Genomic DNA, 288,358 nt, shown 5'->3' on the forward strand with positions numbered 1-288,358 from the left:
GGCAAGCAGCCCATGGCTGTTTACAGCGTGTAGCCTCGTCAGCGGCTGCAGCCGACAACGGTGAGTTATTTTAAGCCACGAGAGGGGGGCTGTAAATCGGAAAGAGAGGACTGTGAGTTTGCAGTGTGTTTAGCGATTGTTGCCGTAATTCTAAGCCAATGAAGTGTGTTCCGTCGGCAAGGTAATGGTATTTTTAGCGTTTCGTATTGTAATTCTAAGCCGAGGAAGTGTGCCTGACTGGCGTGTGGAGAGGACAGTGAGGTTGTTGTGTTTTTAGCGGTTCATACTGTCATTTTAAGCCGAAAAAGTGTGTCTGTCAGTTGGTTACAGAGCTCCGCGTGAGCACGGGCTTTTATGACTGTCAATATAGCCAGCATCTAACGTTAGCTACTCCGCTGTGCTGTGGAGTAATGTCTGGCTATGTGAGACTAGCATCTAACGTTAGCTACTCGGCTGTGCTGTGGAGTAATGTCTGGCTATGTGAGACTAGCATCTAACGTTAGCTACTCGGCTGTGCTGTGGAGTAATGTCTGGCTATGTGAGACTAGCATCTAACGTTAGCTACTCCGCTGTGCTGTGGAGTAATGTATGGCTATGTGAGACTAGCATCTAACGTTAGCTACTCCGCTGTGCTGTGGAGTAACGTCTGGCTATGTGAGACTAGCATCTAACGTTAGCTACTCCGCTGTGCTGTGGAGTAACGTCTGGCTATGTGAGACTAGCATCTACCGTTAGCTACTCCGCTGTGCTGTGGAGTAATGTCTGGCTATGTGAGACTAGCATCTAACGTTAGCTACTCCGCTGTGCTGTGGAGTAATGTCTGGCTATGTGAGAAAAGCGTCTAGCAACATTGTTGTGAATGCTGCGGTCTCAGCCTGGCAACCTCCGTGAACTTTGAGTCTGGGCAGGAGGGGGCGGGGGAGACGACTCTCCAGTATTTTGAATTGGTAGTGCAGTAACTATTTTAACCGCTAGCTGCCAGTATTACATACAATATTACATATTGCGCCTTTAAATTTGTAATGCGATCAAAACTCTCTACAATAATGCAAATTGCTCCCTTAAATTTAAAATTAAAAATGGGTCCTCGCCCAGATTTGAAATCAAACGTGAAATTCGGCACACTATATCTCCCTATCTTTTTTTGCTTGCAGCCCAACTTTTATGTGAACACATTAAATGTAGTCATTTAAAGGGTATTTCCATCGCTGATAAAACGATTATTTGAAGTCAACTGGCAGATGACACAACACTGTTTTTAAAAGACAGCTCCCAGGTTCCTCTAGCAATTTCTATAATAGAAGTGTTTAGTAAAGCTTCTGGTCTCCATTTAAATCTTAAAAAAATGTGAATTACTAGCACTTAAGGATTGTGATGTTGATGTGATCTCTAATATTCCTGTGAAAAATATTATTAATTATTTAGGGCTTGTTATTGATAAAAATGAACTCCAAAGATGCAAGAATAATTTCACTCCCATTGTTGAAAAAACAAGAAAGAAATTTAACCTTTGGCTTTTACGTGACTTATTAAAAGGCAGGATTCTACTCTCGAAGGCTGAAGGAATATCAAGATTAACATATGCTGCACTATCTTTATATGTAGATCAACAAATGTGTAAAACTATAGACAAAGTTCTATATGATTTTGTGTGGAAAAACCGCACTCACTATCTGAGAAAGTCTGTTTTAATGAATGAATACAGTAAAGGTGGTCTCAGTTTCCTGGACTTTAATACTTTAAATAACACCTTCAAAATTAATTGGATTAAACGTTACTTAAAGTGTCCAACTTCCTTGTGGAATTTTATTCCCCATTATCTCTTTTCCTCAGTTGGTGGACTCCAGTTTTTATTGGTATGTACCTATAATATTGACAAAATTCCTCTTAAACTTTCTTCATTTCATAAACAAATGCTGCTGGCTTGGTCTTTGATTTACAAGCATAATTTCTCTCCTCATAGGTTTTGTATTTGGAAAAACAGATATATTTTGTATAAAAATAAATCCATTTTCTTTCAGCAGTGGGTTGACAACAACATATTGCTTCTAAGCCAATTACTCAACCAGCGTGGTCAGCTCTATAACTATGTTGAGTTTATTCATCACTACGCCATCCCTGTCTCTCCAAAAGAGTTCTCTATTGTTTTTGATGCAATACCTTCAGCTGTTGTTGCACTCTTTAAAGATTTTAATAGAGTTGGTGATCATCCTATACTGTTAAATGTGAAAGAAACAACTCTTGGAAATATCTGTTTTTCACTACAAGCTAAAAGTAAGAATAAGGCGATTCGTCAACTCTTTCAACAAGACGTTAAGAGTACTCCTGCTGCTTTATCGTACTGGTCTTCATATGTTGAGAATATTTGTTGGGAAAAGGTTTGGCTATTGCCACACAAGTTCTTCTTAACCAACAAAATTAAAGAGATCTCTTTCAAAATGCTCCACAGATTTTACCCAACTAACCATTATCTGCAGAAAATTAAAAAGGACATTGATATTGGTACATTTATTTTGGAGAGACTTTGGAGCAGATTATCACATTTCATTGCGGTTCACATTTACCCTCAATTCATATTACTTTGGGAAAATGTATTGTTTGGATTCATTCAGTATGATAGAAAGCTTCATTCCGAGTATTATGTGATAAATTTGATAATTATTTTAACCAAATTTTATTTACATAAGTCAAAGTTTTTGAAAAAGAAGCCATGCTTTTTGGAGCTGGCTGCCAATATTAAACAATACATTTTTTCCATTTCTACCTGTACAAACAAAAAAGCTGTTCGATCATATGACCTTTGTAAGCTTTACAAAATATTTGCATGAATTTTTCTTGCTTTGTTTTGGTTTTGTTTTCCTTAGTAACCCCCTGGCTCGTTTAGAACATAGACTGTTAAGATGTACAGAAGACGTTCCTTCCTAATGTATGTCTACTTTCTTCAATAAAGTAAAAAAAAAATATTTTTTATATTACATTGTAGATATCAACAACGTCTTTCTGACTATTCGTAATTACATTTTGGATAGTTGGAATTGTCATTCAAGATATCTGTAACGTAATTGTGACTAGTCGAAAGGACAGTGAGAGATATCTGTAATTCAGTTTTGACTAGACAGAATGAAAGTTAAAAATATCTCAAACGTCATTATGACTAGTGCAAATTATTGTGCATGACGTTGCTCTATTTTAGATATCAATCAGTGCTAATTACAAGTTAACAGTTAACAGGTGCTCCGCCTAAAGTGGGAGGGCCTAATTTGCATACAGATATCTGCAGCGTCATTTCACCTAGTCAAAACTCAAATTCAAGATATCTGTAATCAAAATTAATTTCAAGATATCTATAACTTGATAATAGATATTTACAATTAAATTATGACTATCCCTAACTGCAGTTTGAGATATCTACAACTCCATTTTGACTAGTCATAATTCCAGTTATAGATATCTACAACATCATTTCGCCAAGTCAAAACTTAATTTAAGATATCTCAAAATGAACATGTAGATATCTTGAATTGAGGTGAATTAAAGATATCTTGAACTGGAGTTATGACTAGTCAGAATCAAATTGTAGATATCTCAAACTGGAATTACAGATATCTACAATTCAGTTGCAGATATCTGTAATTCATATAATGGATATCCGCTATTTGATGCTTCAATTCTAAATCATGCCAAGAAAATTGTGAGAGACGATACACATATCTTGAATGACAATTTTAAATTATTACCTTCGGGAAGGAGGTACAGGGTCTTGATGTGCAGGTCTAATCGACTAAAAAACTCCTTTGTTCCTACTGCAATCAAGGCGCTAAATAGAAATGAAATACTGTGAACTGCCTTCTTGTGCTTTTTTTTTTTTTTATCTTATTTGTTTTAATGGATGCTGTATTGTGTGAATGATCTATTATTGTGTTTTTATGTATTTGATCATGTGTTTTATGTACTTTGATCATGTTGCTTTGCATGACTAGACTATGCACGGTGTCCAAGACAAATTTCCCAGTGATGGGACTAATAAAGTATAAAGTAAAGTAAAAAAAAAAACTGAATTGTAGATATCTGTAATGATAAACTCCATACAAATGAATGTCAAAAGTGACGTCATTTGTACTAGGAAGAATGTCTTTGAGGATATCTGAAATGACAATTATGGATAGGAAGAATGTAGTTGCGGATATCTGAAATGTTCTTTTTAACTAGGCAAAACTGAATTACAGATATCTGCAACATATATCCAGTCTAGTTGTTAAATGTTAAAAAGGCTTGCCATACTGTGTGGTTATTATATTATATATATATTATATTATATTATAGGCTCAGAGCTGAGGTTGAATAGCTTTGGTTAAACGTAGGTCGATATGATTATAAAAATAAGGAAAGATTCATAATATATAATCACTTAGTATTTAATTCAGTGCCTGAATTGGACTGCAAAAGTTGACAGTGCCCTGCAGTTGCGTGACATGACATGATCATTGCATGTCTGATACATTTATACTTATGGTGTAGACACATATAGCTGATGGCCGACCGTTGACAGAAAACCCCATCTAGGCCTATATCTTGTAGAGGTGACCCGTGAAGTTGCCTATGGGATGATTCATCTTTAGCAGCGCTGTCAAACTCACCATTCTCTAAGGGCCACACTGGACAATGGGAATCACATCAAGGGCCAGACATTTCTAGGAGTTTATTCATATGCTTTTATTTCATCGAAAAAGTCAAGCATCTTTGACTGTATTATTGCATGTCTCATATATTCTTTCTCACTTACAGTTTGGTCGACATAAAGCCCCTGTTGCTGCTGGGGGGACAAAAACACCGCGGTCCTGCACCGACTCAACTTTTGGACAAACGCAACCCCGCGTCACGCTGCGGTGGCCAATCATGTAAATGGAGATCAGACTTTTCAGTGTTTGGAGGCGGACTGAGAGTCCTCTAAAGGACACAGGAGACATCACTGCCTCGATCGCTGCCACAAGGAAGTTTTTTGTTTTTTTTTCCCCAACTATTTTTATTTAACTTTCAGAACAAATGACATATATCATACAGGCAGTGGTGAATGAAGAATAGGAAAAACCGCATGTCAATTCCCCCCAAATCCTCAACCCAGATCAGGTCCGAACCAGACGGGGACAGACAACACAGACCCATACACACAGACAGACACACACCAGCAAGGGCGCACAACATCCCAAAGACACAAACAAATTAAGAGAAATGAGAAAAAAAAAAAAAGACAAAGGGGAGGGGGGGGCAGCTGATGTTGAGTGGAGCAGTCTAGAAGGAACTCAGTCCTCCAAGTCAGGAAATAAGCTGAGGGAGTCAACGAGTTCTAGGAAAGGGTTCCACGTGTCTAGGAATGTCGAGGTAGAGCCAGGGCTGGACTGGGACAAAAAATCGGCCCTGGCATTTTTGGCCCAGGCGGCCCACACCCACCGTGATTGGTCAGACACATTCCCTGCAGACAGTCCTCTTAAAATACGCGTGCATTCTATGATATGAGTTGCCTAGTGTTCAGCGTTCATGTGATGGTTTTGAATCCTTCAAGAGGGGTCTCAAGACTTATCTGTTGATCTTACACTTAAATAATTAATTCATTCTTAGAGTTATGATTTGTATATTTATGGTATTTTTATAATTTTTTTATTATTGATATTTGATATTGTATTGTCATTATTTTTATTATTACTATTTTGCTTAATATTGGCTTAGCAACTTTAAAAACAGTTTACTGTTAATTTCAACTATTGTAAGATTCATATTTTGTCGCTTTGGACACAAGTGTCTGCTAAATACTATAAATACTATAAAGCTGTAGTATATGCCCTGGAAAAGAGCACCAATACAAGAGAAGCTAATTAAGACATTCAAGAACACTGATACTTGTATCAATCTGTCAGACTCTACAACACCTGCACCACCCGATAATGTTTCGGGTCCTGTCTCAATCACCCACCACTCAGCATGGCTCTATGTATATATTTGTTATTATCTGTATTTATATTTTTCCATCTGTATTTATATTTTTTCCATTCCAAGTACTTACTTTTTCAATATTATTTATATTATGGTCACACTTAAATATCATTTATATTATGGTTAATTACTTTTGCTGTTATGTAATTACATATTTTTCAATCTAATTTCACGTCAATTACATTACAGTATTTTTTTTGCACTGCCCACCTCACTTTACTTAAATACTTTTTATATAATGCCACTTTACATTCATTCAGTGTTTTTTGCACATTGTCTGTTGTTTGCCTGTTGTTTGTTTGTTTGGTTGTTTGTTGGTTTGTTTTTATTGTGGAAACACTGCTGCTGTAATAAGTGAATTTCCCCATTGTGGGATGAATAAAGTATTAATAAAAGTATTATCTAATAAACACTGATGTTATAGATCACACAGACTTTTCAGCTACCCAACAGGCTAACCGCTAGCATTTTCAATGTAAGCTTAAGCAGTTAGGTTACCTGACAGCCACTAACTTTAATGTTATCGTTAGAACGTGACACGCGCGCGCACACACACCCTCCCTTCCTGAAAGTCCCTGTTTATTTGTCTAGTCCTTACCACATCGTCATCTACTCTCTCTTCCATCTTTTCCTCACTCGCCTCCTCCTCGCCTTCTTCCCTGACATCGTTGTTTCTGCTTCTATAGCCAGCCACCTCTCCTCCTCCTCGGCTTCAGGTAGCTTAATGCTGATGTTGAAGCAGCTATACAGCCCCAAACATGTCCGAAATTTTTGAGGACTCAGCCTGTAGATTCTTAATCTTTTTCTCCTCTAATTTCTCTGCACCTCCCTTGCACTTGGTGCTCGTTTGTCCATTATAACGTGGATGCTAAACTTCCAGCATAACTATTACAGCTCGTGTCTCAGGGCCGGGAGGCGTGGCCATAGTGGGATTAGTAAATTTGCGGCCCGGAGTGGGGAAGGGGGTTCCTGGATTTGATTGGGTCAGTAACTAGTAACTAAAGCTGTAACAGATGAATGTAGAGGAGTAACTAAAGTAACTAGTAACTAAAGCTGTAACAGATGAATGTAGCGGAGTAACTAAAGTAACTAGTAACTAAAGCTGTAACAGATGAATGTAGAGGAGTAACTAAAGTAACTAGTAACTAAAGCTGGAACAGATGAATGTAGTGGAGTAACTAAAGTAACTAGTAACTAAAGCTGTAACAGATGAATGTAGCGGAGTAACTAAAGTAACTAGTAACTAAAGCTGTAACAGATGAATGTAGCGGAGTAACTAAAGTAACTAGTAACTAAAGCTGTAACATATGAATGTAGCGGAGTAACTAGTAACTAAAGCTGTAACAGATTGATGCACGGAGTAACTAAAGTAACTAGTAACTAAAGCTGTAACAGATGAATGTAGTGGAATAACTAAAGTAACTAGTAACTAAAGCTATACCAGATGAATGTAGTGGAGTAAAAAGTCCAATATTTCTCTTTGAAATGTAGTGTAGTAGAAGTAGAAAGTGGCATGAAAAGAAAAGACTCAAGTAAAGTACAAGTACCTCAACATTTGGACTGAAGTACAGTACTGGAGTAAATGTGCTTTCCACTAGGGCTGCTCAATTATGGGAAAAAATATAATCACGATTATTTTGGGCAATATTGAAACCATGATAATTTAACATGATTAGTTGACTTCTGGAAAGATGTTGCAATTATTGAACTTAAAAAACAGTGGAAAAAGTTACATAAATCAACATAAAAAACAACAACATACAACTGTGACATTTGCCTTAATACTTTTCCTATTTAAACTTTATTTTTTTATTCAGAACACGAGAGAAAATAAGAGTTTACTTGCAAAACGTAATGAGCTAAATAATTGTTTTTCTCGATTATTATGTTTTTGTGATCATTGGGAGCCGAAATCATAATCACGATTACATTTCGATTAATTGCACAGCCCTACTTTCCACCGCTGTATTACTGCACGCATGAATCAGTCAGGTGTGCTGTGTGTGTTTGATGTGACGTAGTCATTGCTGCAGCCGCTCCATCTCCCCTGCCTCCATGTTCTGTCCTGTATGTGCTTTCTATGTGTCCTCTAGGACTATTCTCCTTTCCCTCGTCTCCTTTGTATTGTCTTCATTGCATGAACTGCTTTGATGCCTTTGCCATCAACTGTGCTTGCTTGTTTGTGCTTGCTACAACTGTGTGCCATATATTTTCTATGTCTTACTCCCTGTTGCTTAGGCCTGCTGTTAATAGAAATGTAATCTAATTTATATTATATAAACAGGATGCCTATTGACAACTGGCGGGGCCTACAGCTAGAAATTAGCTGTAGAGGCTAAAGCTGCTACTGTTACTGTGCAGTTAATAAAAGGGGACTGTCCACCCCATTACGACAGGGTTTCTGCAGGTTTCACCAGGTCAAATTTAAGACTTTTTAAGACCTTTTTAAGTCCATTATGAATGAAATTTAAGACCCTCACGACATTAAAAAAAATAAGAAATCAAAAAAATAAGTCACATGTCAGAGTCCAGAAACAATGGGCCTCATTCACCAATATCTAAGAAAAGTCTACGTCTGATTCATGACGTGTTCTTAAACAGCACAGTTGTTCGCAGGTGTGTTCTTAGAATGATGAATCCCAATGTCTTCGTAATTTGAAAGCTTGTGCCCGTGGCTCCTATTAAAGGTCCCATGGCATGAAAATTTCACTTTATGAGGTTTTTTAACATTAATTTGAGTTCCCCCAGCCTGCCTATGGTCCCCAATTGGCTTGAAATGGTGATAGGTGTAAACCGAGCCCTGGGTATCCTGCTCTGCCTTTGACAAAATGAAAGCGCAGATGAGCCGTTCTGGAATCTGCTTGTTATGAGGTCATAACAAGCAAGGTTACCTCCCCTTTCTCTGCTTTGACTGCCCAGAGAATTTGGCCAACCCATGAGAGAGAGACATCATGGCTTTCAAATGAGCAAAGTGGCAGTTGGTCAAGGCCACACCCCCACCCACCACCTTGCCCCCCCCCTCTCTCCTCCTCAATAGCTACAGACACAGAAATGGCACATCCTAAGGAAAGCTCATTGTGGGACTGGCTCTAGTGGCTGTAATTCTGCACCAAGGCTGAATTTTGGGAAAGAGACTTCAGATACAGTATTAGGGGACCACTAAGGTCTATATAAAAGAGACTTCAGATACAGTATTAGGGGACCACTAAGGTCTATATAAAAGAGACTTCAGATACAGTATTAGGGGACCACTAAGGTCTATATAAAAGAGACTCAGATACAGTATTAGGGGACCACTAAGGTCTATATAAAAGAGACTTCAGATACAGTATTAGGGGACCACTAAGGTCTATATAAAAGAGACTTCAGATACAGTATTAGGGGACCACTAAGGTCTATATAAAAGAGACTTCAGATACAGTATTAGGGGACCACTAAGGTCTATATAAAAGAGACCTATATAAAAGAGACTTCAGATACAGTATTAGGGGACCACTAAGGTCTATATAAAAGAGACCTATATAAAAGAGACTTCAGATACAGTATTAGGGGACCACTAAGGTCTATATAAAAGAGACTTCAGATACAGTATTAGGGGACCACTAAGGTCTATATAACAGAGACTTCAGATACAGTATTAGGGGACCACTAAGGTCTATATAAAAGAGACTTCAGATACAGTATTAGGGGACCACTAAGGTCTATATAAAAGAGACCTATATAAAAGAGACTTGCAGTATGTTGGCTCATTTGTAGTTGTAATACAGCGAGTTATATTTGGACTAGCGACAGAAAGAACTACAACACCACAGAATTAAAAAGAAATATTGTAAAGCGCTGCGGAAGCATTAGAGGTAGCGTTGCATTGACGTAGGAAAATTAAGATCTGTTAAAAATGATTTAGGACCTAGAACACAATACTTCAAGACTTCTTAGGGCCTACCATTTTGATTTGGAAATTTTAGACTTTTTTAGACTATATAAAAGACCCTGCGGAAACCCTGGTATAAAGTTTTACACTAAACTAAACTATAGCACATTGCTCTTAAATGTGAAATATGTGCTGGTAGTGCTAAGTCCAATAATAAATAAAAACAGTTAAGCAGTCACTTGTCTTCACCATTTCTGAAGAGCGGATGCTTAAAGCCCGTTCAGCATATTCAAACCAGGTTCCCAGGAAGGGAACTCAGCCTTGCAGCCAAATTCTTTCCAGTGGCCACTCGCTGTATTGCATGGAAAAATCCCGCTGCGGCCAGAAAAGATTTCCCCCTATACTGTAGCTCACCATTGTAAAAGAGTGTCTGTAGAACTACTGCCAGGACATCTCAAACAGTAAACAGGCGGCAATGACTCGTTCTATGCTATGAAGTTCTTTAATCCATAGACTTTTTATATTTGATAACCTTCAAATATAAAAAGTGATTTAAATTAAAAACATGTGACATCAGCACAATGTAAAGTCTGTGGGTCAGCAGGAGAAATACTACTGCGCAGATTCAGTGGGTCGCATGTCACAAAAGTAAACCGGGACGCTTATAAACTTTTGGGGAGTTTGCGCCAAGAGAGCAACTCCATTGAACTCAACAGGCTCAATTTCAGTTAATATTATACATCCATGATGCAAACTGTGAAAATGGTTGATAGAGCTTTGTTTAAAGGGGTTAGGAGGCAGGGTTTTAAGTACAGTCAAATGGAAATGTGGCTTATCTTTCGCTGTACTCCTGCATCAATGAGTCCCAACATGTTTATAATTTGATCTTTCCAGACACAATGTCATGATACAGACGTACAGTCAGGAGAACATAGTCCTTCTGAGAGACATCTAAGAAATACAGAGGATCCTGGGTGACATCTGGGTTAAAACCCTCCTGGACCAGCTTCCCCTTCTGCTGCTTGAAGGTCTCAGTCACATCCAGAGAGGTCTGGAAACACAAGCAGGGATCCGAATGAACAGTAGAACTTTACACTTAGAAATACACACGGCAGGTAATGAACACCTGCATGGATTACCTGTATTCTGAGAAACCACGGCCAAGCGTATGCAGGAAGGGTTTCTACTAAATGGTTGTAGAGTTTTTTTCCATTTAATTTGTGATCCTGTTTCAAGACAACAGCAGCCATGCCTGCGCGACCTTCATATCCTGCATACACACATTGAAAAAAGTCACAGACCGAATGTCACAAAGAAGAAGTCATACTGCATAAACAAGAGCAAACTCCGACATGCATAGCAGGGCACTGCTGGCTCCGGAAGTATTTCCCCCCCAAAGTGGGGGACGCTTGGTCTCAAGCTAAATTAGTTGTAACTTGGCAAACTAACGCCAGGAACACAGAGCCCACGAAGTGCTGCGAAGCGCCGCAAAGTGCTAGGAAGTGTAGATTCGTGCACACACACACACACACACACACACACACACACACACACACACACACACACACACACACACACACACACACACACACACACACACACACACACACACACACAGAGACCAGAGAGACAGATACGTTCTCTAGAGAGGGAGGAGAAGGATCACTTTGTGACCAGCGCGGAAAAATGCATGTCTGGTATAAACAGCCAGGTGCGTGATCAGGCATGAATGTACATTCACAGCTATTCACGTGCAGTGTGTTCCTGGCGTCAGGTTGTCAAATTTGCTCGCGAAACAAATAGAGGAGATGGCGAAACGATGGCTGCAGCACGAGCGCGAGCGTGGCCCAGCACGGCCGCTCCTGATTGCAGCCGGTGTGAACGGACAGATTGGATGACATGGTTTAACATGATTTGACACCTTGAATAAAATTGAAGTGATTACATACTTGGCCATTAAAGCCAATTCTGATTCTGTCGATTCTGCAGTATTGGAAATCACCGTGTAACACGTAGATTTCACAGACCTGGTATGGTGACTCCGTAGATGTTGGCCTCCTGGATAAAATCAAGAAGACCGAAAACCTCCAACACCTCTGTGGTGGACACATTCTCTCCTTTCCACCTGTAGGACACGGGCTTAGATAGAACTGATTCTTGTGACCACTTGGGGACAGAAGAACTAAGTCGTGAACCCAGCACTGACATATTATTACTAGGGCTGGGCACTCAATTCAATACTTGTTAGGCACCGACCAAATTGCCACTAAAGTATCGAGTACCAAAAAATTTACCGTCATTCAATACCCAATTTAAATACCTAAGGAGTAAATCTCATCAGAGACAGTGAGCCAATCAACATGTTCTGTAGTCCTGTACCATGTGGACGCGCCAACAGTGTTGTTGTCATTACAGAAACTACACACTATAGCTTTGAGGAAAAACTCAGGAACAGCACAACTCATTTCACATTACACAGTAAGTACAGAGTGTGGGTGCCATCCTAGGTCTCTGAAGTTCCTGTCCTCCTGAAGGTGTATTTAAACTCATGCTGGAGGCGTGACGTTTAGCTGAACCTTCGATGGAAACAGTGATACTGCATAAGCCTAGTTCAGCCTCCCTCTCTCTCTCTTTATATCTCTCTCTCTCTCTCTCTCTGGGAAGTATGCTGAAGTGTTGCAGGCCCACTGACCTCCATAAGGAGACAGTCCTGAGATAAAACTGTCCCTTATCATGCAGCTGCTACGTCTCCCATCTTCCATGGATACACCGAGTTGAAGTACTCCTCTGCCTGGAAATGTTATGAGGTCCTGGACACTGAGTTCATAAGATGGAAATTCCACCACAACCATGTAGGCAGAAACTACGGACTGAATCTACAGAAGTAAACTATTAAATTTCCCTGTTCCCTAGGCTACTGTTCTACAAATTGCCAAATATTCTATATGTATGCCAAATCAGGGTTTCTATACAATATGACACCTACAAAACATTTGAAATGTGTATCTTCATTAATTCAAGGTTGCATTAGCACAGTTTTAATGACACAGGCAGTAACGGTACCTGAAGGTGTCTCCGATGCGGTCACGGAAGTGAAGGAAGTCCCTGTGATCGTGCAGCAGGAGGTCTCCAGTGTTGAAGTAGACATCCCCAGCTTTAAAGACGTCCCGGAGCAGCTTCTTCTCAGACTGGACCTGGTTCCCAGCGTAGCCCAGGAACTGGTTCATAGCTGTCAGAGGAGCGACCAGGATCCCTGCCTCTCCTGTGCATGCAAACAGGAAGTACATTAAGTGGATGCATGAGCTCTTCCTCTGTACATACAGCAATGCACTACAGCACGGGCCTTCCATGTTTTTTAAGCCAAGGACCCCTTAGCTGAAAGAGAGACAGAGCAGGAACCACCTACTACATATCGTATAAAATTAAGTTGCATAATAAACTGGGCCTACAATAACATGTGGGCCCCTGAAGCCTTTATACATACCTTTTTAGTGCATATTAAATACTAAGCTAAAATAATTGTTAGTATGATTTTATAAATTAAATGTTAAACATACATGTGACACAGTGAATCTGTATCTGTGGATGACTACCTTACCTATAGGCCAGTAAGTCTATCATTATTGTGTTTTTTTCACAAATAGGCAGATTCATATTTGCTAATAATTTGTTGGATTCATGTAAAGACATTTTCATTTTTGAAAAAACTTTCAAAAGTTGCAAAGAAAGTCCCTTCATTCATTTTGCCTGATGATGGGCTAGTACCCAAACGTTGCCTACTGTTAAATGTATTTTTTGCAAGTTAGACAGTGTGGGGGAGTTTCTTTGTAACTTTTGACTTACTTATCCCCCTCCGATGCACCTGTTTCACGTTATAGATGTGCAAAGAATTTTTCTGTACTGAAAAATCTTTACAAAAATTAACAATAATTTGGTGGCCCCCCTGCAGTAACTCCGAGGACCCCCTAGGGGCCCCCGGACCCCCTGTTGAAGATCTCTGCACTAAAGACTTTCATGTTACCGATTTGTGCTCGTATGCATCTTCCAGAGTCTGTTCGGACTGGCTCGAATGTTTGTGGCTCATATCTCAGGAGCTCAAAGGGCATAGAAAGCTGAAAAAGAAGAAAAGACAAGAGTTAGCAGAACTGAGCCAATCACACCCTCTGTTATCAATAACCTGCGGGTGGAAACCTCCTACGTCTAGTACATACTGGGGGCAATACTGTATGGATCTTTTATTATATATGTGTTGGTCAGTTTGTCTACTTGATAATCCCATTTTGCAGCAATAAAATTGAAGTGAGATGAACAAACAGAGAAATGTATCTTTTTAGATAAAACAGATGTTGACAATGTTTCCTTTTGGGGACATCATTTGAAATTGGGAAACATTTGTTAGAAAAAAAGGTAATAAATTGCAATATATCGCAGAATATTTTGGAACACGTTGCAGGCATCACATTCAAAATGAGTGAATAAAAAAAAAAGAAAAAAGTTTATCAGTTTGAACATTAAATATCTTGTCTTTGTAGTGTATTCATTCGAATTTAGGTTGAAAGGGATTTGCAAATCATTGTATTCTGCGTTTATTTACGTTTCACACAATGCCCCAACTTCATTGGAATTGGGGTTTGTATTTCTGTGTCATGCTAAACGTTTGGCCCCTCCCATATGGGATTACAAGACACCACTAGCCTATTTAACAGACATCTTCCGGTCTCGCATATACAGTACAAATCATGTGGAGAAATACATGAATAACAGAAAACAAAACCAAATAATCCATACATTATCCACAAAACAAGCAATCCTCCCTGCCTGGTGAATGCTCACTTCTTTCAAACTCAGATAACCAACTAATCCAGAGATCTTCAACAGGGGGTCTGGGACCCCTAGGGGGTTCTCAAAGTTGCTGCAGGCGGGCCTCCAAATAATTTTTTGATAGTTCAAAAATAAAAATAAAAATATTACCATGAATTCAACATTATTTTTAAAGATAAATCTTTTTTTTAATTTTTCAAAAAGATGATAGGCTTACTGGCCATAGGAAAGGAAGACATCCACAGATACAGGTCAATTTAAGGATTAACTGTTCCACATTTTAACAAAACATTATGTATAAATATATGCATACGTCAACAATTATTATTTCATTATCTTAGTATTGGATGCACCATAAAAAGGTATGTCTAAAGTCTCTAGGCCACCCTACATGTTATAGTAGGTCCAGTTTAAAATGCAACTCAATTTTATATAATACATGTATTAGGGGGTCCCTGCTCCGTCTCTTTTTCATAAGAGGGGTCCTTGTCTTAAAAAACATTGAAGACCCCTGACCTAATCTAATCTAATCTAATTTCTGCCAGGTGGGGAATATGACTTGGCCATAACTTTACAGTAGATCTTCTCAGGAAAAAAAATTAAAAATGTGGAACAGATGTTGCCAATATGACAAAGCAGTAATCTAAATGGTGTTGTATCTACCAAAAACACAGGCTATAATGGAATCCAGTGTGGCAGGGTCCAGGTCCAGAGGAACCATTTCTAACCCTTTAATTCCTGACCTTGTTGAAATAGCTGGCCCTCCCGATTGGTCCGACCTCATCGGTGTAGTTGAGGAAGCCGACGCTGGCCTCGGTCAAGCCGTAACCCTCTCTGATCTGGATCTTCCCAAAGCGTTTGGCAAACTCCTTCCAAACATCTGACCTGAGCCCGCTTCCTGCTGCCAGCCGGACACGGTGAGCTCTCTCCTCTGGAACCTGGAGGCAGCACAAGACTTGGATTAAGAAAATACTAGTCTCGCATTGCCAGACCTTCCTCCACAGTGCTGCGGAGGAGGGTCTGGCTAGTCCACACAGCATTCCTGGATGGGAGAAAAACATGCTCTGGTTTATTGGCATTTCTTTAAACCAATCACAATCATCTTGGGTGGCTCTAAGCGGGAAGGAACTTGTTTTGGTGGAACATGTGTACGTTCAAAAGTAGTTTAGGTCGTGCAACAGAAAACTCTGATTGGACAGATATTCTAGCTAGCTGTCTGGATTTACCCTGCAGAGATCTGAGGAGCAGTTAAACACAGTCCTCACAAATCCACCAGAGGTTAGAACACCAACACAGAGACAGAGGAAGGGGACGAAAAGAGTGAAATCCGACAGCAACGGAGCAATTCCGGACGTGGAACGTCGTGGATGTAGACTAAGAAAACACCTTTGTTTCTGTGTTTCACCTTTGAAGTAACAGTCCTAGCCTTTTTGGAACTATGCTTATTTACAGGCTTGACCAGAGTCCGATGGGAATCTCTGGGTGTCCGGGAGCCCTAGGGGTTCCTCAGAGTCAATGGGGGCCTCCAAAATATTGTTAATTAAAAAAATATGTATATTCTAAAATCAAAAAGTCTTAACATGAATCCAACATATTATCAGCAAATATAAATCCCCACTGATGATAGGCCTACTGGCATATTGTTAAGGTAGTCACTAAGGTAGCCATCCACAGATATAGTTCATCCTAACATTAAAATATGATATATAAAATCATACTACATAATAGGCTTTTTCAATAGCTGAGTATTATATGCACTAAAAAGGTATGTGTAAAGGATTTAGGACACCCACACGTTATTGTAGGCCCAGTTTAATATGCAACTTTTTAACACAATTTCTACAGTATATGTGGTAGAGTTTTTTCTGAAGCACTGAACATGTTTTTTTGGCAAAAAAGGAAGGCAGCCTCAAAGCTTTGTTAGGCTACATCCAGCCATCACTAATATTCGCATCACTACAGCCTCTAGGGCAGGAGAGTCAAACTCACCTTCACTAAGGGCCACACTGGAAATGTAGAGTTGATAGACATGCTGTTATTTCATTGGAAAAGTAAAGTATCTTTGGCTGTATTATTGCATGTCTCATATAGCCTTCTCACTTACAGTTTGGTCGACATAAAGCCCCCAAAAAAGTAACTTAGCCATCATAGAATTTAGCAAATCATGAAAAACAATGATTTCATTTTTAAAAGCAGGCTGAATATGAAAGAACTCTGCTTCTGGCAGAATTTCTGAGTATCAAAGTCGCCAAATCTGCCATATTCTTCTTTGAGTGTCGCATAATTGCAGATTGAAAAACAGTTTTTCAGTTTTTGGTTTGGTACACAACTAGGTGGGCCAAAATCTATGGTGAGCTGAAATTGATATGCAGGCCGGATCAAAATTTGCAAGGGGCCGGATTTGGCCTGTGCGCCATGAGTTTGACACATGCTCTAGGGGCAGCTACTGTCTTACCGTGGGATGGTTGCACAGGTATCGGCAGAGCTCTCCTATGTACTGCACCACCGTCACATTGTGTTTCACACAGTCCGTCCAAAACTGACTGGCAGAAAACTTCTTTTTTAACACACACGTTGCGCCTGTGATCCAAAGGAGAAGAAGGCCAACAGTGTAAGAGAATATAGTGCTAAAAACTCTGAGTTTCGATGCATTCTACATGTCTAAAAATACAAACTATTTATGAGCGGTAGTGAGACATTTCCTCTGCTTTGTTTCAGCTTTTCCCCCTGGCATGTGAGGAAGTGAGAATTCGATATAGGCCAATAAAAAGCATATCCGCCGTCATGTTTGTGTCCTCCAGCGTTTGCCCTGGACCTCTTTACGTACTGAATATAAAGGGCAAGTCTTCCAGGAACATGAAGAACAGCTGTTCTTACCAAGGTGTATGCATCCCCCGATCCCTAACAGGGAAGCAGACATGTGGTAGAGAGGAAGAGTGATGTAGATGATGTCATCAGATGTGGCTCCACACATTTGAAAGAAGGTCATACTCATGATGGCTTTTAGATGACCCACCCGAGCTGCTTTGGAGAGACCTGGAAGAGAGCGGCACCACTTACTGAAGAAACGCTCCACATGCAGTGTAATACATTCAAGATGTCTGTTTGTTCATGTATGCTGCAACCACTAGGATTGGGCATCGAGAACCGGTTCCAACTCGGGGTTGTTTCAAAAATGACCATTCCAATGGAATCACTTTTTTATTGGAGCCGTTTGGAATCCTTTGGAAAAGTTTGGTTTCTAATCCGATCAGGGGTTCCAAATTTCAAGTTTGGTAAGGATTGAAATTTCTGGGGATTAATAAAAAGTATAAATTAAATGAAATAAAAATGTTGGTTTCCGTAGCGACCATTGTACTTCCAGGAGCTTGTTGTGTTGCCATGGAGCTTAGTAAGAAGCGCTCTAAAGTCTGGCTTTATTTTACGTTGTAAAAACCCGGTAAAACTGTTAATCACCATTGAATCAAAATCAAACATTCATCTTATCTGTGAAATAAACATGTGACCTGTTTAAAAAAAAAAACATTTCTGATTCTGACTTAAGCATAGTTAACGTTTTGTCTGTGACATTTTAACGTCTGAAATGGTTTTGTGATTCCATTGTTGCTTCATCACTTGGTGGAGTCGAGCACAATTTGATTTAGAACAGTCTAACTGCATTTCATTCCAGCTTTCAATCAGGTATTTGGTCACAAAATTCGTGATGTTTGATATTTTCCATAATGCGCAGTTCTAAATATGATAAAACAATCTCACCTCAAGGTCCATTTAGTGGCTTCTCTGGAGCTTTCAATCCTATCACATGATCTTTGTTCATCTGCTGATACAGTGCTCATAACTAGGCCTGAAACAATTCCAGAATTTGCTGTACAATTCATGTCTCAGAAATAATTGCAATTAGCAATATAATTGTCTCTTTCAGTCAAATTTTAAAACTATTTATGTATTACTTTTTTAAACAAATTAAAGTTGTGAGTGAATCCCAGGATACATCTTTTAGTTATATATCACGGTCATGTGACCCAGATAATATAATACCACAAATACACAGCGTATGAAGTAAACCACGCCTCTTTATTATCATAAAACATTTATTCTAACTGTACCCCCCCCCTGTAATTTTTGTTTCTATGAACGTCTACAGGGTCAAGTGTCAAAAACTAACAATTGAAATAATAAAAATATATAGTCCAACCAATAATCACTTATATAATTACAATTTGTCATATCTAAACAAAATCGACATGACCAGTCATACTCCTTAAGACCTTAGCTCATGTTAGCAGTTTATTGCTGTTAAACAAAGAAACTGTGATTATTTTAAAAAATGGACAATTAGACAGTTATGTAATAATTGTTACAGGCCTACTCTCAACAAGTCTTATCTGAACATTTAGAACTCCACGACAACTGAGCAAACTCCAACTACTGAGAAAGATAAGGTGATGCCATCGCCAGATACTGAATGGGCCGTGTGTGAGATTGTTCTGTCGACTTCTTCTTCCTATAACGACAATAATATCTCTAGAGGAGCCCTTTACATGGGGCTTCTGGCTGTGTTAGAACCATAGACTGTATATTAGTCTATGGTTAGAACTAAGGGAGTCGATGCTCATGCAGTACCTGTGGTGCCTGAAGTAAAAATGAAGAGAAAGTTGGACATGATGTCAACTTTAGGAAGATCCCTTAAGGTTTCTCCGGACATGTGTTCCACCTTATCCAGCAGAGTGGTGAAATGCTCTGACGGTGCTGTGTGATCCACCAGCCACAGCGCCATGTTGTCCTGCTTCAGATCAGGCAGCACGTCCTGCACCAAACGCACCAAATCTGGACAAACACACACAAAGATATGTCTCTTCATAGTATAATAAACATGCATACGCTCCCTGCTCATGTTAGAGTAGGGCTGCTTGATTATGGACAAAACCAAAATCCTGATAATTTAGGTCAATATTAAAATCACGATTAATTAACACAACTACTCATTGACTTTTAAAAATATGTTGCAATTATTGAAGTTAAAAAAATAGTGAAACAGTAAAACAAATCAACAGTGAAACAACCTTGAACGAGAGCGTAGTGATATGAAAAAATCAAAAATCACAATATTTTTGACCAAATACATTGATGTTGATATGGCGGCGATATTGTTGGGTTTCACAAAATACAAAAGACAACACTTGTGTCATATCACGATATAACGATATCCAAAATTGAAGACGATATCTAGCCTCAGATATCGATGTCGATATAATATCCATATCTTGCCCAGCCCTATCTTGAATTGTCAAACTTCCCTTCATACTTTTCTCGTTTGAACTTTTTTCTTCATTCAGAACACAAGACAAAATAAGACTTTACAGTACTTGCAAAACTTCTCAGGGCCATCCAATCTCTGTACAACCAAAGCGAGAGCTGTGTCCGGGTTCTCGGTAGTAAGTCGGACTCTTTTCAGGTGAGGGTTGGCCTCCGCCAGGGCTGCGCTTTGTCACCAATCCTGTTTGTAGTATTTATGGACAGGATATCGAGGCGTAGTCGGGGTGGGGAGGGGTTGCAGTTTGGTGGGCTGGGGATCTCATCGCTGCTCTTTGCAGATGATGTGGTCCTGATGGCATCATCGGCCTGCGACCTTCAGCACTCACTGGATCGGTTCGCAACCGAGTGTGAAGCGGTTGGGATGAGGATCAGCACCTCTAAATCTGAGGCCATGGTTCTCAGCAGGAAACCGATGGAATGCCTTCTCCAGGTAGGGAATGAGTCCTTACCCCAAGTGAAGGAGTTCAAGTATCTTGGGGTTGTGTTCGCGAGTGAGGGACAATGGAGCGGGAGATTGGTCGGAGAATCGGGCGCAGCGGGTGCGGTATTGCATTCAATCTATCGCACCGCCAGGACGAAAAGAGAGCTGAGCCAGAAGGCAAAGCTCTCGATCTACCGGTCAGTTTTCGTTCCTACCCTCACCTATGGTCATGAAGGCTGGGTCATGACCGAAAGAACGAGATCCAGGGTACAAGCGGCTGAAATGGGTTTCCTCAGGAGGGTGGCTGGCGTCTCCCTTAGAGATAGGGTGAGAAGCTCACTCATCCGTGAGGAGCTCGGAGTAGAGCCGCTGCTCCTTTGCGCCGAAAAGGAGCCAGTTGAGGTGGTTCGGGCATCTGGTAAGGATGCCCCTGGGCGCCTCCCTAGGGAGGTGTTCCAGGCACGCCCAGCTGGGAGGAGGCCTCGGGGAAGACCCAGGACTAGGTGGAGGGATTATATCTCCAACCTGGCCTGGGAACGCCTCGGGATCCCCCAGTCGGAGCTGGTTAATGTTGCTCGGGAAAGGGAAGTTTGGGGTCCCCTGCTGGAGCTGCTCCCCCCGCGACCCGACACCGGATAAGCGGACGAAGATGGATGGATGGATGGATAGTACTTGCAAAACGTAATGTCCTAAATAATCAGTTTTCTCAGTTATTTGCCTTGTGTGATCGTTACGAGCCGAAATCATAATCACGATTAAAAATGTCATTAATTGCACAGTATCTGTTTTTTGTCCACCCCTACACACACCTGATTGTGTGTGTGAGGTTGTGGTCAACATAACATCTTCCATGATCATAAAGTCAATATCATTTGGCCATTTCTTGAGATGAGGCGACATGCTCATGTTTGTGTTCATCAGTAAAGCATTCTTGGTAAATTACCCCATTACATTTCCTTCTTCTTAACTCCATATGTAAATCCATTTTCCACTCTTTCCAATGAATGGCTTTTACTTGAGGTCCCGGACTGAGCTTGGCAAGACTGCTTTTTCGTTTGCTGCTCCACATTCCTGGAATGCGGCACAAAGCAACTTCTGTTTCTTTCAACTTGGACTCTATTTCCCTATGTTTTTATGTCTAAGTGAGTGATGGGAACAACAATCTCTGACATTGGTCCAGTATTAAGAGAGATCTCTGCAGTCGGAAGCAGAGAAACAAGCTACAATGTAAGTTAATATGACAATTGTGCAGCTTGGATGTACGTTCACAAAAGTGCTGGTTTTGCCACTGACAGACTCAGATTGATATTCTAAGTGTCTGACAACATTATGGAAAGGATTTGGAGGTCGACCTTTCTGGTAAAGAGTAAGATTATTTATTTAAACATAAAAACATTGCAAAATTGGGTTCGCTAAACCCACCAGACTCCATGTAAATAAACATTTACATCGTTAAATACACTTCATTCAAAGTCGACAGAAACTAAATAAATCTATGAAAAGCCGTTTTGGGTCATCTTTCCACTGTTCCAACCATCACAACTCTAGTTTTGGTTGAAATAAACACATAGTTTACCGATTTACATGTGAAAATATGTTGGCTCTATACACGTTAAAAGTATTGTCTATTGACACAATCTGAGTCTGTCAGCGGCAAAAACAGAACTTTTAGTGGACGCTGACTGATGCTGAACATCTGTCCTGTAGGGTTACATTACAGCCCGGTTCATGGCTGCTTGTTACAGCGTTCACACTTAATACTGGACTGTTTTCAGAGATTGTTGTTCCCATCAGTCACTTACACACAAAAACACAAGAAAATATGGTCCAGGTTGAAAAAAACGGTAGTTACCCTTTAAAATGGGTCTCTCCCCCATCTGTCAGCCATACTTAGTGACTTCTGTGTATCTTCTTGTGTCTGTTTTATTTGATTGTTTAAACTTTGTATCTGCTGTAGTTTGAATGGTATTGCCCATTTGCTGAAATGCATGCTGTGCACTTGGCCCCATTAAGAAATGAGGGTCTCATTCAATGGGCCCAGTGTTTTAAATAAAGGTTTGAAATTAAATTAAATGAATACAATCCTTCTAATTAGGGCTCCAGACTATTCAAATATATGGCTGGCTTATTGTTAGGGGAAGTCATGGCACAGTACTTTGCTCTCTCCCTGTCAGCTATCTGAATCAGTGGCACTGATAGCATTTCTCACGTTAGGAAACTTCCATGGGAGGGCGTGATTTGAAAAATGTTAACATTTTACTGTACGCTGAAGGACATATAGCAATGTTACGACAGCTGCATTCTCCAGATAACCCATCGATCTGGCTGGAATTAAAGAATTACATTCAGTGTGATTGGGAATATACTGGTGCAGTGAACGTCTCTGTTACATTGGAGAATTTGGGAGTTATAAGCTCATGTAGCATTATTTTAAGCAGGTAATTGTAGTATTAACAACTTTAGTCCAATTACTCACACAAGTTCTCAACCCGAGGGTTAAACTCTAATATAATGCTGGATAGTTTCATGAGTAATAATAATAATATATATTAATTGTTGTATTTTGAGAATAAAATCTACAACTCTGCAACGAAACCAGTAACATTTCTCTGCCAGGTCAATTTAATAGCACAATGTTTTCCTCTGAAGTAGGCTACAGTAGAAGTACACACACCACAAACCAAGCAATCCGTAGCAAACGGCCACTGCCCTGGTAGAATCAATGGGAAATTGCCTGCCACAGTGGATCTCAAATTTATGTCAATGACCCCCTAAACTGACACAAATTAGACCAGGAAACATCCCATCAACATAATAATCCATTCTGGGCTTTTTCCAAAGTTTTTGTTGCTTGGCACAGCAATCAGTTGTCTTTAGAGGTTTGTCGCTTTTTGACATAGTTTTTTGTAGACGTATTTTTCGAGATAATTGATACAATGTTTAAGGAGTTTTTTTCTGAAATCAAGTTGTTTTTCCTACAATATTTATGATGTTTTTGTCCCTTTTCTCAATCCATGCATACATGTCCCGGGACCTCCCTAGATAGTTGGAGATCTCACCCCCCCCCCCCAATGTTGAACCCAAAGTTACGCCCTTGCTTTGACTACATTTCATTATCATTCCTAATGATAGCCGATACTTACAGACTACAGAAGTAACATTTTCAATGCAGGGCTTTTACTTGTAACAGAGTATTTCCACAGTGTGCCATTAGGCCTTGTAGGCTACCTACTTTTACTGAAGTAAAGGATCGGAATAGGCTACTTGTTAGTTAAAGGAACCGCCCTGACTGCGGGAAAAGGAACGTGCGGTAACGTTACCTGCGCCGACGACCAGCGCCGCGGCCCCGCAGCTGTGGACGGAGTGCAGCAGGGACCTGGCTTTAATGTTCCCGTTGAGAAAGGCCACTTCACAGCCCAGTTTACACAGTCCCAACCACACGCAGATGAAGTCCGGCTCGTTGGACATCAACAGGGCAACAATGTCTCCCTGTTTCACAGAGCCCACCGTCCTGAACGCGCTCGCGAACTGACTACTTCTCCGGTCCACATCCCGGTACGTCAGGGTCTGCTCTCCGAAGATGATGAAGGCTTTGTTCGGCTTCTTTCTCGCCTGATAGAGAAAACAGTCGAGATATGTGATTATTCCTCGCTGCATACGAGCCGCCAACTTCTTCCCGTACCTCCGAAGTTTCCAGTAATACATGAGATCCAGCCAGAAGAAGGGATGAGCCACCCTCTGGTAGACAACAAGAGCCAGCAGTCCCGCCAAAACGCTGCTTAACGCCACAGTTAACATGGTAACGTTTAAAAACACCACACCTCACTTTCAACAGCCCAGCAGTCTGCAGTAAGCGGATGGGCCGCTCATTATGCAATCTCTCAGCAGCACAGAGACTACCAGCCAGCCTTTCACTGCCAAAAGACGCTCCAACCCAGGGGCGGGGCTAGAACGGTGGGGGCTAGAAGGGTGGCACCAGCCCCCCCGCCCCAACACATTTTAGTTTATGGGCCACATCTCCCATCTCCAGTGGGCCAGACCAGTAGACATCTCCAGACAGATCAGAAACTTGATCTGCCACAGAGTTTCTTGTCAGCTTGATGTTGGCAAACGCTAGTTGCTTCTGCTCCGACAGCGTTCTGAGAACGTTGTAGGAAAAAAATTATGTTACGGACCAAAAAAATTAAAATGCTAAAATTCTGAGAAAAACTACTTTTGAATGTACACGTGTTCCACCAAAACAAGTTCCTTCCTGAGACTATTTAGCAAAGGCACTATGGCTCCGTCTTAGCACTTAGCACCACCCAAGACCATTGTGATTGGTTTGAAGAAATGTCAATAAACCAGAGCACGTTTTTCTCCCATCCCGAAATGCTGTGTGGACTAGTCGGACCGAGACCAGAGAAAGGGTGAAAGGTAAAATGAGATGCTGTTCGGACGGGGCCAAATTGGGGCCAATTGTGTATAAGTTTCATAAACTTCAACAATTGAGTTGCAACAGCCAAGTGATGACACAGCTAATGCTCGTTAAAGGAAGTGAAGTAGAGTTGATTAAAGTTTGGTCCTGCATTACCAGACGTTCCTTCACAGCGCTCCTCGTCTTGGGCAGACGAAGCAACAATGCCTCTGCAGGAAGGACCTTAGGTGAATTACACCTAAGGTATTGGGGGTATCAGGGTAATAATCACTGGTAGCCCGCTGCGGAGAACATGCTGACTAAGAGCCATGAAGCTCCACGGCCCTAACTGCAGAGCGGTTTCTTTCTGGTGAAGCTGTGTATTTATGTTGAAAGTGTGTGTGAACAGACGTTAGAATAAAAAAGTGCCTTTGTCTGTGAGCAACTGCCTTGTCTGTGTTTGTACAGAGAGAACTCATAGTGGCAGCGAGTCTTACTACAGTATTATTTTCAAAAAGCCCTTACAGGTTTCTACCACACCCTCACATGTATTTTGTATTTCTTCAGTGTAATTTGTTTTTTTATGTTCTGTGAAACAAATAAACTAAACTAAACTAAAACCTGTGTATTAGTTGCTTGCTTTGACCACCACTGTTATAGTTATTTTAAGGTATAAAAAGTTACATAATGTTTCTTAAAGATGAACATAATAGTGCCAAGTATAGTGCTGAACAGAATCAAAAATGCATATCTGCTGTGAAAAGAGTCTCTTGCAAACTTGCATGAAGTACTCATAAATATCACAAGACGCCATACTATTTCATCATATTATGTCATTTTATTCCAAAGCATTTGCACAAACAGCACTATAATAAAAAACAAAAAAAGCACAATAGAATCCCATTGTGGTGGTGGCTAAATCATTGTCACCTTGGGGGGACAGGTGTGCAGTGGCAGCTTGAGTGTAAATGATTTCTCTTCTGGAACTGGAGGATTAAAGAAACAATTAAGAGTCAAGAATTTGAATGTATTTGTTAATCTCGGGGAAATCCCAAACATTCGACAGAGCAAACATCTTTAGTGGTCATATAAATACACAGTACTCTGGCAGACTAGAAAGAGAAAAGATTACAAAAGAAATGCAGTATATGTAGGATAAGTTTCCCAGTTTTCATAATCATTGTATCAGTGCTAAACCAAATGCCACGTTTGTTCCAGTTTTTTAATTTCGGACATAAGACGCTGGGTGATGTAAATATTTTTTACAGAACTGACTTAACTATATACATTATTTTACAAACATTTGAAATGTGCTCAGAATAGATTAAGACTGTTTGCTATTTTATGCAATTCTGAATACAGAAGAGACAAAAAAGAAAACATAGAATAATTCCCTCCTAGACTCGCCACCTAACATGGTGGAGGGGTTTGCATGTCCCTGTGTCCCCGGGCGCAAGGACATGCAAACATGCATGTAGGACTAACCCTACATGAATCAGACATTTAGGAGTTGTAGCCCCTTGCCAGGGCCTCCTCTGGGAGGGAGATGTGGGAGGGGAGCGAGACGCGAGAAGGGAGCAAGATGTGGGAGGGGATCAAGACATGGCAAGGGGAGCGAGACGTGGGAAGGGGAGTGAGACGTGGGTGGGGAGCGAGACATGGCAAGGGGAGTGAGACGTGGGAAGGGGAGTGAGACGTGGGTGGGGAGCGAGACATGGGTGGGGAGCGAGACGTGGGAAGGGGAGCAAAACGTGGGTGGGGAGCGAGACGTGGGAAGGGGAGCGAGATGCAGGAAAGGGAGCGAGACGTGGGAAGGGGAGCGAGACGTGGGTGGGGAGTGAGACGTGGGAAGGGGAGTGAGACATGGGTGGGGAGCGAGACGTGGGAAGGGGAGTGAGACATGGGTGGGGAGCGAGACGTGGGAAGGGGAGCAAAACGTGGGAAGGGGAGCGAGATGCAGGAAAGGGAGCGAGACGTGGGAAGGGGAGCGAGACGTGGGAAGGGGAGCGAGACGTGGGAGGGGAGTGAGACGTGGGAAGGGGAGTGAGACGTGGGAAGGGGAGTGAGACATGGGTGGGGAGCGAGACGTGGGAAGGGGAGCAAAACGTGGGAAGGGGAGCGAGATGCAGGAAAGGGAGCGAGACGTGGGAAGGGGAGCGAGACGTGGGAAGGGGAGCGAGACGTGGGAGGGGAGCGAGACGCGGGTGGGGAGACGTGGGAAAGGGAGCTCGCCGGCGAGCGTCTGGTGGCCAGGCCTCGACCCACGGGGCTCAGCCGGGCACAGCCCGAAAAAACAAGTATGTATTGTTGTATTTTGTTGTATGAGATGCATTTTTGGATTCAGCATATACATAAGTATTTGTTTCTTCTGTAATAACATGAAAAGAAAGAGGTGGACCAGGGCACGGTTCAGTTGGACTCGGCCATGGTACGCATCAGTGTGATCGCGTCTGGTTGCAGTGTGAGTGCAGGCCAGCGGGGGAGTTTGGAGGCGGGGACAATTGGGCTCTGGCACGGTTCAAGGTAACTGGGCCAAGTGTGAGTACGTCCTAAGAAGGCCTGAGAGACCAACTGGACTCTAGTTCTACTATGGAGAAACCTAGAGGGGGGTGATTGCTCTGATCCAGTGGTGCTTTGGTATGGACTTCTGTGGGAGTCATGGATCAGGTAAAACAAACACCATGTTCGAGCAAAGGGTGGTTCATAAGTGTACTTGGTACCAGAACACCCAATGCCAACATGTACAGAACCTCATCAGTATATGAGGAAAGGGGAAGGGAGCAAGGGGTGCAGAGAAACTTTATATTAACCCTTTTCCACTGCAGAATCTAAACATAATTTTAAGAGTGTTGCTTAGGGAATGCAATTTGGATATTATTCAGGAAGTGACACTCATTGCAAGGTTCAGGAACTTTCAGGGGTTATCAGCAGCGCTGTTAAGGTCAAGAACATGTGTCGTAACCACCTAAAAGAGTAATAACAAACCAACATGCCCAGGCCCTCAATAATATGTAGTGAAATGATGCGTTTTAGAAGGAGCTAGAGTTATCAGTTAGAAACCAAAATCTGGAGCAGACTCACATAGCTAAACAGTGCAGGGCAACATTTAAATAATAAAACTAAGATAACATGAGGACAGAGGAGCACAAACAAACAAACAAACAAACTATAAAGTACTTCAATGCGCTATCTGGGCTCTACTTTCCTAGCACTGCCATGGAATCCTTATCAGAGTAAACATCTTTACACAAATAAGAGAGAAAGTCAATTACAATATCAGTTGTCCATTGTTGTATGTCCCAAATTCGCTTACTTCTGTGCTTTCAAGTGTACATAAGAAATGTCCCAACAGCGGATATACAGGAAGTGCCTAGTACTTATGCCTCACATGGTTCTTAGAAGTTTAGAATAGAAGAAGCTTATGGTCAAGAAGGTTATGGGTCAAGTTCTTGCAGTAGAAGATGGCCTCTTGTTGCCTGTCTCACATTATTAATGAAGCAGGCCTCGCTTTTGCATTTTTCATGCTACATATCTAAAACATCTTGTTTAATAAATGCAGTGGAAACAAAATATATAACGTGAACCAAAGACTTGAAAGGTTCTTAAAAGTTCAATTTAAAGCATTGGTTCCCAAAGGGGGGTCCTTCAGAGTGTACCACTGGGCCCCCAGCAAAAAGGGAAATCCTTTTTTCACTAAAGTTTTGACTATAATAATAAATAATACGTACCACAATGATAGAATGTCTATTATGAATTACTATTTTGGTCTTTATGAGTTTCATACACTTTCTGTAATCAAGCAAATAAAACATCCTACCAGATGGGGGACCAAGGGACGAAATCTTATCAAAAAGGGCTCTGTGGTCTAATTTGTGTCTGTTTAGGGGTCCTTCACGTGATAAAGGTTGGGAACTACTGGTGTAGAGCCCAAAGTTATGGGTGCCTGCAATAGAAAAGGGTTTTAAGTGCCTCCTCAACAGTACTGGGCTCATCCACTCATTGGTTGAATTGCTACGTTTGCGAGATGTTCACCATGCTGCATGCTCCGTCTCATTTTACATAGAACTTTAAATAATGTTTTCAATAACACTCCATTCATGCATAAAACAAAGTTATTCAGTACAGAAACACAATGAGCAAAACAATGCATTCAACTTATTTTCAGTATGATGTCATTAGAAAAAAAATCTGGATAAAGGGAAACTGTGATAAGCATTTTAAACATTGTAAATCATTCAGTGTCAGGGCCTTAATTCTGTCATTGACACATTTTACCAATACCAATTTGAAGCTTTAAAATAAAGCGTGTTCAGTACTGAGTAACATCCCAGTGCTTCTTGAGTTATCTTGATTTGATTTGGATTCTGCCCACATTGTGACTGGATGTTGATATGCAAATCCAACGCGGTGCAGCCCCGACCAAGTGAAGCGATGAGGAATACCCTACGCAGGACCGCTATGTACAAGGCAAGAGTCACATGACAGAGGGAGACAGATGAAAGCGTCTGCAGACTTCCTAACTAGGCTAACGTTAGGCTACTGTAGAAAGCTTGTTGGGAGACTTTCTTTAAGTGGGGGTCACACAGATGACATTACACCTGGCTGAGATCTGATCACAGTGCAATTAAACAACTTGCAGATCTTTGAACTATGCTGATAAAAAATAGTATTTAAATGGAACTTTTACGTTTAGTTAACTTAAATACCGACCCAACAATGACTATCCCAACATAAAAAAGACAGTTAGCCACTTGCCTCTACTACTCTACCTAATCAAACTTTAACAAACATCTAATCTTTGATACAATTGCTAATATTCAATCCAATTAGCCATTTTTCAAATACTGTTGTTACAAAAATAGAAATTTGATGGTATTTCATGTTTTACACAAACATCATAAAGGCTTCAGTATGCTTGAAACAAAGTACTCAGATCATTTATCAGCATCTGAAACCAAGACATTGATTGCGTCCGAAATTCCATACTAACATGCTATTTAGTGCCCTAGGCTAAAACAGTATGTGAGATTTAAGTACGTCCGAAATCTTAGTATGAAACCACTAGTATGTGAATTGCATACTATTTCCAGTGGAACATTACAGTATGCAAACACTGGACACCACGCCGGCATCAGTATCCCACAATGCAATGCGGTAGTAACGACAAAGTTTATAACAGACAAAAGGACAGCAGCCATGGAGCTTAATTTACATTTTTACATAGAAAAATCTGTGATTTTAGTATGCGATTTTGGACGCAACCAGTAACTTTCCGAAAAATCCAACAATCACGTCCACTTTTGCGGTGGGAGGTGTGGAAAGGTCACTTTTCATTCATACATCCAACCAAGTGCAACGCCACAAACGCTTCGCCACCATCTGTGTGTCATCATCACTAGTAGGATCTGTCATGTCGAGGCTGCGAAAAGAGTTGTTGGAGAGAGATCAGAGAGGCAGTCGGACAGAGACTGTGACAGCAGGCTTTTTTTAACCCACCGTTGAGTGTGGCCATTTGGAAGAGTTGCTGCTAGCAGTGGTCAGACAACACATCATACGATCTGCTTTGTTCAAAGCATACTCAGGCCGTAGCTCCCGGACATGTGGAATGACCTACGAAGATTTAATCGCAGTTTACAAATTGCTGTAAAAAAATAACAGCTATACCTCCAAATTAACCTTCAAACTCTTGTATACCCACTTTGTTGAGAAAGAAGTCATGGTACATAATTACGGTCGTATAACAGCGAGAAAACAAGTGAAAGCATGTTGTGGGTATATAGTGTGCCTGGAACAGCCAGTGCCGGAGCTGCAGACTGGAGGTGAGAGCTGGTCTCTGTGCTGAGTCTCTGTGCCATCATTCACTGTCCAGCCCCTTGTCCTGTGGGGAGGGACTCTCTCTGGCTGGCAGGAGGTCGTAGTGACAGGGGATGTGGCTGTTCTTCGGCAGATCGTACGGATCTTGACCAAACTGGCCGTTGCTGTCTCCAGTCAGCTGGATGGCATTCACAGTCGGCTCTGAAATCAAAGACAGGCGTCGTTGGCAGTTGCAGGAGGGATACAAGTGCAAAGCTGTAAACTTAAAGTAAACGGTCCAACATTTTGAAAATTTGAGTAGCACTAGTATAGCCTCATCGGCAGATGCTGTGGATTTTGTTACTGTTCGGTGGCGTGGGAAGGTTGTAAAAGCAACGAGCGGTTGTGTGTACCAGCAATCCGTTCTCACTCCCAACTTCTTAAATACTGAAGCTTGGTCAGTGTCTCTCAGCGTCAGATACCGACACAAAAATCCCCCTTTAGCATTTGTATGGAACGCACCAAGCAGAGCAGCAGCTATGTGAAGCTTGAAGATGACATAGTATTAAGAGAGACAACGGTAGTTAGTATGAAAGACCAAAAATCCTTGTAAGTAGGTTGGTTGGGGGAGTGGATGGGTCAAACAACACAGGACTTTCACCCAGGAGACCCGGGTTCATGTCCTGTTCTTGTCCGCGTGTCACTGAAACATACATTTTGTAACCCTACCCACCATCTTTTCCTGAACCTAACTATACCATTCTTGTGCTGCATGTCGGTTAAACGTACCTCCCAATCCAGAGTGCCAAAAAGTGACGCCAAGAGTCCCGACCACGCACATCTAAATATGACACTAACAGAGACTTTTTGCGTCAATAACAAAGCCAAGCGTCGCTTTTTGACGCGATGGGAGTGAGAATGTGTTTGTCCCGGTCTGCAATCACTCTCCCTACTGCAAACCGGTTTTTGACCCTCGCTAGCCACATTGTTGGTACTGTTAGCCGCAACAATTAGCATCGCCGACGTCAAATCACTTTCTAATTCTATTCGTCATTTATGTTTACAATCTATTTTGAATTTTGTGACTCTTGGTTGGTCTATCCTGTACATGCGACATCTGTTGCATGTCTGTCTGGTTTGGGAGACAGATCGCTCCTCTGTTGCTATTCCTGAGGTTTCTTTCATTCTTTCCCTTCAAAAGTGTTTTGGGGACTTTTTCCTTACTGATTTTAGGGTCTTATGTTGAGATTGTAAAACCCCTTGAGGGTTAGGGTTAAGGGGAGCCAGAGTTTTAGTCTTACAGTCTTACCTACTGCACCTTTAATGCAATTGAAGCATACCCTTCTCCACAGCGCTGCAGAGGAAGGTCTGGCTAGTCCATTGTTGGGGACCAAGAGTCTGGTTAAACCTGATTTTAACCAAAAGGCCTCAGATTAAACTGACCTCTGGATACAGGACACACATGTGCTCAGAGACAAAGGAATCTTGGCCTGCATGTAAACCCCAAAGCCGGGATAATTCACACCTCTATGCGAAAGTGCCAGCCAGAAGGGAAACGCCTCACAACTGGCAGGAAGTCAAAGAACTACAAGATTGTAGTCTTCACCCTTTCAAGAGTTTCGAGTCTTCCTATTGGTTCAGCTGGACCATAAACACAGCAGGGGGTCTTAACCTATAAAAAGCCTGATCCTAGGAAAATCCTTGTCTTCCATTGCAACTCCGTTACTGAGGGGAGCGCGCAAGCGCTTGTGCTGAAATTCCATTTTCTGGAGAAAGTGGATTTTATTTCGGTGGATCCTTGAAAACGCACCAGTGTTTTCATATCTGCAGGAGAAGGAAACGACGTTTTCTTCTCAAAGTCGACTAAACTTCCCCCTTGCTGCCCTTTTGGAGGAAGTTTCTCCGTGGCTACTGACGAGCGCCAGGGACCCGTTCTGTTTCATTTCTGTGGAAATCTCTGGACAGAAACAAACGGACTGAACACACCGTAAGAAGGCTTACGTCTGGGCAGAGATAAGTAGTGTGTTTATTAATGAGCAAAGGGTTCGCTACCACTTGTTGCCATTAAGGTGATCTGATTTAATCACGTACTGGTCCATATGTGATTATTAATCTGTTCTGTGAATGTATCAATAGATCATGGTACTGTTGATGTTGTGTTAAGTAGCTGGTTAAAACCATAAGCGCTACCTGCTTAATCACTCCTTTGATGGAGTTTTAATTACTGTCTGCGATAGAATCGCGAAATCAGCTGTTAGCCACTGGAGTGGTTATAATGACCAAAGTTTTCCTCAGTAAGTCAAAAGTCTCAGTCTGTCCTAACTACACGTGTGGTCCAGACCTGAGTAGCTGAGGGGGGCGGGTCATTATCGATAACTAAGATCAGAGTGCCTCTTTTCTTTACTCTTCTTCTCTTTCTTCTTTTACTAACACACACACGACACAGGCTAGCCGCGTAGCTCCCGAGCTAACGCTGTAGTTTAGCCACGTGGAATCGGCTTACGTTCGTACAGAGCTAACACAGGAACTAGCTACCATACCGGCTAAGCGTACGCGTTGCCTAGCAACCCCCCGGCTTCTTCGGCCCATCTCCGTGCACCCCGCACCACTACCGCCCTCTTGAGGCTAAATAGTTTTGTGCAGCTCACAGGAGTAGCCATTTTTGGAGTTGTTTTTGTGTTAGAACTACATTTCGACACCGCCCCTCCTTTTTCACTCACTCTCTCTCACACACACACACACACACACAGACACAGACGTGTCCATGCTGTTTTGTTTTTGCTTTGTTTTGGTTGTGATATTGTAAAAGATATATAAGTTTATTATTGAAGGATTATTGATTAGCTACTGATAATTTTGACGTTAATAAATCTTATTATACTTAATTAGTAGTTGCTTGTGATTATTTGTGTACTTGTTGTAATAATTGCTGGTCGATCAGGTCCGTGCTTGGATTCACCCCTTCCTTTATTTCCTTTTTAAAGGATTACCACAGAAATGAGACTGTCCCACAGTTTGATTATTGGTCCCTGACTTGCAGGGTGGTGCCCCGTTTTGATTGTTTGCCGATTTGATAAAGTTATTAATAACCATATTCATAACTTTATTAATATTGATAAAACATCTTTGATAATTTGCCAATGATCAAATCTGTACCCTACAAGAATCCTACACCATACAGCATTCCAGGATGGGAGAAAAATGTGCTCTGGTTTATTGGCATTTCTTTAAACCAATCATAATTGTCTTGGTGCCGGACGGAGCCACGGTGCCTCTGCTAAATAGTCTCAGGAAGGAACTTGTTTTGGTGGAACATGTGTACGTTCAAAAGTAGTTTTAGTCGTGCAACAGAAAACTCCGATTGGACAGATAGTCTAGCTAGCTGTCTGGATTTACCCTGCAGAGATCTGAGGAGCAGTTAACCATAGTCCTCACAAATCCACCGGAGGTTAGAACCCCAACACAGAGACAGAGGAAGGGGACGGCTATGCAGCTGAAAATGAGGGACTTCCGGTTGAATTTCCGGCAGCACCTGAACAATCCCGAAAATGAAAAGTTGTTGATATAGACTAGCTCCTTACCAACTTCGTACACATTCCGGTTATTGGTCGGGCTGCTGTTGCTGATCTCGGCGTAAGGTGAATCCCGTCTGGCCGGTGACTTCATTTCCACGTAGCCACACTCTGTGTTTTTGGCTGTCAGCAGGGGAGGGTCCTTTATCGTGGCGTATGGGTTTTCAGAGCTTTCGAGGGAACAGGAGCTGGCGTGATAGAGCGTGCCCTTCAGATCTGGATAGCACGGGCAGAGGAGACAGTCAGAGGGCAATTCAGCAATCAAATCAGCAGTTCAAGATGTATTTGTATATGATAAGATATTTTTTTATTTACGTGTCATGCCACTAAGTGGCCCATCCCATACGGAATTACATGACACCACTACAAAAATCATTTCACCAACAGCTTCCGCTCCAATGTCCACACACAACATACTCTACTTTGCGAAAAATAAATAATAAATAATATAGAAATCATATTACCGCAGGCGCAGCCACAACACAATAGTGTAACCCATACATTGTCCAACTAGAACTAAACATTTCATACATCGATACAAAGCTGTCTTTCTTTTAACACATGCTTGTTCTAAAAAAGTCTGCAAATAAAAACGTTTTACCAAAGTAACTATATCCTGCCTCATCTCTTTTACTTCAACTTTGGTAAATAATTGCAATCTTAAATCTTGATAATATGGACAATATAAAGCAAATAAACTTCCTTTTCAATTTGATTGAGATCACATAAATAACCGAGTCTGTCTGTCTGCCTCACTTCCTCAGTGCAGGACCAGTGAGGATGCTGCTTGAATCTTTTGAGGCCCTGGGGGTCTTTGGGCTTGTATAATAGTGTGGAGTCATAAAGTAATATAAATGATGTTGACATTTTCTATTTTCTTACACATTTTAGTGTTATAAAACAAACAGTAATGTAAAGTATGAAATTGTTGCTCTTTGATTTTTTTGTGAGGACTCTTGTTGTGTTTATTGTAATATTTTTTCCTGTATCATTTTGTGTGCATTCATTATACAGAGATTAACATCCATCTACTATGGAGTGCTCTGGTATAAGATATATATGTATATAGTTTATATTGAAGTTTAAGCTCTATCTATCAAGGTTGTAACTTTGGGTTCAACATTGGTGGGGGGGGGGGTTGAGATCTCCAACTATCTAGGGAGGTCCCGGGATCTGCATGGATTGAGAAAAGGGACAAAAACAATTTATAAGTGCAGGACCTACCTCGTAGCGATCTCCCCATGTATCTCCTGTCAACTCCATAGGCTCCTGATATGAAAACAAAATGGAAAATTAGGAAGGTCAGAGAACAGTTGAAGCGCAGGCTAGGATTTTCTAAAGAAAGTGTTCTTCATATCAGCATAAATTAAGAACTGTGGTTATAATAGAGCAAAAGTCTCCCATCCACGCCAATTTAAATGCAAATACAACAGATTTGCCAGAAAGGTGTTGTCAGATAACTACACATCTCCATCCACAGCAGTGGTATTGTGGAGTATTGTCTATCTATCTATTGTCATTATTGATTTTTTTAAGGAGCGAAAATAAAAATATTCTACAGTAAGGGACATGTGATAAAGGCATGTATCAGGATTTCAGTCATATCATGTCATTCTGATTTATAAATGCTCTAACTTTGATAATGTTCCTTGGAATAAAAAATATGCTAAAATGCGTGTCTGAATCAGTTTGGGCAAACATTGAGTGCAGCTCCTCTCTTACAGTATGTCCAATCATACAATGAATGAATGGATCTTTGGGCCCTATTTTAACGATCGCGTGAAGCGCCTGTACGAATCCACTGCTGCTAGTTTGATGGCAGAAAAAAGGCTCCGTGTGCATGGTTCTAAAGGGTTGTACTTAGTGTCTTCATTAACCAGAGGTGTGTTTTGGGGCGTAACGTGCAATAAACCAATCAGAGCTCATCTCCCATTCCCTTTAAAATCCAGGCGCGTTTGGACCTTGGAGCATTGCTGTTATGATGGAGGATTTGCTGAGCAGGAAGGAGAGATGTTCAGGAGAAGAAATGGATCTGCTTGTGCGTGAAGTGATCATATCATAATACTATTTCACATTGTAATATTTTTTATTTGTAATCTTCTGCATGTGTGTGTGCTGCTGTGCGTCCCTGTGTGTGTAACAAGCATAGTGTGCACGCGCTGTGCACGAGCCTAGGAGCATTTTACTAATGCTCTGTTAAAATAACAATGAAATGCTCCGTTATTGACTTCAGACCAGGTTTTTGTTGGTCAATGGCGCGATCACTTTCCACTGCCTCAAGATAGCAATACTCCCAGAATGCACCTGAACACACCTCCTGTAAGACCAGCACGCCCAGAATGCACCTCAACACACCTCCCTGTAAGACCAGCACGCCCAGAATGCACCTCAATACACCTCCCTGTAAGACCAGCACACCCATGGGCCACAGATGGGTGCAGGTGCATTTGCTAATTAAACGACGTGGGCACTGGACGGGAAACTGACAACTGGGTCGGTCTTAAACTGGCAAAGACTCTTGGGTCGGGCTTTGCGCCGGGTGCAAGATAGGGCCCATTGTTTCTTTGTCATTTAATTTGAAAATAATTGTTGTACTCATACAACAGTGATGTCAATGAGACAGGAAATAAGAGCAGTCAACAAAGTGGATCATCAGGTGAAAGATAAATGAGGAACACCCTATTGAACATCAAGTGATACAAAATCACATAAACTAACAAAAACCTTTCTGACAAGTATGATCCAAACCAGCCCATCACTACACCAGAGAGATATAGATTAAAACTGACCAATGTAGCACTCTGATCTAAGAGAATGACTTCTCACTTTATTGGCATCAACATCATTTGCATTTCCAGCTTTAAATACTTACGTCACATGTGTCAAACTCAAGGCCCACGGGCCGAACCCAGCCCCTCGCAGATTTTGATCCGGCCCGCATATTAATTTAGTTTCAGAATACATTTTGGACTGCCTTAATGTTTGCCAAACCAAAAAGACAGGAAACTGTTTTTTCAGAATGCAATTACTCGACACAGAAATCCCCCCAGAAGCAGATAGTTTTCATATTCAGGCTGTTAAACAGGTTGCTGGGAGTCAGCTGTCTGGTTGCTGCTTTTAAAAATGTAATCATTGTTTTGCTGAGTTGCTTAATTCTATGATGGCTATGGAACTTTTTTGCTGACTTTTTTAGAGCATTGTTGACCAAACTGAATGTGAAGACTATATGAGATATGCAATAATACAGGCAAAGATATTTGACTTTTTTGGAATAAAAGCATGTCAATAAACTCATTGAAGTCAACCCAACATGTCCGGCCCTGGATGTGATTCTCATTTTCCATTGTGGCCTTTAGAGAAGTTGAGTTTGACACTCGTGCTGTTGGGCCTTTTCTGTGCTATGGTTGGCCAACTAATGCATTCAGGCATGTTCGGCAGTTATTAGTGTCCCCTGGAAACTTATTTTGTATCATAACTCAGTTCTGTTTGTTCTTTACAATTTGTTTTCTGTATTTGCAGCATGTTTTGTTATGCCTCATATGTGTATATGCCTAATTATTCTGACCCTGAAGAAAAAGAATGGATGGATTTTTTCCTAAATGTATGAATGCATTGTCAAAGTGGTGAGATCCTCTCTCCCAGCCAGCACACAGCCAATCATATTGAGTTTTCAATCCAGTGTGTCATTCTTTCTTTAGCAGATTTCAACAGAACAGTATTGATGTCCCGCCGCAAAGATCCAGTTCGGCCTCTACTACCCAGCCACTCTACAGTTCACACACAACGGGAAACGTATGAAGTTCACCGACCCTGCGGGGGCGCTGGCCTACATCAATAACAATGTAATCGATGATAACGGACGCCCCGCCTCACACGCTGCGGAGAATGGTGATTGAGGTAATGTTGATGATCGGGCCAATGACTTCAGTAATCATTTAAAAGAGACGGTGGCTTCATTTGATATGGCTATTCTGTCATGTTTTCTGACAGTATTTTCTATGTTTATAGTATTATTTTGTTAGCATTGTTCATAGTGGCAGTTTTTTGGGGTTTTCTCTATGATCACCACCGGTCTCCCTACAGTGACCTTCTGCGATCTATGGATATCTTATGGATGTCACAGGTCACTTAATATACTGTTGGAGAGGTTCATCAATGGTTAAAAAAGTATCCATTGTTGCGGGTAGCATGCAAATGCAGGTTTGCAGTAGTTTGAAGTTTTCTGGGGGGGATAGCCTTCTTAAGGTTTGTTTATGTGTTATATGTAGTAGTTTTGATGTGGCATTTGTTCTATATACAGTTTGTGTACCTATCCAGCTTTTTTATTGTCTAAATGGGGTCGACGCAGATATTTTTGAATTGAGTGGTTCTAATGACAGAGTAATTCACATCTTGTCCCAGGTAAAGATGACATGAAAATTATAAGCTGGAATGTGAAGGGTCTGAATCAGGCAATCAAGAGAAAAAGGGTTCTCTCTCACTTACGATATCTTGGGGTTGGTATTGCTTTCCTACAGGAAACCCACCTTCAAAATTGAGACCAGCTTAAAATTCACAAAGAATGGGTGGGGCAAATGTTTCATTCACAATTTAACCGTAAAGGTAGAGGAGTAGCTATACTTATTAATAAAAAGATTCCTTTCATTGTATCAGACACTATACTGGATCCAAATGGCAAATATGTGATGGTTGTGGGAGAGCTGTTTCAACTTCGCTTAGTATTGGTCAATATTTATGGACCAAACTTTGATGATGATAGTTTTTTTAAAAAGATGCTAAACTCCATCCCTAATCTGGATAGTTATCATTTGATTATGGTTGGGGATTACAACCTGGTGATGGACTCTGTCTGGGATCGCTCTTCTCAGTCTGTACCAAGACTGTCTAAATCTGTGCAAACAATCCAGTCGTTTATAGATATACTCAACAAACTTATAGACCCATGGAGATTTAAACATCCCACTAAGAGGGAGTATTCGTATTACTCTAATGTACACAAGTCATTTTCCAGGATAGATTTTTTCTTGGTTGACCCCTATTTGCTTAATGCTATTACAGATTGCAAATATGATCCAATCATTATTTGTGATCACGCCCCAGTTAGTATTAAGGTAACTCTTCCGACTCAGAGGACAAAACGGACATGGCAGCTTGACACACTCCTACTGGCTGATTCAGACTTTGTGAAGTTCATTACAGAACAAATAGATTGCTTTCTGCAGGTAAATAGGACTGATGGCGTCTCAGCCTCAACCCTCTGGGAGACACTTAAAGCGTATCTCAGGGGACAGATTATTTCTCGCTCTGCTTATATTAGGAAGATGAAGTATAAGAATATTGAGGAGCTATCTTCAGAAATCAAGGCTCTGGACGGGCTCATATCTGGTTCTCCGACCCCTGATTTGATTAGGAAGAGAGTAGGCTTACAAACTGAAATTGATCTCTTAACTACCTCCCAAGCAGAGAGGCTCATCTTTAAGTCCCGTAGTAGATTCTATGAAGAGGGGGATAAACCTTCCAAACTATTAGCTAGTCTACTCCGCCAAAAGGCGGCGTCCCGTATTATTTCGCAAATTGTGCTACCTGACAGCTCCTCAACGGAGGACCATCAGGCTATTAACAACTGCTTTAAAGAGTTCTATTCTAAATTATATTCTTCAGATTCAACTCCTGATCACAACCAATTTGACGCTTTTTTTTCTAATCTGAACATTCCTACTATTGACCCTGACTCTAAAGAACGATTGGAACAAAATTTGACACTGGAAGAAATCAGCAACGCAATAATGTCCCTTCAGAGTGGAAAAGCCCCTGGCCCGGACGGGTTTCCAACTGATTTTTATAAAAAATGTAAAGATAAACTTGCCCCTCTTCTTCTCTCAGTCTATACAGAAGCACTGTAGAATAACATCCTTCCGCCTACGCTTCGCCAGGCGTCTATTACACTGTTATTAAAGAAGAATAAGGACCCTCGTGATTGCTCATCTTATAGACCAATCAGCTTGACAAACTGTGACGGCAAAATGTTCTCAAAAGCCATTGCACTCCGGCTTGAGACAATTCTTCCTCATGTCATTTCGGAGGATCAGACTGGGTTTGTCCAGGGGAGACAATCTTATTTTAATCTGAGACGATTGTTTAATATCATCTATACTGAATCTAGCACTCCATCCCCAGAAGCAGTAATATCGCTTGATGCCGAAAAGGCGTTTGATCGGGTTGAGTGGGGTTGTCTTTTTTATACACTTGGCAGGTTTGGTTTTGGCCCTAACTTCACTCACCTTATCAAGCTCATTTACACTGATCCAACTGCCTCAGTTTATACCAACGGTATCTCGTCTGAGTATTTTCCTCTTCACAGAGGGACAAAACAAGGGGATCCAGTGAGTCCGTTACTTTTCGTTTTAGCTATAGAGCCACTTGCCATAGCTCTTAGATGCAATAATAGTATACAAGGTATCTCACGTGGTGGCCTAACTCACACTGTCTCGCTTTATGCAGACAACTTGTTATTATATGTCACCAACCCCATCACAACTACCCCTGAAATCCTTAAAATCTTACAGGAATTTGGTAGCATATCTGGGTATAAACTAAATTTTAATAAGAGCGAATACTTCCCCATTTGTAGTAATGCCAGTGAATATCCCAATCTGCCGTTTAAATTGTCCGCCGAGTCCTTTACATATCTGGGTATAAAAGTCACCAAATCCTATAACAGTCTATTTAAAAGTAACATAATTTCTCTGCTGGAACAGTGCAAACAAGATATTAAAAGGTGGTCTATTTTACCACTATCTATTATCGGGAGAACAAACTCTGTAAAGATGAATATTGTACCCAAGTTTCTATATTTGTTTCAGGCACTGCCTGTTTATATACCACAGTCTTTTTTCAAGGCATTTAATCAAATGATTTCCTCCTATATATGGAACAATAAATCAGCTCGCATAAGAAAAGAATTCATGGAAAGACCAAAAGATGTAGGTGGGCTTTCACTTCCAAATTTGCGCACGTATTATTGGGCTGCGAATTTTAATGCCATCTCTCTGTGGTTAAAAGATTGGAATGATATGATCCCTGCGTGGCTCCAGATTGAAAGGGTTACAAGCAGCCCACATTCCCTCCCTGCTTTACTTTGCGCATCTCTACCATCACTAGTTAATAATATTAAGGATAATATAATTGTAACTCAATCACTACGCATCGTAAATCAGTTCAAAAGGTGTCTGGGTATTCCAAGTATTTCTATTCACTCACCAATAATACACAATCACCTTTTCCAACCATCCCTAATGGACAATGGCTTCAAAATTTGGTATGACAAGGGCATTCATAGTATTGAGGACCTGTATGTTAATGATACTTTTGCTAGCTTTGAACAACTATCCAGAAAATTCGGTCTGACAAATAATCATTTTTTCCGATACTTGCAAATTAGGGATTTTACTCATAAAAAGTTTGCTAACTTCCCTACACTACCCTCTCCTTCTTGTTTGGATTCCCTATTGCGGGTCAATATGCTGACTAAGAGAAGAATATCATTTATTTATTCCCATATCATGGATAGCTGCCACCTCTCTATTTCACATATTCGAGAACAGTGGGAAAATGACTTGGGGGCGCAACTGTCTGATGGGGAATGGGACATGGCTCTTACTAGAGTCCATTCTTCTTCCATATGCTCCAGACATTCTTTAATACAGTTCAAAGTGTTACACAGCTTGCACTTCTCAAAAGCCAAATTAGCAAGAATATTTCCGAACGTAGACCCATTATGCGATAGATGTAAACATACGCCAGCTACTTCCTATCATATGTTCTGGAATGTCCGAAACTTGTTTCTTTCTGGTCATCCTTTTTTGAAGTAATCTCTAATGCTTATGCTTATAACATCTCACCCTCTCCCTTGGTTGCTATTTTCGGTTGGTTTTCTGATTCAACGGGATCTGCACCCCTTGGTCATTTACAGAGGGTCATTGCCTTTTCTTCCTTATTAGCTAGACGCTTGATTTTATTTAAATGGAAGGCTGCTATTCCTCCATCACACCACCACTGGATCAGGGACATTATGCAGAATGTTAAGCTGGAAAAAATCAGATGTACCCTCAACGGTTCCATCAACAGATTCCACAAAACCTGGGACCCTCTGATGACTTATGTGAACAATTTACCTGGTCTGGAACTGGAACTCTGAATGTTTAAACCTGCCCTTGGTCGATCCTGTCATAACGAATGTTAGGTGCACTTGTTGTTATTTTTATTTTTTTTGTTTTGTTTTGTTTTGTTTTTCTCAATTTTTCTCAATTTTTGTTTTGTTTTTTTCATCTCCTGTCGGTCTGTTGTCTGTGACAAGTCTGTCAGGTTGATTTTAGGTTTGGTCTGTCTTTGTCTTCTTGGGATTGTTTTTCTATGATTATTTGTAAGATAGAGAATATGATTGTTTAATGTAATAACTGGAAATGTACAAATAAAGTGTTTAAAAAAAAAAAAGAACAGTATTGATGTCCTTATTGGAATTCCATGAGCTATTTCTTTGGAATCCACTGAACATGAAAGAGTGATGATCTATAGTGGGACAGCGGCAGTAATGTTGCTATCTATGAGTGCACTATAATGTATTCCATGTCTCACCCAGTTCATTGAAGCAGTCTTCATGTTTCCAGTCTGCCGGCAGTGTGCCAGTGTGCTCAGCTAATGTCGCCCTCTTTCTCTGATCTACATTCTTCAAGTTCACAAACAGCTGGCTGCTCTTGGCCTGCAACATTAAAGGGACAAACATCACATGGAATATGAATCAATAGACACATTCTGTCGTGAATATGTTACATTCCATTATGTGAAAACTCTGGACACAGCCTCTCTCATCTGTTTTAATTGGTATCATACATTTGTTTGATAAATTCTTGTACTTTTTTCAAACCAATCCAACCAATGCTCCTTTACTCTGGAGCTTCTTTCTTATTCTACTCTCATGTCCTCTAAGTGAATGGAGCGATGGTTAGACAATGTATATATTTCTGTGAGTCTCATTAAACTTTTAAAACACTGTAAAATTGAACCCTGCTGCGTGTCACTTTGTTCTCCGAGCACTCGTCACTGCTTTCAGAATCCACTCTGATCTAGGAAACGAACCGCAAACAATCGTGATCAGATTGTTTCATAACACATTATTTATGGAATTCTTACTTTTTCTATCTCTTTGCCTCTCTACAGACCCAATCACAACGTTTGTTATCAATAAGTTGCGGGTAGAATCCTCCTGCGTACTGTACAGACGTCTCTGAGCAAACGGAGACGAAGAACAGCTGGATCTACTCTCATCTCCTTCATCTAAAATGCATATTTGAGGCTTTCATATGACGAACAGTAGCAAACATGATACCAACAAAGATGATAGAACCATGACTAGAAAGTCACGGTGATCCGGTCCATACAGTCTCAAAGTCCACCTCCCTACCTTTCCATATGGGCCATTGTTAACGTGCGGGGGCCTGATGCACTGGGTCAGAGTATGGTAGCTTGGGTTGGAGAAGTAGTTGCTGGGGTGGGCCTCGCATGCCGGAGCGTGAGCATCTGAAAAATGACAAGGCGACCAGAACTCTTACCAAGAAGTTCATCAGGTTTTAATACTCCCCTTGTGTGTCTTTAATTTACTGAATATGGGACCATCATGTGTGGTCGCCATATTTACATTGTTTCATTCACTGTGTATGACCCTCATATTGTATGTTGTTTATGGTCTCAATTATGTTGTTTGTTGATTATTGTGTTGTGCACGTATATTGTAGGTGGTGGGCGTTTTCACCCCGCACTAAAGCACTTATTTCGACTAACAAAGTAACTTTGGATTTGGTAACTGCAGTGCTAGTTTTATTTTAAGTGTGGAGTAATAAATCATTGTACTATAATCTGGAGCAGTGATCAGGGGCTCTGCAGGGGAGATGTCTTTGTTCACTGTGGGTTACTGAAAAGGAGAAGATAACCAAGCCGTTTTGGCAACTTGCTTCATGCTGTCTTCACTGTCAATGATCTCTATCGATATCAGAATATTGTAGGGAAACACACAACAGACCACATGTTTCCCATACGGTATCTCTGGCACTGTAGTACAGACATGCAGTTAAACACACATATATATATATATATTTTACCTGTCTGTTTATAATAACGGTGTTTATAGTGTACATATTATTACTATTATTATTATTATTATTATTATTATTATAACTCTTATTCTATTTCTCGTAATACTTTTTGAATATTTTTCATCTAATGTGTTTAATGTGTATTTGTCTTAATCTGATGTGTGCGATTTTTTTGGAGCTGCTGTAATAAGGGACTTTCCTCAGTGTGGGATTAATAATCTTTTTCTTTTCTTATTTTAGATCATTTTCAAAATAGTGTTTCACTGTTTAAAAGCCATACGACAATCAAGGAGAAAGGACTGATGGTCCAACCTGAGGACAGAGCTGCCTAACATGCCTGGAACGTGGGCCTGGAACAATTATTACATAATTGTCAATTCTTTTTTTTTTTTTTTTTATAATCACGGTTTCTTTGTTTAACTGCAAAGAATTGCTAACATGAGCTAAGGTCTTAAAGTAACACTAAAGTACTTTTCCCGCTTCAGTCCCCTACAGGTTGGAAGAATTGTCCATTACCGCTGGCGTAATGTGTCACGATGTCTTATTCAAACTACAGATCTGCTACCCAATCTGGCAAACTTGTATAATGTAATGTAATGGACAATTCTACTTCCAACCTGTAGGGGGACCGACGTGGGAAAAGTTCTTTAGTGTTGCTTTAAGGCGTATGACTGATAATTGTTGATTTTATTTAGATATGCCAAATTGTAATTATATAAGTGATTATCTGCCGATCTGCGCATCACCTTATCTTTCTCAGTAGTTGGAGTTTGCTCAGTTGTCGTGGAGTTCTAAATGTTCAGATAAGACTTGTTAAAAGTAGGCCTGTAACAATTATTACATAACTGTCTAATTGTCAATTTTTTTTAAATAATAACAGTTTGTTTAACAGCAATAAACTGCTAACATGAGCTAAGGTCTTAAGGAGTATGACTGGTAATTGTTGATTTTATTTAGATATGCCAAATTGTAATTATAAAAGTGATTATTGATCGGACTATATATTTTTATTATTATTTTGATTGTTAGTTTTTGGCACTTGATCCTATACATGTTCATAGCAACAAAAATGACGGGGGGGGCCACATGTTTTCATAGGCTGTGTATTTGTGTTATTATATTATCTGGATCACATGACAGATACATAATGGCTGTTTCTTAGGTGGTAACAGCAATCGCCTATCAATCGGAAGCTTGGTGGTTTGATCCCTGGCCCTGCAGTTTCATGTCAAAGTCTCCTTGGGCAAGACACTGAACCCTGAATTGCTCCTAATGCTGCGCCATCGGTGTGTGAATGTTTATCTGATGAGCAGGTGGTACCTTGTACGGCAGCCTCGGCCACAGTGTATGAATGTGTGTGAATGGTGAATGGTTCCTGTACTCTGTAAAAGCACTTTGAGTAGTCGTTAAGACTAGAAAAGCGCTATATAAATACAGTCCATTTAAAATACAGTCCATTATAACCAAAAGATGTATCCTGGGATTCACTCAAAACTTCAATTTGTTTAAAAAAGTAATAAATAAATAATTGTTAATTTGACTGAGAGAATTATATTGTTAATCGCAATTCTTTCTGAGACAATGAATTGTACAGCAACATCTGGAATTGTTCCAGCTGTAGTGGGACGGTACACGTGACTGATCTGAGTGCAGTTTGAGCCGGTGGTGTACCTGCGATGCTGTAATCAGCCGGGACCCTCAGAGCCGGAGTGTAGCTCACAGCGGGCATGCTTGGCTCCTTGCCCTTCTGTTTCTTCCTGTAGATGATGAAGAGGAGCAGGAGGAAGAGCACCAGTAGCACCAGGACGATGATCCCCGCGATGGCTCCGATCTGGTATGTGTCCACGTGCATGGCTGCGCTGGTCAAACTGTTGAGGCTGCCCACCACCACACCAGCTGCACACATCAGGATGTTAGAGGCCTTAGACTTAAATCAGGGGTGTCAAACATACGGCCCAAGGGCCAGAACCGGCCTTCCAAAGGGTCCAATCAGGCCCACTGGATGACTATGCAAATTGTGAAAATTGCAGAGAAGTAATTCATTCCAATTCCAAATGTATCACTTTAATCCCCGAGAATATCCAAGTTCTTTTCCTGTAAATTTACAACTTCAATCTTAGAAATTCTGAGTTTTTTTCTCAGAATATTACCCCTCTCTCCCAGATCCGATTTCCTACAACGTTCTCAGAACGCTGTCGGAGCAGAAGCAAGCTGACAAGAAACTATGTGGCAGATCAAGTTTCTGATCCGTCTGGAGATGTCTACTGGTCTGGCCCACTGGAGATGGGAGATGTGGCCCATTATCTAAAATGAATTTTAGTCTATTTTTAAAAAGAAAACTTGAAAAAGTAGTTGTTCTATCAAAGGAGGAGATGACTGTCAATAGCCTCGTTCACACTGAGATTGTGCAGTGCTGCCGTAAAGGAGGTCTGCCACTAAACTAGGTAACGCAGCATGATGCTGCTCCAGAGTTTGAGTTTTGATCACATGCTGGCATTGCGAAAGCAAAAGAGGCACGACGCATGACATAGGCTGCATCCCATGTCTCTTATTTGATAGCTCCTCGACTCCTCGGTTGACCCGGAAGTTGTTCTGTCCCTCCTCGGGGAAGGCCGTCTCAAAGCTCTTATTTGTGCCCCGAGGCCCGAGGAGGGATCATCGAGGAGCTAGCAGAGGAAAGGACGTCTTATCCCTCTAGAACACATTTCCTCGGTTCCACCTCCTCCCATGATTTCCTCGCGTCTCTACCGTGCCTCCTCGGTGGGAGGGACTAAGACGCAAGGAAGGGAGGCAAGTGGAGGACTCAAGGAGGCAATTTAAGGGACATGAGGTGCAGCTATAGTCTCGATGTGGAGTAAAGCTACACCACAGATGCATTCTGGGATAGGAGAAAAAAACACTCTGGGTTGTTTGCATTTCTTTAAACCAATCACAATCGTCTTGGCCGGCGCTAAACTCCTGACTCAGCGATGGTAGCTCTGCTAAATAGTCTCAGGAAGGAACTTGTTCTGGTGGAACATTTGCACCCCACCAAAGTAAAGCTGGATACATGGTTAAACCTCATTTAACCAATCAGTCCCAAAACGCCCAGTTAGAGAGGAAATGCACTAAACATATTCTTTGTAAATCTTTACAATCATTCCCTGAAAGAACCAAGCAGGTCTGCCTTGTTGCATCATCCAAATTTTCTTCTAAACTTGACATTTCCAGCGTGTAGCTTGCTAGCTCGGAGGTTCAGGTTGGTGTTTCCCGGAGAGAACAGAAACAAACAGAGAGAGGAGGGTGAGGGGCAGAGGCCGCGGGATGTCAGGCTTTATCCCAGAAATGTACACCACTTCCACCGATCCAAACTATGTGGAACACAACACCATCAGCATCTTGTGTGTTTGTTCCAGTAGTCCTGCTGTGCCGGATGTCCCTTTCACAAAGTTGTGGATTTGTTATTCCCTCTAACAGCAGAACAACTCTGCTCAGACTTTTATACAGAGCGCTGAGGCGGAATAACGACGGAATAAAGGCGCAACATTCCCGCCTTGAACAGGCTGTGTGAAACAGGCTAATGATTAGACAACCAAGGTAATCTGATTACTGCCACTATTATCAAAAACCAGATCTGAGGATGCATTTTGAATTTCATTCTTTATTAACTTGATGCAACATGGATTGATTCCATTTTTTATTGCAGTCACACTCACCTTGGTCACAGCGAGCTCCCTTCCAGCCCGGGCTGCAGTAACATGTACCAGTCATGTGATCACACGTGGAGTTATTTAGACAGTCACAGACCTGGCGGCAGCCATAACCATAGGAACCAGGTGGACACTCTGGAAATAAGAAAAGATACATTATTTATTCAACTTCAGTAGGATGTCCCCAACAGAAATTAAGTTTAAGTGCTGAAAGGAGTTGAAGTGTTTGTTACAGTCATAATAGTCCCGCATAGCTAGATATAGTAGTACACAGCTGTTAGACATCATATCATATCATACAGAGATAGTAGTACACAGCTGTTAGACATCATATCATATCATACAGAGATAGTAGTACACAGCTGTTAGACATCATATCATATCATACAGAGATAGTAGTATACAACTGTTAGACATCATATCATCATACAGAGATAGTAGTACACAGCTGTTAGACATCATATCATATCATACAGAGATAGTAGTATACAGCTGTTAGATATCATAATATTTCATACAGAGATAGTAGTACACAGCTGTTAGACATCATATCATCATACAGGAATAGTAGTATACAGCTGTTAGACATAATAAAATATATGACACAGTGTCTCAGATCAGAACTGATTCTGATACCTGAACTTGTGTATCGGCCGATACACAAGTTCAGGTATCAGAATCAGTAGCAGAAATGGTATCATCTCTAGTTAAAGTCAGTTGAGCTGTAGGCACGTAACGTGTATGCACTAAGAGGAGTTAGAATAAAAGAAGTAAATAAAGTTGAAGAAAGAAAGAAAGAAAGAAAGAAAGAAAGAAAGAAAGAAAGAAAGAAAGAAAAAAAGAACAAACGGTGGAACATACTTTGTTCACAGTGGCGTCCCATGAAGCCGGTGCGGCAGGTGCACTGTCCAGAGATGTGATCACAGTCGGCTCCATTCCTACACTGGCAGGTCTGAGAACAGTCCTTCCCATAGAAACCTAACGGACAGCCTATAAGGGAGGAGTCATCCATCACATGATATACTTTCAAAATGCTCTACTTCTGAAATAAACAGTGAAGGCTGTGTGATTTATATATGGGTCAAAAGGATGAGTTTGATCATATAGAGCTGATCTACTACAGTATTTGTCATATATGTGCATGTGTGCATGTGTGTGTTTGTGTGTGTGTTTATGTGTGTGCGTGTGTGTTTGTGTGAGTGTGTGTGTGCGTGCATGTGTGTGTGTGTGTGTTACTGACGCTGTGTGCAGTAGAGGCCGGTCCATCCGGGGGTGCACTTGCATTCTCCATCATAAGCGCTGCAGTAGGCTCCGTTGTGACAGTTACATGTGTGGATGCAGTTGGGTCCCCACTGACCCGGCGGACATGCTGCAACACAGCCACAACCAAATCATATTATAATCCATAGTCATAGCAGGTCACAGCTCAGAGCTCCAAAGGTCAAAGTTAAGTGGCTTTTCTTTTTACCTCAGAATATACGATTTCACGATGAAACAGTAGAGCTGTAACAATTCCAATGTTTTCCAAACAATTAGTTGTCTCAGAAATAATCGCGATTAACAATATAATTGTCTCTTTCAGTCAAATTTATTTCAAACAAAGTAATGTTTTGATTGAATTCCAGGATACATCTTTTAGTTACTGTATATATCACTGTCATGTGAACCAGATAATATAATAACACAAATACACAGCCTATGAAGTAAACCACACCTCTTTATTATTATAAAACAATGTATTTCTTTCTTAAATGAACATAGTATTGACAATAACCATCCATACATAGCCATACACCTTGGGACCTTAGCTAATGTTAGCAATTAATTGCGGTTAAACAAGAAACTGCGATTACTTAAACATTATTGCAATTAGACAGTTATGTAATAATTGTTACAGGCCTAGAAACAAGTCCTTTACAGGATAGTAACATTCTAAAACCCATCATAGCCATCATATTTGTTATTTTATTGAGTGAACTCACGCTGGGAGCAGTCACTTCCGATCCATCCAGGATAACACTGGCAGGAGCCGTCGATGGGGTGACAGGTGCCGTTGTTGGTGCAGCTGCAGCTCCACGCACAGTTCTTCCCAAAGTGACCGCTGGGACACACTGCAACCCAAGACACACGAGGGAGAGGTCATCTCTCACCTTCCTCAACCACATTAATCTCACGTCTTTTTGCCATCTCAGACATCGTCTATGGAGTTTACTTTGGGATCTTGCTGATGAGGTTCTTAATACACACAAATGTTTAAAATTGGTCTCATGTGTGAATTTTGTGGAGTAGCGTGTAACATCAAATGTTGGGACACGACAGCGGGATGGAAGGATTGTGGCCAATCCCTCCTGCCCCCTACCAAGGCAAATTCCTTATAAGTGGTACTTACTTGCCAATAAATCCTTTTCTGATTCTGATTCTGACTGGTTCAAACATTTATGGTATATAATATATAAATAGTGGAATCTAATGTGTGTATGGGTCATGATGTCCCATCAAAGATTGGTGCTTTCACAATTATTTTCACAATTAGATTTTAAATACAAAATCATTAATTATGGAGATAGAATGAATTTGGGTCCTATTTTAATGATCTAAGCTCACGGCGTGAAGCGCCTGGTGCGGGTGCGTTTAGGGCGTTTATGAATCCACTGTTGCTAGTTTGATGGCAGAAAAAAGGGTCCGTGCGCCGGGTGCATGGTTCTAAAGGGTTGTTACTTAGTGTCTTCATTAATCAGAGGTGTGTTTTGGGTGTAACATGCAATCAACCAATCAGAGATCATCTCCCATTCCCTTTAAAAGCCAGGAGAGATGTTCAGGAGAAGAAACTGATCAGCTCGTGCATGAAGTGATCGTGCATGAAGTGATCATATCATATTACTATTTCACATTGTAATATTTTTATTTGTAATCTTCTGCATGTGTGTGTGCTGCTGTGCATCCCTGTGTGTGTAACAAGCATAGTGTGCGCGCAGTGTGCACGAGCCTAGGAGCATTTTACTAATGCACTGTTAAAATAACAATGATATGCTGCTTTCCTCTGCCTCACGATAGCAATACGCCCAGAATGCACCTGAACACACCTCTCTGTAAGACCAGCGTGGGGGGTAGATGGAAACCTGACTACTGGGTCGGTCTTAAACTAGTAAAGACACTTGCGTTGGACTTTGCGCTGCGCCAGGTGCAGGATAGGGCCCATTGTAAGTAAAGGCAAATAATAGAACAGCTAGTAAGTCTGGTAAGTTCAGAAAGTTACATCACTTTACTGTAATGCAGCCTTTAAAACCAGAAAAAGACGACACATTTAACGATATTAAGATATCCAAAATCTAAGACGATATCTTGCCTCATATGTCATCAATGTCAATATAATATCCATATATTTCCCAGCCCTAGTGACCACTATCAGCATTTAAAAAGCCAACGTACACACTTTGTAAGCCAGCAGAAAGAACTCACCCTCGTTGCACAGAGCCCCCTTGAAGCCCGGCAGACAGTCACACTGTCCCGTGACGTGGTGACACGGCCCGTTTCTGTGGACGCACTGGGGACAGGTCTGACTGCAGCGGTGACCAAAGTAACCTGGAGAGCAGACTGCACGCAGAGATAAGGAATTTACTGTAAAACCTAATATCTAAATATTCTGAATGTAAACTTAATATTCTTAGGAATGTGGTGGGGTTGGTACAGATGGACGTGCCTTGTATGTTAATGAGCGTTCCACTGGAACACGGGGACATCACTACAATGAAATCTAATGGATCAGAACCATAAGCAGTCAGGCAACCAGACACTTTATCCAGATGATCTAAACCACTTTTTGGAGATCAAACTGAAAGTCAAATGTCTCATTAATCCCATTTCCAAATAACGTTTGACCAACCTGTCTGATCGTCTGACTGCTCATGTTTTCGGACTTATTTTTAGTGATGTCACCATGTTCCCAAAACTCAGCTATTAACCTGCAGAGTAGCGTTGGCTGTGTGCTCAGACTTACTCCTCTGACAGGTGGGGCCTCGGTATCCCGGAGCACACTCGCAGGTCCCCTCATCCGGAGAGCACGATGCTCCGTTCTTACAGTTACAGGGGAGGGAGCAGTTTGGGCCCCAGCGGCCCTCGGCACACACACTGTCACAGTGGATACCTGCACAGAATTATGATAATTTATACTTTTATTGATCCCCAGGGGGGAAATTATAATTGTTTCACTCTGTTGTTAGAACACATTAAACACAGGCCAGAAATACACACGCTCAGGTCCTATACATGCACACATGGAGCCAGGTCAGAGTGAGGCGCCCTGGGGAGTAGGGGGTTCGGTGCCTTGCTCAAGAGCATCTTGGCAGGGCCCAGGAGGTGAACTGGCATCTCTCCAGCTACCAGTCCACACTCCATACTCTGGTTCCCAACCCAACTCCCTACGGACAGAGCTACTGCCACACACACACACACACACACACACACACACACACACACACACACACACACACACACACACACACACACACACACACACACACACACACACACACACACACACACACACACACACAATATCAACTGGTGCAATATACACATTTCGAAAGTGCAAGATTGTTTGTGTTAGTTGAAAGGAAATATTTTTTTAATAGTGCATTTTATATTCAATTAAATGTTCATTAAAAGAAAGTTGGAAATTATTTCCTTCCATTTCTTTTAAATTCAACAACAGTTTGTTGTATTTTAGCAGAATACTGAAAGCACCAGAACTGAGTACACTTCAATATCTGTTTATTTATTGTATAAGTAATATTGTTATGGCGAAAACGTTATCGCATATCGCCTATTTTCCTCCTATTGTGCAGCTCTAGTTCAGACTGGGGATAGGTGGGCCATGAGAACATTGTTGTTAGGTGTTACCCGTCCATCCAGCCAGACAGCGGCAGTGCCCCGTGGAATGGTGACATCCATCAGCGTGGCTGCAGTCGCAGCGCTCTCTACAGTCCAGCCCGTAGGAGCCGTCCTGGGGGGTACAACATGACATCACACAGATCAGCCTCATTAACATGCAGCAGTCAGGTGGTCTCCAGAGAGAAACCAGCCATGCTTTTAACCCTCCTGTTGTTCTCGGGTCAAATTTAACCCATTTTCACACAAAAAAATCAATGTCATAAATTTGGGTTTCTTTCAACCAAAATTGTCCAAAAGTAATAACATGGATGGTTCCATACAATGCTTTACACAAGTTAAATAAATGATGAGTTCACTACTTTCATTGAATTTGGGTGTTTTATTTGATTTTATAGCATTTGAAGAAAATAATTGATAAGCAAGCGCTGAAAAAGGTGACACAAAACATTGGGAAAAGCTTCAAAAACATTGGGGAACGCAACAAAAGTGTCAAAAAAGACGACGAAAAGTTGAAAAAAAAGTTTAAATTTTGTTGTAGTTGGATGGTTGACGGGAAGACAACATCCTATTTGACTTCCACTGCTTCATATGTTCCAACAGTGTAGTGTGTATGATGATATGAGATCAAGCCTCTCATCCTAACAGAGTGTGATGCACAAACATTTTGAATGCTTTTACAGGACTGCAGTTAGGATGTGGAACTGAATTCAGTACTTTTTAGGCACCGACTGAAGTGCCTCTAAGGTGTCCAGCATCAAGAAATGCCTCATCATTCAATACCTAATTTCAATACCTAAAGGGACCTAAATATCGTCAGTGTCAGTGAGCCAATCAGCATGCAGTATGCTTCTACCAAGATCTAATAATGTCTGTGATTGGCTGTCTAACGTTACACGTCGTAGAGACACGCAAGAAAAACTCTGTTACACAGAGACTCCTCACGTAGTAGGAGCTGAAACATAAATGAAAAGATTTGTGCCGTAATGTGTAATGTTGTCATTTATTTTTGTTTTATAAAATTGGTATCGAAAAAAAAGCATTGTTCATGAACCGTTATCAAAGTCAGGTACAGGTAAGTACAGGGTGCAGTAATTGATGTAGAAAGTAATATAACGTGAATTGTTTTCATTTTTATGTAATTGTATTAGTTTGACATTTACGAGACGTTTTGTCATTTATAATTGCAAATAAAAAATCAAATCTATAACACGCTGCCTAATCTGGAAAACATCAAGATGTGATTTGTAGTGTCAAAACATACAAAGCACCACTTGGGCCTTTTAAAGAAGATCATTACATTTAATGATGAATTGGAGGTGAAGTAGAGCTGTCGTTTCCCAGCACAAATCATCTTCAACAAAAAGAATGTGTACTTTGTAAAACATTACAAAAAACATTATTTGTGCTTTTTTTTCTCCATGTCCTCTCACCTGGCAGTGGAGTTCACAGCGCTCTCCCCTCCAGCCCGGAGCACAGGTGCAGAGACCGTCCAGGGCGTTGCACGCCCCCCCGTTCCCACACAGACAGGTGAGGTTGCAGCCCAGACCCCAGGTCCCGCTGGGGCAGTTGATGGAGCAGTCCACTCCGTGCCACCCTGGTCACACAAGGCCAGAACCATTTAAAGAGCTCATGTTATGCTCATTTTCAGGTTCATGATTGTATTTATAGGTTGTACCAGAATAGGTTTATGTGGGTTAATTTTCAGAAAACACATATTTGTTGTACTGCACATTCCTGCAGCTCTCTCTCTCTCTCTCTCTCTCTCTCTCTCTCCCTCCCTTTATCTCTCTCTCTCCACCCTCTCCTCCTCTCCTCCCTCCCTCTCACCTGGTTTACAGGAGCAGGATCCGTCCACAGGTGAGCACTGTGCTCTGTTCTTGCAAGTGCAGCTAGAGGAGCAGTGTGCTCCGTGTGTCCCAGCTGGGCAGGGGACTGAACAGTTTGGACCCTGGGCGGGTCAACATAGACAGATAGTTAGAACTGGCAGTGAATGTACTGTAAACATCATGGGAAAAATCTAAATCAAGGCTGAGAACAGACAGGTTTGCTAAAAGATGGGAACCAGTGATACAGGCAATGCCAGAATTGTAGAAATTTCCTTTTTTCTTCTTTTTATTTCTGGATGTTTTCATTTCATGGATTCTACTTTCAGGCTGGAATAAGTGTGTTTGTTAATACAGCACACCTTGTTGTTTGTTGTATGTGTTGATGTTTTAATGTAGCCTGACAAGCCAGACCCACATCCAGATGTTGGGTCTGGGAACTCACCATTGACGGAGCTCGACCCGAGGGGCGGGATAAACAGTTGTCTTTCAACCAATCAGAGCAACGAAGAAGGTAGCGAAGCTAGTTGATAGATTAATCTTTTGCCGTATCCGGTCGGCAAAACTCAGAACACATCTTCATTTTTAAAGAATGACTTCAGTGCTCTATACACAATGTGATTGGCCCACCAAAATTTGACTTTGCATACACAATGTGATTGGCCCCCCTGACCAAAATTTGGTTTTTCTAGCAGTTTTAATGAAAAATAAAAAGTGAGTTAAAAAAGAAGAGCTGGCAGAAGATATCCCAGCCTCAAAATGGACACCGCCAAACTAAATTTGCATGCCATATATCATATATATATATATATATTATATATATATATATATATATATATATATATATATATATATATATATATATATATATATATATATATATATGATGTTTTATTCTAAAGTAAACTAGCCAACAATATAACGGCCTACAAGTCCAGCTGAGATGATTAGACCATTAAACACACAACTGTTACTGTAACTAGTAACTAAAGCTGTAACAGATGAATGTAGTGGAGTAAAAAGTCCAATATTTCTCTCTGAAATGTAGCAGAGTAGAAGTATTAAGTGGCATGAAAAGAAAAGACTCAAGTAAAGTAAAAGTACTTCAACATTTGGACTGAAGTACAGTACTGGAGTAAATGTTCTTTAAGGATTACTTTACATTCCACCACTAAAAGCTACTATCAGCATATGAAATGTATGTTTGATTTGTTAAGCTTTCCTGCTTTTTTGTGTGTAATGTTAGTAGTGTCCCATCTGGATTGGACACACATTGGTGTATGACATGTAGTTCTACCAGCTGACACTAGGTGTTAGCAAAGGGCCATATTCTGAGAAGTGATACTGAGGGAGCACATGGAGCCATGCACTGCAGGACTGTCTCAGTAGTTTCATTGTGAATATTCTCAGTTCCAAAAGTAGTACTGTCTGGTCTGGGTCCGCTGGATGGGATTCAGGCAGTTGAGTCAAGTTAATTTTATTTCTATAATCACAATTATAAATTTGCCTCGAGGGCTTTAGATTGTTTTTTCAATACCAATTTTATGAAATCCAATTTTAACAAAATGAAATGACAACATTACACATTAAGGCAGAAATCTTTGTATTTATTTCTCAGCTCCCACTACGTGAGCCCCATCTCTGTGTAACGTTAGACAGCCAATCACAGACATGATTAAATCTTGGTAGAAGCATGCTGCATGCTGATTGGCTCTCTGACACTGATAAGATTTACTCCTTTTTTGAAATTAGGTTTTGAATGACGAGGCATTTTTCCATACTCGATACTTTCGAGGCAATTCGGTTGCTGCCTAAAAAGTATTGAATTGGGCCCTAATCCAGAACAGCCCTAATCCACACACTGTATTAGCCTCATGGATTGACACCATATGTGACCTAAAGCATTCGTTGACATCGGGACATGATAGAAAAGGGTTTACCGTGAACCCTGGGGCGCAGATACACTCTCCGCTCACACTGTGGCAGTCAGCACCGTTCTGGCACTGGCACACCTGCTGGCAGGACTCGCCATAAAATCCTGGGGTGCACGTCTCGTTGCAGTAGAGGCCGGACCAACCCGGCTGACACGTGCACTCCCCTGACATTGGGTGGCAGCTGGTGACAAAAGAGGTATAAACTGTAGTTACATAATGTACTTCATTCTTAGTTCATTAGTTTTTGATCATACTGTAGGTCATTTATTAGTGGGAATGCTGTTCAACAGCAGTCCCACAATACACCTATTGTTATTCTGTTCTTTTATTGTTATTCTATTGTTATTCTGTTCTTTATCATTAGTTAATGATGGGACTTCTTCAACTTTTTTTCTACTATTTATACTTTTTAAAATGTTAAGCTTTTTAACACTTTTTTTTACCATTGAAGTGAATGAGAGCAGCCTTCAACTCCTTAAAATCTTATTCCGCTCCCAAAAGTTTCAGCTCCTTTATACTTTCACCTACAGACGCCAAACAAACTTTAAAATGTTCTATCTATCAAGCTTTGGCTTTTCAGTTTGATATATTTTACAGTTTTTGTGAAAAAGCTGTTTAAGTTTAGTGATCATTTCAGGAAATTTTATCGATTAAACAGAGTGTGTATTGCGCTTGCTAGAGTGGATGATGTCACAGCTAGAGGGTGAAGCTTCGAAAAAATTATCTTAGTTCCTTGTCTAAAAACTGCTCTCACGCCCACAATGTCTACTTGTCATACGCAATTTATACATCAAAACGTAGGTATTTTTGTCTAGTTTCGGAAAATCTTCAGCTTTGTGAAACGCCTTTTACTGTTGGCTGGTTGAGCTTCCAAATGACAAGAGGTCCAAATCTTTCTCCATTGGCTGCAATGTTAGAACTCCTGGATATTTCCCAGCGAAACACTGAACGAACCACTTTTTTAAATCGCTGATATACCCACATTTTTATGTTTAGCCATATAAATTTTATACCGATACGTTCACAAAGTCAAGTCGCTGTTTCGATAGCATGTACTGTTGTGGAATTATTAAGGCTTGTTTGAAGGGTTCTCTCACACTGTCTCTGACTCATTAGGTGTGGAGATTAATGATCAAAGGGAGGCTTTATAAGTACTCAAGGAACATTGTTTACCTGCCTGACTATAGCTCAGTGGTTATGGTGCATGGCTGTGGTGTGGACAGATGGGGTTCAAATCCCACTGTGGTACATTAACCCATGTGTACTTGGCTAGGATGGCAATTGACTTCTTCAACTGCTTTCACTTATTCTTATGGATTTAAGCTATTCATCCAGTTCAGCTTTAGCTATTCATGTTTTATTTTGCAAACACACTCACACACACGCAAACACACCCACACACACACACATATACACACACACATAGAGACACACTCGCACACACACACACACACACACACACACACACACGCACACACACACACAGACAGACAGACACACAGACCCACACTCAAAGACAGACAAAGTCACACACACATACACACAGACACACACACACACACACACACACACACACACACACACACACACACACACACACACACACAGACACAGACACACATACACACACAAACACACACACACACATACACACAGACACACACACACACACACACACAGACACACAGACACACACATAGTCACACACACACATACACACACAAAGACACACACACAAACACACACAGACTCACACTCAAACACAGACACACACACAGACACAGACACACACACACACACGCACACACACACACACACATAGCCACACACAAACACACACACAGGCACACACAGACACACTGATGACACTTCAAAGAGATCTCATCACAGACATCAAAGCATGTTTATAAACACGGACACAGGTACTTAGAAGCCATGACAACCCTTTCACGGTCAACTTGAATGGACCTTTATCACAGCAGACATGTTGACTTGTCATAGTAGGAAAAGCACAGCTGACAATGATAACCTTAACGATAGCTCAGTTCCATCAAGTGTTCCAGTAAGATATTTCAGTGAGTCAGCATGCACAATACCAGGACCTCTCCTAAGTGGAATGCAGCCATCAGTAATGGTTTAATACCAGGGTCTCTCCTAAGTGGAATGCAGCCATCAGTAATGGTTTAATACCAGGGTCTCTCCTAAGTGGAATGCAGCCATCATTATTGGTTTAATACCAGGGTCTCTCCTAAGTGGAATGCATCCATCAGTAATGGTTTTGAATACATGTGCTTTTCCTGCTATGACATGTTAACATCTCTGCCGTGAAAAAGGTCTATACAGCGTTCTGCATTTTTATCTGTTTCTCACAGTATTTGTCATCTTCTCTCCTCTTCTGTCCTTTTATCCTCTCTTCTCCCTTCTCTCCTTCTCTCTTTCCTCTATTTCCACTTATTTGGCCCCATTCTTTTCACGCAATATATTTCACATCTCATCTCAGCTAGATTGATGCTTTTTTGTTCTATGCAGTGTATATATCTGATAATAATGAAAATATTTCTTCTTTCAGCCTTTTCAACTTTCATCTTTAACAGTATTACAGTATTAATTTGTTTCATATTTCTGCATATGTGAGTCATTGTCAGTTAGAAAATCTACTCAGACCTCAAAATGTTCTACATATTTTGTCATTATTCAACCTTTAAAGCAAACAGTTCAGTTTAGCATAAACTTTTAACTTTTTAATGAAATTCATACTTATTAAAACAATTTCTGCTTTTTCAACTATTTTCACTACTTCAACTTCTTCTTACGGATTTAAGCTATTCAACCAGTTTAGCTTTAGCAATTCAGCTATTCAGCATTCCCACGCATTTTCTGCAGGAAATGCATTTTCTAGTTGGTCTAGTATTGCTTCTCAAGCCACATCTACACTGCTACATTTTCATTTATAAGCAGCATTTTGAGACAAAAACTTCTCCATATACAGAAGAGTTTTAGCTCCAGTAGCACAAATAATCTGCCTCCATAATAACACGTCTGACATCACATATCACATGACCTTTCACACACACTGGGCATGCGTGTGCCGGTGTAAACAGGCAGCAGACGTCTGACATTACTCTGCGGTTGGAAATCATGGATGTAGAATAGAAAAAACTGAAAATACTTTGGAGAAAGAACAACAACAGGGAAAAGTAAGAGCAGGGATTTATTAGCTTGTCGTCGTTTCCAAATGTCTTGTTTGTGTCCGTAGGGACCACAAAGCAACCCCGCAGTTTTCAAACCAAAACGGGGGCAGCAGTGCTTCCAAATGTCTCCGTTTTAGGGGCTTGGAAACACAAAAGTACTGTGGATGCCGGGCACAAACGTTTGTACGTTTTTAAACTAAAACATAGTAGTGTAAATATAGCCTCAGATTTCCGTTACCTGAACTTTCAGCAACTGAATCTTTATGGGCCTGCCAGGGCCAAAAGCAGGGCTTCTCAAAGTCCGGACCAAGGTCCGCATCTGGACCAAACGGCAAGTCAATCCGGACCCGGCCCATACCTTGTCTTATGAATACAATACCTTATGAAGTGCAGCAGTTTCCATGTTGAAATACATTTCCGATTGATCAATACAGTGCCTTGCGAAAGTATTCGGCCCCCTTGAACTTTTCGACCTTTTGCCACATTTCAGGCTTCAAACATAAAGATATAAAACTGTAATTTTGTGTGAAGAATCAACAACAAGTGGGACACAATCATGAAGTGGAACGACATTTATTGGATATTTCAAACTTTTTTAACAAATAAAAAACTGAAAAATTGGGCGTGCAAAATTATTCAGCCCCTTTACTTTCAGTGCAGCAAACTCTCTCCAGAAGTTCAGTGAGGATCTCTGAATGATGCAATGTTGACCTAAATGACTAATGATGATAAACAGAATCCACCTGTGTGTAATCAAGTCTCCTGCTCTGTGATAGTCTCAGAGGTCCGTTTACAGCGCAGAGAGCATCATGAAGAACAAGGAACACACCAGGCAGGTCCGAGATACTGTTGGGGACAAGTTTAAAGCTGGATTTGGATACAAAAAAATTTCCCAAGCTTTAAACATCCCAAGGAGCACTGTGCAAGCGATAATATTGAAATGGAAGGAGTATCAGACCACTGCAAATCTACGAAGACCCGGCCGTCCCTCTAAACTTTCAGCTCATACAAGGAGAAGACTGATCAGAGATGCAGCCAAGAGGCCCATGATCACTCTGGATGAACTGCAGAGATCTACAGCTGAGGTGGGAGACTCTGTCCATAGGACAACAATCAGTCGTATACTGGACAAATCTGGCCTTCACGGAAGAGTGGCAAGAAGAAAGCCATTTCTTAAAGATATCCATAAAAAGTGTCGTTTAAAGTTTGCCACAAGCCACCTGGGAGACACACCAAACATGTAGAAGAAGGTGCTCTGGTCAGATGAAACCAAAATCAAACTTTTTGGCAACAATGCAAAACGTTATGTTTGGCGTAAAAGCAACACAGCTCATTACCCTGAACACACCATCCCCACTGTCAAACATGGTGGAGGCAGCATCATGGTTTGGGCCTGCTTTTCTTCAGCAGAGACAGGGAAGATGGTTAAAATTGATGGGAAGATGGATGGAGCCAAATACAGGACCATTCTGGAAGAAAACCTGATGGAGTCTGCAAAAGACCTGAGACTGGGATGGAGATTTGTCTTCCAACAAGACAATGATCCAAAACATAAAGCAAAATCTCCAATGGAATGGTTCACAAATAAACATATCCAGGTGTTAGAATGGCCAAGTCAAAGTCCAGACCTGAATCCAATCGAGAATCTGTGGAAAGAACTGAAAACTGCTGTTCACAAACTCTCCATCCAACCTCACTGAGCTCCAGCTGTTTTGCGAGGAGGAATGGGCAAACATTTCAGTCTCTCGATGTGCAAAACTGATAGAGACATACCCCGAGCGACTTACAGCTGTAATCGCAGCAAAAGGTGGCGCTACAAAGTATTTACTTAAGGGGGCTGAATAATTTTGCACGCCCAATTTTTCATTTTTTTTATTTGTTAAAAAGGTTTGAAATATCCAATAAATTTCGTTCCACTTCATGATTGTGTCCCACTTGTTGTTGATTCTTCACATAAAATGACAGTTTTATATCTTTCTGTTTGAAGCCTGAAATGTGGCAAAAGGTCAAAAAGTTCAAGGGGGCCGAATACTTTCGCGAGGCACTGTATGTTGTCAAATTATGTTGACTAATAAATCGACCAAAACGTCGGAAAAGGCGACAAAAACATTGAAAAATGGGACAAAAACGTCCTTTTACTACATGAAGCTAAGAATACTACTATGTACTTTTACTTCATGAAGCTAAGCTATGTAGCTTTTGTTTTTCCCAATTGTTCCGGACCGTTGACCTGGAATAAAAATCAGATGCGGACCTTTGAGGGATATGTTTAAGAACCCCTGGCCTGAAGGGTTTATTATGCTTGAATATGTTTGGACTTTGTGCGACATGATGTCAGTTCAAATAGTTTCTCCCTGTTCTGAGTGATGCTTGGGTTTCCACTCACAGAAAACAACACATGCTCCTTATGCAAACCTGAATCAACTCCATCTTTGCGGTAAGTAAATAAAATATCACATATTCCAAGAGCACTGGGAACAATACAGTCTAATAGAAACATATGTTGCCGGCTTGTACTGACTCCATTTCAATAGGAAAGGTACTGTAGCATCTTTGCAACCACTTTAAATGTTTGAAAAGGAAATTCAATTTAAAATCACTAATCATTAAATTTGATTTCAGATATCATCCTCTCTGGGCCTTTTTTATTTAATTGAATGGCATATTATGGGGGACCCACAAGCTGAACTTCATTACCATGGATTCATTAGTGAAGCAGCCCACCAGACCAAGCACCAGGGGGCCAAGGTTGTGAGGGGAGCCCCAAAGACAGACTTGGCTGTGTGTAATGATTATTATTACTTTGACACATTTCCTGGTAACCCTGGTTCTCTGAGACATCATGTTTACAAAAACAGCTTCTCATTTAAAATGGTTTGGGTAGGGTGAGGACCTTTTAAAGCATCTGTGCTAAGGGACTAGAGTTCTGCAAGGGCCTAAAATTGAGACCAGAAGCTGGCCGTACCGACACCTCTTAGGCTGTGGTCACATCAGCAAAAGGGGGATCTGGCAATTTTCTGCAGGGTGATGCGGTGGAGGGAGTGTCAATTCATTTATTTTTAAGATTATTCTTGGGCATTTTTAGGCCTTTATTGACAGGTCAGCTGAAGACATGAAAGGAGAGAGAGGGGGAACGACATGCGGCAAAGGGCCGCAGGTTGGAATCAAACCCGGGCCCACTGCGTTGAGGAGTAAACCTCTATATATGTGCACCCCCTCTACTAACTGAGCTATCCGGGTGCCTGGGAGTGTCACTTAAATGGCTCATTTGTGTGACATCCTGTTGTGTTCTTTAACCCCCCAAATGTTGCACAAGTAGACTTCATGTTTCACAGTTACTGTTTTCCGTCAGATTTATAGATCTCCTAGACCTTTCTGAGCGTACTTAAAGGCAGCTTTTTGTCCCGGAGAAAGATAGAAAGGAGGGAACAGGTCAGAGCTTGTGTTTGGTCTTTTAAAATGTTATTGTGGCAGAGATAGAGGCAGTCATGTTTCTTGTTTCACGTACGGGACTCTCACACCGCCTCAAAACACAACGACAAGTCTGGCCTCCGCAGCGTGAAGTGGTTGTGTTTCTCCAAAAGTTGAGATGGCCCCCGCTGCAGTCTAAACACACCACCCCCATTAAAAATGAATGGAAAGACCTGCGTTTTCACCGCGTCATGACTAAACCCGGCTGCTACTACCAAATTTGAGACCAGAAGAGAGCCAAAGCTGTAGGTTTACTTTTTTTCATTCGTTACTGACGTTATCGGTATCTTATCAGGCTAATGAAATCATTTTGCTACACTCTCTTTTGCTCTTCCCACTTCACATTTTGTGATATTGCCACACATGACATAAGCATGAAAGACGATATCTGGCACAGTCAGAGAGAAAAAAAAAACATGAGCTCAAAGCTGAATGCAACAAAATGGATCTAAATTCAACCCAACCCCCAATGTTTTATAATAAGTTTGTTCTGAGAGGCTCTCTCTATTAATCCTTAAAGTTCCCATATTGTAGAAAGTGAGATATCCAGGTCTGGTTTGATTATAAAGCAGGTGGAGGTGCTATATAAATAATGTGAGTATAACTAACAAACTATAGACCTATATCTAACCTTCCCTTTCTCTCCAAGATCCTTGAGAAGGTGGTTGCTAATCAGTTATGTGATTTTCTACATAGCAATAGTTTATTTGAAGACTTTCAATCAGGATTTAGAAAGAATCATAGCACAGAGACGGCACTGGTGAAAATTACTAACGACCTTTTAACTGCTGCAGACAAAGGACTTGTCTCCATTCTTGTTTTACTAGATCTTAGTGCTGCATTTGACACTATTGACCATTCAATCCTGTTACAGAGATTGGAACACTTAATTGGCATTAAAGGAATTGCTCTAAGCTGGTTTAAGTCCTATTTCTCTGATCGATCTCAATTTGTTAATGTTAATGATAAATCCTCCAAGTACGCTAAAGTTAGCCATGGGGTTCCTCAAGGCTCAGTGCTTGGACCAATTCTATTCTCCTTATTTATGCTTCCTCTAGGCAATATTATTAGGAAACACTCAATTAACTTTCACTGTTATGCGGATGACACCCAATTATACTTGTCAATCAAACCGGACGAAACCAGTCAGCTAGCTAAATTTCAAACGTGCATTAAAGATATAAAATCCTGGATGACCTATAATTTTCTGATGTTAAACCCTAACAAAACTGAAGTTATTGTACTGGGACCTAAACACCTCAGAACCTCATTATCTAAAGATATAGCTACTCTGGATGGTATTGCCCTGGCCTCCAGCACTACTGTCAGAAATTTAGGAGTTATTTTTGATCAGGATATATCCTTTAATGCCAATCTACAACAAACCTCAAGAACAGCCTTTTTTCATCTTCGTAACATTGCCAAAATTAGGAATATCCTGTCTCAAAACGACGCTGAAAAACTAGTCCATGCATTTGTTACGTCCAGGCTGGACTATTGTAACTCCCTACTGTCAGGTTGCTCAAATAAGTCCCTTAAGACTCTCCAGCAGATCCAGAATGCTGCAGCGCGTGTTCTCACAAGAACTAAGAGAAGAGATCATATTTCTCCTGTATTAGCTTCTCTGCACTGGCTTCCTGTTGAATCCAGGATTAAGTTTAAAATCCTTCTATTGACCTACAAAGCTCTAAATGGTCTAGCACCATCATATCTAGAAGAGCTCCTAATACCTTATTGTCCCACTAGAGCACTGCGCTCCCAGAATGCAGAGTTACTGGTGGTACCTAGAGTCTCTAAAAGTAGAATGGGAGCAAGAGCCTTCAGTTATCAGGCTCCTCTCCTATGGAACCAGCTCCCGATCTGGGTTCGGGGGGCAGAAACTGTAATCGCTTTCAAGAATGAACTTAAAACTCTTCTATTTGATAAAGCTTATAGTTAGGGAGTGAGGAGTTGCAGTGTTCACCTAACTGGCCCACCTGCTTCTCTTCATAATTGTTAGACTAATAATACATAACAAAGTAGAGGGAGGCAGGCCAGCCAAGCCCGATCCGGCAGGGGAGAGTTCTAAGCCCGAAAAAGCTACCTCTCCTTATGACCTGTCTCTCTTAGTTACGCTGTTATAGTTACGCTGTTATAGTTCTAGACTGCCGGGGGACTTCCTTCCTTCCTTTGACACACTGAGCTGCTCTCTCCTCTCCCTTTCTATTACTTTTACTATTACTATTTGTGTGTATCCAGTCCCAGAAATGCTTGTTACTAATCCTAGCTTCTGGGAGTTTACTCCCCGAGTCCTTATGTTTTTTCCCCAGCGTATTTCCTTGGAGAACGTTGGCACCAAGATCCTGGTTCCAGCTGTCGCCGTGGTCCTGCTGCACTCCCTGCCGAGCTCAGCGGTGCCCTGCAATGTCATGCTTCTTCCGGCTGAACCCTGCAGCTTCCCGCTACATCCAGTCACTGTTCCATTATTAATGTGACTATTATTGCCACTGTTCATCACACCCCCAACCGGCCCGTCAGACACCGCCTACCAAGAGCCTGGGTCTGTCCGAGGTTTCTTCCCAAGAGGGAGTTTTTCCTCGCCACTGTCGCACTGCTTGCTCTTGAGGGAATTACTGTAATTGTTGGAATTGTTGGGGCTTTGTAAATTATAGAGTGTGGTCTAGACCTACTCTATCTGTAAAGTGTCTCGAGATAACTCTTGTTATGATTTGATACTATAAATAAAATTGAATTGAATTGAATTGAATTGAGTATGAAAATGCCCAATCCACAGAGAAACAGGCACACAGCCTGTATTCAGAAACTGTGCCTTTAAACGAGGCGTCAAGACTTCCTATACGGTTGTGATGTCACACCTGTACTATACATAGGTAGAAAGTGCTGCTACAGTGCTGTTACAGTCATTCCCCGACTGCAATGATGGTGCAGAGACTCTGAAAGTGCAGATGCTGAAGGCCCGGAAACGCTGACCAATCAGAGCAGACTGGGCTTTTTCAGGAGAGGGACTTAAAGAGACAGGCGTTAAAACAGAGCGTTTTAGACAGAGGGGAAACAGAATACAAGGAATACAAGTATATTCAGACAGATTCAGACAGTATGACATAAATGAAGTGGTTTTTAACATTAAAGCATGTAAACATGTTCTAGTAGAAACCCAAAATACAAGTATCAATCTGAAAATGAACATAATAAGTGACTTTATTATATGGTTAGAATCTGCCTGATACTGAAGGAACAGAAAGTCTCTATGAACAGGGTGGAGATGATCTGCAGTATCACAGGTGGGAGCTGCCTGTATTTGTTAATGATTGTGTTGGATTGACAGCTGGCCCACCTGACACAGCGCTCCCATAGAGGAGCAGCAGAACAGCTGTTCTCTGCAGACACATGCCCCCACCAGCTGTGCCAGCCTAACTGATCACTGCCTACTGGCCCACAGCAGTCAGCTGTCTGCAGGGTCAACAATCACTTTCACAAACTTCCTACTGACACCTTTTAACGCTTGGATTTAAAAGATACAGATTTGAACACTAAGAGCAATATTGGAACATTTTACATTACATGTCATTTAGCAGACGCTTTTATCCAAAACAAAGCTCCAAAACAGGAGCAAAACATGCAAACTCCACACAGAAAGGCCCAGGATGACCAGGGTTCAAACCCGGGACCTTCTTGTTGTGAGGCCACAGTGCTAACCAGTGGGCCACCATGCTGCCAATTTAAGCAACTGACTGACAAAACTTGAATCTGTTTATCAAGATGTTGAAATCAGGACCATTAAATTGACCCCAGCCAGGGGCGTAGCTGTAATTTCCAAAGTGAGGGGGACTGATTGTTCAGCAGGATGATTTTTATTGAAAAGATCCCCTACCATTTGTCTCAGCAAATCGCAGATTCCAAGTAGCCTAAATTTCATATATGATTGATGCAAACGCTGACATTTGGGGGTAGGCATGGCAATTTTTTTGGCCGTAATAGCCCAAATTTGGTGGCCTCTGGCACATTCTAATGCCACTATTCCATTATATACACTGATCATAATTATTGCATTTAATGAGTTTCCTTCCTACATGTTTTTATATTTTTATTATAATGTATATTATTTTATTATTGCCTATATCTACGGTATATGAGTTTATCAATCAACTGATGCAACCTGAGTAACATGCACCTACTTATGGTGCATTCAAATAAGTGTGGGGGACAGAGGGAATCAAAGTTTGAAGAGTATTTACTGCGTACCTGCGTGTGTTCTGGGCGGAGCACGGACACATCCTGTCACAGCGGAGGCCGTAGTGTCCTTCAGGACACAGTCGGACGTCACATATCTCCCCCGTGTACCCCGGCTCACACACACACAGCCCGTTGGTGTGGTAGCACTTGCCCTTGTTCTTACAGCGACACGTCTTTGCACAGCCAGCACCGTAAGTTCCAACTGGACACTCGTCCTGGCACCTGTTCACAGCAACAGACACATTTCAAAAGGTGGATGTGATCAATAACAGTTGTCTATGTTGTACATAAATATGTTATGGAACATACAGTCTGAGGTTGAGTTAGGCTTCTTTTATTTGTGATTGACAATTATTTATTTTTTTAACATACAAACATACAAACCCCCCCCCCCCCCCCGTGACATCACCACTCACCCAGACAAAAATCGAGATCCTGTCCTATGTAAATGTAAATTTTGTAGCCTAAAATACATCATGATTCAACGTCCACCGGTGAGTGTAGTGTCATGGAGTTTGCACACTAGCTGGATCCACCACACACTGCTGCCGGCAGTAAAATAGCTCTGCGGTGGTTCCGTGGCTTACTGAATCACAGAGCTTCAGCTATCGGGGCTGCAGCTAAGCTAAACAAACCATCTGCAAACAAACCGTTTGAAAATGAATGCAGTGGGTCCTCATTACCTCTTCCATAGTTACAGTACAAACATATAGCAGTCCAACTACCAAATCAAGCTGAAAAATAAATGCTCTCCTCCAGTCCCATCATTTAGAGCAGGCAAGGAGAAGAAAAAGGACCAATAGGATCTTGTGTGTGTTTAAAAGACTTTACAGAAGCTTCACTTAACAGCTAATATTGTTGTTGTCTCTGATACTTTGACACCATATTTTATCATCTACATTCTTGGAAACCACTGCCAAACAGCCAGCGTTGGAAGAAGTATTCAAATCCTTTACTTAAGTAAAAGTACTAATAGCACACTGCAAAATTACTCTGTTACAGTAAAAGTCCTGGGTTGAAAATGTTTGGTTGAAAAGGCTTATTTCTATCTTTGAAAATGCTACTTAGGTAAAAGTCTGTACGTATCATCAGGAAAATGTAGTTAAAGTATTACAAGTAAAGAACTCTCCTCCCATTTTAGAAAGTGGAAGGGATCCAAACAGTTGTGTGTTTAATGGTCTAAAAGTAACTAGTAACTAAAGCTGTAACAGATGAATGTAGTGGAGTAAAAAGTACAATATTTCTCTCTGAAATGTAGCGGAGTAGAAGTAGAAAGTGGCATGAAAAGAAAAGACTCAATTAGAGTACAAGTACCTCAACATTTGGGCTTAAGTACAGTACTGGAGTAAATGTACTTAGTTACATTCCACCGCTGCCAAACAGCAGTGGTGTTCCTTCCTCTGAGAGACAGATATTGGGTTTGGGCGTGGCAGGGCCAGCCCAGTTTTAAGCAGTGCTATATTGTGACGTTTGGCTACCCTTAAACATTCATGAAAGGCCACTTAGAAGGGCTATTCCTGTCTCGTCATTGGTCTGCTAAAGTATATAGTGTGTACTCTTTGATATTGCTAATTATACGGGCGAAAGCCCTGCATGGCGCTAGGATTTGTCTGTGAAAACCCTGACTGGGCTTCCTGGTTTTGGTTTTGCTCTTCTCTCTGGAGGATGTGGAAGATTTAAGCAGACACAGATGATTTGGTTTGTGGTCAGTTTGTTTTACTCCTCAGAATGTCATGATCGGGTCCAGGGGAGACAACAAGGTCGTGGGGTCGAGGGGCTCGCGCCATAAAATGACGTCACCACGGCTGTTGTTTCCAGCGCAAAGGCCCCGCAAGCTGTCGTGGCGCGTGGTCGTGCATCTCTGAATTTTTGTAACTACGCGCCCCACTGCGCTTTCAGTTCAACACGGTCAGCTGGGAAGAAGTGGTTGGTGTGTACAGACCACAGAGAGTCAAACAGCCTTAAACATTTTGTCAGAGAGAGAGACACCACATTGGGAGAAGAAGGAACATTTTGCTGGGTAGTGTGGAAAAACACGAGAGATCGTTTTATCAAAGCTAATAAACGATTTGGAGCTAAACAACAGTCACGTTAATGATTAGAGGAGATACATATCATGTTGAACATGGATGTGTTTACTACTCTTCTTCTCTACTACTTCTTGCTCATTCACAGATTATTTTGTCCGTACGCCCTCTGGTGTTTCGGAGAGTACTGCAACAAACAACGCGTTGAGCGTAAACGACTCCGTGCGTGCTCGTAGGGCGCGCGCCAACTACGGAGGCCCGTGCACGATGTCGAGCACGAGTATACCCGCACCTTTAGGGCTTCAATCTCCCGGGGTTACAGATACAGTCAAATAGATACAGCTTCCAATTCAGGTGGAAATTAAATGTCATATGTCATATTGACTCATAAATATGCCGCAATGGCATAATTATGAGTCAATATGTTAAAGCACCTTTAAAGAATAAGACTGGCATTTTTCATTCCATCATGCATTTTTTTCAACCCCTTTTTCTCACCCTATGTGTAAGGGAGACACCATATGTCCCATATGAGCTGGGACACATCGTGAGAGACCCTCAGAGATTCCTTGTGTTAGCTGAAAGAAAATATCCGGAAACTGCACTTTATAACGTATGTTAACTGTAACTGTCATTCTTTTTTTAGTGGTGCCAAGTATTCAACTTGTTCAATACAAACATGGAAATGGAAATTTCTTTCATTTGTTTTAAACTCAACAAGCACTTTGATGTATTTTAGCATAATACTGAAAGCAGCAGAACTGAGTACACTTCAATATCTGTTTATTTATGGCAAGTAATAGCGCTATTGCGATATTCAACGACAATATTATTCTATTATTGTCCTCGTATGGTGCAGCCCTAGCCCACACACAACCCAGTGCAGCCAGCCTTCTCTTCACTAGACACACGTTATCTCAGAGAATGTCAGTCTGTGTCATTCTCATGACTCATGAAAGATGATTTGGGATTATTTGTGAAATTATTGTTACCTTAAACATGTATATTTGTTTTGTTGTGTGGATTGTTTGTTTGTTGTAGTTGGATAGACTTATATCCTATAGCAGAACATTTTCCTTAAATTTCATTGAAATGGTGATATGCTATTCTATCTTTTGGGGAAAATGCCTCTGCAACTTTGAAATTTCACATGAATGTGCTGAAAGGCTGAAGTTTTCCACCAACAGCTATATGCGACACGCATTCGTGACTCAGAACTGTGAAAAGAGTCTCAAAACTCCACACAAACACACACACACACACACACACACACACACACACACACACACACACACACACACACACACACACACACGTAACTTAATCCTCATCTGCATGTGAACTGTGCACACACATTTAACAATCTGTAAATGATGCCAAACTACAAGCGAGGTTGCTCTTACCGTTCTCCCGTGTATCCAGGGCTGCAGAGACACTGTCCAGTGGACAACACACAGAAGCCGTTGTTGTGACACTGACATTCCTGGGAACAGTTTTGTCCAAATCTCCCCTCTGGACATGGCTGTCCACACACCGTACCCTGCACACAGTAGCGACAACTTATATACAGTATCTATGCTGTTCATCATGTGACACTTTGAATAGATGCTTTAATGGTTTCTACGAACTGATCCTGTTCCTCCTGCTCCTGGATACAGCTCCCTGTTCTGTAGTGTAGTCTAGAACTTCAAAGACAAACTCTTCCTGACAAGAATTCAGAGCTCCTTCCACATTATGACCTCAAGGTACTGATTGTAGGAGACTTTGATATGCATGGCGCCTTTCTTGAACCTCTGGGACTCTTTTAACTTTATCACATGTGTGAAAGGAGCTGCTCGTCCCCCAACTCGTATCACCACTCTCCTCTCCTCTGGTTCAGCTCATACTGACATGTTAGCAGAGGATTTCCCAGGTCTTGTACACCACTTTATTCTGCTCGTGTCATGCCCAGTCTGCTGCTACATTCTGTTGGGCCCTTAGTGTGATTTCACTGTCACTGTGTATTAATTAAAAAACTGCCTTTTATATGATTAATTGTCAGTCAGTTTATTTTTATACAATTATACTGTCTTGTTTTATGCTGCTTTTAATCTTGTTTTGAATTAGTTTATTTTTCAGGAGATTTATTGTGGAAGTAAAAGCTATGGGGACCTGGTATCGGGGGTGGCCTCTGCTGCGCCCCTGCAGACTTGAGTGGTGCACCGCGAAATTTATTTACAGTCTGCATGTGGCGTCTCCATGCATTCCTTGAGAGACTGGCTATAACGAACTGCAGAGACCTACTGTCACTGTTATCCTGTGTTACCCAGGTAATAAACGGCTGGTTGAAGCCAAAGAGAAAAAGTGTACATGTTTCATCGATATACACAACGCACAAGAGTACACAACCGCTACATTAGCACCTCTGACTTCACATAACAAGATTGGGAACAGTGTTTGATTCACAGCTGAAATTCAGTGAGAACAGACTGTAGAGGGGACAGCAGAGAATCTGCTAGGGAAGCTAAACTCTTTCGGTGTCTGCAAGGACATATTATGTATCTTTTATCAAACTTTTTTTTATCAAGAGTCTTTTAACTTTCTCATTTGTGTGCTGGTTTAATGGGGTGTCTGTGAAGGACAAAAATGGTCTGTTTAACATTGTTACGGTCTGCTCCAAGACCACTGGAGTCCAGCGGAAAGACCTCAGCTCTCTGTGGAGGAAATGAGTAGGGCGGCGCTATTAAGTTCCTGCACGGAAAACTAATCAGTATGCAAATTCTTTCATTCCTTCAGCCATCAGGCTACTGAACACAAAGCATTGATCTATGCTCTTGTTGCCACTGGCATGTTGATGTGGATGCTGATTGTTGGCGTTACTCTTGTACTTATTTATCACATGGATGGGATAGAGTGTAAAAATGAATCGGGGATTAACAAAGTGTTCTGAATCTGAATATTGTTTATTCATTTCAGGTGCTTTTGCTCATGTAATGTCCCAATGGTCCTTGGGGAGTGTGACTGATGCGTACCATCCATCCTGCAGGACAGGAGCACTCTCCAGTCACATGGTGACACACTCCTCCGTTCTGACACGGACATCTCTCCTCACACTGCTGTCCATGTTTACCGGGAGGACACAGGGCTTCACAGCTAGCAAGGAAAAAAAACAGCATCCCATTAATATTTTTTTTACTTTTAACCCACAGTCCAAAACCTAATAGAGCCAGGGTGCAAATAGGGCCATAGATAACATTTCTTACAGTGAATTGGACTAGCAAAGGACCGGTTGAAGAGGAAGGGTTACTGAATGAGAGTGCCTTACATAAAAATGGCCAGAAAAAAATAAAGACACCAGATATCTATTAGGGTCTATGGAACACAACCTGATCACATGAGTCACTGGGTACGTTTACATGCACACTAATATTCCACTATTATTCTGAACACGACAATATCCTGAATTCTGAAGTCATGTTAACAGCATATTCTGTTCTGAATAAGGATTTTCTGATTAAGACACAAAGTCCTATTTTGCATGGCTGCATGTAAACGGGAATATTAGTGGAATATTCATTTTCATTATCCATGTCAACAGTTTGGATGGAATATTGTCTTTTTCAGAATAAAGGGGAAAACTGGAATACTATGTGCATGTAAACATAGTCATTGAGCCTCCCTTTAGCAGTCTGACTTGGTTTCTTTAGAAACTTGGTTCTGAGTTGAGCCATAGAAAAAAGATGAACACATACTGTACTCTGGCACCAAACAAAGGCACTAGAGCCGGGATCTTCAACAGAGGGTCCGGGACCCCTAGGGAATCCTCAGGGTCAATGCAGGGGTGCGTCCAAATTAGTGTTAAGTCTTAACATGAATCCAACATATTATTATCCCCACTGCTTACTGGCCTGTAGGTAAGGTATTCACTAAGGTAGCCATCCACAGAGACAGTTCATCCTAAAGATTCAGGGCCCTATCTTGCACTTCCAATTGCCTTTGTACACCGACGCATGTATCATTCCTATTTTGCACCCGACGCACAGCGGACTTTTCCCTCCACAGACGCACGTCGGTAAATTAGGGAATGAATTTGCGCTCCAGGGGGCGGTTCAGCGAAAAGAGGAGGCGTGTTCAGGCGCAAATGTTCCCTGGTGCTATTTTGCAGTTTCAGAAAACAATTCCACCACAGACCAGGAAAATCCTGGTCTAAAGTCAGTGGTACTAGTCCAAAGTCAGTGGTGCTAGTCTAAAGTCAGTGGTGCTAGTCTAAAGTCAGTGGTACTAGTCTAAAGTCAGTGGTGCTAGTCTAAAGTCAGTGGTGCTAGTCTAAAGTCAGTGATACTAGTCCAAAGTCAGTGGTACTAGTCTAAAGTCAGTGGTGCTAGTCTAAAGTCAGTGGTGCTAGTCTAAAGTCAGTGGTACTAGTCCAAAGTCAGTGGTACTAGTCTAAAGTCAGTGGTGCTAGTCTAAAGTCAGTGGTACTAGTCCAAAGTCAGTGGTACTAGTCTAAAGTCAGTGGTACTAGTCCAAAGTCAGTGGTACTAGTCTAAAGTCAGTGGTGCTAGTCCAAAGTCAGTGGTGCTAGTCTAAAGTCAATGGTGCTAGTCTAAAGTCAGTGGTGCTAGTCTAAAGTCAGTGGTACTAGTCTAAAGTCAGTGGTGCTAGTCTAAAGTCAGTGGTGCTAGTCCAAAGTCAGTGGTGCTAGTCTAAAGTCAATGGTACTAGTCTAAAGTCAGTAGTGCTAGTCTAAAGTCAGTGGTACTAGTCTAAAGTCAGTGGTGCTAGTCTAAAGTCAGTGGTACTAGTCTAAAGTCAGTGGTGCTAGTCTAAAGTCAGTGGTGCTAGTCTAAAGTCAGTGGTACTAGTCCAAAGTCAGTGGTACTAGTCTAAAGTCAGTGGTACTAGTCCAAAGTCAGTGGTACTAGTCCAAAGTCAGTGGTACTAGTCTAAAGTCAGTGGTACTAGTCCAAAGTCAGTGGTACTAGTCTAAAGTCAGTGGTGCTAGTCCAAAGTCAGTGGTGCTAGTCTAAAGTCAATGGTACTAGTCTAAAGTCAGTGGTGCTAGTCTAAAGTCAGTGGTACTAAAAGTCAGTGGTGCAAGTCTAAAGTCTAGTCTAAAGTCAGTGGTGCTAGTCCAAAGTCAGTGGTGCTAGTCTAAAGTCAATGGTACTAGTCTAAAGTCAGTGGTGCTAGTCTAAAGTCAGTGGTACTAGTCTAAAGTCAGTGGTGCTAGTCTAAAGTCAGTGGTACTAGTCTAAAGTCAGTGGTGCTAGTCTAAAGTCAGTGGTGCTAGTCTAAAGTCAGTGGTACTAGTCCAAAGTCAGTGGTACTAGTCTAAAGTCAGTGGTACTAGTCCAAAGTCAGTGGTACTAGTCCAAAGTCAGTGGTACTAGTCTAAAGTCAGTGGTGCTAGTCTAAAGTCAGTGGTGCTAGTCTAAAGGGTACTAGTCTAAAGTCAGTGGTGCTAGTCTAAAGTCAGTGGTGCTAGTCTAAAGTCAGTGGTGCTAAAGTCAGTGGTGCTAGTCTAAAGTCAGTGGTGCTAGTCCAAAGTCAGTGGTGCTAGTCTAAAGTCAATGGTGGTCAGTAGTAGTCTAAAGTCAGTGGTACTAGTCTAAAGTCAGTGGTGCTAGTCTAAAGTCAGTGGTGCTAGTCTAAAGTCAGTGGTACTAAAAGTCAGTGGTGCTAGTCTAAAGTCAGTGGTGCTAGTCTAAAGTCAGTGGTACTAGTCTAAAGTCAGTGGTGCTAGTCTAAAGTCAGTGGTGCTAGTCTAAAGTCAGTGGTACTAGTCCAAAGTCAGTGGTACTAGTCTAAAGTCAGTGGTACTAGTCCAAAGTCAGTGGTACTAGTCCAAAGTCAGTGGTACTAGTCTAAAGTCAGTGGTGCTAGTCCAAAGTCAGTGGTGCTAGTCTAAAGTCAATGGTACTAGTCTAAAGTCAGTGGTGCTAGTCTAAAGTCAGTGGTACTAGTCTAAAGTCAGTGGTGCAAGTCTAAAGTCAGTGGTGCTAGTCTAAAGTCAGTGGTGCTAGTCCAAAGTCAGTGGTGCTAGTCTAAAGTCAATGGTACTAGTCTAAAGTCAGTAGTGCTAGTCTAAAGTCAGTGGTACTAGTCTAAAGTCAGTGGTGCTAGTCTAAAGTCAGTGGTGCTAGTCTAAAGTCAGTGGTACTAGTCTAAAGTCAGTGGTACTAGTCTAAAGTCAGTGGTACTAGTCTAAAGTCAGTGGTGCTAGTCTAAAGTCAGTGGTACTAGTCTAAAGTCAGTGGTACTAGTCTAAAGTCAGTGGTGCTAGTCTACAGTCAGTGGTGCTAGTCTAAAGTCAGTGGTGCTAGTCTAAAGTCAGTGGTGCTAGTCTAAAGTCAGTGGTGCTAGTCTAAAGTCAGTGGTGCTAGTCTAAAGTCAGTAGCGCGTTATTCAGATGCTATTTTAGGGGCGCATGCTTGGCCATAATGTAGCGTGTGTACAACGTGCATACACTTTGCTTCTCTCATCTACACGGATGTAGCAGTTCCCATTTTTGCAAACCATACATAATAACAAAGAAAAATATTACTGAAAATGGCTTCAGGTGTTTGGATAGATCAGGAGGAACTTTACAGTACAGTCCTCAAAAAGTCCCAGCATTCTTTGTGGCTTGTTGTGTTTTACACAACATTTCCATAAATCATGGATGTGTTGATGACAATGAGGAAATATTAGAGGAATTAAGGAGACGTGATGTTGAACTACGGCGGGATTGGACACTCTGGCGGGATCTGGTCCGGCGATGTGCTCCTGGAGCGGGTGGACGGAGATGGAGTGGGGGGGAGGAGGAAGGGGCACAACAGGAGCAGGTGGTGCGTTTGGAGGTCCACGCTCCATGGCTGCAGCAATCCTCTCCAGACTTGAGGAGATACACCCGAGAGGAGCAGCAACATCGCCACCCGGTCAAGACGGGCATTTATTACTTTGCCGCATCCCGGACAGCTCCCGCTGGCGTGCGGCAGGCAAATATATATAATATATTTTTATAATAGCAATCCGCCATGGAACAAGCGCACCTGCTCTTAAAGGGAATGTGAGATGACGCTCTGATTGGTTATTTTCACGTTACGCCCAAACCACACCTAGCTACTTCAGACCAACCCATTTTAGATTTCTGAGTTGAGATCTGCCCACAAAGCTACTTGCGTTTCACGTTTGATACTTGCGTTTCAGATCGTTAAAATAGGGCCCTGACTGTGTTACACGTATGTTTAACATTAAAACATGATTTATAAAATCATACCAACAATTATTTGGCTATTTTAATAGCTTAATATTCTATGCAAAAAAGGTATGCATAAAGGCTTTAGGCTGCCATACACATTATTGTAGGCCCAGTTTATTATGCAACTTAATTTTATACAATATATATAGTATGGCGTCCCTCCTCCATCTCTCTTTCAGTTAAGGGGTCCTTGGCTTAAAAAACGTTGAAGACCCCTGCACTAGAGAATCATGTCTTTGAAAAGACATGTTATGCATGTTAACATATCCAGCAACACAGAATACAAAACTGACTGCTACCTAAGCATAAAACGTGCTTCTCAGTAGGCACGGAGCTTTTACTTTAATGTCAACATTGGGATTAGAAACAGGAAACAGATTCTCACACATTCTGTCCTCTGACTTACAAAGCTCCAGTGTATCCTGGTGAGCACTTGCATTCTCCGGTCACATGGTGACAGGCGGCTCCATTCTGGCATTGGCATTTCTGCTGGCATCCGTTTCCATAGGTGCCCACTTCACACTGGGCCTCGCAGCGCCATCCTCCGTACCCAGGGGTGCAGATGCAGGCTCCGGTGATGGGGTTACACAGAGCGCCGTTCTGGCACTGACATCGGTTACTGCAGTGGGGACCCCAGTGGCTACTGTCACAAGCTGACGGAAGGAAGGAAAACAATCAAGATTTAGTGTATGTTGTTCCACACGCCACATGTCACAGGCTGCCATTCCCATCTTTCACTGTGTCAATCTACCAGCAGACCAAGAAGACCACATTAAACATTAAAGGGTAAGTTGTTTTTTTTAACCTGGACCCTATTTTCCTATGTTTTTGTGTCTAAGTAGTCCATAACGATGACAATTCATTTACGGGATTTTTCCGGTGCAGCCGGAGGTTCACTGGATGTCCGTCCCCTTCCTCTGTCTCTGTGTTGGGGTTCTAACCTCTGGTAGATTTGTGAGGACTATGGTTAACTGCTCCTCAGATCTCTGCAGGGTGAATCCAGACAGCTAGCTAGACTATCTGTCCAATCAGAGTTTTCTGTTGCACGACTAAAACTACTTTTGAACGTCCACATGTTTCACCAAAACAGGTTCCTTCCTGAGACAATTTTGCAGAGGCACCGTGGCTCCGTCTGGAGCTTAGCACCGCCCAAGACAATTGTGATTGGTTTAAAGAAATGCCAATAAACCAGAGCACGTTTTCCTCCCATCCCAGTATGCAGTGTGGACTAGCCAGACCCTCCGCAGCACTGTGGAGGAAGGTCTGGCAATGCAAGACTACTGGTGGTGAGCCATGCTGGAAGTGAAACCCTGATCTCAAAGTGGGTCCAGGATAAAGGACAACCTTTTGTTGGATCTGCTTCCAAAGTAATCCAACTGTGAACACTGATGGAAGGATGAGGCTGGTGTTATACATGCTATATTTTACATGAGTGATAGGTGCTTTTCTAGGTTTTAGGGGCTATTTTTGTATCGATAACCAAGCCATGAAAAGGTTAAAACCTTTCCTGTCTGTCTATTAAAAAGATACACAACTGTATGTTTCCCTCGGCCTTTTAGCTTATGTTCAATATCTCCAGATCAATACAGTGCAGAGACATACTTTTTTTTGATAAGAAGCAGAGAAATGTTTCAACAAGGTCTTACAAGCAATTGTAGGCCATCCAGAAGCTGTTTGATTGTTAATGGAGCATGGAATTATTGTGTCTTTGTACAATAAATCGATAATTATGAATCCATAAATCAAGTTACGTGATGTTCAATGTCTCCGCATTGCTTCAAGCTAGCATCGTTCTGATTGTTTAGCATGGCAGCTAAAATCCGGACCTTTCCAAAGAAGATCTGGCAATGTGAGACTGTTAGTCATCAAACTCTTGAGGCTGAAAGCGAAGCTGGCTCCTCATGACTGACATGAAAACCAGCTGACTGTACAAGCAGCCAGAGACTCGATTACTCCCACTCAGTGTGTGGCCAGGCGGGCTGCGACCTGAACCCACCTCATTAACCTCTGGCTGTTGAAGTTCAGCCTTAATCAGACCACACCTTATATCCATGTGTCTGGCCTTCCCATCACCACTCGCAATGGAAGCTTCACCGTGTAGCCACAGAAACTGGTTAACCTGAGAATGGGTTGTTTAGTTATACATGTCTTTCATCTTGTCACGTCACATATTGCCTCTGTCAATGACTGGGGGCAGAACAGGAGGGAGTCACAAAGGTTTACAGCGGCGGCCAGGCCTTTCATTATGGGACTCTGCGTCATGGAAGTCTATATTAAGTTCAGGGGAAAGTGAGTTTTCACTGGAAAAAAAACAAAAATTGAAGGTTTAGATAAGGACTTTATAACTTACACTGTGTATTTTACTGTAGCGCTGTCGTCAGCCAACTGTTAAGCAGCTCATTAGCCAGATAAAAAAAAAAAAAGTGAGTCTTTTTTCATAGTTTTGGCCAACGTGTATGGGTTATGATAACATTAGCTGTATTGGGAACTGTTCGCTATTCCCTTTATAGTGTTGATTAAATAGGGAACTATATAGGGAACGACCAAATGAGATTTTGGACACTCACTGAAAGTATCGTTGCAGTAGATGCGCTGGTTAATTTTTGACAGAGGCGTGCGCGCCCAGTATCATGTAAACAACCCCCCAAAAAATACTCCTAATACATCCCTGAAACCAAGCGAGCACTCAGGAGACAGGAGAGTAAAAGGTTGAATATTATATATGTTGCATGTTACATTTCCACTGTTTAGAAACCAAAGCCCGCTATATTTTTTCTTTTCAGTTTCCGCTAGTGCTTCTGCTTTGCCTCCAGGAAAACACAACCGCATTGCATTGTGGGATACGGGAGTAAAATGTAGGGTACATCATATGTACACTCAAACTATCTGTGCATTGTGGGTATTTTATAGTGGACTATATAGTGAATGAAATTAATCACAGAGAATTGGAACACCACTACAAAATGACGAACACACTATACAGGGAACTATTTCTGTGATAGGGAACGGTTTCTAACACAGCTAATGTGTTTAGCAAAGTAACTGATTAATTTCTTTGAAGGCACCAATCATAGCACAAGCTCAAAAAACTCAGACAACCTTTCATATCTCTGCTCTAATGCTAGATTTACACCAGACTGCACATTACAAAGACATTTTAAAAATGGTCACGAGATGTACATGAAGGATATGAAACAAAGGAGACCCTTCTGTCAGGGTCTGTGAACTGGGATGGGTGTTTATAACAGACAGGATGGGTCACAATTTTACCTTTCCCCTTTGTTTTCTCTTCCACATAACTAATCAGGGGGTTTGTTAATACAACCCTGTCTGACTGCTCATGTTTCGGAGCCATCAGACTTCTTTTAGTGATGTCCCAAAAATCTCAGTACCGATCTTGGGCAGGCGGACCTCATGGTAGACGAGAAAACTCCATTCAAAGGATCATTTTTAAATTCTGTGGACCAACAAACTTCTGAGGAAACGTCACCCACTGATGAAGACAGTGAGAGGATTGAAAGCATCAGGAAAAGCTAGTAAGTGGAGCTTGAGTTAAGACTCCTGTTTCCCATGTCAAGAATACATTTCACTCACTCACTCACACAACAAACTTCTCGTGTTTGCTGTGGTATCTTTGTTCATTTTGGTGTTGCACAACAGATAATGTGAGAAATATCATTTTCATTTGTCTCTAAGATGGGAACCAGATGCCAAGTATTTTCGCTCACCTGTCAATCCTAGGTCCAAAATCTATAACTTCATCTCAATCAACAGCTGGCTTTAGATTTCCAGAGCTAATAGCACAGTGTGCCTGCTCAGTAATAAAAAAGGCTTTCCCATGTGTTGTGTGGGATCCTGCCTGCTGTGACGGACCTCTGCAGCTGATTGTGGTTTCACTGCTTCAACTAGAATATACACAAGGCAGCTGCAGTAAAACTAAGTGATTGCAGTGATGTGTCCTCGCGGTTTATGGACAGATGTGACTTTCTTTCTGGATTTGTGTTCGAGGTGCAGAGGCCAGATGCTTTAGGAGCAACAGCAGCAGAGAGGGACTCAAGGGACTCATTCAAGTCCTTTTCAACCTACCCTCAGTGAAATAATAAATCATGTCTTTGAACTACATTTTTAGACAAATACTAAAATGAAGGACATCCAAAAGAGCATAAGTACATTTAAAAGAAATTCCATCTTAAAGGGGTGATTTTCTAATCGTTACAATAAACATTCAGTAAATAATCATTTTAATTTCTGTTCTGCTGTACATGCAGATGAATTTAGCTTTTTTCTTTAGCATTTAGCCAAAGATCCTCTATTACTAAAGAGAGCGCATTTCAAGCAGCGCCAGTGGTACGAAAAGGTTCCTGTCTCCTAAAGGGGCGTGGCCTAGTTTGAACGTGTAGTGAACGTCGTGTGGATGAATGAAAAGTTATATTTGAATAATTTATTAATATGTTCTTTTGTTAACGTTAGATATTTCCACAGCTAAAAGACATATTTAACATCACAGAGATTAATTTTGTTAGGGCGTTCACCAACGTTAGCTGACGTTAGCTTCTCTGTGGTGCCAGATCTCGCGAGAGTTCGGTCCTGATACAGAAACAGGTCTCAAACTCACTTCATTTTCTCCTGATGTCTCCGTCTGGAATTTGTTGAAAGTTATTGTCAGAATGTTCTGGAGATATGTGGCTTGTGAGAAATGGGTCCAATATATACTTTGATGACTATTGGGCGAAATAATCGCTCATAATCTGTGTTCACGTTCACTTCTCCCGTTGGAATCAACACACTCGGACCTGCCGCTAGTCTCCTAAAGAGGCGTGGCCATGGAGGAGCCAACGTGACACTGATACAGGAAACTACTCCGAGTTGGGGTGTCTCGCTTCTAAACCGTCTCTGGTTTAGTATAGCGCGGCCATGGCAACCATAAACACCACTGGCTCTAGCCGTTTGCTGCTTCCTGTTTGGTGCTGGAGGGAGAGCACCCATTGGTTGTTGACAATGTTCACCTGATCTAACTTCACTACCAAGACTTCAAACTTATGATAATATCAATCACGTTTGATTTTGTCTGAACGTCCAGACGGGAGAAAGACTGACTAGGACTGAGTTTTAGGACCTTACACCAAACGATGGAGATGACGGGAGACCCCCCCCGACTCTAGCAAGACTCTCAGGGTTTCATTCTCATAGTGGAAATTAGTCTGCGACAGTGGAGTCACTTGAAAAGTCGTTTGGTGTAAGGTCGGCATAAGACGAAATTATAACGTTATAACAAACATAATGACCGCCTGTTATAAATGAGTAGTTGTTAATTAATCATCATTAATCATCTGGATCTCAATGCCTACTTACTGGCTGTTTCTGGTATTCCAGTCTATGAGTGATACCTGAGGTCCAGGAGATTAGGTTGTAAACTCCAAAAAAGCTAGAAAGTAGATTTAAAAAAAAATAATTGTCAAACCTAATTTTTCCTATTAATGTAGAGTTCGCTCACATAATTATTCGTTCAAAACAGTGTCATAAAGAAGATATTTTTGTTTAAATAACAATGCATTTCCTTTGAGCTTAGAGCCCTCTCCTCCACTGCATAAATACAACCTGGTGTTTATGTGCTCAGCATGCAGAGTAACACAACCATCTCCAACCATTCCACTACTCTGAAGTTGTTCAAGTGATTAACAGGCTCCTTTTATTCCTCCTGCATTAGCCTGCTTCACTCTGACCTGATAACAAGTGCATTTGGTACTTCCTTTTCCTCAGGCAGTCTGGCCCTGTGTGACAAACATTGGCGAGGATGGCGGGGGGAGGGTTGGGGGACAAAGAGGAGGAGGAGATTAGAGAAAATAAGATGCACATGTAAAACCCTCCTGCATTCAAAACTGCCATCCTGGTACCTTTGTGAAACCTGACCTAGATTGAAGAAAGGCCAAACTCCAGGAGCTTGGGGGCTCCTCATCTGCTTGCTGAAGAACAGACTGTTCTCTTTCATTGGCCTATTCAAGATGGCAGGGAACAAAAAAAAGACTGCACCATGCCAGGGTTTGGTCACAAGGCTCGCTGTAAGACCTCATAATGTTTTCCAGAGTTTTCCATTTGTCCTTATCTACTGCAGGGAACAAAACTAGATAGACAGCGAAACGTCTGCATACATGTATCTTCTTTTGTATCCAGGCAGACACAACAAGTCATAAAAATAAATAAAAATAAAAAACACCTCACATCAAGGGAGATTTCAGGGGAAAGAGTCCGTCTAGTAGAGAAAAAGTCTTGCGCCAGTAACTTGAGCTGCCAGTTGTTGAGAGTTGGCTCAGCTCTGACTGTGCACACTGGGGAGGGATCGGGACCGGGGTGTTTTTCCATCTATTTAGTCATTACCCAGTCTACCAGGCATGGTGCACTCATGGGAACAGAAATCGCCTTTCACACTGATACGGAGGATTCCCAGTGAGAAAAAACATCTGTAGCATTCCCCCACGTTTTCCATGCTGAGTTAGAATGTGTGTCCTTCTCCACAGTTTTATTGTCATTATACAATAAAACTCATCTCCCCATTAGGCAGTGTCTTTACACGAGGAAACCATGCATTTCCACGTGTAAAAGACCACAACTTATCTCTTTGCTTCTTTAAGCTATCCTGATTTAGTTTTTAGTTCCCAATAGCACTCATAAACTGCAAAATGTCCTTGTCGGTGTCCCTAGCAAAATGACCAAGTGTATTTTTAAAGCTCCCATATCATGCTCATTTTCAGGTTCATACTTGTATTTTTGGTTTCTACTGTAACATACATGCTAAAAACATAATTCTCATACTTTCTGTCAGATTTACAGTGTGTGTGTGTGTGTGTGTGTGTGTGTGTGTGTGTGTGTGTGTAATGATTGGGTCATGTGGAAATGTGTGGATGTTATGGGAGAGAGAAAAGCATCTGTATACAGGGTGACGTATAACTGCTGCAGTACTTATTTATTTGTCTTTTTTATTTTTTTTATTATTTTTAACATATATAAATTGTATGCTAATACACTTTTTAACTTTAACTCTTAATGGCTGGGTTGGCTGTAAAACTGAATTGCCCTTTGGGGACTAATAAAGTTAGGGTGAGGCTATTTGCACCCCTGGTACAATTAGCAGTGTATGCTATTCGTACCCTGGTGCAATTAGAAATGAATGCTATTCGTACCACGCCGGTGCACAGAGCAATGTGTTCTATTAATACCCCGTCTGGTACAAATATCAATGTATGCTATTTGCACCCCTGTGCATTTACAGTACCTTGGCATATATTTACACAGTTATCCATACTACTCACGTATTACACCTTTTTGGAATATTATCGCCCTGACATTTTTACCCTAACCATAACCAATCCCACTCCTCTTGCCTAAACCTAACCAACCCAACCAGAGAAGGCATATTCATGAGTCTTCATGCGCTACACTGTACCTTTAGCTGATCTATGTCATTCAAGCAATTCTGAGTTGAAGTTTAAAACTTTTACAGACATTTTAATAAAATGAAGGGTTTTGTTCGGGCTCGAGTCCATACATGCAGTTAATGGATACAGGCACGCAGAACTGAAGGCTCGGTTGGCAACGAGCTAGCTCTGATTAGCGGTTAGCTCCGGTTAGCGGTTAGCTCCGTTATAAAGATATGGGTGGAGGAGCTGCCACTGAGAGGGGTAACAACCAGACTGATAAATGACGGTTCGGGGAGCTTTCACAGCAGCGTGGCCGCGGTGTTTCAACGGTTTTATTAGTACAGTTAATCTTACGGCAAGACCACCAGCGGCTAACGTAACGATAGCCTCTCTGAGCTAGCGCAGTGTTGACGGTGTCGGCACACAACTTCACGAGGGGGAGGGGCTGGAGGCAGCTCCTCTCTGTGCACTGTAAAAAAAAAAAAAAAAATATATATATATATATGTGTGTGTGTGTATGTATAAGTGTGTGTGTATGTATGTATGTATATGTGTGTAATGTGTGTATATATATATATATATATATATATATGTGTGTGTGTGTGTATGTATATATATGTATATGTATGTATGTGTGTATGTATATATATGTATATGTATGTATGTGTTTTTACTTATTTAACTGTCTAGTGTGTAATTGTGTGTTGTTCATACTATACAATGATTTATTGTTTGTCTTTGTTGAATAATACAGAAGACAAAGAGCTTAAAAAAATAATCGAATATCGAATCGCAATTGCAATATTTGGGGAAAAAAATCGCAATTAGATTATTTTCAAAAATCATTCAGCCCTAGTACACGCAAATGATCCAATCCAAAATAAAAAAAATAAGATCACATCACCAGGAAATCAAACTCCAAACTCCCAGACCAAAGCTCAGTGCTCTAACCACTCACCTAACAGTTTTTACAGATTGAGATACAACTGGTGCTAGGTAACCATACTGTATACAAAAAATAGGTACTAACTAACAAACTAACGGTTGTATGCTTTCACTGAAGACAGAAAGCGCAACTGTAGTATCCATTTTCCGCTAGAAATTCAATTGTTATAAACTTTAGAGACTAAACTTTCCTAATATGCCAGTTTCTGGTTTCTGCGGTCATGGAAGATGATTTCGGTGCACGCGAGCAACGTGTTTTTGTTGTTACGTCACAGGGTGTGAATAGCTCAGCTGTGTGGCTGAGGCTATTTGTACCGGGGGTGCAAATGCACCAGAAAATTGCTCAGAAAACTCAGAACTTTATTTTTCAGATCAGCAAGGACGTGTTAACTTTGGTTTACCGCTCCCTCACTGAATCAGTTCTCACTTTCAATATCTCTTCCTGGTACAACCAACTCACCATCAAACACAAAACAACTCTCACGCATAGTGAATCACGCTGCCAAAATAACTGGCTCCCCCCCATTCCCCCCTATCTGAGCTGTACAGCTGCTCAGTGATCAGGAAAGCCAACCTGATCACAGGGGACCCCTCTCACCCCCTCCATCACTCCTTCAAGCTACTACCATCAGGCAGGAGTTTTAAGGTAAGCATCTACAAGAAATCCTTCATCCCCTCAGCAATAGCCATACTGAACAGCACAAACTGAACACCGCAGTCAGCTGATACCTTAACACGTCTCTTTGTGACTGGAACCTTGTCAAAGAAAATTAAATAAAGTATTATCTTATCTTATCTCCTGCTTTATAATCAAACAAGACCTGGAAAAAAAAGCGGTGGACGGTTGGATTCTGCACAGGTGGCCAACTGGTCCAATGCTCCCTCTCTCCATTTAGCCAGAGAACTCAGCTTCTAAACTCGATGTGGCAAGCCGGTTTACAATCAACAACCATGTGTAACGTCAGCTTGTGACCAAACTACGCTTTGTCTCGTCTAGTTTATTCGATCTAATCCAGTTGATGGAAACGCTTCTAATTCGCTTTTTCTTTTTTTGCGACATTTGAAAAGTTCCCATAAAATTCACTTGACAATTAGATTTAAAAACATGGCTACTGTCAAGTTGGATCAAAGTTCACATGATCCACACGGGAACCATGAGAAAGTGCTCAGGATGCAAATCTCCTGTAAAGTTAAATTAAATCACAGGTAAAGGAAGGAGAAAATGGACTGAATACATGAATGCATGGATAAAAATGTCTAATTCTAACATGCACACAGCAAGGTGCAGATCAGTGTGAGCTTCAGTCCAACTCAATTAAATCAATTATAACATGTATAAATACATGACATCACCCCATGACATCATGTAAAGCACGTTGAATATGAGCTATACAAATAAAGCTGCCTTGGCTTGCCTTTTAGAATAATCTTTACAAAATGAAATATTTGTTTGGAGATAAAATTAAAACACTTCTTGGGAAAAATGTTAGGCCATTTTACACACTACACATTACACATTACCAAAAGTTAACAGATATTCTACCTGTAATTTTCAGACATTTTACAGTGTATTGTACTGTGAGTACAGTATTCTTCACCATCAAAAGGCACTCAGAAACTGGGGGAAACTCTGACAGGAAGAGGTCTGGCAGACCCAAAGCCACAACAGAATCAGAAGACAAGTTTCTGAGAGTCAACAGCTTGCGTGATAGGCGGCTAACAGGACAACAGCTTCAAGCACAGCTTAATAGTGGTCGTAATAAGCAAGTCTCAGTTTCAACTGGAAAGAGAAGACTTGGAGCTGCAGGTTTGATAGGTCCAGTTGCAGCAAGAAAGCCATTGCTAAGACGTCAGAATAAGAAAAAGAGGCTTGCCTGGGCCAAGAAACATCGTCAATGGACTACTGAAGACTGGAAGAAGGTGTTATGGACTGATGAATCCAAATTTGAAATCTTCGGTTCATCACGCAGGATTTTTGTACGCCGTCGAGTAGGCGAAAGGATGGTTCCTCAGTGTGTGACATCAACTGTCAAACATGGAGGAGGAAGCGTGATGGTCTGGGGCTGTTTTGCTGGATCCAGGGTCGGTGATTTGTACAGAGTGAAAGGCACCCTGAACCAAAACGGCTACCACAGCATTTTGCAGCGCCATGCAGTACCCTCTGGTATGAGCCTAGTTGGTCAGGGGTTCATCCTACAGCAAGATAATGACCCAAAACATAAGTCCAAGCTATGCTAGAACTACCTTAGGAAAAAAGAACAAGATGGTAAGCTTAAAAACATGGAGTGGCCAGCACAGTCACCAGACTTAAACCCCATTGAGCTGGTTTGGGATGAACTGGACAGAAAAGTGAAAGCAAAGCAACCTACAAGGGCCACACATTGGGAAGAACTTTCTGAAGAATATTTGATTTCCATTGTAGAAAGAATGCCACGAGTGTGTTCAGCTGTTATATCTGCCAAAGGGGGCTACTTTGATGAGTCAAAAATGTTGAATACATTTTGGTTTATAAATTGATTCCATGATTTCTTTTTTAACTTAAATTGTTCATTTGTTCTATTCTTTCATTTCAGAGTACAATAAGACATTGAACTGCATGAATTTCAATAAAAACCTGGAAAAATTGGGGTGTTCTAAATCTTTTGACCGGTAGTGTACAGTACTTCGAAAAGATTTTCAGACATTTAAAAAGCTGTAATTGAGTAAAATGATTTGATTGAAATTTGATTTATTTGATCAAATCATTGGATATAAAGGAAAATAATACTGTTCCAACTAAATTGGGTAAAGTGAAATGTATGAAAGCTTTCCTTTTCCAATTTATACTCTTTAAAAAACAGTATCATTTATGTGTTATCAGTTATATTTTTGACACATATGATAACCTTTTACTGCTTTTAATGTCCATTTCTGGGGATCTATATAAGACCAGCTAGATGAAGACCAGAAAGCTGAAAACTGTCTAGGAATTAATTGTGTTATATTGGAGAAGATGTGTGCCAATGTTGAACAAAATCACAAAAAAACTGTGATGTGTGGATTGAAATCAGGTCACAATGCATGACAAAGCATGCCAGCGTAAAGAACTGTCTATTGGTTAAGACACACACACACAGAAAAGAGGATCTTAGACAGAGACACTGTGATATATACAGTATATGTACATGGTGTTTGTGCTATATTCTCACAGCTGTACTCAAGTCCTCCGGAGCATCTTGTGTTATTATCATGTGTACTAAATCACAAGCTCCAGCGCCTCAGGTCATTTCCTACCACACAGTGTTCTCCTGCTATTATTCCTGCTCCCCCCTGAACACACGCCTTCCCCCATTTCCTGTTCATGTCCCCCAAATTGGTCCTCAGACATATTGTTGAGGCCCGCTGACCTGTAAAACACAGTCAATGCATCCAAGTCTTTGCTGGCTCTTGAGGAAATTAAAGACGTGTTACTGAAGGGACGGAGATAGAACAGAGCGGCCAACCCAATAACTACATTTGCTGCTTTTTCAAAGAAACACATATACATATACACACAGAAATGATTGTCCCTCTAATCCAACAAGTCAAGTAAAACCATATGGATTAGAGCATTGCCAATGTAATGTACTGTATTGGTATATATATATATTTTCAAAATATGCAATATTTACAAGTTCAGTGCCATTGAGCCTGTTCTCTCACGACCGACTGAGAAATCCCCACAGGTCTCTCCCACCGACACATTCTCGTGAACACGTTTGTACGAAAAGGTATGCACAATTAGTGTGATTTCCTACGAAATCACGTGGCGACCATTCACGTGACAGTTGAGTTTAGCCGACAAAAGGTGAGCGTCATGCGACGACAACAGTTATATGCAGCAGAACGACTAGTTAAGATTAAAAGAAAGATTGTGGTTTGAATTAAGTAGTACTCCTGGGACACAAACACCTGTTTCCTGGGTGAAAGTCTTGTGTTTTCTCCTTAACTTCTTCAGGACATGAACACCTGTTTCCTGGGTGAAAGTCTTGTGTTTTCTCCTTAACTTCTTCAGGACATGAACACCTGTTTCCTGGGTGAAAGTCTTGTGTTTTCTCCTTAACTTCTTTAGGACATGAACACCTGTTTCCTGGGTGAAAGTCTTGTGTTTTCTCCTTAACTTCTTCAGGACATGAACACCTGTTTCCTGGGTGAAAGTCTTGTATTTTCTCCTTAACTTCTTCCAGGACATGAACACCTGTTTCCTGGGTGAAAGTCTTGTTTTCTCCTTAACTTCTTCAGGACATGAACACCTGTTTCCTGGGTGAAAGTCTTGTGTTTTCTCCTTAACTTCTTCAGGACATGAACACCTGTTTCCTGGGTGAAAGTCTTGTGTTTTCTCCTTAACTTCTTCAGGACATGAACACCTGTTTCCTGGGTGAAAGTCTTGTGTTTTCCTTAACTTCTTCAGGACATGAACACCTGTTTCCTGGGTGAAAGTCTTGTTTTCTCCTTAACTTCTTCAGGACATGAACACCTGTTTCCTGGGTGAAAGTCTTGTGTTTTCTCCTTAACGTCTTCAGGACATGAACACCTGTTTCCTGGGTGAAAGTCTTGTTTTCTCCTTAACTTCTTCAGGACATGAACACCTGTTTCCTGGGTGAAAGTCTTGTGTTTTCTCCTTAACTTCTTCAGGACATGAACACCTGTTTCCTGGGTGAAAGTCTTGTTTTTTCCTTAACTTCTTCAGGACATGAACACCTGTTTCCTGGGTGAAAGTCTTGTATTTTCTCCTTAACTTCTTCCAGGACATGAACACCTGTTTCCTGGGTGAAAGTCTTGTTTTCTCCTTAACTTCTTCAGGACATGAACACCTGTTTCCTGGGTGAAAGTCTTGTGTTTTCTCCTTAACTTCTTCAGGACATGAACACCTGTTTCCTGGGTGAAAGTCTTGTGTTTTCTCCTTAACTTCTTCAGGACATGAACACCTGTTTCCTGGGTGAAAGTCTTGTTTTCCCCTTAACTTCTTCAGGACATTAACACCTGTTTCCTGGGTGAAAGTCTTGTGTTTTCTCCTTAACTTCTTCAGGACATGAACACCTGTTTCCTGGGTGACAGTCTTGTTTTCTCCTTAACTTCTTCAGGACATGAACACCTGTTTCCTGGGTGAAAGTCTTGTTTTCTCCTTAACTTCTTCAGGACATGAACACCTGTTTCCTGGGTGAAAGTCTTGTATTTTCTCCTTAACTTCTTCAGGACATGAACACCTGTTTCCTGGGGGAAAGTCTTGTATTTTCTCCTTAACTTCTTCCAGGACATGAACACCTGTTTCCTGGGTGAAAGTCTTGTTTTCTCCTTAACTTCTTCAGGACATGAACACCTGTTTCCTGGGTGAAAGTCTTGTGTTTTCTCCTTAACTTCTTCAGGACATGAACACCTGTTTCCTGGGTGAAAGTCTTGTTTTCTCCTTAACTTCTTCAGGACATGAACACCTGTTTCCTGGGTGAAAGTCTTGTGTTTTCCTTAACTTCTTCAGGACATGAACACCTGTTTCCTGGGTGACAGTCTTGTTTTCTCCTTAACTTCTTCAGGACATGAACACCTGTTTCCTGGGTGAAAGTCTTGTTTTCTCCTTAACTTCTTCAGGACATGAACACCTGTTTCCTGGGTGAAAGTCTTGTGTTTTCTCCTTAACTTCTTCAGGACATGAACACCTGTTTCCTGGGTGAAAGTCTTGTGTTTTCTCCTTAACTTCTTCAGGACATGAACACCTGTTTCCTGGGTGAAAGTCTTGTTTTCTCCTTAACTTCTTCAGGACATGAACACCTGTTTCCTGGGTGAAAGTCTTGTTTTCTCCTTAACTTCTTCAGGACATGAACACCTGTTTCCTGGGTGAAAGTCTTGTATTTTCTCCTTAACTTCTTCAGGACATGAACACCTGTTTGCGGGGATAAGTCTTGTGTTTTCTCCTTAACTTCTTCAGGACATGAACACCTGTCTCCTGGGTGAAAGTCTTGTTTTCTCCTTAACTTCTTCAGGACATGAACACCTGTTTCCTGGGTGAAAGTCTTGTGTTTTCTCCTTAACTTCTTCAGGACATGAACACCTGTTTCCTGGGTGAAAGTCTTGTTTTCTCCTTAACTTCTTCAGGACATGAACACCTGTTTCCTGGGTGAAAGTCTTGTTTTCTCCTTAACTTCTTCAGGACATGAACACCTGTTTCCTGGGTGAAAGTCTTGTGTTTTCTCCTTAACTTCTTCCAGGACAGGAACACCTGTTTCCTGGGTGAAAGTCTTGTTTTCTCCTTAACTTCTTCAGGACATGAACACCTGTTTCCTGGGTGAAAGTATTGTGTTTTCTCCTTAACTTCTTCCAGGACAGGAACACCTGTTTCCTGGGTGAAAGTCTTGTGTTTTCTCCTTAACTTCTTCCAGGACAAGAACACCTGTTTCCTGGGTGAAAGTCTTGTGTTTTCTCCTTAACTTCTTCAGGACATGAACACCTGTTTCCTGGGTGAAAGTCTTGTGTTTTCTCCTTAACTTCTTCCAGGACATGAACTCCGCTCATCCACTTGAAAGTCCTGTGTTTTCCCTACGTGGAAAAGAGCCTTATACATCAGCAGTTACTGTGGTGCATACAGTAATTAATACGTGGAATGCATATGAATAAATATAGTGCATTACTTTTCATAGCAATATGTATGGAGGGTTGATGAGAACAGCCTGCTCCCTCACATGAATAAAACATCAGTGAGTGGGAGAATGAGCAGATTCTCTATCACACACTGACACTGACAGCGCGCAGCATCAGCCTGGTATTGATCTGTGACTGACGGGACGACTTATTGTCCCAGAGACACAGACCATTGGTCACTGGGGAGGAAGAGATGAAGAGTAGAAAGAAGAAACACAAAAGCCAGGAAACGTGTGGTGCTTCAGAAAACCTAGATTGTTAAACGTGGTTACTCTAGTAACCGAGCAGATCAGTTTCTTCTCCCGAACATCTCTCCTTCCTGCTCAGCAAATTCTCCATCATAATAGCAATGCTCCGAGGTCCAAATGCGCCTGGCTTTTAAAGGGAATGGGAGATGACCTCTGATTGGTTTATTGCATGTTACACCCAAAACACACCTCTGATTAATGAAGACACTAAGTACAACCCTTTTGAACCATGCGCCTGGCACACAGACCCTTTTTTCTGCTGACAAACTAGCAACATGCACCAAGCGCTTCACGTTGTGAGCTTAGATCGTTAAAATAGGGCCCCAAAGTCACTGTTTACTCCTGTTTGAGTAACGACTGATAGGAACTAGAGCAAGATGTTTTAGGAAATGACTGAGCCTTAAAAACAAGAAACTAGTCATTTTTTAAGATTTATGTGTTCACTAGGAGCCAATAGGGTTGGGCCTGAGAGATACAGCAGGTAGGGAAGTCAGGAAGCATCTAGATTATGACAGCTGGACAGTCAGAGGACACTGGTGAGAAATTGTAGCAGTCAAACGCCAACTGTATAACTGAAATTTGGGAGAACATGGTTTTGGGCTAATGCATGTGGACACAGCTGAGCAAGAATAACTCAAGTTAACTAGGCCAAAAGGGACACAAGGATCAAAGAATATGGATAAGGACTCTTTGTCTTAACTAGAGTATTCAGACTGGTATACTTCACTACAGTAATCTCACCGCCAATTCATATAGTGTCATATATGTTATTTATGCTAACTTTTATTATTGTACAATATGTATGATAGTACCAACCAGTTTTGCTTAGTGCTTAATGAATACATGAAAAACATTCAAAGTAAAGCAAAAATGCACACACCTCATGGTTCCCAAATCACACCTCCCATTTCTGTGATTAGGCATCAGATCTCCAACTCATTCATACTTTCATTAAGTTCTAATTTACAGTGTGTGTGTGTGTGTGTGTGTGTGTGTGTGTGTGTGTGTGTGTGTGTGTGTGTGTGTGTGTGTGTGTGTGTGAGTGTGTGTGTGTGTGTGAGCAGACAATCAGGCCAGGCCTAGTGGGGCCCAGGGGAGCCCCGGGGCCCAGACACAACAATACGCTTCTTTATTACAGGCTGAAAGTGGGGACAGCAGGGGCACACCCTGTGGGCTCCTCGAGCATATCAGTATACATGGAGACACATTCACAGACTCATAGGCAGACACCAAAATAACCTCCCACACACACTGAGTGGACACAGTCTGCAAGTTTCCAGTTCTACCCTAGTCTATATCAACAACGTTTCATTTACGGGATAGTTCCGGTGTCGCCAGAAATTGTCTCTCTTTTCAGCCGGATGTCCGTCCCCGTCCTCTGTCTCTGTGTTGGGGTTCTAACCTCCGGTGGATTTGTGAGGACTATGGTTAACTGCTCCTCAGATCTCTGCAGGGTAAATCCAGACTAGCTAGACTATCTGTCCAATCGGAGTTTTCTGTTGCACGACTAAAACTACTTTTGAACGTCCACATGTTTCACCAAAACAAGTTCCTTCCTGTGACTATTTTGCAGAGGCACCGTGGCTCCGTCTGGAGCTTAGCACCGCCCAAGACGATTGTGATTGGTTTAAAGAAATGCCAATAAACCAGAGCACGTTTTCCTCCCATCCCAGTATGCTGTGTGGACTAGCCAGACCCTCCGCAGCACCGTGGAGGAAGGTCTGGCAATGCAAGACTACTGGTGAGCCATGCTGGAAGTGAAACCCTGATCTCAAAGTGGGTCCAGGATAAAGGACAACCTTTTGTTGGATCTGCTTCCAAAGTAATCCAACTGTGAACACTGATGGAAGGATGAGGCTGGTGTTATACATGCTATATTTTACATGAGTGATAGGTGCTTTTCTAGGTTTTAGGGGCTATTTTTGTATCGATAACCAAGCCATGAAAAGGTTAAAACCTTTCCTGTCTGTCTATTAGTATTAGGATATGAAGTTCCTTCCTGAGGAGATTTAGGCTTATTGTGTGTTTTAGCCTACAATGGCTGTAAATAGCTATATTTAAAGCCACGCCCCCACAACCCTACTTCAAACGTCTATGTGCCTGGTAAACGGCCACATCTTTCAAACTCCATGTCCTATTTTCTGTTATAAATGTGAAGTCACGACGCCAAAGTAAAGATAAATCTGATGACATCACTACAACATCATCAGGGAGTATTTTCTCGCTCCTCCAGAGCCACAGAAGACGGTTTTCACAGGCTGAGTACTAACCATGACCGGTAAACTGGCCTTTAAGGGACAATTCATCCCCAAAATCCAAACTACATATTTTTCCTCTCACCTGTTGTATTTATGAGTCTAGATAGTTTTGGTGTGAGTTGGCCAGAGTTGGAGATGTCTGCCTTCTCTTTTATATAATGGAACTAGATGACACTCAGCTTGTGGTGCTCAAATCGCCAAAAAAATACTTCAAACTAAATCAACAGCAACATCTCTTTCCAGAAATCATGACCAGGTTACTTGAGATAATCCACATATCTGGTTGTTAAGCAGTGCCATGAAGGAACTACTTTCTTTCTACCATAAAAACTACAACTACTACAACAACTACAAAGTACAATAAATCCAACACACACACACACACACACACACACACACACACACACACACACACACACACACACACACACACACACACACACACACACACACACACATTTTAACAATTTATTTAAGTCCAATTGAAAGGAACGATTTACAGGGACAAAAATATTATAGATGCAGTTAAATACATAAAATCATTGGCATACAGCAGGTCTTCATAATATGAAGCATATCCCTCTGTTCTTATGGGTAGAAGTAACAGCGTTTTGTCTGTATATGGCTGCTGCCTATGATAGCAGACAGAGCACAGTACTTTTCTAGCCGTTTAGGATCAAAAGTCAGAGATCTGACCCAGAGTCAGAGCACACCCACTCCAGTGATACTCCAGTTCGGACACAAAGATCGTTCCAGTGTGGCCAGTCTGACCAGACACCAACACCAGCCGAATGGGTGTCAAGTATCCCCGCTGGGTTTCTGATTCCCTGGCCCTGGGTCCTTGTGTCTCCTTAGGTCCAGGACCCATCGTTATTCAGCATGTTCAGAAGGGGGGAAATCCGCATGCTGGTATAAATCTATATCACATTTGGGACGCTCTCCCCACACCCACCCACACACACAAACACACACACACACACACACACACACACACACACACACACACACACACACACACACACACACACACAGACACAGACACACACTGCATAGGCAAAGAGCTGCCAATCTCAGGACAGTGGACAGACCAACTGAGCTGGTAAACATCAACAAGATATAGAGTGACATGACCTCAGAGGAGATGACCCAGTCTTTAAGATAAGATACTTCATCTACCCATGTTTGAAAAATACACATAACACAATGCTGCTACGGAAATGAGGGAGCTACTCGCAGCTGGCCCACTGATACACACAACTGTGTGTGCGTATCATGGAGCATCTGGAGGTCTAAGTGAAAGGCAGAACTGTAATGTAGCTACTGTGCAGACTAATTCAATTAAAAATGATTAGCCTCAAGTGAGGGCCTGTTGAGCTAAGCCGGACCACAGAGAAGGAAGCAAAAACTAGCTGAGCATGACAACATGTCTTCAAATGTTGATATTTTTATTAACACATAGAAATTGTGGGTAAATGGTGATCAGGTGGTTATCACTGGGATTAATGTTCAGGGGTAAGGTTGCAACGATTATTTTCATTGTCAATTAATCAAGATGACGTCCTCAAATGTCTCGTTTTGTCCACAACTCAAAGAAATTCAGTTTACTGTCACAGAGTAGAGAAGAAACTAGAACATATTCACATCTAACAAGCTGCAAACCAAACAAAACAAAATGCCTTAAGCCGATTAATTGATTGTCAAAATAGTCAGTAGTTAGTACAGTGATTAAACTTTTGTTTGCATGTGTGAAAAGCAGCCCTGAGAACAGGCTCAGCCCATGAGACTGCCAGAGAGGCACAGCGCGGTAAGACGACACCAGTGTCTGTTTTTCTCGTGAGTTCAGAGTGCTTTCACAGAAAAACCGGAGTCACACTTGCAAAGAAAGGAGTACTCACAGACAGCAACAGCTGGAGGACTTACCACTGGAGCAGTTGGAGCCCCCCCAGCCCGGCTCACACTGGCAGGTGTTGGGGGCCATGCAGCGGCCGTGAACACAGCTCTCTGCACAATGAGCTGAGACATGGAGGAGACAGGAAGACAGGGATCAGGACACTCACAAACAGATCAGCGTTACAATTAGGCACAAAGGGCTGAAGAAATAAAAGCTTAAATTCTTAGGCTACATTTACATCGTTTTGGCCTTTAAGTGTTTTGAGCCCAAAGTGTTTTTTTTATCTCCAGTAGAAGAACTAATCTCTGTTTAAACTAACAAACCTCATATCTCATCATCATTCTGGTATACTGGACATAAACAGGAGGCAGCGTGGAGACTCCACCCCCTGCTGGTAGTTGCCATGGTAACGTTAGTAGCTTTAGTCTGATTGGGTCTTATCGGTCACGAGATGTCGTGACCGATAAGACCCAATCAGGAGGAGAAACGTTGGCGTTGGTGTCGGTGTTGAGACTTCAACACAACCCCGCAGATTCCAAACCAAAAGGGTCAGAAGTGTTTCCAAATGTCTCCGCTTTAGAGGCCAACGTTTCTCCTTCTGATTGGTTCTTATCGGTCACAATGTCTCGTTCTCTGAGACTAAGCTGCTAACGTTACCATGGCAACTACCAGCAGTGGGCGGAGTCTCCACGCTGCCTCCTGTTTATGTCCAGTATACCAGAATGTTGTAGCCTGGGAAAACCCTGACGAACTACTGGCAAATTTGAGATTTGTCAGTCTGGCCAAGAGCCCATTCAAGCCCATTTCCAATTTTTCCAAATCGAGACACCAATCACAACCGTGGAGGCGGGATTTAGGCACTGATTTTACAGCCAGACTTGGATGTGATATAGCCTACTATGCTTAATGTAGAAAAAAATTGCACAAGCAATCATAAGAGCCAAGACTCATACAGGCCATCATTTTTACTGCTACCATTGGGTGATAACATCAAGGCAAACACCAATCACTAAACAGACAGCTTTTATCCACAGGCAATGAGACTTTTCTATTTGTTCATGTCTATAAATTTGAGTCTTTTTATTGCTATTAGGTTCTTTCTATTGCTTTTAGGTTTTTAAATGATTGTTTTCATGTTTACTTCTTTTCACTGATTGTATATTGTGTCTACAGTGTACATGTTGAGTGTTTCGTTGTATGGAAATGCACTGGTGGCATTTTCACACATATTGACAATAAATGTATTGAAACCTTGAATCAAAACCAGAACTAATAATAGCTGATGGTTAGTTTTAGCGCAAATAATTTATGTATAAGCAAAAAGGGGCTGGACCCAGAATCGACCCTTGCAGTACACGCTTTAAGATGTGTTTGTATTAGGGCTGCACAATTAATCGAATTTTAATCACGATCACGATTTTGGCTTCCCACGATCAAATTTGCGTGATCGAGCAATATTTAAAATGCGTCATTCCATTCATAGAACGCTGATAATCAAAGTTTTTGCAAAGACAATCTAGCGCTCCATAAACCACTGTCTGATCACGTGCCTCCATGAGCCAATCAGAGTTGTTCCCTGCACCGCGCAGCTTAGTTTCTAGATGTAGACAGTCACAGAGGACAGAGTAACGTGCCACAACAGGTAGCAGTCGGTCATCATAAGCCGGTCACAATGTTTACCAGTTTACCAGTAAACGCAACATTTTGTCCCGTCTGTTTTGTTTTTCAGACAACAGCAGTGACCATAGTGCTAGTTTGTGTCTGTTAGCTCATAGCTTTAGCAGCAGACTGTTGGACGTCCCGCTGGTGAAATACAGTCACACTACACCGTGTAGCTGTCAGCAGCCGTGTTTAATCCAGTCACTACTGTAGCTAACGGTAGGCTAACGTTACCTGCTGTGTAACATGTTATTAGGGTTTACTAGCGTGACATGCAGCGATGTTCTAACGTGGGTTTCGGAGCATCAGAGCGCAATGCAGATTGGTAAGTAGCAGTGTAATGAGCCACCGAAATCCGCGTTGCTATTTCGTCAGGTAGATACCTCACGGCAAACGTGCATGTATGGAAAGCGGTCGCACAACAGCTGAAATGGCTCCTTCACAGTATCCTTCAATAAAGGAGGAATGTAGCACAATATGGATGTATTAACAGGAATGTAGCACAATATCGATGTAAAAACCATTATAATTAGCCTTATGTGAAAATACAATTTGTTTTGGTTAAAATCAACAAATAATCGTGATAATTAATCGTGATCTCAATATTGATCAAAATAATCGTGATCATCATTTTGGCCATAATCGTGAAGCCCTAGTTTGTATCCACATGATGAATATTCAATGTTCAATATTCACTCTTTATTAAAGTGATGGTTCAGAGTAATTTCCCCCTAGGGTCCTTTGCACCATGACCTTGAGCAAAACACCCCCCCAGAAGCTTTTTTCAGCTGGGTCGAACATTGGGAGAGTTAGCGTAGAGTAGCGTTATCAGCTGAATAGCTTATTAGCGCAGGGGCTAATGGATCCACGTTTGTATCTCGTAAATGACCCCACTAATAATACCCGAAATGATACCAAACTTCTACACTAGTACAAATTATTAGGAGAAGCCAGCAGGCAAGTGTTCATAAACTTCTGGTGTTCTTACAAACTTTCCAATCCATCATTTTATGAGTACATAACCTATATGTACTACAGTAGACGTTTGGTATCATTTCGGGCATTATTAGTGGGGTCATTTACGAGATACAAACGTGGGTCCATTAGCCCCTGCACTAAGCTATTCAGCTGATAACGCTGCTACGCTAACTCTCCCAATGTTAGACCCAGCTGAAAAAAGCTTCTGGGGGGGTGTTTGGCTCAAGGTCATGGTGCAAAGGACCCTAGGGTGAAATTACTCCGAACCATCACTTTAAGCTCTGTTTTGGTCTCCACCAGCTCCTGAGGGAAATATCTGTCTCTAGCTGCTAAATGCTGCACTCTATCCAACAGCTGCCTACACCGTTCACAGTTTCTCTGCCCCCTTTAAAATGTGATGACTTCACGGTGGGAATTTGATAAGGTCAAACAACAGGGTCTAATCACCAAAGACATTTTCCCATTTTTATTATGCATGTCAATAAATAATTGTTAACTCAAAAAGAAGTCTCTCCTGATTGAAATGTTTCCAACCAGATTTCTTGTCTTTTTAACCCTAACGAGGAATAGGAAGAAGAAGAAGCTCTCTCTGTCATCCGCAGACATTTATAGCTTTGTGTTGCTAAAATCTCTCCCAAAACCATCATATTTTTATTGAGGCTATTTTTTTAAATATTTATTTCTAAAATATAGCAGGCACACTGACTCTATCCAAGAACGTGTACTAAATTTAGCCTAAAAGCAATTAAACTTCCTTTCCTATCTTAATCCCATCTGGAAATGCCATGTTGCCTGGAGTATCTGACAAATCCTCCTTCCTGCAGTGTTTCGTCGAGGAGCAACATGTGATAGTTGCTTATAGAAGAGAGCCTTTTCACTCCAAAATAAAATCCCCCTATGATGTCCCGGGGCGCATTATCACAGCCTCTGCATGAATCAAACTGTGGTCTCCACCAAAGCACACAGATTTTATGGCTTTTTTTTTAAATCACCGACTACTTCCAGCATCAGAACAGCAGCCTGCGTGTTAACAGAATGATTTCTTTTACTGTCGCTGCTGGACAACAGTTGTTGTTTTTGCAACTGTGGCTTCACACCTGTTTCTGCCTTTTTTTGGGGGACGGGGGGGCAAAGTAGCCTTGTTGGCAAGTGAAGTCACATGTAGAAGACAAAGCTTCTGTTTTTCTGACTTGCCACAGCCATTGGTTCCCAGTTTCTTCAGTGCTGGTCTGGCTAAACATGAACACAGCTGGGATAAAGCCTGACGCGGGTTAGATGTTCTTCCTCTCCCGCTATCTCCACTATCAGGCAGTGTTGTAGTACTCAAGATCGGTTTTGGTCTCAAGACCACTTTTTGAAGGTGTCTCGGAATCGACCGCATTTTTACTCAGTCTTGTCTCGGTCTCAGATAAAGACAGTGTGTAATAAAACCTGTACACAGTGTTGGAGGCCGAGCCACAGCGCTGTGGAGATAGATATGGTAATGGGAGACTACCTCAGTGGTGACTTTAAAAATCATACATGCACATCATTTTCATACTCATCTAACCATTCGGTAATCTTCATTGTCTATTTGTCATACCACCTTTAATTTGTCACCTGTCTGTATGTCACCACATGACAATTGTTTGCAACAATTGTTTGTCACAAATCGTGAGTCCATGTTCTACAAAACATGGGAGCAGACTTCTCATATGTTTCAAACTCTGACAACAAATGATATATGGATATGCTGTGTATCGATTATTGAATGGTTAGGTGTGTGAGTGGAAAGAGTTAAAAAAAAATTTGTTTCTTAACACAAATGAGCATGTCATCCACATAGTTACGCAAGCACACCTTATGTTTGCCATGATAACAAACAGAATGTTTTTATGATGTCAGTTTAAAAAAAGCCTAATGAAAGTGGCCCAGCCATCTATGCAGAACACATACACATATACACACACACATATATATATATATATATATATATATATATATATATATATATATATATATATATATATATATATATATATCTTGTGTCAAAATAATGTGTGTCCACAGGTTTCAGGACAATTTCTGACAATGTGACTGTTTATGGACTTGCCGGTGTGTGTGTGTGTGTGTGTGTGTGTGTGTGTCTGTGTGTGTGTGTGTGTGTGTGTGTCTGTCTGTCTGTGCGTGCGTGCGATACTCACGAGAACAGATCTCTCCCTTCTCGTAGAAGCCTGGGCAGCATTGGGACTTTCTCCGGTACATGGTCTTCTCTCCTCTTCGATAGGCTGTCCGATAGCTCACCCTGCACACAGACAGGAAGTGGGGTCACATACAGGATCAGGGACTCAGTAAGGGAAATGCTACTAGACACAATGTTGGTTATTCTGTAAATGGACTGCTTTTTTATAGCGCTTTTCTAGCCTTAAGCGTTACGCCCACTACACACACACACACACACACACACACACACACACACACAAACCAAAATGGCAACACCTGTATTCAAAAATGAAAGGCTTCAAAAAGGCAGTCCACAAAACAATGACATCATGGATGATAGGGAAAGGACATTTTGACCTGGTGGTCTACCTCTGAAACCCAGCCAGCCAATAATTGAAATCTAACAGGAGTGGGGTTTGAACCCACAAGGGCTGTAGCCAACTGCATCTTAAGTCCAACACCTTAACCACTTGGTCATCCTGGTAATGACTCCATGGTCACATTATCACTTTATCATGTGATATAAAATGTGGCGTGGAGAGTGTACAGTCTATACATGAGGCCAGTGATCATTAAACTTTGTCCTGATGAAGACCATGAGGCTGTGTTCAATCATAATCATGCATAACTAAAGTAAATGCATTAAATACACACAAATGCACAGATTAACAAATGTTTGGAGGACAAGGAGGAATGAGCTGCTTCCAACATCAAGCCTCGGTGTGGACACTGGAAACAGGAAGTTAAAAAAACAGGCACACACACAAATCTATGAAAGGTACAATACAGAATACGGCGAGGGGCCGTAACAGTACCTTTTTGAAAATAAAACAGAATATAGCTCATGGCCTTGCTGTACACATGGTGGTTTCTACAGGTTTCACCAAGTCAAATTTATAACTTTTTAAGACCTTTTTTGGACCATTATGAATGAAATTGAAGACCTATATCACAACATAAAAAAACAAAGTCAGATGTCAGAGTCCGGAAACATTGTCTGAAACAATTCCCCGATTTCCTCACTGACATAATAGGACTGGTGTCTAGATCGGCTGCAGTATGTTGGTCTCATTTGTAGTCGTACAGCAAGTTTTATTTGGACTAGCGACAGAAAGAACTACAACACCACAGAATTAAAAAGAAACACTGTAAAGCGCTGCAGGAACATTTCAAAGAGCATTAGAGGTAGTGTTACACAACCCAGTCTCACAGCAGTTCGTTAAATGGTCACGGTATTTAATCTATTGATTCGTGCACACATACACCTTTATCTCGTTTTTTCCGTGATGGTCAGCACGTTTTTTGAAGTAATGTATTTCAATGGGAAGCATATTTCGTGATTACAGCCCGATTATTTGGAAAACAATGCCAATGTAAAGTCAATGAGAAGATGACGTAGCATTAAGAGTGACTACGGTAGCGAAGTAGTATGAAAAGCCAAAAATCCGCACAGGGAGGTTGGTTGGGTTGGTGGATGGGTCAAACAACTCAGGACTTACACCCAGGAGACCGGGGATCGTGTCCCGGCATGTGACATGTCCTTTCCCCGTTTTTCTTTTCCTAAACCCAACCTCCGTATAGATGCTTCCCATTACGTGCTGACCAGCGGCGGAGTGGGACCAAAAAATATACCAGGAAATTTAATAGACTATTGGCCCGCTGTACGGGTTGAGCAGAGGCTGCACAGTTTGACCAGCGGGCAGCGGCCAGGCCGCCGGATGGTGTTGCTAAGACCTTGCAATGTATAACTATTATCAGACCGGCCCTCATGGCCTCGAAACACTACCGGCCCACCGGGAAAAGTCCCGACTCTCCCGATTGCCACTCCGCCTCTGGTGCTGACCGCCCCGAAAAAAACGATATAAACATGTACACGAATCAATAGATTACAAATAACGTGACCATTTCACAAACTGCCGTGAGACCGTGTTGTGTTACATTGACATAGTAAATTTAAGACCTAGAACACAATACTTACAGTGAATTCAAGACTTTTTAGGGCCTAAAATTTTGTTTGAATTTGAATTTTAGACTTTTTTTATATATTTTTTAAAGACCCTGCGGAAACCCTGTCTACAGTACACTGTGTACCCCCGGAAACCTCTGAACTGAATCCATCTGGTTCATTACAGCTGATTTCCCCTGAGTTTGGTACTGACTGACAGCATCAATTGTTCTATGGACCCAAGAAGTTCACCATGACTTTCCAGGTTTGTGGATTGAAAATATGTATACATCTTGGATTTTAATTAAACACAATAGCCACTTAATGCAGTCCAATACAAAAGCTCAGCCATAAAGCACCTTCACAAATATATTGTCTATATAATGTCTATAGTCTCCAGCCATAACAAGCAGAACTTTGTTTGTCCCCAGAGGGCCAATTGGTTGTGTAGCAGTGACCACAGTATTATCACAAGATCACTAAAATACAACATATCATATTAAGTAAGAAGCCATATTTACTAAGTGTGGTTGGGTGGTCAAACTGTATAAGGAACATTTTGTGGCGTGAAAGCTCAAGAAAAAAGAAGTAAGGGGTCCTCATGATGAATTGACGATAAACAGTCTGCTATTTTTGACTCTTCTCATTGTGTGGACATGTTGTTGCTGACGCATATTGATTTGTCTGTACAGCATTGACCTGCAACATTAACATATGTTTGACAAGAAAGAAAAGAAAACAAGATCTCTTTGAGCAACGTTTCAAAACTGAGACAGAAAAAAAAGAATCCTCTTCAAGACCACTTACTTACCTGTTCATAATTTATGTGATGTGAGAGACAGTATTTCAAGATGATAATTTTGTAACATTACTGTACACTGTAGGTTGAAATTAGGCCATATTATTTAATTTAATAGAGCAATTTGACATAAAGCTGAAGTGCAGCTCCACATTTTAGATGTTGAGTCTTTTTATTCTGGTGTAACAAGAACATTCTGGACTGCTGATGGAAAATGTAAAAAATAACAAGCAACACAGGTGTCACTAAAAAAACTGATATGTTCCCATTCTCGAACTTAGGACTTGTCCTGAAGAATCCAGAGTAGAAAGTGCTCTCTGGCGTTGTGTCTGTGGCCAAAATGGAACTGATTGATGTCTGATGATTGAGATATATAACACAGCCAGGTGTATCCCAGGCGACCAATGGCAACACCTGTCCTAGATGGATTTTAAATTAAACTAATACTTGTTTTCTGAACGAGCAAACTTCATCAATGGATTTGTTTTGAAGGACGAAGTTACTTTCAAACCAAAGCATATAGTGCTGGTCTCGGTCGAGACCAACTAGAATATTTGGTCAGTCCAATGGTCTAGTCCAGATACCAACAGGTCCAAGACAAGGTTGACACAATAGAACGTCTTGAGTCCAGACTCGGACTCAAGTACTACAGCCCTGCACTGTGGTTGGGGTTTGGAAAATGGTTGGCAGATAGGTGAAGTTAAATACACTGTATACTGTACAGTACAAAATAATGGAATGGAGCACCACTCTCTCCACACACACACACACACATAGACACACACATTGTCTCACCTGTGTCTGGTGCACTTAAACCAGTTGAGGATGTCGGTGCAGCTGGTGTAATAAATCTGATCAAAGGGATGAGCGTAGGACTCCTGCACTGTCACCGAATAACTGCAAGCACAGGAAGAGACACATATCAGTGTGTGTGGTGTGTGCGTGTCTGTGTGCAAATGTATGTGTGTGTGTGTGTGTGTGTGTGTGTGTGTGTGTGTGTGTGTGCGTATGTGTGTGTGAACAGAACTACCGGCTTACACACTCGTCTAACCACTGACTGTTTGAATCAGGGCGTCATTAGGGTTACATCTACACTGCTACGTTTCATTTTTACGTTTTGAAAAAACCCATCTCCGACCACACAAGGCTTTTAGCTCCAGTAGCAGAACTAATCTGCATCCATAATAACACATCTGACATCACATATCACATGAGCTTTCGCGCACACACACACACACACACACACACACTGGGCATGTGCGTGCCAGTGTAAACAGGAAGCAGATTGTCTGACGTCACTCTGTGGTTGAAAATCATGGATGAAAATACTTTGGAGAAAGACAAACAACGGTGAAAAGTAAGAGCAGGGTTTTATTAGATTGGAGTGAGGACGAGGTGGAACCGTTGCTGAAAGGTCTGGAAGCTGTCTAACTGATAAGACTGACTGACAGGCGTCCTCGTTTCCAAATGTCTCCATTTGTGTCCGTCCTGACTACAGAGCAACTCCGGAGTTTTCAAACCAAAACGGCGGCAGTAGTGATTCCAAATGTCTCCGTTTTAGGGGCTCAGAAACACTGCAGTAGTGTGGACGCGAGGCGTAAGCGTAGCAAAAGATATTCATTTTTAAACCAAAACATAGCAGTGTAGATGTAGCGTGTAGTGTGTGTGTGTGGGTGTTTGTGTGTGTGTGTGTGTGTGTGTGTGTGTGTGCCAAGGCAGGATTACCAGCAGCCCCCCCTCCCCCCCTTCTCCAGCGTGCTCTGTACGCTGTGTGGCCCTCCATCACTGAGTGTTGTATAAAGATTGTGTCTCACAGCAAATCAAAGAGACTTTGGAGTGGGGGGGTGACAAAAGCTACCTTATGACTGCCTCGTGAACTGCTCTTACCACAGGCTCTTTGGAGGCATGCATATATTTGTTTTCAGTTACTTGCTGTATGGCTGCAGTTAAGGATGATTTTCATTATGGATTGTTGATTATTGTTAGTTCCACTTTTGTGTGGATTTATTATTGAATTACTGGTTAGTCTATGGAATGTCTTCACATAGTTTATTTAGTCTGGCCAAAAATCAGCATAATATTCAGTTTAAATAACAGAGGAAGGCAGCAAATCCTCATTTGAAGGAAACTGAGAATATCTGATAAATGACAAACATTCTTTCTAAAAAGATTGCTGTAGTTTAATTTTCTGTGGCTCGACTAATTGTTTCAGCACTAAGTAAAACATCTCTGACACTAAAGACTTACCATTATTTATTTATTTATCTATTCATTCATTCATAACATGCAGGAATGAGAAAAGAAAAGGAACAGGAAGAAGAAAAATCTTATGATACCTGTCACTTTCAGCAAGAGCCTTTAGTTATCAGGCTCCTCTCCTATGGAACCAGCTCCCAATCTGGGTTCGGGGGGCAGAAACTGTCACCTCATTCAAGAATGAACTTAAAACTCTCCTATTTGATAAAGCTTATAGTTAGGGAGTGAGAAGTTGCAGTGTCCACCTAACTGGCCCACCTGCTTCTCTTCATAATTGTTAGATTAATAACATATGACAAAAGTAGAGGGAGGCAGGCCAGCAAAGCCCGATCCAGCAGGGGAGAGTTCAAAGCCCGAACGGGCTACCTCTCCTTATGACCTGTCTCTCTTAGTTACGCTGTTATAGTTCTAGACTGCCGGGGGACATCCTTCCTTCCTTTGACACACTGAGCTTCTCTCTCCTCTCCCTTTCTATTACTATTTGTGTGTATCCCGTCCCAGAAATGCTTGTTACTAATCCTAGCTTCTGGGGAGTTTACTCCCCGGAGTCCTTATGTTTTTTCCCCCAGCGTATTTCCTTGGAGAACGTTGGCACCAAGATCCTGGTTCCAGCTGTCGCCGTGGTCCTGCTGCACTCCCTGCTGAGCTCATCGGTGCCCTGCAATGTCATGCTGCTTCCTGCTGAACCCTGCTGAACCCTGCAGCTTCCTGCTGAACCCTGCAGCTTCCTGCTCAACCCTGCTGCTTCCTGCTACGTCCATCCATGCTCTGCTGGGCCACGCTACATCCTACCTGTAACGCCCCGCAGCGCCCTGATATGACATGAACTACTACGACTAACATTTGAAGTCACTGTTCCATTATTAATATGACTATTATCGCCACTGTTCATCATATCCCCAACCGGCCTGTCAGACACCGCCTACCAAGAGCCTGGGTCTGTTCCTGGTTTCTTCCCAAGAGGGAGTTTTTCCTCGCCACTGTCGCACTGCTTGCTCTTGAGGGAATTACTGTAATTGTTGGAATTGTTGGGGCTTTGTAAATTATTATCTGTCTCGAGATAACTCTTGTTATGATTTGATACTATAAATAAAATTTAATTGAATTGAACTTTCTACCACAGTCTGTACTGCTTTCTCCTAATGACTGACTTCAGATTTTTATTGAAGGGGTGATAGAATGATTATATAGGGTATTTTACACTGTTCCTTAAGGTCTCCTAATGGGGTATGTAACATTGGTTGGTCTGAAAATTGCCCAAATGCTATTTTATTAGGCCCTTAACTACCCTGTGAATATGGCTCTATTTGGAACAAGAGCTTTTCTTCCAAATATGGTATGCTCATGAATATTCAGAATGAGCTACGCGCTGATTGGTTTGAGCAAACTACATAGAAACACATGGGAGACTCGACAGCAGGTCTCATTGCAAAGTTATACATTGTTTGTCGGGCTATTACGTTATTAAATTCACTTCTGAGACTTTTTTAAGCGAGAAATCAACTATATCAAGCTCAAATATGGGCCGTTTTACGAAAATTGATGGCTTATTACAAATTTGGTAAGACTGTGTGTCGGAGTTCAGCTGCCGGTGCTGCCTGTGTTGCTGCCTTGCTGCACGGCCTGCCTTCCTGCACACACCCCGGCCTGCTCTGAGCTCGATGGAGCTCTGTTACGGCTTGCAGCCCACAGCACTCCATACCCGCGCAAAGTCACCGTTTTGGGGTTAATGGACCAAACGCTGGTGCTCTGACAGAGCTCCAGGTCCTGCAGCTCCCCTCTTCCTGCTAGCTAAATGGCCCGTGTGTGAGAGTGATAGCGCGGTCAGTGAGCTTGTTACACCAGCAATCTCTTACCACAGTTCCAGTTAATCTTGGCTGGCCGTCAGCATAACTAGCTATATTTACAGTTTGAATTTTGTCTCGCCACTTACTTACTATACAACATATCTCTAAAGGTCTTATAAAGCTAACAACAGTGTCCGATTTCAAGTTAATGAATTTTTGTGAAGATTAGGGGTTTCGTTATCTATGACTGTCCCTTCAATCCTAGCTATGTCTGGCTAGCTGCAAATCACAGATAGTTAGCTTCATTTTTGGCGTAATTTCTGTATATTTACAGTTTGAATTCCATCACGCCACTTATACAACATCTCCCTAAAGGTCATATAAAGCTAACAACGGTGTCCGATTTCAAATTAATGAATTTTTGGGAACAGTGGGGGTTTCGTTAGCTATGACTGTCCCTTCAATCCTAGCTATGTGTAGCTAGCTACAAATCACGGATAGTTAGCTTAATTTTTGGCGTAATTTCTGTATATTTACAGTTTGAATTTCATCACGCCACTTATACAACATCTCCCTAAATGTCTTTTAAAGCTAACAACGGTGTCCGATTTCAAATTAATGAATTTTTGTGAATTTCAGAGGAATTCTAGGAAGAGCTAGCTCTCATTGATAGAGCTACATCCAGCCGCATGCTCTATCAATGAGACTCGCGGACAAGCGGCGTTTATTTCCCCAATCGTTTGTTTAAATAACTCAACACATTATAATTACACACATTAAAAGATTAACTGGAACCTGTGGTAACAGATTGCTGGCGTAACAAGCTCGCTGACCACGCTCTCAATCACACACACTGGGCATTTAGCTAGCAGGAAGAGGGGAGCTGCAGGCCCTGGAGCTCTGTCAGAGCACCAGCGTTTAGTAGTCCATTATCCAAAAAACGGTGAGTTTGCGCGGGTATGGAGTGCTGTGGGCTGCCAGTCGTGACGGAGCTCCAAGTACCTCAGAGCAGGCCGGGGTCTGTGAAGGAAGGCAGGTCGGGCGGCGAGGCAGCAACACAGGCAGCACCGGCAGCTGAATTCCGACACACAGTTGGACAAAATTTGCAATTATTCAACTATGACAGGGTAAAATCGGTTTTGCATTCTATCACCCCTTTAAATCACTGTTGTTTAGAAAAGGCCAAAATCTTAAGATGTTAGTGGGACTGAGACTTTCTTAAGAAGCCTTATTATCATTAGTTTGATAAACTGTGTCTCTTCACTGTCTGGTTTTCCTGTGAATCTTTATTCGGACTACAGCACAGAGGGAGGCTCTGAGTGCTACTGCAGCTGTTTCCTCAGATTAGTCACTGAAAGGCAATATAGCTGGGAAATCGGCCTCCACCTTTCTTCTTTCACAGCTCACTTAACGGATTTCCAAGCTTTCCTTTAATTCGGAAATCAGCCAAAAGTTTTATGTAGAAGAACATTTATTTATTTGTCACATACAATTGTACAGTACAATGTCAAACTGAAGTACAAGTGCAATTCAATCTCTGCTGCTCTACATCGGAGGTGGAAAACCGAAACGACGGCAGAAATACACATCTGCCACAGCATCTCCGCAGAAGAGCATGTCCTTATAATTACCTGGAGCAGCCCAGACCACAGAAGAGATCACCACCAACTACTTTTACAGAGAGAGTGGACACAAAGCGACGAACGGGTCTGCTCAGAGCTCCGTGTGTTTGAACCTGAACCATAACTACACATCTCGGGAACTTCAAACTAAATGTAGCAATATTATTGCGCAGCTAAACTTTTTGTTGCCTACATTTGGGGCTACAGTCAAAACCAGAGTGCGGAAAATGAAGTGCTTAATGCTCAACATTTTCTGGGGAAGTACCCCCTTATCCCCCCCGCATCATATGGGTCTCCGGAAATAGAAACATAACCTCGGCCTTTGGGTTGCCTGGCCGGCAGCGATTAGGCCAACTTTTTGCGCCATCTAACTAGCATCTACAAAGTGGGCAGCTGAAATAAACATGCATGGCTATTAACAAACTGGGCAAGGCAATAACTATCTTTTGCCTTGACAATCACCAGGTGATACAGTAACGCTGGAATTCCATCAGCCGTGTTCCAGCTGCGCCGTAGTCCGCCATGATTCACCTGGAGCGTCTCAGAAGCAGAGCGTTTTGCCTGCCCAACACTCAGATTTAGAGGTTTTGGTCATTTTTCCTGGATATTTGGGATTCTCTCATTATAGAAAGTAGTCTACAGAGTTAAAGGGTTTCTTCCAATTAGTCCAGTTTTGAATGACACAGAGCCCTGCGGCTCAGTAAAAAATAGATCTGCCGCGTATTTTTAGCGGAGCAAAGCAGAGAGCTTCTGAGACGTGCTTCTTTACAGCTAGTGGTCTTGAGTGGCCGGGAACGCAGTGCCGCTGGAACGCAGCGCAGACACACCTGGTGGAATAGGTGTCAGAATATGGCATTGGAGTTACAACGTAATCAACCAGGAATGTTCACTTGCATGAAACTGATTGGTCAACGCAGCGCCTTGCTAGATGACATGTTGTATTGCAACAAAAGTTGAGCCTGGTTAAATGGGTTTTAAAGAAATGACTGCAGCATTGTGACTGACCTCTCCCAGTGGCTGCAGACATTGGGATCCTCCAGGTTGAGGGAGGAAGTGATGCAAGGCAGGAAACAGAAGGCCACGGCCAATAGGAGTGTCCTGTGGCAGCGCAGTGATGTGGCCATCTCAGGCAGAGCTGCACCTTCAGACAGGGAAGGATGAGGAATATGGACACACGTTAACCTCCTGCATCGGAAGCTTTCAGTTTCACAAAATATTCAAAAGACACAAAAGCAATTTGAATAAGGTAATCCTTTAGTAAAGATGTTAAAAAACATTAAAGTATGTGTATTGTAGTTCTTAAGGCTGATGTATGCTTCTGTGGAGGCTCCACACAGAGCTTTCTCCGTAGCCTATGTTATGGCCTGAAGTTTATACTGGTGAGTTGGTGTGTGCGTCGATCTCTTTAATAGAATAGCAGGGCCGGTGTGTGTGTGTGTGTGTGTGTGTGTGTGTGTGTGTGTGTGTGTGGGGGTGTGTGGTAGAGCGAGTGAGAGATTCACTTAAGAGCGAGTAGCGACTCTAGAGTTTAGTGAGAGAACCAAAGAGTCTCCCCTGTTCTTTCTGACCACAGTGGGAAATCTGCAGCAGGAGAAGTTAACCCTCTCCTTGATCTCATGTTGGTTATGGAAGAGAACCAGGAAATGAGACGCTATGCTAAGTTGCTAAGAGGGTCTGAAAAGTCGCTAAATCTAGCAAGAAAGTTCCAAGTTGGCAACACTGTCCACAAAGTTACTGCCTGCAGCTTCCTGATTTCCTAAACTATGGAGCGAAATCACAGACTGTGCATGCTTTAATTGCACGTTAAAAAAAAAGTGTGGCGTTTAAAGGATATTGTGTTAACTCGTTATTAACGCGTTCATTCGGACAGATGGATATTTTCCTAAACCTAAAGTAGTTTCTGAATTCACAATGGGATCCCCTGCACACTGAAAAATGGTGCCAACAGTTTACCCAGAGTGTTGAAAAATGACGCCATGGGTTACTGACCGAGCTGCCGTAGTTAGGAGTGTGAATGTGTTGGACCAACACACTTTCACTCCTGCTTGTGCAATGTGATTGGCTGCTGTGAGATTGATGCAAAGTATATCTGTTGTTTGTGAGGAGTAGGGATGGCATGGTCAGCCAGGTCCACCACTAAAATATCTCTGCTGGATGGATTGTCATTGGTTCAGACATTAATGTTCCCTCAAGATGAATTCTAATTACTTTTTTAATCCTTCAACTTTTATGGCTCCATCACTGGGTCAAAACGTCCCTGTTCCAATACTTTGGTTTATGACCAAAAACCTGCAGAACTTATGACATTTGCCATCACTGCTAATTAGTAAATGTTAGCATGCTAACACGCTATGCTATGATGGTGAACACAGTAAACATTATACCTGCCCAGCATCACCATGTTAGTCATTGTGAACATGTTAGCATGTTAGTGCAGCCTCAGAGAGCCACTAGCAGAGCTATAGACTCTCAGTCTGTGTATGATATAAGATACCTGTAGGAAGCACAGCGGGCAGGAAAACAATTACTAGAACGTGGCTAAAGCCAGACATACTTACAATTGATGATTGGATTGACATTATTTAGGATATCTTGATGATTTAAAGAATTGTGTTTTCTATTAGACTGCAACAGGACAAGTTCTTGAAAAGATGGCAAAGTTGGATTATGTACATTACACCTGTACGCCCATCATTTGTTTTTTATTACTCCTTTTGTAAAGTAATTTGAGTTTCATGAATGTAAACCCTACCTTTCTGGGTACATTGGGTTTGGTTTTCCATGTTGTATTTAATATTCTATTTTTTATGCTGTATTTGTATTTCAGCTAGTGTAATGTTTTAGTCTGTCAGTGTGTTTACATGCACAGCAGTAACCATGGTATGGTCTTACCCCGGTTAATGAATAACCGAGTTATGCCAGTTCTCCCCATATACATGAGCAGGGAAGAACAGGAAGAATGACGGAGTAACTCTTCCTCCAGTTCACTAGGTGGCGCTCTGCCGACACACAACTGGCTTTTTCTTCCGGTTGACCTTTGTCAAAATTACACCGAACGTCATCTCAATTAGCTAAATGTTACAACTTAATGTTTCATTAACACATTTGTGTCACAGCGTACGAAAGCACAGTGCTCTCGCCAGATAACTAACAACTTGTCCGGCTCATTATAGCTGTAACCATTGTCGGGTGGAAATTGCAAGCTAACTTCCATACATCCACTACATCCAAGCTAGCTTAGGTCTCACTCTCACGTCAAATGAATCACACAGGGAGAGGAGATCAATACCATTGATGTTACGAGCTAGGTTTGCCTTAGTAGCTGTGTTCCTTTGTTTTACGAGCCGAGGTTAGCTTAGCTTTGTGACACTACTTTATTGGTCCGGTTTGTTTCTGTGTTATCTTTGGTAAATCAGATTTACTTCCCTTTGCTACTGTCACGAGCTACAGGAAATGTAGGACCCAAATGCAGAGACAGACGAGGAATGTAGAGTTTGAGGATTTAATAAGCAAAAATAAAGTCCATAGCAAACAAAAGGTATCCTGCAAACAGCAGGCAGATAAATCCAGAATAAGGAAAAAATACAAAACAGGAATCACGGGTACCAGGAACCAAGAACTGCAAGACAAAACACAAAGACGCTCAAAACATAATACAATGACCTGACAACAGACAAGGGAAAGACACAGACTAAATACAGGAGGTAATGAGCAAACAAGGCACAGGTGATACAACAGGTGAAACACATAAGACAATTACAAGGGCTGGAAAACTAAAAACACAAAGTAAAACTAGACCAGACAAGACAGAAAACCAGAGACTTCAAAATAAAACAGGAAACAGAACATATACAGAAACATACAACCATGACAGCTACAACTGTATTTTACAGAAGGCTTGGATAGATAAGGTAAGTAAGTCCGATAAGAAGGATTACGTTTGTTTGGACCTTGTTATAACTCAATAAAAATATAATTTAAAAAAAGAGGATTACGAAATGTGTTCATCATTGAAGTTTTTTGATCAGAATGACCATTCTAGAAGACCTGCAGGTTTTGCAATTTGCAGCATTCTTTCAAAACTAAACACATCAGTCCCACACAATTTCAATGGGAACCTTACAAGTGGTGCCTTCAGTCTGGCAACATAAACGTTTGATTAAAACTAATCTGAGTCATATAATCAATAGTATTCAGCACAGTTCTGTCTTTACTGGCTGTTGTTGAACCACAAACATGAAGGTACTCCGTTCTCTTTTACACAGCTGTGGTATTCTGTTTACCTCAATGACAGAAATGCAGTGAGCAATTGGTGGCTCCACAGTGTGCTGGTGTTATTTAGGTATTTCAAAGCCTCTTATAATGACAAGGAAGAGCTATATGAGACAGTGCTGTCCAAGGAGCAAAGCTTCTACATTTTGATAAGAAATCAGAGTTCACTTGCTTTAGGAACAAAAAACAAGAATCATACTGCCAACACTGAATTCACAAGAATCCCTTTTGAAATTATAATATAAAACCTATAATAAAATAAAACAAATAGAAACTGCTTTTTTTTATAGCTGCACCACTCCATCAAATGGAATTTACCCAGACAGAGCTGCCCATGCATGGTGTGGGCCTGAAGAATTAGAGTTGTAATGTAAGCTACAGTATGTTTACTGGTTGTCTATTTCTAGGCAGCAAATAAGATGTGCTGGTTTTTCCTGTGGGTTTCACTAACAACTAGGAATCTCTCATTTTTAGTCGTGGTGGGGCATCCCAACATATTTCAATAAACAACTGCAGTGGCGGTGTAGATATTTAGCTATGGGTTTGGTTTGTATCAGGGCCGTAGGCAGGAGTTTAGAAAGACCACGAGCTAGTCCCCCCCCAACACAATCACTTTTCTCAAAATGATGTGACTATTACCAATATAACATCTCAGTCAGTCATGTCACATGGTATGGATTATTACATATGTAGTGTTGATATTGGGCAGCTAGGCTCTGACCTTGTCACAACCCCAAACAAACACCAAGCTCAGCACAGCATGGAGTGGGGAATAAGGATACTATGTACAGTACACTAACTAAGGGTTAATGCACGACGAGGTGTCCATTTATCAGGAATTAATGGACGACAGGGAGGCCAGAACCGTCCCACGTGCACCAGAGAAATACCATTGATAACACCTGTATTCTTTAGGCATTGTAGATAAAGGATTGTCTTTAGTCTAGTGAAGAGTGGGCCAGCTCAAAATGCCACACACCTTGACCTTCTTTTACAGGTGACATTTTGATTCATTATCAGAGGAAAAGCACTGGTAGAACTAATACGGTAATGATGTCTCTGTACCAAGACTATATAACAGTCGTACAGGTAGAGAGCAGTCATAAGTAAGTGTTAATGCCCGACGAGGTGTCCATTATCTGGAATTAATGGACGACGGTAAGGTCGGAACCATCAGACGCGCAGCTCTGCCGGAGTCCATTTACTCCTGATAATGGACACCTCGAAGGGCTTTAACCTGCTTATACCAGTGGCAACTGCCAAATCATTATTTATTTTTCGAAACGGTACGGTTAACAATCAGTTTCACTGGGAACTACTTAGTTGGTGTCCTATGTCGCTTTATAATGGTTCGCTGCAGGAGCAAAACTATCTCTGTAGCGCTTGGTTAAACCCTTAGGAGCCACAGAACGACGGCCAGAGCGGAGAAGCTGGAATGTAAAGAACAGAAACAATCCAGAGAAGAGGTTGAGAAAACCCTAAAGTATATTTTTGATTTAAAAGAACCTCTAAATAAATTGAAAATACCTTGGGTATCTACTAGGAAAGATCAAATCAGTGGACATGCATCTTTTTAGCCTACTGCCTGTGGCTGCCATGGAGCAGGTGACAAGGACATGGAAACAGACAAATCCACCAAAACTAAATGCATTGCTGTCAACACTAGAACAAACTTTAGACATGGAAAAAAACATTACAATCAGAGATCACATACACAAATGGAATAAGATCCAACCTAAAGACAATATCTGTAAAATAGCCCCTTTCTTACCCTACCCTAGAAGTAGAAGAAGACCTGCCACACTCTTCCGTAATGGAATAGGTTATTGTTTAATTCAATTTGCTGCTTCAGTCTTGGTCTGTTATGACCATGACCTTATGATGACTAAGTAAGGGATAATGTAGAGCAAGCCCTTCATTATTGTGAATTAGAACCCGGCAGGCAGATGAAAGGGTTCAATTTGCAATAATGACCGTGGGGAGAGTATTGTTTTGGAGTGTAGAGAGTGTAGTGTCTTTCCGAATTGTGTCAACAAAATGTCGAGCTACACTTTATGCAGCTTTCATAGACCTTACCTTTGGATTTGAACAGGCTGAAGTTGTGGCTAGTTGAGCTAGCATACAGCTACAAACGGACCCTAACCAAGGGCTTAACTTTGGGTTTAACATTGGGGGGTTGAGATCTCTTTTAAATTTTGAACGTCAAACACTTTATTTTCTGCGTTCTGTGGATATTTGTGCATGAATTTATGGTGCTAATGCATAGACGTAATTTACAGTACGATTTTACCAGCCAGGTCTCATGGCAGTTCGTTATATAGTTACGTTATGTAATCTATGAAGTCGTGGACAGGACACGTAAGTGGCGTTTATTTCGTGTGGCGATTACGAAATTGAAAGCAATGCATTTTAATGGGAAGCACAGGACTTTCACCCGGGAGACCGGGGATCGCATCCCGCGTGTTGCAGTTCCTTTGTCGGCGTGTCCCGCGTGTGACGGTTCCTTTCCCCGTTCTTCTTTTTTCATAACCGTCCCGTTATTGTGCCGTTTTATTTCCCCGTTGTGGCGTTTCATTTCCCTGTTGTTGTGTGCCCCTGCGCCCGTTGTTGCGTCCCGCGAGTAGGAGGCCCCGTCCCGTTGTTGTGGCCGACGTGCGGCGCCTCATTTCCCCGGCGTGTGGCGCCTCATTTCCCCGTTGTTGCGTCCCCCAGAGCAGGTTCGAAAAGCGTGACCTGAACACGTTCAAAAATCGTTGCATTTACTCGAAAAAAACGTCAAAATCGTAACCTGTACACAAATTAATAAATCAAAATAACGTAACTATATAACAACCTGGCGTGAGACCGGGTTGGATTTTACAAACCCCTAATCATCAAAACTGTCCAGTGCAACCCCCCTAAAAACATATTATTATTTCCTTCACATATTTAAAGACATTTGCACCATAACTTGATGCACAAAAAGCACAAATTTTGCAGAGAAATCACCAGAATGCAGGAAATGAAGCGTTTCATTTGCTCAAAATTTTAATTTTGCTTAAAAGTGGAAATCTCAAACCCCCAATGTTAAACCCAAGTTATGCCCTTGTGCAAATGTCTTTATTTATGTAAAATAAATGACAATAGGTGTTTGGGGTGGGTTACACTCACCAGTTTTGATTATGGAGGGGGGAGGGTTGTAATCCCTCCATTGCCCCTTTAAATTACACCTATGACCTTAAAGGTGCCCTGCCACACGTATTTCATGACTTTGTGGTGATGTCTGAAGTTCTACCATGGACTCTGTAACATTTTTTGTGGAAAAAATGCCTTTGTTACCTTGTTTCAAGCCATTCTAGCTTGGTAGAGAAAGCCTACAGGAAGGCTCAGCTCGATTTCTGCCAGTTCTCATTAATGTTCAACAAGCTAAGCTGTTTGAATCTGATTGGCTAACAACAAGCCAATGAGAGCCTGGCTGTCAGAATCCTTTACCCAGCCCAACTGGACGAGCTAATGAATAGTAATGAGCTCAGGCAGTATGATGTCAGACTGACCAGCTTTTGTAATTGGCCTGATTTCTCTGCTTATTTCTGTTCAGTGGCTAGAGCTGACAGAGGAAGTAGCAGTTCATTTTCACATTCACCACATAACACACACACATATGGACCTAATATATTTCAAAAAATGCAAGTAAAAACGGTTTTGTATGGCAGGGGACCTTTAACACTCCAGTCCACACACTGCGCCGCGCCGTGCAGACCTTCAGGTCTGCAGTGACCCGTTTGACAAGGATGACTACTGCCAGCCAAAGAGGAGAAGAAATCCTAAACCAAAGGCCCCCTTCCTAAAGATAAATGCTGTCCCAAAAGTATGGAGCTGCAGACAGCGTGGAGGTAAACTAATGCTATTAGCTAAAGTTTATGTGTTGACCTGGTATCAGTAAGTTACACACGAAAGCGTGGCAGGATAACACCAACTTCTCCATCTTCTCATAATGTTGTCAGACACTTAGAATAATAATCTGAGTCTGTCAGCGGCAAAAACAGAACTTTAAGTGGACACTAACTGATGCTGAACATTAGTCCTGTAGGGTTACATTACAGACCGGTTCATGGCTGCCGGTTGCAGCGTTCTCGCTCAGTACTGGACCAATTTCAACGATTCTTGTTCACATTGGTGACTTAGACACCAATGCATGGGAAAATGGGGAAAATTACCCTTTACAAAGTAACCCACTTTTTGGAGTGTGTTATAAATATTGTGCAGTCACGTTATTACACTATGAATTGATTCTGGTCCCAGTCAAGTTGTCATTGCAACTGTAGTTCTTTTGCTGTTTCCAGAGTAGATCAAATACCAAGACATTCTATGAAGTTCCAGGTAGAGTATGGAGTTGTAGTTTGCAAAACATTGAGATATTTTGATTTTGTAAAGGGGGCATGATCAAGCTAAAACGAAGTATTGAGCTCTTTAACCTCAGCCCTAACTCCAACTAATTATCTTTGCAACATCGTTTTATGAACTAATTTCAGCCTAAAGAAGCCGTTTCCCTGACCACAGAGAACAGCGCTATGGGAAACACTATTAAAAGGTGAAACAGACTTCAACACAACACTGGGACAAAACATCAGCGTTAAACCCACACACTACTGCTAGGACCAAGACACTCACTGGATTTGTCTAACTCCGACTGCTGAAGCCTCATGTTAGCTTCAGCCAAACTTTAGAATCCATTGTTTTCACAGATTTTGATTTTGTCTCCCGTTGGACTCAAGCTAAGAAGATACCACTTCACCATCAGTATGGACAAGAGGAATGATTTCTAGCCACAAATAGTTATTTCAATGTACACAGGAGTATCCTTGTATTAAGATGGACTAGAAAAATACAAATCCACTCTTAAAGTTTAATATGAATTCATTGGCTGAAACAAAAATGCTGGCATGGTCTTTAATGATGTGTTTATATATTAAAAGAACCAAACTCCATGTACACTGTTAAAAGACTTGTGTACTAAAAAAAGGTGCTAAAATCTAATCCAAAGTGTCATTTAAATCTCCAGAGGGATCTTTAGGATTTGTCGGTGTGTCCACATTAAATATGTCTGGCCTTCTTCCTTACTGGTACAAAAACAGCTGCTGACTTCGGCGCATGACACGCTTTCTTATTCCAGCTGCTTGATGAACCTCTCTGTGCTAGTGAGCGACTTCTAGAGGTTAGCCCAAGGTTAGCCCTCTGTCTTCTGGCTGGTTGATGGAGGAAGACCTCAAGATGTCTCCAGTGGCTGTATGGCTGCTGACAGTGTGTCTGTGTAGGCAGTTTATGGGCCAGCAGGGCCAGTCCTCTCTGGTTTCACTGAGCGAAGAGAGGGCACAGCTGCAGCCACCAACGCTGAAACCCTCCCCACCCAGAGACAACTGCACTGCTGCACAAACAAGGGCCATGCTGTGTGTGTGAAAGGGCTCCAGACACACATCTCCTAATGGAGCGGATTAGGCTGGGCCGCACAACTTTGATACACTGTTCCAGGCAGCACAGTATTGACGCCTCTCTGTCCACTCACAAAAGACTGCAAGGAACTAAGACCTGCTGTCTGAAGTCCCTCCAGAACCAGACAAAGGCGGCACTCAAGCCATGGGCCAATATTTATTTGCAGATACATGCAGTTTTTGGGGCCCGGTTTTCTCAAATGCTAGAAACATCCAAACAAGGTGTACAGATTTGTGTGATCTTTATTAATGTTGTGAAGTCCTGTTGTAGTGGTGTCTTAATGTTGTGATTTTATTGTTGGTGGTGTTTTAATGCTGTGAAATTGTATTGTTGTTGTAGCGTTGTCTTCATGTTGTGGTTCCTGTTGTCAGAGTGGTGTTTTTGTGTTGTTGTTGATGTTGTGGGTGAGTTTGAAACCTGTGAAATTTGATTGTTGTCCTATACTGTTGTGTTAGATTTCCCTTCTGCCAGAGATGTTATTCTCTGTTTCCTGCCCAGGGAATACAGATGGAAATGAGCTTCTAGCTAACTCTGGTACTGCTAAGGAGCTGTGCATTGTCCCTGTCAAATAAATAAATATTGTTGGCTCTGAACTCATTTTGTCCACTGTCAATAAATGCTTTAGTGTTTTGTACAGCTGCCAAGTGATCAGAGAGGTGTTTTTCCCTTTACAGGGCTGATATGGTTATCAGTATTTCCAAAAATTTGCACCTGCATGACCGTGTGTTTTGAACATAACATGACATAACATGACATTTAAATTGAATGTTTTCTGTGGAAATAATTCCAGCAGTTGGGAATAACAATATAACAATTCCCATACCATATTTAGCTAAGTTGTAACCCACTTGGTCAAAACTGCAAAAAGAGATAAGAACACAGGGGCCTCTAGTTTACAGCGTAATGGTCTGATGGCAGCAACATGACTGAAAGTTCTAGGCTGATACAAGCACAATGGGTACATACTGATGATATCATGCGCCAGCAATCTCTTACCACAGGTTCCAGTTAATCTTATAATGTGTGTAATTATAATGTGTTGAGTTATTTACAAACGATCGGTGAAATACACGCCTCTTGTCCGCGAGTCTCATTGATAGAGCCTGCGGCTGGATGTGATAGAGCCTGCGGCTGGATGGAGCTAGCTAGCCTCCTCTTAGAATTCCTCTGGAATTCACAAAAAATCATTAACTTGAAATCAGACACCGTTGTTAACTTTATAAGACATTTAGTTAGATGTTGTATAAGTGGCGTGACGAAATTCAAACTGTAAATATACTCGGAATTACGCCGAAAATGAAGCTAACGATCCGTGATTTGTAGCTAGCTACACACAGCTAGGATTGAAGGGACAGTCGCAGCTAACGAAACACCTAGCAAGTCTTCACAAATATTCATTAACTTCAAATCAGACACCGCTGTTAGCTTTATAAGACATTTTGTTAGATGTTGTATAAGTGGCGTGACGAAATTCAAACTGTAAATATACTCGAATTACATCGAAAATGAAGCAAACCATCCGTGATTTGTAGCTACACACAGCTATGAAGGGACAGTCGCAGCTGACAAAACATCTAGCTAGTCTTCACAAATATTCATTAACTTGAAATCGGACACCGTTGTTAGCTTTATAAGACATTTAGTTAGATGTTGTATAAGTGGCGTGACATGTGTGTAACATGTGGTAAGAGATTGCTGGTGTAACAAGCTCGCTGACCGCGCTCTCACTCTCACACAACGGGCCATTTAGCTAGCAGGAAGAGGGGAGTTACAGGCCCTGGAGCTCTGTCAGGGCTGCCAGCCTAACGGAGCTCACAGCAGGCCGGGCTCTGTGAAGGAAGGCAGGCCGGGCGGCGAGGCAGCAGCACCGCCGCTGAAGTCTGACACACAGTAAATAAAATTTTTCGTAAAACGGCCCATATTTGAGCTTTATATAGTTGATTTCTCACATAAAAAAGTCTGAGAAGTGAATTTGGTAAGGAAACATTGCAGTGTCTGGAATATGAGATTTGGTTGCTTCTCTAATGTGTGTGTATTGGGGATTCGCTCAACCAATCAGCGCGCGTCTCTAATGTGTGTGTATTGGGATTCGCTCAACCAATCAGCGCGCATCTCTAATGTGTGCGTATGGCAATTTGCTCAACCAATCAGCGCGCAGCTCATCTAAATATTCACGAGCATACCATATTTGGAAGAAAAGCTCTTATTACATATAGGGCCAAAAGACAGGGATGCATAAGGGCCAATAAAATATCAACCAGGCCATTTTCAGCCCAACCAATGTACATACCCCATTAGGAGACCATAAGGAACAGTGTGAAATACATTCTATCACCCCTTTAACCTCAGAGTCAGTTACTATCGTAACTTAACCTCAGAGTCACTTACTATGGTAACTGAGTCTGTGAACCTAACCTGGTCGGGAGCAAGTTTCTTCTCACTCATTTCCTCATTCATTCATTCATTCATTCTGTATCAAGCGCATTTTAATGCAGTTTGTTATCTGCATGAATAAAAAAACTTATTGGTTTATATTAGGCAGATTATAAAACGTTTTTTTCTCAAACATGTCATGTCCTTTTGTCGACAATCCCGTTGATGAAAAAGCTGTATTACTTCACAGAGAGTTTACGTCGGGAGATGATACTGAGTCCCGATGTATTTTCATTTCCACATAACCAATTTGAGAGGTATTTTTTTATCACAGTCCATTAGATATGTAGATAGGCTACCTTATCCATCCTCATATCACTACATCAACCATCGTGGACAGGCTTTAACATCCCAGCAGATTCTTTGTGTTGCATTACGTTTTTTGCAAACGGCAGTTTTCTTTATAACATTGGTGTCTTGGATCATAGCCTACTGTAATAGTAAAGCCACTGTATGCAGAGCCGTCAGAAAAGTGTGACTCGCTCTGAAACGTTTTTTAAACGTTTTCGTAGTGTTCCCTGGACACAAACCAGCGAGAGCCATTAAAAAGAAATAAATGATTATAAATTATAGTTCTGTTAATGATCATGGTGCTGCAGCCTCAGAATGGGATTAGTATAGCTTACTTTTTAGCCCGCAGGATTGCACCCAAATGAAATTATAGGTGTAATACAATTCTAGTTTTCACCAGTAATATTATAAGTTAACTGTGATTAAATATGAAATTATTACACCGTTAATAATTACACATTGACTCGAGCAGCAATTTTCTCCCACACCAATTCTCTCTTTTGCAGCAGCAGCCACTGTCTTGCTTTTTTAACAAAATGCATGTTCAAACTCGCTGTTTGTACGCATGAGTATTTCCACCGACCCGTTTGTTTGTGGTTGTTACCATGGTGAATCGTAGTATCATGGCTCCATTCATGCTGCCTTTTTATTGTGGTGGTGCACGCGTGTGAACATACGCCGAGTTGATTGAACCAACTCATATCAGCTGTTCTGAAACTGAAAACTCACGAGTTTCCCATCTCAGGGTAAATCAACTCAGACATCAGGGTTAGACTCAGAGTTTGTTAAACCTTCTACCTGAAACGGACCCCAGGTCTGAAAGTTGAAGCCAATGCTGAAATGACTACATTCTCTCTAACTTCCAGCAGGTGGAGACTCCACCGGCTCCAGAGAGAAGTCTGTTTCTATAGGTCTATGAGAAAAAGAGCCAACTTCTTACTTGATTTATTACCTCAATAAACATTTTCATAATGATTTTATGCTCTCAATCGCTAGTTTCAAGTCTTCTTCAATACAGTATGATTGTTCATTGAGTAAATGATGGTCCCATTTGGGACCAAGTGGGACATCAAGCAGGGGATGCTTTAGGACTAGGGTTGGGTATCGTTTGGTTTTTTTTCGATTCTGGTGCTAAATCGATACTTTTAAAACAGTGCCGGTGCCTAAACGGTGCCTGAACCGGTACTTTTCAATAAAGTTAAAAAAAAAAAGAAGAAGAAAAAAAATAAGTGTAGTAAACAACAGTTAGTGACTTGTTTATTGCTAAGGCCATGGTCAAAATTAAAGATTTAATAATAATGTAATAACTATAACAATAACAATAACTTATTTCACCAGTAAATTGCTGTTGAACCCCAGATGGGAAAAGGGTATTTTACAATTACTGTGAATGCACCACAAGGCTACCTGTTTAAAGTGAATCTGTGTTGTTTAATTCCGACAATGGCAGCTGCAAGTGAACGCACCGTCTGTGTTGTTTAATTCCGACAACGGCAGCTGCGAGTGAACGCACCGTCTGTGTTGTTTAATTCCGACAACGGCAGCTGCGAGTGAACGCACCGTCTGTGTTGTTTAATTCCGACTATATAAACATACTGTATATCTATGAATTGCAACAACGGCAGCTGCTGTGCTGCAGAGCAGACTGTTACATCCCGCTGTAGAAGTCCTCCACAGTGAAATACAGTCACACTTTACACTGTTTAACGTTAGCTGTCAGCATTTTAACCGTGATTAATCCAGCTGCTAGCTAAAGGTAGGCTAACGTTACATGCTGTCAGGTGTAGTGTAAAGTCGAGCACCGAAATGAGGCACCGAAACTTTCGTTCTTATTCGGTCTCGTTACTACCGTTTACGTTGGCACCGGTTCCCTATTGGCACTGAGTTTCGGTACCCAACCCTATTTAGGACCTGTCAATCAGGACAGAGACTTAGCGATGCTAACCATGCTAGCACTGTGGACATTAATAGAGACTTGTTTGGAGTGTTGTCCGTGTTTTTTGTTATCTTAAACTTTGATCCTCTCACTGTGTGTTTTCACTTCATCAAAGTTTTTTGGAACATTTTGGTCGCCTTAAAATGTCTTATTCAGCGTTTGGTAGGATCATGCCAACCAAAACTAGCTACTTAGCGCTAGGGTTAACTGTTAACTTAAGGGACTGTTTGCCAGTTTTCAACCAGCTCTGTGTACATGAACAGCACTGGTGCTCAGAGGTTCTTGTTTACCTCTATAGGTTTTCCTCTATAGGTTTTAGCTTAGCACCATGCTATTGAAACCATCGTCAACGCTGGCTAATTAGCCGCTTCATCCTCCCCAGCCCTCTGGTCCAAATATTTCTGGCTTCTTCTGGCTCCAAAAAAAACAAGATGGTGACGGCCAATTGCCAAACTCGGCTTCAAAACAGCAGTCCCCAAACCAACGGGTGATGTCACTGATACAACGTCCATTATTTTTACAGTCTAGGGTTAAAGGGGTGATAGAATGATTATATAGGGTATTTCACACTGTTCCTTATGGTCTCCTAATGGGGTATGTAACATTAGTTGGGCTGAAAATGGCCTGGTTGATATTTTATTGGCCCTTATGCATCCCTGTGTTTTGGCCCTATTTGTAACAAGAGCTTTTCTTCCAAATATGGTATGGTCATGAATATTTAGATGAGCTGCGCGCTGCTTGGTTGAGCCTTATCCCCGTACACACACGTAGAGACGCACGCTGATTGGGTGAGCAAATCGCCATACACAGGCATTAGAGGTTGCGTGCTGATTGGTTGAGCGAATCCCCAATACACACACATTAGAAACACGACAGAATCTCATATTCCAGACACTGCAATGTTTCCTTACCAAATTCACTTCTGAGCCTTTTTTATGCGAGAAATCAACTATATAAAGCTCAAATATGGGCCGTTTTACAAAAATGGATGGCTAATTGCAAATTTGGTTAAACTGTGTGTCGGAGTTCAGCTGCCTGTGTTGCTGCCTCGCCGCCCGGCCTGCCTTCCTCCACAGACCCTGGCCTGCTGTGAGCTTGATTGAGCTCCGGCACGGCTGCTGCAGCCCACAGCACCTCATACCCGCGCAAAGTCACCGTTTGGGCTAATGGACTACTACCAAACGCCGCTGCCCTGACAGAGCTCCAGGGCCTGCATCTCCCCTCTTCCTGCTAGCTAAATGGCCCGTTGTGTGAGAGTGAGAGCGCGGTCAGCGAGCTTGTTACACCAGCAATCTCTTACCACATGTTACACACATGTCACGCCACTTATACAACATCTAACTAAATGTTTTATAAAGCTAACAACGGTGTCCGATTTCAAGTTAATGAATATTTGTGAACTGTAAGGGTTCCGTTAGCTGCGACTGTCCCTTCAATCCTATGTGTACAGATTGCGGCTAGTTAGCTTCATTTTTGGTCGTAATTTGAGTATATTTACAGTTTGAATTTCGTCACGCCACTTATACAACATCTAACTAAATGTCTTATAAAGCTAACAACGGTGTCCGATTTCAAGTTAATGAATTTTTGTGAATTCCAGAGGAATTCTAAGAGGAGGCTAGCTCTCATTGATAGAGCTCCATCCAACCGTAGGCTCTATCAGTGAGACTCACAGACAAGCAGCGTTTATTTCCCCAATCGTTTGTTTAAATAACTCAACACATTATAATTACACACATTAAAAGAGTAACTGGAACCTGTGGTAAGAGAATGCTGGCGTAACAAACTCGCTGACCGCGATTTCACTCATATACACCGAGCATTTAGCTAGCAGGAAGAGGGGAGTTGCAGGCCCTGGACCTCTGTCAGAGCGTTTCGTAGTTCATTAGCCCAAAACGGTGACTTTGCGTGGGTATGAAGTGCCGTGGGCTGCCAGCCATAACGGAGCTCACAGCAGGCCGGGGTCTGTGAAGGGAGGCAGGCCGGGCGGCGAGGCAGCAGCACAGGCAGCACCGGCCTCTGAAGTCCGACACACAGTCGGACAACATTTGCAATTAGACATCAATTTTCGTAAAACGGCTCATATTTGACCTCTACATAGTTGATTTCTCGCATAAAAAAGTCTCAGAAGTGAATTTAATGGTAAAATAGCATATGAACAATGTATACAATTTCTGAGATCTGCACGACCTAGATTCAGAAGACTAACTGATCTCAGGTCAGTTGTGTAGCCTATGCAAATGTTGGGGCGTGACAAACACAGACTAGAGCCAAATGAGGAGGAGCCGCAATAGTTGACGTCAACTATGTGGCTCATTGAGATTCGCCCGTTTTCAGAGGCAGTTTCAAATAGTGAGATTTGCAGAGAAAAGAGGTGTCAATGGGATTTAGAGGTTCTATGTATGTCCTAGTTACCCACTAAACTGTCATTATTTAACTATGACAAGGTAAAATCAGTTTTGCATTCTATCACCCCTTTAAAACTGGAAGCACATTCAAAATGAGAGTGGTGATGGTTGGTGGGAAACAGTTGAAAAAAGGGAACTTTATAGACTGAATAGCTCTGGCAATAGCTCCAAAAAACTAAAATAAAGCAATAAATCCTAGGAAATCCAAAGTTGAGTTTGAGTTATCTGCGTCCATGTAGATCACAATTTTTTTGACGTGACAGCATCACATTGCTAGTGTAATGCAAAAGCTTTGCACAGCTCAAGTACAAATGTGCCAAAGACAGTGAAGTAGAGCTGTAACAATGTCAAATTTTACTTGTCTCAGAAAAAGTTGCTTTTGACAATATAATCATCTCTGTCAGTCAAATTTTAAAATATTTATTTATGTATTACAGTTCTGAGTGAATCCCAGAATACTTCTATCAGTGTCATCTGACCCAGATGATGTAATAACACAAGTACACAGCCTATGATGTAAACCACGCCTCTTTATTATCATAAGACATTGTATTTGTTTCTTAAATGAACATAAAACTGACAATTACCATCAACAATAATACGCCTTAGGACCTTAGCTAATGTCAGCAATTCATTGTGGTTAAAAAAAGAAAAGGTGATTAAAAAACTGCAATTAGACAATAATTTAATAATTGTTACAGGCCTACACTGAAGCTTCACTAAAAAAGCAGTACACATTATAGTCATGTCCAATAAAAAATCTGTTGAGGAACCAACTCATTCATTGTTTTCTATTATAATGGGATTTTTTTTAATGTCAATTTCAGCATACAGTGTCGTTTGTTTTATGAGTTTGTTTGAGGGGCTATAGAAAAGAAGAGGGCAGAAGCAGCCCCCTCCCATCAGGGCTCACTGGCTGTGCCTGACTAAATAACAGCTGAAGCTGCCGAGGTCAGGCTACAGCTGACTCTAATGGCTGTTGACAAAGTACAGCTTAGACTGATTATTGTATACACCTCTGACCACATAGTCTTTACTCTGCCCATGATGTGCTAATGTGACACACTGAGGACGTAAGAAACGTTGGACTCGTGCTGGTATAGGATGAAAAACAACCTCCCTGACTGGATGAAAGCTGTTTTGCAGCCAACTCTTTGAGTATGTTAACGTTAACCATCATAAAATAAATTCTCAACATGTGGGACACACTCCTTATGTAGCCCATTAGTGAGCACATATTCTGTGATGGCAGTATTGACTGGAAGATATAGCAGAAAATATTTAAATATGTTTGAATTGTTTACTCAAAAGCATTTGACTCTTCTGGTTGGCTAAGTGAAACCTCTAAGAAAACACATCTGAGAGAGAGAGAGACAGAGAGAGAGAGAGACAGAGAGAGAGAGAGAGAGAGAGAGAGAGAGAGTGAGTATTGTCTGATTGTGTTGGCCATGCTGTGTTTTGGCTTTCACCTCAACCAGTCAGCTGTGTATCTCCGGCAGTGTGAGCGGACTTTCCCCTCCATCCCTTTCACTGGGGAAACACCACACAGTGTGTGTCATCCCACGGCATGCACGGCAACAATGCAAGTCATCAGCTTCAGGGCAACAGTTGAATTCCAACAGACAATATTCAAATAAATGGGATTTCACAAACACGCGTCCTCTTCAACTCTTAAATCTCTGGACCCAGTCTATCACTGTCTGTGGTACACATCATTAGTGTAGTATTTTATATGACAGGGTTGGGTGGTTTTCTCTCTAAGAGAGACATGCTACTCACTGGTATGTCTTTATCTATAAGGCCCTTCATGGAAGACTACCATACTACCTTACAGAACTTGTTTGTCATTCAGAGGGACATTATCAGACTCACTCTGCTGACTGGCTTTTACTTTGTGTTCCACGAGCAAAACACTAGGGATGTGCATCTCTGGTCTGAGGCCAGTGTGATACACATCTATATGCATTGCCAATGATCTCTTACATTAAAGATACATATGCAGCAACTATGCGATACGATCCGATTCACCCACTATTGCAATGCAATGCAATTCAACACGATTTGGTTCAACACAATGACATTTCATGCAATACAATGCAATGCAAAATAACACAATCCTATGCAATTCAATATAGTACTGAGAGTTTGATTTTATTTCTTTGGTTCATCCTGCCTGCAGCCTGCATAGCACTTTCACAAGTTGGCAGACATACTTTGACTTTCATTAAAGGCGTATTAAAAGCATACTTATTTACTATTATTATTACTTATTAATCATGTTAATATGGCTGGCCGCGCATTGCTTGTGGTCCAGCCAAAAATGTATCAAACTAAATTTTACTGGCAGGCTACACACTGGGAATACTTCATTGCATAGTAAACATACCCACACTGGCATGTTCTCAACACAATACTGAAGACACCAAACATGAGCAAGAAAGCAACTATCTGCAACATGTAACAGGCACTAACCTTTCCTCAGTTTCATTCTCATAACACTGCAATTGGTGGTCTACAAAAGTGTGTGTGTGTGTGTGTGTGTGTGTGTGTGATTTTGGCAGGTGCCAGTTATTAGACCCATTAAAGTCTCTCTGGAACTATTAGTTCAGTCTTTATCCGGTGAGTCCCCAACTACTTTTAACAGGAACAGGTGGTGCATTTTGAAGAGCTGTATATGCTGCAAGCCACATATCATGATGATTATTATGATGTGTTGTACAACGGGCAGTGTGCAATTTTGTTGGCTTGTACCAGTCTCTGCATGCAATATGAGCATGTCCACACAGAGTGATGCAACGGTCTGTGTCTGTGTACTGTATTTATGTATGTATGTATGTATTCAATATGTTATGTTGAATTCTTTAAACAGCAGATACTGTTTGTTTGCCGAAGAGAAATTTCCTTTGGGATAATAAAAATCTATCTATCTATTTATCTAGCAATAAAATTACAAGGGAGCCATGCACAGAATATAATTACAGCTTTGCATTGTGTAGTAAAAGGCAATGGTTCAAGATTTCCAAAGGACCCGGACCCCCTTGGGATCCCATACCCACTTCCGTTGTCAAGGACCACCTTAATCAAAATCACCAGTGACCTCCTCATCGCTGCTGACTAAGGCCCCATCAGTATCCTCACTCTTCTGGACCTCTCTGCAGCCTTTGACACCGTCTCTTACACCATCCTCCTAAGCCATTCAACTTATCTGAATACCTTAGCCTCCCCGGCGCAGCTCCTTCCTGGTTCCAGTCATCTCTCCACCCTGGGCCCAGCCAACCAAGGCGTTCCCCCAGGCTCTGTGCTCGGACCCATCTCTTTACAATTTACATGCTCCCCCTTGGTAAGATCATCTGTCCCATTGGACTTAGCTTCCACTGCTATGCCGATGACACCTAGCTGAACCTCAACACAAAAAAACACCTGTTCCCCACGGACTATGGACTCAATCCTGTTATCCCCGGCAAACACTGCTACCACTTTTTTTTGTTATTTGTTCTGCCTTTATTCAAAAATTCAAGCTATTATTAATTATTATTAAAGTTTACTAGTGGGTCTGCATATGTAATTGTTGCTTGACAATGTGCAACATGACTCCGGTTAAATATTGCAGATTTATTATTGATTCCTCCTGCCTTTAGCTGTCAGTGTTGGGAGTGCAGCTTTACAAAAGTAACACGATTACAATCTCAGTAATGCATGTTACTGAAATTATAGAGAATACCTTTCTCTATAATGCCTCTCTACAGGGCACAGAATGTTGTGCTACGTGCCTGCAAGACTACTCCGAAGCTAATCCCTGTCACTCTCCCACTCTCCCATCATGCTATATTTTTGGTGCTCTGGATTGCTCAATTTAAGTGTTATTGTTACTTTGTTAAACAGACCAGGGGTCTCATCTGTAAAACTATGCGTAGGATCCTTACTAAAAGTGTATGTATGCCCAAAAGCCAAAAATGGGGTACCCCCCAAAAATTCAGAAATTCAGATATATAAAACCGTGCGTACACACATCTGTAAGCAATGTTTCCTTTATAAATTACAGATTACCCACAAGTGTGTGTATGTGAATCAGCCTCTTATCCCGCCCTGTACACGCCCTTTTTTAACCATAAATAGTCAATGCAAAGCACCTCATGAATGCTGATCAGTGTGTTAATGACCCTGGCAGTTGTTCTTTCGTTACGCCGAATCATGACGACTGGCGGGGAAAAAGCAAAAAACTCCTTTTATACAACTAGCTCTACCACATACTGGCGGGGTGGTGATGGTGCAGTGGATATAACACATACCTTTGGTGTGAGATACCTGGGTTCGATTCCCACTGCGATACATCTACCAATGTGTCCCTGAGCAAGACACTGAGTTGTTCCAGAGGCGTGTTACCTCTGACATATATATATATATATATATAGCAATTGTAAGTTGCTTTGGATAAAAGTGTCAGCTAAATGACATGTAATGTAATAATACTCCACACACATGCCGGCTCTGCTATTCTCTTAAAGCGATATGCTAGAACAACGCAGATCGGCACAAGTATAAACCTCAGGCCACTTAAGTAGGCTACGATGTAAGCTTTGTGTAGACTCCCCACAGAAGCATAAATCTGCCTCGTATACATGGGTAGCCTGGTTGACCCCAGACCCTTCTCAGTTGTAACTGAGAGTGGGTCTGGGCAAGCTTCATTCACAGCTCATTTCTAAACGGGCGTCACCAACGGACGCCACTCAAAGGCCTCTGGGAGCAATTGGATAGTTTCCAATTAGATCCGAGTGATGTAGCGGCATCAGCTGGTTGCTGTGCTTCGGTGCGGTGGCCGTCATGTTGAATTTAAACAAAAAGCTGCTTGCCATAGCTGTGCTATCGTCATTGTGTAAAGCCCGCCTCGACGGTTGTGATTGGTGCAAAGCCCGCCTCAACGGTTGTGATAGGTGCCTCGATTTGAAAAAAATGGAAATGGGTTTGAATGGGCTCTTGGCCAGACTGACTTGCAGAGCAAATCTCAAATTTGCAAGAAGTTCATCAGGGTTTACCCAGGCTAATACATGGCCAATTAGACACAATTTAGGGGGGCTCAAGCTCAATGTTTAATATCTTGTGTCGCTGTTGCAGATTCTATGCACCTGTAACCCAGTCAAGAACAGGGTCAACAGAAACTTAGTTTTGGCCAATCAGAGGAGGTTATGGTGCCAGACTCCCTCCTTTGGCTGAGTCTCTCTCTGATCTGTGAGAGGGAGAGCAGGAGATGGTTGGGAAGTTTAACATTGGTAGTCCCCAGAGAATCAGTTGGTCATTTCATGGCACAGATCAGAACCCAAATTGAAACGTAAGCAACTAAAATTGCTGAATATTTTTCCAAATTGGTCGTTATTAGTGAGACTTATAAAGTGTCAGGTTTAGTTCCATCATAGTGTTAATAGTGTCAAAGAACGTTAGCTGATGTTGTTGTTCAGTAGCTAGCTCAGAGATTATCGGCTAATGACATTACTGATTTATCAGGGGGGTTAACACTTTTGCAAGGCACTGTATCCATGTCACATTCTAATTAGGGGTTGAGCCCCCCTAAAGGTACTGATCCTAGAATCGCCATATATATATATATATATATATATATATATATATATATATATATATATATATATACTTTATATATGTATATACTTTATATATATATATATATACACTTTGCTCCCAGATTGCATAACGCTGCCACACCCGCACTCTGCTCCCACAGGGGGGCGCACAGTAGATGATCTCAATGGGCCCTGGAAAAATGCCAATCGGCCAACGCTACAGTGAGGAACTTTATTGCTACTATAAATATAATATTATCAAACAAATCTCCCACGACTGTCAATTGCAGAATAATGTCCATATGCCTTCCATCCGGAGACTAACATGACTGAGAAAAAAAAGAAAGACTGCTGCACCCACTTCTGTTCCCAGAAAACTGGTGGCAGCAGCTTCCCTCCTAAATCCTTAGGCGTACAGTTAGATTTACAGTTATAGTAGGCATTTCAGGGATAGGCCTAATCATATTCTCTAGGTGATGTTGTATTTGAATTTTTCATCCAAAAAGAAAAGAAATTCAAAGTTTTCCAACCAGAAAGTTATCCTTGGCATGTGGAGCATTTCAATCATTCTACTTCTCTCTTCTCTCTTCCCTTAAGTAAAAGTAATACCATCACACTGCCAAAACACTCTGGAACAAGTTCAAGTCCCGTTGTATTTCTCCTGGCAACTTTTTTGTTTGTTTACAAACGGTTAGGAAATGTAAACAAGAATATCCGAAAATGTGTTCCATATCCAGCTGCTAATCAATAAACGCTTATAATATAGCAATAAGAAAATACACTGTAATCATTCCGTATGGTAGCACAAGCCGTACAGATAATGTGTCCTGCACTACGTTTGTAGCCTACACTGCATTAAATATCCTTCATTGTAATGTTAAATGTACATTACATTTATGAAAACACGTGACGGTGTATAGGCTATATATATATATATAAAAACACAATAGTAAGGTAGCCCACACAACTTCAGTAGGGCATGAAATGTTAAAACTACAGTTTCATTTCCATTTCTTGAGCTTGAATAAATGCCTTTTTTCTTATAAAAATAACAATAAATACAATATTGCATTTCTTGTTAATGTTATATTAATGTTTAATTTGTTTGTTTATGTATGCACCTTTCACCAAGGAAACTTCCACATAAGTGTACTTATTGTGGCAATAAAAAGCTTTTCTGATTCTGATTTATCTTTCCCTCGGTTTCTGCTGACAGAGGCTGTGGAGTTTCTCACGCAGGCACAAACCCAGCAAACAGCAGGTCTGTGACGCGTTATGCATACCCATCCTCAGCTTTAATAAAACATAATGACAGATATTTGATCTACATCTAAATATCCGCCTTTAAACAACCCATAACCTTCACGCTGACTGAATCCCGGTTGGTCTGTGGTCCGACCATAAGTTTAGAGAGAAACGTTTACCTTATCTGTGAGAGAATAATGCCCCCCCTTGGCTCATAGGTCCCTCCTTTGTTGCAGATGGTGAAATATATATCTATATATATCCAGTAGTTATTAATGAGAAATGATCCCAGAAGACATTTAGCGCGCTGTATCTCGCTGTGTTCACCCTGCGTCTCATCAACACACGGACAAACTTTACTTCTCCTCCAGACACTGGCCCGGACTGCTGCCGTGACGTCACCAGCCTCTCCACCAATGATGGCGCAGCCCAGCATGTTTCACTCAAATGGCAGTAACAGCCTATGGAGCATTGATTTGCTCGATTACATATCGCCTAATTTTAATTCATGTATGACTACGCAAGATCAAATATTTCCAGCGGTGAAATGTAACTAAGTACATTTACTCCAGTACTGTACTTAAGTCCAAATGTTGAGGTACTTGTACTCTACTTGAGTCTTTTCTTTTCATGCCACTTTCTACTTCTACTCTGCTACATTTCAGAGAGAAATATTGTACCTTTTACTCCACTACATTCATCTGGTACAGCTTTAGTTACTAGTTACTTTAGTTACTCCACTACATTCATCTGTTACAGCTTTAGTTACTAGTTACTTTAGTTACTCCACTACATTCATCTGTTACAGCTTTAGTTACTAGTTACTTTAGTTACTCCACTACATTCATCTGTTACAGCTTTAGTTACTAATTACTTTACACATTAAAATTTCTGCACAGAGAACACATGTAGTTTATAAAATCTGATGTTTGAGTCTAAAGTAAACTAGTCAACAATATGTTATGACCTGGCTCTTAGGCCACAACAAAGAGGAGACACACCATGATAAAGTTGAACAAAAATGTACTTTATTAAATCAAATCAAACCGAATTAGACTAAATAAAAGGATTATTAAGGTGTAGAGTGGGGTGGTCAGTATTGTCAGTGGTGTAAGTGTGCATGAGTGATGAGTGTGCGTGAGTGAAAAGTGCAAGCAAAGCATAAAGGTAAACTTAACTACATAAAAAAACCAAAAGGGAAACCGACGAAACCAGGGAGAACAGGACAGACACAGGCAGCGAGACCAGAGGCCTGTACTATGAATCCAGATCAATTTATTTTAGATTTATTTCAGTTCCCCGGCTTCACCTAAAGGCCCTGACACACTAAGCCAATAATCGGCAGTTGGACAGTCTGTTTGGTGTGTTCCGTGCCGTCTTCAGTTTTGGCCGACCTGACTTGCTGGGTCGGAGGGCGGGCAGTCAGACTCAATGATCAATCTGATTGGTGGAGTGCTAACCCGGAAATGACAAGCGGGATGAGTGTGACTAGAGTCTCTCAAAATCTGAGGAAAATCTTTTAAACTGACCTTGAAATGAAATTAAGACAGTGTCAGCAACTGCACAGCCTATTTCTCTCTTAAAATGTTTTCAGAAACCCGTTCCGGTGAACTACCTTCGTAAAATATGAGATTGTATTCTGAACGAGCCGCCATTATGCCCGGTTGAAAAATCCAGGAGCAGGCAGACCCACGTGACACATTCGTCCAATCAGCTGCCTGTTTTCTTTTTTTTGGCCAACAATACAGATTAGCACCGCCTGCTGTTATGGAGACGTATTACGTCTCATGCACACGCAGAATATACGCTCAAGTCAGCGTAGCTTCGGTGTGTTCTGAGGCACTTTATGGAAAATGTGTAAATTACAACGCTTATCATCAACCCATCAGTCAGGACCAAGATCTGAACATAATTAGACTTTTGCTTTCCATAAACTGTCGTTGCTTTAGCCTTTTATTTCAGTTGCAACCCTGGCAGTGAGAAGCCATCGTGAGAGCAAATAAAAAATATAAAAACATAACTCAAACTGATGTGTGGCATTGGCGACATACGACTCAACAAGCCGACAAATAACCTGTACGTAATTCCCTCCGCTGAAAATCTTTATCTTTCATAAAATTACCAATCAGTGAATGTTAACAGGGTTGTCGGTCTCTAAATATTCTAACTTTTATGAGCACACCGCTCTCTCTCTCTTTCTCTCTCTCTCTCCCTCTCTCTCTCTGCACCAAGCTCCACCAGATCTTCTACAGTGACGCCGTTATCATTCAAGTATTAATTGGTCAGTAGGCGGGGCTTTTACACCGGTTGATCTCTAATCTCCAATTTAACCTGCTCCCGACCAGGTTAGGTGTTCAGCATATGTTACCACGGCGATTTAACCCGGTAACAAGTGATGTACTGTCGTGATACACAAAACCCTGGGTTGAACCTGAAGTGACCTCGTTAACGCCAAATCTTGCTTCGTAGTACAGGCGTCAGAGGGATATTTCACAAAAGATAGCGGATTAAGCCGGGTTTTCCCAGTTATCCTGGATTTATAAATTCTGCTTTTGTGAAACAGCCCCCAGAGTTACACTGCAGCCAGGCTTAAATAGCCTGGGCACACTCAGGTGTTCCAGGTTCCTCTGACGAGCTCCTGCTGAGTCAAAGAGACAGGTGAACAGCCAGACACAGCAGGGGTCAGAACGGCCTACAAGTCCAGCCACGGTGCCTCTGCTAAATAGTCTCTGGAAGGAACTTGTTTTGGTGGAACATGTGGACGTTCAAAAGTAGTTTTAGTCGTGCAACAGAAAACTACGATTGGACAGATAGTCTAGCTAGCTGTCTGGATTTACCCTGCAGAGATCTGAGGAGCAGTTAACCATAGTCCTCACAAATCCACCGGAGGTTAGAACGCCAACACAGAGAAAGAGGAAGGGGACGGATATCCAGCCAAAATGAGGGACATCAGGCGGAATTTCTGGCAGCACCGGAACAATCCCAAAAATTAAACGTCATCGATATAGACTACCTGTGGTCAGGTTCATCATATTAATGAGCAGTCCACAGCTGGGTGGGTATTACAAAAGAAAAACACACTTATGTTTTATGAGTTCGTCTGAACATGCCAGCCTTCACCCTGCCCTTCTCGAATGGAGGCGGCGGCCGGCCACCAGGCAGGAGAGAAACAGATGGTAGGAGACAGACAATGACTGAATCCTCCATCGGTGGGACACCTGTGTCCTACTGCCAGCTGCACACAGTGCAGAATGGACCTGGCGGTTTAGCCACCAGTGGGCTATCCCACTCCTGCTTGACATCGTGGAAAAAGGGCACCATGGGTGGGCAGCTGACACGTGGCCTCTGATTGGCGCACGGTCGGGCAGCGAGGCCAGCGGTGAAGTCCTGCAGTAGACTCTTTGAGGGCGGAGGTGGGAGGAGAGGGTCTAATCATCATATAAAGATTCAGATACCGATGGCACAGCATCAGGAGTAATTCGGGGTTCAGTGCCTTGCCCAAGGACACTTCGACATGTGCCAGGGAGTCAACTGCTCTACCACCTGTAGAAGAAGTGGACGGACTCTGTGAATCGCCGTCCCTCGGGAGGAGCACAAGATAGGTGGGGCAGGAGTTAGCCTGGGCTTGCTTGGCTAGCTGAGACAGAAGAAGCAGACCTCGTGGCTGTCCGAGGCCCCCAGCAGGAGTAGCACAATGCTTGCTAGAAGACATCTCGTCAACACTGGAGGGTGATTGGAATCGCAAAGTAGATCTTGCTATAGGTGAGTAAAAAGGAAAGATGAGAAGCAGGTGAGCTGGGGATTTATGGTGTGTGATTGCTACCCCCTGTTTGGGTGCTGAGTGCAAAGATCTATCTCAGGGTGCCGAGGCAGAGCCTCAATGAGGTTAGCCAGTAGCGAAGCCTGTTACAGGACGTAGTTATGTAATTACAATGAAGTTGCAATGTAAACGTCTTTAGGCTGCTCTGAAAAATTCCATTTTAAATAATTCATTTAAATCAGAAATTCAGAAGTGTTTATGGCTTACCAATGTGTAGTACCACTTTGATTTATAGTTTAATGGCTATATTCATAATTCATGAATTATTTACTAATTGTGTAGGCCTTTGGATCAGTTAGAAGCTGTTAATAAGAACATCTTTGGGGTTGACAGGTTAAGATAAATCTGAGCATTTTCCATGTTTTAATAAGCCATCAAATATGTATGTTGTGTTAATAATGAAGACAATTTGTACAATAGTTAGTTTTCTCCTCAAATGAGGTCATAGCAGTAAAAGCTCCGCAAACTTTGTCAAAAGACTAACCTTGGGCCTGGAAAACAACCCTGCTGTGCAACATTAAACTGGGGCTTCACTACTTTGACTCTGCTTCCACCTGCTGGTAGAATAGTGATCTGCAACTCATCCAAAATAAACTGCAGACTAAAACATAATATGCATATTAGAGTTACATTCAAATTACCATGTAATTTTACAATTACATTTTTAAAATCTATTTTTTTTAAAGTGGACTAAAGAATTATTAAATTGCTCTTTCCAACTAATGAGGAGCTCAAAGGAAGTTGTTATCTTGACAATAGGCTGTTTGCAGTCTTGTGTTTTTTCTGTCTAAAATTGGAAAGGGACTTTCAACACATGTATATTAATCAATTAACCACCAAACCTCTTGCAAAGAACAAGTACTTGTATGCTTTTTGAACAAAAGTTCCATGCTAGATCATTTTATACAGTCTGTTGGTACACGATCCATTCTGCCTGCACGATCCGTTCTGCGCATGCACAAGATAATACTGTTTTACTGAGGATACAATGGATACGACCTGCACGATCTGTTCCACGCTAGCCTATGGCTAGCCTCCACTGGGAAGCTAACGGCTAACAGCTAATTCGGCTAACCGCTAGCTAGCTGACAGCTAGATTCACTCTAAAATAACGTTAAGTCAAACTTAATGGGAGAAGCAGGCTACAGCAAAATTAAGACTTTACAGTAATAACAATAAAGACAAATATTGAGTGATTGTATTTTAAATGAGCACAAGTAAAGTAGAACTGACGTAACAGCTGTTATATATGTTAACGTTTATTTTCAAGTTATTACATGCTGTCTCAGCTAGTGGTTAGCCGAATTAGCTGTTAGCTAAACTAACGTTAGCTTCCCGGTGGAGGCTAACAGCAGAAGCGTGGAACAGATCGTGATTTGTGCAGTATCGTAAATCCTCGTAAAACAGGATTATCGATTATCATCTGCGTGCAGGCAGCTCCCCCTCCTCACCAGCATGAATTCCACCAATCAGAGGCATCACTGTGGGATCGTGGGATTGTTCAGGATTGTGGGTAATGGAGTACTTATCCAAGACATCGCAAATAAAAGACATTTATCTCAAAACAAGGTTGGTGCCCCATGAACTTTTGGCGTCTATATGAGCATTTACAATCGCTTAGTCACGTTGTAGCTGGGTTTAAGTCTACCATCGACGGTTAAGATTTGATGGCTTATGCTCCAATTGTCAATGAAGAAATTGCAAAATGTAATTGGGTAACACTACGACCAATCACAACAATACACAGGGTGACGTATCCAGGGCCCCATAGCTTAGCTACATAGACAGTATATAGCTACCAACAGTGTTGGTCATCTTACTTTAAAAAAGTAATTAGTTACAGTTACAAATTACTTCTCCCAAAAAGTAATTGAGTTAACATTGTAATAGTAATTAGTTACTCATTAAAGTAACTGTGATGTTATTTTTTTATGTTCTACGCTATTACGTTCTATAACATCTTTAACGTCAAAGATGTTTATATTAACTGATTGAAGAATAAAAACACTATACAGTATCACCTGTTGCTGACCCGAAAAATCGAGCATTGCTTGTTTTAACAGAGTGGCTCCGTCTCCTTCGCTGGAGCTCATCTTAGCTGCATTTTTTGGTCCACACGTACCAAAACGATATTTTTTTTACCCGTCTTCCCTGGATTCGTTTCAAGAATAGTTGCGTCCAAACGAATCCACTTGTAAATAACTCAATACGCTACTTCATATTCCAGGCCTATAGGCGGCGCTGTTTCTGCTACAGACATTCACAAAAAACGGAGAAGAAGAGCATAGTCACTTCCACTTCCCATCATAACATGACTAGCTAGATTATAACGTTCTCTTAATACATCCGTGGACTATAATACCTTTCACCACTGCTCATTTTATGAAGGCCGCCGCGAGAAAACGTGTCTTTGTTTACATTGTATAATGTGCTGTTGGATTGCTTTTTATTTTGCATGATTGCAGCGCGCTAGTAGCGAGCTAATGTTAGCGCGCTAACGTTAGCTAGCTCTAACATCGGCAGTCAAACAAACAATCAATGATCCATGAATGATGATGAGTGGTAAAAGTTACTATTATCCGTTCAAGGAGTTGATAAGCAGACAGATTAGCTAGCTAGTTGATAAGTTGTCTTTTTTTTTTTTTCGCTGCTGGAATGGTCAGCTACTTTAGCGATGTTTAACGTTGGCTACATAACGTTAGCAATATATCTTGTGTAGAATCCAGAGGGAAGGGTCAGGGAGCAGAGACAGTATTTAGATGAAGTGAGCTGGTTTGACCATGGAGATGGGACATGCTCGCTTAGCTTCATCGCAGTTGTGGGTGTCAGCGGCCGTGGGAGAGGGTGTAAAAGAGGGGTGTGGCGATGACATCATCGATACGGATCCGTATTTACCATCCATACGAAGCCAAACGAGAGCCGTTTTTCTGATTTTTTCACCCTGAGACCTGGTTTCAAAAAAGTGCGTTTTCAGGCAGTGCGTTTGCAGGATTCGTCTGGACGGTCGGCCCAAACGATGCAAAACGTGCGTTTGCACAAAAAAAACGTTTCCGTGTGGATGGCCCCATAGTGTGGGACTGTGTGGTGGATGGTGAGAGACAGCGCGGGTGCGACAGAAGAGCCGTGTACTTCCATTCTGCTAGCTGTAGCAGGAGAGAGAGCGTGGTGGACAGTCGGCTGGACTCTGAACTTCAGGCCTGAGTTTGGATTTTCATTTCTACTATCTCACCAGTAAGGTCTTTCTCTCCCGTGGATTTGGAGGATCGTGTCAGATACATTTTTTTTATACTGAGCTCAAACAGGTACTGGGTTGTGCACAACTAAATTCAAGAGACTATTGCTGCAGCAATACTTAAAAATTGTGGTTTCTGGCCAGAACATATTTTAACAAATGTATTTCGGGGTGGGAAATGGGAGTGTAATATGCATTGTTGATAATTTTCAATAATACTTTTTTTTTTTTTAAAGAGTCACTGTGTGTTGGTGTTTTCATTCTCTCTGTGAAGTCAATAATCATCTACAGCCAAAGACAAATTAGTGTTAAGTGTCAGTGCATTTGATATCTATCTTGTGTTTATCCCTCGAACCAGGACATTACTAAAAAGTATTGAAGTAGTGATCCCAGACCTTGAGTTTTTTTTTTGCAGGTAAATGTTGAAGGCTGATTAGAACCTGGTTACATTAGCATGTGTTGATGTGAAGGGCTTCATAAGATTCGAGTTGCTTGAGGCAGATGTGGATAAAGTCTTTTTTCCTGGGCATAGCGTGCATGTTACATAAACATTCTTGTCTTTAATTTCAATGAGCGAGAAGTAGCGCCGCTACTTCCAGTTCGAGAAGAGTCAGAGCGTGCAGTGAGACAGCATGAGCAGGGCATCCGCCCACCCAGCCATCCCCCCCCTGTTCTTTCCAGGCAGCTGGTGTGTAGCCAAACACTTCGCGCCTCATTCAACCAAATTGTAGTAACGCGCCACTTTCCATTCTTAGTAACGATAACGGCGTTGCAACGATGGGAAAAGTAATTAATTAGATTACTCCGTTACTGAAAAAAATAACACTGTTAGTAACGCTGTTATACTTAAATGCTGTTACTCCCAAAACTGCTGACTCACAACGACCCTGAGTATGGCGCTGCTTTAAATGATTTTACAGCGTGGTGCAAGTCGTCTTTTATGAACATCAACGCGGCAAAAACTAAAGAAATGCTGATTGACTTTAGGAAGAATCCCCTCACCCTCTCTCCGAGCCTTATTAATGATCAAGCTATCGAAGTGGTGAAGCAATACAAATACCTCGGTATTATAATAGACGACAAACTCACCTTCGAGCCTCAGGTTGACGCTGTCTGTAAAAAAGCACACCAGCGTATGTTTTTTTTATTGTAAACTTCGCAATTTTAATGTCGATAAGACCTTTTATGAGGATGTTTTATTGTTGTGTTATTGAAACTATTCTTTCCTTTGCCTTTGTGAGCTGGTTTGGGTCCCTCACTCTTAAAAACAAAAACAGGCTGCAATACATTACTAAAGTGTGTGGAAAAATTTCCCTGAACTCTCTGACTGACTTAAAATCTTTATACGAGACAAGGACCCTGAAGAAGGCCCAGTCAGTCCTGGCTGATATAAGCCACCCCTTGAACAGCTACTTCATGTTGTTGCCGTCTGGCCGCAGACTCTGTCTGCCTAAATGCAGGACAAACAGACACAAAAACTCCTTTGTTCCTGCTGCTATAGGTTTTGTTAATAATTCAATGTGAGATGTGGACTTTTGTGTAGCATGTATTTACTTGTGTTCTCCATCGATAGTGTCTGTTGTCTGTATGGCTTATGTGTCGTTTATGTTGCACTTTATTTGCTGCAAAACGAATTGACCCTCGGGGATAATAAAGACTCCTTGACCTTGACACCAAGGGGGTAAGCGAGCATCCGCAAAGCGTAACTCCTATGGAGACATTTTGATGCTAACAAGCCATCACCTGCCATTAGCATTTCATGCCATTCATTTTGGCGTCACTTTGACAGTGAATAACTTTACAGTTGAAGGTTTTAAAGACTCTATTTGTCCATTGTTTATTTCTAAAGAAACACGACAATGTATAAAAGGCTCCATTACCTTGTACCTCACGTTATGGGTCCATAGCAGACGCTATTATAAAAATAGGCTAACGATTGTGTCATCCACGCGACTTGCTGACGCACAGTAGAGGAATTACCATATAGTACAGGAGAAGCTCGCAGGCAGTTTGGACTTACGTGAGCTGTTTAAGTTTAATTCCTAATGTTAACTAGCATTTTAGTTAGCAATAATTAGCCTGTGCCCATGTTGATCCTTATGGTGTAGACACATATAGCCGACGGCCGACCGTTGACAGAAAACCCCGTCGATATGATCAGTCGCGTCCCCGTGGTCCAAAAAACTGCCTCGGGACACTTCAAAAAGACGAGAGGAGACGAGACGTAATACGCTAATCTCTAATGTTGCCCAAGAAATGAAAACCGGCAGCTGATTGGACGAACAGGTCACATGAGTTCGTTTTCTCCGGATATTCAGACCTGGACTGTCATGGCGGCCGTTCAGAATACGATCTCAAATTGTTCTAAAATAGTTCACTGAAATGTGTTCTGACCTGCCAACCTGTACGCATTTTGTGTAGTAGATACGCATTTTGACATCAAAATACGGTGATACGATTTGTCACTTTAAACTACGCGAAAATCAGGTAACTGCTTTGAGTTGACTCGTTGACGTGCAGTAGCCGTCTCAGTGTAACTCTTGATGGTAGTAGGAAGCTAAAACTTATGGCTAAAACAGGTAGCAGCCACGAGCATGCTGGAAATGCTCGACCAATCACACCGTCGGGTCCCTTCCTCTAATGTCAAGCGGGGATATCACTAATACATCCATGGGATATCGGCAACTGATAGTAAAACGAAAGCATCAAATGCAAGTGTTATTCATTCCTCCCTCATTCCCGTTTAGTTTGGTTGGTTTCCCCGAGGGAGGACGGTGCTTGCAAAGGTAAACTGATTTGATGTAGATAGGTGAAATTGTGAAATGAATTAATTTACGTAGCCTACTTGTCAACTTTGGAGAAATATTATTTATTTATATTATTATAAATAATGCCTTGCATTTATAAAGGCTTGGATTTTCTTACAAAGGTCTTATATGTTTTGCCTTTCCTAGGATTAAGTTCATACCGTAACAAAATTAACTGTTACTAATGTAGGCTAATTAAAAACTGGCCGCTGGACGCACCGGGCCGAGACACGCCTCTCTGACCGGTACCGGGGGGGTTAGCGGTTAAACTGAGCGGAGGATGTGCGGAATGTGTCGGTGTCTGTTGGACTTTGGCTGGCCGCTCAGCGCCTTCAAAGCTCAAGGCTAACGGCTTATTAGCTAGCCAAACACCGAGCGGTAACATCTGCAAAGATTGGCTCTGTGAGCGCATCAATCTGCTCGGTGTGCTTAACAAACAGAGCGAGCAGCCGCCGGACTCTTGACATCTGTTGATCCGTGCAGGACTTCACTGTGAGGACACGATGTGACCGGCAGGTAACGTTAAAGGTTATCTGCTACTGTAGCAGAGCTGCAAGGAAACGCTGAACTGAGCTGTGTGTTTTCAGTGTTAAACACTGCTGCAGTTGTTCATGCACGACTGTTGTTGGTGATTTCCAGAGGTGGAAGACTTACTCAGATCATGTATTGCAGTAAAAGTTGAAAAAACAGTGTTGTAGAGTTACAAATTACTTGTCAGTTACAAGTCCTGCATTCAACATCTTCCCAATAGTACAAAAGTATTATCAAAATATACTTAAAGTACCAAAAGTAAAAGTGCTCATTATGCAGTGTAATATATTTTATTTTATTGGATTATATTATGATCCAATTAATTGTATTAAATATGACGGATAATTTAAATAGTTTTATTTAATTCAAGTAGCCTACTTGAACATAATTATTTTCTAGGGTTTAAAATGTATACAGATTTGACATTTAATGGCACATTTATTCCACGTGCGTGCCGCCGTGTTCATGAACCAGAACTTTGACAATAAATCAGTAAGTTGCTACTCAAAGTTTTTCAAGGATGGTATGTCTGCGTGTTTCTGAAAACATTTTAAGCGAGAAATAGGCCATGCAGTTGCTGAATCTGTCTTCATTTCAGCTCAACAAAGGTCAGTTTAAAAGATTTTCATCAGATTTTGAGAGACTGTAGTCACCTCATTCCGCTCGTCATTTCCGGGTGAGTCCCAACGGCCCTGCCGCCGACCGAACATGTCAGGTCGGCCAAAATGAACGCCGACAGCCCCCCAGACGTACATATACATATATACTTATACCTACGCTCTCCGTCTCTGTAAGATTGGTGTAAAAAAGGCCATAGTAACACTTGCTCTCCCTCCTGAGATGATCGACCAATCAGTGATGAGAGTCATTGCTTTGATCTCCTGCCAATCAATCGCGCTCAGGCAGGAGAGGGGCACCGACCGCAGCAGCTGTGAAACAGACTTTTCTTTCTCTTTTCTTTCTACTTTTTGGACTTGTTGAAGTGATGTGTGTAGCCCAGAACGTAAGTTTAAACTATCCCATAGCTTGCTAAACGGTCGCAGGTATTATTGCCTCATTATCTGTGTAAATGCTACACCCACGTTTATTCATATTTCAATAAGTGTTCCGCTATGATGTTAAGTTTTGTCCATGTTACGACGTGACGTTTATTTGGAGAGAGTTATATTATCGTCTTGATAAGATTGCTGTTGCTGTGTTTCTCATTGCATAGCTGATAGATGTGATTGTCTAATATTACTTGTTGATATTTGCGTTGTTAGGGAAATTTGCTAGTAACGTGTAATCACTAGTAAACGGACTAGCGCTGTGGAGCCACGTGCTCAGCGATTAAAGGTGTATTACACTGTTTGCAACGTGTACAGATATGTGTGCTGTAATCGATGTGGCTCATTTTTAGTTTATGTACTGAGCAATATGTTACATTTATGTTGATTATTACTGAGAGATTAATGTAATTATTAGTATTGTTTTTGTTATATGCTAGTGGCTATAACATTTAGTTTGGTGAATACTGTTCATAGTAATTCAGATGCTTATTAAAGTGCATCATTATTTTGCTTATATTTCAGAACCACATCCAACTTATGTTCAAGTCATAAATAAATCTTCCTGGATCCCAAGTCAGACATCTCTTACCGGACACCCTACAGTGGGCCAGTATTCCAGTAGCCAGTTTGCAGTAGTTTTTTCATGGTCCTTCGAGCCGGATAAAGGGTCTACTGCAGTGCAAGATGTCAGACCCCCAGAGAAGACAGCCAGACTCATCTGTGCGAGCCAAGAGGCAGACCACCCTTCCCACACACCTTCAGGACTACATTCTCAGTGGATGGAGATCATCATCAAAGATAGCAGCATGTTTTTCAGATGATGATGGCCAGGACAGCTCAAGAGACCTGTGGTGTGTCTCAAATCGCGCACTTCTGTACTTATACTAACTATTTGAGTAGACTCAAAATGTCACTCGTCGAAGTGTGGTAAATGCAGTGCACTACAAGTTCCCGGATGGTGCACTCATAACGGTGAAAAAGTTGAGTGTGGATCGATGGACACTTTCCACACTCAACTGTCGCCATCTTGGCTACGTAGCGGAAGGGGTGGAGCTAACAAAAGGTGAAAAACTTTCGATAATGGCGGCTGAATACGCGACAGCGAGACCCAAATGTAAGTTCAACATTAGTCTTTTTGCTATACTTGTTTAACATATACGCAACCTGTTCATGTATGTGTGGTTAATTTTGCAGTCGGTGATGATTTTTTTACCGCGAATTATAACGTTTATTTGCATCGTAATTTGACGTGCTATTAAGGTAGCTTTAGCTAACCTTAGCTAGCTAACAGCGGCGAAGTTACCGGTACTTCTAGCTATGCTCTTTGGTTTAACCACTGGCAAATCAGTTATAACCTAGCTAACGTTACATGTGTTGTGGTATACGGTTGTTGTTTTTAAACTATCGTCCTCACTGCAGACGATTTTAGCGTTAGATGTGTGATCTGGTAAATATACATTAAGCTGCCAACGTTAGTAGTAATGTTACAGTACGTTAATGTATGCTATTTTATATCATATTAACAGTGCAGTTTCTGTCCTGATCTGACTTATATAATCGTTAGGGACACGGACAATGCTGCCAACTTGAGGGAAGTCCTCCTCTGCTGGAAGGAGAATGACCTGGGGGAGGAGAGAGAGGATTTCCCTGCTGGTCTTGTGGACAGCACGGTGCAAAGGCTCTGGCTAAACCACGATCAGATGTACCGCTGGCGAGCCAAAAGAGGAAGACAAGGGCCTCAATGACGGGTCCCACGCCGTACCGAGGATGTACCGTTAAAGGATCCTGCTGTAGAGTCTGAAGTCCACCCTCAAATCACTTTCCCCATCAAAATACAGGGCCAGCAATGAATAGAACAATAGGATCTATTTAAATGTCTATTGTGTTGCCTCTGCTTTCACTCTTGTATTTTCACTGTAATTAATAGCTATTGCAATAAACACCCTTTATATAAACATATAATATGACTATTTTCTATGTTAACGTTATATGTCAGTTGGACACCATTTTAATTGCTCCAATTTTGCTAAATAACTTAAAATGACCATTTTTGGTTATTTATTTTTTTTACAATGAATTAAGAGCAAAAGCATGAATATCATCATGCTTGGATGTTTACGGTTGCATAAAACAGAGGGCAAAAACAAGCAACAATAAAAACAATCACATTCATTTTGATGAACAAGGCAGAAATGTATGGTGACAACAGGTGGTGAGAATGCTCTGCCCTGGGTATAATTCACAATTTCACTGAAGAAGAAGGAGGAGGACTGAGATGTTTTGATCGTCACTTCCGGTAAGTACATACAGTAAGGCAGTGCGCGATTTGAGACAATACTCCCCCGTCAAATTTTACGCACTATGCAAGTAAGTACATAGTGTACGAAGTGCACTTCCCTTAGTGCACTACGGGAAGTGCGCGATTTGAGACACACTACTGCTGTTCCCTTCTTCTAGAGATCAGGTGGTACAGCCGCATGATGAAATGGAGGAGGTGCTAAAGCAGAACAAGGACCTGAGGGAAACCCATCAATCCCTCCAAGCTGCCATGGACGACCTGAAGTTGCGTAACTATAACCTCAACCTCAAGACCCGGCAGAGTGAATACAGGCTGGAACAACTCACTCGATGGAGTACAATGAAGACTGACCAGCTCCGTGTGTAACAGAGTTAAAAAAGTAGTATATTGTTATATATGATTTTCTCCAAAAATGAATACCCTTGTTTAATAGTTGTGAATGGAGCCACCTTTGGCCGTATGGTGTACTCCAGATCTACTGCGTGTAGTCTCGTGTTACTTCCCTCCCCGATTAGAGAAGCTGTATACTTTTGATCGGGTAGGTTCAACGTACAAAGTACTTCACCCAGTATATCAGTTTTCTAAAAGTAAATTGATGTTTAGGTTGATAACTTCAATGTATCTAATGTGTTATATTATTCCCATGCACTGTAACAATCGTACTGCACTTTGCATGGTTTGACAGAAAGTTTATTCATGTTCTTTTTGACCGTGAGTTTCTGTGTACTGAGGCCAACGTGACTAGCGGAGTTTACGTCTAGCCACGTCCATACATTGGAAGCAATAATACTCAGTGTCTATCATGTGTGTATATTTAATCTCCGTATAGTTTCGGTATATGCATGAGACAACAGTGTATTTTAAGCGAGTATTCCCAAACGTTAATTAGTTGTCGTTCCATGTGTGTTAACATTCTGTCTGCGTGCCTTGCTTGCTAGCAAGCACTGATAGTGTACAATGGGATATTGACGTAGTCCATGTAGTCCATGTAACGTAATGCATTCTTTATATTTTGCTTGTGCAGATGCTGTAAATGTGTACACCAAAGTCTGAAGACAATGTTCTGATTTATTTTCCAAAGGTATGTGGCTCCGTTAGACTCCGTTGCTCCCCTGAAAAAGAAGATGATGAAGCAAAGGAAATTAGCACCTTGGTAGAACTCCCAAACTCGCAAATTAAAACAAATCTCGCGAAACCTCGAATGTAAGTGGCGTTCCACAAAAGTGGAAGAATCCCGTTTGGATTGGCAAGAAAGTCTCAAAACCTATAGGAAGGCCCTAAGAAAGGCCAGATTATACTATTACTCATCACTAATAGAAGAAAACAAGAACAACCCAAGGTTTCTTTTCAGCACTGTAGCCAGGCTGACAGATAGCCACAGCTCTATTGAGCCATCTATTCCTCTAGCTCTGAGTAGTGATAACTTCATGAGCTTCTTAATGATAAAATTATAACAATTAGAGATAAAATTCATCACCTTTTGCCCTCAACTTCTAACGGTTCACCTTTAAACGCAGAGTCGCTAGAAATAACGACTAGTCTCGACATATACTTAGACTGCTTTTATCCTATAGACCTTCAACAATTAATGTTAAAGATATCCTCAGCTAAGCCATCTACCTGTCTCTTAGACCCCATCCCAACGAGATTACTCAAAGAAGCGTTACCCGTGGTAAACACTTCATTACTAGATATGATCAATATGTTCTTATTAACAGGTTATGTACCGCAGTCATTTAAAGTAGCTGTGATAAAACCTCTTCTGAAAAAACCCACCCTTGATCCTGAGGTCTTAGCAAACTATAGACCTATATCTAACCTTCCCTTTCTCTTCAAGATCCTTGAGAAGGTGGTTGCTAATCAGTTATGTGATTTTCTACATAGCAATAGTTTATTTGATGACTTTCAATCAGGATTTAGAAAGCATCATAGCACAGAGAGGGCACTGGTGAAAATTACTAACGACCTTCTAACTGCTGCAGACAAAGGACTTGTCTCCATTCTTGTTTTACTAGATCTTAGTGCTGCATTTGACACTATTGGCCATTCAATCCTGTTACAGAGATTGGAACACTTGGTTGGCATTAAAGGAATTGCTCTAAGCTGGTTTAAGTCCTATTTCTCTGATCGATCTCAATTTGTTAATGTTAACGATAAATCCTCCAAGTACGCTAAAGTTAGCCATGGGGTTCCTCAAGGCTCAGTGCTTGGACCAATTCTATTCTCCTTATATATGCTTCCTCTAGGCAATATTATTAGGAAACACTCAATTAACTTTCACTGTTATGCGGATGACACCCAATTATACTTGTCAATCAAACCAGACGAAACCAGTCAGCTAGCTAAATTTCAAGCGTGCATTAAAGATATAAAATCCTGGATGACCTATAATTTTCTGATGTTAAACCCTAACAAAACTGAAGTTATTGTACTTGGGACCTAAACACCTCAGAACCTCATTATCTAAAGACATAGCTGCTCTGGATGGTATTGCCCTTGCCTCCAGCACTACTGTCAGAAATTTAGGAGTTATTTTTGATCAGGATATATCCTTTAATGCCAATCTAAAACAAACCTCAAGAACAGCCTTTTTTCATCTTCGTAACATTGCCAAAATTAGGAATATCCTATCTCAAAACGACGCTGAAAAACTAGTCCATGCATTCGTTACTTCCAGGCTGGACTATTGTAATTCCCTACTTTCAGGTTGCTCAAATAAGTCCCTTAAGACTCTCCAGCTGATCCAGAATGCTGCAGCGCGTGTTCTCACAAGAACTAAGAAAAGAGATCATATTTCTCCTGTATTAGCTTCTCTGCACTGGCTTCCTGTTGAATCCAGGATTGAGTTTAAAATCCTTCTCTTGACCTACAAAGTTCTAAATGGTACAGCACCATCATATCTAGAAGAGCTCCTAATACCCTATTGTCCCACTAGAGCACTGCGCTCCCAGAATGCAGAGTTACTGGTGGTACCTAGAGTCTCTAAAAGTAGAATGGGAGCAAGAGCCTTCAGTTATCAGGCTCCTCTCCTATGGAACCAGCTCCCGATCTGGGTTCAGGGGGCAGAAACTGTAATCGCTTTCAAGAATGAACTTAAAACTCTTCTATTTGATAAAGCTTATAGTTAGGGAGTGATGAGCTGCAGCGTTCACCTAACTGGCCCACCTGCTTCTCTTCATAATTGTTAGATTAATAATACATAACAAAGTAGAGGGAGGCAGGCCAGCCAAGCCCGATCCGGCAGGGGGAGAGTTCTAAGCCCGAAAAAGCTACCTCTCCTTATGACCTGTCTCTCTTAGTTACGCTGTTATAGTTACGCTGTTATAGTTCTAGACTGCCGGGGGACTTCCTTCCTTTGACACACTGAGCTGCTCTCTCCTCTCCCTTTCTATTACTATTACTATTACTATTTGTGTGTATCCCGTCCCAGAAATGCTTGTTACTAATCCTAGCTTCTGGGGAGTTTACTCCCCGGAGTCCTTATGTTTTTTCCCCCGGCGTATTTCCTTGGAGAACGTTGGCACCAAGATCCTGGTTCCAGCTGTCGCCATGGTCCTGCTGCACTCCCTGCTGAGCTCAGCGGTGCCCTGCAATGTCATGCTGCTTCGTGCTGAACCCTGCAGCTTCCCGCTACATCCAGTCACTGTCACCATTATTAATGTGACTATTATTGCCACTGTTCATCACACTCCCAACCAGCCCGTCAGACACCGCCTACCAAGAGCCTGGGTCTGTCCGAGGTTTCTTCCCAAGAGGGAGTTTTTAAATCTTGTTTAAAAACACATTTTTATTCCTTGGCTTTTGATTCACCGTGAGAGCTGTTGTGGTCTTTGTTGTCGCTGTCATTGTTAGTGTTATTTTATTTATTTTGTTGTTCCTTTTTGTTTTATATGTTTATCTCTGTGAAGCACTTTGGTAACCTTGTTGTTTGTTTAAATTGTGCTATATAAATAAAGTGGATTGGATTGGAGTCAGTTGTCACCCTAGTGATAACTCCTTGGATAACCTTGACCCACCGCACGGTTGTAGCCTTCAGCCACGGGAATCCATATCAGGAACGGATTATCGTCCGCCTGCTCAGAGACATCGTGTCTACTTTCCAGCACCCCAGGACCCACAAGAGAGACATAATGCTCACTCCTATGAGTATGAGTATAACAGTACACCGGGGAGATACCACATTCGCTCCACCGCACGCCACGACTCACCGGATCGACGTGACGCTCGTTCCTACGAGTATAGCCGTCCGCCGGAGCGACATCTCGTCTACTCCTCAGTACGCCACCATTCAACAGATCGACGTCACGCTCGCTCCTACGAGTATAGCCATACGCCAGAGAGACATTGTGCCCGCTCCCCAGTGACCTGCCGCTCGTTGGAAAGACATTATGCTCACCCTTGTGAGTACAGTGGGAGGCCAGAGAGACATCACACCACCTCTCATGAGGACGGATACCAGCTAGGAGGATATGGTGCCCCCCAGCACCGTCACTCCAGACTGACTCGTACATGAATTCACCATACCCATTCTCAGACACTATGGCAGCCCTCAACCAGCAGTTCGGACAACCTCACCAGTTGGCACTCCAGCGGATCGTCGAACTGATGGATGGACCCAATATTGGCAGTGGGGACGTGAAGGCATTTCCGACCTTTGCCCTGAAAGTCCGTTCCCTGGTTAGCATGTTGGAGCAGCTAGGGACAAAGGGTCTAGTGGAGCTGGAATGTGGATCCCCTGTTTCTAGACTCCTAGGGAAGCTACCACATGACCTAAGGTCTAGCTTTCGCAGGTCCATCCATCCTCATCGTGTCCCGATCCCTACTCTCCTTGATCTGTCCGACTACTGGCTGGAGTTTGAGATCCAGGTGCAGGTTGACAAAACAAGGTTCAGCTCCCGCAAAGAGGTCAGCCCCAAGAAGGAACCAAGCAGACCGACCAAGCCCTCAGGGAAATCAGCTACCATCCTATTGGGTACCGAACACTCACTGCCTGAAATCAAGCCCACAGCTCCTGCTAGCCAGGAGAAAGGGAAGAAGTACTGCCCGTACTGTGACCATGGGAAGCACTCCCTCAACAACTGCCCCAATTTCAAGCAGTTAACCACAGTCCAGAAACAGAGCTGAATTAAAGATAATAACAGGTGCTGGCGCTGTGGGCGAGCCCACAAAGCAGCAGAGTGCGATCTCAAGATGACCTGCAAGAGCTGCAACAAGAGACACTTGCTCGTCCTCCACGAACTCAACAGCATGGCTCCAGAGAAGGCAGACAAGAGCCAAGATAGAGTCCCACAAGCAGACTCCTGTCTCCTGAATACAGCACAGGAAGTACTGTACGTTGACCGGCCACCTGGAGGACGAAAGGTGCTATTAAAGGTCAGCAAAGTTTTACTACGCAATGGAGATCGTACCTTGGAGTTGTATGCTGTCCTGGACGACGGCTCAGAGAGGACTTTTCTGTTGCCCTCCGCTGCCCAAGAACTTGGACTTGAAGGCCAACCTGAGGACTTGCCCCTCAGAACTGTGCGCCAAGATCTCCAGGTCCTTCATGGGATGGCAGTGTCCTTTATGCTGTCTTTCACAGCCAAAGAATTTGGACTGGCTGAACACACGCATCCTGTGAGTGTATTGCAGAGGAAGTATCGCCACCTCCGAGGGCTTCCTCTACAGAATATAGAACAAGCGCAGCCAGTCCTGCTCATTGGTTCTGACTACTCCCATCTTATTACCCCAATGGAACCTGTCCGACTTGGTCCACCTGGCGGGCCAGCAGCCATAAAGACCAGGTTAGGATGGACGCTTCAGGGTCCAGCTCAAGAACTGAAGCATTGGTTCACTGCACCGCAATGCTATTTCACCTTTATACGGGCCCCGCCAGAAGAGTTGTACAGCCATGTTGAGCAGCTTTGGCAGATGGACATTCTACCATGGCGCAACGCAAAGGCCAGTACAAGGTCACGTCAGGACCAGCAGGCGATAGACCTACTGAAGGCTAAGACAGTGAGACTGAACATCGACGGTGTCAACCGCTATGCAACCCCACTGTTGCGGGTCAACAACATGCCTCAGCTCAGTGCACCAAATGCGTCAGTGCTTCCACAGCTACGGAGCACTGAAAAAAGACTATCCAAGTCACCGGAGCAGGCTACAGCATATATAGTCGAGATGGAGAGACTTGAGACATCAGGTTATGTTATCAAACTAGAACCCGGAGCAGAGGCCACACCTACTAGTTGGTACATTCCGCACCATATGGTACAACATAATGGCAAGAACAGAGTCGTGTTTAACTGCTCTTTTTGGTTTCAAGGCCATAATCTCAATGAGCTCCTGCTACCAGGACCTGCTCTAGGGTCTTCCCTTCTCGCAGTGCTGCTGCGCTTTCGAGAGCATTCTGTGGCCTTCAGCAGTGACATTCGTGGTATGTTTCACCAGGTCCGGTTGCTCCCAGAGGACTGGCCTCTCCTACGCTTTCTCTGGCGAGATCTGAAGCGAGAACAACCACCACATGTTTATGAATGGAGAGTACTGCCCTTTGGCACTAGGAGCAGCCCCTGCTGTGCCATATTTGCTCTCCAGAAGCACATTCTGGATCATAGCCAACCAGGGGAGGATGTGCAAGAGGCAGTTCTCAAGTCCTTTTACGTGGACAACTGCCTACGGAGTCTGTCATCTGAGGAGGAAGCAAGAGCCCAAGTGAACAAGCTGCAGGTGTTCCTAGCAGAAGGGGGTTTTGAGCTGCGCCAGTGGGCAAGCAACCGATCAGCAGTCATCAACCACCTTCCTTCAGATGCCAGGTCGGACAGTTCTGAGCTCTGGATTGCGCATGGCCAGCCAGATGGCCAGGAGTCAGCCCTAGGGCATTGCTAATCTGATACCCTATCTTACAAGCTCAGAACCAAGACCTACCCACAGACTACTCTACGCATCATCTACAAGGTATTAGCAAGCCAATACGACCCCATCGGTTATCTGGTGCCCTTCGCCACAAGAGCTAAGGTGGTGGTGCAGCTTTGGGCAAAACATAGAGAGTGGGATGATCCTGATCTACCTGATGACCTGCTCCAGACATGGAAGGATTGGGAAAGGGAACTGCCTGAGCTTCAGCACATCACTCTTCCTAGATGCTACAGTAGCCCTGAGCTAGACAACCCGAACAGCCTGAGGGACATTCACGTGTTCTGTGATGCTTCGGAGAAGGCTTATGGTTCTGTAGCTTACCTCAGAACTGAGAACCTCAGCGGTAAGGTTGAAGTTGCCTTTCTCACAGCAAGGTCATGTGTGGCTCCTAAGAAGCAGCAGACCATCCCTCGCCTGGAGCTTTGTGCCGCTCTGACAGGCGCCCAGCTAGCCTCAGTTCTCACCACCGAGCTTACCCTGCCCATCTGCCATGTCATCCTGTGGACTGACTCGACCACTGTGCTCACTTGGCTTCTTTCGGATTCCTGCCGATTCAAAGTCTTTGTGGGTACTTGTGTGCCTGAAATACAGGAACTGACTGAAGGCAGAACCTGGCGCTATGTGGACACGACCAACAATCCGGCAGATGCTATAACCAGGGGGAAGAGATTAGCTGAGCTTTGAGCACAGAGCCGCTGGTACCAGGGACCACCCTTTCTTCATGAGGAACCAGAACAGTGGCCAGAGACGCCACCAGCTACTTACCTCGACAGTGAAGAACTCAGAAAGGCAACCCTCTGCCACCTCACCACCTTAAACCCTGGTTGCAGAGTACCTGATGCCAACTCATTCACCTCATTGGCAGACCTGATTGAAGCTACCATCTAGGCCCTGCACGGGGCGGCTGACTTCATCCCATCAGCCAGTGACTACAAAGAAGCTGAGAACAAGATCCTCCAGCAGGCACAGCAAGATTGCTTTGTCTCAGAACTCTCACTTCTTAAGGAGGGGAAGCCACTCCCTAAAGGTAGCCGTTTGCTCACCCTCGCTCCCGAACTAGACACCACGACTCAGCTGATCCGAGTGGGAGGGCGCTTACGACGCAGTTCCCATCTTGACCCTGACACGATCCATCCAATTGTGCTCGACCATCTGCACCCACTAACTCAGCTAATCATAAAAGATCTAGACGATAAACTGCGCCATCCAGGTCCGGAACAGGTGTTTGCTGAGACTCGCAGAAAGTACTGGATTCTGCGTGGGAGAAAGGCCATTTGTCGCTACCAGCGAGGGTGCACTGACTGCCGCAAATGGCGCGGTAAACCAGAAGTGCCACTTATGGGGGATCTTCCCAAATCAAGACTACGTCTGCATCAACCTGCCTTTTACTCTACCGGAGTAGATTGCTTTGGGCCCTACCAGGTCACCATAGGAAGAAGGAAGGAAAAGAGATGGGGGATCATATTTAAATGTATGACCACTCAAGCAGTGTACCTCGACCTCCTGTCTGCAATGGACACTGATTCCTTCCTTATGGCTTTCAGGTTCTCATCCCGTCGGGGGAAACCTTTTGAGCTCCTATCAGACCAGGGAACTAACTTTCGGGGTGGAGAGCATGACCTGCAGGAGGCTTTCACCACATTGCGGCCTGACCTCCAAGCTCGATTGGCCAAGGAGCAGATACACTTTCGTTTCAACCCACCAAGTGCCCCACATTTTGGTGGATGTTGGGAGAGAGAGATCCGTTCACTGAAGCAAGCGCTACAGGCAACCTTAGGTGCCCAGTTGGTGACCGAAGGAGTACTCAGGACTGTTTTGGCCGAAATTGAGGGGATCCTCAATTCTAAGCCCCTTGGCTACGTCTCGTCCAACATAGCAGAACTCTCTGCTGATGGGGCAGCCTGATGCATCACTGCCCCAGGTGGTGTACCCGGAGTCAGAAATACTCAGCCGACGCAGGTGGAGGCACAGTCAACTACTGGCTGACCACTTTTGGAAACATTTCATCAAGTACTACCTTCCTGGTCTACAAGCGCGCCAGAAATGGACCTCAGAAACTGCCGACCTACAGGTTGGTGTCACTGTGAAGGTCGTCGACCCTCAATTACCTCGAGCACTGTGGCCAGTTAATAGAGTCAGGACTGTTGAAGAAAAAGGTAGGGGATTGCACCTACCTGCGACCGTTGGCCCGTATCATTCGCCTCCCTGCCCTGCCAGACTAGAGACTTATGTGGCCTTTCCTGATTGTTCAGATTTCCAGGGTAAATCTGGGGATGGCTGTAAAAAAGGCCACAGTAACACTTGCTCTCCCTCCTGAGATGATCGACCAATCGGTGACGAGAGTCATCGCTTTGACCTTTCGGACTTGTTGAAGTGATGTGTGTAGCCCAGAACGTAAATTTAAACTATCCCGTAGCTTGCTAAACGGTCACAGGTATTACTGCCTCATTATCTGTGTAAATGCTACACCCACGTATATTCATATTTCAATAAGTGTTCTGCTATGATGTTAAGTTTTTTTCCGTGTTACGACGTGACGTTTATTTGGAGAGAGTTATATTATCGTCTTGATAAGATTGCTGTTGCTGTGTTTCTCAATGCATAGCTGATAGATGTGATTGTCTAATATTACTTGTTGATATTTGCGTTGTTAGGGAAATTTGCTAGTAACGTGTAATCACTAGTAAACGGACTAGCGCTGTGGTGCCACATGCTCAGCGATTAAAGGTGTATTACACTGTTTGCACCGTGTACAGATATGTGTCAGAACCACATCCAACTTATGTTCAAGTCATAAATAAATCTTCCTGGATCCCAAGTCAGACATCTCTGGTTTTAGTTCTTACCGGACACCCTACAGTGGGCCAGTATTCCAGTAGCCAGTTTGCAGTAGTTTTTTCAATTGGGAATGATTGAAATTTCTCTTGGCACAGCTACCAGAAGAATTACAAGGTTACAGGTTGCTCACGTCACATCTACGTCTTCAAGCTCAGCTGGAGGCTGCTCAGTAACGCTCAGCCAGCACCGGAAAAGTGCTTCTAATATCCTTCACTGGTCTTCGTCCAGAGACACGGGATCTGTTGGTCCAGTTTATATACTGTCTATGGTTGGAGGCTGCTCAGTAACGCTCATAGATATATACACTATGTGTGTGTGTGTGTGTGTGTGTGTGTGTGTGTATATATATATATATATATATATATATATATATATATATATATATATATATATATATAAAATAAAAAAGATGGCGTCACGGCAACATCGCTCTGTTGTCGCTGTGCAATATGAAGTAGCAAACCTCTTTAAAATCTCTTAAAACCTTTTTTAACAGAACATATACATATTTTTAACAAGTAGGGAGAGAAAACAAAAACTTGTGCATTACAAAATGTACAAATAACTACATTGTTTGGGACATAAAATAGACGAGAAAAAAATTTAAAATAAAAAAAAAAGCACAGTATCATTAATTCAGCACCTCTACAAAGTCTGATCTTAAGGGCTTTACATATTTGACCCATTTGGACCACAGACTAACAAATATCTATCCATTCTGAGACTGTGGGAGGGTCGGGAAGCAGCCAACGTCTTGTAAATGCTTTTTTGCAGGCAGATGTAAGAATGGCATATAAATACTTATCAGCAGTTCTGGCCAGGAACTCACAATTCCCCCAAAAAAGAGAGGAAAACTGTAAAGGTACTTTATTGTTGAGTATAGTACTTAAGATCTTGTGAAATTCTGCCCAAAATGGTTTGATCTTTGGGCATTCCCAAAACCCATGCCAGTGATCAGCCTCCCGAGCGCCACACAGCGTCCAGCATTTAGCACCACCTGGGTCAAAGTGTGCTTTTTGCTTTGGTGTTATAAAAAAAACGAATAAGACATTTCCAATTAAACTCACGCCATGTATGAGAGTTTGTGCAGTTCCATTGAAACTCACATATATTTAACCAGTCATCTGTAGATATTGACACGTTGCTTTCCTTTTCCCATTTTTCTTTAATGTAGTCTGTGGAGTGGGTATTTTTCACCAGGATAACTTAGAAATAACCCCCTTAACAGAAGCATTTTTGTATGCAACCAAAATCCTTTTTAGTATTGGGTCATTAAGGTCTGTTTTAGGTTTAATACTATGTTCAAAATAATTGCGTACTTGCAGGTATTGAAAAAAATCAGTTTTCAAGATGGTATTCCTTTTTCAGTCCCTCAAAATCCCTTAATTTTCCATTTTCTGTGAGTGAATAGAAAGTCGTTATACCTTTGGAAATCCATGATTTAAAACGATTATCCGTCAAATTTGGGTCAAAAGCACACCATTGGATTATCTGTATTTTATCATTTAACTGATACTCTCCTTTTACTTTATTCCCTATTTTTTATTGGGTTTTGATCCACGGATTTTGAGTATCCTTTATAAGCTTGTCTAGGTTCGTACAGGCCAGTAATGCGTGAATCGGAGGGTCCTTCATGATTGAGAGTTCAATATCTTTCCACCTGGCTTGAAAATTTGGAGAACATAGGTTAATAAAGGGTCTAATTTGGGCCGCGTAGTAATATCCTTTAAAATAAGGTAACCCCATTCCTCCCTCCCCCTTCAAGAGCTGCAGTGTTTTAAATGTAACCCTAGGTTTCTCCATCCATCCATCCATCCATCTTCGTCCGCTTATCCGGTGTCGGGTCGCGGGGGGAGCAGCTCCAGCAGGGGACCCCAAACTTCCCTTTCCCGAGCAACATTAACCAGCTCCGACTGGGGGATCCCGAGGCGTTCCCAGGCCAGGTTGGAGATATAATCCCTCCACCTAGTCCTGGGTCTTCCCCGAGGCCTCCTCCCAGCTGGACGTGCCTGGAACACCTCCCTAGGGAGGCGCCCAGGGGGCATCCTTACCAGATGCCCGAACCACCTCAACTGGCTCCTTTCGACGCAAAGGAGCAGCGGCTCTACTCCGAGCTCCTCACGGATGAGTGAGCTTCTCACCCTATCTCTAAGGGAGACGCCAGCCACCCTCCTGAGGAAACCCATTTCAGCCGCTTGTACCCTGGATCTCGTTCTTTCGGTCATGACCCAGCCTTCATGACCATAGGTGAGGGTAGGAACGAAAACTGACCGGTAGATCGAGAGCTTTGCCTTCTGGCTAAGCTCTCTTTTCGTCCACAACGGTGCGATAGATTGAATGCAATACCGCACCCGCTGCGCCCGATTCTCCGACCAATCTCCCGCCCCATTGTCCCTCACTCGCGAACACAACCCCAAGATACTTGAACTCCTTCACTTGGGGTAAGGACTCATTCCCTACCTGGAGAAGGCATTCCATCGGTTTCCTGCTGAGAACCATGGCCTCAGATTTAGAGGTGCTGATCCTCACATCCCAACCGCTTCACACTCGGTTGCGAACCGATCCAGTGAGTGCTGAAGGTCGCAGGGCCGATGATGCCATCAGGACCACATCATCTGCAAAGAGCAGCGATGAGATCCCCAGCCCACCAAACTGCAACCCCTCCCCACCCCGACTACGCCTCGATATCCTGTCCATAAATACTACAAACAGGATTGGTGACAAAGCGCAGCCCTGGCGGAGGCCAACCCTCACCTGAAAAGAGTCCGACTTACTACCGAGAACCCGGACACAGCTCTCGCTTTGGTTGTACAGAGATTGGATGGCCCTGAGAAGAGACCCCTCACCCCATACTCCCGCAGCACCTCCCACAGTATCTCCCGGGGACCCGGTCATACGCCTTCTCCAAATCCACAAAACACATGTAGACCGGTTGGGCATACTCCCAGGCTCCCTCCAGGATCCTTGCGAGAGTGAAGAGCTGGTCCGTTGTTCCACGACCAGGACGGAATCCGCATTGTTCCTCCTCAACCCGAGGTTCGACTATTGGCCGAACCCTCCTTTCCAGCACCTTGGAGTAGACTTTACCAGGGAGGCTGAGAAGTGTGATACCCCTATAATTGGCACACACCCCTCTGGTCCCCCTTTTTAAAAAGGGGAACCACCACCCCAGTCTGCCACTCCCTTGGCACCGTCCCAGACTTCCACGCAATGTTGAAAAGGCGTGTCAACCAGGACAGCCCCTCCACACCCAGAGCCTTGAGCATTTCTGGACGGATCTCATCAATCCCGGGGCTTTGCCACTGTGTAGTTGTTTGACTACATCAGTGACTTCCGCCTGGGAAATCGACGACAATCCCCATTATCCTCCAGCTCTGCCTCTAACATAGAGGGCGTATTAGTCGGATTCAGGAGTTCTGCAAAGTGCTCCTTCCACCCCCTATTACCTCCTCAGTTGAGGTCAACAGTGTCCCATCCTTACTGTACACAGCTTGGATGGTTCCCCTTCCCCCTCCTGAGGTGGCGAACAGTTTTCCAGAAGCACTTTGGTGCCGACCGAAAGTCCTTCTCCATGTCTTCTCCAAACTTCTCCCACACCCGCTGCTTTGCCTCTTTCACGGCAGAGGCTGCAGCCCTTCGGCCCTTCGGTACCCTGCACTGCCTCCGAGTCCTCCGGGATAACATATCCCGGAAAGACTCCTTCTTCAGTCGGACGGCTTCCCTGACCACCGTTGTCCACCACGGTGTTCGTGGGGTTACCGCCCCTGAGGCACCTAAGACCCTAAGACCACAGCTCCTCGCTGCAGCTTCAGCAATGGAAACTTTGAACATTGTCCACTGGGTTCAATGCCCCCAGCCTCCACAGGGATGCACGAAAAGCTCCGCCGGAGGTGTGAGTTGAAAGTCTGTTGGACAGGGGCCTCCTCCAGACGTTCCCAATTTACCCGCACTACACGTTTGGGCTTACCAGGTCTGTCCAGAGTCTTCCCCACCCTCTGACCCAACTCACCACCAGATGGTGATCGGTTGACAGCTCTGCCCCTCTCTTCACCCGAGTGTCCAAAACATACGGCCTCAGATCAGATGAAACGATTATGAAATCGATCATTGACCTTCGGCCTAGGGTGCTCTGGTACCAGGTACACTTATGAGCATCCCTATGTTCGAACATGGTGTTCGTTATAGACAATCCATGACTAGCACAGAAGTCCAACAACAAACAACCACTCTGGTTTAGATCAGGAGGCCGTTCCTCCCAATCACGCCTCCAGGTGTCTCCATCATTGCCCACGTGTGCGTTGAAGTCCCCCAGCAGAACAATGGAGTCCCCCACTGGAGCCCCATGCAGGACTCCAGTCAAGGTCTCCAAGAAGGCCGAATACTCCGAACTCCTGTTTGGTGCATATGCACAAACAACAGTCAGAGTTTTCCCCCCACAACCCGCAGGCGTGGGGAGGCCCCTCTCGTCCACTGGGGTAAACTCCAACACAGCGGCGCTCAGCCGGGGACTTGTGAGTATCCCCACACCCGCCCGGCGCCTCACACCCTGGGCAACTCCGGAGAAGAAAAGAGTCCAACCCCTATCCAGGAGTATGGTTCCAGAACCAAGACTGTGCGTGAGGTAAGCCCCACCAGATCTAACCGTAGCGCTCCACCTCCCGCACCAGTTCCGGCTCCTTCCCCACAGAGAGGTGACGTTCCACGCCCCCAGAGCCAGCGTCTGCTGCCCGGGTCTGGTCCGTCGAGGCCCCTGACCTTCACTGCCACCCATGTGGCATCGCACCCGACCCCAACGGTTCCTCCCACAGGTGGTGGGCCCCTGGGATGGAGAGGGAGTTGCCACGTAGCTTGTTCGGGCTGTGCCCGGCGGGCTCCGTGGCAAACCCGCCACCAGGCGCTCGCCCGACGAGCCCACCGCCTGGGCCTGGCTCCAGACGGGGCCCCGGCTTCCTCCGGGCAGGGTCACTCCATCTCTGCTTAGCTTTTTCATTGGGGTTTTTGAACCATTCTTTGTCTGGCCCCTCACCTGAGACCACTTTGCCTTGGGAGACCCTACCAGGAGCACAAAGCTCCAGACAACACAGCCCTCAGGTTCACAGAGGGCCTGTGTTTTAAATGTAACCCTAGGTTTCTTCCCTTGCCAAATAAACCGAGAAATGATTTTATCTATTTCTGAGAATTCTTTTAAGGAGATTTCTATAGGAAGGGCTTGAAATAAAAAAAGATATCATGGAAGGATATTCATATTCACACAATCAATTCTATGACTCAGACTAAGAAAGGAAATAGAGTTCCATCTCTTGATATCTTCTCTAATTTTTATAAAGAGGGGCCATAGTTCATCTCTGCAAGCCGTAAAACATTATTTCGTAAGTGTATACCTATATATTTCAATGAACAATTATCCCATCTTAGCTGAAATTTGTCAGTAAGACATGTCGGGGGAGTAATTAAAAGCCAACAATTGAGTCTTTTGTACATTCAATTTATAACCAGAATAACTACCAAATGTTTGTAAGAGGTTCATCAAATCAAGAAATGTATTAGAAGGGTCACTTAAATATATCAAGATATCATCTGTGTACAGAGCTACCTTATGATCCTCCCCTTTTATATTAACTCCCCTGATACTTCCTGTCTGTCTCAGCCATTGTGCCAGGGGTTTGATATAGAGAGTGAAGAGTAAAGGGGAGATGGGGCACCCTTGTCGCGAGCTTCGGTGTAATGTAATAGTGTTTGAAAGATTGCCATTCATTTTTATTTGAGCTGATGGTTTGTCATACAGTGTCCGTATGACATTATGAAAATTTGAATGAAAGCCAAATCGTTCAAGAACTTTGTATACCAAAAGGGCTGTTAATTTATTCTGTTCTATATGATCCATAATATGCAATGAGCGTTTAATATTATCATGCGTCTGTCTTTGTCAGATGAAACCGGCTTGATCAGTATGTATGAGCTGGGGTAGTATTTTTTCTAATCTTTTAGCAAAAATAGCCGTAAATAACTTATAATCAACATTTAGCACCGAAATAGGTCTGTATGATCCACAGTCTGAAAGATCTTTTTCCTCTTAAGGAATAATAGAGATGACTGCTTCCCTCCAGGTGGGCGGCATCTTTGAATCTTTAAGAACCGTATTGCAGGCCCTTTGAAGGCTGGGTAACAGCTCAGTTCGAAATGCTTTATACCAATCTGAAGGGAAGCCATCTGGGCCAGGTGACTTATTTGCCTTCAACCTGGAGATAGCACCATTTAATTTGATTTCAGTTATGGCAGCAGTCAAAATTGTATTATGTTCTTCCGAGACAGAGATTTAAGAAAGGCTTCAAATTGTTGTTCATTCTCTAACGGCGGTTGTGAGTACAGAATTTTGTAGTAATTCTTAAATGAATTTTGTAGCTCTTCTTGTTTATACTGTAAAACATTGGAAGCTGGATGCTTTATCTTGTATATGGTATTATCTGCTCTTTGTTTTCGTAACCTCCTAACCGCCGATCTAGGTCCGAATTCATAGTATTTTTGTTTAGCAAAAATCATCTTTTTTTCTATTTCTTGGGTATATAATAAGTCAATTTCATTTCTGATTTTCTTAATTTTGGTCAGCAAATTAGAGGTGGGTGCCCTTTTGTGTTGCTCTTCAAGGTTTTTTAATTTGTGTTAAGATCAGTTAGTCTTAATTGTTTATTTTTCTTATTGTAAGCACACCAAGATATAATTTTCCCGCGAATAACTGCTTTTAAGGCATCCCACACTATTACCGCATCAACCTCTCCCTTATAGTTCTCCTCCAGAAACTGTTTTATTTCCTTTCTCATCTGAGCCACAAATGGATTGTTTAAAGCACTTGTCTCCACAATGTTTTACGTGGATTATCACTGATATGGATCTTAATATTAACAGTCTATGTATGGACCCCACAAGAAACAGAAGCATGATCTGACAGGTCTGTAGAGCCAATATCACAAAAACTTATTTTGGAGTGATCTCTCTTAAACACAAAAAATAATCTATTCTAGAATATGTGTTATGAGGGAATGAATAAAAGTGTAGTCACGTCTTAGTGGATAGAAGTCTCGCCAAAGGTCTAGTATGCCAAATTCCACCATGAGATTGTTAACTTTCTTATGTAGTGATGCAGTAGGTACCTTTTTGGATGCATCTAATTCTGGGTTAAGGTGAAGGTTCCAGTAGATAGCAGATTACAAGTCCTGTTGCTTTCACCATTAAATCAAACATGTTCCTATACAGACCAAAACTGCTTCCAGGAGGAACATAAACATTACATATTGTGATTATTGCATTATCTTTCCAGTAACCATTATATATCTCCCTTCTTTATCGGATATCTCTGGTATGTACTCGAAAGGTATTTTTTGTGAGATTAATATTATTACCCCTCTTCTTCGACCAGATTTATAGGAAGAATAATAAGCCCCTGTGTATCCCAATCTTCTCATTTTTCCATGTTCTGTTACAGAGAGATGCGTCTCCTGTAAGAGGACAATCTGAGCATTTTCCCGTTTCATTTTTGATAAAATTTTTCTTTATGAGGTGACCTTGAGGCATCAGTCCTCAGTAGTATGTGGTCTTCTGAATCCCTGGAGCTTTTCCTTTAATCGTGCGTGATGGCTTTTCTGTGTATTGTCCCCTGTTACACCGAGCTCTTGGACGCCGCTCCGCACACAGAGTTGAATCTCCTCATGATCCGGGACCGCTGCGGACGGTACGACGGCGACAGGGAATCCGCGAGCTGCCATATCTCTTGTCGCTTCTGCTGCGTCCTGGTAGAGACGGGTGCCATCCTCATAAAACACCCGCATCTTCGCAGGATATGGGGTCTGAAACCTGATACGTTCATTTTTCAGTATTTTTTTGGAAACTGCGTACTCATTGCATTTTTTAAGCACTTCAACTGGAAAGTCACGGTCAACAAAGAAACGCGTTTTGTCACAGAATACTTCTTTTTTCATCCATGCTTTCCGGTTTTCCTACTTCTGGTAGAAACACCCTTTTCCATCTTGACAAAAATTCCCAGGTATTAGCAAAAACAGTAATTTAGGGGTATATTTTTAAGGCACCGTCGGGAGCTAACAAATTAAGCTGCCATCCTCTCGCTAGCAGAACCGGAAACCAAACCTTGTTTTTTTTTAACAGCTAACATGAATTGAGGGCTTTCAAATGCTATCCTAATACTTCACAACTTGGAGAGATATTTTTCTACATGTGTCCTTACTTTTTTGGCTTTTTTAAAACTGGCTAGAGGTAGTGGCTAACGCAAACGAAAATTGTGGCCGCTGGTCGAACAGGCGAGGAAGGAGGGGAAGAAAGCGGGCTTCAGAGGACATTTCGCACATATTGATGGAAAAAGGGTCACACTGAATTACATGTAAGTGAGGCCTCTGAGCTGCTCTTTATGCTTAGGCTTGCACATGTGAGTCTTAACTAAGGTAAGAGCAGGCTTGGATAACAGGTTTAAAGTGGTCATGACCCTTAATGTTATCTGCTCTACCTCTGGGTGGATTATTCATCTCAGAAATACCAACAAAAGAGAAAGAAAAACTACCAGCCAAGTTCTACTGCAAACAAAAATCTGATTAAAAAATAATTACAATTAAATTAATATTAAATATATATTATAATATTAAAATAAAAATTAATAATCTAAAAAATAAAATAAAACTGTCTAATTCACAAACAAAATAAAAATTTACAAACTCACCCAAGGTTATCTACGTATTTATTTTCTACTTTTGCCAGTGCGAATACTTTACACAATACCTCTGTTGTAAAGTTGCTAGAACCTACTATGAGTTGTATGAATGGTAGCAACTCTTCACTGGTTGGATGACATGAATATGGGTCATCTGTAGATGGATATATAGGCCGTTTTATTTTCAAGTTCAGATGTAATGCTCTCAATGCTGAATATCATTTTATGGTTAGGACCTCAGAAAAGGTGAGTAGAACAGAAAAATGAAGGGTACTTTAAAAATCAGTTAATTGTAAGGTTAACGGCTCTTTTATAGCCTACTTGGAGAAAAATGTCTCTAAATGTTTTCCTCAAAAGACATAGCTTTATTTCGGGGGTAGATTTCTCAAAATATTTGTACAGAATTAACCTACATGACCGTGGTCTTTTGCTGGGGTTTTTTTTTTTTCTTCTATTGCAGAGTTTACAACAACCTTCTAACTAAGTGTTTAGAGAGAATTTGGGCTATTTGTCCAGTTTTCAGATTATACCTGATATTGTTCTATGTCTTTGTCCTTAATGTCTATTAATGCCAGGGTCTTAAAAATAGTGTGAAATGCAAGGCTCTGTTTCTGTTTGCAAAGAAAAATATTTTTTCAGGAATGTCACTCAACAGCCAATGATTGTAATTTTTGGAGGTCACAGTGGGGAGACGACATCTGGTTAGCACATGGTTCAGAACACTTTGCTGGTGTAGGAATCTTTAGGTACAATTTTAATTGAAATATTCAAAATACCGAATTAGACTCTTCAGGGCATTTCCTCATAATGGTAATTACCAAAAATAGTCATACAATAGTCATTATAAACGTATATGGATATAACTCCTCTGTGGAGAATAACATGCTTCTTGATACCATAGAGGATAAAATATCACACTGGTTGAACAAATATCCTTACGCCTCTTTAGTTGTGGGAGGAGATTTTAATATAGCGATGAATAATATGTTGGACAGATGGCCACCAAGGAGGTCAGGGTCTCCTAACTCTGTGTTAAATTGTCTCATGGACAAATTTGACCTGGTTGATGTTTGGAGGGAACGGTTTCCAACTGACAGACAGTATACCTGGTCCAATAAGGACTGCTCAAGACAATCCAGAATTGACTACTGGTTAGTTTCAAGATATTTAACGAGGAACAACATTTCAGTCAATATCAATAACACTCCAGTGACTGATCACAAAGCGATTTACCTCTCAATAACTCTGTCCTTGGATCAGTCCTCTGGCCCAAAAGCCTCATTTTGGAAACTTAATAGTTCCCTCCTTGAACATGATCAGGTCAAACGAAGAGTCAAAGAATTGATTGAAAACTTTTGGAATAAAGCAAACTCTCAGAAAGATTATGGGACAAATTGGGAGCTTCTAAAATATGAGTTGGGAAAGTTTCTCAGGAGGTTTGGTGGTGATCTGGCCAAGAACAGATGAGCAGCTGAAGACGAGGTTATTAAGAAGCTAGCGTTTCTTTCTCAACAAGAGTCTCTAACTAATGAGGAAAGATGTGAATATACGAAATTACAAAATAAATTGGATGACATTTATAAATCAAAAGCTAAGGAGCCTATATAAGGTCAAGGAAACAATGGATGGAAGAAGGTGAGCAAAACTCAGCCTACTTCTTTAGTCTTGAATAGAGTAAGAATGTCTACTGTAGATTAGGGCTGGGCGATATGGACCAAAAGTCATATCCCGATATATTTTGGCTGAATATCAATATACGATATATATCCCGATATTTTTTCCGCAAAGTGAGAGCAAATGTTCAGTCAAAGTCAAAGCCAAATATGTCATGTCACATGTAGTTTCATAGAAACTGGCTATTTCAGTGAACAGTTGCAAAATCAAATGAATAAATAATAAACAGGTTTCTTCACCTGGTTCAATGCTCAGCTGTTCAAATAAACATAAATACTGTATAACAACAGGAGTACCTTTTTGGAAATCAAAGCTCCATAAGGTTTGTTTTAGTTTTTTCCAACGTTTTAAATTGTTACATTTTTTTTTAAACATTTAAACATTTTCAGCGCTTATTTCTACGTCCCATATTTTCTGATATAGGGCTGGGCGATATAGAGAAAATCAGATATCATGATATTCTTGACCAAATACCTCGATATCGATATTGCGCCGATATATTCTAGAGTTGACAGTTGGTGCTCTCGCAAAATATCTTCACACTTAGATTTTAGATAAATAATCCTTAATAATAGAACAGCTACAACAGTCTGGTAAGTTCAGAAAAGTACATCACTTCACTGTAATGCAGCCTTTAAAACCAGGAAAAGACACTTATGTCATATCACGATATTACCATATCCAAATTTTAGGAGGATATCTAGTCTCATATCACGATATCGATATAATATCGATATATCGCCCAGCCCTACTGTAGATCAAATTGAAGTGGAGGGAAAAATTATTAAAGATCCAAGAGAGTTAGCCATCCACTGCTATAATTTCTATAACAATCTATACACATCTAATTACTGCGAAGTAACAACGAAATCATTTATGAACTCTATCAGCCATTGTAGACTTATATCCCCAGAAGACAGAGACTATTGTGATGATACCGTTGCTCAAGAGGAGGTTTTGAAGGCGATTAAAAATCAAAAAAACAAGAGCCCAGGGTGTGATGGTATGACTGCTGAATTATACAAAATGTTTGATGAATTAGTAACTCCCTTTCTGGTAAAAGTTTTCTCAGAGAGCTTAGAGAAAGAAGCTCTTCCAACAACTATGACGCAGGGTGTCATCACATTGATCCCAAAACCAGGCAAGGACAAAAACTGTTTAGAGAATTGGCGTACCATCACTCTCTTAAATAATGATTACAAAATGTTTGCACTAGTTTTCGCTAATAGAATTAAAGAAGTGTTAGACTCTATTATAGATGAATCACAATCTGGGTTCATGAGGAAACGACACATCGCAAATAACATTAGATTAGTGCTGGATTTATTAGATTATAAAGAGCTTATCACTGACAACAGCTTCATTCTGTTCCTTGATTTTTATAAGGCGTTTGATTCGCTTGAACATGGTTTTATCCTGCAAGCGCTTAAAAATTTTTGATTTGGAGATGGCTTTTGCAGAACTGTCAGGACCCTGTATGAAAATGGTAGTAGTGCAGTAAAATTGAAATTTGGTACTTCCCCTAGATTCAGAGTTTCACGTGGAATCAAACAAGGGTGCCCATTCCCCGTACTTGTTTTTGATCGCCTCTCAACTCTTAGCTCTACATGTCTCTAACAGTGCCTTGGAAGGGATGACATTGGCTGAAAGAAGTATCATCCTTAGTCAACTGGCTGATGACACAACCATCTTCCTGAGAAATGCCTCCCAGATTCCCCCTGCAATAGAGCTGATCAGAGGATTTTCACAAACTTCAGGTCTCAAATTAAAGTTAAGAAAATGTGAACTAATGGCAGTTAAAGAATGTGATGTTTCAACTGGATGTGATATCCCTGTGAAGGATCAGGTGACATACCTGGGAATAATAATAACTAAAGATCACAATACAAGAAGTCTATTCAATTTTACCCCTATCATTGAAAGAACAAAAAAGAAGTTAAACTCTTGGCTACAGAGACTTATCCTTGAGAGGAAGAGTGTTACTGACAAAAGCGGAGGGAATTTCCAGACTTGTTTATTTGGCGGCCTCTTTGGATGTTGATTGTGGTGTATCAAAAATAATTGACAATATGTTGTTTAATTTTGTGTGGAAAAACAAAACTCACTTTCTCAAAAAGTCTGTAATAATGAACACAAATCAGTGTGTGGGCTTACATTTTTTTGACTTCACAACTTTAAGCAACACCTTCAAAATCAACTGGCTCAGACAATTCTTTAATAATCCAACATCACTATGGAATTTTATTCCTAACTATATTTTCTCTAAAAATAGTGGCCTGAATTTTCTGTTATTATGCAATTATAATATTAGCAAAATCCCAATCAAACAGTCCAATTTTCATAAACACATGCTTTTGGCTTGGTCTCTCTTATTTAAACATAATATTTCACCTCATTGATATTACATTTAGCATAATAAGGACATTCTCTTCAAAAACAAATCTTTATTTTTTGAAAACTGGTACAGGAATAATATTTTACTTGTTGGACAACTCTTTGACATGAATGGCAGACTGTACAGTTATCCCGATTTTTTTTTTTTTTTTGGAAATTTCAAATTCCTGTTTCGGTCAAGAAGTATGCAATTGTCTTTGATGCAATTCCTTCTGGAATCAGAATGCTGCTGGGAAGCATTAACTTCCCATGGTCACTGACTCACAATATGGATTTATCTGATACTGCTGTGGGGAGTTTATGCTTTTCTAAAAAATAAAAGAATTAGGACTTTATACCAAAAAGACATTGTTACTATTCCTCATATAATCCCATACTGGAACAGTTTAATAGAGAATGTCCCTTGGAAAAACGTTTGGTCTTTGCCTTTCAAATATATGCTTACTAATAAAGTGAGAGAAGTTACGTTTAAATTAATTCACAGATTCTACCCAGCAAAGTGTGTGCTTAAGCGGTATAAACCAGATATTGAATCTGAATGCTCTTTCTGTAAAAGGTCAGATGAAGATAATTCCCATTTATTTTGGAAATGTTCCTACACAGAAAAATTCTGGCCAGACGTCCTTGAATTTATCCAAACCAATTTCATTACGGATTTCTCTTTTTGCTTTAAGGATGTTTTCTTTGGTGTGGTGGAGCTTAAGACGGATAAGGAAGGGAAATATTTCATAATTAATCTTTTATTTCTACTTGCTAAATATCACATCCATAAATGTAAGTTCAGGGGCTCTAAACCTTTCTTTCCTGTGTTTGAAAATGAAGTCAATGAATACTTGGACTCTATAAGATATCCAAAGAACTGTAAAGCTCTGAAGACTGCATATATACTCAACACGTGTGACATCACGTGACGTGACTGAACTCTTCTAACTGTTAAGTGATGCTATGAATTGGACTGCTTGTTGATTAGCCTTGCTGGACTTTGCAGACTCCCTGGGATATTAGTTGCTTATGTATTTATCTTGTAATTGTATGTAGGCCCATGTGTACGTGTTGTTTGTAACTGCAAATGCTCTCAATAAATAAAAAAATAAAAAATAAAATAAAAAAGTAACGCTCAGCCATCACCGGAAAAGTGCTTTTATGCTCTAATATCCTTCACTGGTCTCCGTCCAGAGCCACGGGATCTGTTGGTCCATTCGTATACGGTCTATGGAAGGCACCGGTCCGGTTTGTTTTGCTGGCGGAATGCAGAAATGACCGCTGTACAGTTGGACTATTCACTGGCATCCTGTTTCATTAGGACAATAGGTTTGTGAAAGAAAAAACGTTACGATTCGGTTTGTGAGTCATCCCAATCTGTAGAGGAAGTACTTATTCTGTTAAAAACAGGCACGCATATATGTCAATGGCACGCACGGACACACTTTTTGATCGGAAGGGTTGGTAGTGGAAAATGACCCTTCAAAATAAAAGTCATTGCGTTAACGACCTGCTGCGAGATTTATTATGAAATTAGACCCACTATTATTGCATGTCGTGTATATATTTTATATTGGCATTCTGTTTTTAATTAATTGGCTTTAGTGAAGATCAAGGTTTCCGTTTTTTACTCCGGTAGATCCAGAGAAATTACGCTTTTAGTCTGAAGAAAGAAAACCCCGACTGGAAATCTTCTTGTTCTTGGTAACGGAACACCGAGTCAGACCCCAGACTTAACAGTCTATGAGTCAGACAGGACAGACACAACATGATGGCAAGTTCCTCATATGGAGAGAAATGATTAAGCCACTGAACTTGACATTAAGAACAGGCTAGCCGTCTACTTGATCGGGTGAGTCGGGAGCGGGTTAAAGTGAGCTACAGGCAGCACTCGACTGCAGTTGGACCGCCGAGAACACTGACGTGTTTGTGATATTATTGGACTACAAATTACAGTGTGGTAGCAACTAGCCATAGGCTAACATTATGATGAATAACCTTTTATATATGTCAATGTGAATAACGGAAAGCCAGTAGGACTCTACTGGGGACATATGTAAGAGATTCAACGCGGCTATTATCTGAATGGTACTTGTCTATAAAATATTTCCCCTTGGGCAGTGGTGCGGTTTAAAGGCTCAGGTTCAAATGGGACGGGCGAGCCTTGAGGATGGGGCTGACTAGTGTGACTCTGGGGATATGTGCTTGTTTCGCCCTTTAGCCCCATGAATTAGCCTTTCCTAGCAGAGCTATGTATCAGAGGTGGAAAGAGTGTTTTTCCACATCAGGCAGGAGATGCTGGACGCATACACGTCCGCACCTCCCCAGACAACGGTAGCATTCATACATTAACTCGGTTCACCGCAGAGCTAAACTCTCCCTACGGGAACGTGAAGCAGCAATGGCTGTGAAATCAAGGAGACCGTGGAGCACCGTGATTGTCGGCGTCTTTCTGGGCTTCACCGCGTCCTCGTGGCTATTCGTACCTCAGGTTCTGGAAAGTAAAAGGAAAAAATCTCCCGTGTGTTTGTACAACAGTGACGCCTCCGTCGGTAAAGGTCCTGCCATCCTCGGGAACACCGCGGGTTCCAAAGACCGGGACAGCCCGCTGTTCAGCCAGGAGGACGGGCTATTCAGTACGGGGAACAGTAGCGGAGATACCGCGGCACCCATAAGCAGACCAACTCATTTCCTCTATGTCGGCGTGATGACAGCAAAGAAGTATGTGCGGTCTCGCGCCGTGGCTGCGTACCAGACCTGGGCGAGCTCCATACCCGGGAAGGTGGAGTTCTTCTCGAGCGCGGGGACTGGCACCGTCCTCGTGCCCGTCCCCGTCCCGGTGGTGTCCCTGGCAGGTGTGGACGACTCGTACCCGCCACAGAAGAAGTCCTTCATGATGCTCAAGTACATCCACGACCACTACCTGGACAAGTACGAGTGGTTCATGCGGGCAGATGATGATGTTTATATAAGAGGTGATTATGTGCGTGCGTGTGCCTGTGTGTGTGCGCGTATGCGAGGGAGGTACAGATAGCCAACAAAAATGACATATTGACATTTAATATACAACATGCACTTTTTGGGTGTGACAAACATGATTTATTTTATTTAAGGATATTTTTGTTTGTTTTCAGTTACATCCGAATTTTACATAACTATATTTAAACTTCAGCAACTTTTCAATATCAGCACCACAAACAGCATAATATATGTTCATGAGTACTATAACACTATCTGCCAACATTTCTCTTACTCTATGATTCCCATAGTCCACATTTATATTTGTTTCCAAATATATTTATGAGTAGATAGTGTGTTGCTATAGTCAAATATATAACACAGTGACTTGGAATGAACCATGGTGTTTTATTAGGAATATACATATTCTTTAATGTATTATTAATCATTCATAATTATTATTATTATTATCATATTTTTTGTATTTTTACACTAAACATACCTTATGTAATTAGGTAATTAGTAATTACAAGAATCTTGAACTGGATCCTGAATTTAACAGGCAGCCAGTGTAAAGAGGCCAGGATAGGGGTAATGTCACATGACCTCCCTGATCTACAGATGATTTACTGAGGCAAGTAAAAAGAGAATTACCTTGTGTCTCTGGATACTTCTTTTAAGATAATAAGACAGGCAGAGGCTGTCGTGTGCTATACAGATTAGTGAGTTTTTTTTATTGTGTTTATCATCGATTTTTTTCTATTTAGCTATTGATGTAAAGGTTCCCTGCAAAAAGAGCTGGGTGATTTGGATGAAATCAAATATCACTATATTTTTGACCAAATACTGATTGACTATCAGTGCTTTCAGAAAACATTGACACAATAATCACCAATAATGTAGATATAATGACTAAGTGGGTAAAGGCAAATAACAGAACAGCTAGAACAGTCTGGTAATCTCCACACAGAAAGACCCTGTCCGGACGGGGATCAAACTCTGCTGGGCCTTACTTGCTGCGAGGCAGAAGTACTAACCACTGAGCCACTGTGCTACTATTATGAAAAGGCCTAATTCCTCCCACTCCCCCCTGTGCCAGGTGAGAAGCTGGAGTTGTTCCTGCGCTCGCTGAACAGCAGCAAGCCTCTTTACCTGGGCCAGACAGGCCTGGGCATGGCCGAGGAGCTGGGCAGGCTGGCCCTGGAGCCCGGAGAGAACTTCTGCATGGGAGGCCCGGGTATGATCTTCAGTAGAGAGGTTCTACGCAGGATGGTCCCTCACATCAACACCTGTCTGAGGGAGATGTACACCACCCACGAGGATGTGGAAGTGGGCCGCTGTGTGCGACGCTTTGGAGGAACACAGTGCGTGTGGTCGTATGAGGTATGAGGGTGCTTTCTGTTCTTTCAGGCTCCTTGAATATCATGAAGTCAATATTCAGTGACAGTGGGAGGATTTGATGTGTTCTGTGGGAATACAGGTATTAATTATGGTGAACTTTCCAGGTGTATAATCAGGGTGCGATTTGGGAAGAAAGCAGAGGAGGGAATGTTTTTTGATCATGCACAACAAAACATGCAAGAATTAAATCCCCCTGCTAATATGGACACATATATATATATATATATATATATATATATATATATATATATATATATATATATATATATATATATATATATATATATATATATATATATATATGTATGTATAGAATGTATATGAATGTATAGTATGTATATGTATGTATAGAATGTATATGTATGTATAGAATGGACATAGAGCCACTAGACCAGCCACGCCAAAACACTTCAATATCCAATGGAAAATAATCTCAGAATGAAATAACCCAACGTGGTGTCAACATAAAACACAACGCTTCAAGCCAGAGAGCGGCGTTCACTTCACGACGAAAACCAAATACTTTCACCCAGGAAACGCTTGCTCGTTCCTTGAGAGTTTTAATCCAAACCACGATCTTTTTCTTTAACTTAACGGGTCATTTCGGTGCCTAAACTTAACTGTCATGGCCGCATGATGCTCACTTTTTCTGTCTAAACTCCACTACCATGGCCCCTGAAAGCACCGTTATCTGGTGGTGCCTGTAGCTGGCTCACAGTCACCTGTTGGCTGCTGAACAGCTGCTGCTGGTAGCCGGTGTCCTGGAGCTCTGTAGCAGCTAAATCCAACCAGATACTGCTGCTCAGATTAGATCTTTCTATGGCACTACAGACTGTTCACGTTACAGCGCTTTACTTAGTTTAAAAGACTTCTATTTTAGGTATATAATTAATATATAGTCTAGGCTATTGGTGAAGTAGATGATCACACATATTAAAGGGTTAGGGTTATAAAATAATATAAATATAATTCAGCAGAGGCAGAGATATATTGACCAGAAAGGGGGAAATCCCACGCATCCCCCTTGGAAAATCACACCCGGTGTATAATAATATAAAAATATAATTTCCAATGACATTGTTTTGGGACCAATTTAGTTAGAGAATTCATTAAAAAAAAAAACAGCAAAGAAGAATATTTTTGTCAAGCCCTCTTATTTGGTGTTAGACAATCATGGTAAAGCCAGTCCACTTTATCTCAGGGCATTTATGGGAACATGTTACAATAACAATAACTGCTCAGCGTTATTGCCTGTGGGATGGTTTATGTGAACTAGGAAAAACATTAGGCTTCATGACCTGCACTCATCAGCCCTGCACTGTTCTCTTTTGCACTACCACCGTTGCACACACTCTGTCAGTACTAGAAGTTTCATCAGGCTGCCGTCATTTCACAGTCTACATTAGCCAAGTTGAGAACAAAACAATCTTTGCATTTTGTTTCATGTTGCTTATGTTAAGCATATTAAATACAAGTTTGCAGCACATTGATAATTGATGTGGAAACAGATACTTGTGGCTGTACTACTGCTTCACACAGACTTCAGAGGCAAAGTGACCAAACCAAACAGGAAAAACTCATTTTGCTGTATTTGAATCTATTCTTGCTTTCTTGTTTGTTGGGTCAGTTGTTTACTAAATGTATGCAAACTGATGAATAACAATAAATACAACCTTTTTCTTTATGGAAACACTTTAGATATGCAGTTGGGGCACCTGGATAGCTCACCTGGTGGAGCATACGCCCCGTGTACAAGCGCTCGGTCCTTGTCGCAGCGGCCAACCTGCAGCCCTTTGCTGCATGTCAGTCCCTCTCTTTCACAGTTGGATTAAACCAATTTACCTTTTTACTGTTACATATTTTTTTACTTTACTAAATCTGTGTAATTTGGATTTTAGATTTTTATACCATTCACCCCTCACATGGCCTGCACTCTTGGGTGCATCTTCCTCTTTTTCGAGTGTGCTGCCCATATAGTAGAAAAGTCTTTTTTGTTAGTATATTGGTCAGTTAAATTATCTCACAACGCAGTAAATCTTAGTGAAAAACAAGAATAATTGGTCTTGTTATTTTTTTAACAATATTATTATAGATTTTTCCTTAGTACATTTTTAACAAACATGTTTTTATCATCATCACAATATGAACTGGCACAATATACAGATCCCGAAAGGCTGCAACATATCGCGAAAGACATTCCGAGATTTGTTGTGTTTTAGTTTAGTTTTAAATTCAACAGAACTGAGTACACTTTAATATATGTTCATTTATCGCAAGTTATATTGTTATCAAGATTCAACAAGAATCAACATTATTGCATATCGCATATTTTCCTCACATCATGCAGCCCTACTTTGCTATCACCCTCCAAGACATGCACAGTTGGTCTCGTTAGTAAAGTAAGTTGTAAGTAAAGTGTGGTTTGTGCTGGTACTAGGACGCTCTCATCACGGTGTTGCAACTGTTTCACAGATGCAGCAGCTCTTCTACGAGAACTACGAACACAACAAGAAGGGTTTCATTGAAGAACTTCACAGCAGCAAGATCCACAACGCCATTACGCTTCACCCCAACAAAAAGCCTGCCTACCAGTACCGGCTGCACAGCTTCATGCTGAGCCGCGAGATCTCCAGACTCTGTTACCGCAGCATCCTGCTCCACCGCCAAGGCCTGATGATGAGTTCCCTCAGCGATACAGAGGTACAGTGGGAGGACCAACAGCTGGGCTCCCCACCTTCCTACATGCGCTATAAGCCCAATGAGAGACATGATGTCATTGAATGGGATTTCCTGACTGGCCGCCATGTTTATTCTGCTGCTGAGAACAAGATTGTCCGGCAAAGCCTTGGGAACTCGCTTCGGACCGCACTAGAAGGCATTATACTCCAGGTCATGGAAATGATTAACGAGAATTCGAAAACGCGTGGCCGTGTCATTGACTTTAAAGAGATCCAGTATGGCTACTACAGGGTGGATCCAATGCATGGCGCGGAATACATCATAGACTTACTGCTTCTGTACAAGAAACATAAGGGACGCAAAATAACAGTGCCTGTGAGGCGCCACGCTTACCTTCAGCAGTCCTTTAGCCGACCCTTCTTTAGTGAAACCGACGAGTTAGATGTGGCTGAGCTCGTGGCTGCCATCAACTCTGAATCCCAATCCCTGTCTTTCCTGTCCAACTCTCTGAAGTTCTTGTCACCTTTCCAGGTCCACGAATCAACCAGGGACATGTGGGAGCAAAGCCAGAGGAAGGTCAACATCCTTGTCCCATTATCTGGTCGCTATGACACCTTTGTCCGCTTCATGGAGAACTTTGAGAAAGTGTGTTTGATACCCAAACAAAACGTTAAGCTCTCCATCGTTCTGGTGGACAATGAGAGCAGTCAGAACAGAGGAAGACACATGCAGTTAGTCAAAGACTTCTACAGGAAGTATCCCAAAGCTGACCTGTCCATAATCCCCATGACGGGCAACTTTTCCCGAGGACTGGCTCTTGAGCTGGGCTCCTCACAGCTTCATAATGACTCTCTGCTCTTCTTCTGCGATGTCGATCTTATCTTTAGTGGCGATGCCTTGCAACGCTGCAGAGACAATGCTGTCCAAGGGAGACAAGCCTATTTCCCTGTTGTCTTTAGTCAGTACAACCCCAAGATAGTGTATTCGGAGAAGGCCCTGAGAGAAAACATGTTTGTGCTGACCAAGAAAAGTGGTTTCTGGCGAGATTATGGATTTGGAATCGCCTGTGTTTTCAAGAGTGATTTACTCAAAGCTGGAGGTTTTGACACCTCGATCTTGGGCTGGGGACTGGAAGACGTAGACCTGTTCACAAAAGTGATTAATTCAGGTTTAAAAGTGTTACGCAGCCAAGAACCAGGGATTGTCCACATGTATCATCCCGTCCACTGCAACACAAGTCTGGAGCAGAAGCAACACAAGATGTGCCTTGGCTCAAGAGCAAGTACGTTTGCATCGACAATGCAGTTAGCAGAGCTGTGGCTGGAGAAACACATAGAGACAGGGTATAACAGAACTTCATCCTGACATCCCAGCCCTCCTGGACTCCTCCACACAAGTTGACCTCAGTTCTGCTTGAATGCAGACAGCGATGTGCTGCGTGGTGGGTTGTAGTGTGACTGTCGATCAGAGGTCTTTGTAGGCTAGAAGATTTGACCCAGAAAGGACCCGGGACTCCAAAACGGAGATGAATATAACCAATTAAGACCACACATGACTCAGTTCCAAACTGACCTGACCACAGGTGGACCCAACCTCAATGGGATCCACAGGAAATAGTCCACAAACAGAACCGAGTTTAGGTTTGCTGCACCCAATTTGTTGAAAGCCAGTGTAGAAACACCAAGAGGCTGCTATATACATGTACAGTTCACTTCAGCATTAGCGATTTTTGATTTATTTTTTACTGTGCCAATGATGCAAATATAGAGCTTTAGGACTTTTATTGCAGTTTCTTAGGGTTTGGGTCAGGGGTAACTAACTGTCTTAACATTTTTATTACATGTATAAATGAAGGTTGGTTTGGGCGGTCCCAAGGTTGGGATTCTTTTTTTACATGACCCAAAGAACATACACACGGGTGATAAAAAAAAAAAAAAAAAAAAAAAATATATATATATATATATATATATATATTCTAGTCAACTCATAAGAATGTTGAAGGTTTCAGTATCAGTAATCAGTACTCTGTTCCTCTGCTCTTCATGGGTGAAGTGATTGTGGAATGTGGATAGCTGCTGTGCCCTGAGCAGCATCATCCGCTGCCTTACACAATCTGTGTGTGTTGAAGTTTATGTGTGTGTTTGGGTTTCTGTGTCCTGACTCCCAGAGAACCTTCAGACATTCCCTCCTGCAGACCTGTAGCCGAGGCTGTGTGGTTACTGTGTCTGCCAAGATGATCCTGTCGTGCTTACTGTGCTAATATTATTAAGCATGTTGTTCAGCAATTTCTCTCATTTCCACTCTCAAATCTAGTGACTTTCTCTCGGACCTATGGCAGACATTAGTTTGTTGTTTAATGCCAAACCACAGCTCACTGCTGTCCCGGCTGGGTTTCCTTCCATTCATCCAAATGTAACTCTGGAGGACAGCTAATAGAATGTTTACAGTTTACAGTAGTCTGGATTATGGCATTTGCTTTAAAGGTCCAATATGTAATACTTGTACTGTAATAAATCCAAAAAAATTGAAATACTATCTTTTCTGACAACAATGCTAATGTCAGTATTTTTTCTTTTTGAAATTTACATTCCGTGACGGAATTAATGTTTATGTTTTGATCTGTGTGTTGTTATCAACGGCCCAGTTTGACAGGCAGGCCGGGTTGCCAGATATATACCTGTAAACACGTAAACCCAGCGCGCTACAGCTGTAACGGTAGTACAGCCATGAAAGCAGCAAACAAACCAACAGGATCAACGGAGATAGATTCTACATGACATAAAAAAAAGAAAACAGCATGTTTCTAACAGTTGCGTGACCAGAGACGTAACAACCCCCTGGTAAATATTGGAGATGTATTTGAAAGATGGAGACAGCTTAGATCCCAAAAGGACGCAGAGTTGACTTATTTCCTCCTGAACAGGTAAGCATTAGCTTCAGGCTAATTTATCACAGCTACTAGTGTAATTTCTACATTTGTGTAGTCACATTGAATTATATAGCTAGAGTACCCGAGTTGGTTACTCACAAAAACAATTGAGACATAGCCAGTAAAGTGATCCCGACTGGTCCTGGCTAATGCCGCCATGCTAACCCTGCTAACTGTTGTCATGGCTGTTTACAGCGTGTAGCCTCTTCAGCGGCTGGAGCCGACAACGGTGAGTTATTTTAAGCCACGAGAGGGGGGCTGTAAATCGGAAAGAGAGGACTGTGAGTTTGCAGTGTGTTTAGCGATTGTTGCCGTAATTCTAATCCAATGAAGTGTGTTCCTTCGGCAAGTTAGTGGTATTTTTAGCGTTTTGTATTGTAATTCTAAGCCCGAGGAAGTGTGCCTGACTGGCGTGTGGAGAGGACAGTGAGGTTGTTGTGTTTTTAGCGGTTCATACTGTCATTTTAAGCCGAAAAAGTGTGTCTGTCAGTTGATTACAGAGCTCCTCGTGAGCACGGGCTTTTATGACTGTCAATATAGCCAGCATCTACCGTTAGCTACTCCGCTGTGCTGTGGAGTAATGTCTGGCTATGTGAGACTAGCATCTACCGTTAGCTACTCCGCTGTGCTGTGGAGTAACGTCTGGCTATGTGAAAAAAGCGTCTAGCAACATTGTTGTGAATGCTGCGGTCTCAGCCTGGCAACCTCCGTGAACTTTGAGTCTGGGCAGGAGGGGGTGGGGGAAACGACTCTCCAGTATTTTGAATTGGTAGTGCAGTAAGTATTTTAACCGCTAGCTGCCAGTATTACATACAATATTACATATTGCACCTTTAATTATTTTTAAAATGTAAGCACATGCCATAATACTGGTTTGGGAATACATTCCTGAACCTAATTTTACCAGATCGAAAGTTGGAGCAGTTTAGATGGGCCTGGCCCACGGAGTATTGATTCACAGGTCAACAGACATTTAGATAAATAATTAATAATTAAAACTGGGATAAAGTTGGTTGAAGGGATCTGTTTTCAATGGCTATATTTCAGTGTGTAGTTGGAACCTTCACATAAAAAAAACCTTTGAAAAGCTGTTAAAACAACAGTATATAAAATGTTTGCTATACAATCAGTTGAGCCAGGTTTTACTGCAGACTAGTGCTTACGAATCCGTGTATGGTTCGTGGGTCCGTGTACTTGGCGGCCAACGGATTTTCGTTTTGAAAAGAAAAAAACAAAAACGAAAAACGGCCAGTTTCCCAATTACCATAGACGGGTTTCCTAATAAAACTTGAAAGAAAAAAAAAAAAAAAAAAAAGACGGGTTTCCTGTTTACAACCATGACAGGGTGCGTGCCCATACCAGGGGCAGAAAGCCAGATTGGTGAGCTGGTCCGATAATGCAAACGCATTTTTGTCTCAGTGCACATTGTCTTAGTCCCTTCATTTCATAATGGCATTTATATAACACATACTCTATGCTCTTACAAAGCTAACGTTTTTGACCGATTACAATTTAATCATTTTCTGTGAGCTGGAGAGCTCTCGCTATGAGAAGCTAGCTATAGCTCTGCTCTGCCATTCATTCCAATGGGAAAACATCGCTGCTAGAATTTTTCGACATGCATTGCGGTGCCGAATTCCTTTAAGCTTTCCTTATTGTTTGTATATAACTGCTGACTCAATAAAAAACATGATTTTAGTTGGATCTGTTTGTCGGTCTTTAATTTTGCAGTGTTACTGTGATATATATGTATGGCTATAACTATCATTTTAGGCTAATGTAATAGCCCTTGTTAGCAGCAGGGTTACTCCTGAGTGTACCCTTATTGTTGGTTTATGCCTTAAAATAATGGCCAGGATTTCTGGGAAAAGGTACGATATGTTAGTTTCAAAACATCACTGCAGGTTGATTGTGGACGAGAGGGCCATAACACTGTCTTGGTTAGCTCGCCGAAGCTCTGCTGCCACTGTCTCGGCAACGTTAGCTAATGTAGGCTAACTATAGCCAGTTAGCTTTGTATGTAACGTAACAAAAACCCACCCATCTCAGAGGAGCGAAGCTTAATATTTCATTCAATAAAGTTATGTACAAAATGAACACTAACGCCACAGGTCTTATGTTGGCAACGTGGACGCAGACGACTGCCTTCGGAGTTTACTATATCTTATAGTAAACTCCGAAGGCAGTCGTAATATTTACCTATAATATTTACACTGTTGCGCTAACGTTAGCAAAACATCGGCGTAGCTTTAGCTAGCTGTCTAAACTTGTCTCGAGTCCGGACCTTTAATTGTCTATGGTCCGGACTCGAGTACCACAGCCCTGACAGGTAGATATCACTTAGCTGAACAACCACAAGCTGCAACTTTTCTGATTGATACAATGGGAGCCTGACTCTTGCACATGACCCCAATCTGCCCCTCTTATGGCTTGAAGCCATAACCTCCGCCGATTTTTGGCAAAAGCATGCTTCCCCCTCGGTATGTTAAACATCAGGCACCCATCACTGGCTTTGTTTGTACAATTAACTACGCAACAACTCCTTGGCATTTTTGCGAGTCAGATTTGACAATCGAGGACTTGGATTCAGTTATTCTCAAGATGAAGTTGAACAAATCTCCGGGGACGGACGGGCTCACAACAAATTTCTATCAATTCTTTTGGAATTATGTGAGAAATTTACTATTTAAAGCGTTACAGGGATGTATAGAGAAGAAATAACTGATGTCATCTATGAAAATAGGTTTAATCACTTTGATTCCTAAAGCTGGTAAAGACAAGAGAATCTTAGATAATTTGAGAACAATTACACTTTTGAATACTGACTACAAGTTACTTTCTGGAGTTGTTGCTACTAGGCTAAAGGGAGGTATGTTGACCATCATTGGTGAGACACAATCAGGCTTTCTGAAAGCAAGGTCAATTCACAACAACATTAGACTTGTTTTAAATTTACTTGAGTACAGCAATATTATTCATGATAGTGTTTTTTTTATTTTATTCTTAGATTTTTATAAAGCGTTTGATTCTGTTGAACATCCTTTTATTTTGAAATCTTTACATAACTTTGGATTTGGGGAGAAATTTATGAACATAATTGGGATGCTATATTATGGAATCAATAGCTCGGTAGCTCTAGGGCATGGCACCTGTCCTCGATTTGAGATTAAGAAGGGAATTCGTCAGGGTTGTAGCACCTCTCCACTTTTATTTATTATGGTAGCAGAAATGTTGTCCATTTTGATTCAAAATAGTCGTATTGAAGGGTTAGTCGTAAATGACAGACAAATTATCATAAGTCAATTGGCTGACGACACAACTTTGTTTCTAAAAAATGAAAACCAAATCCCTTTAGCCTTACAAATTATTGACCATTTCTTAAGAGCTTCTGGTTTACAATTGAATTTAGATAAATGTGAAATGTTAGCACTTCATGATTATCCCTTGCAACCTCTATATAACATAAAGGTCAAGTCAGAGGTTAAATACTTGGGGATTGTTATTTCCAGGGATAAGACGTCAGACAAAATGAATATATGGAACAATATAGAAAAATGTAAATTAATCTTAAATAGGTGGCTGCAAAGAGATATCACTATTTTTGGGAGAGTTTTGTTATCTAAAATGGACAGCTTATCCAGACTTATCTACCCGGCTTTTTCCTTACCCATCTCTAGAAAACATGATCAAGGCCATAAACAAAATCAATTTTAATTTCATATGGAGAAACAAATGTCAGTACATAAGGAAAATCGACATGGTTAAAAACTATGAAGATGAGGAGGTGCGAAGGCCATTGATTTTGATATAATGAATTGTGTCTTGAAATTGAAATGGTTAAAATCTTTTATTAATAACAGTCAGTCTTTTTGGTTTACTGTCCCCAATTTGATATTTTCAAAAATGGGTGGTATAGATTTTCTGCTGCGATGCGATTTTGAATGCAATTCATTACCAGTCAAACTTTCTGCTTTCCATCAGCAGGTCCTTCTTTATTGGAAGTTGATCTACAAACATAATTTTACACCTCATAATACTCCAGTTTGGAATAATAGATACATTTTGATAAGCAGAAAATCTGTGTACATGGAGGAATGGAAATGTTGCTCATTTTATGGATAGTAATGGTCTCTTGTTACAGCACGAGGAGTTTTGTGAGAAATATCAACTTCAATGCAATGTCAAGCGTTATGACAGATGGTTGAAAACTATACCAATGTCTCTGAAATCAATGGTGAGAGAAGATGTTAGGTACTCCAAGCTTTCTCCTGGTTTGAGGCAGCTCTGCATCCAAGGTATTGATTTCTGTGATTATAAATGTACCAACAAAGTTATTAGGAATATTTTATTGAAGGAATATTAACCCAATCCGGTTAAAAGACAATATATGATGAAAGAATTTGGTGATGGAGAGGTTAAGAAAATAAGGAAAAGTTATATCTCATTTCCTCTTCTCCCGAAGGTAAAAGAGGTCAATTTTAAAGTTTTAAATGAAATTTACCCGACAAACGAGTTTTTAAGACTGAGATTCAATTTTGGTACTAATAACTGTGTTTTTTGTGAAAAAGAAATTGAGGATTTAGAACATGTTTTTTTTCTGTGAGTCGGTGAAATCCTTCTGGAGAGATCTGCAGAGCTGGCTTCAGACCAGGGATATTGAGACACCATCTCTGACAATGAAGGATATAAAGTTTGATGTCTTTGTTGAAGATAAGAAGGTAGATTTTGTTCTAAACAACTTGGTGCTGCTAGGAAAACATTTTATACATAAATGTAGATACTTTAAGACCAAACCCTCCCTGATCCATTGGAAGAATGAGTTCCATCTTTTGTACAAGTCATTGAAAGGGGTTAAAGATAAAAAAAGCCCTTGAATTGATTGATTCATTTGAAATGTGTAATTTAATTTGAGATAGCCCCTTCTCTTTATTTATTTATTTGTTTTATTTATTTTATTTTATATCACTCTTTAGGCTGATTTGTAAGATATAAGCTCCTAGGTTTTGTTTTATATGCTCGATCCGAGGCAACAGTTCTATTTTTTTTTTGATGGATTTGTGATTGTGCCTTGTTTGTTTGTATTTCTATGTTCTGATTTAAAAAAAAAAAAAAAAAACTCCTTGGCATTTTGACTTACACTATGCCTCTACTAGCTAGCTAGCTAGCTACACAAAACACGTCTTCTTTCCATTGACATATATATAATGGACCAATAGACCCCGTGTCTCTGGACGGAGACCAGTGAAGGCTATTAGAAGCACTTTTCCGGTGATCTCTTGCTTTACTGCGCAGCCTCCAACTGAGAGAGACAACGTAAATGTGACGTGAGCAACCTGTCTGAAAGTGTGAAGTCTTCTGGTAGCTGTGCCGAGAGAAATCTCAATCATTTCCAATCTTACAGAGACGGAGAGCGTAGGCATATGTAAGGAGATAACATAAGCACATGCTAATTATTGCTAACTAACATGCTAGTTAACATTAGTAATTAAACCTAAACAGCGAATGTAAGTCCAAACTGCCTGTGAGCTTCTCCTGTACTATACGGTAATTCCTCTACTGTGCGACAGTAAGTCACTTGGTTATGACACAATCGTTAGCCTATTTTTATAAAAACGTCTGCTACGGAGCTCTAACGTGAGGTACAAGGTAATGGAGCCTTTTATACATTGTCGTGTTTCTTTAGAAATAAACAACGGACAAATAGAGTCTTTAAACGCTTCAGATGTAAAGTTATTCGCAGTCAAGTGACGTAAAAAAAATGGCGGTCAGTGTAATGCTAACAAGAGGTGATCGCTTTGTAGCAACAAAATGGCGCCATCGGAGGTTCGCGTTCTGAAGCGAAGCTTACCCCCTTGCTTCTTTTTGCCCCCCGGTTGCGTGCGTAAGCAGTGATGACGTTGCCGATAAACCCAGTAAATAGGAAAACAAAAAACGGAAAACAACCCATTATTCGTTTTCTGTTTTGATATTAAAAAACGGAAACCGAAAAACTATCTCGTTATCCGATTTTCTTTGATGTGTTTGTAGATGCAACTTGGAAATTAAATTGTGTGTATAAATCTTATTCCTCATTAATTTTTTTCGTGACCCGGAAGCGATCGTAGGTAGTAAGCGGCTGCATACCCGGAAGTCATTTGGACATTAATGAGACCATGGACAGTTAGAATTATACGGACGTAAACATGTTTTTAGACGAATATGCTAGTTTTATATTAGAAAACCAAAAGAATGGGATGTCTTGTGGGGATATAGCAGCTGCGTTGGGTTTACAGATACGGGGGTTTTCTGAGAGGAGTGTGCGGAGGTGGTGTGCTCAGCAGGGAAACACAAATTGACTTTTATTATGAAGTGGTCACAGGAGATTAACGCTGACTGCACATCCCAGTCAGTAGAATCCAAACACGACTGGAGATCCTCCACAGCCTCACTGGTCCACTTCCTTGATGTCCTCACTACAGGTTTGCAGAGCTTTAGTTTCGGCCTGTAGGTGGGGATCAGGTGGACCATGACGTGGTCAGAGTGTCCAAGTGCGGAACGGGGGACAGCGTGATGAGCATCCCTGACTGTGGTGTAACAGTGATCCAGAATGTTCTCCTCTCTGGTCGGGCATTTAATATGCTGTCTATATTTAGGGAGTTCGTGAGTGAGGTTCCCTTTATTAAAGTCACCAAGGACAATAACTAGGGACTCCGGGTTGGTCCGCTCCACGCACAGAATCTGGTCGGCAAGCATGCGCTGCGCGTCCTGCACGTTGGCCTGCGGTGAGATGTAAACACCGATCAGAATGAATGACGCGAACTCACGGGGTGAATAAAAAGGCTTACAGTTTATAATGAAATATTCCAGGTTATGAGAACAATGCTGCTGGATCACTGTCACGTCGTTGCACCAACAGCTATTGATGTACAAACCGATTCCTCCACCTTTAGTTTTGCCGGAGAGGACCGAGTCTCTGTCCGCTCTGTAGAGTTGGAAGCCTGCCAGCTGCAGCGCAGAGTCCGGTATTAATCCACAGAGCCACGTCTCCGTGAAGCACAAAACAGCAGATGAAGAAAAGTCCCTGTTTCTAACCAACAGCAGTTGTAGTTCCTCCAGTTTGTTGGGCAGTGAGCGCACGTTAGAGGGGAATATTCCCGGTAATGGTGTGCGTAATCCTCGCTGGCGGAGACGCACCAGCACACCGGCCCGTTTCCCTCTCCTCCGGCGTTTCGCTGCATGAGCAAAGGTGAGCGCACCTTTGACCAGAATGTCCAAAATTTCCAGTGAAGGGAGAAGAAAAGTGGGAAATAAGTCCGATGGTGTTGTTCCCCTGAAGTTCACGAGCTCTTCACTGGTGAATGAGATACGGGTACCATCGCAAGAAACAAAGTTAAAACACAAAACAAAACAGAGCGCACCAACACACCGTGTCACCATTCTGCGGCGCCATCTTGGTGGATATATATAAATATATATTTATATATATAATATATAAATATTCAAGTAAGAAGGTCAGTTGAGTGTGGTCATCAGGCTACCTTTACGTCACGTGATAGTTGGTGAATAAAGCTCAGATATACATGTATAACTAAATATATTGGTAATCATGTAATCAGCAATCAAGTAGCAGATTGTATGTTACAGGGAGCAGAACAGATTCACGCTAGCATCCATAAACATTTTCTGTGTTACTACGGAAGCTAATTGCAGAAAATGTGGAGCTGCATCTCATATATCTGTATTTCATAATAACGAGAAAGCCATCTCCAGCTATTGTAATATTAAGATAGTGTTCTCGTCATTATGAGGTACAAGGTCAGGTGAATGTAATGCACTTCTGTAAAGTTCACTGCGGAGGATCATCTGCGTAGATTCTGTCAAGAGTTAATGGTTTTGTTACCCAAAATGGCTTCAAATATTGCTAGCACTAACAACTGCTATAGTAACAGCTGATTATTTATAATAAATGTTTAAAGACATATTTGCTCAGTGCTTTCATAAACTGTCTTTGTTTTCATTTTTGGTGTTACATGTATTGTTAGACTAATCTGTGCGTGCTTTGTTCACAGCTTCAGAGTGATAGCTAGTGCAATGAAGCTAGTGCATTCAAGATACTCAGTGAGCACCTTTATGAAAGAGCAATGCACACATTAAAAAATATAAAAAATTACACAGTAGACAAAGTCTTCAGTTTTGCTACATTACCAGACCCAAACATTATAGAGTTTTCAGCGGTGATCGATCATGAAAATCTGCAGAATGTGGCGGACTGTTTTTCTGTTGGGGGTGGGAATGTGTTTGTTAAAAATGTGCAGAGTTCTGTGTCTGCTGACTACGTGTGGCCCTGGTTATCACTGACAGGTGTGTCGGGTGGCACAGCTGTAATTGTCACATATATCTATCAAATATGACGCTTTGCATTTTAAAATTGTATTTTTATTTGCATTGCGGAGATTTCTGATCACAGTATATAGAATTTGGACAATATTTCCATATTTGTCCCTATTTTCCTGTGCTTTGTGGTTTACTTTATATACAGTTTAAAACATATGTAATGTGTATTCTAGTATATTTAGACTTTTAGGCCAACATAAATGTTATCATATTTACTACAAGAATGGAATATAAAATTAGCTGAAAGCATAATTATAATAGACAAGTGAATCCAAATAGGGAAGGCATTTTATATACTTGTTTGTGGCTTGGTGGGTTCATTGGAGTTGGAGGAACTTGGGAGCTCAGTACTTTTAAAGGGCGTAACTTTGGGTTCAACATTGCCTCCCAATGTTGAACCCAAAGTTACGCCCTTTAAAAATTGAGATCACTTTTGAGCAACATTTTAATTTTGAGCATATCAAATGCTTCATTTCCTGTATTGTGGTGAATTTTTCAGCATCAATTTATGGTACAAATGTTTTTAATTATATTAGATAATATTGGGGGGGTTGTAACCCCATCTCCCCTGTAAATTACGCCTTTGCTCCACAATATTGTCCTTGATTTCCTGCACACAGAAACTATTTTACTACAGCCGTTCATTCAGTCAGAAGGACTTTTTGCTTAACGTGGGCTTTCTGAGTAGGAATGCTTTTTCCAGCAACAGCTTCACACTCCCGCCTGGAAACTGCTCCACTGGGACACATCCTTGCTCAAGAGCAGCTCTGTGGGGGCAGCGAGGAGGACGCAAGCGCAAGCCATTCACCGCTGGCAAGTTTTGCCATAACAAGGCAACCATGTGCCATGTTGAAAAGTTGAAAACAATAGGAGACTGGCTAACTAAAAATAAATGGGAACCCAATCAATGCACCAAGTTAAGAAAAATCTTCTCTTAAGTGAAAATTGATTTTTCTTTTAAAAATATATTTTTTAAGCTATTAGTTGTTCTGTGTAGTTATTTATGATTATAATTAAAATTGATATAGTCATTGGTTATATATGCATCTATTTGTAAATATTTTTGTTTTAATACACACTTAAATATAATTTGATTGGTTTGTATTATAATTTGCCAAATTGAGTAGATCATCCATACTCTTCCTCCTCGCTTTGATTTTTAAGTCATATTTGTATTTACTATTAGTATTTAGTTTTTATTGCATGTTTCAAACAGTGAAATCAGGAAGGTAATGTTCGTGGCTGGTGATGTATTTTATGGACGGACGCTCAGGTCTACAATTTTTCTTGTGGAACTTAAACGCAGCATCACTGATGACGTTATAGAAGGAAGATAAACATGGCGTCCGGACAGCAGTGGGTGTTGGTGGAAATGGTGCAAGCGTTTTATGAGGTAAGTTTCTCCTCTCTACAGCTCTGTCGGGTAGAACTTGGCGTTTACACGCAGATTGGTCGTGTGTTTAGCTACTCGGGGATGTTTTCACTAGTCCGAGAGGCTGGTTATTGAAAAGTTCCCAGTCAGGAAGTGGCCGTGGCTCGGGGAAGGCGTGGCCGTGGCTGGAAGCCGACCAGTCAGGAGAGGCATGGAACATGGCTGAAACATAGCTAGCTAGCCACAAAAGTAGAGCATATAAATGAAAACTGGTTGTCCGAGTTATAAGGTTGAAGCCAAGATCAATAGTAAAGTTCTATATGTACTTTTGTTATTGTACAGAAATACATTTAAGGATATTCTGTGTCTGCAGTTAGAAAATGTCCTGTTGTATAGTAACACTGTTTTAGCTTTAGACCATAACTTTACAGCATTGTGTCACCTGACTGCTTTATTTAGCCTATAAACAAAAAAAGGTTTTTAGCCTACTGTTGTCCAGAGCGATTTACAAAACTGGCATAAAGTCCATCCTTTTCCATAATACTTAGTGTCCGTGCTGTGGTTTAGTTTCTATACCCCGAGATGTAACGGTAAACAGGCTCAGCTGAAGCTGGGATGCTTCAGGACTGCAGTAGGTAACGAGCTACACATCCACTACACTACAGCCTTGTGTATATCCATGGAGGTTTGCCTATTTAGCAGCCATAATTTCATTCAATATTTACGTGGTGTGTGAGTTATGTATTGTACCGAGTTTGGTTTAGTGACAACATTCTACTATATTCATAAAATACAACATATTGGACTGTCAGGGATGACTTAGTGCTCTCTCTCAGTCTAACATTTATCAAGATGGAGTTAGGCATTTAATATCCCACATTAAGAAATATTAGAAAACTACAAAATTGAATCATCGGATAAAAAAAATAAAAAAAACAGATCAGACACCGCATTATAGAAGACAAGTTATATGACATTATAGTTTAATAGTTAAAGATGAGTAATGTGTCCACATTCTATAGAGCGTTATTATGGAGAGGCTGGACAATATTACTGAAGGAATTACTGCAAAGGTGAATGCACTATGCATTGTTGTTCACTGGATGTGTCATCAGAATCAAATTCTCTTACTGCTCCCAGATGACCCTAATCTTGTGCATTGTGGGAGAGGAGAATGCAAGGAAAGAAAGACCGTTGGTTTTAGTCGTGTGCCACTTGAAATTATGGATCGGGGGGAAAAAGTTGAGGTTTTCTACCAGACATTTCCAAATAATACATTTTCTTTTTTTTAAGATTATTGTTTTGGCATTTTTAGGCCCTTATTGTTGACAGGACAGCTTAGACTTGAAGGGGGAGAGAGAAGGGGAATGATGTGCAGCAAAGGGTAGCAGGTCAGGAGAGAACCCGCGGACGCTGCGGCGAGGACTGAGACTCTATATATGGGCGCTCGCTCTACCAGTTGAACTACACAGGTGCCCAAAATAATACATTTTAAAGCTGTAATTGCAATACCGTGAAACTGTGATGTTTTTGCTGAAGGTTATCATACGGTCAGAATCTCTCAGCGGCCCAGGCCTGACACCCAAATGATCCTGGTGTCCCTGTCTCCCTCAGGCTCCTGCCTATCACCTGATCCTGGAGGGCATCCTCATCCTGTGGATCATCAGACTTCTCTTCTCCAAGACCTACAAGCTTCATGAGACCTACAGACTGACAGAGAAGGTAAGCTGAGCTCCGTGCACAGTAGAGGTGTGTGTGTGTGTGTGTGTGTGTGTGTGTGTGTGTGTGTGTGTGTGTGTGTGTGTGTGTGTGTGTGTGTGTGTGTGTGTGTGTGTGTGTGTGTGTGTGTGTGTGTGTGTGTGTGTGTGTGTGTGTGTGTGTGTGTGTGTGTGTGTGTGTGTGTCATCGTCATCATGTCTGTCCCATGGCTCCCTGTTCCAGGAAAAGGAGGACCTGATTGAGGAGTGGCAGCCGGAGCCTCTCGTTCCTCCTGTATCCAAAGACCATCCCTCCCTCAGTTATGATGTTGTCACAGGGTAAAACACTCAGACACCCCCAACCACAAACACATTTACTAACAAGATCTTCTCCAAAAAGCAGTGCTGGCTAAGCCTGTTGCCTGTTACTATTATTACATATAACTACTGTCTAATTGTCTTTTTTTTTTGATAATCACAGTTTCTTTGTTTAACTGCAATGAGTTCCTAACATGAGCTAAGGTCTTAAGGAGTATGACTGGTCATGTTGAATTTGTTTAGATATGATAAATTGTAATTATGAAAGTGATTATTGGTCAGACTATATCAATTCTATATACTATAATAACTATAGAGATTATAAATTTGACTGAAAGAGACAATTATATTGTTAATCGCATTTATACTTGAGACAATTGATTGTACAGTCAAATTTGGGATTGTTCCAGCTCTAGGGGCCAGCAGTCAGTACAGACAGTCTATCACTATGTGTATTTGGATGCAGATGTTAGATTTTCTAACATTTAAAGTTTTAGTGCATAACTTTTTGATGTCTTTTACATTCAATGCGTGATCACATAAGGCTTGTACCATGTGGACATGCCGACAGTGTTGTTGTCATTACTAGGGGAGTGGTATTGTCACTTTTTTTTGCCCGGCTGTTCAACTACAGCCCCACACTTTTTTGACAGGGCTGACATTTATCAGCTAAATATAGTTTAAACCAGCGCTGGAATGTAACCAAGTACATTTACTCCAATACTGTACTTGAGTCCAAATGTTGAGGTACTTGTACTTTACTTGAGTCTTTTCTTTCATGTCACTTTCTACTTCTACTCCGCTACATTTCAGAGAGAAATATTGTACTTTTTACTCCGCTACATTCATCTGGTACAGCTATAGTTACTAGTTACTTTAGTTACTCCACTACATTCATCTGTTACAGCTTTAGTTACTAGTTACTTTACACATTCAGATTCCTGCACACAGAACACATGTAGTTTATAAATCTGATGTTTGATTCTAAAGTAAACTAGCCGACAATATAACGGCTACAAGTCCAGCTGAGATGATGAGACCATTAAACACACAGCTGGTTGGATCCTTTACTCTTTCTACAATGGGAGGAGAGTATTTTTACACTGTGGTATTAGTACTTTTACTTAAGTAAAGGATCTGAATACTTCTTCCATTAAATATTCCAGTTCTCATCAGGCCAAATTAACCAAATACTCCAATACGTACAGTCACGCTCGGTGTCTGTTTGCCTTCTTTTTCTTTCCAACATCGACCGTACCAATGTCCCTGCGTGTATAGCCAATTCACAACAATCCATGTGAAGTTTTATACAGTCCCTATATGTTGTTTTGTGCTCTGAGCGTTACAGTAAGATGAGCATTAAAAGACACTGTTTTCCGTTACAGACCTCCCAGCCACAACATCATAATCAATGGGAAAGAGTGCATTAACTTTGCATCATTTAACTTCCTGGGCCTCCTCGACAACGAGCGGGTTAAGGTCAGTATTTATTCTCGAAGCCGTCACTACCTGTAGTTGTACTTCTTTTACATGTTTCCTTCCTTTTGACATGCTGCCAGTGAGCATCAGTGTGTGATTGGAACTCTGAATAAATCATTTTCTTCTCGTCATTACAGCAAAAAGCTTTGGCATCGCTGAAGAAATATGGAGTGGGCACATGTGGTCCAAGGGGCTTCTATGGAACCTTTGGTGAGTGAAAAACTATTTTCAGTCAGTTTTATGTTTTGGATCTCCGTGCACCAAGTGAAGAACTAATCTCTGTTTAAACTAACACGCCCAAACCTCATATCTCATCATCATTCTGGTATACTGGACATAAACAGGAGGCAGCGTGGAGACTCCGCCCTCCTGCTGGTAGTTGCCATGGTAACGTTTGTAGCTTTAGTATCAGAGAACGAGACGTTGTGACCGGTAAGAGAAATGTTGGCATCGGTGTTGTCAAAGGTCTCCGTTCGCGGCCGTTGAGACTGAAACACAACCCTGCAGATTCAGAACCAAAACAGGTCAGAAGGGTTTCCTAATGTCTCCGCTTTAGGGGCTCGGAAACACCAGAGCAGGGGGAATGAGAGGGGGACACGCCAGAGCAGGGGGAATGAGAGGGGGACACGCCAGAGCAGGGGGAATGATAGGGGGAAACATCAGAGCAGGGGGAATGAGAGGTGGAAACATCAGAGCAGGGGGAATGAGAGGGGGAAACATCAGAGCAGGAGGAATGAGAGGGGGAAACACCAGAGCAGGGGGAATGAGAGGTGGAAACATCAGAGCAGGAGGAATGAGAGGGGAAACACCAGAGCAGGGGAATGAGAAAACATCAGAGCAGGAGGAATGAGAGGGGGAAACACCAGAGCAGGGGGAATGAGAGGGGGAAACACCAGAGCAGGGGGAAGGAGAGGGGGAAACACCAGAACAGGGGGAATGAGAGGGGAAACACCAGAGCAGGGGGAATGATGGCAGTTTCTTTGTTTAACTCCAGTAATACTAACATGAGCTAAGGTCTTAAGGTGTATAACTGGTCATGTTGATTTTGTTTAGATATGGAAAATTGTAATCATATAAGTGATTATTGGTCGGACTATATATTTTTATTATTATAACAATTGTTAGTTGTTGGCACTTGAGCCTATACACGTTCATCGCAACAAATATGACTAATCACGATCACTATTTTGGCTTCCCACAATTAGAGGTGGGCGATATATCGTTTAGACGATAATATCCAAATTGTTGTCTGGACGATATGCAAAATTGGGATATCGAATATTTCATAATTTGTACAATCCGACCCCCCAAACATGAAAAGAGCTGAAGGAAGTTAAAGAGAAAACAAATAACGCACACTATAACCTTCTAAACAATTATATGTAGCGATTTTAATACTGTAGGGGTTTGTTTGACTGTATTTTTTGTACAAAATCACGATCATCCCGCACAAGAGTAAGCTGCTACTAGTTCTTACCTGTGCTTTATGACGTTCACTCATGTCAACAAAGATGGCGGTGCGCGATCGTGCAGCGGCTCTCCTGTCGGTGTATATTTATACAAGTACAGCCACACTGAACTAATCAATACAGGACCACGATACAACACACTGAACTAATCAATACAGGACCACGATACAACACACTGAACTAATCAATACAGGACCACGATACAACACACTGCACTAATCAATACAGGACCACGATACAACACACTGAACTAATCAATACAGGACCAGGATACAACACACTGAACTAATCAATACAGGACCACGATACAACACACTGCACTAATCAATACAGGACCACGATACAACACACTGAACTAATCAATACAGGACCACGATACAACACACTGCACTAATCAATACAGGACCAGGATACAACACACTGCACTAATCAATACAGGACCAGGATACAACACACTGCACTAATCAATACAGGACCAGGATACAACACATCCGTTACCAGAGCCTTCCAGGCGGCTCATAACATCCCGGAGGATATAGCCTGACCGAGCCCTCCAGGTTGTTGTTGGCGCTAGCACACTGAGCTAGCTATCTACCGGCAGAATAAGAAAATAACTCCAGCACGACCAGAGGCGGAGGACTGCATTGTTGTGCACCATGAATGGAGTACTAACTGCAGGATCGTTGCCCAGTACGGCTCACCTGACCTGGAGCCCTGTCGGTAATATACTGACATTTTATTTACTATGAAAACAGCACGCTGCCGTCTACATAGCCCCCGATGCTAACGTTAGCAAAAGTTCGATTCACTGCTAACCATAGAGAACAAACTGCGGGATACGGGATACAGGGGACTTTAACAAGGAGTCCTTAAAGTCTGTTCCCCTCCAGCTTTCTCCAGCATGTAGATTGTGTTACTAGAGGGAAGAACACACTAGACCATGTTACTCTAACATCAAGAAATAACCCAGAACTGCTCCTCTCCCTCACCTGGGCCAGTCAGGTGTCTCGGTCAGAAGGACTATACAGCCAAGTAGAAGGACTATCAGAACCTAGTCTGACCCGGCCCTGTCCCAGCTCCAGGACTGCTTCCAATAAGGACATGGTTGTGTGCAATATGTTACAGAACAGAGCCCTTTGTTTATTGTTATGATTTCATCTTGCTTGTACATTTTCCCAAGAGAACCACCGAAATAGCCTCCGAACAGGGCTTCTTTTAACTTCTAGAAGGATTTCAAAAATATCGTCTGAATATTGATATCGAGATATTGAAAAAAATTTTTTTGTCAATATCTCCCACCCCTACCCACAATCAAATTCACGTGATCGAGCGATATTTAAAATGCTTCATTCCGTTCATAGAACGCTCCGTATCAAAGTTCTTTTTTTCCCTTAAGCTCCGTAAACCACTGTCTGATCACGTGCCTCCATGAGCCAATCAGAGTTGTTCCCTGCACCGCGCAGCTTAGTTTAGATGTAGACAGTCACAGAGGACAGAGTAACTTGAGGAAAACTCCACAACAAGTAGCAGTCGGTCATAATTCGTCACAAGGTTTACCAGTTTACCAGTAAACGCAACATTTTGTCCCGTCAGTGTTGTTATTCAGACAACCGCAGTGACCAGTGCTAGTTTGAGTCTTTTAGCTCATAGCTTTAGCAGCAGACTGTTGTACGTCCTGCTGTTGGAATCCGCTACCGTGAAATACAGTCACACTACACCGTTTAGCTGTCAGCATTTTAGCCATGTTTAATCCAGTCAATACTGTAGCTAATGGTAGGCTAATGTTACCTGCTGTGTAACATGTTATTAGTGTTTACTAGCTCTCTAACCTCTAACCACAACCTCTTTTGGAGCACCAGAGCGTTGCTCTATAATCCACGTTGCTATTTCGTCCGGTACAGTGGGGGAAATAAGTATTTGACCCCTTGCTGATTTTGCAGGTTTGCCCACTTACAAAGAATGCAAAAATCTACAATTTTAATCATATGTACATTCTAACAGTGAAAGACAGAATCCCAAAGAAAATTCCAGAAAATCACATCATATGAATTTATTAAAATTGATAACCATCTGATGAGGAAAAACAAGTATTTGACCCCCTGGACAAACAGCAAGTATTCTGGCTCCTACAAGCCAGTTAGTCTTTCTTTAAGACACAGCCCCAATCCGAACCAATTATCTACATCAAATACACCTGCCTCACCTCGTTACCTGTATAAAAGACACCTGTCAACACCCAAACAACCAGCATCCAACATCACCACCATGGGCAAGACGAAAGAGCTTTCTACGGACATCAGGGACAAGATTGTTGATCTGCACAAGGCTGGGATGGGCTACAAGAGAATCGGAAAGCAACTTGGAGAGAAAAGATCAACTGTCGGTGCAGTTATCAGGAAATGGAAGAAGCACCACACCACGCCAACCTCCCTCGGTCTGGGCCTCCACACAAGATCTTGCCTCGTGGGGTGTCCCTGATCATGCGAACGGTGAGGAATCATCCCAAAACCACAAGGGGGAACTGATGAATCAACTGAAGGCAGCTGGGACCACAGTTACAAAAAGAAACGGTTGGTAACACACTACGCCGTCATGGATTGAAATCCTGCAGCGCACGCAAGGTCCCCCTGCTCAAGAAGAAACATGTACAGGCCCGCATGAAGTTCGCCATTCACCACCTGGACGACTCAGAAGAGGCCTGGAAGAAGGTGATGTGGTCAGATGAGACCAAAATAGAACCTTTTGGCCTCAACTCAACTCGTCGAGTTTGGAGGGCAAAGAACACCGAGTACAACCCAAAGAACACCATCCCCACCGTCAAGCATGGTGGTGGCAACATCATGCTTTGGGGGTGCTTTTCAGCCAAGGGGACGGGACAACTCCATCGTATTGAGGGGAGGATGGACGGGGCCATGTATCGTGGAATTCTGGACCGACATCTCCTTCCCTCAGTGAGAGAGCTGAAGATGGGTCGAGGATGGGTGTTTCAGCATGACAACGACCCTAAGCACACCGCCAAAGCAACAAAAGAGTGGCTGAAGAAGAAGCACATCAAGGTTCTGGAGTGGCCTAGCCAGTCTCCAGACCTGAATCCGATTGAAAATCTTTGGAGGGAGCTTAAAATTCGAGTTGCCAGGCGACAACCTCGGAACCTGAATGATTTGGAGGCTGTCTGCAGGGAGGAGGGCCAACATCCCTGCCGAATGTGCACAAACCTTGTCACCAACTATAAAAACCGTTTGACATCTGTGCTGGCCAATAATGGCTTTTCTACAAAATATTAACATGCTGTTTGTCCAGGGGGTCAAATACTTGTTTTTCCTCATCAGATGGTTATCAATTTTAATAAATTCATATGATGTGATTTTCTGGAATTTTCTTTGGGATTCTGTCTTTCACTGTTAGAATGTACATATGATTAAAATTGTAGATTTTTGCATTCTTTGTAAGTGGGCAAACCTGCAAAATCAGCAAGGGGTCAAATACTTATTTCCCCCACTGTATATACTGGGCACCGGTGCCCTATTGGCACCGGATTTTAACATGCGCCGTTAACGTGAACAGAAAATTGCGTTGCCTATATCTTTTCACAGTAAACACGCATGTTTGGAAAGTGGTCGCACAACAGATGAAACGGCGTACTCCTTCATAGTATCCTTCAACAAAGGAGGAATGTACCACAATATGGATGTGAAAGCAGTTATAATTAGCCTATGTGACAATACAATTTGTTTTGGTTAAAATCTAACAAATAATCATGATAATTAATCGTGATCAATATATTGATCAAAATAATCTTGATTATCATTTTGGCCATAATCGTGCAGCCCTACATATTTTATGATAAAAAAGAGGTGTGTATTTCTTTTATTTATAACCAAAAAGATGTATCTTGGGATTCATTAAAATCTTTAATTTGTTTAAAAACTCTAAAATTAATTTAATTTAAATGATATTGTTAAATCACAATCATTCCTGAGATAATTAATTGTACAGCAAAATTTGGAATTGTAACAGCTGTAAACTGTGGTCTAACTTGTTAGCGTCTCTCCCCCAGATGTTCACCTGGAGCTGGAGAGTCGTCTGGCTAACTTCATGAAGACAGAAGAGGCCATCATCTATTCCTATGGCTTCGCAACCATCGCAAGTGCAATCCCTGCCTACTCCAAGAGGGGCGACATCATCTTTGTGTATGTAATGTCTCTTCTAACTAGGGCTGGGTATCGTTCATAATCTTGGGCCTGTCAGTCAGTCATCAGGGCAGAGAAACCACCGTAGTGGCTGCTTGTCTAAGAGGAAGTGTAACGTCAACAGCACCGCGACCGCTTTCGGCTCGCCATTAATATCATATCGCAGCAAGCGCTGTCTGGGTGAAGTTTTAAAAAACTGTAACTATACTTGAAACCAACCGTGACTCTCTGAGACTTCAACAAACGTGTGTGTGTGTGTGTGTGTGTGTGTGTGTGTGTGTGTGTGTGTGTGTGTGTGTGTGTGTGTGTGTGTGTGTGTGTGTGTGTGTGTGTGTGTGTGTGTGTGTGTGTGTGTGTGTGTGTGTGTGTGTGTGTGTGTGTGTGTGTGTGTGTGTGTGTGTGTGTGTGTGTGTGTGTGACGGTCGGAGCTCCGCTCTGCAGAGAGGACAGATAAGCTTACACGCTCAGACGCATTTCGCACCGAAAGATAAAGAATTTTTCGATACTCATAGGATTGGAGTATTTTTTCCGATACCATAAAGGTGTCGACGTTCGGTACCCAGCCCTACTTCTAACCAGGGCTGTAGTACTCGAGTCTGGACTCAATACGTTGTTCTATCGTGTCAGCCTTGTCTTGGACCCGTTGGTATCTGGACTGGACTTGTCTCGGACTCGGCCATTGGACTGGCCAAATATTCCAGTTGGTCTCGACTGAGTCCAGCACTGTATGCTTTGGTTCTAAAGTAACTTTCTCCTTCAAAACAAATCCATTGATGAAGTATTAAATTGCTCTAATTTGATCCTAGAGTGTTGTTACTTTTTGATCTTTACAAATAATAATAATTATAATAATAATGCAAAAAGATTATCTTAATATAGAAGATATACTGTCTTTCACATCACATAAATTATGAACACGTAAGTAAGTGGTCTTGAAGAGGATTCTTTTTTTCTGTCTCGGTTTTGACTGTCTATCATTTGGACTCGGTCTCGACTGGTCCTGTTCTTGGACTTGTCTTGGACTCGACAAAAATGGTCTTGACTACAGCCCTGCTGCTAACGTGTACAGAGCAATATTAAGCCAGAATTCAGTGATCAGACTGGAAAAGCACCCTATACCCAAGTCTTTTTCTTTTGAAACGTTTTGTCACTGCGTTGTTGTGGTGAATAAAGACTTAAAACTACAGTTATTGTCAGGTTCAGTTCACACAGAAAACCATATCCAGCATCTCAAGCCTGCGTGTGTTTTATATGTTGTTGGTCTGTTGGGTTTAGTGTGCCATGGTTGAGTGTTTTCACTTCTGTGTTGTGTGTTCAGGGACGAAGCCGCTTGCTTCTCCATCCAGAAGGGTCTCCAGGCATCCCGCAGCTTCATCAAATACTTCAAACACAACGACATGGAGGATCTGGAGAGGCTGCTCAAGGAGCAGGAGCTGGAGGACCACAAGGTTAGGACGGAGTTATTCCAAATAATAATTTATACTATTTATCCTGCAAGGGAAATGTTTATGCTTGTATCACTCTGTTGTTAGAAAACACATTACACACAGGCCTGAATTACACACACATGCTCAGTACCTATACATGCACTAATGGAGAGATGTCAGAGTGAGGGGGCTGCAGCTGTCAATGGACAGGCGCCCCGAGCAGTTGGGGGTTTGGTTCCTTGCTCAAGAGCACCTTAGCAGTGCCCAGGAGGTGATCTGGCACCTCTTCAGCTACCAGTCCACCACCATACTTTGGTCCGTATGGGGACTTGAACCAGCAAACCAACTCCCTACTGACTGAGCTACTGCCACCCTCGAATGTGATAATGTGATTATGTGACTTGTGCTTTCATGCTTACAAATGTAGCAAATGGTATTTTTATAATCCTGCTTTCACTCAGTCTTTAATGAACGCCATATGTCTTACACAAGTCTCACACACTTTGTTTCTGCTGCAGAATCCTCGCAAAGCTCGAGTGACCCGCAAGTTCATTGTAGTGGAGGGGCTGTACATCAACACTGCAGACATCTGTCCTCTCCCAGAACTGGTACATACGATAGCCTTGATTGTCATTGTACATGGTAACATACAACAACATTTTGAGAGATATTCAGTAAAAGTAGGGCAATATATGGATATTATATCCCCATCGATATGAGTCTAGATATCGTCTTAAATTTGAGATATGGTGATATGACAAGTTTTTTCTTTTCCTGGTTTTAAAGGCTGCATTACAGTTAACCTTCCTGTTACTGTATGCTGGTAAAATATGCAAGAGGCTGGTAGAGCTGGAACAAATTCAGATGTTGCTGTACAATTGATTGTGTCAGAAATAATTGCGATTAACAATATAATTGTCTCTTTCAGTCAAATTTACAAATTTATTTATTCATTTATTACTTTTTTAATCAAATTTAAAATTTTGAATAAATCCCAGGATACATATTTTGGTTATATAGCACGGTCATGTGACCCAGATAATATAATAACACAAATACACAGCCTATGCAGTAAACACGCCTCTTCGAACTATATCCCCTCTTGTCATTTTTTTTAAGCTATGAACGTGTATAGGCTCAAGTGCCAACAACTAACAATTGTAATAATGATAAAAATATATAGACCAATCAATAATCGCTTATATAATTACAATTTGTCATATCTAAACAAAATCAACATGACCAGTCATACGCCTTAAGACCTTAGCTCATGTTAGCAATTCATTGTGGTTAAAAAAAGAAACCGTGATTATTAAAAATAAATAAATAAAATAATATTAGTTACAGGCCTAAAGGCTGGTAGATTTGCTGAGATTTGAACATTCACTAACCATTTTGCTGGTGGACAAAAAAGTGAATTTTGCAGGCCACATGTCAGCTAACGGTCAACGCTCAGTTAACGGCGGTCGGTTAACGATCAGAAAAGCCAACGGAATCAGAAGCATCCCGACGTAAAGCTGTACAGCATGAACTATAGATCCCTGAGCGTCCTTGGCTAAACTGCTGCTGCATTACTTGCAAATGTATTTGAAGTGGCGTGATGATGATATTTCTGCATGCCTCTGCTCTGTTGCCCATTCATTGTGTTGCTGTAACCGTACAGCTGAAGCTCAAGTACCAGTACAAGGTGCGGATCTTCCTGGAGGAGAGCATGTCTTTTGGTGTGTTGGGAGAACATGGCCGAGGAGTCACAGAACACTTCGGGGTCAATGTGAGTACACTCAACTTTAAATGCAGAAATACTAAATATTGGCACAGTCAAAGGCTAGCACCTGAATAAAAGTGTAACACTATCTGTATGAAACTATATGTTTTATCCCAGTTTTATTGTCTTTAAAATGTTTTATTTCTCTGGTGTGCTGATGTGAAATAAGTTAAATTCATTGTTTCCACTTATAATGGATTATAAGAATGGATTATTATAGATAATAGATTTAATTTAGTGAACTTTTAAATAAACACAAAGAAAGATGACGAAAGTGATCCTGGGATCCTGGCACGCTTCATCGATATTCCACATCCAAAAACATTTTGGGCATATTTGTGTCTCATGTGTGTAATAATAACATGGTACCATTTCTGCCATACACAGATAGACGACATTGACCTGATCAGTGCCAACATGGAGAACGCCGTGGCGTCCATCGGAGGCTTCTGCTGCGGACGCTCCTTTGTCATCGACCACCAGGTAAACACAACACCATCTTATTGATACAAGTTGAACTGAAAGGACAACCGGCGAGCGCAAACCTCCGCCCAAGCCATGCCCTCTCTCACGTCGTTAATGCAGGGGGAATTTTCCCAGTCAAGACCTCATTTTTCCCATTTCCGACACCACATGAATGCAGCACAAATGCCCTATCTTGCAATGTCATTGAAAGTGAAAAATGACTTTTATATCCGTCCCGTTATTTGGATCCGCTCTAAAATGTAAAGGGTTCTTCCTCGGGCTATGCTCCACCTTTCCACCAAGTTTCAGGAAAATTGGGCCAGTAGTTCTTTTGTAATCATGCTGACAGACAGACAGACCAAATGGAGAACATAATAAATATTTAGTCATGAACTGGCTCACGGTTCAGACAAAGGAGGGAGAACACACAAAAGGGTGGTGGGGTGAACACTCTGTGACATCAGTGATGTCTGAGTGGAGGAAAATAGTGTATGAAGATGTTGCATGCTGAAAGAGACAAAACAAAGCGAAAACAAACCAGAGGCCTGTACTGACTCGACCGATGAGTCAGTCCCTCTGACTACAATCTATGCTATTTTCAAGAGAATTGATTGGTCAGTAAGCAGTGCTTTATAACATAACCTGCTCCAGAGCAGATGAGCTGTTTAGCAGACGTTACCACTGTGATTTATGATATTCCCGGTAAAAAGTGAACCTGCGTTGTAAGACGGAAAGCCCTGAAGTTACCTCGCTAACCCAAACCCTGCTCCGTAGTCCAGGCTCAGGGACACATGGGGAGCTGAGAGAGACCCACTGTCAACACGTCTGCCCCTTATGGTTAGGGTTTGATTACATTGGTTTCACTGCTTTTTTTTATTTAAAATTTTTTTTTCAACAAGCAATTAGTTGTTAGTTTTGCAGAATACTGAAAGCACCAAAACTGCACACACTTTAATATCTGTTTATTTATTGCAAGTAATATTGTTATTGCCAGGGTGCGATTTGTGAAAAAAGCAGAGGTCATAAACACTTATTTATGAACTTCAATATCCAATGAAAAATAATCTCAAAATGAAATAACACAATCTTGGCGGAGCTCTGTAGCAGCTAAATCCAACCAGATACTGCTGCTCTGATTTTATCTTTCTATGGCACTACAGACTGTTCATGTTACAGCGCTTTACTTAGTTTAAAATACTTCTGTTTTAGGTATATAATATATGGTCTATTGGTGAAGTAGCATTGATCACTTTGAGTGTGGGGGGGTTACATTTTGTCCCCACCGGGGGTCAAAATAATTCAGCAGAGGCAGGGCTATGTAGACCAGAAAGGGGGAAATCACACTCTGGATAACGCAATATCCAACAACATTATTGCATAATTCCTTCATATTGTGCAGCCGTAATGCTTCACATTAAGCTTTGACACGTAGTCTGAGAGATTCTATCCTCAAATGGTCCAATCCACTGAACCACCACAAAGTCCATTCTGAGCACCTGTGTAACTAATAACATTAGTGATGGCTCCTTTTTATTAAAGTGAGCGAGTAAGCCATGCCACCTGTGTTTGACAAGTAAGGTTTACTGCAGTGTTGAGTGTTTGGGACCAACTGTTGCAGGTGTATCTGATGGCGTGTTGCTGTGTCTTCACAGTCGAAATATGTTAATGTTGGGTCTCTCTAATAAATGATTCTGCTCCTCACCCTCATGGTTTGAGCCACAGCTGCTTTTCTAAAATACTGCATGGTCTGTTTGTCTGCATCTCTAATTGATGGTTCCTCATATTTTCCCTGGATGGCATCTAGGTTTTTGTTCGGTTACTTTTTAATGTGGTCCAACAGTAAACAAGACTTATTGAGGGAGTGATCTCAAGCTTTTTCAAAAGTATCCAAAAACAGATTTAATGAGGTTTTCCAGCAGACAACAGCCCCACTTGTAAAGCCAGAGCTACACAGGAATGTCTTCAAAACAACTAGGTTGACGTCTTGGTCCAGACCTTACTGTCTCAGTGTTCTTTTCTATTTTCTTTTCCATTTGTAAGTATTGGTTTTTCCTGAAATATAAAATAATATAAAATTCCGTTGTGTCAAAATCCCAACCCTAAAGTCAGTTGAGTCAGTATGTCTTGTGTTTGGCAGCGTCTGTCTGGCCAGGGCTACTGCTTCTCTGCCTCGCTGCCTCCCATGCTGGCTGCTGCTGCCATCGAGGCCCTCAACATCATGGAGGAGGATCCAGGTACACGCTGAGTCTTTCTTTGAGAGAGGGCTTTCCATTTCTGATTCCCACTGATTAGACGTATATTTTGAACAATAGGCTGTTCTGTTTTCAGGCCGTTTCCTACTAATCCATCTGTCCTCATCTGTTTCGCAGATATATTCACGGTCCTGAGGGAAAAGTGCAAACGTGTTTACACGGCATTACAGGGGTAAGTTCACAGTCTGTCACTGTGGCTTGACAAAAGACCTCTATGTATGTTTGAATGTATCTAAATGTTTAATATGATCTGTTGCTGGTGAAACTATTTCCTCACATTGAAGCTACCTCCTGTGGGGTGAACACACAATTCCAGTTCCAAAAGGGCTTTCTCCTCAGTCAGTAGTCCAAATTTAGCAGCAGCAAACTGCTCTGCAGCTCTATGTACAGGTGAAAACACATTGAGATCCGATCCCTCAGACGTCTGGGACACACCCTGTAGGCCACATTCTTATAGCAGTGAGAACAGGAATTAGGCCTGAACGATTTGGGAGAAAAAAATCTAAATGGGATTTTCCTGCCAGATATTGTGATTACAATTCGATTTGCGATTTCTTTATGTTGCTACATATTTCCCCTTCTACGTTCAATAAAGTATTAAAAACTAAAAAGATTCACTGACAATAGGTAAATTCTGTACACAATCTGTGATATCTAACATTACTAAACAGTAAATCCAATAATTAAAAGAGGAATTAAAAAAATGTTCTGTCAAATGTTACACCAAACATTCAACTAAATAAACTAAATATTCACATTGGATGAATCACGTTTTCATGATCAGCACTGCCGGCAGTCGGACTCAAATGACCTCAATGAGTCTCAAAATCTGATGAAAATCTTTTAAACTGACCTTTGTAGATCTGAAATGAAGACAGATTCAGCAACTGCACGGCCTATTTCTCGCTTAAAATGTTTTCAGAAACATGTTTTGGTGAACTATTTTAGTACAATATGAGATCGTATTCTGAACGAACTGCCATGACAGTCTGGCTTAGAATTTCCAGAGAAACCAGTAGTGATGGTCAAATGAAGCTTCGCGGACCAGTGTCTTTACTTTCTGAGCTCACTAGATGGCGCTCTCTGTTCAACAAAGGGTTTTGAAAACCCATTAAATTGCCGTTCATTTCACCTTTTTCTTTGAACAGAGAGCGCCATCTAGTGAGCTCAGAAAGTAAAGACACTGGTTCGCAAAGCTTCATTTGACCATCACTAGAAACCAGACCCACGTGACGCGTCCAATCAGCTGCCGGTTTTCATTTTTGGGCAACAATACAGATTAGTGCTGCCTGCTGTTATGGAGACGTATTACGTCTCGTCTCTTCGGTGTGTTCTGAGGCACTTTTTGGACCAACTCGGGGAGACTGATCAGCCACACTGGCTTTACTGTCAACGGTTGGCCGTCTGGTCGGTGTGTCTGCAGCTTTATATCTATGGCTATGTCTGGAGCTCTGTGCCCCGCAGGTTGCCTGGAAAAGGCAGCCACCAGTATACAATAACTTTCATTTTGATTTCATAAAATGTCCCGGACATCCCCGATATGTAAGATATTACATAGACATTCCTGCTCTTATGTCTCAATGTTCTGCTGTTGCTATTTAGAAGCTGGCGAGCCTGAGTGGTCAAAGCAGCGATTGTCAAACGGTTTAATTTCCTATAAATACTTCACACTTTGTTTTTTTAAATGCCTTTTATTATGAAGCGCCAAAATCAGTAGATGTTGGATCTTCATCAGTTTATTTGCATATAGAGCGGGGAAGTGAGATCCGATCAGAAGTGGTCACTCAGGACGCGTTTAGAGACCCATTCTGCTGCCAGGTGAAAACACGCACCACTGACCACTTGGGATCGGATCACTCAGATGGCATTTAATTAAGCAATATCAATGGCTTAATATACTTAGTGATGCTTACTATGGGTGGGGGAAAAAATATTTTGGTGACCATTTTTAAAATTAATTCTTTTCCCTAGAATCAATGGGCCTCATTCACCAATATCTTCCTAAGTTTTCTCTTAAATATGTTCTTAAGAAGGTTTCTAAGAAAAGTTTACGCCGGATTCATGACGTGTTCTTAAACAGCAGAATTGTTCGCACCTGTGTTCTTAGGATTGATGAATCCCACGTCTTCGTAACTGAAAGCGCGTGCCAGTTGTTCCTAATTAGCATAAGAAAACGCCCCAAAAATTCCCATATAAGGACATGACACTTCCTGTGCACCTCCTGGGAGACAGGTTGTCGGAGCTCGTCAGAGCCGCGGTGGAGGAAGTACTGAATCTCAGTACTTAAATAAAAGTGCAAATAACCAGAGACATATTTACTTTAGTAAAAGTAGAAGGTGTCCACAACCACAAACAAGGCCTGGCTTTTAAGAAAAGTTCCTATCCTAACCATGAAACGGAAATATGTTCGGAATGCGGTTGGTTTTATCCATGGATGTATTTTATTTTCTTTAACCATGCAAGTAAACTAATAAAGTGTGTGAAGCAGCAGACATGGGGAGATGTGAAGAGGTCCAACCAAATAAATAAGATATGAACGCGTCTTACACAGCCTGGTGGATAGTAAACGACGCTGTGGAGAGAAATAGATATAGCAGCTCTGGAGCACCAGAGCCGGCTTGGATCAGCGGTGCCCCATATATACAGTATCTATGGCAACCCATATATACAGTATCTATGGCAACCAAACTTCATTAGTGAGACAAACGTGTGACGGTCAGGAAGACGTTTTGGCAGGGGGGAAACTGATCAGAAAATGTAACGGAACATTGTAGAAATGTAGTGGAGTAGAAAGTATAGATAATTGCTGAAAAATGTAACAAAGTAAAAGTCAAAAGTAGGCTATGCACTATTGAGTCTACTTAAGTAAAGTACAGATACGTGAAAAATGTACTTAAGTATAGTTACGAAGAATTTGTACTTTGTTACATTCTACCACTGCATTTCGGCCCTATAAATAGCGATCAGTCACCAAATAACGCAAGATTTAATCAGTTTAATTGCTGATGTCAATTGCAGTGTTAGTGTCTTTTTTGAATAATATGATTTTTTATCAACAAATGATCAGAAATACATTACAGTACAATACTATCATTGTAAACAACTGTAGAATTAAATAAAATGCAGTAAGCAATAATTTGGAGCAAATTGTCATCATTCAAATGTGCGTAAGAGTGCTTTTCAGTGTTCGTAGATTTTGTTAGCTAAGAACAAATCCAAGTTAAGAAAACATTAGTGAATGCCAGAATCTTCGTAAAAAAGATTGTAAGAAGGGTTTAGGAACACATTTCTTCGTAAGAACGGTTGGTGAATGAGGCCCAATGTTTTTTACTTATTTTTTTTAATGAATGATTCACCTAAATATTTCCGCTGACTACATCATATCTGAAAGTAGAAAAAGCAGAAAATCCATCTTATGTTCTTCTTTACAAAGTAAATAAATGTCTGACTGACTGACGTGTGATGTCATTCTTCTTAGAAAACTATCAGTTTTCAGAAATGTCTCATGATATATTGTCTCCGGAAGTGTTTTATTCAACTTTTGTTTTTGTTAAAGAAGGAAAAGAAAATCCCAATAATTAACACTATCGAATCACAATAGTCCTAGAATCACAATAAATGAAAATCACAAAACCAATCCAATCAGCACCCATGTATCGGGACAGAATTGGATCGGGACTAAAGCATATGGTCCCAGCTGTAATGCTTACGAACCACATCAGCGTTGCTCCAATAATGCCGTTACTGTAGGTTTGAATCCGACCCGCGGCCCTTTGCTGCATGTCATCCCCCTCTCTCTCCTCTTACCTGTCTCCAAACTACCCTGTCAAATAAAGACCATGAAAGCCCCTGATCTTTACCACAATGGTTACCAACAAAATCAAAGATATAATCAAGCTGTATTCATATTGTGGGGCAATTTGCTCACAAACAAAATTAATGAAAAAACAACTGAGAGGATGCCTGGTCTCTGTTCAGTCAGTCGGCTAACTTCAGCTAGCGTTAGCTTTGTAAAGATTAATAAATACCGCACACAGAAACACAAAACTGCTTTGCTAGCTCAATCGTGTTGTAAATGAAATATTTGCCGAAAAAACTAAATTTTTCTATTGATATATTCTAAACTACTATGTCTGCAAAGTTCACATGAAGGCTATTTTAAATAAAGGTTAAATATTTAAAAATTATATATAAATATGTGGTTCTTGATTCATTTTCATGAATACAAATGTTTCCAAAACAGTTGGAGGAGTTGTTGACCTGGACATGGCGGAGTCATATTTGAAGTGATGAGCCTGGTGTGCTATTAGCTGATTTGAGCATGTTGTAAATGATGTTGACCAATCAGATTGCCTGGTCGGATCTACTTGTTGTACACTATCAGTTGGAAACCGCCTCAAAGTCACATTCAAAGTTTCAGTCTTGCTTTTGCTCGTATGTCAGTGTTCTGTTTTTCATACAGCCAGCGTCCCCAACAAGACCCCCCACTGACACTTCAAAATCTAAATTATAGGCCTTTTAAAAAGTCTAAAATTCACTCAAGTATTGTTTTCTAGGTCTTAAATCATTTCAAACAGGTCTTAATTTTCCTGCGTCCATGCAACGCTACCTCTAATGCTCTTTTCTTTTTAATTCTGTGGTGTTGTAGTTCTTTCTTTCGCTAGTCCAAATATAATTTCTCTGTATTACGACTACAAATGAGACCAACATGTAACTTACATTGCAGCCAATCAGCTTTCGTGTTATTGGTGCGAGTCTCTTTCAGATTGTACCACAGACATAAAACAGATTCTATTCTTCAGCTTTGGGGAAGTGCAAGTTTAGCGATGCTTGGCTTGAAAAAAACTGAATTTAGGGCTCAGTTAATGTTGTGATAAAGTTCTTAAATATCAATCATAATGGTCTTAAAAAGTCTTACATTTGACTTAGTGAAACCTGCAGAAACTCTTATTTGTTTCTGTATTTGTTTATTTCATATTAATGTTTAATATGTTTGTTTGTTTATGTATGCACCATTCACCAAGGTCAATTCCACATAAGTGTAACTTACTGTGGCAATAAACCCTCTGATCCTGATTCTGATGATCTCCCCCGATGTATGACAGAACTCCGGGTCTGAAGTTAGTAGGAGTGCAGTTTGCCCCGGCGCTACACTTACAGCTGGAGAGAAGTTCGGGCTCCCGAGATTCTGACATGCAGCTGCTCCGCACCATTGTAGAATATGTAAGTCCTACCGCAGTCCCACACCAGATGATATTTAAAGTTAATTTATTATGGACATACACAGAGGTTCCTATAATGACAAAGTCCAGATGTAACATGACTAAAGTATTGAGTATCAAAATTTAAATACCTAAGGAGTAAATCTCATCAGTGTCAGTGAGCCAATCAACATGCAGCATGCTTCTACCAAGATCTAATAACGTGATTGGCTGTCTAACGTTACACGTCGCAGAGACACGCAGGAAAAACTCTACATTACACAGAGACGCCTCACGTAGTCGGAGCTGACAAATATAAAAAAAAGATTTGAGCCGTAATGTTGTAATTTATTTTTGTTTTATAAAATTTTTATTGATAAAAGTATCATTTAGGAATCGGTATCAAAGTCACAGTGTTGGTATCGGTACTGGTATGGAATAATAAGCATGACAATATCAATTTGAAACTCTTGTTTTGATTTTGACGAGGCTCCTCATACCAAGTTCAGCTCTGTCACATGTTTATGCCATTCACGTCACCACAACATAACTATTCACGTGTTCAGTAGTTTTTAATCTCGACTATTTTATGCTCCGAAATATACATTTGCTTAATCATTTTTGAACCGTGTGTCAAATGGTTCCCCTGAACCAGCTGTGATTTAAATGGTTGACATATGATTCAGTGTGTGTTATTCAGCGGCTCACAGTGGTTTCCATGTGTTCCATATCAGTGTATGGAGAGAGGAGTGGCTCTGACCCTGGCTCGGTACCTGGAGAAAGAGGAGCGTTTCCTCCCCTCCCCCAGGTAAGAGCCTCTACTGTGCTCAATTGGATGCAGTGCAACAGAATGTAATTGTAAGAGTCTCACTTTCACCCCTGTATTACACCCACATGATCTCCTTTCAGTCTAATATGCAGTGGTGGAATGTAACTTAGTACCGGTTTAGCTCTCAAGACATCCAAAGGAGGCTAAGTTACCGTAGCCACACTGGAAATGAAAGGATGCATCTGTAATGTATTCTCTTATTGTAAATGAATGATTTTCTGTCTGAACTAACTAACTATGACCTCCTTGTAACTCAGTAATCTACAGTAGGTAATGAAGCACCATAAAGTAAGTTTTAGGACAGCAGGTGTGGTAAAACACTACCGCTTTAGTCCAAAGGGGCCGCTAGAATCAAATCAAACTGAAAGTTATATATAGCCACAAGAATTCCGGCAAATTTTTACATTAATCTTGATCGCTATAAATAAGGTTTTAGAGTGCCTTTGTGCCTCTTAACAGACACAAAATGCAAGTAAGGGCGTTTTCACACCTGTAGTTTGTTTGCTTAGGTCTGAATCAGTTGGTGAGGTAGTAAACTGGGAGCAATTTGCCCTCGGTCGGTTTGGTTTGGGTTCACACCCAGCTGGTTTGACCACGGAGATACGAGTGATGGAAAGCAAGCTTGACTGCAGTCTATTTCTGTGATAGAAACACTGCAAGCTGCTACAGTCTGCTGCTCTGCTGCATTGCAGACTGCTGAACAAACCTGACTACAGGAGACACTAGCTCAGACTGCTGGACACACCTGACTACAGGAGACACTAGCTCAGACTGCTGGACACACCTGACTACAGGAGACACTAGCTCAGACTGCTGGAGACATCAGCTCAGACTGCTGAACACACCTGACTACAGGAGACACTAGCTCAGACTGGAGGACACACCTGACTACAGGAGACACTAGCTCAGACTGCTGAACACACCTGACTACAGGAGACATCAGCTCAGACTGCTGAACACACCTGACTACAGGAGACACTAGCTCAGACTGCTGAACACACCTGACTACAGGAGACACTAGCTCAGACTGGAGGACACACCTGACTACAGGAGACACTAGCTCAGACTGGAGGACACACCTGACTACAGGAGACACTAGCTCAGACTGCTGGACACACCTGACTACAGGAGACACTAGCTCAGACTGCTGAACACACCTGACTACAGGAGACACTAGCTCAGACTGGAGGACACACCTGACTACAGGAGACACTAGCTCAGACTGGAGGACACACCTGACTACAGGAGACACTAGCTCAGACTGGAGGACACACCTGACTACAGGAGACACTAGCTCAGACTGGAGGACACACCTGACTACAGGAGACACTAGCTCAGACTGGAGGACACACCTGACTACAGGAGACACTAGCTCAGACTGGAGGACACACCTGACTACAGGAGACACTAGCTCAGACTGAAGGACACACCTGACTACAGGAGACATCAGCTCAGACTGGAGGACACACCTGACTACAGGAGACACTAGCTCAGACTGCTGAACACACCTGACTACAGGCGACACTAGCTCAGACTGGAGGACACACCTGACTACAGGAGACACTAGCTCAGACTGGAGGACACACCTGACTACAGGAGACACTAGCTCAGACTTGCGGAGTACATATCAGTTGGGTCTGTTCAAAGTCGGATCCCGTTCTCACCGCTCCAGAGTTAGATTGAAAGCGTACCGAGACCAACTCATCAAGCAGATCCTGGTACGCTTGTTTGGTCGCTTTTGGTGCGCACCAGAGTTTGTTTGCCGCGTTCTTACCTGCCCAAACGAACCGCACCAGCGGGGCAAACCAACTGTAATTCGATTCAACCCAACTAAAGGCACTCTGTGTGAAAACGCCCTAAAATGTGACAACAAGATGCGTTTTCAGACATTGTTTAAATTCACCTACCCTGTCTCTATCCTGCCAGTAGCTAGCTCGCCCTGCTAGCTGATAGCTGTTAGCTGTTAGCTGCTAGCTGCCGTCCGTGATAAGTGTGTTCAGGCAGGCTTATTCTGTGATAATCATCACGCAACAGTTCCATGTGTATTTGTAGCTTATCCATTTTGTGTGTGATCGATCTGATGTTGGTGAGTAGGAGGCTTGGCATTGTCAATCTGTGTGGTAGACATTTTAATTGCATTTTGTGTCTGTTAAGAGGCACAAAGGCATTCTAAAACCTGCCCCGACAACTTTTTTTAGCTGAGTGGAAGCTTGTAGACGTAGCTGCAGCTACTCCATGTTGACCACACCGATTTGGCTTGTTTTTTTTTCTATCGACTGTACTCCCATATTTATAGCGATCAAGATTAATGTAAAAATTTGCCGGAATTCTCCTTTAAGTAAAGGATCTGAATACTTCTTCCACCATTGCTAATATACTGTATGACTGCACCAGTAATGATTCATTATTGTTGTTAATGAGAGACACTTTACCCTTCATCACCATCAACACACACACTGTACTTTATTCTAACACTGACACACACACACACTGTACTTTATTCTAACACTGACACACACACACACTGTACTTTATTCTAACACTGACACACACACACACACACTGTACTTTATTCTGACTCACACACACACTGTACTATAATCTGTCTCTCACACACACATATACACACACTGTACTATAATCTTTCTCTCTCTCTCTCTCTCACACACACACACACACACACACACACACACACACACACACACCTTCTTGCTGACACAAATACTCACTAGAATACCTGTGTATTAATTATGTGCATTAATCTGCCGCTGAAAATAGTCCCCGACAAACTCCCTGTTTACTCCTGTTTGAGTAACGTTTGTTAAAAGCTAGAGTGAGCAGCTGTTTTAGGAAACCACTGAAACTTTTTTTTTTTTTTTTTTTTTTTTTTTTTAAAGAAATAAAAGCACATATGTGTCAGCTGTTGTTAAAGGTTTACATCTTCAGTAGGAACCAATGGGCTTGGAGCTGAGAGCCACATATTTACATCTACTCAGAGCTGCAAAGATTATAGATTAATGGATTAGTTGTCAACTGTTAAATTAATCTCCAACTATTTAGATAATCGAATAGGCTGAATCATTTTTTTAAGGAAAAAGCTAGTGTGAAGTCTGCTTGTTAGATGTGAATATGGTCTAGCTTCTTCTCTCCTCTGTGACAAGAAACTGAATATCTTTTGAGTTGGGGACAAAACAAGACATTTCATTTTGGGCTTTGGGAATCTCTGATCCACATTTTTCACCATTTTCTGCCATTTTCGAGACCAAACGACTAATCCATCCAGAATGGACTATGAAAATAAGCGTTAGTTGCAGCCCTACTGGAGATGGAGGGCAGAGAGCGTAGAGGAGTATACATGATGAGTGTGGGAAGAGATGGTGCTAGTTCTCCAGTTAAATAACGGGAACCTTATTCACCTATCTATGGAAATGAGATACAAATATTTAAAATGTAGGACTGAACGATGAATCATCTTCAAATCAAGATTTGAAAGAAGGCGATTAGCTAATCGTGAAGTCTTTATATATTCAACATTTTTTATTCCTCTTTTAATTATTATATTTACTGTTTTTTCACAAGATAAATGCTGGAATATTGTTACATATAACAGATTGTTTACAGAAAAGTCCTATTTTCAGTGGATCTTTCATTTAGTTTGTATAACTTTATATAACATGATTATAGGAGGTGTAACATGTACATACTGCTGTTGAACTGAGACAGATCACACATTCCACGCTTATGAAAAGAAAAACACTTATTGCTGCAATTCATATCCATGTTCTCTTACTTTTTATATAGAGTCAGGGTTTCCCCCAGAAAAGTTGTTTAGCCCGGTGGCAGGTGTCTTTTTTGATGAGGGCGAGGTTGGAGCCCAGTAGCCCTACTCTATCTGTAAAGTGTCCTGAGATAACTTCTGCAAGGACATGACACTATAAATCAAATGGAATCCACTGGGGGTAACTGTGTGTGTGTGTGTGTGTGTGTGTGTGTGTGTGTGTGTGTGTGTGTGTGTGTGTGTGTGTGTGTGTGTGTGTGTGTGTGTGTGTGTGTGTGTGTGTGTGTGTGTGTGTGTGTGTGTGTGTGTGTGTGTGTGTCTGTGTCTGTGTGTGTGTGTGTGTGTGTGTCTGTGTGTGTCTGTGTGTCTGTGTCTGTGTCTGTGTGTGTGTGTCTGTGTCTGTGTCTGTGTGTGTGTGTCTGTCTGTGTCTGTGTCTGTGTCTCCAGTATCAGGGTGGTGGTCACCATCGAGCAGACAGACCAGGACATCCAGAAGGCCGTGTCTTGTATCCAGGAGGCAGCGTCAGCCATCCTCAAATGACTGGCCACCCGGAGCACACATCCCTGGGGCGTTAGCAGCCGTCCACTCAGGGGGCGGGGTCGGACAGCACTGGGAGGGGACACTCCTGACTCAACGTGACATCATTATTGTTACTGACAATTCCACGGTCTATGTGCCGGCCTGGCCTTTGTTTGTCTCTTTTAATTCTCTGCCTCTCTCTTTTGTTCTCATCCATCATGTGTAGGGCTGGGTATCGTTCTAAAATATTCCATATCGAGACCAATACCGTGACTTTGATACCGTGTCCTAAATTATACTTTGTCCCATACCAATTTTATAAAAATAAAATGACAACATTACACATTACGGCACAAATCTTTGTATTTATTTCTCAGCTCCCACTATGTGAGCCCCGTCCCTGTGTAACGTTAGACAGCCAATCACAGACATTATTAGCTCTTGGTAGAAGCATGCTGCATGCTGATTGGCTCACTGATGCTGATGAGATTTACTCCTTAGGTGTTGAAATTGGGTATTGAATGACGAGGCATTTTTCAATACTCAATACTTTAGAGGCAGTTTGGTCGGTGCCTTAAAAGTCCTGAATTGGGTACCCAGCCTTTATCATGTGTCATAATCATACTGTGCGCACTACATGTTGTACATTGTTATGAATGTAAGAGCGAGCCTTCAGCGGGACTGTCTGCAGCAGACTTCCTGCTGTGAACGATAATGCCCCCCCAGTCACTAATAAAGAACCAACTGCAGTGAGAATCTCCACAGACCAAATGACCTTTTGCTTTTATGCACTGACCAAAGAGGAGAGGCGTTTGCAGTCGACTGGTTCATGAACTGTAGGGTTGTGATTTCCTATGTCCCTGATTGTTTTACCACAAATACACACCGAGATTTACACCTGGAGCTTTGTTTTTCAGTCTTTTGTTAGAGGTGTTTTTATGCTTTACTTTTAGGACTGTAGATAAATTTGATTTAAATTGAGTTATGGTGACTTTTGTAAATTTACCATAAGAGCTGGGACGATATGCTTTAGTCCCGATTCAGTTCTTTGCTGATACATGGGTGCTGATTATATCATGAGACATTTCTAACAACTGATAGTTTTCTAAGGAGAATGACATCACATGTCAATCAGTCTGACATTTATTTACTTTGTAAAGAAGAGCATAATATGGATTTTCTGCTTTTGCTCTGTTTTGCTGGAAACAGATAATGACCAATTTGATAAGTTTTTCACTCTACTACCATTTCATATTTTGACAGGACCACCATCCAAAAAACCCAACAGGAACATGACCGGAGTATAGAGTTCAGACCAATTTCCTGTTTGCAGATCCGAGTCATTTTAGACTTGGGTCACTACATGTGCTGCTGACGTCCCCAGGGCTTTCTGCTGTAATCCTGATTACAGGAAACCACCAGAGAGTGAGGACTTTGGGGTTAGAGAGGTAACATATATCAAGAGTTCACTTAGGAAATTTATACGGAACAATTAAAAGGCACAAACTGTCTAGTAAAATATATTTTATATTCTGTACAAAGTCAAATGTAATGTGAATATATCATGTAGGTAAGAAGCAACATACATTATGTAGACAGAAGTTATGTAGGAACATGAACAGTATACAGGAGATTTAAACCGTGTCTAGGCTACTTCATCCTATAGTGGTTTAAGGTGCTATTTAATTGCAACACCCCCGTTTGGAGTCTGACTCAGGAGCTTTTGTTGCACGTCATCAGGCCTGGTTCAAACCACCATTAGTGGGAATATTCAGACACTTTAGCCTAGGGCTGGGCGATATGGAGAAAATCAAATATCACGATATTTTTGACCAAATACCTCTATATCGATACCGCAACGATATTGTAGTGTTGACTATTGGTGCTTTCACAAAATATTTACACAATGAGAGTTTTGATAAATAATCATCAGTAATGTGGTTATAATGACTAAGTGGGTAAAGGCAAATAATAGAACAGTTACAGTAAGTCTGGTAAGTTCAGAAAATGACATCACTTTACTGTAATGCACCATTTAAAACCCGTAAAAGACAACACTTATGTCATATCGCGATATTACGATATCCAAAATCTAAGACGATATCTAGTCTCATATCACGATATCGATATAATATCGATATATTGCCCAGCTCTACTTTAGCCTATCTCAGTGGATGTCTATTGTAGTGGGTATGAAAGTATAATCCTAACCTAAATATAATACGTAAAGTCCAGACATTGGGTCAAATATTTAGCCTGTATGATTTTCTACAAAGGTGAATTGTAAGAATGGGGAGAATGAATTAATAAATAAAGTAAACTAGCCAGCAATATAACTGCTACAAGTCCAGCTGAGATGATGAGACCATTAAACACACAGCTTTTACTTAAGTAACATTTTGTATGCAGGCCTTTACTTGTAACAGAGTATTTTCACAGTGTGGTATTAGTAGGCCTACTCTTACTGAAGTAAAGGATCTGAATACTTGTTCCACCACTGATGTTAATGTCGAGCCTGGCGCTTCATTGGACACTAGTTGGGCTCAGCTGCTCCGTTCTGACTCGAGATGGGGCCCTCTACCTCTAGATGGGGCCCTCTACCAGTACGTAAGCGTGTGCGTGGAAGCACGCGCGTGCGTCCGCTCCACTTTTCCAAGCTCGCTCGGTTCCTCCACTTCGGGAGCAGCAGCTTTGAAGACGTCTTGTCTCCGGCGGACAGCACACGGGATGCACGCGGCTCTGTTTGCCCCCCCGAACCCGCATCTTCCCCGCTCCTCCATGTCTGCCCCCTCCGCCACCTGGAACGGGCGCTTTCTCTCCGGCTGCTGACTTGGAAAACAAGAAGAATAAGAAGAAAAGGTCCAGCAGAAGAATCCCAGCTCCTACAAACTGGATGCAATTACCTTCCGTCTCTTTTATTTTTATGTTTTATATTTCCCTGCGCACATTAGTGAGTGGAAACTGGTGCTATGGCTTCGTTCCTGAAGAGTTTGCTCTGGATGCTTTCCTTGTTTCCATGTCTGAGATGTGGCGGTAAGTCTCTTTTAAACTTTCATTTTAAAGATAGCCTAGACTAGAGGATCAAACAGGGCAGTGACGCACTTAACATGTAGCCTCTATAGTCCAGCCAGGAGGCACAACACTGATGGAGGCTACCCTCCTTCACACATCCAGCGGTGCAGAGCTCTGGCCATTCCTGGCTGCTCCCAATGCGTCCAGTGCGCTCAGATGGTCTTACACAATAGATGGAGCCTTTTTCCTCTCGACTTTTTCCTGGCTGTAGTTGAGGTAAAAAGTTGACCGAGTCGTATCACATCCCCAGTCCTGTTCGGAGAACTCCCGTCCCATTTACAGAAAAGGCTCATATGGGCTAATTGCTTAATACGAAGACACTGCATCCTTTACAACTGCATCAAATACTTTCATGACTGAGACACACACACTCGTACTCGTACGTAGATGAAAAGGCAGCCCCCCTCCCTTGATTCGGTTTCTAGCCCGGCTGAGCGATATTTAAGAACATGCTAGTTCATTGTCTTGTTTGTTGTTCACGCGCATTTCCCCGTAATGTTTCAGATGTTTGTGGTAGTTTTCAGGGCAGGGGGAGGGGGATATAGGGGTCTTCCCCCCCATATAGGTTTATGTGATCACTTAAACCCTCTTTGTCCTCTCCGGGCTTGTTGACATGGGTCTCCCCCTTCAAAGCGTCGCCGTGTCCTTGTCATGTTGATTGAACCCATAGCTCGCGGTGATCTCGCGTCTTTTGTCACTCATGCTAATTCATTTACTCCCCCTGCGGGGGGCGAGAGCCGCGGACACTTCCTGTTTTCAGCTCTGACTTTGAGGACTTACCATTTGGTATGAAGTTGGGTGGGGGGGGGGGACTAAATGATTAGCACCTTTGCCCCCAGCATTTCTTGATATGATGAGTGAAGAAGTAGTGTGCTTTAAAAGACCCAGCCAAGGTGAACACAAAGGCACCACATGTCCTTATATGGTAACTTATTTAATATTCATACATCAGTGAATGTGCCCATCATTTTGTGCATCTCCTTTTGTCTTTTATATCTTTAAAGTTCATTAATATACCCATTCTTGTCTTTTCATAGTCAATATTTAATAATAAGCTATTGCACTGTTCAATCAGTATGTGTGTTGTGTTATGGTTCTCTAAGCTACTGGATGCCTAAAATTTCCCTTGGGATGAATAGAGTATCTATCTATCTATTTATCTATTTATCTACATCTCTATATTTGAATGTATCAAATGCAGCGGTGGAAGAAGTATTCAGATTCTGTACTTAAGTAAAAGTTGTAATACCACACTGTGAAAATACTCTGTTAATGTAAAAGTCCTGCATTGTAAATGTTCCTTCAGTAAAAGTGTGTTAGTATCATCAGGTAGAAAGAGTAAAGGATCCAACCAGCTGTGTGTTTAATGGTCTCATCATCTCAGCTGGACTTGTAGCCGTTATATTGTCGGCTAGTTTACTTTAGAATCAAACATCAGATTTATAAACTACATGTGTTCTGTGTGCAGGAATCTGAATGTGTAAAGTAACTAGTAACTAAAGCTGTACCAGATGAATGTAGTGGAGTAACTAAATTAACTAGTAACTAAAGCTGTACCAGATGAATGTAGTGGAGTAACTAAATTAACTAGTAACTAAAGCTGTAACAGATGAATGTAGTGGAGTTAAAAAGTACAATATTTCTCTCTGAAATGTAGCGGAGTAGAAGTAGAAGTAGAAAGTGGCATGAAGAGAAAAGACTCAAGTAAAGTACAAGTACCTCAACATTTGGATTCAAGTACAGTACTGGAGTAAATGTACTTAGTTACTTATTTCCACCACTGATCAAATGTGAAATGTAGGGCTGTGCTTGATTGAAGAACTTCTTAGTCCACTAACACTCATTAGTTGATTTAATCGACAGATCTGTTTCTCCGCAAAGAGTCATGCAACAGCACCACTTTAATTCTTGTGTTTACCAGAGATGTGCTCGTACATTTCTTGGAAAGAAGTCATTCAGCATGAAAACAGCATCAAACATGACTAATGGACTAAAGAGATCTAAGTTGACTAAGACCAAAACGGGTAAAAAAAGGTAAAAATAATGATTACTTTCATTGAATTTTGAGTGTTTTATTCAATAATATAGCATTGAAACCGTCTCCTGACTAAACTTTGACATAAACCAGTCTGTGTTTCACTCGACATCCTCTGATCTTAACTATTAGTCAAAATAATTCATAACTTCTGCTTTTTTTTAAATCAAAAAGTAGGTATAATATCATATAAATTAGGTTTATTGACCATGAATTTAAAAAAAAGCTTTGAGGAAAGTGACAGAAACTTTTTTTAAAGCATCAAATGCATTGAAAAAAAGCAACAAAAATGTATTTTTTTTCCATTTTCAATTTTGAGCCAGAAGGACAACAATTTCATGGTTGACGGGAAGACAACACGAGGGTTAACAGGAACGCTGTATAGGAATACACATTGGAAATGGAAAGTTCTCTTTGGCTTTGCACCGGCTGTTGTCATTGGGTGAAATCCTTGACTTCTGAGAATGATACAGACCGACTCAACGTGCAAGTTGAGTATATAATTGAGTATATTTAGAGCATCTGTGTGAGCGATTTGAATTACAAGTTAACAACTAGAATGATGTGAGAGCGTTACGGAGAAAGCCCAGGCAGCAGCAGCAGTAGCTGTGAATGACGTGGACGTGTACTAATGAGTAGTACTCCCAGCCGAATGACTCACCGTGTTGGGGTCAGAGTAGAAAGACAGATCTGCTGCTGGTGAGAATGTGGCCTGAGGGCCTTCCTTTGCTGTGGGGGGGTTTAAGAGCATTATCACCCCTGTGATCACGTTTAACAAAGGCCTGTTGGGGATTCTGAAATACCAGCCCAGCTGCATTTTAAGTGATGATCACCGTATTCAGAGATACTACCTACAATTGTATTATAACAAGTGTACTTTCCGTTTAATAATACCAGGGTTTCCCCCACTGTATTGCAAGCCTGGTGGCCCACCGGGCCTAAGTTGCCCCCCACCATGCCTAAGCCACTGGGAATTATTATGTAATGTATTTTTAGACCTTTTTTAAAACGAAACTTAGACTTTAGTCATATTTTCAAATGTCCAGTCAGTTTTGAGCACTTACTTAATGTAGGGCCCTATGGAGGCTGTCTTATAGCTTTTTAAAATTTTCTATTTAGCGATTCTGTCCATGATTCTGTTATAACAGAAACTATTTGGCTCTACATTAACGCTGCCATCAGTCTGGGACTGGCCCCAGCCGGGCCCTCGTCAGTAAAAGTGATTGTCGCCAGGCTATACAACTTTCCTGGGGGAGCCCTGAACACAACTTGTTGCTTCATTCTATGCAGGTTATTCTTGTGAATGTTGCTCATATGCTCCTTTCCTGAAACCTTTTTTGAAAACAGATATAAAACAGCAGATGAGAGTGATTAATGCAGGCTCTCATTCTTAGTTAGGGGAAATAACGTAGTCATTCTGTTGTAATCAGGTGCCCCGCCAATCAAACTGGACGCAGCTTAATAAAAACATTACATGTGTCACTGCTGGGCAGAACCTGTCTGTGGTTTGATGTCCTGTATGAACTAATGGCTTTGTTATTTAGCTCCAGGCAGGCACTGATGGAACTCACACACACACAAAGAGGGATGATTAACTGTTGCATGGCACACACTGTACAAGCTTTTCCCAAACTTTTATTGCCCGTACCATCTACTGTATTACACCCTGGTTTTACCTCCTGTCCGGGCTTCCACTTCCCTGTCTAGCTGTGAAGTGAAGCAATGCATAGCAGCCCTGGACACGCCAGAGGAGTTAGCCAGAGGTCAGTCCATTAATCCACAGTTTGTGGAAATGTGAGGGAAGTGTTCGGGGCCCTGGGTTTTCCCTCAGTTTTTGGAGCAAGGAACCTATTTCTACATTAAAGCCCTATACACACGGGACTTGTATTACCTAGGGACCCTCTAGTAATTTGTAATAATTGAGGAGGTTGTCTGTCATCTAAATCCCAATGCAAATCTGCCATGTCCTTCATTCGTCAAGTAAAAATTCTCCCGCAAATTGTCTTCCATATTTCGCCAACGGGGAAGTCCAACGCAACAGCACAGCAACTGTTGGGTATGAGCCACGTCCAGTTTTGGGGAAAGACTGGCAGGAACGGATGGTCCTGAGGGAGCCACGAGTTTTTCAGTAACTCACAAGTCTTCATGGAGCTGTGTGTGTGGGGGAAGGGGAGGGGGGGGTGTAACAATCAGATCTGCCGTGCGTAATTGGGATGACAGTGACATCATCACTCCAGTAAGAGATGCAGAGGGAACAGATCCCTGCTGCCTTCAGATGGCTGTAAAGACCAGGGCAAAGGAAAGACCTTCCAGTAATAATGGAACTGCAGAACAAAGTGTTGATATCTACATTTTAAAAAGAACCGTTCCCAGCATCTGTAAAGCCTGATTCATGCTTCTCTGTCGAAATGACGAGGTACCCCCGCAGACCCCTCTGCGTCACCGTGAACCCCCCTCCGAGCCCTCCGCCGTAGCTCGACGTGCACCTCCAAAAATGTGTAACTTTGCGTTGAGGCGACGCAGACCGCCAGGACTGATTGGTCAGCTGGTCCTGTGTGTTGATAGTGGGTGTTTCCAGCAGCCTACTGTGGGGAGTAGCAACATGCTAGTTCAGCTTTGAAATAAACTCAGACATATTTTGGTTCCAGTGACGGGGTTATCTGTTTGTAAAGGGTCTATAGGTCAAGAACGTTTTGAAATTAGCACTTCTCCAGCAAGCAGGACTTTGTGGGCAGTTGTGCTAAAGTTAGCTTGCTAACATAACATAAACTGGCTCGCCATTGTCAGAAATGAAAAAGCAGAACCAAAACAAAATATCACCCCCTAGCGTTCTGGCGGCAAAATGCACCGCGATGCAAAGAAACCCGTCCATCCCCGACCCAGAACTCTGAAAGGGTCACGATGCCATAGCTACGCTGTGGAGTTGGCGCTGAAGCATAAAACAGCCTTAAGCTAGTATAGCAACAACTACCCAAGCCCAAACTCGGCTGGAGCACACAATTCCCAGTAATGTCTGTTCAAAGTCTGAATTCTTATTATAATATGGTGATACTAGGTTAAAATGAAATAGATAGATAGATCAATAGATAGACAGTTGTATAGTTTTTGGTTTAGAAGCCTTAACTGGTGAAAAGTCCCATCACGTGTACCGCCCCTCCCACCCAACAGGTGGGCTGCTCGATTATGGAAAAAATCTGAATCTCGATTATTTTGGTCAGTATTGAAATGACAGTTATTTAACACCGTAACTCATTGACTTTTGGAAAGATGTTGTAATTATTGAACTTAAAAAACAGCAACACAGTTAAACAAATCCACAGTGAAAACACCTAGAACTGTGACATTTGCCTTCATACTTTTCCCATTTGAACACATTTGTTTTCATTCAGAACACAAGACAAAATAAAAGCTTACTTACAAAAGTTAACACGCAAATTAATCGTGTTTGTGATCATAAGGAGCCAAAATTGTAATCACGATTAAAAATGTAATTAATTGCACACTCCTACCCATCAAGTGGGATTGGGGTGTTTTTCTCCCACATTTCACCTGCAGTGCTTCCCTTTGTATTTAATTTGCGTCATCACAGGGTTTGACAGCAGCCCTTCTTCCATCAGTGCTAGTGCCGAGTCGTGATGACAGCAACAGTGCTGGCTTTGTTCTGAGCTGCAGCTAATTGCTGGCTGGTGACACACACTCAAAGGAGTGTGAAGCAGCTCCAGGAAGGCTGCAGGCTGCTATTTTACAGAAATATCCAGACCCTGTGTTTTTTTTTTTACATTTAAAACGCAATTGAGTGATGACAAAACTACAACTCTTTGGGCCAGATGCATACAACACTTCATAGATTCACAACTAAAACTGTGTGTACACAGTGTCCCCCCCTTTTCTTTTTAAGATTATTTTTTGGGCTTTTCTGCCTTATTTGACTAGGTGAGAAAAGGGAGAGAGAGGGAAGATTGTCACAGGTCAGATTCAAACCTTGGACCTCTGCGTCGAGGCATAAACCTCTCAGTATATGTGCGCCTGCTCTACCCACTGGCCAACCCGGCCACCAAAAGTTTGTCTTTTTTGACGAGGGCCTGGTGTGATACAGTGATAACATAACAGAAATATAATAGGAATCATGAAATTGACAATTTAAAAAAGCTAAATGTAAAGGCTGATTCCATAGGGCTCTACATTAAGTCATTTCCACTCCCACACGTAGCTATAAATGGATGTAGAAACGCCCTAAAACATCATTTGCACACCGATAGTTGAAGTTGAAGATGATGGCTCAAACAAGACAAAGTATGATAAAATGTATCACTCATAAATATATTAAAAATTAAGTTTATAAATGTGCCTAAAGTTAACCACATTTTACATAAGGCTATGTAGGCTGCAAAATAATAACATGGTATGGCACTCATCTTTCATGTCCACCTTATCATATCAAATAATCCGCAGCTATCTCAAAACTGCGTGTACGCTGTTCAGAAGTTTGCGTGAGGTGTGCACATTTGACCATGAATGGAGCTACAGTGGCAGCCTGAGGTCTCTCTCTCTAGCCATCTGCTATGAATGGGTCAAACACAGACTGTGTGTGCCATTATCCAGTGCCAAACACAGGGGTTTGAATCTGAAAAGTGGTAAGCGTGACATGTTTTAAATGAGCAAAGGTGGAGAGAGAGTCCACAGTTTATATGATAATGGTCTGTGAGGGAGAAGGGTAAAAAGACTTCAGTATGCTTCGAAAAAACGTTGTTGGATCATCTAACGGTGTCTGAAAGCAGCGTCAGTTTTGTAAGTTTCTGAAATAGACAATCCAACAATCCTGTCTACGTTACTCAGTGATCAGTCAGGTGTGTGGCAGTAATAAAAGCCGCTTTCCGACCGGAGGGATTTTTGCAGTTCCTAGAACATAAAATTCCTAGAACTCTTTTTTTCTTGTGTTGCGACTGGACCAATTTGGGGATTTTTAAGTTCCTCTGGCTGCAGTTCCTGTAACTCTTTCAGCTCCTACTTCAGGGCAGGCTCTTTTCACTGTTCCTTTTTTTTTTGTTTAAATATCACAACACATGTCCATCATAAGATTAACGGAACCTGTGGTTAACTGTCTTTTCGGGTTTAAACTCCACAAGCGTGCCCTTGCGGGCTTGACAACCTCGCTGTCCGGCCGTCACACACACACACACACACACACACACACACACACACACACACACACACACACACACACACACACACACACACACACACACACACACACACACACACACACACACACACACACACACACACACACACACACACACACACACACACACACACACAGTATGTACACCATCACCTTATCGTGGTGGAGAGGTTTGTGTGTCTCTGTGAACCTGAGGGCTGTGTTGTCTGGAGCTCCACAAGGGGCCAGACAAAGAATGGTTCAAAACCCCAATGAAGAAGCAAGGTAGAGATGGAGTGACCCTGCCCGGAGCCAGGCCCAGAGGGGGGAGAGAGAGACACCCGTTTCTCTTCGAGACTTGTTTAAATTATGACAAATATGCCACATACATTAGATTTAGTATGTAGTTCATACTTTTTTGGTGTATTTGTTTTTGTGTATTTGTTGCCGTGCTGGCATTAGGCTACTCCCTTACCCCTCCTACCAGTCCCTATGGCCACCTGGCCAGTGCGAATGCAAATTGAAAAAACAGTTTTGGGGGAGAGTAGTTAGTAGAACTGCTTAGAAGTGGACTTTTCCTATAATATGTTCCTGTAACTACCTGGTTGGAAAGCAGCTAATGTAGGCAGGATCTGAACCCTTTAAGATCTCTCTCAACCAAGTGAAACACAATGAATTCCTCTGAGGAGAGACTCTGACATTGTACGATTGCTCATGTTCTTGCCCCTCAGTGACAGGAGGATGTTTTTACTCTGCCCTCACGTGTGGCCATTCAGAACAGGTAGAAACACTCTTGATTTCAGACGTGGTTTGAAACATGCTATGGCCTTAATGCAGGCAGGTCACTCCATATTGCATGCTCTCAGCCTCCTGCCAGCAGCTGTAACCTGACGAGCCAGATGGTTTGTTCCATAGAACCACCAGAAAATACTGTTTTTGTTTGGGAAAGTGCAGGCACTTTTAAAAAATACCTGGCAGGTGATTGGATGAACCAAGCGGTTAGTTCAGACACATACACATTACTTAAAGCCTGACCAGATGGATTTTCTTGTGATATATGATCCCGCGATCCTCACGTGATCTTGTAATATTGCGAGAATGGCATGCAAGGTAAAGCAAACAGCAGTATACTCAGGGAATGAGTGACAGTCAGTTTGTTCGATAGCACCCTAGTCTATAACTGCTCCGGATTTCGCCGGATGTCAGGATGTCAAATCCGGTGGATTTGTGAGGACTATGGTTAACTGCTCCTTAGATCTCTGCAGGGTAAATCCAGACAGCTAGCTAGACTATCTGTCCAATCAGAGTTTTCTGTTGCACGACTAAAACTACTTTTGAACGTCCACATGTTCCACCAAAACAAGTTCCTTCCTGAGACTATTTAGCAGAGGCACCGTGGCTCCGTCCGGAGCTTAGCCCCGCCCAAGACGATTGTGATTGGTTTAAAGAAATGCCAATAAACCTGAGCATGTTTTTCTCCCAATGCTATGTGGACTAGCCAGACCTTCCTCCACAGCGCTGTGGAGGAAGGTCTGGACATGTGAGACTACCCCCACACTAAATTATTATTGAGTCATGGTGAGAGCAGGCAAGATGCACAGTGGACAAACAAAAAAGCTGCGGTGTCAGACTGGTTAACAGCAAACTGATGACCTACTTTCACTAAAAATCAGTATATTGTTGTTGGGCTGTGACCGACTGCACCAAGTCCAAGTAAAATAGGGCTGCACGATATGAGGAAAATATGTGATATGTGATACTGTTGTTGAATATCGAGATAACAATATTATTCACGATAAATAAACACATATTAAAGTGAACTCAGTTCTGCGGCTTTCAGTATTCTGCTGAAATACAACAAACTGCTTGTTGAATTTAAAACAAATACATAAAATCATTTCCAACATTCTTTTATTGAACAAATGTAACATTATATTGAATATAAATGGCAGCACTAAAAGAAAGTAATGTAATGATGAGTTTTCTACTGATACTTTCTTTCAAATAACACAAAATCTGTTTTGTGTCTATCACGATATGTCGCAGCCTTTCGCGATGTTTATATAAAAAAACAATATATTGTGCAGCCCTAGTATAATACAACACAAGTAGTTTTTAATACTGTATACCATTATATAATTATCGTTTAGGCGTATTCTGCAGAATCAAATATTGTTGTCGGTAGAAAAAGGTTGGTGGTCCAGTACCAGTCCACGGCCCAGGGATTGGGAACCACTGATCTATAGCGCTGCACTGCACATGCTTCCTTTCATTTATGCATAAAAGTAAATAAATCACATAATACATTTAGAAAAAAAACATTGCAATAATGAAATGCTCAGCTGGAAACCACAGTGCCACTGAGGATGATTTTAACTCTGTCCTGTAACAGGAAGCATACTGCTGTGTGTTGCTGTGTCTCTGCTCTGGTTCTAATTATATTCTCGGATCTGGGACTAATTAGAGCAGTGCAAGCCATTCCCATGGACGGGGCTCTGTGTTGACAGGATGGACTGTTAGCATACTGCTGGAACACAAGTTGTGCATTTGAGACATAGTAGTTTGCTGGCTTTTTGTACAGACTTAACGTGGTGATCAGTTGTTTAAATAATCATAGAGCTAGGCTTTAATACAGCTGTACTAGTGCTGCTGCTTCTAACAGCATGCATTAATATCAAAGATGGCCCTTATCTTGATTGCGTTTTGAAGAGAAACCAGAGAGGCATTAATGCTGACATATGCTGCTGATTACTGGAGCTGGTGAGCAGAAACACAAGACGAGGCCCACAAAGTGTTTGTAGGAGGAAAGGCAGACCAGATCCCTGTGTTCCTCTATCGCTTCATGGTGTGTTTTATGTGTGTTTATTGTTGAGTGTAAACAGGACAGACAGTTTGCATCAGAGTACCAGGCAGCGCTCAAGCGCTGAAGAAAAGAGGGAAGAGAACCAACAATGGCACAGCACTTCTGAACTCACACCATGAAGTTGAGATGTCAAGGTTTTGTAAAGCGTTCCTTCGTAAAAAGTTTTTTTTAGGCCACGGCGATGGTGGAGAGGGAGGAGATAAAGACATGGATGCATTTTTGAATGTGTCTGCTTTAATGTAGATGTGGCCAGCCTGCCAGGTTTGAGGGGTGACATATACTGAACAGAAACATCAAATGGGTCAGGAAGGTTTTATTAGAATGCCTGTACTTGTAGGTGAGGTGAGAAACGGGTCTTCTCAGGAATTAGTCAATGGTTTACAACGATCAACGTTATCACTGCTGCAGCATATGTGGTCGTGCATTTGTCAGTTTTGGGCTAGTGTCGCATTGCCAGACCTATGTCCACAGCACTGTGTCAGCGCTGTGTCTGGCTGCAGGGGCCTGGCACAAAATTCTGGACCCTGTAGAAAGGCGTTTTCTATGGGCCCCTCCCCGCATCCATAGCTATTCATTCTAGCATCTTTTTGGGCCCGGTACTCAGTCCCCTTTTTTCCCCCCAGTCCGACGCCCCTGTCTGGCTGCACCGCGTATCTATCTTGGGATAAGGGGAAAAAGCTCTCAGTTGTTTGCATTTCTTCACAATCGTTCTGGGCGACCCTTATCCCTGGATGCAGCGGCGGAGCCCTTGCAAAAATAGATAGCGATAGGGGTGTTCTCATTCAGGATCCTAGTGGCCTGAGGGTAGCAGCTCCTCCTGAGCCTCTCAGATCTGCCTGGTGGATCTGCTACCTTCTTCCTGACATCAACAGGGAGAAAAGGCTGTTACCCAGGTGTTTTGGATCTTTAATGATTCTCCTAGCCTTTTTCTTGCAGCGCCTGGTGTAAATATGCTTAAAACGTACAGTATGCTAGCCGCATCCAAGGTGGCGCGCACCATCATGACGTCAGAATGACGTAATATCCGGCCGGCGCGCCTGGATTTATGGCGCATGAGCACAGGTTGCACACGGCTCTCTTTTTTTTCAGCGGTGCGTGACAAAGTGGAAACAGGAGGCCTGAATGAGTTCGTCGACAACATGATGCCAGGACTCTCAGAGTGACTACAAGTCTCTGTGGTAAACTTACTGGGTTAAGATGAGCTCTTTTATGGTGAATGAAAGGCTTGATCCCACCAAGTACCTCATCCAATCAAATCAAAGCATTGACGGCAATGCTGCTGTCAGTTCTGCTGTTGTTTACCTTTTTCTTCTAGTCCGTAGAAAGAGCAACATCGGTAGCCTTTGCTCATTAGCGCCACCGCTGTTCAGGAGAATGTGGACACCCAGGTACTTGAAGCTGCCCACCCTCTGATATTAAGGGGGGCGTAGTTCCTTCCCTGTTGGAACATCTACCAAGAACTTCTGTTTAAGCATACTGGCAGCCTAAGTCACATTGTAGCACCAGGCTCTTTTAATCCTGTCCTATTGTTGTCTGGCAAACACACTGCCTGTTTTTACACCTATACTTACTGGGCCGATTAGTGCAGAAATTGGGTGTGACTGTCAACCCCCTCTAAAGCAAATGCAGTTAATACTCAGATGGAGGTGTGACAGTCTGAGAGCAGTGAAAAGTTCCATTTAGCCTCAGATAAGGGGCCTCTAACCAGTATTTCTTTTGGATATATAATGGCCTTTACTCAGTGGTGGGGGTGGGGGTGGAGGTAGTGAGCCGTCACTGGTGCTCTCTGGATGGACTTATCACTCTGGGCTGTTTAGGGAGGATCTTTATAATGGGAGGTGAATTTGTTACTTCCTGTGTGGAGTGGATTTTCCACCTGTGTCCCTAATGACAAAAAAATTCATTTTGGCAAATGAGGTGAATTTATAGAGCGTGGGGACTTGAGGAGGTGGAACATGTCTGTGTGAATTAGTCTGGCTGGGTTTTCATAGAAAGGCAGGCAGAGCAGGTCTGAAACACACTCCCTTCAGTGTGTTGGAAGGTTTTATCAGTTGTTTGGTCAGGAAGTCGGCTGGATCACCTCTCGAACTGTGTTACATAAATTGTGTAGTCTGTTAAGTGAGGGAGAGCCCCACCCTCTCAACCCCTCCACACACACTCAGAGGTCAAAGGTCAGCCAAAGCACCGCTGAAGCTGCCAGGCCTTTGTGTCTCAGGTTGTATATTTAAGACATTAACAACAGTTATTAATCAAGAATATGTATGCTGTAGACAACATAAAGTCTAGTTTGTATCTGCGTTTCCCAGGAGAGGAAGAGGCTGTCATATTTTTTTTATCTTGTTGGATTCCAACATGAGCCTGGCCATCGTCTGTTTGGATCTGAAGATATTTGGCGCCACAGGCGTTGTTGTTGAGTCTGTTGGTAATTATCCTGTTAAAGTATTCTGGGATGTGTTCTGGTGTTTGACCGTGCATACTTCTCTACCTGTGTAACTGTCTTCAGAGGGGCGTTTTGTATTTATGTAGCTTATATTTGATTCTGGATCCCTCTCACATTCCTTCTTAACTCAATTAATAGAAACAGGGTTACTTCCAAATGTGTGCAGCTGTGCACAACTCGTCCTTGATTATTCAGTATTTCACCAAATTGCCGATGTCAGGTAGAAACCTTTTATCTCCAGTATGTGGACCTTATAGGAAAGACAAACAGCTGTGTGATGCACTTTTTTAATACGAAAGCATTTAGAAAAGGGTTGGAGTATTTTTGTTGTTGTTGAGTTTTATGTTACAGTTAATGTAGTCTCGCTTTGCCAGACCTTCCTCCACAGTGGAGCAGAGGAGGGTCTGTCTAGTCCACACAGCATTCTGGGATGGGAGAAAAACGTGCTCTTGTTTATTGACATTTCTTTAAACCAAGTGTTTCCCAAAAAGCCCAAGATGACTTCTTGTTTTGTCCCCAACTCAAAGATCTTCAGTTTCCTGTCTCAGAGGAGAGAAGACACTAGAACATATTCACATTTAACAAGCTGACATCAGTGAATTTTGACTTTTTTTAAATGACTCATACCGATTAATGGATGTAGAGCTAATTTAATTAAATAGTTGACAACTAATTGATGAATCTTTGCAGCTCTAGACTCCACACATCTTCTTGACATTTAGCTTTATAGTCTGTATATTTAGTTGTATGGACCAGAAGTACCAGTCTGTTCAATGCACCAGTTTGGATATACTCCATTATTTTATTATACCGCCCACTGGAGTTTTACATGTGGCCATAGGGAAACTATTGACTGTTGCATTGAGATGGACAGTGAAGCATGCTGAAAGCTCCCAGTAAGAGGCTGTTGGCCTTTGCAGTGTGTCATGGCTCTGTGAAATATGTTAACAGCAGGGTTGTCAAACTAATGGCCTGTCCCTCCTCCTTCAGCAGATGCTTTCTTAATCATAGAGGACCAGCTCAGAAGAAAATGGGAGCTGAGTTTTCTAGCTTGTTCACAACTACATCTCTGTAATACTGTGCTGCGTGATACCTAGGCCTGTAACAATAATTACATAATTGTCTAATTGTCAATAATCTTTTCCTAATCGCAGTTTCTTTGTTTAACAGCAATTAATTGCTAACATGAGCTAAGGTCTTAAGGCGTATGACTGGTCATGTCGATTTTATTTAGATATGACAAATTGTAATTATATTAGTGATGGTCGGACTATATATTTTTATTATTATTTCAATCATTAGTTGTTGGCAATTGAGCCTATACATGTTCATAAAAAACAAAAATGGCGAGAGGGGGGTACAGTTAGAAAACATGTTTTATGATAATAAAGAGGCGTGGTTTACTTCATAGGTGTATTTGTATTATTATATTATCTGGGTCACATGACAGTGATATATAACTAAAAGATGTATCCTGGGATTCACTCAAAACTTTAATTTGTTTAAAAAAGTAATGCATAAATAAATAAATATTTTGACTAAAAGAGACGATTACATTGTTAATTGCAATTCTTTCTGAGACATTGAATTGTACAGCAACATCTGGAATTGTCCCAGCTGTAGTGGGACCTTGCTCTTCCCTCTCACTGTTTGGGTGAAGGAAAGAATGACTAAGAGCTGGTTTGGAGAAAGATAAACAATTGACACTAGAGCTTTGTTTTACATGCATCCAAACGCACTCTTTTTCTCCCCGGCTGACCCTGGTTTTCCCCAGACCTAGCTTGGTATGCACACGCTTACCAGAGAGCCAATAAAATGCAAATGACTCAGCTCTTCCCCCATCACGACCTTCTCAGTCTCATTTATTGTCTTGTCTTTGAGACACCAAATGGCCAAATATTTGAGGGGAAGTGCCTCCCTTTTTATTAGATAGCTATTGTTGTTGTAACTCTGTCACAGGGATGGAGTTACCCCTGTGTGAGCTGCCTCTGTGATGAGGGTTCCCAAGGTGGGAAAACAGCATCAGAGCCAGTAAAGGGGACATTCCATGGCAGGCAAGTGATACCATTTCAGACAGTTCAGAGAGGACCATCATACATTATGTCAGAAAGACTGTAAACTTGTGTGTTTATGTCTAGATGATAGCAGTGATCGAGAGCCTGTGGGATGAAAGTAGATACATCTGAACATGGTTTGTGTTTGAGAGGGACTTCACCACCGTCACAACTCTGTTTAGTGCATCAACACTGGTATAGATTCACAGTTCAGATAACAGTAGTTTGAGTTCATGGTTTGACATAGAAAATAACAGAGAGCTTAGAAAGTTAGGTGCCTTAAGAGTTGATTGTGCTTCAAACGAATGTGGGCATGCCCGCCTCCAACGGAGGGAAGGTGGGCAGGAAGGAGGTTTCAACAATCTATAAACTAGAGCTGTCCTTGAATAAAGACATTCTAACACTGATATAATTTCATCGACTAATCGATTAGTTGATTTAATCGACAGATGTGTAAAACTGAGTTTCTCCACAAAGAATCATGCAAACGCACCACTTTAAATCTTGCGTTCACCAGAGATGTGCTCACAAGTCTCTTGGAAATAAATCATTCAGCATGAAAAAGCACAAAAAATTATGAAAAATATTTAACTAAAGAATTCTTAGTCAACTAAGGCAAAAGGGAGACACTTAAGCGTGGTTCACACGGGACGATTTTAAAATTGTCGACCAATTTTCCAATCCTGAGAGACCCCACACACGGCGATAAAAAATCACAGGTCTAACAGTTTTGGTCATACAGTGTGTGGTGTGCAGCACACGGCAAAATCAACACAACACACACGAACCGATTTGACTCCCGATCATTCCCAGGTGCTTTCCTCGCCGCCTCGTCACCTCGCTTTCTGAATGGCTACACGCCACAGTCCACAGGCTGCGTGCTCGTTTGTCCCCGGGGGACACCACACACGAGGAGAAATCGGGCCAAAAAAAATCCAACATGTTGGATATCCCCAATTTGAGATCGGAGCGGTCCCAACGTCCTTCGGAGCAGATGAGAGCAGTCTTAACACACCACACACGGCAGGAATATCTGATCAGATTATTTTACCATAATCAGAGCATCCTTAAGATTGTCGGGAGGGGTGAATCGGGGCTAAAATCGGCCTAATTATCCTGCTGTGTGACTATCTACTTTGAAGCATACTGTCCACTTAACACAAAGGCCACATTAGGCTGCGTTCACATACACTCAGGGGGGTCTGGAAAAAGTGCAGGTCTTTCTATTCATTATCGATGGGGGTAGTGCGTACGCAACCCGACGTCACGCTGCGGTGGCCAATCATGTGCGTGAGTATTAGACTTGTCTGAGTGTTTTGAGGCGGTGTGAGAGTCCCGTACAGGAAACAGGAAACATCACTGCCTCTATCTCTGCCACTAGAACATTTTAAAAGACCAAACACAAGCTCTGACCTGTTCCTTCAGTCCCTCCGTCTCTTTTCTGCCTTTTAAGATCTACAATAAATAATCTGTGACGGAAAACAGTAACTGTGAAATATAAAAGTCTACTTGTGCTACATTGAGGGTTTAAAGAACACAACAGGATGTCAGACAAATGGGCTATTTAAGTGACACTCCCATCGCAATACAACCCTGCAGCACAGTGTTTTTATTTGGGAATATTCAGGAAGACTCCTTTAGATATTTAGGGGCATTTCTGACCTAACAAGGTCACAGAAGGCCAGCATTGTTAGCTGGTTTAGCTGCTACATTTTTAACAAATTGATCCAATATGGCTAAAGCTCTGGCCGTTTCCAATCTAATTAGAGTGACAAACACTCAACGAAAAACAAGCTCTGAATTTAGAGAGAGAACTTTACTGTTAGTGTGCATCAGAAAATTCAAGTGGTATTTTTGCATACAAGCCTGGTTACACACATGAGCAGCCACAAGTGTTGCTACAAAGTAGTATGTCAAGACAATGCAAACTGAGCTCTGCAGAATCGAGGTTCAGTCTGATTTTGGGAAAAATACTGAAGTGCAGTCAGTCAGTGCAGCCAGAAAGACCTGAAACATGTAGTATAACACATTAGATAGGCTTATGGTAGTAGTATAATGTAGTAGTAGTGATTTGAGCAGCATTATTTATTTTTTAGAAACTAAATAGACAGATATTAATGTGTAGCCTACTCAGTTCTGCTGCTTTCAGTATTCTGCTCAATACAACAAACTGCTTGTTGGATTTAAAACCAGTGAAAGGACATTGAACATTGAATTGAATATAAAAGGCAACATGACCGTTACATTTCAAAGTGCAATTTTGACTGATATTTTCTTTCAAGTTACTCAAAAAATCCCAAGTGTCTTGTGCGATGTGTCGCAGCCTTTTGCGATGTGGTGATTGCGTCAGTTGATATTGCGATGAGGATAAAAAACAATATATTGTGCAGCCCTGATAGCAACAAAGAGACAGATATTTTTCTCAGGAGTTGGTGGAGACCAAACCAGAGCTAAAAGGAGAGTGAATATTGGACTTTGACTTCAAATGAATGTTAATGTTGCTCTGTGTCTGCTGGATGAGTCAGGAGGCATTTCCTTCTTAGGAGTTTAGCCATAACAACGTTATGTGAATATGATGGTGGCCATGTATCGGTAAGCTTGTTTTGATGTTTCTGTGCCTTCTTTTGGCCAGGAAATTATTAAAGCTTTACATTTTTGATTGAAAGTAAGAACAAATTGAAAATCTGTCCCAAATATGTTTATAAGCAGATTAATGAAATATATAATGTCTATGAGATTCATTACCACTTAGTACTGTGTAAGTTATAGTAAACAAGTATCAAAACGAATATATGAATTCATACTCAGAGTAGCAGTACATTTTTTGAAGTTTTAATTTGATTTGACTGTTTGGTGTTGGAGCCACGTGACTACGTGAGTTGGTATGGTTGCAGCTTCAGAGCAGTTTGGCTTGTTTTCCCCCGAGGGGCTTCCATCAGATAAACTGACCCCTATAGCTTTTATGATGGGGGGGGGGGCATCGTCTGTGTGTTGGAGGTGTGTGTTGGTCAGAAATACCAGAAACACATTCCAACACGTTACAGTCTGAACTGGAACAATTGCAGATGTTGCTGTACAATGAATTGTCTCAGAAATAATTGTGATTAACAATATTTCTCTCCTTCAGTCACATTTTAAGATATTTATTTATGCATTACTTTTTTAAACAAATTAAAGTTTTGAATGAATTCCAGGATACATCTTTTAGTTACTGTATATATCACTGTCATGTGACCCAGATAATATAATAGCACAAATACACAGCCTATGAAGTAAACCACGCCTCTTTATTATCATAAAACATGTTTTCTAACTGTAAACCCACCCCCCCGTCATTTTTGTTTCTATGAACGTGTATGGGGTCAAGCGCCAAAAACTAACAGTTTTATAATTACAATTTGGCATATCTAAACAAAATCAACAATTACCAGTCATACTCCTTAAGACCTCATGTTAGCAATTAATTGCTGTTAAACAAAGAAACTGCGATTATGTAAAAATAAATTGACAATTGGACAATTATGTAATAATTGTTACAGGCCTATCCACCCCAGTCCTAACTGGCTTGGGAGAGCAATAATTTAGGATTTCTACTATCGTTATTTTATTTTTTTTTGTCTGAATTGGCTTCATTTCACTCCCTTACCCTGATAGCTTAGTCCACCAACATTTAGTTTATTCACACTCATACAAATAAAAATGTAGATACATTATATAATTTGCAAGGGAATGTGAAGGACACTTGCCTAAAACCCTTCCATGGGCTTGAAAAGTCTTCTCCAGGTAGCATATTACAGGAAATAATCACGTCAGTGAAATATACACCATTTATATGTATCCATCAATAATTTTACACACACATCACATTCCACAGGTTCATAATACATGCTTGTGGTGGTGAGTAACATTCATTAAGTTCATGGAAGGCTAGTTCCCCACTTCTGTTATCTGCTGGTCCTACGTCAGCCATTCCTGTTTCAACCAGGAACAGAGTGCTCAGCCCACACCGCACACTTATCTCATTCATCAACAGTTGTGCTTCAGCCACTGACTCTGTCAGGGAAGAGTGAAAAGATTGATTAGATCTTTTAAACATTTGGTTTCTTAGCAACAACACTTTTTTTTTACAATGTTTTGTAGACCTGCACGATAAATCATTATAAAATCGTGATCTCAATTCACCCCTGTTCGCAATTTAATTTTTAAATGACTTATTGAAAGCATTTGACATAAACATGTTTTAATGATGTAAAGACATGTTGAAGGAGTTGAGATAGAGCCTGTATCAGGGCCATATTTAGTTAATGTGTTATATTTCACTATTTCTGGTAACATACTGTACTTGGCCAGTATGTACTTTATTTTCTGTATTCATTGAAGCCTCTGTGTTTACAGGCTTGTGGTGATGTGCTCTAGGTGCCAAAAAAAATATCTCTGTTTGGTACTGCCAATTTGTTTTGTTTTGTCATGGTTCATGTGTGCAATAAACATTACACACACAAAAAATCATGGCAGAGAATCGTGATATCAGTTCTAAGCTAAAAAATCATGATTCATATTTTTCCCCGAATTGTGCAGGCCTAGTGTTTTGCCATTCTGCTGTACTACAACAATCCCAAAAAAAAGCTAATTATATGACTGTATCACAGTAGCCGCTCCCCTATGGCTACTTCTTTTACAAACGGGTCAAATGACCTCCAGATTTTCTCATACACCCCCAATTTGCCTGAATATATATGTCAGTCTCTCCATGGACATACATTGCACCATATTCTTGATCCTAGCACCAATTGTAGGTGCCTCTGTTTTCTTCCAGATGAGAACTATAGTCCTTTTTGCCTGTGTAGCAACACCACATTTTTGCTAGTTTGTTGGTTGCTTTGTTCACCCTGAACAGGGACTGCTAGTGGTCAGATTTGATGTCAAATGAGCTTTTCATGATCACCAGAGGATGATTCCTAGTGAAGTTGGTTACCTTTCCTCTAGTGCCAGAACATGTCAAATGTACCGAGCACATTCATGCTCCCCAGAGGATGAACTCTTTCCATTTTGGGTTTTCCATGAGCTTTCCGTCAGCACCACCCTTATGAGTATACAGCCTTTAACTTGCTGAGCACATTCTGGACTAGGGTTTGGCATTGTTTTGATTTGAACAATTCTGATTCCTATTCTGATTCTTCCTTCCGATTTCAATTCTTATTGATTTTCAATTCCGGTTCTTTGAGGGCTGGAGTTGAAACGGGTCACATGCTTATTTCACAGTTAAGAGGAACATTGGATTTTGATTCAAAATTGGTTTACAGTTTTACCGGGCTTTTTCAACGTAAAATTAAGTAACATTAGAGCGCCACTTACTGAGCTCCACGACTGCAACACAGCAAGCGGCTGCTGGCAGTACGGTAGTCGCTATGGAAACCAAAACTTGTGCGTGTTAAATTTAAAACCAATGATCGGAGTCGAAATGATTACAAAACAATTCCGATAAAGAAACATTTCCATTGTAATGGTAATTATTGAAACGATTCCAAGTTGGAACCGGTTCTCAACAGACAACTGACAAAAACTAAAAAAAGCAGCGACTGGAAAATCAACAGGTAACATCAGTAGGCTATGAGTGATTATGGTCTGTTACTGCATCCATGCAGAATCACCCAGGTCCGCATCGCAATGCAATTATTCATTTCAATGCCCCTAATTCCTAGGGGAAATTACATCCTGTAATTAAAACACATAGATCCAAACCGTATTAAAAATAACCAAAAATGACTGTTTTGAGAACAATGTAGGGATGTCCATATGTAATGATCCTGTTAATATAAACCTTAAAACAGCAGTGTGGTTCTTTCTTTCTAAGAAAGCACTTATCAGTGTAACTGAGGAGTCCCTGAATAACTCCCATGATAGAAAACTGAGAGGCTGAAGGCTGAGAGGGACAGAGGAGGCACAGTGCACTCTGAATTGGATATCTATTAGAGGGAGGTTGACCAGGACTTGACTTATTTAGACTGGGGAGATAATGTGTGTGTGCCCCCCCAGCTACACTGAGACCATAGCAATATATACGTAGTCTGAGCGGCATCAGGTCAAGTGCCAGATTAACAGATAGAATGCAGTTGGTCGTGTCAATACTTTTAGAGCACTTTACACTGAATGAAGACAGCCTTTCACACAACACAAGCTAGTGTTGTGGAGGCTTAATAATTATAAGAGCCATGTAAAAGTTTAAAATGCTGAACATTTAAAGCAAATAAAATTTGGCAGTCTCAAAGTGTGGCCACTTTAATGTGGTTAAATGTGAAAATGCAGCTTTTTATCGGAGTTTTGGCCTCCTGTCAACATTTTTTTTCAATCCACTGCATGCATTTACTTTTTTCCCTGCGCTGTGTGGCTGGGTTGTATCCCCACCTCTGTCAGACGCTGATGAATCTTCTGGTCCACCTTTTGGTATATATATATATATATATATATATATATATATATATATGGGCTCAATCTGACATTACACACACAGTGTCATTTTAGGGAGCAGTAGCTGAGGCCCAAACTAGAACGCGCAAGGCCGAGAGCCACGGTAGTTCTGCTTTTTTCACTTTATAATATTTTTATTTTTTTATTTTTTTTACAATTCAGATATATTTTCAAATTTAGAATATTTATTGACAACCCTAGAAGGGTCCAATATCACTAAGTCCAGTTTGTCAGGTGCTCTTCGTACACACCGTCACCTTGTTACCGTTGTCATAAAAGCTATTCAACGATTCAGTTGCTCAGCAGGATGTGCTTCATTCACCATTCTTAGCCACAGACTCCATACAGCTATATTGATTTCAAAAAAACATAATGGCTGCTTGCAGCTTTATATCACTTCATTAACCACTCACATTCTTGGAGAGAAGAACAGCAGTGGTTGGGTTTCAGTAATGTTTTCCTCCTTTGACACTCTGTGGTTATTTGCTTCCATGCACTGGGGTTTAACTCAACCAGCAACATCATGTCAGCCTCTAAAGTAGCTCTGCCTTCTAAAAATGTTTGTATAACTCCGGTCTGCTCTCTGCAAGCTGTTAAATCAACCTTCGCCTAAAACTCAGGGAAAGGTTGGAAATGAGAGTAGCAAATGTAGAGGGGTGGAGGATGGGGAGAACATAGACAAAGGTTAACACACACACAAACACACACACACACACACACACACACACACACACACACAGCAGTTTGAACAAGAGAGGGAAGGAAAGTGTTGAGGTGTGCCAGAGGGCCCTCTATCCAAACCCCAGTAGATGGAGCCGTGGCCTGGCCTCTCAGCTCTCAAAGGGCCCTTTCATGGCCGAGGCAGCAGGCTGTTGGAATGCAGCAGCCAGCAGTCTTATTCAGCCTTGGATGGAAAAGCATCCTTTTGCCCCAGTCCCTCATTTTCCAAAGCTGTGGATACGTGTAATCAATCACAGCCACTGTCTAAAGTGACGCCTGTAACCAGGCTTTAGGAAACTCAGCTCACTTCTTCTCTCTATTGGTTTACTGACAAAACATTAGTTTATTATATTACAAAATACTACTTTACTACGTTACAGGGTGCATGGTATATAGTTGGGCTCAATGTCATGGCCGTGTCGCAGTAGTCTGTGTTTCCGGTGTTCCACAATGGTCAGGCATACACCCAATACATTACTTACCCACCGTCCCCACCGTTGTTTAGTTTTTATACAAATAAAACCCATTTAGTTCACTTTACGCTTATCAGCCCATTCATTAAATAACAAAACTCTAACTTCTAAACTACTAAGCCTGCTGTCAAGGCTTAGTCAGACGACAGATGCCCAAATGAAGTGTCTGCTCCGTACAGCAGCAGAGTCGCTGCACTGTAACTGAGGTTCTGCAAAGGCCTGCATGGTATTTGTCCGTACAAGCGTGGACAAAATCCAAGAGCACACAGATCCTCGTGATTGGCGTTACGTAGACTCCAGGAGAAACCCCGTAGATTAGTTAACAAGAGGCACTACTTGATGGGCACAAGGGGCCATCATTTCTCCTCCAGGGACTAGATTGGACGGCCAGACACCCCCGGACCTCAGAGCCACAAGCACAGAGTAGCAGGAATACCGGCAAGACGATGGCCCAGGATTTGGTGTCAAAGCCAAAAGCAAAAGCACCTTCTTTGGCAATATTTCAAATTTAATCCCAATGCTACTAGGAAACCAAACCCCTCAAAGTATTTATTTTTTTTTAATCCATAACACTATCCTGGTACCAACATTTCAAAAATGATAAGAAGCATTGTTTTTCTAATGTTTTTCTCTTAGAAGTCAGTGTTATCTACATATCTGCGTTATATATATATATATATATTTTTTTTTATTACACATTTTTGTTGAATATTCCATTCTGATTGGTCAATCATGGCCTTCTTGCCATGGATAGAGTTCTGATCCCAATGGTTTTGGGCGGCACTAAGCTCGGGACCCAGACATGGTGGCTCTGCTAAATAGTCTCAGGAAGGAACTAGTTTTGGTGAAACATTTGCACCCCGCAAAAGAAAACACCTCATACAATATTAAATCACACAATACAGCAACGTGAGATATTTAAATAAGCTGATACATGGTTAAACCTCATTGGCTCTTACCAGTGTATCTCTGTGTGTACTTTGTTCACAGTAATCCCACCAATCTGTCCCAAAACATCCCAGTTAGAGAGGAAATGACCTAAACATATTCTTTGTAAATCTTTACAATCATTCCTGAAAAAATCAAGCAGACGTGACTTCTTTAAAACCATTTTCAGCGTGTAGCTTGCTAGCTCGGAGGTTCTGGTTGTTGTTTCCTGTAGCAAACAGAGTTTAAGAACGGCAACACAAAGAGAGCGGAAGGTGAGGGTCATTCGGCAGAGATGATCCAGTCATTGATCCAGACTAGCTAACTCTAAAAGAAACTACTCTGAATTAGCATCCCTAATTGCAGAGTAGAACTGGACCATGAGAATGACGAAGCTAGCTCAGACAACATGAGCTCTGATGTTACAGTCAAGATACTGCCCAAGCAACGGCCCCGAGAGAAGTTGGGGCTAAAGAAGGAACCTCCTATAGTTACCTCAACTGCCTATACATTGCTGCTATGAACGTGAAAGTAGATTACTGGCCAAATTTCCAACATGGGAAACCAGAAGATCCCACAAGCACCACACCTTCCTGGAAAAACTTCCGACTTCCGCTGTAGAAGCCACGGCTGGGGAAAGAAAAGCTTTGCCAGGACTTCCAAGTCTAAAGGCTGATGGATGCTCTAAAAGTTATTGGTTTGTCCAAACACAGAAGGCTGAAGAGATGCCACATCTGTCAGCTGAGCTGACACAGAACCGGAACAGACTTGCGATGAAGAGACATCCACTGTATACAGTAGACGTACTGTGCAATTTTATAACTTTATCCCGTATGGAATTTTTTTTGTAATATTTCTGTTACAGATTACCATAGATTTTACACATACAGGCCAGTTTAGTAATGAAGAGTACTGAGTCCCTGGAGGAGCGTTGTCAGTATGGTACCAGTTGGGCTGGTGTTTGATACTATTTTATTGAATCTGAATGTAGTTATTATGACTGTTTTAATGTAAACATTTTTAAATCTCGTTGAATTTGGCTATCAAAATTTGAAGCAAAAGATGTAGAACAATTAAAACTATCAGCGTCTAAAAATGAGCAGCCTGCTCACATTGCTACTAAACAAATAGCAACACGAGGCTAAAGATCTTTAGCTGTAGCCTAGCAAATCTCAGTATTTTATTAACCTGGAACCAGATCCAAAACAGAACAGGCTATTGGCTGGTCTCTGTTGAACCCCCACCTTTATAGAAAAGCCATACTGAATCACCCAATCAATCAAACAGACAGTTTGCCTGCAGACTTTATTGAGACTGTTTAGCTGTTCTCGCTGTTATTCCATGTTCTTTCAAGAACAGATCACTCTTTGTTGTTTCCATTAAGTTTTGAGGTTGTTGTTTTTTGTTGTTTTTTTTACTTCTGCCATAAATGTGTAACAGATGGGAGCAGTCGGCTGAGAATGACCCAGGGACAGATCAAAAAAAGACGAGGCTTTTGTTTTGATGCCTCATCCTTGCGGTGGAATCAGAACTGTTACAATTTTTAGAAGACATTGCAAACATGTCTACAAGTTAGGACTGGTCAGACATACTTGCTAAATATCTCCGAGGACTATGCTTGACATGGTTTGGGTGAATACAAATCCACCATCTGCATCTGATGCAGAAATATTCAGTGAAATAATACATCCTTCTCATACTGAAGGAGACCTGTCTCCATATCTGCCTACATCTATGGCTGGATTAAACTCCAATCTCTCCAAGGGAAGTGTGGCTCCTGAAAGGAATGCTGTATGGTTTTGTTCGCTGAAGTCCTCAGCACCACCAATTTCCTCCACCACCCACATCTGTCAAGCACATGCTCTGTATCACAGGGACGGCAGGAGCCAATGCCAAGTCAAGTCGAGTTAATAACCAAGCTATACGTTGTGTCTGCTTACATGCGCCTGATCCTGATTAGCTTGCAGAGAGAGCCAGGCCCAATCAAACAGAGCAGCCAGAGTATCCATTACACATGCTGCTCATAAAAACATATGTGTTGTGTAAATCAGAGCAAAAACCCAGTTTGCCTCACAGCCAAACTGAGAGAAGTGGAAGAGAACACTAAAAACGACTAGATACGTTATATATTTTATTGAGTTGTGTACTTACATAATCCCAAATGTTTCCAACAGTGTTCAAACCCAGAGATATCTGTCTTTTTATTCAATTTGACTGTCTGTTACATTTGGTCACCTGTCGATGGCGTCCTGTCCCCTTTGTGTCGGTCAGACGCTACCCTTTTTAGATATTGGTGGTTTTTAACTCTCTATTTGAACCGGATGACGGATTTTAGTTATCGGACGTCTGGATGAGATTCAGCGTTAGCCTTTTTGGATAATTTGGCTTCCGATGAAAACCTCCTGAACTGAAGAAGTCTTGCACTTATGGTATAACCATACAGACCTCTACACACATCAGACCATTTTGCTTTCTAATGAAGGAGAGGTCTAGTTACCAGGGCACCGCATTTTCCAACTTTATTTTTAGCAAAAGTAGCGTCTCATGTTTTATCCTTGAAACGTATTGCAGTGTAAACACTGTTTTGTAACATTAATTACAAAAAAATGTGACCATTTACAATACATTAGAACTATTGCTAAAATAGTGTCGTCCCGATCACCACTCAATTTCTTTATTTTTTATTTCTATCATCAATAATAGTAACTTAGGGTTGCTTGATTATTTTGGTCAATAACAAAATCACGATTATTAAACACCATCAAAATGTGATTAATTGTACAGCCCTATAGTAACTACCTGAGGAGTCTAGAAACTTTAGCTGCGTTTCTCTAGAACCTAGAAACCTTTGGAGGAACTTGTTGCATTTCTTTGGGGACAAGGGGGAAAGTACAGGAATCTTCAGTATGGGGTTTGCAGGGATGACCGTCGCCGATTGCTTTATTCATAAAACAAGGAAGTACTCTCATAGTGATTTATGTGGAAACGCACACAACAATGGGCTGAAGGAACCTTCTAGCTCCCTCAAAATAGTTCTGTGGAAATAAAAGAACCCAGTACCTTCGGTTGAACTGGGTTTTTTGGGTTGAAAAGTGGTAATACTGGTGCCTTAAAGATGTTTTATGCTCCCAAGAAGATGACCTCTTAATATTAATGGCCCAATGACCTTTTCAAGCACCACCCTGAGGACAGATTTATCATTTGTAGCTTCACTGCAGCGAAGCCTAAATTGTTCCTTATGTAGTTCCTTTTGTCCTTTTGTATTTTTTATAATAATCTTTGCGGCCTCTAGGGATCTCCACCACCAGGTTTGACTTGTGTTATTTGGGCTCTAGTTTTAACTCTTGAATTCTCTCTATATCTGATTCTGCAGCCGATTCAAGTTTGTCAGTGGATACAGATGGTCTGGCTGAAGCTCAGAGTGGAGCTGCACCCACAGCTGAAGGTAAGGGAAACATTTCTCGTTTTGTTGGTTATTGAAACGCTCAGTATCGCCCCCTTGAGGATTGAGGAGTGGTTTTAGGGATGAATGGGGGCCGGGTACTGAGTAAAAGGGGGTTGGGGGGGATGACGGTCTATGGGAGTGCAAGGGCATTAATGGATGGTCGAATGGGGTCATTAAGGATCCGCCTGGAGGCATCGAGGAACCCAGGGAGTGGGACTAATGGTGGGGGCACTTCTTGATGAGCTTTGGCTTCATCATGCACATGATAAACCTTGATTTAGATGGTGTGGTCAGAAATTCCTTGCCTGGAGGGCATGTTGAGTATGTTCACCAGGGTTGCACATTTGTAGTGTTGACACTTGCACTGACCATGTTTGGATCGCCCCCACCACTAAACAGTGTGGGCAGTTGTGTGACAAATGGATTCCTTTGGATTTTCTGGTAATTACATATAGGTTGCTGTTAGAGCTGTAACCATTCCAAATTTTGCTGTACAATTAATTGTCTCAGAAATAATTGCTATTAACAATATAATTGTCTCTTTCAGTCAAATTTAAAAAAAAAATATATTTATGTATTACTTTTGCAAACAAATTCAAGTTTAAAGAATGAATCCTAGAATAAATCATTTGGTTATATCTCTGTTACCCAGATAAAGTAATAACAAATACTCTGCCTATGAAGTAAACCACGTCTCTTTGTTAACATAAAATATTTTTTTCTTAAATGAACATAAAACTGACAATAACCACTAACAGTCATACTCCTTAGGATGTTAGCAATTAATTGCGGTTAAACAACCAAACGGCGATTAAGTAAAAACGTTGCAGTTAGACAATGATGTAATCATTGTTACAGGCCTAGTTGCTGTACTGTAGGTGTCAGTATACAGTATACAGGGACTTTTGAGCCATGGTGGCTGCTGCTCAGGTTAGCCAGAGGTTAAAACACTGATGCTCTTCATTTGTGTTTAACCTGGCTTTTTGTTTGACACAGTTTTATCAAGCTGTTAAAGGTGTAATCTTAAGACACCACATTAATTACACTTTGTTTAAGATGTGATGTGCAGATCGTATGCCCTATTGTTGCCAATGTAAATCATACAAAGTGTCTGTGAGTTGTCAGACATGTTTACAGTGCCTGCTGCTGTCTAGTTTCTGCTGCTAATCTGAATAAATGATGTTATTCCATTAACTGTACAAATTGTTAACGTTATTTTGCCAGTAAGGGTGGCAAATTCCTCTACATAGTTTATCGTAGCCCAATAGCACAAAGCATGTCTCATAGGGCTGTACACACACAAACTTATAGAAGAAAGATAAACTTCATACAAAGCATTACAAACTGGATATTTGACACATACAATAGAAACAGTGATGAGCAGCATTAACAAAACATACAAAAACGTACCGAAGTGAGACAATACATATACAAAAACATACATGACAGACAGTACATATACTGTACATGACCATGCACACAGACTGAGTAAACATGGATAACTGTTGTTTAGTATTTAGGGCAGACTAAATAAACGTGAAGGTGAAGGCTGTAGTAAAAAATATATTTTTACTTCTGATTTAGGGGGTCTACAGTGTGTCCCCCAGCCCAGCCAAACTGTTGACATGGCCACCCTGGACAGGTCGTCAGGCTGTCACAGGACTGAGGCCGCGTTCAGATCGGCTGCGTCAGCCGTTACATGATCTGGCACAAGCGCAGGTCTTTCCATTCATCTTGAATGGGGTTAGTGCATTTAGGCTGCGGTGGATGTACGCAAAAAAACGCAGCGGGCCTGCAGCAAAAAAGTTGAGACCGACTCTGCTTTTGGAAAAACGCAACACCACGTCACGCTACGGCGGCCAGATTACATATTTTGGTCTAAATGAGCTCTGACACGTAGAGACAGACAACTGTTCACGCTCACATTCCCAGTCAATTTTCAAACTAACTTTCCTCAGTCAGTCTTTCCTCCAGAAGCCAAGTGTTAGTGAATTCATGGCAAGAACCAGGCCTATCAGCTGCTTTAAAGAGTTCATTAATGGTTTGAAACAGGTTTGTTAATGTTTATGCCTTCTGGTTAAGCCCTGTCCTCTCAGCTTAGCTCTGTCATGCAGCATGGTGGGTGTTCAGCGCGGCCCCCTGGCCTACAAGCATCAATCATGTTAGAATTTAAGGGGAGGCTTGAATCCTGCTGCAGCAGGGTCTGTTTAATACCCGGGTGGGGAAATGGAATGGTACAATGTGAGGACTGTTTGCATTGACTGTCACTACTCCAAGGACTAAAGTGAGCACTGAGCAGTAATAGTTTTCATGAACATTTGGGAATCATTCTTAAGAACGGAAAGAAACACTGGCAGAGCTCTCTATGCAATTCTTCTTTTTTTTGTTATAAACATTATTTAAAGTGTCATTTTAAAGCACAGCGTTTATATATGTCCAAGAGTCAAGATTCCTTTATTGTTACATCTCAATTATAACAAGTATAAGAAAGTCTTTTATAAGAGTAAAAGACTTTGCTTTTGGCTCCTTTACATTGCAGCAATAAAAAAAAAGATACCAATGCAGTGCATTACAATCATATGCAATAATATATAATAATGTAAATAATGTGCATATTGTTTGTTCTGATTTCCAGCCACAGCCTATCACTACCCTGTACTAACGTTACTCTGTACATAACGTTAGCTCTGTGATGTGAAGACCTCACAATGCCTTGTGTTTCTCACTCCCGCTAACTTCATGAAATGAAAAATTAATTGTTCAACAGATGTGACATGACAAAAGCATTTCGTTTTCACATGCGGGTAGGCCAAGGCGAGAAGAGGGAGATTAGCTAACGGTAGCCAACATATTTATAAAAAAAATGACATTTGAATAGTAATTTCAGCATTCGAATAGTATTGATTTTTTTACTATTCAAATTATATTCGACTTTCAGAATTCGTTTCAACAGCCCTAATGTGTATGCCATTTGTAGGTTTTTGTGTGTTTGTGTATGTGCCGCTACGTCTGTGTGTGAGTGTGTGAGAGTCACAGACAGACAGCATTCATTGTTCATAAGCCTGGTTGACTGATGAAAAACCTGTCCCGGAGCCTGCTGGTCCCGTACCATGCAGTGATGCATCCAGTCAGGATGCTCCTGTTCTGCCTCTGTGGAGAGCCCACAGCATCTTGGGCCCCCAGCCGAACTTTTTAAGACGTCTGAGGTGAAAGAGGCATTGCTGTGCCTTTTGACTTGGCCCTTGCCTTCAGTAGGTACCAACAAAGTATTGAAGTTCCTTACCCCAATTAGCCCCAATTGTTAAACTGAAGAATAACATCAGTAAGCAGAACAATTTTCAAGGCAAGCAGATGTCAAATGAGAACTTTATTTATCCTGAGGGAAATGGCTGTGCTGCAGTTGCAATACAAAGGTGGAAGAGTGCACCTACAAAAGTCTAAGATAACAATAAGGTCCAAAATATATACACTGTATGCAATGCCAAAATCAGGTTATGGATCATGAAATAAAAATGGGTTAAATGTATTAGTAAAAGTATTAGTCTTGGTGTGGTATGTATAAAGATGTGTATAATATCAAATCTGAAGTATAGGTAAGTGTAAGAGTGCATGTGTAATGACAGAGTCTCATCAACATTCATTCATTTATTGCGATATCCTGATGAATTTTAGTACTCTATGCACATTTGCGTGCAATCATCGGAGATGGAAATAGGACTCGGGTCGGCCAAGCAACGGGAGATCAGAGACGATTGTTCCCAGGCGGGTGGACCGTGTTCCGTGCAGCCAGAGCACAGGACTCCGGTATAACGAGGGGAGGCGGACTCTGTGTTTACATCAGTGATGCTGTGATGCAGTGGCACCACCACTTTTAGTTTCATTTGGTGCCCTGAGTAGTCATTTCCTAGACAAATGGGCTGCTTGTCCAAGTGGAGCAGGCTTTGGAAAGTTGCCAGAGAGCTGGCTTTGAGAAAAAGCAGCTTTTCATTGGTTGCATCTATCTCTGGGGGATAAGATTAATCAATCAAGCACTTTGGCTTGATATTTGAGACAGTCATGCCTCCATAAAAGTACCTTATTAGTCACAAAGTAGCTTTTGACCAGCAATGATGATGTCTGAGTCTCCCAGTGGGTTATTTAAAAGTGGGCCCAGCGTGCATGCAGCATGCTGCCTTTACCTCTGCAGGATTGCATTACATTCTATCAGAGAATGGTGATTGATAATAGATTTGGAAGTGTTGCAGCAGTGTTCAGTGGGCTTCAGATTTTGAATTCCTCATGCACACAGACATCGACACATGTCACAGTCGTTGTGCCAACACCACTGACACAGGACTCACTTCACTAACATAGACCACAGCATTTATATATAGAAATTAGTTCATTGAAATGATGATAAATGAGCGAAGAGAACGTGAAAGACGTCTAACCGGTGCCAATGAACCGCAAGGCTTAATCCAGAGTAATGGAAAGGCAGTCATCAAGTTCTGCTGACTGTGGATACTGTGCTTTTTCTCCACGATGCTCTGTAAGAGACGGCGCTTCTGGCTGTGGCGTGGATTAGTTTAGATTGTATAGCCCGTTTGGTTTTCTGCAAAAAAGCCTTTTTACTCTGGTGGAAATAACAAACGTTTAAACTAACACTGTGATATGCTTGAAGTGTTTTATATCTATAAAATGGCTGCAGTAGTAGCCTATAGGCTGTGTTATGGGGGAGGAGGGAAAAAAAACACAGGCTTCAGTCGGGATTTGGCCGAGAATTCTGGGGTTTCAGGGCCTTGATTTTAAGCCCGAGCAGGGCCCTAACTCTGCCATTCTTATCACATAGCTACTTATCTGTCAAGTCAATTTTATTTATATTTCAAATTTGCATCAAAGGGCTTTACAATCTGTACAGCATTAGACGCACTTTAATACTTAGACCCTTGGTTTCCATGTTTTTATGGTCATATTGTCATGACATATCCTGAATACAAAGCAACATTTTTCTTGTCGTTAAAGTTTTTATTAACTCACAAACACATTAACAGACGGTATCATCACACATGGTTAGTTCAGTCCTCAGTGTTGTTCCTTTAATCACTGCTGCTAAAAACATTCCAGCTGTTTGGGATCTGCACGTCAGCTGTTTCATCTTTCCTTTCCTGCAGTACATCTTTAAATGAAGGATGAAGACGTTCTAATTAAAGAGCTGCGTGGTGGCATCCCTCATCTGTAGCCTGCTCTGTGGACAGCTCGGCTGGACACCAATCTCGGTTTTTTCCATTGCGTAAACTCCAGAGCCTGGCTGCTGCTCCCAATGCAGATGGTATTACTTCTGAGTGTGTTTATCAATGCCTCTGCACCCCAACCACTCATTTGTATTTCCTTATACAGTAATCTGCATAACAGATCCTAGCAGAGAGTCAAGAGTACTGTAATAAGACAGGGTGGAAACTAACAATATGGCTGAACCATGAATGGTCAATGTGCCAAATTGTTACACATCAGCGGTAGAGACGAGAATGTGAAGTCCTGGATATTAAATGTTCATCTGCAATTTTGTGTGCTCCCAGTAATATTTGTTTTTAAAGTGTACATAGTTAAGCTTTGTTTGAGTCAAATAGTTATAGTATAATAATAGTATAATAGTAGGACTGTTCACGCAGCGTTTCCTGTGGAACCAGATGTTTGTTTTGCGGGGCAATGTTCCTTTAAAAGGAATATAGTAATGACAATGGAGGCAACATTTTTTTTATAGTACAACTAAGGCTTGCCCCTTGGCATTTCAGGCCAATTTGGGCCCCATCAAGTCTTCCTGTGTTTAGATGTTTTTTGGAAGCTTGTCTTATCTTTCTCTCTTTTTTCTCTCCTCTTGTTCCCCACCTCTCCTCTCCTGCTCCCCTGTACACTTTCCTCTCCTTTCCTCCTTTCTTCTCATCTGTCCCTAACTGGAGTCTCCTGTCTTCTTTAGTCTCTATCTATAACCAGCAGAAACACTATTCAATTTGAAAGCCTTTTTAAAAGAGCAACTGCCAATGGAGAAACTCCAACACTCGACTGTGGTGTATCTTCATCACTCACTCAGTCTCTCAGCCACTCAGGGACAGACTTGCATGTTTATATGGCTGGCCAAATATCTCCAGCCAACATTCCTCCGTCAGCTCGGCCGTGCTGAGATCCTATCACAACCCTTTGATCAGCACTGTTAGCCTGACTGAATAAACAGTCAGACTGAATCTGAGGCCACTGAATTACATTATGTTTGGTTGATCCTAGTATGTCATTCTGAAAGGTTAACACTGGAAACTCTAATATTTAGCTAAGCTAACTGCAGGCCTGCTTTAATGGCGCTTTTCCATTACATGGTACCTACTCGCCTCGCCTCGACTCTACTCGCCTTTTTTGGTTTTCCATTACGAAAAAAAGTACCTGGTACCTGCTAACAGGTACTTTTTTTAGTACCTGCTCAGTCGAGGTTCCAAGCGAGCTGAGGCGAGCCGAGAAGGTGACGTGAAACCCTGCAGGCTGCTGATTGGTCGGAAAGAAGCGTCACTGATCACTGCATTGCTAGTAAGAGACGGCATTTTTAAATAGTTTAGCCAGCGGTGTTTTTTTGCTGCCGGAGGCTCCACGCAGAGCTTTCTCCGTAGCATACAATTGGCCTGATGGTTATACTGGTGCGCTGGTGTGTGCATGTGTGATGTGTGTGTCGAGTCGCCGAGTATGTGTGTGTGTGTGGGGAGCTAGTGAGCGAGGGAGAAGTGAGAGAGTGACGGCGATTATCTCCGCAGCGAGTAGCAACTCTAGAGTCGTATGTATGTGACCACGGTGGGAAATCTGGAGCAGTGAACGTTAACTATCTCTTTGATATCATGTTGTTTACGGAGACGGAGAACCAGGAAATGCATCAGGGATATGTCAATGGGAAAGCAAACTACTAAGCCACGCCCACGGCAGTTGCTATGACGACCAGCCACGCTGAGGCGATACTAAAATCTGCAATGGAAAAGGGACGCACAGCGAGTCAAGGCGAGTAGAGTCGAGGCGAGTCGAGCAGGTACCATGTAATGGAAAAACGCCATAAGTCTTTCTTTTAGCAATTTCTCAAGGTCAGGTCTTAAGTCTTTACAAGCAAGCTTCATTGAAAGTTCAGGACACAAACCCTTCCCATCATGCTCTACAGTGTGCACCCAGCTGTCCTGGAGGTCCTGCCTCTATCTCAAGGGAATCTCAGTGATGCTGTGATTTGAACTGGTTTACTTGTGTAGACCAGCGAGCGATAAGTTTGTGTGTAATAGTTCTGTGCATGTTGAGGAGCGTGCACATGCTGTTGTGTCCACTGCTTTTGGTTTACATGAACACCAACAGTGAGTACTACACAGTGCTTTTTGGAGTTGGTTTAACCATGAATGTTGCAGAACAAATGAGCTTTCTTTCAGCTTTAGGATGATCTGATGATGACATGTCTGGTCAATTATTAGGTATATATTAAATATTGGGGAGACAAATTTCCATTGAGTTCCCCATCTCTTGCGATCCCTGAGAAAAACTTTACAGCTAGCTACAGAAGGAGCCAACTTTAAGCTCTCTCCACAAAGCTGGAATGGTCTGCATGTTTTAAATGATGTCCTTTGCCCATGTCCATTCAGGTTAACACGGATGTCTACGCATGGCTACATAATGTATGACTGCACAGAGTGTATTCACTGACAGCAGGGCTGTAGTACTTGAGTCCGGACTCGTACTCAAGACGTTTTTCTATTGTCTTGGACTCGTCTTGGACTCGTTTGTATCTGGACTAGACTTGTCTCGGACTCTGCCATTGGACTGACCAAATATTGTATGAAGCGCACTTGTTCAGAAAACAGGTATTAGTTTAATTAAAAATCCATCTAGAACGGGTGTTGCCATTGGTCGCCTGGTAAACACCTGGCTGCGTTATATATCTCAATCATCAGACATCAATCAGTTCCATTTTGGCCACAGACACAACGTCAGAGAGCACTTTGTACTCTGGATTCTTCAGGACAAGTCCTAAGTTCAAGAATGGGAACATATCAGTTTTTCAGAATATTATTGTTACACCAGAATAAAAAGACTCAACATCTAAAATGTGAAGCTGCACTTCAGCTTTATGTGAGTTAAGTGAAATTGTTATACTAAATAATATGGCCTAATTTGATCCTACAGTGTTGTTACTATGCACCTGATTTTTATCATTACAAATAATAATGTCCACATCTTTGTTTATATTGGAGTATTTCTGTGCCTGATAAACCTGCCAGTTGGCCCACAATACATATCCTAATATGATACAACATGTAACGTCTGACCTACGGTAGTGACCTGAGGGTAGTAGCTCCCCCCGAGCCTCTCTGTGCTGCCTGGTGTATCCGGTACCTTCTTTCTGACCTCAACAGGGAGAAAAGGCTGTTACCTGGGTGGTTTGGATAAGGAATAAGGTTGTCATTATTCTATTTTGTTTACCAGTAAGTATCAAGAAACCCTGTGTGTGACACTCACTGGTTCAATCTGAAGAAAATTAAATCTTTAAAAACATCTCACAAATAGTTTGTGATGAATAATTTGTGATTTATATTCAAAGAACTGTATTTAACTCCAGCAAAGCAATTGAAAACGTATTAAAATATTGGTATTTCACAACTTTTACTGGCAGAAATATGCCATTTTAAGTGAGACACTTGCATTAAAGAATTGACCATTTACATTCAGGTTTGGTAGAAAAGTCTCTGCTCTTTGAGGGGCCGCTCAAAGAATCAGAGCAGCACCAACAATTCTGCTGGAGAACTAACTAAAGCTGCATTCACACCACATCAGGAAACGGCAGCTCTCCAATTCAATTTAATGTGGGAAGTGCATTTAGGCTGAAAAAACGCAGCTTCCCTGCAGTGAAAAGTTGAAACAGAATCAACTTTTGGAGAAACACAACTTGATGTCACGCTGCGGTGGCCAATCACATGACCTACCGGCGATCAGACAAAACACAATGGAGACACAATTTAAATGACGCTCCTACACTGCCGCACAACCCTGCGCTGATTGCTGAAACGCCTGATTTTGTTTAAATGCTGTCTTAAGGAGGAGGTTGTAGCAGTAAACCCAATCTGTTGGCATGAGCGCATCAGTAAAGTGATAGTGAGAAATGCCAGGTTATAACGACGCTGTACACCTACATGAACATGATTGGACGTTGCTGAAGAATGAGCCAATGATTGTGAAACATGAATGAAACAGTTGATGTTAACGCACTGCCTTAAAGGAACACATCGACTTATTGGGAATTTAGCTTATTCACCGTAACCCCCAGAGTTAGACCAGTCCATACATACCCTTCTCATCTCCGTGCGTGCTGTAATGCTGTCTGACGGCTCCAGCTGCATCAGGCCAGCACAGAACATGCAGGTGAATGGTTCCAGTAATCCTACTGCTCCCAATAAGTGACAAAATAACTCCAACATGTTCCTATTTACATGTTGTGATTCATAGAGTCACAGCGTGTACAAAAAACAACATAACATGAGACACAGCCGTCTTCTAACTGTAAACAAACCGGGAACTACATTCTCAGGCGGAAGAATATAGTACTTGGGCGGAGTGATATGCTCGCAGCAAGCCTGTCTGAGAATATAGTTCCCGGTTTGTTTACTGTTAGAAGATGTCTGTGTCTCATGTTACGTGGTTTTTGTTACGCTGTGACTCTACAAATCACAACATGTAAATAGGAACATGTTGGTGTTATTTTGTCACTTTTGTCACAATTCGGAGCAGTAGGCTAGTTGGAACCAGTTACCTGCAGGATCTGTGCTAGGCTAAGCTAATGCTGGAACCGTCAGACAGCGTTACAGCACGCACGGAGATGAGAAGGGTATGTATGGACTAGTCTAACTCTGGGGGTTACGGTGAATAAGCTAAATTCACAATAAGTCGGCGTGTTCCTTTAACTAATGTGCTCTATAGAAGGTCAGGTTTCTGAAGACCCCATTTTTTCTCAGTTTTAATGCTTCCTTTAACCCATTATGTTTCAGGTTATTTCCTGGAGTTCCAGGAGCCGGTCAACAACATCACCCACTTCCAGGGTCAGACAGCCACGCTGCACTGCAAAGTGACAGGAAACCCACGACCGTCCATCCGCTGGCTGAAAAACGACGCCCCTGTGGTGCAGGAGCAGGGACGCATAACCATCCGCAAGACCGATGCGGGATCCAAGCTCCGCATCCAGGACCTGGACACGACAGACACCGGCTATTACCAGTGCGTCGCCTCCAACTCACTCAAGGTCATCTCTGCCACAGGCGTCCTGTACGTCAAACTTGGTAAGGTTCACATTTATATTTATACAGTGACTGAGTTATTATTCAGAGTTAAGTGAATCCTTTGTTTTTGATTAATATCTATTTACACCAAGCGGTAACTTCCGAGTCTAAAAAGTGAAGCCAAAGCTGAAGCTCCTTAAAGCTGTATTCTCTCTAACTTCCAGCAGGGGGGACTCCTTAAAGCTGCATTCTATCTAACTTCCAGCAGGGGGAGACTCCTTAAAGCTGTATTCTCTCTAACTTCCAGCAGGGGGGAACTCCTTAAAGCTGCATTCTATCTAACTTCCAGCAGGGGGAGACTCCTTAAAGCTGTATTCTCTCTAACTTCCAGAAGGGGGGACTCCTTAAAGCTGCATTCTCTCTAACTTCCAGAAGGGGGGGACTCCTTAAAGCTGCATTCTCTCTAACTTCCAGCAGGGGGGGACTCCTTAAAGCTGCATTCTCTCTAACTTCCAGCAGGGGGAGACTCCACCAGCTCCAGAAAGAAGTCTGTTTCTATAGAAGTCTATGAGAAAATGAAACTACTTCTCTCTTGATTTATTACCTCAGTAAACATTTTCATGATGAGTTTATGGTCTCAATAACTAGTTTCAAGTCTTCTTCAACACATCATGATGTTCATTGAGTAAATGATGGTCCCATAGACGATAAAGCATGGGATGTTTTAGGACCTGTCAATCAAGACAGAGGCTTAGCTATGCTAACCATGCTAACACTGGGTACATTAAAATAGACCTCCACTTGTTTTGGCTGTTGTATGGTTTACATCTTAAACTTTGACCCTCTCACTTTGTGTTTTCACTTCAGCAAAGTTACTTAGAACATTTTGAAAAGAAATGTTGTTCTGCCAACCAAGCTAGCTGGCAGGCGCTACCGCTAGCTGGCGCTACCACTAGCTGGCGCTACCACTAGCTGGCGCTACCACTAGCTGGCGCTACCACTAGCTGGCGCTACCACTAGCTGGTAACTTAAGAAAAAGTCTCCGGATTTCAACCAGTCCGGTGTACCGGTGTACATACAGATGAATGACGGCACTAGCCGGAGGTCCGTGTTTACCCCCCAGTTCAGAAGGGTTAAAAATCTGTGACTTTCCTGTGAACACTGGCTTAGCCGTGTCACCCTCCACAGCTCCTCCCTTTTGTCCAAATAGAATCACTTCTGGCTCCAAAATACCAAGATGGCGACGGCCAAAATGAAAACAGATGGCTTCAAAGCAGCTGTCCACAAACCAATGGGTGTCATCGATGCTACGTCCATTATTTTCACCGCCTATGGTTTGCACAAAGTCACAGCGAGATCAGTAGCTTGTTGATGTCAATAGTGACGCTTAAATGTTTCTTGTACTGTAAAAACTGTAAAAGCTTTAAGTAACCAAGAAGCTGTAGTGGTCTTTTGCATGCAGAGCCATAAAGATACATATGAATTATGTGCTTGTTAACAATTTTACTTCTGTTTTTCTTTTGGACTAACAGGACAGATGCCCACACATGGCCCAGATGAACCGTAAGTAAACACCTTCTACACATTAGCATGTTTGTCAGAGTGTGTGTGAATACATGTCCTACAGCAACAGAAAGGAACATTTTGAAAATCAGAGTTTTTAAGTTTTAACCCCTCCCACCCCGTAACCCCAGAATGTGGCTAAACAGGATTATGGTGCGTTCTTTTTGTCCACCGAAGTCAATTTACGAGTTGTTTTCCGGAGTTACGAACCGGAAGTTGCAAAAAGAACGCCACTGAGGTCGTACATACGACTCGTCAAGTTGTCTGAAACCCGAGTTCACTTTCAAAGATGGCTACGTCGTGCATCACACGTAGTAAACATTGTGGTTTTCTACAATTTTAAGCACTTTTGTCTTTGTTGTAACCAAATGAAGAAGTCGTACACATAGCACTGTATACTACTACTTATAGACATGTCTCTACAGTCTTATTAGGAGTTAAATGCCGCCTGATTAGTTATTTTGGAGCTTGTGCAGCTGAAATTGGCTAGAGACGCTCGGTTGCTATATGACAACAACGGCTTTAAGCCGAGTCTGGAGCAGAAAGCAGAGCAGTAGTCTAACGTTAACGTTAATCAAAACGTAATTTTCATGTATCAAACTGTGAAATATCGTTGTGTAATATGTCAATAACTGGGTGAATAGAATCCTAAATGTTACTCAAAATGTTACAAAAATCCATATTTTCTCCGACGTAGTATTGTGTGACAAAAAGAACGCAACAACCCGCGGTTACTCGTTTTCTGACATGGATGTGACGTCACACTCGAGCTACTAGTCGCAATTACAAGACAAAAAGAACGCACCATTAGTAGTGTCTTTGTAGTGTTTGTAATGCCCCTGACAGAGATCAGCTTGACAGCAGTTCCAATGCATTTAAATCTAATGAGGTTTTCACAGCAGGAAACCTCTCAAACCACTACAGTAGCGTCACACAAGGACCCCTTAACTGAGACAGAGCAGGGACCCCCCACTCCTAATATTGTATAAAATGAAGTTGCATATTAAAATGGGCCTACAATAATGTGTAGGGCCGTCTAAAGCATTTACACATACCTTTTTAGTGTGTAGAATACTAAGCTATTAAAATAATAATTGTTGGCATGATTTTATAATCACGTTTTTATGTTAAACATGTGTCACAGTGAATCTTCAGGATGAGCTGTATCTGTGCCTGGCTACCTTAGTGACTACCTTACCTGTAGGCCAGTAAGCAGTGGGGATTTATATCTGCTAAAAATATGTTAAGACTTTTTAATTTTGGAAAACACTTTCAAAAAGTGACAATAATTTGGAGGCCCCCCTGCATTGAATCTGAGGACCCCCTAGGGGACCCGGCACCCCCCTGTTTAAGATCTCTGATATAAAAGGACAAATTCAGATTTTCAGTAAAACCTTTTGTGAAATTAATTACGTAGCCAAATTATTGCTGTAACATAAACTTAGTCATGTCACACTGTAAATGTTTTGAATAAATGTATACACAGCTGTTTTGAATATAGTACAATTGGGTATTTCTTTCAATGTGAAAGCAAATTCTAATAGCAATACTTGAAATAATAGTATATGTAACTTGCTTTAATATGGTAAAATTAAGAAGTTTTTCCAAATAATTTATTTTTAAAACATGAAGAATCTGTGATGTTGGTTACATTTCCTGATTGATTCTTGCTTGATTTGTTTATTACTTAACAAAAGTGTATGATTGGCTGCCTGCTGGGGAGCTCCGGCCTGTGATTGGTTGATTAGGAAGGTTTTACTGAGTACAAAAACCCTGTTCTGGGTTTTACTCCTCCCCCAGCAAAGCCTCTTAGGCTGTTGATTGTTGAGCGTTTTACAACTGGTAATATAATGTAGTATGTGATGTGAGTAATATAATATACAATACCAGGTGGTTATTGAGTTACCTGTCAATGCTTTTAAGTCTGAAAAATATGTCAAATAACAATAACTGCAATAGCACTCTATCAAATTCTTTTTACAGATTTTTGTTTTATCTTATCATGTTTTACCTTTTTAACAGCTATTTTGATCCTAATGTGCGAGTATGTGCGTGTGTGTCTGAGCAGAGTGAATGGGAACAGTTTTCTTTTATGAGACAGAAACATGTTGTTGCATGTGAGCATGCAATGACAATAAAGTCATTCATTCATAAAATGCATGGTCAACTCGTGCATTATATTTGCTTTTATTTGGTCATAATTGGTTTGGGATTATGTTAAAGTTTTAGAATGATCCTGTGGTTTTAGGTTTAGAACTACCAGCCAACAGCCCTTTCCCTGATGAGACTAGCTAGAGGTTTGTATTGTAGTGGTGCGGATGGATTGGAAGATTGGTATTCAGGAAATGGCTGTACTGTAGTCAATAAATATCCTCAGACATTTAAAAGTGCGGATGCATGTGTTTGTGGTGTTAGAAGTGCCTGCCCAGAGCTAAAATGGGCATGCTATGACACGTCAGCTACCACTCATAGCTCCCCTGCTTTGACTGACTATTAGAAATGGTGAAGATATTGTGCTGCAACCAAACCATGAGGGTAGCAGCACATATCTCTCTCTCTCTCTCTCTCTCTCTCTCTCTCTCTCTCTCTCTCTCTCTCTCTCTTCTCTCTCTCTCTCTCTCTCTCTCTCTCTCTCTCTCTCTCTCTCTCTCTCGTTTGACTCACCATTATAGGGCTGGAATAGATTCCTCTACCAGCAGTCAGACACTAGCCGGTGGTTTGGACAGGCCTGCTCTGAACTGGAAAGAATGCTGATTCATGTCCTCAGTCAGACCAACTGTTTCTGAATGCCTCTTCCAGGGAGCTTATCTCATCAGCCAACAATATAACTCAATCTATGTCTTTTAACCCGGGCTGAGTGTTCATTTTGATGGCACTACAATGCCTTTTTGTCTATTAAAGCAATAGCTGGTATACATTTACTTTGCTGTTTACTTAGCAATGCCTTTCTCAATTAGATTAGGAATTGTTTTATCTGTAGAATGTCAGAAAATAGTGAAACATGCCTGTTTTAATTAATTTAATTACAGATATTCAGTTTACTTTCATGGATGACAAAGAAAAGCAACAAATGCCCAGAATTAAGAAGCTGGAACCAGCAAATGTTTGACAATAATTTATCATTTAAGCAGTTTCTTACTGAGTGCATTCAGATCAACTGGTAGTTCCCTGTGACGTGGACTGCACGGGGTATTCAGGCATGTTAAGTAAGATTCCAAACCGAAGGGAGCAAACATGCCCTAGTGTGTGGGGAAGAACTAAACAATGATTCATCAAAAGCTAGATTACCCATTAGTCATTGCGCCTCACTGGAATGACACCGTACATCTTGTAAATGAATCAAATCACATTTATTTACGTTATTATAGTAGGCTATATATAGTCATATTTTAGTTCAGTAGTGTTAAATATCCCCAGTAGCAGCAACGTATCCGATGTCTTTACATTACCGTGGTAACGCATAGCGAAAGTGGTATCTGCATTGGTGACTTAGCAGCGTGTTCCCAATGGATGAATTTTGGCAAGGGAAGTTCCCTTAACCGACATTCCCTGAGCTGGGAGAACTGTCTCTGCTACAGATTGACAAACTGGAATAAGAAGTACATTAAAGAATAACCCCATAAAGGACAACATTACTCGACCTGCATTCCCACATGTCCACACCTTCCTCCACAGTGCTGCGGAGGAGGGTCTGACTAGTCCACACAGCATTCTGGGATAGAAGAAAAACAATTTATTGACATTTGTTTGTGCTAAGCTCCAGACAGAGCCACGGTGCCATGTGTACGTTCAAAAGTAGTTTTAGTCGTGCAACAGAAAACTCCGATTGGACAGATAGTCTAGCTAGCTGTCTGGATTTACCCTGCAGAGATCTGAGGAGCAGTTAACCATAGTCCTCACAAATCCACCAGAGGTTAGAACACCAACACAGAGACAGAGGAAGAGGACGCACATCTGGACGAAAAGAGGGACATCCAGCGGAATTTGCGGCCGCAACGGAACAATCCCAGAAGTGGAACGTCGTGGGTATAGACTACTCGACCTGTGCCTCAATTTCTTCAACCCACACCGTGTTCCTTAAGAAAGGAAAAGAGGCAGCGGTTGGCAGCCATCACTCCCCCACTCATTGTTTAAGAGGGCTGTGCTTTTTACAGTTAAACTTCAGTAGAATGAAACGTGAAAAGGTCACATATGAGGAGGAGTACACTGCTGAGCGCTGGTCAGCTGCCAGAGAGCCACTTTATGAACTGGGGTCATGATGATATTCTTTAACTGGCCTACAGGGCTGCCAGCATGGGCTCCAGCTAAAAACACAGGGCCGTCACACAAGTTGAACCAGGCTCAGCTTTTGCTGCAACGCAACGTCAAATACATTTAAGCGCACATTCCTGGGAATACGACATAGTTGGCGCAGTGAAAAGTTTTTCCGGTTAGTAAAATCCGGTCTCAGTGTATTATTAGTCTGGTGCAACAGAAGTACATTGCCAGCTTAAAACCAGACATCCGGCGCGGGGCTCCTCCTAGTCTCACATTGCCAGAGTGCTGGGTCAGCGCTGGAAGGTCTGGCTATACCACACATACATTCTAGGATTGGAGAAAAAAAACAATGGCTTGCTAGCATTTCTTTAAACCAATCAGAATAGTTGCTACGCTCCTGATGGAAGGAAGTTGTTTTTGGTAGAACATTTGCACGAGGGGAGGCTAATTCTTCGCAAAATAAAACACAATACAGTAACGTGAGCTATTTAAATTACCAATGTATCGCCATTGGACATCCTCCCTTGTAGAAGGAGCGTTCGTAACATTGAGAGGCAGACAGTCATTTGCACTTGGAGATAAGCAACAGTAACGTTAATAATTACATAAATGTAATGTTTGGCAGTATGTTGGTGTAAATCATAGATGTGTTTACTGCTGTTGCCAGGCAATCTGCTTTCCTTTATTTCTGCTCTCTTGTTCTTCTCTTCTACTTCTTGCTTATTCACCAATTATTTTGTTTGTATGCCCACTGGGGTTTCGGAGAATACTGCAACGAACAATGCGTGCATGCTCTTACAGCGTGGCATCTACGGAGGCCCGCGCCACGGTGTCGCACGCTGATACAACCAAAGCTTTATCCTGCAAATGCACCTCTGTTGCGCCAGACTACTGCAGCGCTGACACAGCGCTGTGGAGAAAGGTCTAGCAATGCCAGATTATAAACCACTGTGCAGTGTTTTGGCCTGATAAACCTTCAAATTTATAGGACTGTACTCATGTTCCGGAAACAACACGGCCCACCAACCAGTCCTTGCTTTGTTTTCAGTCTGAATGGCGCTGACCTGTGATTTACCCTGCTATGATGACATTGGTGGGTGTGGTTTAAAATGATTAAAGTGACAGGAACATGCATCCACCTTCTTTCCAGACAGGAAGAGAAGGGATCATAGCCTGATACTTGAAGTAAACACAACATGGGTACCTTCATTAGTAGGTGGTGGTATGTAATAAGATGGAACAGTTCGCTACTGGGTCAAAATCAAAGGCACCAGTAGGCTTCCTCTGGATCAGCAGCATCTAAATTGAAGAGGTACTGATAAGAATTATGTGGACAACAGGAGTCGTTGGCACTATTTCTTCCCACAATGAGCAGCTCGATTCAATTACCTGTGCCGTGTCAATCTGATTGTAGGTGATCAAAAGTATAACGACTCCCAGAGTCCAGTGTTCACAGAATAGGACAGAGCAGCCGGCTTTGAGTCAGTGTCTATCTTCAGTAAGCATACAGGCCTTTACTGTGTGTGTATCCGCAGCTTTGGGCTCAGACTGTTTGTTTTGTGGATCAAGGCTCAAGTCAGGCCTGGGAGACTAAACCCAGCACAAACATTACATATGAATGACCTCAGCAAAGAGCCACCTTTGAAAACAAGTTCAGATCAGTTGGTTTAACCCACACAACTTCCTGCACAGCACCAACACTGAGCCAGCAGCTCAACATGCTGGCCTGCAGCCACACTGACTCTAGATACTCTTTTATTATTATGTTTATTACCAGGGCTGCACAATATATATCTTTTTTTTTATCGTCATCGCAATATCAACATACCACACATTCGCGAAAGGCTGCGACATATTGCAAATCGACACTCAGAGATTCTCTGTGTTAGTTAAAAGAAAATATCTTTAGAAAACTGCACTTTAAAATGTAACTGTCGCTATTTTTTTAGTGTTGCCTTTTTGTGATGTATTTAATTTGTATTGCCATTGTGCCATAGTACCTGAACGCTAGGCATCCTGGGATACCTGTTGTATGTCGAACACGTTGTTGACAAGTAAAGCCGCTTGTCTGCTATGTGCTAATCTGTCTAACGTGTATTATTTATAAGAAGACATCACACTTTTATATTCAATTCAATGTTCACTTTGTTCAATAATAGAACATTGGAAATTATTTCCTTTCATTAGTTTTAAATTCAACAAGCAGTTTGTTGTATTTTAGCAGAATACTGAAGGCAGCAGACCGGCGTACACTTGAATATCTGTTTATTCATGGCAAGTAATTAATATTGCGATATTCAACAACATTATCGCATATTTTCCTCATATGGTGCAGCCCTATTTATTAGTATTATTTATTTTATTTGTTAGTTAGAAATTAAGTGGGTACTCTCCATCTCCAGCGATGAACATACACAATTATTTTCTGTCTTTTGGAGATTTTTCTTTTTTTCACATTATAAAGATAAATTTAATCCCCTTAAGGCCAGTGTTGATCTTATATTCTGATGTCTTATTTTCACACATCATCAGAATCAGCTTTATTCACCAGGTTGGCATAGACAAACAAGGAATTTGACTCAGACTAATCTTGCTCTCAAGTACAACACTCACTTAACATATAAGAGTAAAAAACAGAAATGACAGTAAGAAATATAAAAAAATACTGTTTAGTATACGGTATAACACTGGACTAGAATTTATAAATTTACAAAAAATATACAGTAGCAATTGAAGAGAGGGAAGGAATGGTGCAATATCAGTATTGTCCGAGATTTTAGATTTAGGTATAAATATAAATATAGTGCAAGGCAATTGGGTGCAATGGCCATATATTAATAACAATATTGTAATTGTAAGATTGAATTATACATGAGGTAGATGAGCAGAACAGTGTTTGACTTTGTTTAGTGTGAGGGTGGGGGGGCTATGTCTGAGTGTTCAGCAGAGTGACTGCTTGGGGAAAGAAGCTGTCTTTGTGTCGGCTGGTTTTGGCGAACAGTGTCCTGTATCTCCTACCAGAGAGAAGGACAGAGTCCTGTATCTCCTACCAGAGAGAACAGAGTCCTGTATATCCTACCAGAAAGAAGAACAGTCATGTATCTCCTACCAGAGAGAAGAACAGAGTCCTGTATCTCCTACCAGAGAGAACAGAGCCCTGTATCTCCTACCAGAGAGAAGAACAGAGCCCTGTATCTCCTACCAGAGAAAAGAACAGAGTCCTGTATCTCCTACCAGAGAGAAGAACAGAGCCCTGTATCTCCTACCAGAGAGAAGAACAGAGTCCTGTATCTCCTACCAGAGAGAAGAACAGAGCCCTGTATCTCCTACCAGAGAGAAGAACAGAGCCCTGTATCTCCAACCAGAGAGGACAGAGCCCTGTATCTCCTACCAGAGAGAAGAACAGAGCCCTGTATCTCCTACCAGAGAGAAGAACAGAGTCCTGTATCTCCTAGCAAAGAGAAGAACCGAGTCCTGTATCTCCTACCAGAGAGAAGAACAGAGCCCTGTATCTCCTACCAGAGAGAAGAACAGAGCCCTGTATCTCCTACCAGAGAGAAGGACAGAGCCCTGTATCTCCTACCAGAGAGAAGAACAGAGTCATGTATCTCCTACCAGAGAGAAGAACAGAGTCCTGTATCTCCTACCAGAGAGAAGAACAGAGCCCTGTATCTCCTACCAGAGAGAAGGAGATTGAACAGTTTGTGACCAGGACGTGAGGGGTCTACAGAGATTTTTGCTGCCCTTTTTCTGACCCTTGACCGGTACAGGTCCTGGATGGAGGGAAGGTCAGCTCCAATGATCCTCTCTGTAGCCCTAATTGTCCATTTGGTGGCTGACCCAAACCAGACAGTGAGGGAGGTGCAGATGACAGACTGGATGATGGCTGAGTAGAAACTGGTCAGCAGCTCCTTAGGCAGATTAAACTTCCTTAGCTGTTGCAGGAAGTATAACCTCTTCTGGGTCTTTTTCTGGACAGAGTCAATGTGGGGAGACCATTTTAGGTCCTGTGAGATGGTTGATCCCAGGAACCTAAAGGAATCCACAGTGGACACTGTGTCGTTCTGGATGTTGAGGAGGAGTCCACTGTCATCTCCACAGTCTTCTTGTGGTTTAACTCCAGGTGGTTCTGACTGCACCATTGAACCAGCTGTTCCACCTCCTGTCTGTAAGCAGACTCATCACCATCCTGGATCAAACCAATGACGGTGGTGTCATCTGCAAACTTCAGGAGTTTTACAGACGGATTCTTTGAGGTGCAGTCATTGGTGTAGAGAGAGAAGAGCAGTGGGGAGAGGACACACCCCTGTGGTGGGCCAGTGCTAATGGACGGGTCTTGGATGAGATGCTTCCCAGTCTGACATGCTGCTGCCTGTCAATCAGGAAGCTGATGATCCACTGACAGGTGGTGGCAGGCACTGAAAACTGGGTGAGCTTCTGATGTAGGAGTTCAGGGATGATGGTGTTGTCCAGTTCTCTAGTGTTATCTTTTAGTGTCACAGGCTGTATAATAATTTCAAGCAACATTCAATGGCAGTCATTCACACATTGCTCTTAAGTTTTTGAAAAGGTGACCTGGACTGTGTTGTGAGTGCATAGTGCATAGTTTTTGTACAGGGACAGCAGAGGAGCCTATGATGGGAGTCTGCAAAGAGCCTCGGGAAAGTTTGGGCTACAGGAAGTCATTTTCTACGAGCCAGCATCAGACTTTACAATCCACCCATTGTGTCTCTGAGCAGGCCAACATTGATTCATTTGTGGACCGACTGTTGTAGTCTGCTCAGACAACTGGTGGATTCAGGTCCTCAGCTGACAAGTACCAACAAACTGAGTCTACTACTCAGGCACCACACTCAGATCGGCTGTTTCCAATCTGAATACGGCGCTTGTACTTCTCTTGTATTCATGTATTCATCACTTTATAAACTTTCATTTTGTAAATATGTTCAAAAAATGTCATAGTCTCTGCTCTGTTAGCAGTAGGATAACAACATTGCTCAGTGGGTTTCATCCTCATGCTGGTGTTGGTTTATTCATTAAACATAAAGCGTGATTTATGTTTCTGCGAAGGCTCCACGCAGCGCTTTCTCCGTAGCCTATGTTAGTGGTCTGAAGGTATTACTTGTGTGTTGGTGTGTGCGTTGATCTCTTTAAGAGAACAGCAGGGCATGTGTGCGTGTGTGTGTGTGTGTGTGTGTGTGTGGTAGAGCGAATAAGAGAGTGATAGATAGAGTCATAATGAGAGAAACAAAGTGTGAACAAAGGTGAAGCACTGCTACTTCTGCTACATGGGCGGAGTGATTTGCTTGCAGAACTCCAGGTGAACTCTCTGCTCCTCACCAAGCGGCTTCTCAGGTGCTGCGAGCAAATCACTCTGCCCAAGTAGCAGAATTAGCAGTGCTTCGCCTTCTGAGAATATAGTTCCCAGTATGTATACGGTTAGAAGATAGCTGTGTGTCATGTGACCTTGTTATTTGTACACGCTGTGACTATACAAATCACAACATGGAAATAGGAAAATGTTGGCGTTATTTTGTTACTCACTGGGAGCAGTAGGCTAGATGGAGCCGGTTACCTCCAGGATCTGTGCTAAGCTAGGCTAGATGGAGCCAGTTACCTCCAGGATCTGTGCTAAGCTAGGCTAGCAGGGGGGAGCGTCAGACAGAGTTACGACACGCATGGAGATGAGAAGGGTATGTATGGACTTGTCTAACTCTGGGGGATACGGGGAATAAGACAAAGTCCCAATAAGTCGCCGTGTTCCTTTAAGGGTTGATTTGTTTGTGGTAGATGCTGACTCCTTGTGACTTAAAGACTCTGGCTAGATGTTCTGGCAGCCTTTGCCAAAAATTAACATTTATTTATTATATAATAGTTATCTATTGGTTCTTCACTCATTTAACATTTCCAATAACAGTCCCTTTATTAAGTTTCCGAAGTAAATGCAGAGCTGGCGAACGCTTCCAGAGTCCTGCTTCTCTTCATAGAAGGAATGCCAGAGGTCTGTATGGTAATGACTTTTCCATGACATAATGTTTTAAAGTACTCATAATGAGATATGGGGAGTAAAAGAAAAAAGAATAGAATAATAGATGTAAGAGATTTCCAGGAATGAGTGATCCACCCAGTGATATGCAGTCAACAAGTGGTGAACTGTTGGCCGGCAGCAGTGTGTGTGTGTGTGTGTGTGTGTGTGTGTGTGTGTGTGTGTGTGTGTGCGTGTGTGCGTGTGTGTGTGTGTGTGTGTGGATGAGAAATATAAATGGTGGCACGTTGATTCCACTGAGAGCTGGGGCTGAGGGCTGACTGCAAAATAATATTCTAATATTATGACTCTTGGTAGACCTTAGAGCTTTTGGTGCAACATAGGATACTTGTGGAAATGTCCTTTTTAGTTTCACAGAACTGACTAGTCATGGGCCGGTTACCAGTTTGAAGGTATACCACGGTTTGAAAAAGTAACGGTTTCAAAACCACTAAAACTTCCCGTAATACTGTTCCTGTGGTATGAGCTAGGGCTGGGCGATATGGACCAAAAGTCATATCCCAATATATTTTGGCTGAATATCAATATACGATATATATCCCGATATTTTTTTCGCAAAGTGAGAGCAAATGTTCAGTCAAAGCCAAATATGTCATGTCACATGTAATTTCATAGAAACCGGCTATTTCAGTGAACAGTTGCAAAATCAAATGAATAAATAATAAAACAGGTTTCTTCACCTGGTTCAATGCTCAGCTGTTCAAATAACAATAAAATGAAAACATAAATACTGTATAACAACAGGAGTACCTTTTTTGAAATCAAAGCTCCATAAGGTTTGTTTTAGTTTTTTCCAACGTTTTAAATTGTTAAATTTTTCTTCTACACATTTTCAGCGCTTATTTCTACATCCCATATTTTCTAATATAGGGCTGGGCGATATAGAGAAAATCAGATATCATGATATTCTTGACCAAATACCTCGATATCGATATTGCGGCAATATATTCTAGAGTTGACAGTTGGTGCTCTCGCAAAATATCTTCACACTTAGATTTTAGATAAATAATCATTAATAATAGAACAGCTACAACAGTCTGGTAAGTTCAGAAAAGTACATCACACTTCACTGTAATGCAGCCTTTAAAACCAGGAAAAGACACTTATGTCATATCACGATATTACCATATCCAAAATCTAAGACGATATGTAGTCTCATATCATGATATCAATATAATATCAATATATCGCCCAGCCCTAGTATGAGCAGTTTTTTATCAATCAATCAATCAAACTTTATTTATAGAGCACTTTTCATACATGTAAAATGTAGCACAAAGTGCTTTACAATTAAAAACAATTGACCCCCCCCACCTCCCATCACATAAATACATCCCCAGACACCTACAGACACACACCCACCAACAACATCCACAGACACCGTCTCATACACACAATAAAACTAACATGTCACTGGGCACGGAAAAGCTAAGTTAAACAGGTGGGTCTTGAGCCTGCTCTTAAAAATCTGAACATTCTCTGTCTGAAGCCCTGAGGTCCGACGGCAGACTGTTCCACAGACGGGGGCCGTAGTACTGAAACGACGCTTCTCGACCTTGGGAATAGTCAAAAGGCCAGTACCAGAGGACCTCAGGGTTCACGAAGGCTTATATGGTAAAAGCAGTTCAAAAAGATAAGAAGGCCCAACACCATTAAGACATTTAAAAACTAACAAAAGAACCTTAAAATCGATCCTGAAACACACAGGGAGCCAATGCAGTGATCTTAAAACCGGTGTAATATGTGCCTGCCTTCTGGTCCTCGTCAGCACACGAGCGGCTGAGTTCTGTAACAGTTGAAGTGGAGAGATACTCTTTTTGGGGAGACCAGAAAGCAGGGCATTACAATAATCAATGCGACTGGTGATAAAAGCATGCATCAGCATCTCCGTGTTGGCCCGAGAGAGAATAGGCCGGACTCTGGCTATATTTTTGAGGTGATAAAAACCTATTTTAGTTGTATATTTGATATGTGGGATAAACCCAAGCTCAGAGTCAAAAATGACTCCTAGGTTTTTCACTTGTGATGATGGATTTAAAGAAAGTTCCTGTATTTTGATTTTGATTTCGGGTTTCTCTCTCGATAATCAAAACTTCAGTTTTGTCCTGGTTAAGCTGTAAAAAGTTCTCAGCCATCCAGGATTTTATATCTGAAATACAGTTAAAAAGTGCATCCATCGGACATGTGTCACCAGGAGGCATGGAGATGTACAGCTGTGTATCATCAGCATAACTGTGAAAATTGATTCCATGCCTCCTTATGACACCTGCAAGAGGGAGCATATACAGATTAAAAAAAACAGGGCCCAAAACTGACCCTTGGGGCACACCACATGTCATTTCATGAGTTTTTGAAGAGCATGTATCCATAGTTACAGTAAATGTTCTGTCTGTGAGATAGGAAGCTAACCAATTGTACACAGTAACAGATAGGCCGACCAGGTATTTAAGTCTGTTTAAAAGAATAGTGTGGTCCACTGTATCGAAGGCTGCACTTAGATCCAGTAGCACCAACACTGAGAGTTTTTGTGAATCAAAGTTAGACCTGAGGTCATTTAAAATCTTCAGCAAAGCTGTCTCCGTACTGTGATTTGCCCTAAAACCAGACTGATGATCGTCAAGGATTTTAAAATTATTTAAAAATTCATTTACTTGAGTAAAAACAAGTTTTTCTAAAATTTTACTTAAAAATGGTAAATTGGATACTGGTCTGTAATTATTAAACACATAACAATCTAAATTGCTCTTTTTCAGAACAGGCTTCACCAACGCTGTTTTAAAGACAGCAGGGAAGACACCCATTTGAAGAGAGCAATTCATCATGTTTAAAAGTTCATCTTTAAAAAAGCCATATAATGTTTTAAAAAAGTAGTTGGGATTGGATCTAAAGCACATGTGGTGGGTTTTACTGTAGAGAAAACTCTATCAAGCATCTCAGCATCTACCAGGGCAAAACTATCCAGTGTTTCCTCAGGTGAAAGGACACGTTCAGATGTATCTAAAACTACCTTTTGAGAAGATACAATGTTACATCTGATAGTATGGATTTTGGCTCTGAAGTGGTCTGCAAACTCTTCACAAAGAGAGTCTGTTGAAATTCTCTGTGAGAGATTAAAATCAGGGTTAAGTAAATGATCAATAGTGGAAAATAGGACTTTAGGATTATTGTTATTGTTGTTGATTATGTTAGCAAAGTACATGTTTCTTGAAGTCCTTAAGGCCGTATTGTAACTTTTCAGTTGCTTGCATAATATTTGATAGTTTATTGTTATTTTGTTTTTCCTCCATCTCCTTTCTGCTCCTTTATGAGTCTTCAAGGACAGAAAGTGCAGTTTAGAAATCCCTCTCCCTGCCTGTGTGCAGTGTGTTTAAAAGTGAAATACATTGTGTTTAAAGGTCCCATGGCATGAAAATGTCAATTTATGAGGTTTTTTAACATTAATATGCGTTCCCCCAGCCTGCCTATGGTCCCCCAGTGACTAGAAATGGTGATAGGTGTAAACCGAGCCCTGGGTATCCTGCTCTGCCTTCGAGAAAATGAAAGCTCAGATGGACCAATTAGGAATCTTCTCCTTATGAGGTCATAAGGAGCAAAGTTACCTCCCCTTTCTCTGCTTTGCCCACCCAGAGAATTTGGCCCACCCATGAGAGAGAGAGAGAGAGAGAGACATCATGGCTTTCAAACCAGCAAAGTGGCAGTTGGTCAAGACCACACCCCCACCCTCCACCTGGCCCCCCCCTCTCTCCTCCTCAATAGCTACAGACACAGAAATGGCACATCCTAAGGAAAGCTCATTGTGGGACTGGCTCTAGTGGCTTTAATTCTGCACCAAGGCTGAATTTCGGGAAAGAGACTTCAGATACAGTATTAGGGGACCACTAAGGTCTATATAAAAGAGACTTCAGATACAGTATTAGGGGACCACTAAGGCCTATATAAAAGAGACTTCAGATACAGTATTAGGGGACCACTAAGGTCTATATAAAAGAGACTTCAGATACAGTATTAGGGGACCACTAAGGTCTATATAAAAGAGACTTCAGATACAGTATTAGGGGACCACTAAGGTCTATATAAAAGAGACTTCAGATACAGTATTAGGGGACCACTAAGGCCTATATAAAAGAGACTTCAGATACAGTATTAGGGGACCACTAAGGTCTATATAAAAGAGACTTCAGATACAGTATTAGGGGACCACTAAGGCTTATATAAAAGAGACTTCAGATACAGTATTAGGGGACCACTAAGGTCTATATAAAAGAGACTTCAGATACAGTATTAGGGGACCACTAAGGCCTATATAAAAGAGACTTCAGATACAGTATTAGGGTACCACTAAGGTCTATATAAAAGAGACTTCAGATACTGTATTAGGGGACCACTAAGGTCTATATAAAAGAGACTTCAGATACATTGTTAGGGGACCACTAAGGTCTATATAAAAGCATCCAAAGAGCACCATGTCATGGGACCTTTAATGGAGAAAAAAGTTGTTGTTTTTTACCCAGACATTTCAAAATAATACATTTAAAGGAAAAGGAAGTTTTTCCTCGCCACTGTTGCACCAAATGCTTGCTCGTGGGAAATTGTTGGGTAAATTATAGAGTGTGGACTAGACCTAGTCTTTCTGTAAAGTGTCCTGTGATAACTCCTGTTATGATTTGACACTATAAATAAAATAAAATAAAATTACTGCAATGCTGTGAAACTGTGATATTTTGGCTGAATGTTATCATACCGTCAGAATCTCATACCGGCCCATGCTTAGTACTGAGCAAATAAAATACAAGTCTTATCTCATCAACTAAGGCCTGATCTATAGCATGTGTAGTTTTTATTTTGTGCACTTTGTATCTCTGTTCATTTTTCCGACCCCATATTTCCTAGGTATTATGATAGATAGGAATCAGAGTCTGAAAGATACTGGATTTTTGTTTGCCAATTAATGTCTTTTCAGAATCCAATAATGAATTCATTCATTTTCTAACAAACACTTTTGATAGGGATCCCTGAAATGTTGTTAGTAAAGCTGAGACCAACATATGTAATGATCAAGACATATCATTTTAAAAATATTATTTTGAGCTTTCTGGTGGACCGAGCCTGGACTACCAACAGAGTGACGTTGGTCACTGTCCATTTGGTGGGCAAACTATTTGAGGGTTACTTTAAACATACACATACATACATCGGAAGTGACTACTTATATGAATGCTGAAAAGCACACTGCTCACTAGGGCTGGGTACTGAATTCAATACATTTTAGGCACTGATCGAATTGCCTCCTTAGTATTGAGTATTGAAAGATGCCTCGTTATTCAATACCAAATTTCAATACCTAAGGAGTAAATCTCATCAGCCTCAGTGAGCCAATCAGCATGCTTCTACCAAGATCTAATCATGTCTGTGATTGGCTGTCTAACGTTACACATCGTAGAGACTTTTTGTTTTATAAAATTGGTATTGAAAAAAGTTTCAGTAACCGGTATCAAAGTCACAGTATTGGTATCGGTACCGGTATTGACATCTTTTGAACGATACCCAGCACTACTGCTCACTCTAACAATGCACCAATTTATCTGTAATAAGCTTAAGAACATATATACATATAATATATTAGCTCTGGTCAATATATCAGTCAGGCTTACAGTACATAGCTATAGTGGGAGTGGGTTCAATAAAGTGACTTAGTTTTTAGTTTTCTCTTGGTTTTTTGTGCTTTCTTTCTCTGTTTAAAAAAAAGGTGTTTAAAGCATAATTTGTTTTTCTTTTCAGGTCGCGTGAAAAAGGTTTCTGCCAGCCATACAGAGGCATTGCCTGTGCTCGCTTCATTGGCAACCAGAGCATTTATGTCGAGTCCCTGCAGATGCAGGGGGAGAGTGAGAACCGCATCACAGGTAAGACCAACTGACGTCACACAGCTGGGTAGAACTGTAACTACTAGAGATATCTGAGATTACAGTTATAGTCTCTGTTTCCTTCCTCCCAGCCGCCTTGACTATGATTGGCACCTCCACCCACCTATCGGACCAGTGCTCCAGGTTTGCCATCCCGTCCTTCTGCTACTACGTCTTCCCGCTGTGTGATGAGGGCTCTCGGGCCCCGCGGCGGCGCCAGCTCTGTCGTGATGAGTGCGAGGCCCTGGAGAACGACCTGTGCCACATCGAGTACGCCATCGCCCGGTCCAATCCCATGATCCTCATGCAGCTGGAACTCCCCAGCTGCCCCCTGCTGCCGCAGCCGGGCACCGCCGAAGCTACTTCCTGTATGAGGATAGGAGTGCCAGCAGAAAAACTGGGTCCATGTAGGTGGATGCTACGGCATGCACACACACATCTTTTTACAACAACTTGCAGCCAGTGTAACACTTTGATACTTAGTGAGGCTGGTCAGTTAACCAATAATTTACTGAAGTTTATTTATCCATTTAATTAAATTCTTTACCCAGGCTGTCTTTTTATCAAAAACTAACATAGTTTTGAAAGGTTTTGGGTTTTTTTGCTACTTTTTATTGCTTAATCTATTATACTTTTCCCTTTGCCTGTCCCAATTCCCCCAAATCATTCCTCTTTGTCTGCTTCACACACACACGCACGCACACACATGCTTTACCGTGCTTTATGCTAAGCTAGGCTAACCACATCCTGATACTGAACACACAGACATGAGATTGATATGAGTCTTCTCATTTTCAGAAAGAAAGAAAACGTTGAACTATTCCATCCAAAGTAGTAACATACTATTTAGCTTTGCTATATTAAGCCCCATAATGTGAACTATTAAAAAAGAATATGAATAACATTTGAACAACAGTCAAAAGTTAAAATGTGTGATCATGTTACACACCACAGGACTGTCACTCACTGAAGTTCTGAATATGCAATCATTTTGTAAACCCCTCGTCAAGTGTCCCTGTCTGCTCCCCAGATTCCCCCTCAGACCACAGCTGCTACAATGGAAGTGGGGGCGACTACAGGGGCACGCTGAGCATCACTGTGTCGGGCCATCACTGCCAGCCGTGGAGCGCTCAGTACCCTCACAGCCACCACCTGTCCCAGGAGTACCCCGAGCTCTGGGGAGGTCACAACTTTTGCCGTAACCCGGGGGGGCAGATGCAGAGGCCCTGGTGTTTCACCCTGGACCCTCAGGTCAGGGTGGAGCTGTGTGACATCCAGCCCTGCAGTAAGTACCACCATACAATAATTATACTTTCAATAGTTACTTGGATTGTTATGGTCCCATGGCATGACAATTTCACTTTATGAGGTTTTTTAACATTAATATGCATTCCCCCAGCCTGCCTATGGTCCCCCAGTGGCTAAAAATGGTGATAGGTCTAAACCGAGCCCTGGGTATCCTGCTCTGCCTTTGAGAAAATGAAAGCTCAGATGGACCAATCAAGAATCTTCTCCTTATGAGGTCATAAGGAGAAAGGTTACCTCCCCTTTCGTTGCTTTGCCCGCCCAGAGAATTTGCCCCCATGAGAGAGAGACATCATGGCTTTCAAACGAGCAAAGTGGCAGTTGGTCAAGACCACACCCCCACCCTCCACCTTGCCCCCCCCCCCCTCTCTCCTCCTCAATAGCTACAGACACAGAAATGGCACATCCTAAGGAAAGCTCATTGTGGGACTGGCTCTAGTGGCTGTAATTCTGCACCAAGGCTGAATTTTGGGAAAGAGACTTCAGATACAGTATTAAGGGACCACTAAGGTCTATATAAAAGAGACTTCAGATACAGTATTAGGGGACCACTAAGGTCTATATAAAAGAGACTTCAGATACAGTATTAGGGGACCACTAAGGTCTATATAAAAGAGACTTCAGATACAGTATTAGGGGACCACTAAGGCCTATATAAAAGAGACTTCAGATACAGTATTAGGGGACCACTAAGGTCTATATAAAAGAGACTTCAGATACAGTATTAGGGGACCACTAAGGTCTATATAAAAGAGACTTCAGATACAGTATTAGGGGACCACTAAGGCCTATATAAAAGAGACTTCAGATACAGTATTAGGGGACCACTAAGGTCTATATAAAAGAGACTTCAGATACAGTATTAGGGGACCACTAAGGCCTATATAAAAGAGACTTCAGATACAGTATTAGGGGACCACTAAGGCCTATATAAAAGAATCCAAAGAGCATCATGTCATGGGACCTTTAAAGTGTCTATATGTAACTTTCAGTCTGTGTTGATTCTAGCGGCCCCTTTGGACTAAACTAGGGCTGCAGCTATCAATTATTTTAGTAATCAAGTATTCTACCGATTATTCCATCGATTAATCGAGTAATCGGATAAGAAATACTTTTGTTTTATTGAAGAGCAATAATTAACAATAGTTTGGTTAAAAAACAATATTTGTATTGCCTACATTGCTTACAATATCATATCTCAAAAAACTAAACATATTAAGTGCATTCAAGTGCCATATTACATTGTTTTTTTAAAGAAAACATTTTTTCAAATGATATCAACCTCAAACTAAGGCATACATTAAACATACATAAACATTACCTTAAGTTGTGCAACTTAACTTTCAGTTTCAACCTTAGTCTGATCTGTATATAGGCCTATATGTAAATATTAGTTATACTAAACCTATTTTCATTTATATATTTGATTACAATGCTACACAGCTCTGTTACACTTATGCTATGCACTTATGCTATTAGATCAGCTGTTTCTCCGTGGAGAGAGAGAGAGAAAGTGGTGCGCAACAATCAGCTGTTTTTCCGAAGGGATAGTCAACGCCTCAGCTCTTTAGATCAGATCGTGGTCACCACTACCTATTTTCTTGTCTTTGATTTTGGTAGTTATTGTGTTTGGTGTAGTTTCATCGTCCATACGACTGTGATTTACTTTTGTCGGGTCCGCTTCGTGGAATGGAGGATTAGATTAGACTGAATGTTTTCTGTTGAGATGCTGAAGCACTGACGTCGTGCTATTATCGTGCTAAGCTAGTTTGATTTTGCAGTAGACACTGTACAGAGTTTTCGTTTTAATTACGTTTGAACTGATTCCAAACTTTGGACGCTTTCTGTAGTTTTCTCCAACCTGTCTCTTCTCTTAGCCGCTCGCTATTTATGCTCTGGCCAGCAGCAGACGTCTAGTGTGCCAAAGTAATAATGATCCGTGCGGAAACACTGTCCTTCAGCATATAACGTTGGTAACACTGATTTAACGAAGCTTCGAGGCAAATCATTTTACATCGAGGATTTTTTGTAGCCCTAGACTAAAGCGGTAGTGTTTTACCACCTGCTGTCCTAAAGCTCTTTTCTTTACCGTGCTGTATTACCTACTGTAGATTACTGAGTTACCAGGAGGTCATATAGTCGTGATGAATGTTTAGCTCAGACAGAAAATCATTCATTTCCAATAAGAGAATACGTTACAGATGCATCCTTTCATTTCCAGTGTTGCTACAGTAACCTCTGGATGTCTCGTGAGATAAACCAGGTATCACTGTCACTGGGTCACGAGCCAGAGCATTAAGAGATTGTTGTAGCAACCAACATAATAATAACTTAGATTCATTTAGCACATTTCATGAAACCCACGGACGCTTTACACAAATAACATTACAGAGGAACAAAAAGAAAATAGTAGGCCAACACAAACACGGACTAAAAGGAATAAAAACTGGTGCTAAATGGAAGGCGGACGTGATTTTTAAAGTCGGCTACTGACGTACAACCATATTGTGCATTGTAAAGTTATTTTATGAATGAAATAGACATATAACATACCTGAGGGCCATTCAGGGATGTTTTTGAATCATTTACAGTCCCACAATTGTCTCCATCTGTTGAAAGCCCGACTGAGTGTGACTCACGTTATCCCCCGTCGTCTTTCACTCTCCTTTTTAGCTTTCAGTTCTTCTTTTAATTTTATTCTTTCCTGTGATGGTCCTGCCCCAGTATCAGCCATAACTACAACAGATAACTTCTAAAATAACATTAAAATACAATTAGGCCTATATAAAGAAATCTCCTGCTACCTTTTACCGTCAGAATGTGTGACTGTAGCGCCGTCTACCTGCCGGACATCATTTTGTGACTTTCCGAGAAAAATCAGACCCGGGCAGAGGCATTAATAAAAGCTATATAAAACTACCATCTTCTCACTGTTAGTCTCGTTTGCTGTTACAGGTCATTTATGATCATCAGATGGAACATTACACTTTTTCACAAACATCTAAAAGTTACATGTATTCCCTTAACACATAACAAATGTTTTGATAAAGGAATTATTTGGTGAAACACTGTGAATAAAAGACAAAAAAATCTAAAAATAATCTAGTGTGGTGTTAAATGGTTTTACCTTCTTTTCTTTTGCCCAGAACACATCAATGTATGTCACATGTGTTCCACTGGATTATGCCGACACCACAGTGTGTTTTTATGGTAGCAGTTTAGCCCCTTTCAGACATGAACCTCTTATGTAAAGGTAATGGCAATTTTACAAATCAGTCTCATGTCTAAATAAGCACCTGAGTCCCTCTTACCTAAAAGTCACAGGAGCAGTCCGACCTAAAACGTTTCTGTAACACAACACAGCTCAAGGCTATATTGAATGCTGTCACATTAGCCCAAAGGCAACCCAAGCAGCAGCACAGGGTAAAACTTGCACAAAGAGATGAAATGCACGTCTTAGTTTCGCTTAAAGGTGGATTCTGTGAGTCAAATTCAGGAAATCTCCCTACGGTCTGACCAAAATGCTGATATTGCTATAAAACTTGAAACTTGTCACTTGAATATAATACAACCAAGTATTGAATATTGGTATTTCAGCCCAAATTTGGGTCTCATTCACTTATTTTTTCATTTAAATGTTTTGCCAGTAACAAGTTGTATATGCCTGTAGGGAGTGAGTTTGTCAGCCAGTGGAATACAGATGACAAGCTATTTTGCCATTCCTCCAGTAGAATAGCAGCGGCCAGTAGTCAAAGTGTTAACCACGAAGAATCAGCATACACCACCAAACATGTTGGTGGAATGTAGAATCTGACAGTGAGTGAGATTTCATTTATAAGTTGCACAAGGCAGCGGTGGCATATCATAAACAGCAGTGGTATATGTGAGTAAGAATCAGTGTGTTTCAGTGGGGAGTGGTATCTTGCTGTTAAATACCAGCCATAAGCCAGTGGAACAGCAGGGACATTAAACTGGAAGGAGAATCAGCATATGACCAAGAACCAAGACCGATACTACTTTTCTGTCTCGGCACTGTTACCTTTTTGTGCTGCAACACATATTCATTGATAGTACTTTGATTTTAAAATAGTATTCTAATCCATGACCAGTGTGGCTAGAAATTTGGGGCATTTTTCTTAGGCTACATTTACATTGCTACATTTTGGTTTTTTACTTTTGAGTTTTGAGCCCAAAGTGATCTCCGTGTACCAAGAGTTTTTATCTCCAGTAGAAGAACTAATCTCTGTTTAAACTAACATGCCCAAACCTCATATCTCATCAACATTCTGGTATACTGGGCATTTAAATATCTGTAAAATGTCCTGAGATAACTATTGTTTTGATTTGATACTATAAATGAAATTGAATTTAATTGAATTGAATACACAGGAGGCAGTGTGGAGACTCCGCCCACTGCTGGTAGTTACCATGGTAACGTTAGTAGCTTTAGTCTCAGAACGAGACGTGGTGACCGATAAGAACCAATCAGGAGGAGATACGTTGGCGTCAGTGACAAGTCAACACAACCCCGCAGATTTCAAACCAAAACGGGTCAGAAGAGTTTCCTAATGTCTCCGCTTTAGGGGCTCGGAAACACCATAATAGGGGGAATGAGAGGGGGACACACCAGAGCAGGGGGAATGAGAGGGGGACACACCAGAGCAGGGGGAATGAGAGGGGGGAACCAAACGTAGCAGTGTAGATGTAGTCTTAATTTTAGGCATTCATCAAGGGATATCTAACTGTATGGTTGCAACAATCTTTGTACCTCAAAATTTGGTCAGTCATTCTGATGAAGTGTTTTCACACGGGCAATCGATGGTAATTCAACAGCGTTTTCCCAGCATCATGTAGAAAGCTGAAGGGTAAATCTAAAAGGTGGTGCATTTTGATTGGTCAAATGAACAAGGTCTTTTAAGTCCTCAGCTGGCATGTTGTGTGAGCCAAAGTATCACGTTACCAATGTGGGCGCACACAACCCCAGGACGCTGTCATGAATGATATTTTGTCAACATGTATGGACATGGACACCAACAATGGTCGTTGGAAATGCGTTGCCAGCAAAACCATTGTTTAACAATTGGACAGTGTAGTGGAAGTTTCCTTTGCAGCAGGGGTAAAGTTTTCAAAGTTTAGTAAAGTGAAACAAATAAGACAGTCAGAGACTAAACCAAGTTAGGTTTTTGTATTTTATTAAAAATATATATTTGCAAATATATGGGCAACATGATTTCACAAAAGGCACAGCAACCCAGTGTGGAGTCAGTCCCTCTAATGAATGAACAGAACACTAGGCTTATATGGATCTTCAGAGTGACAGCACACACGCACTTGGCTTATTATGAAGCTACAACTTTTACAGGCAATCTGATACACATGAACACAATCAAGAAATACACAAGAGACATCTCGGAGCCATCTCACCTCCTCCTCCCTGTACGACTTTCACCCCCCCAGTTACATCTTAACTGACATGGGAAAACTAGAGATAGTTTTAGGGTGACCTTGTAGCCCCTATCTGTTCAGACAAACAGTGCTCACATCATGTTCCAGACTTTGTGAATCAGATTTCTACATGTGGAAATGAGAAAAACTCCCTTTCACCATTTGTGAGAGAATTAAAGTAGAAATAAAACATAAAAATATAAGGAATTATGCTTAAATGTAATTTCACCATTACAACGGCACACTCAACGCTCCCTTCTGTCTTGCGCTGCGCGTCGTGTTTTTCTAGCTGTTTTTAGGCGTGCATAAAAGTTAAAATATTCTCGACTTTCCTGTGGAAGTTGCGAAGTCACACCGCTTGTCAATGTCACACTGGCCCAGGGAGCCAATCAAATCAAGCAAGAGGTGGGCTTTACTACTTTACCACTTTCTTCCTCAAGAAGAAGTAGAACCACTTCATTTTTTAATGGTGGCAAGATGGCGATTGGAGACAAAAGACTAATATTAGCGGTGTTTGGTTACAAGGAACTTTCCAAGTTTGTCTCGGTGTGATCGGCCCCTAACACAGTTTAGTGTTACTGGTTGGTACATTGCTTGTGTGAACAACAGATGGTGCTGCCTCTCCTGGAACAGTGTAGACAATGTATTCTATCATTCTTAATGAATGTGTGAAAGACAATTCAAACATCATCTTTGTCACGATTAGTCTACCAGATTCTTTCCACTGATCTGAGGGACTGTTGGTAGCTGTATGCGGTCTGCAGTGCCGGACAGCACAGTGAGTGATCTGTCAGCACTTGATTTGTAACGGAATGTTGCAGTGTAATGAAGAAAGCCATCCACAAGCTTTACACTCTGCTCTACATGTTTTGCCAAGATCTTTAGCTGTCCATTAGTCCTGGGGGATGATGATGTGCTGTAGAAGCTATTGGCTCTACAGTCTTCACATGTCCCTGTTGTTGATGTGTGTGTGTATATACAGTTCCTCTGTCAGGTGGACCACAGGGCCCAATCAAAGTGCAGACAGGGTTATTACCAGCCACTGTTGAAAAATGTCCTGGGACATTTTGAAGGTCAACAGGAACTCAGCTTCTGGAAATCGTAAAACGTTCCCCTCTCTTGGCCTGTCTTATCCCAGTCCCTCCTTTGCTCTGCCAAAGTACTTATTTAGATCCACTGGTTGGAAGCAGGTGGCTTTGAGTTAATGAAGTCACACAGTGGTCCACCTAACATATAAACTGTGGTTTTATTTCTTCCTGCAAACTGTGGGAGTTCCAACTTGAAAAAAAAGCACAGTTCTTTATTCAAGGCAGTTACTGGCATGTTGCTGGCATACTATTTCTGTCTATCCGTGCACCATTTCTAATTACTGCAACTTTCTACGGTGTAGTTATTTAAAGTGGCGGGCAAAAAAAAGAAGCTCAAAGAAGCGTGAGAGGAGGCCCACATGTGCAGTTGCTGCGGGTGGTGTAATAATCAGTCTAGTTCAGTTAGAAAGCTGCTAGAGTTTATATTTTTGGGATAGAAAATATTCAGGGCTCAGGTTCTGGAGGACCAGGCGTGGCACCGCTATTGTGTACACTATATTGCCACTGGTTGCCATGGGATTTCTTCTCATCTTAACAGTCAGCCAGATGCTTTAAAGGTCCCAGGGCATGTTCATTTTCAGGTTGATACTTGTGTTTTGGGTTTCAGCTAGAACATGTTTACATGATTTAATGTTCAAAAAACATATTTCTCATACTGTCTGTCTGAATATACCTGAATATACCATTCTATTTCCCCTCTGTCTAAAACACTCTGTTTTAGCGCCTGTCGCGCCACTTTCTACCTATGTATAGTACAGTTGTGACATCACACCCGTACAGGAAGTCTTGACGCCTCGTTTAAAGGCACAGTTTCTGAATACAGGCTGTGTGCATTTCTCTATGGACTGAGCATTTTCATATTTTCATAGTATTTATATATATAGCACCTCCACCTGCTTTATAATCAAACAAGACATGGAAATCTAATTTTTTCAATATGGGACCTTTAAGCTCAGTGTCAGCTATATGGTACATCTGTAATGAGTTCAGTTTGTCCCTTTATTTTACTTTTTGTTCTGAGATCTTAAATTCTCACTGGGCCCTCAGTACATTTTCTGTTCATTCTTTGATTTTGAGGGGACAGAACCCATTGGTTCCACTAAGACCAAACCAGGTGATGAGAATTCTGTGCCTGCTCCGTGAGGGTGGATGTAGTTTTTAACGTGGATTATTCATAGTGATGTCACTATCAGTTGACTGATTATAGTAGATTACTAAAACCTCAGTTAAAGGCACAGCAGGTGTCTATTAGACACATCATAGCCTTCAGGAGGATTGCTGTATGTATGTTCGGTTCAGTCACTTTATTAACCCAAAAGGCAAACTTGATCTGCAGTCAGGAGTGCAAGATAAAAAAACATACAAACGTACAAAGAAACAAAAACACAACAGTACAAAGACATGAAGTACAAAAATGTTTCTTGTATGTACAATATATACAACACAATTGTACAATTGTATGATTGCAATGTCTAAAAGTTCTACATAACATGTGGAAATGAAGCCGAGTTGTTGAACATGGAACAAAGGAGTTTTTACTCCTACTGCTCTTGAACCGGGGTAGTCTAAATACCACACATCATGTATTCAAAGATAAAAATCAAAGAGGATTTAACTCGCTACTATCTCTATTATCTTACCCTCTCCAGAGCCTCCAGACAACCCCAGGAAGGAGATTCTGTTCATTCTAATCCCTGCGATCGCCATCCCATTGGTCATCGCTTGCCTCTTCTTTCTGGTTTGCATGTGTCGCAATAAGCAAAAGGAATCGTCGGACACACCACTCCGCTGCCAGCTCAGCAGCTCACCTAGCCCGGATATGGAGCTGTCTCTCCTCAGTCAGCAGAAACAGCAGGTAACACACACACACACACACACACACACACACATAGACACACACATGACAGAGTCTCATTGGTTACTACATCACATTCTTTCTGATGTATGGCCGTGTTCACACCGACATGAGCACTACATTAGACAACAGCCCCCTTATTAATTTTAATACAAAATAAATGATTAAGCCCAAATTCATTGAGGATTTTGCACCGTGATAAAGGGTAAGGGTAATAATAAGGTCGACACCAGTTTATTCTGCATTGTAAGTGGTGCATAGTGTTACCAAACTAATGTTTACATTATTATAAAGCACATGGTGAACACTTGCACTTTAGTGGTCACTCGGGGTGTATTACTTTGTAACACCAACGGGGTGACTCTACTGAGAGCAGAGTTTAAAATGATTGTTAGTGTGAGAACCAGAGTTGTAAAAATCCTTTCTAATAGTATTATAAACCACTGTGCAGTGTTTTGGTGTCTGATAAACCTTAAAACCTTAAAAAATGGATCTATTACTCAAACTCCAATCTGAGGATCTTATTTATCATCTCATCGGTACCTGAAGCAGCACACCCCCACCAACGCAGTGCTATAGTTCTTTTTTAATGCAGTGTTGGTTTAGGGTCTGAACACCCAGTAATGTAAGAGAAAGTGACCTCCATACAGCTGCATTATAAACTGTTGCATTCCAGTGCTGAAGTAATACATTAGGTTTTATTGTTAGCCATACACTTTGATGACACGTCATTGTATTTATTGCTTTGTGACTACAGGCCAAGCTGCGGGAGATTAACATGTCAGCAGTACGCTTTATGGAGGAGCTTGGCGAGGATCGCTTTGGTAAGGTTTACAAGGGCCACATGTACGGCACGGCACCTGGCGAGCAGACCCAAGTGGTGGCCATCAGAACATTAAAGGACAAAGTGGATGCCACTCTCTGTGAGGAATTCCGCCACGAAGCCATGCTCCGCTTTCACATCCAACACCAAAATATTGTCTGTCTGCTGGGTGCGGTCACTAAAGAGCAGCCAATGAGCATGATATTCACCTACTCCGGCCTTGGCGACCTGCATGAGTACCTGGTGATGCGCTCCCCTAACTCAGACGTTGGCAGCTCAGATGATGGCAAGACAGTCAAATCCACACTGGAGCAGGCTGATTTCCTTCATCTTATCACCCAGATTGCTGCCGGAATGGAGTACCTTTCCAGCCAACAAGTAGTCCATAAAGACCTTGCTGCCCGAAACATTCTGGTCTTTGACAAACTCAGCATCAAGATCCTGGACCTGGGCCTGTTCCGAGACGTCTACTCTGCTGATTACTACAACCTCATGGGCACAAGCCCTTTCCCCATTCGTTGGATGTCCCCAGAAGCTATTATGTACGGCAAGTTCTCCACCGACTCGGACATCTGGTCTTACGGGGTCTTGCTGTGGGAGACTTTCAGCTACGGTCTGCAGCCGTACTGTGGCTACTCCAACCAGGACGTGATCGAGATGGTACGCAGCCACCAGCTCCTGCCTTGTCCAGATGACTGCCCATCCTGGATCTACACCCTCATGCTGGAGTGTTGGAGCGAGTTCCAAGCAAGAAGGCCTCGCTTCAAGGACATCCACACACGCCTGCGCTCCTGGGAAAGCCTGTCCAACTATAACAGCTCTGCTCAGACATCTGGCACCAGCAACACCACCCAGACCAGCTCTCTCAGCACCAGCCCGGTTAGCAACATCAGCATGAGCACAGCCAATGCGTCGCGCTACACCAGCCCTAAAAAGAGCTTGCCATTCCATCAGCCCCAGTTCCTGCCCATGAAGGGTCAAATGCACCGGCAGATGGTGCCGCAGCAGCTCTACATCCCCGTCAATGGATACCACCCCATGCCGGCTTACCAGTACCTACAGAACTTTTACCCCATGCAGATCCCCATGCCCATGCCCCACCAGCAGATGCACCACCCGCCACAGATAGTTAGCAAAGCCGGTTCTCACCACAGTGGCAGTGGATCCACGTCTACAGGCTATGTCACCACTGCCCCCTCCAACACTTCTGTCACAGAGCGAGCAGCTTTACTAAACGAGGACTCCAAGACCAATGATGAGGACTTGGCTGACCGGGCGTCCCAGCAAGAGCTGGACCACAACAAGGACTTGATAGTGCCTGAAACAGAGTTGCTAGGTGACACTGACCCCCCACAGACTGATGAACTGGGGATGCACTTGTCAGACACATAAGTGCGAGCGGTTTGCAGTAGAGCCGAAATATTCTGTGAGCTGTGCTTGCCAAAAATTCAATAAGCAGCATAAAGTGACGTGAACAGTTTTGTGGAACAGTGACCGAATGTTTTTTACGAGTTTCTTAGATAGTACTGACGCATTTTGAATGTCACGTATGTCTCATGTTTGCACCTCTCAAACTCCTGTGTCAAGCAAGTCATTAAGCAAAAGGAATCTGCAATCCTCTATAGACCTGGTTTTTATAATGTTGCCATTCAGAGGAATTTATGCTGTTGCTGTTGCTGTGCAACACAAAACCTTTTCTTACCCTCAACCAGAACTGCCTGAAGGAATTGCTAGCTCAGCACAAAGTCAGATGATCCCTCACCCTCTTCCCACCCACCTAATATGCCAGTTGTGTTTATTGGACACAACCAAGCCAGAGGTATTGCTACCAGAACTCAGAACGTTTTGGGGGCATTTTTGGCCTTTATTTGATAGGCCAGCTGAAGGAAAGGGGGGAGAAAGGGGGGATGGCATGCAGCAAAGGGCCACGACTCGGACTCAAACCCTGGCCGCTGCAGTAAGGACTGAGCCTCTGTATATGGAGCGCACGCTCTACCAGGGTGCTACCAGGGTGCTCCCTGTGAGGTTTTTGTAGCGGTGGTGTTTTGCTCGTACGTAACTTGTGCACCCCAAATGACAATATTTTGTTTTTGCCGTTGTTATTCTATGGTTTGTGAAAGCCATAATCATAGATTAATAGAATGTATGATGAATGGAAATCCTATAGGTCTATGGGTAACTTTGTTAATAATTATACTCACTGAGATGTATTTTGGAACTTACCTCCATCAAACACACATCTTCATTTCTCCCTTGGTTGATACTTTAATCATTGTCAACTTTGATGACCAAATTGCACACATTTGTATGTACTTTGGGTTCAACATTTTATTTGTTTATAGTTTTTCTTTATTTGTGAAGATTCCTATAACCTGGTGTTAATACAGTGTTCTTTCCACCGTATGTTTGCTTAGTTTAAGTGTTTAAGTGTTTTGCCTACAATATAATGTGTACATCCATCTATGGAGTATCCAATAAAGTCATATGAATAAAATTGTGTTTTTCCCCTCGGTAAGAGAAGGAAGTCATGTCCTATCACTTGATAATATTTTGTCATCATCTGTCATTACAGTCTAATATATGGTACACTGCGCTGTCAAGTTACATTAGGCCAAAACATATGCTTTGTAGTGAAGAAAAAACATGTATCGCTGATACTAATAAAATAATCTAAAAGATCACATACTGTACCTTTTCTGTATGGCTTCATATTCTCATTTACAAATGCTTTATATATCGTTAGGATTATGTTTCCCTTTAATTAAACAACAGGTAAGCATATGAATGTTGGTCCCTGTAAAAAGGGACTAAAAACGAGACTCATCATCCTGTTGAAAGTATCCATTTGACAACAAGAACACTGGCTTTGACAAAATAAACTTAACTCAAGGTTCACTTACTTTTTAACAGACCTTCAACCACACATTATAGTCGTCATCTGCGAATGTGGCTTCGTCCTTTAAAGGGTTGGCTAAGTTGTTCCATCTCAAAGCGTGGCATTCTGACCCCGGGAGGCAGAGGTGGTAACTTTGCCCTGTTCAAACAAGGACTTGGTGTTTAAAAACAGCAGCTTACCATTCTCTTCCTGTTTACTCATGAACAATGGTGTGTGGGTTGATGATGTGTTGGATGATACTGAAATAGGGCTGGGTGTCGTTGAAATCTTTTTGATAACGGTACCAATACCAAGAAATAAATGACAGGGCACAAATTTCAATTCAATTCAATTCAATTCAATTTTATTTATAGTATCAAATCATAACAAAAGTTATCTCGAGACACTTTACAGACAGAGTAGGTCTAGACCACACTCTATAAATTCCAAAACCCCAACAATTACAGTAATTCCCTCAAGAGCAAGCATTAGCAGTGGCTATTGCGACAGTGGCAAGAAAAAACTCCCTTTTAGGAAGAAACCTCGGCAGACCCAGACTCTTGGTAGGCGGTGTCTGACAGGCCGGTTGGGGGCGTGATGAACAGTGGTGATAACAGTCACATTAGAAGTCACAGTGACTTCGAAGGTTATCGTGGAAGTTCATGTCATAGCAGGGCACATCGTGTCATACTGAGTAGTGCAGTCTCCTATACCGGATCCTGATTACTCTGTGCATAGGAACATCACAGCGGGGCGTTGCGGGATGTAACGTGGCGCTGCAGAGCACGGGTGGGCGGGCGGCGGGTGCAGCAGGACGCAGCAGGAAGCGGCCGGGAAATGCCGAGAATCGCAGAGCATAGCTCTGCGAAGAAGAAACATAAGGACTCCGGGGAGTAAACTCCCCAGAGCTAGATTAGTAACAAGCAAGCATTTCTTGGACAGGATGCATACAAAAGTAACAAGTAGAGATGAGAGAGCAGCTCAGTGTGTCTTAGGGAGGAACAGCCTCCCCCGCAGTCTAGAATTGTAATAGCATAACTTAAGAGAGGCAGGTTAAAGAGAGGAGCCTGGTCGGGCTAGAACTCTCCCCAACCGGATCGGGCTGTACTGGCCTGCCTCCCTCTACTCTCGCTAGATTATTGATTATACAGTATATAAAACTGATGACTACGAGGAGAAGCAGGTGGGCCGGGTTAGGTGGACGCTGCAACTCCTCACTCCTTAACTATAAGCTTTATCAAAGAGGAGGGTTTTCAGTTTACTCTTAAATGTGGTGACGGTGTCTGCTCCTCGAACCCAGACTGGGAGCTGGTTCCATAATACTGGAGCCTGATAGCTGAAGGCCCTGGCCCCCAGTCTACTTCCAGAGACTCTAGGAACCATAAGTAGCCCCGCATTCTGGGAGCGCAGTGCTCTAGTGGGACAATAAGGTACTATGAGCTCTTCTAAGTATGATGGTGCTTGACCATTTAGAGCTTTGTAAGTCAGGAGGAGGATTTTAAATTCAATCCTATATTTCACTGGAAGCCAATGCAGAGAAGCTAATACAGGAGAAATATGATCTCTTCTCTTAGTTCTCGTCAGAACACGTGCTGCAGCATTCTGGATCAGCTGGAGAGTCTTAAGGGACTTATTTGGGCAACCTAATAATAAGGAATTGCAGTAATCTAGTCTAGAAGTAACGAATGCATGGACAAGTTTTTCAGCATCGTTTTGAGACAGGATATTCCTAATTTTGGCAATGTTACGAAGATGGAAATAGGCTATTCTTGAGGTTTGTTTTAAGTGGGCGTTGAAGGATATATCCTGATCAAAAATAACTCCTAGATTTCTGACAGCAGTGCTGGAGGCCAGGGTAATACCATCCAGAGTAACTATATCTTTCGAAAACGAAGTTCGGTGGTGCGTTGGTCCTATCACAATAACTTCAGTTTTGTCTGAGTTTAACATCAGGAAATTGTGGGTCATCCAGGATTTTATATCCTCAATACACATTTGAAGTCTTGCTAACTGACCACTTTCATCTGGCTTAATTGACAGATATAATTGGGTATCGTCTGCGTAACAGTGATAGTTAATCGAGTGTTTCCTAATAATATTACCTAGAGGAAGCATATATAAGGAGAATAGAATTGGTCCAAGCACTGAGCCTTGAGGAACGCCATGGCTAACTTTTAGCGTGCTTGGAGGGTTTATCATTAACATTAACAAATTGGGATCGTTCAGAGAAATAGGACTTAAACCAGCTTAGTGCGATTCCTTTAATGCCAACTAAGTGTTCCAGTCTCTGTAACAGGATTGTATGGTCAATAGTGTCAAATGCAGCACTAAGATCTAGTAAAACAAGAATGGAGACAAATCCTTTGTCTGCAGCAGTTAGAAGGTCGTTAGTAATTTTCACCAGTGCCGTCTCTGTGCTATGATTCTTTCTAAATCCTGATTGAAAATCATCAAATAAACTGTTGCTATGTAGAAAATCACATAACAGATTAGCAACCACCTTCTCAAGGATCTTGGATAGAAAGGGAAGGTTAGATATAGGTCTATAGTTTGCTAAGACCTCAGGATCTAGGGTGGGTTTTTTCAGAAGAGGTTTTATCACAGCAATTTTAAATGACTGCGGTACATAACCTGTTAGTAAGGACATATTGATCATATCTAATAATGAAGTGTTTACCACGGGTAACGCTTCTTTGAGTAGCCTCGTTGGGATGGGGTCTAAGAGACAGGTAGACGGCTTAGCTGAGGATATCTTTAACATTAATTGTTGAAGGTCTATAGGATAAAAGCAGTCCAAGTATATGTCGGGAGTTTCTAGCGGTCCTGCATTTAAAGATGAACTGTTAGAAGTTAAGGGCAA

General features: G+C 41.8%; 6 protein-coding genes across 6 annotated transcripts in view; 3 read left to right on the plus strand and 3 right to left on the minus strand.

The window, feature by feature from the left end:
• prrc1 (proline-rich coiled-coil 1) overlaps nucleotides 1–6,738 on the minus strand; it is a 21,298-nt gene extending 14,560 nt beyond the window's left edge. The window contains exon 1 of the mRNA XM_028601785.1: nucleotides 6,587–6,738. The gene's annotated coding sequence lies outside the window, so the exon portion shown is untranslated. The remainder of the gene's footprint in view (nucleotides 1–6,586) is intronic.
• Nucleotides 6,739–9,837: 3,099 nt separating this feature from the next.
• On the minus strand, nucleotides 9,838–24,342 carry LOC114571517 (very long-chain acyl-CoA synthetase). The gene is made up of 10 exons (XM_028602485.1): nucleotides 23,738–24,342; nucleotides 19,304–19,507; nucleotides 17,558–17,716; nucleotides 17,136–17,260; nucleotides 15,424–15,618; nucleotides 13,881–13,971; nucleotides 12,923–13,121; nucleotides 11,887–11,984; nucleotides 10,999–11,129; nucleotides 9,838–10,910 (listed from the first exon to the last, which is right to left on the minus strand). Exons 1-10 carry the CDS (start codon nucleotides 24,213–24,215, stop codon nucleotides 10,734–10,736), a joined length of 1,857 nt encoding a protein of 618 aa, XP_028458286.1. The 5' UTR covers nucleotides 24,216–24,342; the 3' UTR covers nucleotides 9,838–10,733.
• A 2,647-nt stretch (nucleotides 24,343–26,989) lies between these two features.
• megf10 (multiple EGF-like-domains 10) lies at nucleotides 26,990–133,424 on the minus strand. The gene is made up of 25 exons (XM_028601456.1): nucleotides 133,269–133,424; nucleotides 110,468–110,603; nucleotides 104,593–104,694; nucleotides 101,035–101,135; nucleotides 96,244–96,336; nucleotides 77,213–77,459; nucleotides 72,596–72,716; nucleotides 70,988–71,124; nucleotides 67,567–67,779; nucleotides 56,669–56,843; nucleotides 54,733–54,853; nucleotides 54,336–54,499; nucleotides 52,915–53,017; nucleotides 52,013–52,159; nucleotides 51,475–51,609; nucleotides 49,998–50,126; nucleotides 49,256–49,384; nucleotides 48,877–49,005; nucleotides 48,022–48,150; nucleotides 45,998–46,222; nucleotides 43,639–43,754; nucleotides 42,813–42,936; nucleotides 35,403–35,447; nucleotides 34,188–34,394; nucleotides 26,990–30,828 (listed from the first exon to the last, which is right to left on the minus strand). The coding sequence occupies exons 2-25, from the start codon at nucleotides 110,584–110,586 to the stop codon at nucleotides 30,668–30,670; spliced, it is 3,372 nt and encodes a 1,123-aa protein (XP_028457257.1). The 5' UTR covers nucleotides 110,587–110,603; nucleotides 133,269–133,424; the 3' UTR covers nucleotides 26,990–30,667.
• Nucleotides 133,425–170,767: 37,343 nt separating this feature from the next.
• chsy3 (chondroitin sulfate synthase 3) lies at nucleotides 170,768–178,287 on the plus strand. Its single transcript, XM_028601641.1, has 3 exons — nucleotides 170,768–172,300; nucleotides 173,383–173,666; nucleotides 176,157–178,287. Exons 1-3 carry the CDS (start codon nucleotides 171,727–171,729, stop codon nucleotides 177,726–177,728), a joined length of 2,430 nt encoding a protein of 809 aa, XP_028457442.1. The 5' UTR covers nucleotides 170,768–171,726; the 3' UTR covers nucleotides 177,729–178,287.
• A 10,641-nt stretch (nucleotides 178,288–188,928) lies between these two features.
• Nucleotides 188,929–214,775, plus strand: sptlc1 (serine palmitoyltransferase, long chain base subunit 1). Its single transcript, XM_028602550.1, has 15 exons — nucleotides 188,929–189,058; nucleotides 190,652–190,759; nucleotides 190,979–191,073; nucleotides 192,438–192,531; nucleotides 192,669–192,741; nucleotides 198,058–198,190; nucleotides 199,509–199,638; nucleotides 200,136–200,225; nucleotides 201,281–201,388; nucleotides 201,770–201,865; nucleotides 203,985–204,081; nucleotides 204,217–204,271; nucleotides 209,205–209,322; nucleotides 210,035–210,108; nucleotides 214,355–214,775. Exons 1-15 carry the CDS (start codon nucleotides 189,005–189,007, stop codon nucleotides 214,446–214,448), a joined length of 1,419 nt encoding a protein of 472 aa, XP_028458351.1. The 5' UTR covers nucleotides 188,929–189,004; the 3' UTR covers nucleotides 214,449–214,775.
• A 2,282-nt stretch (nucleotides 214,776–217,057) lies between these two features.
• Nucleotides 217,058–284,542, plus strand: ror2 (receptor tyrosine kinase-like orphan receptor 2). Its single transcript, XM_028602614.1, has 9 exons — nucleotides 217,058–217,460; nucleotides 244,014–244,085; nucleotides 254,114–254,401; nucleotides 255,874–255,904; nucleotides 271,986–272,107; nucleotides 272,200–272,514; nucleotides 273,138–273,392; nucleotides 281,595–281,800; nucleotides 282,558–284,542. The coding sequence occupies exons 1-9, from the start codon at nucleotides 217,397–217,399 to the stop codon at nucleotides 284,013–284,015; spliced, it is 2,811 nt and encodes a 936-aa protein (XP_028458415.1). The 5' UTR covers nucleotides 217,058–217,396; the 3' UTR covers nucleotides 284,016–284,542.
• The last annotated feature ends 3,816 nt before the right edge of the window (nucleotides 284,543–288,358 follow it).

The sequence above is a fragment of the Perca flavescens genome, chromosome 16, assembly GCF_004354835.1.
Source record: "Perca flavescens isolate YP-PL-M2 chromosome 16, PFLA_1.0, whole genome shotgun sequence".
In the NCBI taxonomy this organism is placed as follows: Eukaryota; Metazoa; Chordata; class Actinopteri; order Perciformes; family Percidae; genus Perca; species Perca flavescens.

Bases quoted from the DNA above. Each gene is read 5' to 3' on its own strand.
- sptlc1 (XM_028602550.1), top strand. From the start codon at position 189,005: ATGGCGTCCGGACAGCAGTGGGTGTTGGTGGAAATGGTGCAAGCGTTT. The intron at 189,059-190,651 runs GTAAGTTTCTCC...TGTCTCCCTCAG, and splicing joins TGGTGCAAGCGTTTTATGAG to GCTCCTGCCTATCACCTGAT. The intron at 204,272-209,204 runs GTAAGTTCACAG...GATGTATGACAG, and splicing joins GTTTACACGGCATTACAGGG to AACTCCGGGTCTGAAGTTAG.
- ror2 (XM_028602614.1), top strand. From the start codon at position 217,397: ATGGCTTCGTTCCTGAAGAGTTTGCTCTGGATGCTTTCCTTGTTTCCA. The intron at 244,086-254,113 runs GTAAGGGAAACA...ATTATGTTTCAG, and splicing joins AGCTGCACCCACAGCTGAAG to GTTATTTCCTGGAGTTCCAG. The intron at 273,393-281,594 runs GTAAGTACCACC...TACCCTCTCCAG, and splicing joins GTGTGACATCCAGCCCTGCA to AGCCTCCAGACAACCCCAGG.
- LOC114571517 (XM_028602485.1), bottom strand. From the start codon at position 24,215: ATGTTAACTGTGGCGTTAAGCAGCGTTTTGGCGGGACTGCTGGCTCTT. The intron at 17,261-17,557 runs GTAAGAACAGCT...TTTGGATCACAG, and splicing joins CGGGGGATGCATACACCTTG to GCGCAACGTGTGTGTTAAAA. The intron at 13,972-15,423 runs GTCAGGAATTAA...CTTCTTTTTCAG, and splicing joins GGGCCAGCTATTTCAACAAG to CTTTCTATGCCCTTTGAGCT.
- megf10 (XM_028601456.1), bottom strand. From the start codon at position 110,586: ATGGCCACATCACTGCGCTGCCACAGGACACTCCTATTGGCCGTGGCC. The intron at 101,136-104,592 runs GTGAGACAATGT...GTCTGTGTGCAG, and splicing joins TTTAAGTGCACCAGACACAG to GGTGAGCTATCGGACAGCCT. The intron at 46,223-48,021 runs GTGAGTGTGACT...TGATGTGTGCAG, and splicing joins GGGAGCTCGCTGTGACCAAG to CTGGTGTGGTGGTGGGCAGC.
- chsy3 (XM_028601641.1), top strand. From the start codon at position 171,727: ATGGCTGTGAAATCAAGGAGACCGTGGAGCACCGTGATTGTCGGCGTC. The intron at 172,301-173,382 runs GTGATTATGTGC...CCCCTGTGCCAG, and splicing joins TGATGATGTTTATATAAGAG to GTGAGAAGCTGGAGTTGTTC. The intron at 173,667-176,156 runs GTATGAGGGTGC...ACTGTTTCACAG, and splicing joins AGTGCGTGTGGTCGTATGAG to ATGCAGCAGCTCTTCTACGA.